This window comes from Ochotona princeps, chromosome 19 (assembly GCF_030435755.1).
Source record: "Ochotona princeps isolate mOchPri1 chromosome 19, mOchPri1.hap1, whole genome shotgun sequence".
NCBI classification, from domain to species: domain Eukaryota; kingdom Metazoa; phylum Chordata; class Mammalia; order Lagomorpha; family Ochotonidae; genus Ochotona; species Ochotona princeps.
This window is the reverse complement of record NC_080850.1, coordinates 23402741-23672003: the sequence shown is the minus strand read 5'-3', so window position 1 is coordinate 23672003 and position 269263 is coordinate 23402741. Positions and strand designations below refer to the sequence as shown.

The following is a 269263-nucleotide window of genomic DNA, read 5'->3' as shown; positions in this document are numbered from 1 at the left end:
TGCCTATGAGCTGAAGACTGCTCCTGGAGTGGGGCAGCGAGACCCTTTAAGCCATTTGCCTTCTCCTCCCCACCCCACTGCTGCTCAGTTTTGGATGTGAGGGCAAGATTCTGTGGTATCAGAGACAGATGAATGAATGAATCCGTGGTTCATATGACAAATATCAGCTTGATGAGTAACTGATGTGAACTACTCGGAGTAAAGGCTGGCGAGGATGAATGTGTCTGGGATGTGTGACTGTAATCACTGGGGAGTCAGGTGCCGATTCTTCACACTTGCCGAGAATAAAAATGACACTGTGTCCATTTGTGTTTGTTTACTGAATGCCTCCTGCGTACTCCTGATGCCTCCACAGTTTGAAGTGAGCCTAGGAGATTACTCTACAGCCGTTAGGAAGCCACTGAAGGGTCCAAAACAGAGGAATGCCATGCCTTGGGTTGTAGTTTGGGATCCCTGGGCACTGGCTGTGTGCCTGATGTGCTCTGTGAGTGCAGGAAGCTCAGACACATCCCAAGCCTCGTGCTGTCTCTGCCCCGTGCCACAAGTCATAGATGAGCAGTACATGTCCCTGGGATAAATATCACACGGTGGGGCCCAGCTCCAGAGCCCAGCGTTCAGCTAGCCTCCTGACTGGTTGCAGAAACATTTACGCAAGCATCTGACCCCAAGGAGAAGGATTCCATGGACCAGGCTGATAGGTGCTCAGATGAGGGCTGTCGTAGGCAGGGAAGGCTTCCTGGAGGAGGTAGGGCAAGAGATGTTGTCCAGTAGTCTAGGCCTAAGTGAGCTTTCTCACCTGCATATCTTATTACAGCAAGCTTCCGTATCCATGTATCGTGTTACAGCAGCAGAAAACAAACCCAGACAAAAAGATTAGAAAGGAGAAAGCATAGAGAGGCTTCCTCAGACCCTGAGAGGCAAGCTTGTGTTGTGGCATGAAACATGTCCTGGGCTTGGACTTAGAAAATCCGAATCTAGGCCCCGCACAGTGGCCCAGTGGCTGAAGTTCTCACCTTGTATGCGCCACAATCCCATACGGGTGCCAGTTTGTGTCCTGGCTACTCTGCTTTCCATCCAGCTCCCTGCTTGTGGCCTGGGAAAGTAGTTGAGAATGGCCCAAAGCCTTGGGACCCTGCATCTGCGTGGGAGACCAAGAAGAGGCTCCTGACTCCTGGCTTCAGATCAGCTTGGCTCTGGCTATTGCGGCCACTTGGGAAGTGAGCCAGCAGATGAAAGATATTTTTGTCTCTTCTTCTCTCTGTAAATCTGGCTTGCCAAGAAGAATAAATAAATCTTAAAAACAAAGAAACAAAGAAACAAACAAAAAACAACCTGAGTCCAGGGGCTAGCATTGTGGTACAGGGGGTTAAGCCACTGCTCACAAAACAAAACAAAACAAAACAAAACAAAACAAAACGCATCATGAACTTGTTAGAAACATGGCTGCTTGGCTTCCAGTCCAGCTTCCTGCTATTTTTCCCAGGAATGCAACGGAGGTCCAAGTACATGGGTCCCTGCCACCCACCGGGGAGACCTGGGAGGAGTTTTTGGCTTCTGGCTTCGGCCTTACCTAGCCCTAGCTGTTGCAGTCATGTGGGGAGTGAGCCAGCAGATCAAAGATCTTTGTGTCTCTGTTTCTATTGCTCTGCCTTCCAAATAAATAACTAATAAATTAATTAATAAATTAATAAGACTTGGGGCCAGCACTGTGTCTCAACATGTTAGTCCTCCGCCTTCAAGTACCGGGATCCCAAATGGATGTCAGTTCGTGTTCCTGCTGCTCCACTTCCCATCAGGCTCCCTGCTTATGGCCTGGGAAAGCAGTTGAGGACTGCCCAAACCCTTGGTATTCTTCATACTCAAGTGGGAGACCCAGAAGAGGCTCCTGGCTTCAGATCAGCTCAGCTCCAGCCATCATAGACATTTGAGAAATGAACTAGCACTTGGAAAATGTTTCTCTCTGCCTATCCTTTTCTCTGTAAATCTGAGTTTCCAATAAAAAATAAAGAAATCTCCAAAAGAAAGAAAAGAGGGGCCCAGCACAATAGCCTAGTAGTTAAATCCTTGCCTTGCATGTACCAGTATCCCATGTGGGCACCAGTTTGTATCGTGGCTACTCCACTTCCCATCCAGCTTGCTACTTGTGGCCTGGGAAAGTAGTGGAGGACGGCCCAAAGCTTTGGGACCCTGCACCTGTGTTGGAGACCTGGAGGAAATTCCTGGCTTCAGAATGGCTATGCTCTGCTATTGTGATCATTTGGGGAATGAGCCAGCAGACAAGATCTTTTCCTCTGCCTCTATGTAAAAAATCTGATTTTCCAATAAAAATAAATCTAGAAAAAAAGAAAGAAAAACAAAGAAGGAGAAAGAAAAGAACCTGAAACTAGGGTATCTTGACTCCAGAAAAGCAAATACCCTTATCCTGGCTTCTGCATGTGAAGGGGTGGGGGCAGCCTGCTCTGTTCTCCCCTCTTAGCCCTCATTGCAGAGGCCTGACTTGCCTCGAAAGGTCCACATCTGGGGTCTCAGTGTTAACGTGGAGCGTCATGTTAGTGTCTGTCATGGCAGGAAGGAGTTTCTGACACCCGGACTGAGGGTGAAGAAAGTGGGTGCCGCTGCAGGTAAGAGCTTGGGAGCTTTTATCCCCAACAACCTGGTCACTTGCACTTACTCAGCTGTTTGCTTATTAGTATTTCTGAGTTTTCCTTTTCCGTGTTCTCTCTCCACATGGCTGCAACAGCCAGGGCCGAGCTGGTCTGAAGTCAGAAGCTAGGAGCCAGGAGCTGCATCTGGATATTCTCCATGGGGCCATATTCTCACACTTTGGGGCCATCTTCCCCTGCTTCCGCCAGTGCATTACTGGGGAACTGGATCAGAAGTGGGGCAGCTAGGACTTGAGTCAATGTTGCATGGGATACCAGCATGGCAGGCCACAGCTTAATTTGCTGCATCACAGTTTTTCCAGGGTTGGTAAAAGGATTAAATGAGAATGGTTTCAGACAGCATTGGAATGTCATCTATGTTGAGGGCACATATGCTCTGTGACCACCAGGGGGCAGCAGGACTCTTCCAGTCAGCAGAGGGGTGGCTGGGCAGCACCTTTGCTGTCCAGCTGAAGGCAGATGGTGTGATGAGAAGAAGTGCCAGGTAGAAGGAGTGAGGGAGTGGTGGGGCCTGCAGAACTGTGGCATTCTCAGTCAGCTAAAAAAGCTGCAGCTTCTTGCTGTAACCAGCAGGGGCCACCTCAGACAGGGGGCCCACTACCTCCTGCTACTGCCTCCTGCTACTAAATAATGCATTGTCCCAGCGCCCAGGCTGCAGTATGCACACCCTCTGTTTATGTGGTTTTCAGCCTTCTCAGGGTGCTCAGCTTTCGCTTTGCAAGCTTTAGTGTTGGTCTGTAGGTTGTATGTGAGTGATTTGCCCTTTTCTGAGTCTGCTGTGGCTTTGGCCCCTGTGCCCTGGTCCACTCCATGACCATTTACCTGAATGTAACAAAAACAGCCAGAAAGACCTGTTGTAGATGAAAAAAAGGTGGGGGAGGGGTATACAGAGGTCCCTCAGTGTGCTCATTGTTGGAGAGAAGCCAGAGAGCTGCTTGTGTTACTGGGTTTTTTAAATCATGGCATCTTCAGTGAGGAGGTTGTATGGCCCCTTGACCATGACTGACTGTCCTGCGTGAGGGAGCCTCTCTGAAGCGAGTGTCTCTGTGTTGCTCATGAGATGCCGTCACACAGCCTCCCCCACCCATTGCTTCCTCAGATGTTAACTTCCCTTCCTAGGTCTCTGAGAAGCTTCATTTCCTTCTATGTTATTGTCACTGCTACTGTTGTCTTGGGAGTTTTATTAACCATTGGCTCTGCTTCCTGACCTACCTGTGAGGATACCCACAGGACTCATCTCTTCTCACAAGGTTTTCATGAGCTACTCAAGAGACACTGATACAAGTCACTTAGCCCAAGATCTGCTCCGTTAGTACTCAGTGAATACAGTCATCATCATTATTTTTTTAGATGTATTTATTTTACTTGAAAGAATTACAGGGAGAGAGAAGGAGAGGTGGAGATCTTCCACCCACTAGTTCACTCCTTATGTTGCTGCAACAGCCAAGACTGAGCTGGCCTGAAGCCAGAAGCCAGGAGCTTCATCCAGGTATCCCACGTGGGTGGTAGGGCCCCAAGCACTTGGGCCATCTTCTTCTGCTTTCCCAGGCATGTTAGCAGGGAGCTTGGCGGGAAGCACAGCAGCTGGGACTCGAGGCAGCACCTGTATGGGATGCTGGTATTGCGTACCATGGTTTAACCCCCTGTACCACAGCACCAGCCTCCAAACACAGTCATTATTACGGGTACTTCAGAAGAGACATAGGAAACCTGGAGTGCATTTTACAAGGTCTGTCTGCCTCTGTATGTGGGACCATAACAAGCCTGGCCACTCCCCTGTGTAGGAGCCCCTAGGTCTTGATTCTTGAGGACTTGCCTGGAGTTGGACACAGCTCTTTGCTTTCAGGCTTGGTGCTGTCCAGTGCATTCCTTGGCTTGCCTTTGTTTCCCCTTGCTGGTATTGCCAGACTAAAGCAGTGCTCATCGGCACGAGCTGTCCTGTCTCTGGCTGGTGAACTTGTTGACAAGGCCAAGGTGGGTAGGAAATCAGGTCATAATCCAGTCAACACAGTGCTGCTGGAGCCCTTCCCCTGCACACAGGCCCAGGGCTCTTGGCTGAGTCACCAGGAATCCCTGATGATGTGCTCCTCACTGGGTGTAGGCTCCCATCAAAGAGAGAGGAGGGCTGAGACCGTTGGCCCACAAGAGACAACACAGGACATCCAAAGGCCATGGTGTCAGAGCAGAGTCAGACATTAGGCAAAGGCTAGATGCTATGGCCTGCAGGGCTGGGGAGGGGAACATGATTTTTCAGCCACTGTGCCTCAGCAACCTCAGCATCTGGCTGCAACTTGGGAAGGCAGTATGCCCCAGACCGAAGAGATGGGGAGTGGGGTAAGGATTCTGGACAGTGAAGAGGCTGTCTGTCTTTTCAAAATTATTGTTCATGAGATACACACACACAGAGATTCCATCCAGGCTTTGCTCCCCAAGTTTTTGCCTGCAGTGGATCCAGGCCTCCTGCATAAATGTTTAGAAGCCAATCAGTTGAGCCACCACCACAGCCTCCTAGTGTCTGAGCAGAAGTTGGAGTCAGGAGCAGAGCCAAGAATCAAGTCTAGGCATTCCGGTAGGGCATGCAGGTGTCAATCACTGGGCCAAATGGCCACCCCCAGGTGACTTGTCTTGAGTGAGGGGTCTCCAGACACCCAGGCCTGCAGTAGAGCATGTGAGGCGGACTTGAGCAGCATTAGTGGCCCGCTTCTGTAGTCGGCTCCGGGCTGCCTGAGAGTCCTGAGAGGGAACTCCAGGTCTGGCACCTAGGAAAACCCTCAAGAGCTGTAAGCTAAAACAAATCAGACACAAACCTGTCCTTCAGCCAGCCCGGAGGGCCTCACTCTGAAAGTATTTCACAGAACAAGCAGTTGGGTTTGAGCCCCCAGCGTTTCCCCTGGGGCAGAGCCAGTGGCCAGGGCTGGAAGAGGGTCAGTTTGGGTGAAGTAGTGGAGAGTCTGGAGGGCTCAGAGATCCCTAGCTGCAGTCCCCAAGGGCATGGTGGGGAGGCAGCAGGTGTCCGCCCAGTGGGCACTTGAGGACAGGCTGCTTGTAGTGCCCAGTCAGAACAGAGGTTGAACCGGGTCACAAAGTGAGCAACAGGATTCTTTTCTTTGGATTGGGGTTCAAGTGCAAGGCTCTAGAGACCCAGACCTATTACAGTTACAGGGGTCATAGCAAGATGCACCTCTGAGAATAGGGCACGAGGTTAGGATCCTAAGAAGAGCACAAGGAGCTTCCTACCAGCCACTGGGGCTGCTCGGACCCCTCCCACAGGAGCACAGGTACTGGAGAGCAAAGACCAGGGGCCGGACTTGGGGGTGAAGAGATGGACAGGAGCCCAGGCTTCCTGTGCGATGCAGCTGAGGTCAAATCCTAGCCCACACTCCCAGCTGTGTGGGTTACATAATCTCTCTCAAAGCTCCCTTTGCTGTTTGTGGGAGACGAGGAAGCAGTCCCCATCTCCGAGAGTGATTGGATTATGTAAGTGGGATCTGGAGCAATGACCCCCGATCTGGTCCAGGTAGCGCTTAATAAATCATTGATTTCCAGGTGACACAGGGCAGCCCTGATCCCTCCTGTACCCTCCCAGGACCCCTCCGGAGCAGTGTGGACAGCGACCACACGCTCCGGGTTTCTCTCCCCTGGGCTGCTGTTGGCTGTGCTGTCAGCCTCTCCCCTAATGCCCGTGGCCCCAACCTTTCACCTCCTGCTGCTCTGAAAACATACTCCATGGGTGCGTGAGTTCTTCCAGAGCTGAAAACAGGTGCAGGTCACAGAGGCAGGTCACCTCATTGGGACTGGGACAGCAGCCATGTCCTCAGATACCCTTGGCCCAGGAGACAGGACCATCTTGACCAACTTAGGCCTCTGCAGCCTTCCCAAAGCTGACCATGTGAACACCCTTGTCCCAGGGCATATATTCATACACTTGTGAAATTTCTCTTCACATTCTAAGTACTTGTATTTCATGCTCTTTTCGCTGTTCCGCCCCTACTGCCTCTAAAACCATGGTGTACACACATCGCATAAAACTGCCAAAGCCCCACCCCATGCCTTCCCCTGCATACCCTCCCCCACCTCTCTGGGCCAGAGTCCAAAGTGTGTGTCCTCTGTGGGAGCTGCGTGACCCATTCCCGCCTTTAGAACTCTGACCCAGCTGCCCCGCTTTTGTCTGTGTTGTGGAGTGCCATGTGTTTTTCTTGGTACCCAGCGATAGGCATAAAATGTGTTGTTTGTGGTGGTATCAAATTTGAATCATCTCACTTCCTTCCCCACCCAAAGTCTGGCACTCTGCTCAGCCCCCTGTGTCATGCATGGGTCAGCAGACGCCCAATCTGCCGCCGTGACCCTGACGCAGGACTGCTGCTGGTGCCGGAAGCTGAAACACACACACACAGCCTTTCGTCCTCCACGCGCTTCACTTTCACTGCTGCATCAGCCTGCTTCTCCACCCCCACCTGGCTGTATCACTCTCCCCTGGCCACACCTGGCTTTGTCTCGCGTTGTTTCTCCATCGAGGTCACTGCTGACTCAGGGTCTTGATGTTGGCCATTCTCTGCCCTGGGATGCGCTTCCCACAGATCTGCCTGCGGGTGACTTCCTCGTGGTGTGCGGAACCTGGCGTCAGCATTAGTTTCTCATGACATCGCTCCATCTGGGTACTCCCCCAGTGCCGCCTCATCACTCCTGTTTCTAAGCTAGACCCAACACTTGTGCTGTGTCTCTCTGTTTGCAAAAGAATGGATCATTCTTCACTTTCCAAGTTACATGAATTGATTTGTTTGTGACTGCCTGTTCACCTATGAGGAAGCAAACACAGGTGAAGGTATTTGGCCTAGCAGTTAAGAGTTCCACAGTTGTGGGGCTCAGCATGGTAGCTTAGGCTGAAGTCCTTACCTTGCACTCACTGGTATCCCACATGGGTGCTGGTTCTAATCCTGGCAGCCCTGCTTCCCACGCAGTTCCTCACCTGTGGCCTGGGAAAGCAGTCGAGGACAGCCCAAAGCCTTGGGACTCTGCACCCGTGAGGGAGACCAAGAAGAAGCTGCAGGCTCCTGGCTTTGGATCGGCTCAGCTCCGGCTGTTGTGGCCATTTGGGGAGTGAATCATCGGACAGAAGATCTTCCTCTCTGTCTCTCCTTCTTTCTGTATATCTGACTTTGCAATAAAACACACACGCACACACACAAAAGAAACCCTGTTATAAGACAGAAACTTTATCCATCTTATCCAATACTAGAATAACTTCTCACATATTGATTTGAAAAACTGGTTTTTTATATGAAATTGAATGAGGTGGTGTGTATTTATTCTGGCAGCCCTACTTGAGGCCAGTGGTTCTGCATCTTGGGAACAGAGAATGAAGCTGGCCTGGGAGAGAAGAAAGTGACATGACTAGAGGACACAAGGAGAGCAACGGGGAGAGAGAGGGAGAGAGTGAATGTGACACGCAGAGAGAGCTGAGCAAGCATCAGAGAAGGCAGAGCCAGAGAGACCCAACAGGAAAGGCGGTGAGAGTGTGAAGCACAGGGAACGAGAGAAACCAAGCAAGTCAAAGAGAAAGAGCTACAAGTAGAGCAACAGTTGTCTTCTGGCTGGCTCTGCCTCCAGTAGTTCAGCGACCGCAGGGCCACTCCACCCAGGTCTTATCTCTCAGTTGTTTATGGGCACCAATAAATTGTCCTTTCACTTCAAATTGAAAGCCAGCTTTGCTTGGGCCTTGGTGTGTGCCAGGCAGCGGGCCAAGCGCCTAGGGGGCCCTGCCTCACTTGTGCCTGTTTTCTGCCGGGGTTCAACGACATGGCCAAGGTCACAGAAACGCTGAGCCACAGAACGGGGGTCAGACCCCTCCAGAGCAGTTTGGCTGCCAGCTCACTGGCACTGGGTGCAGGAGGGTAGGAAGGTACCGCGATGCTGAGCCCAGATCCTCTGCGGGCAGAAAGGCCCATTTGGGTCTGGATGTGCAGGACCAGCTGCAACTTCCCCTTCCCTGCAGCCTGACTTTGGGAAACCTCCTTTTCCTTCTCTGAACCTTTGCTTCCTCTTTGGTCTGGTGCAGCCAATAACACAACAAGTCATGCCCGAGTTGATCTCTTTCTCTTTCTCTCTCTCCTTCTCTCTTTCACACACACACAGCACTTAAAATATTGGCAGATATTTTCCTTGCTTTCTGTTCTTCTCCGACTCCCAGCATGGAATCTGGCACAAAACCATGGCTCAGCTTACCTTGGTGGGTGCCCGTGAGAATGAGAATTCCACTGAGTGCATATTTAACACCTACTGTGTAGCAGGCTTGTTGCTAAGCACCATACACAGCTCTGAGTCTTCCCAGCAGCCCTGTCAGGTAAGAATTGTGAGCCCCATTTTTATAGAGGACAAGACTGGGGCTCCAGCAAGTCATGTGACCAGGAAGGCCACAGAGATAGGTTTGTGACTGTGCTGATCTAAAGAAGCCGGGAGCAAGTGGGTTGCTTTACGGTGCCCCCTCCCCTGCCCTGCTTCTTATCATCCTGCTCACACCCCTCCAGGGCCCTAAGTGCACTTCCCCACCAGATGGGTGCTCTGAGTCTAATCCCAGGCAGGAGCACCAAGGCCCAGAGCTGGCCACGTGGGAATTAAGAATAGAGAAGGTTTCTAAGCCTGGTTTGTTTGAGTCGAGTCTGTGTCCATGGCTTTCAAATGTCTAACCTCCAGGGAGCCCCCTCAGGCATGATGGCACCCCCAGGCCTCTCACAGAGCACCCCCTTATCACACCCACTGCCAATGAATGCTCCCATTGGGGTTTTGTGAGCACTTACATGTGACCCTGTAAGGGCCTCTGGAGACCTCTCCTGCCTTTCCTATTTTCTTCACAGACCTCACCTCACCCTGTCTCTCATCCCAGGGCTTCTGACCTTGGCTTTGTGCTCTAATCCTTCCTCTTCAACACTGCCCTCCAGCTGAGCTGACTCTTATCTGATCCTCTGGGGCCCCTGCTCTTCCCTACCCAGCCTCTCCTTGCTAAGCTCTCTTCTCAGTATCAGGAATGCAGCTCTGCCTCCAGGAAGCCTGCTGTGATGCGCCTCTGCTTGGCTTCTTCTGCCTCTGTGTTGAAGTTGCCTTTTTGCTGGATGATCTCCCCTCTGTGTCTGCTTCATGGGGCTAGGGCCATGCCATGTCTGCCTGTTAACCTGGCATCCCAGAGCCTAGTACTGTGTGTAGTAGGTGATGAGTGTTCTGTGAAAAGCTACGGAGTAAGTGCCTGAAGGAGGAGGCTCCATTGGGATGCTCATTTTAACTTAGCACCCAACCCAGTTTGCTAGCCCATAATAGGCTTCTGCATGTGTCCACTGAACAGATGATGGGAGAATGAATGAATGAATGAATGAACGAACACATAGCAAGCCCCGCCCTCGGTTGTGGGCTCACCTCTGAGCTCTGCAGGCCGCTCTGGGCTGCAGCAATCTCTTGCTTCTTGTTTGGATGCTGTGGGTTCTGAGCAGAAAGCAGCGTTGCTGCCTCCTCAACAAGCGTTTCAGAGCCGCCTTTCCTGCTGGGGAAATGAAGGAGGGAGGAGGCAGGGGAGCCAGAGCCTGAGCCCAGTTTCAGGATGGCCTCAATTGGCCCTGAACCAAACTAACAAAGTGTGAAATTGACTTCATTCTCCACCACCTCTCCCCAGCCGCCATGGCCCCACAGCCTCTCCCTCTACTGCGACGGATGCGGCCTGGCTGCCATCCCCTCCGTCACCGTCACCGTCACCGGCAGACGGAGCGTCAGCAACGCCCACGCAGCTCTGCAGAGCCCATTTGGCCTCAGGCCAGGATAGGCTTTCCAAGCCAGAAGCATCCCGATGTGGGGCTCTCCAGATGCACCTGCACCTGCTGAGCCAGCCCGCCCCTCCCTCCTCTGCTTCTGAGATGGGAGCGAGGGCGGGAGGAGGGAACGGCACCAGGTAGTGCTGAGCTCCTACCACTGCCCACTGCACCAAATGCAAGACCAATGAGCCAAAGCCTGAGGGACCTAGGAAAGCAGTGAGATCCCAGGGGTTCACGGGGAGGGGGCGAGGGGTGGGCAGGTACTAGAGGTGCCTTAGGGATTACTTGGGGGTTGCTGAGAGGTCTCAAAGCCCTCTTTCCACCAGCACAGGGTCATTTGGGTGTCTGGTTTTGGTTTTGATTTTTTTTTTTCATTTCTGTTTGAAAATTTCCTAGGATGAAAGGGACTGTCTGGCTCCCATGAGCCCTAAACCAGCTATCTACCCAGCAGTTGACCCCATCCTTGTTTGTAAATCAGAATGCACCAGACAGCTTGGTGAGAAGTGCACATTCTATACTCCAGAGTGCCCTGCTGCTCAGCACCCACTCTGCTTCCATTGAGCAGAGCACCCCCCATTCTTCCTCCAGAGAGCCAGCCAGGCCTCCATGGCCCCCAGCTGGTGTGAATGGAGGCCCCGTGCAATCCGCTGGAACTTCTGGGGGCAGATATGTCTCAAGCCCAGCCAGTTACAGGCTGAGGGATCAGTGCAGGGGCAGGAGCCAGCTGGAGTGGCACCCCCAGGATTTGTGAGGACTCTGGAAGAGGAGTTGCTCTGAGGTCCTGGGCTGCTAGCTGTTGGCTAAGAACAAAGCCAACATAAAGGCAGGTCTCAATGTGTATGTCCCTGCAGGAGGGAACAGGCGTGCCTGGTGATAGGTTATAAGTTCCTGGATCCAGCCATGCCTGCAGTCTATATGGGCTATTCAGGTACATGTGTCAACCTACTCCTTTTTCTTTCTTTTTTTTTTTTTTATTTTATTGTTTTTTAAATGTCTTTGCTTCAGCCAGTTTAGAAGCAGAACGCATCTCAGATCTATTGAAGCACCATCTCCACAGGCAGAATTACTCAGAAAAATTTTTAAGGAGATTTGTTTATTTGAAAGGCCAAGTGACAGGAAGAAACACACACACAGATCATCCATCCACTGATTCACTCACCAAATGACATCAACAGCCAAGGTGGGGCTAAGCCAAAGCCAGTAACCTAGAACTCCATTCAGGTCTCCTGCCTGCGTGGCAGAGGCCCAAGTACTCAGACCATCTTCTGCTGCTTTCCCAGATGCATTAGTAGTGAGCTGGATCAGAAGCAGAACAGCTGGGACTCGAACCCAGATACTTGGATTAGGGCTGTGAACATCTTAACTGCTGGGCCAGATGCTCATCTCATGCCCAGCGCCTTTGGCCTATTCCATTGCTGTGTGCAAAGCCTTTTGCCCAAGGCCCGATTTAGAGACAAAAAACGCTGTTCTGTTCGGTGAGAGGCGAGTCCTAAGCCTCGTGCTCAAATTCCTTAGGGATAAAAGTTCTATTTCCACCAGCTACCAGAAATGAGCCTGGGGATTTCGATCACCCCTAGGGAAAAGCTTCTCTGAGAATGAAAACCAACACAAGGCAAAGAGATAGAGAAACCCTAAACTACTGGACACAGCCGGGCCTAATGTCAGAAAACCTTGTTCATGTCACACACGTAATCAGGAAACTTACCTTTCATAGTGGAGTCAGGCTATATTAGCACTCTGCCTGTTGTGACTCAAAGCAACCAACATAATAAGTGTTATTTGGATAATCCAATGAAGGCTTGAGATGTGTGCCAGTGGGGTACTGTAAGGGGAGTGACTGTGGGAGAGCAGAATTGGACTCCCAGGGTTCTATCAAGAGCAAATGCCCCAACTATACCAGATGATGAGCTGGGAAGTATTGCCTAAGTGCAATACTTGGATGCCTTGGTCACTATCGAAGAATCAAAACAAACAAACAAACAAACAAGCAAAAACAAAACCTAAAAATGAGAGCTAATTCCTGTCTTCTCTTTGATCACACTGTCTTCCAAGAGGACAAGACTTTTAACTCTCAGAGTCTTAGAAAGAATGCAATGTCAGGTGCAAGTGGTTCCTCCAAGATGGGAGAAAAGTTGGAAGATCTCCACTGATCAGAGGAGAGACCTGACTTATTAGCAGCATATAGAAAACCCATGTAAATATAAAGCATAATGCCTAGCCACCGGAGTGAATGCACTGTCAGGCTGCATTAACAGAAATAGGTCTTGTAGAAAGAGGGAGCACATCTTGGCCTTTACTTTGCCCAGCTCATGTGGCATTCTGGGTAGGTAAGAGGCATGTGGATACAGCTGGAGATGTCTCCAGACCTTCTATCAGTCCCCCACTCCCATCATCCCTCGCCCCGAGAGCAGCAGATGGACTGGCAGCGGCTCCTGGCTTGCACATGTTCTCAGGTAGAACTCACCCAACTCTTCCCTGGCCAAAGTGTGCCCAGAGGATGTGCCCTGCTGCAGGGAAATAATTCTACTTTATCAGCAGCCAGAAAACCTTAATCTGCGCCCTAGGGGTGAAAGTGAGTGTATCTGGTGACTCCTGGAATCACCCAACCTTGGGACATAATTACATTCCTTGTGGTCTCAGAGACTCAGGGGTTGGGTATTCTGTCTGAGGCTCCCTAGTCCCCACCCACAGCCCACCTAACTCCCTAAACTTATGTCGTATTTTGCCCCTTTACACAGACTGAGAGAAGCACACTCCCATGTAGTTAGAAAGTACGCCCAGTATAGTACTAGGGACAAAGCCACTGTTCCTTTTGATTCTGCTCCAAACCAAATCCAAAACACAAGTTAAAAGCTTGATTCTTCATATACATAATCTGATTTCTGTATTTGCATAATATTTTAAGCAGACATTGGTCCAGTACTTTATAAATTTTAATACATGTAGTCCTCAAAGCCACCCATTATAACAATTGCTATCCCCATTTACAAATTATCTGGGAGACAGTTGGACAAAGAGACAGAGCTCCCATCTACTGGTTCACTCCCCAAAGTTGCTTGTTGACTGAGAGGGCTGAAGTTGACCTCAATCCAGGCCTCCCGGGGGGGGGGTGCCCAGTGGGGCACTTGGACTACCCCCACTGTCTGCCAGGGTCCACCTGAGCGGGAAGCTGGGCTCGGAGGCTGGAGGTGGGTGTTGAGCCATGGCACCTTCAGGTGGAAGACAGGCATCTTGACTGCTAGGCTGCCACATTGTCCTCATAGAAGTTGATGCACGTGGGAATTAGGTGATGTTTCCAAAGCCACACAAGTAGTAAGTGGCAAAACAGGTAGCTCGTACTGTTAACCCTGTGCCATGCATGCTGGCTCATACAACCTCTCAACTCTTTGCCATTATAGTACAAAAGTGACCATAGGCAATATGTCAGTGCATGGCAGAGCTGTGTGCCAACAAAGCTTTACTGATGGAGTTTGAATTTCGTATCATCTTAAATGTCATGAAATAATGCCTTTTGATTTTTCCCTCCTACCATGAAAAATACAAAATCTATCACACATAACACTGGTTTGTGTCCCAGCCACTCCACTTCCAATCCAGCTCCCTCATAGTGGCCTGGGAAAGGCAGCAGCAGCAGGTCAAAGTGCTTGAGCCCTGCCAGCCATGTAGGAGATGTAGCTCCTGCATTTTAGCTTCAGCCTGCCTCAGCTCTGGCTGCTATAGTGGCCACTGGCACTGAACCAATAGATAGAAAATGCTTCTCTCTCTCTCTCTCTCTCTAATTCTGATTTTCAAATGAATACATAGGTATATAAACAATTCTATCCTTAGCTCACAAGCCATACAAAAGCCTGTGGTGACTAGATTGGTAGATCCCACTCCATACTGTACTATTGCTCTCACCTGATCCTTTCGACTCATCTCCTAATTATTGGCATTTCCTAACCAAGAAATTGGAGTTAGAAGAGGTTCATGATCTTGCCCCCAGGGACCTCGTGAGAAGGTGGGGAGTCAGCATTTGTACCAAAGGTTGCAGATGGGTGGGACTGAGTCTGGGAAACTTGTGTTGTTAGAGTGGGCCTGAAGGTGCCCATCTACCCACCGAGAGCTAGCAGAACCTCGCCACCGCTGCAGGGACAGAGTGCAGTAGCCTGGAGTCGTTCTGCCCTAATCTGTCATGGTGGTCCTGGGTCGTACCCTCCCGAGCCTTGTCAGCCACCCACAGGCGCTCTGCCTTCTGAGCCTGGAGCTGGAGGCGGTCTTGGCTAGGTCTGATCTTGTCAACCACAGCTGTGACAGGAAGGCAGAGCTACTGGAAAAGGGCCCCGAGCTGCCACACATGCAAACACTTCGCTGAGACAAGGTGTGAGAGGTTTGGGGGCAGGGAGAGCGAGAAATCCAGGGAGAGTTGACAGAGGGATGGAAACTGGCAGGGTCACAGAGCCACACACAGCGCACACAGAAAGAAACCTTCTACCAGCTGCCTTTCTTTTCTTCTTCTTTTTAAACTTTTTATTTATTTTTAATTTATTTGAGAGGCAAAGAAATAGACACACTGAAATATCCTATCTGCTGGTTCACTCCTTAAATGCCTTCAACAGCTAGGGCTGAGCCAGGCTGAAGCCAGAAGCTGGGAACACAGTCTGGGTCTGCTGTGTGGGTGGCAGGGCCCAAACTACTTGAACTATCACCTGCTGGTGCCCAGGGTGTACAGCAGCAGGAACGTGGGATCAGCAGCATAGTGGGAACTCTAAGCTAGGTGCTCCATGTGGGCTATGGCTTCCTAAGCAGCATCTTACCTGCTGCACCGACACTGACCCCCTAAGAACTGTTTTGTCGGAACCCAAACCCCATCACTCATTTCCCAGCTTCAGACAAAACAAAACAAAAACAACCAAAAACAAAAAACACCTACACCACAGTAGGAATCCTCCCTGCAATTACTTATTGCCCGCACTTGTTTTGTCTTTTCCACGCTTCTACAACCTGAATGTCATTCAGACCAATCATCAGGCCTCTCCAGTGGGCCGAAAGCAGAGTTATTTTGACTGAGTCTGGATGTGGGGTTCAGAGAGCTCCAGCAACTTGCTCAAGGTTGTACATCAAGTTAGTGGTGACATTGGGACCGAGGATCAGGACTTCTGACTCTCAGTGCAAAGTGAGTTTCCTATAAATCCTGCCCAGGATTAGAGGGGATATGAAAGTCAAGGGTTTTATTTCCTCTCTTATCTCCATACATGAACACCTAATGTCCCTCTTTGATGAAGAAAATTATAGTGACACAGTGTGTCTGACCTTGAGCAGGGCAGTGGGCAAGCAGGTGCATGATATTCTTATGGTCAAACACACAGACAACTGAAATGGATTGGAAGGCAGCTGGGCGATTGTAGCTAGTAGGAGTCAGTTTCCAAGTGATCCTAACAAGTCTGTCGTCACTTAGACAGATGCTGTGTCAGTAGTTATTTTATTACTAAATACAGAGATTTGAGACCCACTCCCACATCCTCTCCTTCTTCCCAACTTGGAATCCTCCTTTCCCAGGATAGGTACTTAGGGCAAAGGACAGTTCTAATTCCTGTTTATCTCGAAGGAAGAAAAGTCTGGAAGCTGGATCATTAGGCAGCTTGTGGTTGTTGAATCTACCACATGAGGGCACTGTGGAAGAGAGGCAGCTCAATTGCCCATCTAAATTGAGTCCTCAGCCCCCTCCCCGTAGGCCAGCCCCAAGTGTCATCCCAACTCCCTAAACAATCCACTTCCTTTTCTTTTTTTTTTAAGATTATTCATTTTAATTGGAAAGTCAGAGTTACACGCATACACACATGTGCGCACGCACAGAGATATCTCCTATCTACCGGTTTACTCCCCAAATGGCTGCAACTGCCAGAGCTGGACTGGTTTAAAGTTGAGAGCCAGGACCTTCTTTCAGACCTTCCACATGGGGGACTTGGGGCATCCTCGGCTGCTTTCCCGAGACAAAAGCAGAGAGCTGGATTGGAAAGTGTAGCAGCTAGGATATGAGCCTGTGCCCATTGTGGCTGGCATCAGCAGGCAGAAAATTAACCTGTTACAACATTGCACCGTCCCAGCACTCCCCTTTTTGATCAAAGTGTGTTCCATTCAGCTGGGTTTTCATTTGTTTCTCAGGGGGATTTGGGAAAGGGAAAAGACACCTCATATCACCATGGTGGCTCCAGGACATGTTGTAGATATAATCAGATAGCTCTTCATTCATGTGTACACATTCCAGTGCTGTGGTTGATTGCCCTAGGTTTGCCAACTGAGGTGCTAGGGTAGCTGGATGGGACTAGTTTGGAGGCTCAGCCACAAACTGACTCTGAAGGTGTGATCTCCTAGCTCCTGGCTGTTCGGGGCTGGCTGGTGGGCAGCTCTTAGTTAGGGTCTGCAGCATGTCTTGGTCCTTCTCAAAGCACCTGCCTCCCACAAAGGGGGATTACTTCTCCCACTGTCTAGGAGCAGGGAGAGTTGTTGCTCCTCCCCACCCCTCCCCCAGCTTCCCAGCACGGGGCTCCTCTGTTTGAAGCTAGAGGGGTCAGGTCCCCCTGGATGCATGGGAGGTGAGTGGTGGCAAATTCCCTGATGGTCTCTGTTGGCAGTGCCCATTTATAGCTGACTTTTGTCCCCATGAAAGGCAATGCCTGCTCTTTCTGCTTCCTGCTGCTGGGTCCTGCAGGGCTTCCTGCTGGTCCAAGACCCACTGGGGCAGCTTGCATTTGCCTTCCCAAGTCACCCTTCTCCAAGTGTTTGGTGCTTGCCCTGCGAACTCCACCTGACACATCCCATTAGAACAGAAATTCTCTGTCCCATTGTTCATTTGAGACTGGCCCCAGTATGTTTCCCCAGGAGGAAGCTTTAGTCTCCTACCCCACCCCAGGGTGTGTCAGCAGGAGCCCCACCTTGCCTGAAATCAATCTTCATAGAAAGAACTCGCTGCCAACGTCCAGGCAGCGTTCACACAGGGCAATGGGAATCCTGGAGTGTTTCCTTCCCCTGCTTTTCTGTCTCCTCGGGAAACCTTTCTGCTTGATTGAGACACAAGAAATGACATTTGGGTCCCTTTGCCCAGGGAAGGAGCAGTCATCTCCCTGCAGCAGGTGTCCTTGAGAAAGAGCCTTGGCCGCCACTTTGGCACTGCCTGCGGCTGTTATCGCCCATGGTATGGGTGTATCTGTTGACAGAGGCAAAGCCCAATACCCCAGTTTAATCTGTGTGTGTGTCTCAGGGCAAGTCCTTGCCACTCTTAGGTCCCCAGTCTTCCCCATGTAGACAAGGAGGAGAGAGCAGAATGAAATTATTTGGGGAGGGGGTTCTGCTGTTTAACTCAAGGGTCTTGTCGAAAAGTGCCTCCTGATGGAGACAGCACCCAAGGAAGGAGCTTGCATTATATCCTTGGGGTGGGCAAGTGTTTTGCATGTCCCATGTAGTCAGCACTCTCTGAGCTGAACATGACAAATAGCCATCCCAGGTGGCTCATGGATCTGAAGGATTTACTGTCTACCCTCAGGCTTGGCTGTATGTAGCAAATAAAGGGTGTTTTCCAGGTGTTCTGCCTATCTTTAATGTGGTTGGGCTTGGGTCATGTTCCCACCTCTGAAGTCAATCTTGGATATAATTTCATGTGTTTTAACAGACTCTTAAAAACCAATTTTTTTGAAAGGTAGCGTTAGGACCATGGTGAGGGAGGAGAGGGAAGAATGTCATTCTTCATCTGCTTATTCACTCCCCAAAATGGCTACAATGGCTAGGCCGGGATGAAGCTAGGACTCTGGAGTTTTTTCCAGGTATGCTGTGTGGGTGCAGGGGCCCAAGCACTTGGATGATCCTTTTTGATTTCCCAGGCCTGCAGCAGGAAGCTGGATCAGAAGCACCTGTATGGGATGCCAGTGCTTTAGGTGGCAGCTTTTTGTTGTTGTTTAAGATTTATTTTAATTGAAAATCATAGTTACAGAGAGAGAGAGAGAGAGAGGAGAGAGAAAAAGACAGAGATCTATCAGCTTCCCCTATATGATCACAATGGCCAAAGTTGAGCTGGTCAGAGACTGGCAGCAAGAAGCTTCTTCCAGGTCTCTCACATGGGTGCAAGTGTCTAAGGCCTTTGACCATCCTCCTTTGCTTTCCTAGGCCATTAATAGGGAGCTGGATTGAGAATAGAATTGCTAACACTTGAACCGGCAATGTGGGAAGCCAGCTCCAGCAGGAGGCAGCTTAACGTGTAATGCCACAACATGGGCCCCTTTAGCAGCCTCTCAATGTGCAGTTAAGGTACCATGAAATTCAACCTTTTAGAGTGTACATTTCAATATCTCCTAATACATTTACAGAGTTGCACATCTGATACCACAATGAATTCTAGAAATTCTCAATTCTTCACTATCCTCTCTCAGTGCCCCTTTCCTTCTCAGCTCTAGACCACCAATAGTATGCTTTCTGACTCTGGCAGGTTTTACTCAATACTCATGCCAATCGAATCATACAATGAGTGGTGCTTTGTGACTGACTTCTTTCTCTAGCATAAGACTCACAAGGTCCATCTATATTGTAGCTTGATTGTTAGTCCATTTTTTTTTGAGAATAATATTCCATTGTATGGCAATAAATTTTATATTATTCAGTTCATATACATTTGGGTTGTTCTCATATTGGGATTATAATAATGATGTCGCTATGAACATTTTAGAATGAGTTCTTGTATTGTGATTCTGTGCATTTGTTTTTGACTTCTGTCGGTAGGAGTGGAATTGCTAGGTTACCATGGTAGCTCTGTGTTGAACCATTTAGGAATTGCCCGGGTGTTTCTGGAAGTGGTCACATTGTTTCACATTCCTGTCTGTGGTCCCAGTTTCAGGTTTACCTCATGCCCGAGTCATCTGTAGGAGGGGCCCTGTGAATCCATGTGTCTAACAAGCTCCCATGTCACATGGATGCCACCCATCATGGACATGACTTGTGGAACTTGTGGAGCTGACTGTGGGCTTTTTCCTTCTTGGCATCTTCCCCTGCTTTCCATGTACTTTTGAAGGCCTAAGAGACATGTGTCAGGAGTGAGGGAGTCCACTGAGTAGCATTGTGCAGGCTGTGGTGGAAGAAAGGCAAACCATGACCCAAGAAGGGCACGATGACCCAGTGGCTAAATCCTCACCTTGCAAACACTGGGAACTGATATGGGCACCTGTTTAGTATCCTGGCTGTTCCACTTCCCATCCAGCTCCTTGCTTGGGGCTTAAGAAAGCAGTGGGGATGACCCGAAAGCCTTGGGACCCTGCACCTGCATGAGAGACCCTAAAGAAGCTCCTGGCTCCTAGTTTCAGTTAGGCTCAGCTCTGGCCATTGTGGCCCACTTGTGGAGTGAAATAGCTGACAGAAGATCTTTCTCTCAGTCTCTTCTTCTCTCTGTAAATCTGCCTTTCTAATAAAAATAAATAAATCTTTAAAAAAGAGAGAGAGAGAGAGAGAAAGAATGACAAAGCAGAGTAGGCTAGGGACACCCACACCCCCTCCTGCCTGCCCCAGCCCACCACTGCAGCTCACGTGGCCTGCAGGTGTTTGGTTGAGAAGCCCTGGGCCTGCATCCTCTCCTGCCTCCATCTCTCCATATGGCCCCTGAATTACTCATGCACTGTAGCCTCTCTTGAGGGGTAGTGCGTGGACGCTGGTTGGGCTTGTAAGCACCAGCCATGCCTGCTCCTGGCGGCTTCCTCAGCAGGCACCATCAGTGGTGTCACCACTTTCTGTGGGGATCTCTACCTGCCTCTGGCCAGAGCCACAAGAATTCTCTGCCCAGGGACCAAACTTGTGGGGACCGCAGCAGAATCACATGCACAGGCAGGAGAGCTGACTCCAGGGCAGCCAGTAACAGGGAACCCCTGATTTGACTTACCTTCAGTCCTTTGGAACAGGGTAGTCTTATGTGTAACTGACGAAGTTTGGCTAAGGCTGACCTCAGCCAAAGATTGGGCACATGATACAGGCATGGCCAATCAGAACACTCCATTTCCTTGGTCGTAGTGACTAGATCAGAGATGGACATGTGAACCAAGCCAAAGCCAATCAATGTCAGCCTTGGAATTTGTGCTGACATTGTTAGGACAGAGGTGCTATCTTAGGACTAGCCAGGGCTTAAAAAAATTAGTCATTTCTCTGAAAGGCAGAGCAAAAGAGAGAGCAGGAGAGAGAGAAATATTCTGTCTCCTGGTTCACTCTCCCACATGACCACCACAGCCAAGTCTAGGTCAGGCCAAATCCTCCAGGACCTCCGTGTGCTCTTCCTCATGGGTGACAGGGGCTCAAGTACTTGGGCCATTTTCTGTTGCTTTCCCAGGTGCACCAGCAAGGAGCTGGATCAGGAGTGGAACACCCAGCACTTTGATATGGGATGGTCAAGTTGCAAGCAGAGGCAGGTTCTCTGTGCCACAGTGCTAGACTTCAGGTCTGTTAACATGCACAGCTACAATGGGAGCTGCTGTCTGATTCTGTGCCCAAGAAGAAAGCTAAGACAGAGCTGAGCCCTGGAGCTTGCTTCCTGATGACATTGTCAAAAGTGGATTCAGTGTATGTGCCTTAAGTTTGTATCTTTTCAGTTTAAGAAGCTGGCTTGTTTTTGGCAAGAGACTTCCCCACAGCACTGGCAGATTGTCCCAGTGTTTCACAGGATTTCCTCTCCCTCCCCTGGCGGTGCACTTGAGACCCTCCGTGACTCAGCCCGGCTAACCAAAGGGTAACTGCTGGCTCTCACCCTATCACCCTGTCAGGTGGGCTGTCTGACAGTCCAGGCAGCCCCCTGCTCTAAATCCCGGCTCCTGTTTCCCAGACCCGCCACCTGCCATGAACCTTCAAGCTCTTTATGATTAAGATGTAAACTGAGATCTGACTTTCTTTCTTTTTTAAGATTTATTTATTTATTGGAAAGTTAGATCCACAGAGAGCAGGAGAGACAGAGAGACAGGTCTTCTGTCTGCTGATCCACTACCTAAGTGGCCACAACAGCCAGAGCTGAGCTGATCTGAAGCCAGGAGCCAGGAGCTTCTTTCGGGTCTCTCATGCAAGTGCAGTGTCCCAAGGCTTTGGATCATCCTCTGCTGCTTTCCCAGGTCATAAGCAAGAAGCTGGAAGGGAAGTGGGGCAGCCAGGATATGAACCGGCACCTATATGGGATTCTGGTGCTTTCAAGATGACAGCTTTAGTAACCAGGCTACCACGCTGGGCCCCTAACTGTTTTTGTTCTTTAACCTTTATTGAACATTTCCTGTATTGTAGATTCAGTGCCAAGAACATTGGACACATAATCTCATCTAATCTTCCCAATGGCAACATCAAGCAGATTTTTATGATGCTTAGTCCTGTGTTTTCAAGAAATAGGAAGCAATGGCTAGGGAGATGAAGTAACTGGTTTGAGATTAAACAGCTGAGTCATTCCCAGGACAAGACAGGTCTGAGACTGGACGGTGAGCGGGACTGCATTCCAGAACCTGGGCTATGATCACCACACCTGTGCTGCTCACCTGAATGAGCCCCAGGTTCATGTGCAGATGGTCCTGCCAAAACCCTCATCCCTTGAGCGAGGACTGAGTGGGTCTGGGAAGCTGCCATGTGACCCAAGTGTCCCTAGGATGTCCATGCATAAGAGCCCCCAGGCTTCCCCCTGAGAGTGGCCTCCACCTCCCCTTCATGGACTTTGGCCCAAGAAAGGAGTTTGTCTTTTCCAGAACTCCTCCAGCAGGAACTGAAGCTCTGCCCAAGTTAAGGAATGATTGCAACACACGGCACATTTCTTTGCTGATGGAAGGAAAAAAGAGACCAAGGGCATGTGAATGAGCAACATGGGCGAGGGGAGAAAACACAAATTAAAGAATAACATCACTGCCCTCCTCAGCATGTGGGTTATGATGGGAGGGCTCTAAGAGGTAAGAGGTGTGTGCCTGGGAGATACTCAAATTCTATGGGCTTTCTTCACCTTTCCCTGATAATGAATGGTTCTCACAGCCCCAAGAATGAAGTTCCAAATTCTCAGCAAAGCTTAACACCTAGCAAAGCCAGGTGTCTCTCTATTAGAAAGTCAGTATTAGAGAGAGAGGTCTTCCATCTACTGGCTCACTCCCCAGATAGCTACAATGGCCAAGGCTAGGCCATGCCAAAGCACAGGAATCAAGATCTTCATCCGGGTCTCTCACGTGGGTGGCAGGAACTTGGACAGTTAGACTGTGTGCTTTCCTAGGCCATCAGCAGGGAATGGTTCAGAAATGGAACAACCAGGGCACCAAAGGTGCCTGTATGGGATGCCAGTGCTTGTAGATGGTGGCTTTACACTGTGTACCACAGGGCTAGCCCTTAGAGTGCTTACTCTCTTGACACCTGACTCTTAGGCAGGCTGCTCCCTCTGTCTGGAAGGCCATGCTTTCCCCTCTCCTCCTTTGCTTAACAAACGTTTGCTCACCCTCAGACCCAGCATTGATGGCACTTGGATTATGACCCCTCCTGCCTTATCTTCTTGTTGCTCCACGTGTATCTTTATCTATAACTCGTTTTTTATGTAATTGCCCCACTATGCAGCTCCTGAAGGAAGGACCCTATCTTGTTCTCTATTATATTCACAGTATCAGACACTCTACAAGTCATTGAATGAATTAATGAGTCAGGGAAGGTTTAGTAAAACCAAAATAGAAGCCCTGGGGTCAGTTACTTGCAGTAATCATTTCCACCACAAGGTGGCCCACCAGCATGACATCACAACTGAGATGGGCTGGCTGGCCATTGGGGTAAAACTGGAGGATGAGTAGGTTGATGGGGTGAGCAGAAATTTCCCAGAAGGCCTCTGTGCCTCTCCAGACTCAGGTGTGAAGAGCTAGTGATCCTTAAGTGTGTGTGTCTGGAAGGGCTTCGCTCCAGTAATTGCCCTACGCCCAAACTCTATTTCCATTGAGGGTTCCATTTTCATCCTATGGGTCAGATGCTTTTCAACATCTTAAGTTTTTTTGTTGTTGTTGTTCAACTGAAATGTTGCTTGTTTGTTATTGTGGTTGTTGATGGCTCCAAGTGATTTCATAGATTGCTTTCTCCTGTTATTGTTTAGGAATTAGGTGGATTTTGTCCCTTGTAAATTTGAGTGCCCGTTGACCTGATCTTCTAGTCTATGGCTTATCCTAAACTTTCATTTTTTTGGATCATGAACTAACATTAGCCTCCACTTCTTATCTTTCTCTCCCTCCTATTGTCAACACATGTTGGCTTATTTTTCAAGGAACTATCTTCCATAGAAAGTCGTTCTTTGTAAACATGATTTCCTAAGAAATCCAGGGAACATGACAAGTGACACCAACAAAGCCATGTTAAAATATAGCCGCTGGGCAACAGACTTTCCTTATTTACTGATTTACTGGAGTGCTTATTTCCAGTGGTTTGGACCAGCCTCCCAGTGCCGCTATAAGTTTGGGCCTAGCAAAATGACAGATGGATACATGCTGTGAGCATTCTGATTCACCTGCAAACAACTAAACCAAAACCTTCAATGAAACCATGCCATGAGTCTAAGGTAGCCAGCTAGTGGCTAGCTTGTTTGTCCATACGCTCTAATGGGTTCCATGCTGTTATTATAATGGTGAGATCACTTAGCAATTTTTTTCTCTGTCTAGGAGATAATGAATACCTCAGTTGGGCAGAGTCAGTCACCCAGAGCCTTTAAGGGTTTGTGAACTGAGTGTTAGCCCCCTGTGGTTAACTCCTGACTGCTCTGTGAATGTCTGCATGGCTCAGTTACCCTTTCTATGCCTTTGCTTGCTTATCTTTCCAGTGGAGGCAGCGAGGTTATCGCTGTAGCCAGGGACGGGGCTGAGCCTGCTCTGGGCAGGGTACATGTGTTTGACTTGGAGCTGGTTCCAGACCTGCGGGGCTGCAGTCAGCAGTTACAAAGGCGTCTGGCAATCTTGCACCACCCTCTTCCCCAGTCAAAGCCAGTCTTTGCCCATTGCAACCTTCATCTCTGAGAAACAGCCTTATATGTGCTTCTGCAGCCCAGCCAGTGTGATAGCCATAAAAGATGGCTTTGTGGTTCCTTGAGCTGTTGATTGAAGGGTGTGGGGAAAGCAGAAGCTGAGTTTCTCAAGGGCTTTGCTGCAGGGCTGGCCAGTACGACTACCTTGGTGGCAAGGGCCTAGCTAGCACCTAGCTCTGGGCAGCCCAGACAATGCATTTACCCTCCTGTGGGCTGTTTTCAAGCCATGCACATGTGTGCATGTACATGCATGTGTGTGTATGTGTGTGTGTGTGTGTTGGGAAGAAGGGGTAGAAATGACTCATTCAGTCATAATCCCTCTCACCACGAGGACATGATGGGCCTTCACAAAAATAGGCTTGGTGCTAAAATCTCACATCATTAGATTTGGCTGTGATTTCTTAGATAGCACACCGAAGACGCAGGCAACAAAAGAGAAAATAGACAAAATGAACTACAAGAAATTTGTGCATCAAAAGACACCATTGATGAAATAGAGATGCAACACACAGAATGGGAAAAAATATCTACAAATCATAAACTTAATAAATGATTAATGTCCAGAATGTGTAGAGGGGTCCTGAAGCTCAACAACCCAACAAGCAAATTAAAAAATAAAAAGGGATGTAAGACATTTTTTCTAAAGAAAATATGCAAATGGCTGATAAGCACATAAAAAGATGCATTAATATCACCAGCTGCCAGGAAGATGCAAATCAAAACCACAGTGAGATACCTCCAAGCATGCTTTAAGATGGCTGCAAGAACAAAAACCCCCCCAAAGCAGAAAATAACCAAAAGGAGGTAGAGAAATTGGATCCCTTGTATACTGTTGGTGGGAATGTAAAATGATGTAACTACTGTGAAACAGTTTCTCAAAAAATTAAGAATAGAGGCAGGCATTTGGTCTAGACATTAGGGTGCTTGGAACCCCAATATCTCCTTCAGAATGCCAGGGGTCTGGTCCCAGCTCTGCTGCTAGTTCCAGCTTCTTGCCCGCATGTGCCCTGAGAAGGAACAGATGAGCAGCTGAGTCCTTGAAACCTATGTGTGAGATGCAGACTGAGTTCCTGGTTCCTGGCTTTGGCTCAACCCAGCACTGGCTGTTGTAGGCGTTTGAGGAGTGAGCAACTAGGTTTGGAAGATCTCCCTCTCTCCTTTATTTTTTAAGTAAATACAAATCTAAAGTAATAAATAAGTATTTTAAAATAGGATTTCCAGGGGTCTGGCATGGTGGCCTAGTGGTTAAAGTCCTCGCCTTGAGCTCTGGTATCCCATATTGGCACCAGTTCTAATTCTGGCAGCTCCACTTCCCATCCAACTCCCTGCTTGTGGCCTGGGAAAACAGTTGAGGACAGTCTAAAGCCTTGGGACCCTGCACCCGCGTAGGAGACCTGCAGGAAGTTCCTGGCTCCTGGCTTCAGATTGGCGCAGCACTGTCCGTTGTGCTCGCTTGGGGAGTGAATCGCCTGACTGAAGATCTTCCTCTCTGTCTCTCTTCCTCTCTGTATATCTGACTTTGCAATAAAAAAATACATAAATCTTTTAAAAAATAGGATTTCATAGGATTGCATGTTCTATTTGAGATTGTATACCTGATAGATGCAGCCTTGCAAACATGAATGTGTACCCATGTTCCCAGCAACATTGTCCCCACTAGCTAAAACAAGGAAGCCATTCAAGTCTGTGCTGATGGAAGAGTGAAACATGGTACACATGCAATGGGATATGGTTCAGGATTATAGATGAAGGAAATTCTAAAACATGGCACAGTCTGGATGGACCTTACAGGCCTTGTGTTAGGTGAGATAAACCATCGCAGTGACAAATCCCAGGTGGCTGCACTGATATGAGGAACCTAAACTAGCCAAATCCACCAAGATGGACAACAGAGTAGTGGTTACCAAGGGCTGCTGGGTGAAGGGGATGGGGATGTGTAAGCATACAGTTTCACTTTTACAAGACAGAAAGTGTCGTGGGGATGTGCAAGGGTGGTAATTACACAACAATTGGAATGAATTTAACTGAATGAACTTCTCACTTAAAATGGCGAAGATGATACATTTTTTTTAAGATTTACTTATTTTTATGTGAAAGGCAGATACGCAGAAAGAGAGACAGATAGAAAGCTCTTCCATCCACTGCTTCACTCCCCAAGTGACCACAACAGCAGAGCTAAGTCTGTGTGAAGCCAGGAGCCTCTTCCGAGTCTTCCATGCAGGTGCAGTGCAGGGTTTCAAGGCTTTGGTCCATCCTCCACTGCTTTCCCAGGCCACAGACAGGGATCTGGAAAGGAAGTGGAGCAGCTGGGACACGAACTGGCACTCATGTGGGATCCTGGCGCATGCAAGGCGGGGATATTAGCCACTAGGCTACTTCACTGGGCCCAAAGAAAATTACACGTCTTGTGCAGTTCAACACAATCAAGTTTTTGTATCAAGGATTCAGTGCTGAGCTGACTGTTGTGGACTGGGTAGAATAAGAAGAAATCAGAGCCAGTTCCTGGCCTTAGAGGGCCTTCCATCTAGTCAGGAATGCAAAATGAGCAAGCCAAGATGATAGTGTCGCAAAGCAAGTCTCATGGCAAGGCTGATGTGAAACGAGGTCCTGTGACCTTGGAAATGAGGTAAAACTTGCTGGAGCCCCATTCTGCCTCTGATGAGTAGCTCAGTGCCCTCCAAAGACTAGCTCAAATTCTCTGTCCTCCCTGTGGACCCAGGCCTCAGGTTCAGCTCTCCCTGGGGCTGTTTACAGTCCAAGGCAACTGGAGCTGTCTTGCCATGCCTGCCTCCAAAACCCTCCCTGGGACCTGAGTGTGGCCGACTCTACCAATGGTGTGGTGAGATCAACAAGGCAAGTGGTAATAACTCCCATACTGGCCATCACTGGAGGCCACCTGCCCAAGACCTTCTCCCTGACCACCTCTCTGCTGGGCCTTCTCACCCCTTTACAAGCCCATCACCTGAGGCACCCCCCAGAATACAGTTTCCTCTCACTGTGCCATTTGGAGAGATAGATTCTCCAGTCCCACTTAGACCCACATGCAAGGATTCATTCTCAAGGCATGCTTTCCCACATTTGAATTTTCTACCATATGCAGCTATTATTTATTCCCATATTCAAATCATATTTGGAAGGGGTTTTCTTCTTAAAGTCTCACCTTTCACTGTAAAAACCAAACCAAACCAAACCAAACCATACCAAACCAAACCAAACCAAACCAAAACAAAGCTTTGCAATCTCAGTCTGTGGTCTCTCCTAACACCTCCTCATGTCAAGGAATAGTAGAGCAGTTTTTTTTCCCACTGATAGGAGTTATGTCTCCTTTCACAAAGTGGGAGTCATGATGGTGAGCTTGAGCTTTAAGCGACGTTATTTTCCTCCCATGCTGAATTTCTCATATGCATTGTCCAATGCAGTCATTCAACAAACAGCTGTTCTAGAGGGTTAACAGAAGGCCGATTCTGTTGGTCTGGAGCCATCCTTGGTGACTTCATGGGAAGGCTAGGAATAGACCTAGAGTATTGTGGCTGGGAGGGATAGAAGTTACCTGGATGAAAGGTAGGGCAGGTTCAAAAGTGGATGACACAACCTCTTAAGGTCCTCAGAGACTTGGGTGGCAACACTCAGTTCTAGCGCTGCACTTGATGCTGTACTTACACGGGGTGATGGCAGCCATTTAAGCTGAGATGGGAAGAATGTGTGGCTGATGGCAAGAAGTAGCACTTTGGGTGTTTATAAACGCTGCTTATGGCATTCCCAAGAGAGAGAACCTGGTAAGGAAACAAGCGAACCCAGCGCCACCATGGGGAAAGGGAGAGCCGGAGCAGGGGGACCCTGGGGAGGCTGCATGTGCAGCACCCTGGGTTTGGAAGTCTGCGACCCTGTGGGTGTTGTTCACTTGCCTTTCCCACTCACATAATTCTTTCTGCCCACTCGTGATGCTCACTTATCACCATCCAGAACCTGAGAGGGGGCGGTATTGCAGTGTGCTCAAGCCCCCATATTGGCCCATGAGACGGTTGCGTGTTTTTGTTGTTCTGGCACTCTGACTGACCCTTGGCTGCCTTAGTACCTGCTTGCTCTCCGACTTCCTGCAGACAGACTCCGAGGACAGGAAGCCCCTGAGAATGGCCCCTGTATGTCTGTATTCCTCACCGTTTGTTCACTGCTTGGGTAAGTCAGTGAAGAAGTTAATGCTAAGATGCTTTGTATTTTTTTTAAGATTTATTTTATTTTTATTGGAAAGTCAGATATCAGAGAGGAGGAGAGACAGAGAGGAAAAATCTTCTGTTCGATGATTCACTCCCCAAATGGCCACTATGGCCACAGCTGAACTGATACAAAGCCAGGAGCCAGGAGTTTCTTTTGGGTTTCCCATGTGGGTGCAGGGTCCCAAGGCTTTGGGCCATCATCGATTGCTTTCCCAGGCCACTGCTTTCCCATGACACAAGCAGGGAGCTGGGTGGGAAACAGGGCTTCCGGGATTGGAACAAACGCCCATATGGGATCCCAGCGTGTGCAAGGTGAGGACTTTAGCCACTAGGCTACTGTGCCAGACCTGTGCTTTATATTTCTAATTTGTGTACTTTTAAGAGTTCTGGGAGAGGTGAGGTCTAGCAGTAATGGAATGTGGACAGAGAAGCCAGGAAAAGTGAAGGTTTACAGCTTTGTAAGTGTGTCCAGGTTATTTGCTCCATATCTCCTAGGATAACTTATACTGCTGGGGAAGCTGGGGCATAAGTCGTCAGTTTAATAGTCATACTTCACAGTAATGACCATCACTGGTTTTGATTCACACTGAATTGCCATGTGAACTTGTTATTTGCTAGTTTCTAGTGGGCCCTGTTATCACCAAGCTTGGTTAATGAAGATTCCTTAATATATTGTAGATTTGTCTGGTGTGATCTCTCTCTCACCCCACACAGTGAGAGATTCTAGCAGGCAAGTCACAGGCACGGGTGCCAGTTGTAGAAAAGCACCTGGGCAGGGCATGGAAAGGTGAACTGAGAAACAAAAGGAGATTTGGGAGGTTGTCACACCACCCAGCCTGGCCTGGATGCCTGGGCAAAGCATGGGCTGGGTTAGAGGAGGCACCTTGTACTTTCTGAATAGCCAGGGATGGAGTCTGGGGTCTCATTGTGAGGGAGGGGGTAAGGATGAAGATCTGCATCCAAGACAGGGCAGTGTGGCTATGGGGTCGCTGCTGCTCCTTACAGGCTTGCCCAGCAGAGAGACAGGCACCCCTGGTCAGCGGTGCAGCAGGGCACGATGTAGCGTTGAGTCACCGACCACAGTTCCCCCGGTCCTTGCAGGGGAAAGCCTTGCTTGGGTAGAGGTGTACCTTTCACATCTCTCTGGTCCTTGCCCAGCTCGCTCTCTCTCTCTCTCTCTCTCTCTCTCTCTCTCTCTCTCTCTCTCAAACAGAGCAGGCCCTGGGCTCCCAGCCTTCACCAGGCAGCAGCTTCCAGCTGGAATTTGATAACATTTCATTGCATTTATTGTCATGGCTGCCTTCTATTTATGGGCAGGGAAACCAGATTTACAATTATGGCAGTGACATCAATTTTTGTTTTTAGACAAAAGCATCAAAGCTTAGGGGAGCGAGAGGGGACCATCTTTAAAACTACAAAGGTGCTTCAAAAAGATCATAAAAAGTGAATAAAATGATGTATTTATTATGGTGCAAAAAATTTGATGCCCATGCATACAAGGAGTCTTCAAAAATCTGGTGGGAAATACATATTATGAAAAAAAAACTATGCCTGGATTTAAAAAAATTTTTACAGCAAGAAGAATTTCTTTTTTAATTTCATTTTTCATGAACCTTTAGGAAGCAATGGTGTAGTTGATGTGGGGATATAAAAAAAAATCAAGAGGGGAGGACTTGAATGACAGGTGGGATAAGGAAAAAGATCCATGGGTTTGGAGGCCAACACTATGCATATGCGCTTGGGCCCTCCTCTTCCAGTGATGGGGAATGGTACCTTCTGGATGGGAAAAGGCTTCAGAACCCCAATGTGGAAGCACAGGAAGGATGGCTCTCAGGACATTCCTTGTCAACATCGCCAAGGGAGGGCCTGATGAAATGGCTAAAATCCTCACCTTACAAGTGCCAAGATTTCATATAGGTGGTGGTTCGTGTCCTGACTGCTCCACTTCCCATCCAGCTCCCTGCTTGTGGCCTAGGAAAGTAGTAGAGGATGGTCCAAAACCGCAGGACCTGCCCCCATGTGGGAGAAGCTCCTGGTTCCTGGCTTCAGATTGGCTCAGCACTGACCATGGCTGCCATTTGGGGAATGAACCAGTGGGTGGAAGATCTTTCTGTCTCCTTCTCTTTTGAAATCTGATCTGCCTTTCTAATAAAAAGAAATCTTTAAAAAAGAAAAAAAAAACAGATCACTAAGGGAGAAGATGGTTATCGCTGACCCTTTTATTGGGTCCTAGGTCTCCAGGTGGGAGTTAGAGGTATAGGTGAATTTAGTGTCCATTTTGTTCTGGTGATTCTTTTGGCTCCTCAAGGAAATTAACCATCACTCAGTGATGTTGTTCCAACACCACCAGGTAGACTTTGCTCTATTGAAGTGATGTCTACAAAGCAAGCCAGCGGGGTGATATTCAGCCTAGTGATTAGGACACCTGTGTTATACTGGAGTACCTGGTGGGAGGCCCAGTTCCAGTTTTCTGTTAGTGCAGTGCACATCCTGGGACATCAACAGGTGGTGATTCAAGTCCTTAGGTTTCTGTAACCCATGTGGGATGACTGGATTGAGTTCCTGGCTCCTGGCTTTGATCTAGGCCTGTGTCTGACATTGGGGGTATTTGTTGGGTGAACCAGCAAATGAAGCATCCTCTGACTATCTCTTCTGCCTCCCAAATAAAAGATTAATTAAGAAAAAAGGAATAGGTCCAACTGCAGGAAGGATTTGATTACCAGGCTGTTGCTAAGTGTCCACTCACCCACCTCCTGGGCATCAGGGCAGGACAGCACAGGCCTCAATCAACAAGGGGAAGCAGCTCTCTGGGACCTGGGGATTTGCCACTGTTGCAAGAGCGAGAACTTGCTCACCACTTCTTTGAGAGCTTCCTCTTTCAAACTTTCAGTCTTGACAATGGTAAATGTGTTGCTGCCCACTCCCTGGGCCCTGGTGACCCACAGCTTCACTGGTCCTGGCTTTGCCAGCCTGTAACAGAATTTCCTTCAGAGTTATTTTATAATCACTATGACTTAATTCCTGTCTTTGTTTATTTGTTTTTTTCTTTTAAGATTTATTTGTTGGGGTCATCATTGTGGCATACTAGGTTAAGCCAACATTCCATATAAGTGCTGGTTCAAGTTTCAGCTGCTTCATTTCCGATCCAGTTCACTGCTAATGGCCTGGGAAAACCAGCAGAAGATGGCCTAAGTGCCTGGGCCCCTGCCACTCACCAGGAGACCCAGATGAAGCTCCTGACTTTGGGCAGGCCCATCCCTGGCCGTTGTAGCCATTTGGGAAATGAACCAGCAGACAGAAGATCTCACTATCTCTCTCTGCAACTCTGTTTTTCAAATAAATCTTTTTTAAAAACAGGTTTATTCATTTTCTTAAATATTTATTTGCTTTTATTGTGAAGTCAGATATACAGAGAGGAAGATCTTCTGTCCATTGATTCACTCCCCAAATGGCTGCAATGACTGGAGCTGAGCCAATCTGAAGCCAGGAGCCTGCAGCCTCTTCTGAGTCTCCCATGCGGGTGCAGGGTCCCAAGGCTTTGGGCTATCTTCGATTGCTTTCCCAGGCCACAAGCAGGGAGCTGGATCGAAAGCGGAGCTGCTGGGATTAGAACCAGAGCCCATATGGGATCCCAGCGTGTGCAAGGTGAGGACTTTAGATGCAGGTTTGTTTGTTTTTATTGGAAAGGCAGATTTACAGAGAAGAGGAGAGACAGAGATCTTCCATCCATTGGTTCACTCCTCAAATGGCCACAACAGTTGGAGCTGAGCCAACCTGAATCCGGGAGCCTTCCTGGAGAGAGAGATTTTCCATCTGCTGGTTCATTCCCATAAGTGACTGCAATATCCAGGGCTAGCCCAGGTCAAAGCTTAGCCAAAAACTTCATACAGATCTCCTGCGTGGGTGGTAAAGGTCCAAGCACTTGGGGCATCTTCTGCTGCTTTCCTAGGCACATTAGCAAGGGGCTGGATCTGAAGCAGAGCGTCTGGGACTCAAATCAACCTTCTGATATGGGGTGCCAGGGTCGTAAGCACAGCTTAACCTGCTGTACCGTTATGCTGACCCCTGTTTCATTGTTTATCATCAGTTATCACCCACTAGAAGGCAAGATGAATGAGGAAAGAGCCCTGTCTCACCTGAGTTCCCTGGACCTTGTGCAACTCTTAGCAGCCTGTAAGTCTGTGTTGAGTGAGCAAATACATGAGAAGGCCAGATACAGGATCTTATTTTCCCACTTCTCCAAAGGGCTCCAGACCATCCTGTTAGAGCGTGATTGAGAAATATGAAACTAGGGGCGGGGGAGGGGAGGTGGAGTCAGGGAGAGGGATTGGGAATGAACTTTTTGAACTTTGTGACATCAGTCTCTATAAAGAAGATTGAAGAAAGAATCCTTTTCCAATGAAAGTTTGAAGAGTTCAAAGTTGTTCTAGGTTCAAAATCTGAAGTGCCTGCTAAGGAGCACAGAGGTACTTACACTGGGGATCAGAGTCAGGGAGGCATTGCCTGGGGCCAGAAACAGGAAGTCCTCCCTCCTTTGCCCCTTGCTGCATGGGATGGTGAAGCTAGAGGAGAGGATGAGCCCCAGTTCTTGCCCTGTGGAGGTCAGTTGACCGAATATGGTTGACTGGTGCCTAATTTCTATATCAAACTATGCACTGCTTTACTTTCCGCAAGGATTTAAATCCTGGACTGCCACTGGGTGGCCATGTGACACTGGGCATGTGGTTTGGCTTCCATGGAAGTGGGGGCAATAATGATCCTTGACTGCACCCTGCACATGGTAGGTGCTTAATAAAGATCAGCTTTGGTTAGCATTTTCCCCTCCGCGCCCTCCCCCTGTGATACAGTGAGTCTGGGTCCCAGCATGTAAAGACAGAGTGAATTGCTGTGTACTCATGAGAATGAGCTGGGTTTTAAGAGGTCAGTGTGGCCTTGGGCCAACCTCCATTGGGAGCCCACAAGCTGGGAGTTGGATGGGGAATGGAGAAGTTGGGACATGAACTGGCGCCTAAATGGGATCTCGGCACTTTCAGGGGGAGGATTAGTCAGTTGAGCCGTTGTACCAGACCCCCTATTTGTGTTGTTGATCCAAGAGATTAAAAATAAACCCCAGATCAACAATGATTGTCTGAAAGATCATACTGTGAAATGTGATATGTTGTGATCATGTGCAAGGAAAATCAACTTTTACATGGTCTGTCTTTATGTCTTTAACAAAAAGGTTTTTGACCTAAAAAAAATTGGCACATATTTTAAGTGGCCTTTGAATTTTCAGTTGCCCCACTATACCTTGTAAAGGCAGCAGGTGTTACTGATAGAGGAGACATTAACATCTACTCTGAAACCTCTCCCCATCCCCCCCTCCCTGCCAGGTCTTACTTTCCCACCACTACATATTTAGGCCTATCTCCTCTCTGGAGCTCAGCTTCCAGATGGAGAAATGGAGCCTGTGGCTAAGATAATTTAGGGAGTGCATGGTATTGACTCTGTAAAATGCACTTCCCAAATATAGTCCCCTAAAGAATCCTGGACCTCTCTTATTGGAGAAAGGGGAGAGGATTTGGTGTATAGGAGGAAATTGAGAATGGGAAAATGGAATTCAAACATAAACTTATTCTGGTACAAAAAGCATTGATATCTATATACACAAAAGATTGTCAAAAAAAATGCATATCGTGAAGAAACAACTCTACTTCCCATCCAGCTCCCTGCTGGTGTACCTGGGAAAGCAGCAGAAGATAGCACAAATACTTGGACTACTTTACCTGTTGTGAAATCATGCCAGACAAGTCTAGGGTTTATTAAGGAGTCTTTATTAACCAAGCTTGGTGATAATAGGGCCCACTAGAAATAGCAAATCACAAGTCCATATAATCGAAACCCCAAGAGGAACAAATGGTCATTACCATCAAGTCCATCCATTAAACTGAAGACCTATGTCCCAGCTTCCCCAACAATTTAAGTTATACTAAGAGACATACAGTGAACATTTACAAAGTTGCAGACATCCACCTTTCCCTGGCTTCTCTGCCCACATTCCATTACTGCTAGGCCTCACCTCTCCTGAACTCCTGAAAGTACACACATCAGAAATTCAAAACCTCTTAGCATAGTTATCTTTACTGTCCTGCCCAAGCAGTGAACAGAGGGTGAGGAATACAGTCATACAGAAGCCATGCTCAGGGGCTACCTGTCCTCAGAGTCTGTCCTCAGGAAGTCAGAGAGAGAGAGAGCCCCTCCCTCTCATGGCCCTTTATGGGGACTTGTGAGGGAATGGTTATACAGCAATGCAATACCACCCCCTCTCAGGTTCTGGGTAATGATAAGTGAGCACCACAGGTGGGCAGAAGGGAAGTGGCTTCCAAGTTCATGACCCTGAACTAGCTGCCTACCTCACAGCATACCCATGTGGAAAACCCCATTGTGGTTCCAGGGTCCTGGCTTTGGCCTGGGCCAGCCCCAGCTGTTGTGACCATTTGGGAAGTGAACTGGTAGATGGAAGAACTGTCCTCCCTCTGTAACTCTGCTTTTATTTTTAGAAAAGCAGACCTTCAGAGAGAAGGAGAGACAGAAAAATTTTCCATCTGTTGCTTCACTTCCCAATTGGCCGCAACAATCTCAGCTAAGTCAGTCTGAAATCAGGAGCCAGGAGTTTCTTCTGGGTCTCCTGCATGGATGCAGGGATCCAAGAACTTGGGCCATCCTCTGTTGCCTTCCCAGGCACACCAACAGGGAGCTGGATTGGAAGTGGAACAACTGAGACACGAACTGACACCCATATGGGATGCCATCTCTTGATGGTTGAAAGATTAGCCTGTTGAGCCATGGCAACAGCCCATAAATTAATACATCTTTTTTTAAAGATCAGTTAGCTTTTATTGGAAAGACAGATGTACAGTGAGAAGAAGAGTCAGAAAGATCTTCCATCCACTGATTCACTCCCCAAGTGGCCATAACGGCTAGAGATGAGCCGATCCAAATCCAGGAGACAGGAGCTTCTTCCAGATCTCCCATGTGGGTATGTGGTGCCAAGACTTTGGGCTACTCTCTACTGCTTTCTTAAGCCCTAAGCAGGGAGCTGGATGAGAAGTGGAGCAGCTGGGATATGAACTGACACCCATATGGGATCCTGGCACTTGCAAGACAAGGAGTTAGCCATCGAACCATCATGCCAAGCCAAATAAATAAATCTTAAAAAAAAATAATTGTGGCCGAATTCTAGGATGGTCATTTTTTTTTTTTACCCCAAAGCTTGGTTCTGTGCACCATTTATCAAATCTTTTAAAATATAGTAATCTTTTACTCTTTTTTTGGGAAGATTTATTTATTTGAAAGTTAGAGTTAGAGAGAGAGTCTTCCATCTGCCATTACACTCCCAAAATGGCCTCATTTGTCAAAGTTGGGCTGTTCTAAAGCCAAGCGCTTCTTCCAGGTCTCCCATGTGGGTATAGGGACCCAGGGCCATCTTCCACTGCCTTCCCTGGTATATCAGCAGGATGCTTGGTTAAATAGAAGCGAACCAGCCAGGATTCAAACCAGTATGAGATACCAGCACTGCAAACATTGGCTTTACTCTCTATGCTACAGTGCTGGCCCCTTTGGGTTTTTTTTTTAATCTTAATTTTATGGCAGAGAAATTTAGAGAACAATATTTCCTGTCTGCTGGTTCACTTCCCCAGTGCCCACAATGGACAGGGAATGGGCCAGGACAAAGCCAGGTGCTGGGAGTTCAGTCTGGATCTCCCACATAGGTGGCAAGAACCCAACTACTTGAGCCATCATCTGCTGTTCCCTAGGGTTCATGTTAGCAGGAATTGGAATCTAGGCAGAGCCTGGACTCTGACGTAGGATGAAGGCGCTCCAGCAGAGTCCTGACGTCCACTCTCATTTAAGAATTATAATAAAACAACAACCACCATTAAGCAGCTACTACATGCCACTGATTTTACACATATTCTATGAGTCCTCACAACAGCTCCCCAAGGTGCTTGCCCGAGTCCAACAGGAACTAGTGTCTCTTGACCTGGGTCACGCTGACAGTGTGTGGGAGAGGCAGGATTTGAGCTCCTCCTGTCTGACTACTTGTTTCCTTTCCCCATCCTTCCCCCGTGGGTCTGACCATGTCAGATAGAAGGTTACAGGAAGGTTAAAGGTGGGATTGTAGAGAAAGACAGGGTAAATGAATCCATCTGTGGGGCACATGGGGCCAAGACAAGGCCCTGGGAGCAGCAGGGAGCTTCTTGGAAAAGGGGCAGGAACCAACTGTTGTGAGATCACGCCAGACATGTCTAAGGTTTATTAAGGAGTGTTTATTAATCAAACTTGTTAATAACAGGGCCTATTAGAAATAACAAATCACAAGCCCATATGGTAATCCAATCAACTGTAACCCCAAGAGGAACAAATGGTCATTACCCTCAAGTCCATCCATTAAACTGAATACCTATGTCCCAGCTTCCCCAACAATTTAAGTTATACTAAGAGACATACAGTGAACAACCTGGATACATTTACAAGGCTGCAGACATCCACCTTTCCCTGGCTTCTCTGCCCACATTCCATTACTGGTAGGCCTCACCTCTCTTAAACTCCTGAAAGTACACAAATTAGAAATACAAAGCATCTTAGCATTGCTATTTTCTTTGTCCCACCCAAGCAGTGAACAGAGGGTGAGGAATACAGACACACAGGGACCATGCTCAGGGGCTACCTGTCCTGAGAGGTACTGGGGAGGCCAACAGTTGGAGTGCTAGAGCAACAGAAGCACAAGAACAAGAGAGTGAGCCCCTCCTTACCGTGAGCCTTTAAAGGGGCTTGTGAGGGGAGTGGTTACACAACAATGCAATACTGCTCCCTCTTTGGTGATAGGTGAGAGTCACAGGTGGGCAGGAGGGAACACCGAGGTGGGGGAGGGCAGGGAATGGATTTCAAACCTGTAACCCTGAACTAGTTGCCTACCTCACCACACCAACCACGTGCAGCAACAATACTTAAGGGTTTTGTAAGAATTTCTAAATGTTTGTGACCTTTTCCTGCTGCTTCCATAGAGGAGGCCTTTTGCCAACAGGGAGAAATGATGCAGTCCATCCTTCCATTTTCCTGCTATTCATTGACTATGACGCTGCCAGGTTGGCACCCACAGAGACATTTTCAGAAGGGGAAGTTGGGGGGGTGATGAGGGGTCCTGTTCCACACCCATGGTGGATGAGGATGAGAACCTCATCGATTCCCAAACTCAAGGGTGACTAAAAGAGAAACAGAAACCTGCAGGCCTCTTGGGCCTTCCTGGAGGAGAAGGGGAATGGGGAAATTGTGAACGCAGGCTGGCCTAGAAGCCAGGGTGGGTGGGCCAGAAAGGAAGAGGACGTGGGGCTGTCACTGCCCTGAACTTGGGCTTGGGCTGGCCCTTCAGGCCTTGAAGCATCTCCCTCTTCTCCTCCCCTTCCTCCCTCCCCCTTCTCCACCAGGGTCCACCGCATTCTTAGGGAATCATGGGCTAAAAATAAACAGTTGCCACCACACTCAGGACTCAAGGGGATTCAGTTCAACAGGAGTCTGGTGGCTGGGAGTTGGGGCAGGAGCCAGAGAATGGAAGAGGTGACAGCTCAAGGTCCTAACTGAACATGCAAACCACCACCCCGCCCCTAACCTGGCCTTGGAGGGCCAGGACTTGCAGCCTTCAACTCCATGACCTTCTACGGCTGGGGCTATTTGGATCCCAGGGTAATGTCACTGTGCCTGCCGGAGAGATAGAGTATGTGGCAAAAAATAGCTTTAGCCCCTTTCAGTATTCCTACCCATAAGTGGACACAGCAAGTCTTTATCAGTCCAAAGGCGTCCTCTCACTGGACCAAAGATGCCTTTGGGGTTCAACAGAACCTGTGACTTGTCCCCCGGAGAGAACCTGGTGGGGCTCGCTGGAATCCTATGGAAGGGAGTCCAGCTTGTGGGGTGGGAGGCATGGGCAGCTGACGTCAACTGGCAGCACACATCTGTCATCTCAGAGACTGCTCTGGGGCTCAGCTGTCCCAGTTGCTGACAGACACACATCCATTCCCCAAATTTACTTGACGGATTCAGGGAATAACCTTCCAACTGAGTCATGGCCACAGTTTTGTCTACAGGGATCTAGGAGCTGGGAGACCCTCCCCAGCCCTATGCTGGCTCCATATTTTGCCAACAGAGACTGCCCTCCAGGGACAGGGACCTGGTACCTCTAGACAAAGAACAACAAGCAGTACTGGCCATACTAGCTACTATGCATCATGCCTGTTCCTGCTTATGACTGTGGAGATGATTGCAATGAAGGCTCAAGACAACCCTGGTTATCATCGCACAGTTATTCTGCAGGTGGAAAAGATGAGACACGGAAGGAGTAAGTTGTGGCCTCTTTGTACACACATACACAAATAGTGAGTGTTCATTCCAAGGATGGTGGCTCACATCCTTGTGAGCTCCACCAAGTCTTCTGTCTTAGATGAAGTGTGCCATGGAAAGGCACAGGAAGGGAGACTCTAAAGCCAGGGATGACAAACCCCAAATATTTCCCTGCAGAGCTCTCTCTGCGCCCTGTTCACTGCTGTGTCCTCGGTGTCTACTGGAGCCACCACACACTTGACTCACCCTGAACTCTTAGGTCTTTGCATATTCAACTTCCTCTGCCTTGATTTCCCTCTGAACTCAGCCAATGCCCCCATCCACTGAAGGTCTCAGTTTAATGGCTCTGTCTTCATGGAAGCCTGGGCTGGCTAGGATCTGTCTCATCACACAGGTGTTTCTGCATTCTAGATGGTAGCATAGTTGCTGCTGAAATAGGTGTTGGGATATTTGGGGTGCCAGAAGCCGCCTGTTCTACTAGGCTATAGGCAGAACTATGCGTATCTTGTTCATCAGGCATAGGTACGCCTGCAGTTTGTCCCAGTACTTGGCACACAGTGGTTCAGCAAATCCTTCTGCTTGAAGGAAGAAAGGAACATGTGAGTAAATGACTGATTGAACTTGGAATGATCTGACCAATGACTGCAAATGGACACAGCCAGTGGGAAGTGAAGGAGGGGAGGGAGAAGGGGTGTGGGAAGAGGCTGTACTGAGAAACTCAGTGATGCTGAGGAAGATGGGAGAGGGACAGAAGGGCCTGGGTGACCTTAAGGAATTGGTTAACCTTAAGGCTGTCCAACCCCAAAGTGTTGTGCCGTGGTATGAGGGTGAGCAGGTATCCCAGGTGTCAGTCTTGGTCCAAAGTTAAGAGCCTAGAACTCTATCTGTCTCTCACACATGGGTGCAGGGGTCCAAGGATTTGGGCCATCTCTCACTGCTTTCCTAGGTGTATCAACAGTGAATGAGATCAGTCCAGTCTACTATGCCAACTTCTTATCTTTATGTTGAGAGTAATAAGTCAAATTGTCAAGGATATCTTCAAATATTTAGGTGGTGGTAGAAAATATTTAGGAGATAGAAATGCCCTCCTCTTTCTTTCTTTTTAAAGATTTACTTATTAAAAAAAATTTATTGCTATTGAAAAGTAGAATTTGCAGAGTGAAGGAGAGACAGAGAGAAAGATCAGTCTGCCGGTTCAGTTCCCAAGTAGCTGCAATGGCTGGAACTGAGCCAATCTGAAGTCAGAAGCCAGGAGTTTCTTCTGCATCTCCTGTGTGAGTGCACGGTTCCAAGGCTTTGGGCTGTTCTCTACTGCTTTCCCAGTCCATAAGTAGAGCTGGGTGGAAAATGAAGCAGCTGGGATACAAAGCAGCACCCATACAGGATCCTGGCACAAGCAAGGTAAGGACTTTAGCCACTACATTACTGCGCCAGGCCTAAGATTTACTTATTTTTATATGGAAGATAGATTTACAGGAGAGACAGGAGAGGAAGAGAGATAGGGATTTTCCATTTGATGGTTCACTCCCCAAATGGCCACAATGGTTGGAGCTGAGCTGGAAGCCAGGAGCTTCTTCCAGATCTTCCCATATGGGTGCAAGGACCCAAAGACTTGGAGCCACAAAACTCTGCTGTTTTTCCAGGCCATAAACAGGGAGCAGTTGAGACATGAACCAGAATGCCATAAGGTGGAGGATTAGTTTGCTATGCCACCACACTGGCACCAGTGCCTCCTCATTTTAAAATTTTTGTATGTATTTTATTTATTTGAAAGGAAAGATTAACCTATCTGTTAGGTAACTCCCCAAATGTATTTTTTTAAAATATTTATTTATTTTTATTACAAAGTCAGATATACAGAGAGGAGGAGAGACAGAGAGGAAGATCTTCCGTCCGATGATTCACTCCCCAAATGAGCCGCAACGGCCGGTGCATGCCGATCTGAAGCCGGGAACCAGGAACCTCTTCCAGGTCTCCCACGCGGGTGCAGGGTCCCAATGCATTGGGCCGTCCTCAACTGCTTTCCCAGGCCACAAGCAGGGAGCTGGATGGAAAGTGGAGCTGCTGGGATTAGAACTGGTGCCCATATGGGATCCCGGGGCGTTCAAGGCGAGGACTTTAGCCACTAGGCCATGCCGCCAGGCCCCCAAATGTATTTTTAAAACAGATTTAAAAAGACTTATTTTTATTGGAAAGGCAGATATACAGGAGAAGGAAAGACAGGAAGGATGATCTTCTGTCTCTTGATTCACTCCCCAGGTGGCCGCAACAGCTGGAGCTGAGCCAATCCAAAGCCAGGAGCTTCTTCCAGGTCTCCCATGCGGGTGCAGGGTCCCAAGGCTTTGGGCTGTCTTTGACTGCTTTCCAGGGCCTCAAACAGGGAGCTGGATGGCAAGTGGGACTACTGGGAATAGAAACAGCGCCCATATGGGATCCAGGGGCGTGCAAGACGAGGACTTTAACCACTAGACTGTCATGCCGGGCCCTCCCCAAATGTCTTAAACAAAACTGAACAAAACCAAAGATTGGTCAAGCCAGAGCCAGTAGCCAGGAACTGAACTCAGGTGGCAAGGACCAAAGCCATTGAGCCATCATCTGCTACCTCCAGGATGCAGATTAGCAAATTGGAGCTGGAAGCAGAGTCAAGATTCAAACCAAGGCACTATGTTGAAAGGATTTGGCATCTTAAACACTGAGCCAAATGCCTACAATTTAAAAAGTTTCACTTCTTTCTTCAGAGAGGGAAGAAAAAGGAGGGTAGGGAGGCTGAGACCAGTGTCTGACTTAGAATGACAAGACCTTAATCACTTTTTTAAACGTCTGTGTTTTAAAACGAACACTTAACAAAGTTGACATTTTTGTTTGTTGTCAATTCTGCGATTTTTAGCCTACAGGTAGGTTTGTATACCCCTAGGCTCCCAAGTGTCCCTAGAGTTGTGTCTGTAGATGCAAGCTCCCACCAACCTCTGGCAGCCTCAGAGGCAGTGGTGATGACTCAAGTGAATGGGTCCCTGCCACCCAAGTGAGAGACGTGGGTTGAGTTCTCAGCTTCTGACCCTTGTGGCAGATGGTGTGGGCATTTGAAAAGTGAGCCAGTATAGCAGTGAGAAGAAAGAGTGTCACGTAAAGAAAGTCACGTAAATGAATCAGAGACGCTGTAACCTGTTGAAATTCACCCTCTGAAATTCAGCTCACTGAGTGTTGGGGGTATTGGCACTTTGTATTTTTCTGCTGTTGAGTAGTTTTCATCCGGTTTAGACGTATCGTAATTTATTCACCCATTGAAGGGTGCCTGAGTTGTTTTTAGCTTTTGGCAATTACGGAGAGAGTCTATAGACATTTGTGTACAGGTTTTTGTGAGTATAAATGTTTATTCTTTTAAGGAAATCACCCAGGAGTAAGATTGAAATCCATGAAACTTTTTCTTAAAGATTTATTTATTTTCATTGGAAAGGCAGATTTACACAGAGAAAAATCTTTCATCCACTGGTTCACTCCCCAAATGGCCACCACAGCCATAGCTGAGCTGAAACCAAGAGCCAATAACCTCCTTTGGACCTCCATATCCTCCACTGCCTTCCCACACCACAAGCAGGGAGGTGAATGGGAAGTGGAGCAGCCAGGACATAAACTGTCGCCCAGATAGGGTGCCTGCATCACAGGTAGAGCTTAGCTTACTACACCACAGCATCCCTTCCCGCTTGCTTGCTTACACTGACATTTATTGAAATGTACTATGTTCCTGCCTAGTGCTAGGTGATCAGTTCTTTCTGTTTTTCCCTTTGTGGCTAATGATAACCGCAGGTGTTTGTGAATCTCTGGTTTTTGTACTGTGTTCCTAAGCTTAGGACCTTGTGGGGATGGAAATATATCTGGGGGGCCCGGCGGCGTGGCCTAGCGGCTAAAGTCCTCGCCTTGAATGCCCCGGGATCCCATATGGGCACCGGTTCTAATCCCAGCAGCTCCACTTCCCATCCAGCTCCCTGCTTGTGGCCTGGGAAAGCAGTCGAGGATGGCCCAATGCATTGGGACCCTGCACCCGCGTGGGAGACCCGGAAGAGGTTCCAGGTTCCCGGCTTCGGATCGGCGCGTACCGGCCCGTTGCGGCTCATTTGGGGAGTGAATCATCGGATGGAAGATCTTCCTCTCTGTCTCTCTTCCTCTCTGTATATCTGACTTTGTAATAAAAATAAATCTTAAAAAAAAAAAAAAGAAAAGATATCTGGGGGCTGAGGAAGGGCTACAGATGAATGAGTCTGTGGATGATCCCAGTCTGGGACAATCCCAGCCTCTTTCTTCTTGCCATCCATGGGGCAAAGGCAGTGATCAATACTCAGATGATTTCCAGTTGTTACTAAGTGCAGTTTGTGCCCTGAGCAATGAGAGACAGTAATGGCGATTACTATTTCAGAGAGGCCATTCTGAGAAAAGCCATTTGACCTGACATAAAGAATGAGCCAAGGCAGGCCAGTTGGAAACTGCAGCATGGCAAGTGGGTGGGCTCTTTGGCAGAGGAAGAACTTGGCAGGCTCCAGGGATGGGAAGAAGGGCAAGCAGACTGCGTAAGGGCAGGTTTTGAGAGGGGAGGGAGTAGCTCAGGGGACACCAGGACATGTGTGGTCCTTCAGGCTCCGAAGAAAGCCTGGACTGCATTCTAAATGCAGTGAGAAACTAAGGCAGACTTAGTTTGCTGCAATCTGATTGTACTTTAAAAAATACTACTCTATGAACACATGCATGCTTTACAATGAAGTAACTGTACTCCTTGTAGATTCTCAACAGAAATGCATGCTTATGTGTACCAAAGACAAACTTTGAGAACTTCTGTAATAGCCTTTCTGTAATAGCCCCAATCTATAGATCTCTTAAATGCCTCTCAGTACTTAGCTAAATAAATCATGATATATGCACATAAGAAAATGCTAGGTAAAAATGAAAACAGAATATGGGTGGCTTCCATAAACATGATTAGGAGTCCATTGAGGCAAGCACAAAATAGTGCATATTATAACTCCTTTCACACAGAATTTTTTGAAAAAGGCCACAGTGAAAGTCACAATAGATGAGTTATGAAATGGACAAGGAACAGGGTGGGCTATGGGTTATTGGCAATGTTGTGTTTCCTGATTTGGGTACTGAAGGTGTGTTCAATTGAGGCAAACTCATCAAGCCAAACATATATGGTATGTGCATGGATTTCTGGGTGCGCAACGCTCTGGCCAGTACATGAGTATTGAACTGGAAGGGGGCCGGTGCCATCTGGGGAGACAAAGTAGAGGCTAGTACAATACCTATGTGAGTGATGGTTGGCAGGAGGATGGTGGCAGCAATGGAACCATAAGGACAGATGGATGACACATGTGGGAAAAGAACTTTGTGGGACAGTGACAGTAAGGACATAAGTGCTGCCTCCCCACTTCCAGCGTGAGCACCCGTGTGGCAGGAGGTGTCAGAACTGAGATGGAGGAGGTAAGGGAGGAGCTGCTCTTAAGAGGCTAGAAGAATCTAGGACCTCTGTTTTGGATAGATCATATTTGAGAGGCCTCCAAGAGGTGACATCATAGAAACAGATGGATTAAGTGGTGGACAGTGTGATGATCTTATTTGAAAAAAAAAAAAACACTAAACTGCTGCTTAGAAGAAAAATAATTGTTGAAGTCACCATTCTTGTCTTTTTTTTTCCCAAAGCACTTTCAGTACCATTGTTTAGTTCAATTTAATTTTATGACAGACTATTTGTCTCTATGGGAGACAAAGTGTGGGTGGGGTGGAGCAATGTTGTACCTTTAGATAGAAATTAGAGATATATTTATGGGCATGCCGTCATTTGAGCATGCCACATTTATCTATTGAAAGAGAGCAGGCCTGGGATGGGAGCCTGGGCCAACCTACAGAAGGCATCTGTGTTCAATGGGGCTGAGCCACAAGGTCTAAGACCCAAATATGGAAGGTAGAGACATTTTTCCTACAGCCTTAGCGTTGGGGCAGACCATAGGCAAGCACAGGCTCCATTTCTTGTGATTCAGTGTCTAGCTCCTTCTCCCCTGAAGAAGAATCATAGATCATGCTTCTCCCCTGCTGTATCCCTCCAAGGTATTGCAGAAAACACTCCTTAGTATGGGGTCATTCAAACCATCATTTGCTGCTTTTGCAGGTATATTAGCAGGAAGCTGAATTAGAAGCAGAGTAGCCAGGGACCAGCACAGTAGTCTTTTGGCTAAAGTTCTTGCCTTGTATACACTGAGATCCCGTATGGGTGCCAGTTCTAATTCTGGCTGCTCCACTTCCCATCCAGCTCCCTGCTTGTGTCCTGGGAAAGCAGTCGAAGAGGGCCCAAGGCCTTGGGACCCTGTACCCATGTCGGAGATGTGGAGGAAGTGTTCCTGGTTCCTGGCTTTGGATTGGCTCAAATCTGGCCATTGTGGTCATTTAGGAGTGATCCAGTGGATGGAAGATCTTTCTTTCTGTATATCCTTCTCTCTGTAAATCTACCTTTCCAATAAAAATAAATATATAAATCTTACACAAACAAAAAAGAAGCAGAGTAGCCAGACCTTGAACCAGTACTCTGATATGTGATGTGGCTATCCTAAGCAGCAGCTTAACTCATTATGCCATTAAGCCTGCCCTACAGGGTCCATTCTTGTTACTGGATTTTGTGTGTTCAAGCCGTGCATAACCTTGTCCATTTAATGTTCTGCATTCTTTCTGATTTCCAGGTACTTTCATAGACTTTTCCGTATTTCTTGAATCATTGCACACTCTTCATTGCACTTGCAGTACACCCTCGAAGTGTCATCCTAGTTATACACTCCTTGTAAGAGGGGAACTGCTGCATGTTTGCCCAGGGCACTCAGGACTGACCTTGAGGTGACCCTTGTTCCTCTTTCACTATCTACATTTGCTGGCAGACTGTGAGCTCCAGAGAGGTGAAGACTGCCGTGTCCCTACCGCCACACCAGCTCTGAGCACAGTACTAAGAACAGGGAGGGTGGACTCATTTTGTCCCTCAGCCTCTCTCACTGAGAACTGCTCTCTGCCCCTTGGTTCAGGTGCCAGCTATGTCCTCATGGCCATGTCCTTTCCTTGTCTTCTGGGCTAGACTCTTGGGCTCCAACCAGTAACCTCAAGGCAAGGCACTCCTTTGTACACATCTAAAGGCTCAGCTGGACCTAATGTCCAGTGCATACACAGGTACTTGTTTTGTGTTTACAAAGTCCCCTGAAAACTCTTATGAGCATGACTGAGCACATACCTACTTTTTTGGTTAGAATCCTTCTGTCCAATTTATAAACAGTTTGAAACCAAAACTTGTACTATTTTTCCAAAGGACCAATGAAGGTGAAAGTCATTGGGACCAACTCAGTCTGAAGTAATGCAATTCTATGAAGGTGTCCAATGACGGGGTGGTGACAGAGAAAGAGAAAATAGGGCTGTCACTATAGCAATGTAGTGGACTTGGCCTCTGCCTGCAGTATCAGCATTCCATATAGGCTCTGGTTCTGGTGTTGGCTGCTCCACTCCCATCAGGCTCCCTGCTTATGGTCTGGGAATCATCGGGGATTGGTCCAAGTTCCTGGGCCTCTATACCCATGTGGGAGACCCTGAGGAAACCTCTGGATCCTGGCTTTAGTTCAGCCAAGCTTCAGCCATTGTGGCAGTTTGGGGAGTGAGTCAGAAGATGGAAGATCTCTCTGTTTTTTCTTCTTTCTGAGTGGTTCTGTGTTATCAATTAAGAAAATAAAAGTGGGTCCAGCATGGTAGCCTAGTGGCTAAAGTTCTCACCTTGTATGGTGACAGGCCTCAGCTCCAGCTGTTGCAACCACTTGAGGAGTGAACCAACAGATGGAAAATCTTTCTGTCTTTCCTTCTCTCTGGAAAATCTGTCTTTTCAATACAAATAAATAAATTTTTAAAAAATTAAAAAAAGAAAGAGAAACAGGAAAGAAAATAGTCACAAGCCATCAAGTCAGTCAAAAACTATGTCACAAAACCTTAAAAATATGTAGTCATTCCTTTTTGGGATTTGTTTTGATAAAAATAAAGCAAAATGGCCCACAGTGAACAAATGGAAATAATAGAGATATCTAGTGAGAGGGGATTGGATAAAAATGAAAACCTAAACAATATTCTGCCACCATTGGTGTGCATGTTTGTAATGGATGTGGAATTATGTCTGTGACACATTGCGTCCAGGGACAGTGACAGAAATTTGTTTTGCAACGGAAAGAGTGTGGGGGTGAAGTATTGACTGTGGAACCTTGGGGACAGTTGACCAACCAGAAAGGGACATATTGTGGTCAAATCTAAAGAATGACTAGAATCCAGGGCTCAGATGACCCCAGGACTTCCTCTCCCTGAGTTTGCCTCTCCCTGAGTCAGCCTCACTTTCTCACTGCAGACTGGATGGTGAGAAGCAAAGTTTGGGACATAGCAGAGTCATGAAGTTGTCTCTAATCACACAATCAGAAAAAAAATTTAAGACCATTGTTTCCACATTATTATTATTATTATTATTATTTTCTGTATCTAGGGTAAGGGGGGAGATAAAGGGAGAAGCCCCACCCAGCCTCCCACCCATCTCAGGTCCCTGATGTGGAGCATGCTCCAAGGGTCCTGTTCAAGTGGTTTTGATAGTTTACCAGTTCTGAATTGCTGCCAGTCTTGCCATTCCAAGCATGATGAAATCTCTCCAGAATCCATTGGCTGACGTAGTCCACCTTAGAGTCTCCATTTGCCCAGATTTTCACTGCCAACACATGACTGGAGTAGTTGATTGATTTGTTCTGTCCTCCATACTCACACAATCAGAAATCTTAAGTAAGGACTATCTTTCTGTCCTAGGTCAAGTACCCAAATCTGAACCATCAGGGCAGCCAGCCACTGTCATGAGTCCAGTTTGGATCAAGACCTGCTTCTGGACCAATTAGCAAAGACCAGGGCATGGGATTCTTTTAAACAGAAAATGGGAAAGGACTGATGCTATAATGTAGCCAGATAAAGCTGCTGTAAAATTAGAGAGAGAGAGAGAGAGAGAGAGGGAGAGAGAAATCTTGCATCCTCTGGTTCACTCTTCAGATGGTCACAACAACTAGAGATGGACTGGCCTGAAGCCAGGATCCAACAGATTGATCTGGGCCTCCCACATGGGTGACAGGGACCAAGCATGTGGGCCATCTTCCACTTCTTTTCCCCAGGTCATTAGTAGGGAGCTGCATCAAAAGCGAAACAGTTAGCATCACAGGCAGTGGCTATACCTGCTGCATCACAGCACTGGCCCCCAGAATACTCAGTTTTGATAGTCAGCTCCATCTTCCAATTCCAGTTTCCTGGGAGTGCACATCTTGGGAGGCAGCAGGTGATGGCTCAAGGACTTGGGCCCCTGCAATCCACGTGGGAAGCCTGGATTGAATTTCAGGCTCCTTAGTGACATCTGCCTGACCCAACCCGAACTATTACTGATGTTTTGAGAGCTAGCCAGTAAATGGGAGCACCCATTCTTTTCTCACTCCCTCTGCTTTTCAAATACATAAATAAAAATAATTATGAAATTGTCCATCTTCTTAAAAAAAAAATTAGCTTTCTTCTGGCTGCACTGTGTCCTGTATGCTGGACACTGATTATTAGGGAGATTAAAACACTTCAGAGAAATGCTCTGTTGAATCCATGAATCCATGGCACATGCATTCAAGTAGCTATTCTCATGTCTCCAGACATCCACACATCACACAAATGTATAGTTATGGGGTGGGGGGTCCAGTAAGTGCCAGGAAGCCACATATGCTAGAAAGCTGATGACCACTGAGGGCCAGCATCCACACTCCAGGAACTGGCAGTCTGGTGCAAGAGACACCTGAGACAGCTTTACTAGTCAAGTTATAAGCTCCAGATGGAGGTGTGAGCCATGTGCTAGCAACACAGAGGCCACAGGATCTCTGGGCCTGATCACAGAGGTCTCTAGAAAGGCGGCTTTGAGGCTTTAGGCTTTGAACTCGGCCATGAAGGCTAGCCATTGTTGCCACTTGGGGAGTAAATCAGTGCACAGAAGATCTTTCTCACTGTCTCTCCTTTTCTCTGCATATCTGCCTTTCCAATAAAAGTAAATAAATCTTGGGCCCGGCGGCGTGGCCTGAACGCCCCGGGATCCCATATGGGCGCCAGTTCTTATCCCAGCAGCTCCACTTCCCATCCAGCTCCCTGCTTGTGGCCTGGGAAGGCAGTCGAGGATGGCCCAATGCGTTGGGACCCTGCACCCGCGTGGGAGACCTGGAAGAGGTTCCAGGTTCTCGGCATCGGATCGGCGCGCACCGGCCCGTTGCGGCTCACTTGGGGAGTGAATCATCGGATGGAGGGTCTTCCTCTCTGTCTCTCCTCCTCTCTGTATATCTGGCTTTCCAATAATAATAAATCTTTAACAAAAAAGTAAATAAATCTTTTAAAAATGTGGATCTGTCACTTCTATAGGATGAACAAAGTCTTCCTCAACCTTGGGCTCTCTTGAATAGTGTGCATGCATGCTCCACACGGTGAAGAAGCAGGATGGAGTGATGGAGTCATGGAGTGTGTGTGTGTGTGTGTTTAGAAAAGTTGTTTCATCTTGCTGATTCCTGGATTTGCAATCCCACTTAAGTTCCGGGCACACTGGGGAACAGGACACTTGGGGATTCTCCCCAGGGGCTGCAGAGGCAGAACTGTGTTCAGGGGGTCCCAGGTGGACTTTGGAGTGGAAGCCTAGAGTGGCAATCATGGGCACAACCCTCTCAGGGGATCACAGCTCGCACAAGTGTTTTTCAGGCACTAAGCCCAATGACCTTGGCCTGAATCGCCAAGGGTTATGTAAGATTAGGTAGCCACTTAGTCAAAAATAGCCTTAGTGCTGACTCCAGCCCACAGCACAGCATCCAAGCAAAGGGGGCCCAGAAGAGCCAGAGCTGAGCACACCTGGGAAACTCTCTTCCTTATTGGTCTTCACCACTGGGAATCACATTTACAAGTGCTAGATGGGATTCAGAATGGCCAACAGGTGATCTCCCATGTTTCTCTGTCTAGCAGCAGAAGTGTGGTTGCTTTGCTTAAACACAGAAACTGAGGGACCATGGGTATGGACACATGGTGCAAGCATTAGAATAAAGTGAGTAAAAGGGTACAACATGCAAAAAGAGCACTCCACCAGTAGTCTTCCGATCTGCTGTTATCATTGACTGTCTGAAGACAGCAACGTTCATTTACTCACTCAGGGAACATGTAACTGAGTTCCAGAGATGATGTTAGCACTGGGGACGCACAAGGGAATAGCAGGTGTTACTGATATCCTTATGAAGTTTGAGCTTGTAGATGATCTTGCTCCCATCCTAATGGTCACTTACACTGAGAACGTCCTTGTGCCAGACACTTGATGAGGCTTGGGGCACCCACAGTGAGCAAACCCCAGTCCCTGGCCTCCAAGTTCTTGCAATCCAGATGGAGGGAGCGACAGTAACAGAAAATGCCCCAGGCCAATTGCTAATGCAATAAAATGCCATTAAAGTTTCACTAAGTGCCTTACAGGGCTAAGAAAGGGACATGCCTGTTAATGGGGCTCTTCCCATTCTGTTTGAGGAGTCTATCCTGGGTAGAAGCCGTGTCAAGATCCCTGTTTTCTGTTTCTGGGAGGGACAGATGGGAGAGTGGTTTGGACCCTGTGTGAGGAGGCAACGCCTCACCTACTGCTGTTCACAGTAGGTGTTGCTCTGATATTTTTGGCAGAAAATTTGGCAACATTCATCAAAACTTCAAAAGTGTGCCTCTCCTTTGACCTAATAAAAATACTCCTGGGAATTAATCCAAAGGAAATAATTGGAAAGATGTACAATGGAGTACATTATAAAAAGCTCATTGCTTCCTTACTTAATGATGGTTACAAACCTGACCTAAGCAAGAGTGTCAACAATAAAGGATTGTTGAAAAACAATGTAGTGTCGCCATACAGGGTTACAAAATCATTTTCACCCTTCTTGGCACTGGCAGGGAGATCTGAACCTACTATGTGAAGTTTTCTAATAAGTTCATTTTTTAAACTGTGTGCCAAAAAGAATAAATACTTTAACTAAGGATATAACTGCAAATCAGATAGCTCATAAGACTGGAATCTAAAGAAAGGCAAGCAACCCCACATTTAAAATGGGCTAAGGCCTTGAATGGATATTTCATCCAAGAAAATATACAAGCCTGGCACGATGTCCGAGTGACTAAATCCTCACCTTGGACATGCCAGGATTCCATATGGGTGCTGATTTGTGTCCCGGATGTTCCACTTCCCATCCAGCTCCCTGCTTGTAGCCTGGGAAAGCAGTGGAGGATGACCCAAAGCCTTGGAACCCTGCACCTGCATGTGAGACCCAGAGAAAGCTCCGGCCTTCTGGCTTTGGATCGGGTCATCCCCGGCCATTGCAGCTAATTGGGAAGTGAACTAGTAGATGGAGGATCTTTGTCTCTGTACCTCCTTTTCTCTGTAAATCTGCCTTTCCAGTAAAAACAAATAAATCTGTTTTAAAAAAGAAAGGAAAGATAAAAATGGTCAATAGGCACATGCAAATATGTGAAATGTTGTTAGTTTTAGGGAAATGCAATTCAAAGTCACGATGAGAAACCATTTCATATGAATGAGGATGGCTATACCAAAAAACAAACACAAAGAAACCCAAGTGTTGACAATGATGTGGGAAACTTGGAATCCCCATTCACCGCTGATAGCAATGGAAAATTGTGCAAAACAATCAAGTGTTTTTTCAGTAAGTTAAACGTAGAATGACTGTCTGATTCAGCAGTCCCCCTTTTAAGTTTACACCAAAAACAACTGACAACAACTTTCAAATGACACCACAGGCAGGTTCACAGCAGCACTATTCACTAGTCCAAAGATGGAAATAACTCCAAGGTCCCTCAAGTAATGGATGAACAAACATAAAATGTACAAATTCATATAGTGAAAAATTTTAAATACAAGTGTTTATACCTTTAATTTTATTCTTTTTTAAATATTCATGTATTTTATTGCAAAGTCAGTGAGGAGGAGAGACAGACAGGAAGATTTTCCGACCGACAATTCACTCCCCAAGTGACCGCAACAGCCAATGCTGCACTGATCTAAAGCCAATAGCCAGGAACTTCCTCCAGGTCTTCCATGTGGGTGCTGGACCCCAAGGCTTTGGGCCGTCTTCGACTGCTTTCCCAGGCCACAAGCAGGGAGCTGGATGGGAAGTGGTGCTGCCAGGATTTGAACCAGTGCCCATATGGGATCCTGGCATGTTCAAGGCAAAGACTTTAGCCGCTAGGCCACGCCACTCCCCCCCCCCCGCTTTTTTTTTTAATAAGAAGTTTGTTTTCATCTATTTAAAAGGCAGAGAGAGAGAGAGAGAGATCTTCCATTTGTTGGTTCGCTCCCCAAACTCCAGGAAATGCTGGTCTCCCACATGGATGGCAGAAATCCAAGTATTTAAATTGTCTTCTGCTCCCCCTAGGCATATAAGCAGGAAGCTGGATCAGAAGCAGAGAAACTGGGACTTGAACAGGCACTCTGATATGTCGTGTAGGCATCCCAAGCAGTGAACTAACCCACTGAGCCACAACCCCTATCTGCGAACTATAAAAAGGAATGACATGAGTTCAGCATAGTGGCATAATGGGTTAAGCTTCTGGCTGTGACCCCTGGTGACGCATATAGGAGAGGTACCAGTTCATGATCTGGATGCTCTGCTTCTGATCCAGCTGCCTGCCAATGGCCTGGGAAAGGCAATGGAAAATGCCCAAGTATTTGTTTCCCTGAAGCTCCTGGTTCCTAGCTCAGCCTGGCTCAGCCCAGGCCTTTGCATCTGAATCAACAGATGGAAAAATCTCTGTCTGTCCCTCTCTGATTTTCAAATAAATAAATAAATCTTTAAAGCAAGAATGAAGCACTGATACATGTTACAACATGGATGAACTTGGAAAACCTTACAACAAAACAAAAGAACTGAGATGCAAGATACTTATATAATGATTCCATTTATGTAAAATATATCCAGAATTTGGCAAATCCATATAGACTGAAAGCAAATTAGTGATTGGTGAAGGGAGAGGGGCGTGGGGTGCAACTCCTGGGTGGGTATGACATCCGGGTGATGGGAATGTTCTGGGGCTGTAGAAGGGTGCTATATGGGGGACAAATCAAGTGGCACAGAGCTGTGCACTTTAAGGTGGTGAGACCAAATGTAGGTATGGTGTAAAAATAACTGGAAGGATGGGCAGTAAACTGTTAATGGCGATTATTTCTGGTTGACAGCAGAGGTGACTTCACAGTCTCTCCTGTTTTCTATCGGTGTTAGCTGAACATTTCACAAAAAGCATGCTTTGCACTAACCATCAGAATAGATAAGAGCCATAATGAGTGGTTTTAGGAAGCAAGAAGAAAAGCATGGGAGAAAGGGAGAGGGAGAAGGAAGAAAAAATGGGTGCCTTTTACCCCCATCCTCCAGCGCCGGTTGTCTCCCATCCACCTGGAGAGGCAGGTTTTTATTAGACCCTTAAGGCCAAAATCACCAACCAATGGAAGTCTTTCTCCTATGAAGACATATTGTGTAAAAAGCAAGAATCAATGCAGCACACGCTTGCATAAACACACAGATACCAGAGTGTGTAAAATTTGTAAAATTCCTGTTTCTGTAAATGAATAAAGCCCAGCATAAATGCTTTTCCCCAGGGAAGGCCAATGGTGACTAAGGAACAAGACGGAGAAAGGGAACTGAGTTTTTCCTTGTATCTACCCATCTGTAGCTTTTGTATTTACTAATGGATATTTTCCAAGACATACACTTCTTTCCCCAGTCTCCACTTTATCCTAAAAACAAAAGTTTCCAAAACATGTAAGATATTTGGATTAAGTGTAATGTAATTTTCTTTTGGTTTTTGCTCTATTTTGCATGGACCAAATTTTTCCCCAACAATAGACACTAGTCACCCTGTAAAAAAAAGCAGTTATTCTTCAACACAAACAGCACTGAAACTATAAAGTAAAAACAGAGCATTCCTTATGTTCACAGAAACAATATATTTATAATAATAATAAAGTCTTTTTAAAATAACAGAGCTATCAGAGAAAGGCCTTCTTTTTAACTTCTTCGTTGGTTTTTCTTCTATAATGCTATCCATTGTTTTTGTTGGAAAGGGCCTGTAATTAGCGGAGTTTTTAAGTGTAAAGTACAGCTGGTGAGGCAGTGTTGCCCTGACCTTGACCTACACATAGCCCTGAACCCTTCCTCTCTGGGCCTGATCCCTGCAGACTTCTTGGCCCAGATCCTGGGCTCTGCCTGTCCTGCTCCCCTCATGAAGTCCACCCAGCTTGCCAAGCTAAACCTCAGGGCACAATGTCGACAACTAGGGAGGGACAGAGCTTGGGAGGGCACACTGCTTGCTGTTGTGAAGCTGTCTTGATCCCAGGAGCACAGTGGTTTTACTTTGATCATATATTATAAACAAACAAAAAAGAAGCTTCAGAAGTTTGTAATTCATGCTTTATGTTAGGTTAAGCAGACACTGTCCATTTCAAAAGAAGTCCTGGCTAGGGGCTGGGGTGGAGAGCAGGATTTTGCAGTGGGCCCCACCTGAACTAGCCTCCCTGTCCCTAACTGATGTGAGATCTTTGTGTCTGACCGCCTGCGGCCTCACTGCGAGGAAACAGGAAGCAGACTCGGCAGCCTCCCCATGCCCCACTTGGCACAGGCAGTCCTCTTTAGGCCTCCCAGGGTTCCTGACCCAGGGACTCAGAGTGCTTCCCCCAGGGCTTGTTTTGTGGGCCTCTTCTCCTCCTGGCTTCTCTGGGCTGCTGTTCCCTGCATACACGTGTCTGTAGCAATGCCAGGGTAGAGCAGGGACTGCTCCAGTGGGAGTGGCTCCCCACTGCTTGTAATCGCATGATTTCAGAATTGTCCTTTTGTGCCATAATTCTATGTCCCTCTTTAAAAAGAAGACATTTTTATTTGAAAAGCAGAGTCATGTAGAGAGATTGAGAGACAGAGAAACAGGAACTCCCCAAAAGTCATAAGATTGGCTGGAGCTGGGCCAATCTGAAACTAGGAGCTTCTCCTAGGTCTCCCACATGAGTGCAGGGGCCCAAGGAGTTGGCCTATCTTCCACTGCTTTCCCAGGCACATTAACAAGGGACTTCTACTCCAAGTCCCTGCTCATACATCATGGAAGTTGCCCCAGGTTTTGGGGTGAGCAATAACCGTTAGACCTCAGTTTCACTCCTTTGAAAGCCCTACTTAAAGCTGTTGGCTTTGGTCTGGCCTAGCCCTGGCTTTTGTGACAATTTGGGGAATGAACCAACAGATGGAAGATCTGTCTTTCTGTCTGTTTCTCTAACTCTGCCTCTAAAATCAATTAGTTTATTTTTTAAAAGTCAGAAATCACTCATACAACTGGTACCTAAAGACAATCTATGTAGTATCTCTGAGATCTTTAAAAATAGATCATTTGGGGGTCCTGGCGGTTCTACTCCCAGCAGCCCTGCCTCCCATCCAGCTCCCTGCTTGTGGCCTGGGAAAGAGGTTGAGGACGGCCCGAGGCATTGGGACCCTGCACCCGTGTGGGAGACCTGGAAGAGGTTGCAGGTTCCCGGGTTCGGATCGGTGCACACCAGCCCGTTGCAGCTCACTGGGGGAGTGAATCATTGGATGGAAGATCTTCCTCTCTGTCTGTCCTCCTCTCTGTATATCTGACTTTGTAATAAAATAAATAAATATTTAAAAAAAGAAAAAAGATTTATTTTTATTGCAAAGTTAGATACACCGAGAGGAGGAAAGACAGAGAGGAAGACCTTCCATCAGATGATTCACTCCCCAAGTGACCACAACTGCCAGAACTGATCCAATCCAAAGCCAGGAGCCAGGAACTTCCTCCAGGTCTCCCACGCGGGTGCAGGGTCCCAAGGCTTTGGGCCATCCTTGACTGCTTTCCCAGGCCACAAGCAGGGAGCTGGATGGGAAGTGGAGCTGCTGGGATTAGAACCGGCACCCATTTGGGATCCCGGGGCGTTCAAGGCGAGGACTTTTAGCCGCTAGGCCACGCTGCCGGGCCCAAAAATAAATCTTTTTTAAAAATCATTTTTGTTACTGCTATAGAGAGCTATGATCATTTATTTCACATACCAACTTCAAGCCTTATTTAAAAAAAATATCCAGAAAGTAAATTTTTAAAGATTTATTTATTTACAAGTCAGAGTTACAGAGAGAGAAGAGACAAAAAGGTCTTCCGTGTACTGATTCGTTCCCCGGGTACCTGCAATGACTGGGTCTGAGCCAGGTCAGAACCAGAAGCCAGGGATTTCATCAAAATCTGCCATGTGGGTACAGGGGCCCAAGCACTTAGGTCATCTGATGCTGCTTTTTCTGCTTTTTCTGGGAGTTGGATTGGAAGTGGCAGCAGCTGGGACATGAGCCAGCTGCCAGAGGGGATGCTGGTGTTGCAGGTTGCAGCCTCAAGTACTATTCCACAACACCAGCCCACACAGAAGCATTTTTTTCACGTTGCTCCTGGCTCTGTTGTGCTGTTAGCTGTGTCATCTTGGGCAGCCCGGTTTCCTCATCGGTGAAATGAGGATCAAACCGTTACAAGCATTCAATGGACAAGACAGATAAAATGCTTTTGCGAGAGTCCCATACAAGGAAGTTAGCAATTTGGTTAGCCTGCATAGATACAGTAATTCTGCTTTACAGCCAGAGTGAATGATGCTGCTCTGAACACCACTCTGTCTAATGCCTTGTTCTTATGGAGGATTAATTTTCTACAGGGATTCCTGGGAGTGGAATTGTCAAATCCAAGGGTCTAGATTTTTTTTTTAAAGATTTATTTATTTTTATTAGAAAGGTGGATATCCAGAGAGGAGGAGAGACAGAGAGGAAGATCTTCTGTCTGATGATTCACTCCCCAAGTGACTGCAACGGCTGGAGCTGAGCCAATCCGAAGCCAGGAGCCAGGAGCTCTTCTGGATCTCGCACATGGGTGCAGGGTCCCAAGGCTTTGGGCCATCTTCGACTGCTTTCCCAGGCCACTAGCAGGGAGCTGGATGGGAAGTGGAGCTGCCGGGATTAGGACCGGTGCCCATCTGGGATCCCGGTGCATGCAAGGCGAGGACTTTAACCACTACACTATTGCACCAGGCCCCAAGGGTCTAGATCTTAAGGTTCCTGATTTCAGGAATCATTGTTACTCCCAATGACCAGGAGAAACCATATCCAGGGTTCACGAGTGATCTGTCTCCTGGGGGACATGATCCTGAGTCCCTGCCCCTGATCCCCACACTCACAGCTTCAGTGCATGTGAACTTGGAAGTCTTTTCTCTCCGAACACAGCTGTGTGAGAGTCCGAGGAGACATCCTGGCATCACACTGGAACACAGGAGGAGTAACTCTGAGGCCTTGGTTTCACTCTTGTAAAAGCAGTGCCAGAATATCACCTGAGGTGTGGCAGATAGTCATCAATGGCTAATGGATGCAGCCGACTTTTGTCCTCCTGATACAAAAGACCTTTGAGTCGTTTGGCCACTTGTGGGTTTCTCAGGAAAAACGATAACACAAGGCCAAAGTTCATCTCACTTGGCCAGGCTGCTCCCTCTTCAGCACCCAAGAGGCAGGAAGAGAGGAGTGGCGACTATTCCCTGGAGTGTTGGACCAGCCTCATTGGGACTGGGGTCATGGGGTTAGGATACATTTCCCCATCACATCATTGAAATAGCCCCTGTCCTCAGCTCAACTTCAGGTTGTGAGTTTTGACGCACATCAGATGGAAGTTTTTGAAGACCACAGGTCAAATCTACCCATGTTCCTGCCCAGGCACCACCCAGGCATCCATTAACACATCCCAGGACAACTGGGTCAAAATCTCCCATGCTCGCATCTGGAGATCTATCTTTTATCCAACTTGCATTGTGTCAAGTTCATGAAGGGAGCAGAGGGATGTATGTCTGCCCAGGACACCTTTGAGCTTCCCAGGCTGGTACACTAAAGCCTTGGGTCCCATTGACCTGTCCAGACCCACTTTCAGTTCTCACTCTCATCCACTACATACTATAGCCACTCTGGGCAGTTTCTGAAGTCTTAACAGGCCACAGCCCTTTGGAAGTGTGACCTTGCTCTTGGAATCCCCAGCCTTGAAGATCCAGCTCAGCTGCTGTGATGCCAGGGACCTGTCTGCATCCAGCCTCTGTGGCAAGAGAACACCCCGCCCCCCAGCTTTTCCTCTAAGCACCCTGCCCCAGTTCTGGTCACTTTCCACCCCCCAGGAATGCGTTGGTGTAGAAGTTCCTTAAGGGCAAGCTCCAGCAGGGATTCATCCTGTGTCCTAGAGCCCAGTGTTGGACTTTTCATCTGGAAGGTGATTGTTAGCATGCCCAACTAAGTTACTTTCTGTGCACCTGAATGGTGAGGGGAGGAGCAATGGTTTCAAGCTCTTTATTTTTCAATCTGAGTGTCTTTAATTTCACTTTCTGGTCCAGTTGCCCTGACAGGAAGTTCAAGTTCAAATGGAAACATTGAGAGTGAGCATCTTCCCCTGACCTGGGGAAGATGGAGCTTTTGGTATGGAGGATGGATTGGTGTAGGGTTTGTGTAGAAGCCCATGTTCGGTTAAGGATGTCTCCTGCTTTTCCTAGTTTGTTAAGTGCTTTTGTTATAAAGAGGGTTTTTGGCACATGCTTTTTCTGCATCCACGAAGATGATAACATGGTTTTACCCCCATTAGTCAATTCATAAGGAGTCTTAGATTAATTGGCGTTCAGATGTTAATCTAACTTTGTATTGCCAGGATAAATCCCACTTGGTCATGGTATGTAATACTTCTTATGTAGAAGAGCTGTACTAAGGATTTTTATGTTTATACTCACAAGAGAAATGTGTAGTTTTCTTGCCATGTCTTTGATTTTGGCATAAGAGAAATACTGGTCTCAGAATGAATTGGGAAGTGTTTCTTCTTCAATTATTTGGTTGATATTAGATGTTTGATATGATCCAAAAATGATGTTATCTCAACTGAGCTTTTCTTTGTATGTAGTTTTATTAATAGCATAATATCTCCTTTCAGGTCTGTGTAGATGCTCTATTTTTGTTGGATTTATTTTAATTATGTCTCTTCAAAATAAAAAATACATATTTATTTGTTTTTTAAAGGAGTAAAGAAAGGAAGAAACAGAGAAAAGAGATTTTCCATCTGCTAATTCACTCCCCAGATAGCTGCAAAGGCCAGGGTTGGGCCAGGCTGAAGCCAGGAGTCAGAAGCTTTATCCAGGTCTCCCATATGGGTAGCAGACTCCAAACACTTGGCCAGTCTTCCACTGCTTTTCCCAGGCCATTAGCAGGGAGCGCTGGGACCCTGCACCCATGTGGAAGATCTAGAAGAGGCTCCTGGCTCCTGGCTTTGGATTAGCTCAGCTCTGGCAGTTGCAACTATTTGGGGAGTGAACCAGTGGCAGATAGAGGATCTTTCTATCTCTCCTTCTCTCTGTAAATCTGCCTGTTCAATAAAAATAGGATTTTTTTTGAAAAAAAAAAAACTTTTTTGAAAGTTATCTATTTATTTATTCAAAAGGTAGAGTGACAGGGAGAGAGAGAAGAAGGTAAAGAAGAGAGAAATGGAGACAAGTCTTCTACTTTTTTTTTTTTTAAAGAAAGGATTTATTTATTTTTAAAGATTTATTTAGGGCCTGGCGGCGTGGCCTAGCGGCTAAAGTCCTCGCCTTGAAAGCCCCGGGATCCCATATGGGCGCCGGTTCTTATCCCGGCAGCTCCACTTCTCATCCAGCTCCCTGCTAGTGGCCTGGGAAAGCAGTCGAGGACGGCCCAAAGCTTTGGGACCCTGCACCCGCGTGGGAGACCCGGAAGAGGTTCCTGGTTTCGGCATCGGATTGGCACGCACCGGCCCGTTGTGGCTCACTTGGGGAGTGAATCATCGGATGGAAGATCTTCCTCTCTGTCTCTCCTCCTCTCTGTATATCCGGCTTTCCAATAATAATAATAATAATAAAAATCTAAAAAAAAAGATTTATTTATTTGTATTGCAATGTCCGATATACAGACAGGAGGAAGAACAGAGAGGAATATCTGTCAGATGATTCACTTCCCAAGTGATTGCAACAGCCAAAGCTGAGCCAATCTGAAGCCAGGAGCCAGGAGCTTCTTCTGGATCTCCCATGTGGGTACAGGGTCCCAAGGCTTTGGGCCATCCTTGACTGCTTTCCCAGGCCACAAGCAGGGAGCTGGATGGGAAGTGTTGCTGCTGGGATTAGAACTGGTGGCTATATGGGATCTTGGAGCATTCAAGGTGAGGACCTTAGCTGCTAGGCTACCATGCCAGGCCTGATTTATTTATTTTTTTTGAAAGGCAGATTTACAGTGAGAAAGAAAGAGGGGGAGAGAGACCTTCCATTTGCTGTTTCACTTTCCAGATAGTTATAATGGTTGATCCAAAGCCAGGAGTTAGGAGCTTCTTCCCGGTCTCCCTGGATTTGAGTCTTTCTCTGCTTCTTTTCCAGGCTATAAATAGGAAGCTGGATTAGAAATGGATCAGCTGGGACTTGAACCATCTGGCAGTGCTGCAGTTGGAGGATTAGCCTGTTGAGCCATGATACCAGCCCCAGGATTGGTTAACTGGTAGGTTAATTCCCTAAAAAAAACAGTAGCCAGAGTTGGGCCAAGCCAAAACCAGAATGCACAAATTAAATCTCATGGGTGGCAGGAACTTAAGCAGTTGGACCATCTTTATTGCCTCTCAGGCGTATTAGCAGGAAGCTGAGACAGAGTGGGAATCACTTCTTGGCCTTTTGGCTAAGATCAAATGTGTGAGACAGAGTGGGACTGGATTCCAGGTACTCTGATATAAGATGCAGGCATTCCAAAAGGTGGCTTAACTCATGGAACCACAATTCCTGTCTGCCTACCCCCGCCTTAAAAAAAAATTTTATTTATTTATATTGGAAAAACAGATTCACAGAGAGGAGAGATAGATGATTCACTCTCCAAGTGGCTGCAACAGTTCATGTACCAGTTATGCCACTTCCTATCCAGCTCCCTGCTTGTGGCCTGGGAAAGCAGTCGAGGACGGCCCAAAGCCTTGGGACCCTGCACCTGCGTGGGAGACCAGAGGACTCCCCTGGCTCCTGGTTTCGGATCAGCTCAGCTTCGCCATTTTGGCCTCTTAGGGAGTGAATCAGTGGACAGAGGGTCTTTTCTCTTTTTATCTCCTTTTCTGGGTATATCTGCTTTTCCAATTAAAAAAAATAAAACAAATCTTTAAACAAATAAATAAATAAATTTAGTGAACTTTGCTTTAGAGTCTAACACATGATCTGTCTTAGAGAATGTGCCTCGTGTACTCTAGGCTCGTTGATCGGAGTGGCCTATAGATGTTTATGAGGTCTGGCTGGTTTACAGCATTGTTTAAGACATCTGCTTCCTTGTTAATCATCTGTGCTTCATACAGCTGTCTCTTCTATGAGCTGACACAGACTTCTTTGAAGATTGGTTTCATTGTCCTATAGAGATTTAGCTTTTGCATTCGAACTACCCACTTGGCCTAGCTACACAAATGTAATGTTTTTCATAGGAACAAACTCTATATTTCTCTAATCCCTGGGTTAATGTGGAATATTGGTTTTAAGGCTTGGAATGCAAAATGTCATCAAAGTATGGCTCTCATGCCTTTCCTCCTAGGAATATGTGATTCCCAAAGACAATTCCTAGAGATAAATTGACTCTGGATCAGCTATTTGACCAGGGCAATATTTCCTTCCCTTCCTCTTTTCCTCCTCACTGCCCCCTTCTTCCTCCCCTCTACTTTGTTTCCTTCCTTTCTCCCCCTTTCCCTCCTTCCCATCCTCCCAGCATTCTTCTATCCAGCCCTGTATTTCCTGACAATATATATCCAACCATGTTATCTACAGGAGAACATCTCTTTGTCCCATGCACTCTTCTACCCATCCTTCTAGTCTGCCTGCTTTCCTGCCTTCTTTTCTTTCTTCCTGTCACCTCCTCTCCTTTATTCCTTTCCATTAACCATCATCACACATCTTTCTGGCCTTCCTATGCTTCTTCTTTTTCATCCCTCTGTACTTCTATTTATCTGCCTTTACCTCCTGCTTTCTCTCAGAATCTCCTTTTCTCTTTTCTTGCTCTTCTGTCGTTCCTGTTGTCTGTCCATCTGTTTTGAGCAATGAAACTTCAGATGGGGCTCAGACTACTGAAATAGCTGAGCTCAAGACAAGAATGGTGGGGAGCTGGAGTGAGGGGCCCTGGTTTCTCACCTTCATTTGCCTCCCAGGAATCTGCGGACTGGCTAGTGATCTCCTTCTGTCACGAAAGTTTGCAAAATACCTGCTGTTACCTAGACACAGTGCTAGGCATTGAAAGTGAATAAACCTGGTGCCTACTTTTTGAGTCCAAGATTAGCAATAGAGCTTGAAACGAACTCAGTGTGGCAGCCTTTATGACGGTGATGAGTAGAACCCTTGGGGAGACAGTAGGAGAGTTTCTTGGAGGAATAGATGCTTGGATGGGACTTGAAGGCTGAGTGTTTGTTGGGAGCATCAAATGAGGTGACAGCATTGGGAGATGCAAAAAGCAAAAATGTCACAGAGAGGCAGGGGGCAATGTTCTGGTTTGTAACACCTGATCAACTTGGGACAGATATGTGTCAGGAGCATCAGCAGTCCCTGTGCAGTTGTGGACTGTCAGACTGGTTGGCTGTGGTTGGAGTCAGACACAAGCAATGTGGCAGGGTAGAGGATCACTTGAGAGCAAGGGCTGAGCGTAGAACCAGGAGGTGACCAAAGCCATGTCATGTCACAAAATACTTCATCCGTTCATGCCAAATGGGTTGTAGGAAGGCAACAAGGACAGCAATGCAGAAACTGCTCACATGAGAGACTGTGCTTGTGCCGGATCCCTGCTTGCTAAAGTCCTCGAGTAAGAGAAAGCCCTGCCCTGCTCATAATGCCCTTCAGCAGTGCATGGTGGGGATTTTGTGCTTCTCAGAACCTGGCCTGTTCCATGAGCAAAGCATAGGAAACAAGAGCTGGCTGAGAAGGTTCTCAAAGCTGCGAAAGTGGCATATGCAGTGTCAGGAAAACCCTGTGCAGGCACCACCTATCTGAAGAGTCTAGTAAGTGTGGAAGCCACCTAGCTAACCAAACATCCAGAGGAACCCAGCATTGCTTTGGCAAGTGCAGGAGGACTGGAAGGAGGAGCCAAAGAGAAAGAATGGCCGTGTTTGCTTTGTGGAAAATTAAATTTGCCTCATCCAGTTTCTCCTGTACAATTTATGAAATAGTTAAAAGTCAAGAGTTTGCAATTTTTCATGAAAGTTGATGATTAAGGTTCTTTTCTTTTAAATAAATATACTTTTTATCTTTTTGAGAGAAAGAGAGAGAGAGAGAGAATGAGAATGAGAAAGCCGGGGCTTTGGTACCAGACCCACCTGACCCAAGCCCTGCTATGGTTTTCTGTCTGCTGTGGTTTTCATCTTTGAGTAAGGATGATAAAATAGAAGGATTAAATGAGATGGTGTATGTTGGGGCTGGCGGCATACACTGAATGCTGTGTAAATGCCAGCACTGTGGGACAGGAGCCCAGAGGCCCCTAACGCAAGCTGGCATCAATTCACATTTTCTTCCAGAGAAGATGTCTTTTATCTGCCACCAAATACCTAAATATGCCACCTTGAGGACATTATGTGGCTTTCCTTAGCACTTTTTTTTTCGGAAAGATCATCTTGACAAAAACTAGATCTATCAAGAGGTCTCTAAATCTTATGAAATACAAACCTAGAGATAAGATGTTCATCTCCATGTTGTTTAGCGTGGAGAAGTATGGAGCTGTAAACAACACAGATGTCCAAAGGGAGGGAATATTCCTTTAAGGGAAATTGTAAATGATGAAGAACTTAGGTCTCAAAAGAACCTTTTTTTCTCCTCTGAGTTTTAAAAACGGTTTATTTGAAAGGCAGAGTAAGAGACAGAGAGAGAGAGAGAGAGAAAGAGAGAGAGAGAGAGAGAGAGAGAGAGAGAGAGAGAGGTCTTCCATCTGGTGGTTCATCTCCCAAATGGCCATAATGGCTGGGTTTTTGGCAGGCCGAAACCAGGAACTGGGAGCTTCTTTCAGGTCTCCCACATGGCTGCAGGGGCTCATGGACTTTGGCTGTCTTCCATTGCTTTCTCAGGCACATTAACTGGGAGCTGGATAGAAGTAGAGCATCCAGGATTGGAATCTGCATCCATATGGGATGCTGGTTCTGCAAGTGACAGCTTAACCCATTGTGCCATGACTCATTTTTTCTGAATGAAATTCTTCAGCATAAGCAACACCAACCATGTAATGAGTGTTCAGTATTACTGAGAAATAAATGAAGGAAAATTAATTTCCAGGAGGCATCTACCTGAGTATTACATTGCTGCATGGGCTAAAAAAAGGAGCCTAGAAGAGCTGGGGGTAGGTTTGAGAGGCTGGATGGGGGCTGAGTAGCAGGAAGTGGGGAGGAGGGAGGTAGACTACAGACTAATCAGAGCAATACAGCAGGCTATTTAGGGTGCTTTTTGGATGGTGAGCACTCTCCTTCTCGGCCCACAAAGTTCAAATATATAGTGCCCGGCATGACTTTTGCAATTAGAGGTGTTTTTGGAAGATTCAATGAAACACAGAGGTTTTCCCCTCCCTGCTAATCCTGAAGGACTGTCAGACTGCACCTGAACTTTCTCTTATCTCAAAGCACAGTCCTCAGAGTGTTGGTATTGTCATGAACAATCACTGCAGGAAATGAGCTCCACAAAAGAGACCTGCAAGAAGTGTATCACACAGACTACATGCAACCCATCAGAGAGAACGTGGAGGAGCAAGATCAGGAAGAGTAAAATGTCTTACGACAGAGGCTGCAGAACAAGTCAAGCACATCCTGGCTAATTTCAGTTCTAGATGGGTGAAAACCTGAAGCCAGATGGCACACTGCCTCTGCTGGACTACAGTGAGGATGGTGTGAACCTGTTTATGATTTTCTTTAAGGATGGCTTGGAAACGGAACAAACGATAACAGGTTTGCAATGACTTTGGATCTGTCACTGCTCGTCATAACCAGTTGCTGCTTGTCATCCTCACGGCAGCAGGACTTAGGGAATGGACTAACATTACTTTGAGCTCTTCATTTGTTTTGACTGTGTTGCATTGCATTATAGGCAAACAGATTTTCATGTTGGTTATTTAGAAATAAAATGCTCTTAAACTCCAAATAAATGAGAAAGAAATGCAGACACAGGCCTAACCTGGAGAATACCACAGGCATCCAGTCACTAGAGTATTATCCTGTAGAAAACAATTGAGAGGCCTGAGTCATGGCATTGCAGGCTAGGCTTCTGCCAACAATGTGAGTATCTCATATGCACACCACTTTGTGTCCCACTGCTCCACTTTTGAGCCAGCTCCTGGCTTATTGCCTAAGGAAACAGCAGAGTAGCTCAAGTCCTTAGGCCCCGGGCACTCATTTGGGAAATACAGAGGGGTCTCCTGGCTTCAGACTGGCTCAACTGTAGCCGTTATTGCCGTTTGGGGAGTGAACCAGTAGATGAGAGATCTTGCTCTCTCTTTGTCTCGCCTTTCTCTGTAATTCTGCCTTTCAAATAAAAAGTAAACAAATCTTTAAAAAAACCAATTTGATGACATGGAAAAATGTTCACCATATATTGTTAAAATAATTGGGTCTAGAAGGTGTTTTGCAGCTGCAGTCCCATTTTAGTGAAAATAGAAAAACATTTGCTCAGTTCTGGATGGTGTGATAAAGGAGCATTTTTTCTTTGATTCTTCATGTTTTGTATTTGCCTCCGAATGACATCTACTACTTATGAAAACAATGTGATGTGTTGGATGTGCTTGAGCTGTCCTTATTGTGTTTGACTGGTTAGTAAAGAAATTGAGCTACAGGTCAAATAACACTGGCAAGGTCAAGCCAAGACCGAGTGGCCGGGTGATTTATGACCAGATCCAGTGACCTTTCCACTTGATTACGAGAAAACACCTCCTCAGCTGCCTTTTGAGTGCCCCAGGATCACAGATCGAAAGGTAGACCACTGCTTCTCTCCCTCACTTACCCCCTGGTGCTACAGATTTCAGAGAACAGTCATCGCCTGAGAGCATGGCAGAGGCTCCAAGCACATCCCCTCCTCTCCCGTTTCAAAGGACACTCAACCAGGTTTCCATTGCTCTTAAGATCAGTAACATGACCCTTAGGCTCCGCTGGGCAGAGAATCCTGCGAGCAGGATGGGCTGTGACGCCTGCTGTAGACTGAGGCAGTAATCAGCTGTGACTCAGATCGGCAGACAATTTCCTTTTCGATGTTCATTGAGTGATAGAAACGTTCAGAGACAGAGATGGTGAAACAAATGGGGAAGGCTAAACTCACCAATCCTGGGCCTCGCAGGCTTTTCATCAGTAGCAGATGAGTCATCATGGAGATGAAGGCCAAGGTTGTCCAGCCAAAGCCAAACCCAGGTGCTTTTGTCTTCTATACATCCTCTCCACTCCGTGCTTTGCTGGGCCTCCACGTTGGCCCGCAGAGAGACCCGCACACCTCCCTGGCTGACCTTCTCCCAACCTGAGGTTGTATCACAAAGGGACCTGTGAGTGATGCTGAGAGTCTGAACCTTGATCTGGAGCAATTAGACACTAACATTTTATTTTTTACTTTTAAAGATTTATTTAATTTTTAAAAAAGATTTATTTATTTTTTCTGCGTAGTCAGATATATATAGAGAGGAGGAGAGACAGAGAGGAAGATCTTCAGTCAGATGATTCAGTGACTGCAATAGCTGGTGCTGCGCCGATCTGAAGCCAGGAGCCAGGAACTTCCTCCAGGTCTCCCATGCGGGTGCAGGGTCCCAAGGCTTTGGGCTGTCCTCCACTGCTTTGCCAAGCCACAAGCAGGGAGCTGGATGGGAAGCGGAGCTGCTGGGATTAGAACCAGTGGCACCCATATGGGATCCAGGGGCATTCAAGGCAAGGACTTTAGCCACTAGGCTACTGCACTGGGCCCAACATTTTATTTTTTAAAGAATTCATTTGAACGGAAGAGTGACACAGAGAGGGAGAGACAGAGATCTTCCATCCACTCACTTCTCAAATGGCTGTAAAAGCTGGGTCTGGAGCAAGCCAGAACCTGGAGCCAGGAGCTTCATCTGGGTTTCCCAAGTGAGTGGCAGAGGCGCAAGTACTTGGATCATCTTCTGTTGCTTTCCCAGACACACCAACAGGAAGCTGAATGGGAAGCAGAGTAGTAGGACTGGAACTGGCACTCTAATAGGAGATACCAGAGTAGGCGGTGCTGGCTTAAGCTGCTGCGTTATAATGCTGGTCTCAGAGAAGAATTCTTAGGCAATTCTAGATTTCAGGTGGCCACTGCAGCCTTCTGTATGCTGTGCATAGAATAGTCCCAAGGCAATTAGAATGGCTTCAGGCACACAGTAAGGATGGCTGCTGCTGTAGCTGTCCAGGTGAGAGGGGCTGGCTGTAGCTATGGAGATGAAGGGAGGTGGGTGGTTTCCTTGACACCTTCCAGCCTCACTATCACATCTTTGGCATTTCCCACCAGCATCCCTCAGTGTGATTTCCATTTCTGGGCTTCTAATTTGGTAGATTTCTTTCAGGTATGATTGCATAGCAGCCAATGCAAATTAGCCAGAGCTCAACACCCCTGTGCAGCATTAGGTACATGGATGGTGTTCAGTAAGTGATGAATGGATGGACACTCTTTTTCCTACTGCACATAGTACTGGTTTGAAGGTACCAATACTGGTACCTTTAAATATCCTAAAGACCATGGGTTCTTGGCTTGTACCCACTCAGGAATGTCATCTACAACATGCTTAACAGATGCCATACATCCTTTAGAGTTTTCTAGGATACCCCTGCCTCAAGAAATAATTCTTATTTAAAAATTGGAACACAACAGCAAGCAGACATGCATTTTTGAATCAGCTTTATGGAAGTCAAACTTACATACAATAAGTCATACCCATCTGAATGTATAATGTTCAGTGAGTTTGACAAATAGGTACAGTCACGTAACTATCATCAAACACAGCTTTAAAGTAAATTTGTCAAGGCAAAAAAAATGTTGCTTGCGCTCCTTCTTAGTCAATCTATCCTCCCACTCCCAGACTCTACTTTTGGTCATTAGACTTGTCTAAAATCCCAACCAAATGACTTGACAAGGAGGTTAACCTCTCCAATCTTAGTTTCTGTGTCTGTGCAATGGAAAGAATAATAGCAATGACACAGTGGAGTTGCTGGGAGGGAGGCAGGAAAGAGCAAATGCTTGGAAAGCCCTCCTTCCTGAGCTATGGATTCTGCTATTTATTAAATAAATAAAAAAATGTGAGACACTTAGCTCCCTGCTGGGCCCCTAATAACACTGCACAGATTATACAATGCCCAGCTTTTCAACATATTAATTGTGCTTGAATTATTTTTAATTTTTTATTATTTTTATTGGAAAGTCAAATATATAAACAAGAGGTAAGACAGAAAAGAAGATCTTTCATCCATTGATTCACTCCCCAAGTGGCTGCAACAGCTGGAACTGCGCCAATCTGAAGCCAGGAGCCAGGAGCCCGGAGCCTCTTCCCAGGTCTCCCACATGGGTGAAGGGTCCCAAGGCTTTGGGCTATCTTCGACTGCTTTTCAAGGCCACAACAAGCAGAGAGCTGGATGGGAAGCAGGGCTGCTGGGATTAGAACCGGCACCTAATGGGATCTAGGGGTGTGCAAGGCGAGGACTTTAGCCTCTAAGCTACCGCACTGGGCTCTTGAATTATTTTTTATGAAGATCAAATTATAGGATAGTTGACGGAGAACATTTTCACTAAAATTTGAACTCAAATGTTTAGTTTGCATCTACTTACTTTTTCCTCCTAAACTTTGTCTCTATTTGGGAATTGCATTAAAGATGATTATATTAAGAACTTGACAACAGGGTGGGCATTTGGTGTAACACCTAAAACAATCTTGGAATGTCCCACGCCTCTTATTCAGGTGCCTAGGTCCAGCTCTACATTCCATTGTCCTGCTAACGGTATACAACAGAGGTAGTAGCTAATGGCTCAATTAATTGGATCCCAGACTTTTAGCTTCAGACTGGCAGAGCCCTGGCTATTGTGAACACTTATGGAGTGAAGCAGAGGGTGGAAGAGCTTTGTCTTTCTTTGTCTTTCAAATAAAATGAAAATAAGTAACTTTTTTTTTTAAATAAAGGAGGTCCTAAGCAAATTTTTACATAATGAACTAACACATTTAATTTCTCCACATTGCTTTCCAGCATTTAGTCAGGGATGTGTGTGTATTGTTGTTGTTGTTGAGATTACAATAACAATCTGTGTTACTGGTTTTTTTTTTTTTTTTTTTTTTTTTTTTTAGTTTTTCTTTTTTGTTGTTGTTTAATTTATTTTGAAGGCAGACTTACCGAGAGGGAGATCTTTCCATAATGACTCCCCAGTCAGCTTTCAGTGACTGGGGCTGCCAAGCTGAAACCAGGAGCCTGGAACTTCTTTTGGGTTTCCATATGGGTGGTTGGGGCCCAAGTACTTGTCATCTTCTGATGCTTTACCAGATGCACACTAGCAGGACTATAAGTGGAGTAGCCAGTACTCCAAACTATATTCAGATGGGATGCTGGCATCACAGGTAGTGGTTTAACATGCTGAATCTCTGTGTTACTGCTTTTTAAAAAAATTTCATGGAAATGAAATTGCCACTCACTATGCTGGCACCTCATTTGAGCAAGTCTTAGTTGCTCTACTTCTTTTTTTTTTTTTTTAACTTTTTTTTTTTTAAAGATTTATTTTATTTTTATTACAAAGTCAGATATACTGAGAGGAGGAGAGATAGAGAGGAATTTGAGCTGCCGGGATTAGAACCAGCAGCCATATGGGATCAAGGCGAGGACCTTAGCCACTAGGCCATGCTGCCAAGCCCAGTTGCTCTACTTCTAACAGCTCTCAGTTAATGCACCTAAAAAAGCAGCAAAAGATGGTCCGAGTGCATGAACCTTTGCACCCACATGGGAGACCCAGATGGAGTTCCAGGCTCCATCACCTGACATCTGGGATACGTACCAGCAGATGTAAGTTCTCTCTCTCTGTCTCTATAACATTGTCTTCCAAATAAATACAATAAATTTTTAAAAATGTTTTTAAAATAATTATTCATTAAATGAACTTAGCATAGATTTGTATTTGTAATTTTTAATGGTTCTAAATCATTCTACCTAGTGGAATCCAGCCAGTAACAAGGAAACTCAATCCGTATCGTAAGTCTATTTTCTGTTGCTATAACAAAATACCTGAGCCTGGGTGATTTGTAAGGAGAAGGTTATTTGGCTCACAGTCCTTTTAAAGATGGGAAGTTCAAGAGTTGAGCACGCGCTTGGTGTCTGGTCAAGGTGTGTGGTTGCAGCGCAACCTGGTGGGTGGGGTCACGTGACAAGTCTGAGGAGGTGTGCTGGCTAGGTCTCTCTTCTTCTTTTGAGATTTATTTATTTGGGCCCGGCAGCATTGCCTAACAGCTAAAGTCCTCGCCTTGAACATGCCCTGGGATCTCATATGGGCGCCTGTTCTAATTCCAGCAGCCCAATTTCCCATCCACCTCCCTGCTTATGATCTTGGAAAGCAGTCAAGGACAGCCCAATGCTTTGGGACCCTGCACCCAAGTGGGAGACCCGGAAGAGGTTCCTGTTTCCTGGCTTCAGATCGGCACAGAACCGGCCGTTGTGGCTCACTTGGGGAGTGAACCATTGGACGGAAGATCTTCCTCTCTGTCTCTCCTCTTCTCTGTATATCTGACTTTGTAATTAAAATAAATAAATCTTTAAAAAGAAGAGATTTATTTATTTATGTTGGAAAGATGGGAGATTTATGCAGAGAAAGAAAGAAAGACCTTCCATCCACTGGTTCACTCCCCAAATGGCCGTAATGGCAGGAGCTAAGCTGAACTGAAGCCAGGAGGTCTGGCTTCCCTGGTCTCCCCCTAGGGGTGCAGGGTCCCAAGGCTTTAGACCATTCTCCACTGTCTTCCCAGGCCACAAGCAGGAAGCTGGATGGGAAGTAGAATAGCCGTAATACAAATTGGTCCCCTTATGGGATCCTGGTGCTTGCAAGGTGAGAATTTAGCCATTGAGCCATCACACTGAGCCCTCTCCTCTTCAACAAAACAAAACAACAACAACACCAAAAACTTAACTGTCCATGATGGAGTTTCTGGCTCTTGGCCTGGAACCTGGCTGAACCTAGGCAATTGTAGCCATTTGGGAAGTGAACCAGCAGATGGAAGATTTCTCTTTCTATAGAACAAAACAAAACAAAAAAACTCATGATTCCAAGATCAAGGGGAGGGAGCTAGGCCTGCCCGTCCTTGCTCAGAGGAGCAGCACTCCAGGGTTGGTTGTAGCTAGTGGCTGTCAACTTTCCTGTGAAAACAGCCCTACCTGACTCCAGGCTCCTCACTCCGTGCCTGTCTCCCACTGTCTTGGCCTGGGAAATAGAGCTTTGACTTAACTGGCTTTTTCCCCCTCCTTTTGCTCATTTTTAGGGCAGATTCCAAAAAACAGAGAGACAAGAGGGCCAGTGGGGAGGCTCCTTTTTGGGCTCTAGGTTGAATCAAACAGCCAGATGATCTCAGAAGCTTTTTTCCTTAAGGACTGTGCGTGACTTAAATCTTTTCCCTTCCCCTGCACCCCCAACCTCTGCCTTTCTCTTGGCAAGGGAGCTCTGGGTTTCATTTTGCACAGTCCATTGTTGTAGCTACTTTGAACAAGGAAGGCCGGAGAACCTCCCTTAGACTTGTGGGTAAAAATGAAGCCAGCAGAGTCCAGCCGCCCTGGAGCCAGGCAAGGCTCCATTATGCGGCAGGGGCATAAGGGCAATCTGCTGAAAGTGATGTCTCATAGAGATTGGGATGTAGCGGGAAGACCTTGGTTTAGATTTGCTGCAGTGCTTCTGCAGTGCAGCTCTGCTATTCTGTGCTTGCACCTGTGGCCCCGTGGCCTGTTCCATGTAGGTGTTTGTTCAGGGCTGGAGTTATCAGACCATCCTACCTGTTGGAGGAACTTGGGTGGGTCTGACCTCTTCGCTGAGCCTAAGCTTCCTCATCTGTACCAGGGGCCCCTGGTACTGTGTTTACAGAGTTGCAACTCACTCTCCATTTCACACATCCTTCTGTAGCTAGAGCTGTCTTTGGCTCTTAGCAGTACTGTGGGTAATCTCAAGATCCCTGCACTGACTTACAAGGAAGCAAGTGGGAGCATTTTGTAGATTTCAACGACATTAATCAGGCCGTCAAGCAGGGTTTCTATGAGGGTGTTGAGATTTGAGCAAAGGTACAAGCAAGCTATGAGAGGGGGTGTTGAGGAAAGAGCAATTGAGGTCCAGAGAATAGCAAGTGTAACCACGGGGCAGGAGAAAACACAGGGAACAGAACACAGCTCATGAGTGAGGTCGTGTTCTAGAAACCATGAGAGCCTCAGCGGCACTTATCCTATTAGGAGGTTTTTAAATAATCTCACATCCTTTATCTTTAATGAGCCTCAAAATAATTCCAAAAAGATTGGGGAGGCAGGGCAGAGAAGTGTTAGCAATTTTCCTTTATGGAATAAAAAAATAAAATAAAATGCCTTATGAATTGTCTATGTGTATTTTGCCAAAATGGTCCCACTATACTTCCACAGTTAAATTTAATATATCTCCATTATCTTTTATTGCTTTTAATGATGGAAATCTTTTGGGAACCAGAGATGTTTTTATACATATCTATTATGATCTTTAATTCCGCAGTGAAGTCCTCCTGTGTACAACTTGTAAATCTCCATTCATAAGGGAATAGGTCTGTTGTCTTTTTTCCTTGGGATGCTGCTGTGTGGCTTGTGCCAGAGCAGTACTGACCTGATGGAATGAGGTGAGGGATATCCTCTCATCTCTTACTTTTTGGAAGAGGTTATGAAGAATTGGAATCAAACCTTCTTTGACTGTTTTGATGGAATTCACCAGTGAGGCCCTCCAAGTCCGGATATTGCTGTGTGGGTGTTTTGTTTTAAAAATAAATTTATTATTATTTTTTAATTTTTGATGATGTTTATATAGTTGAGAAGGACGGACACCCATGTGGTCCAAGACTAAGGTGGGAAGGGTTGAGGAATGACGGAAAGTGGATGAGATAATTGCTTCCAATTGTTTTTTCTTTGTCCTGTATCTAAGGGAAGGCAGAAGGAAAGAAAGAGGGCTGCTCCCAGCAGCCTAACTGTACCCAGGGATATGGGATGGCCACTTGATGTTCATCCTAGGGTCCCTGATGTGGAGTGTGCTCTGAAGATACTGCTTAAGTGGTTTTGATAGTTCTGAGATGTTGATTTTGTTGTTCCAAGGTTGATAAAATCCTTCCAATCTCTGCTGGCTGACATAGTCCACCTTAGAGTCTCTACTCTTCCAGATTTTTGCTGTCAAAGCTTGGTTGGGAGAGCTGTGCAATTTGTTCTACCCATAGACGTCTTCTGCAGGCCTCAGTGGGTTGTCATGTCCTCCACATTCATCTGGACATATCATCCACTGAACAGGCTTCAGCAACACTGATACATGCACTCTATGGTCAGACCACAGATCTTACAATTTTCTCCATAGTTTGAGATTTGAGTCCAGCAGTCCAGTTGTGGAGTCCCCAAAGAAGCCTCACTGGAGGTGACCCCAGACCTGACTGCTGTGTTTGCCAGCCAGTAAAGGGTCCACTCAGTCTGTCTCCTACATCAGCCTACACACACACACTGGTGGTTTCAGTCTCCCAGTCAGTTCTGTCCTCAGCCCCATCTTGTATGCAACCCAACAGAGCTGTGACCCAGTCTAAGCCTACCAACCACACATTTGGCCCTCATGACACCAGGGGAAACTGCAGCCTAGTTAGAGTGACTCCCTAAAACCCACATTGGGCCTGCCCCCAGCCCCACTTCCTGTGCTTGCCAATCTGTGCAACAGACTGGTCTGGTCCATCCTGCAACCCATTCGGCTCTCATACACAACAATAAGTGCTGAGCCTAGCTTAGCCCAACTGACTCACTATCCAGCCCACACTGATGTCAAAGGGCGCAACTGCCTGTCTAGCCAGGCCTGCCTCCAGCCCTGGTTCTCATGCTCACCAGTGGGAGCTACAGCCCACTGAAGGGTGCTGTGGGTGTTTTTTGACTACCAACTCAACCTCTGCCTTTAAGGCTACTGTGTATCTCTCTCTTCTCACATCAGTTTTAACAGTTTGTGTCTTTTTTCAGAATTTACCCATTTCCTCTGAGTTTTCCAGCTGACTGCCACACAGCTGTTCCAGTGTTCCTTGATGACCCACTTTATTTCTGTAAGGCTTTGAGCTCTTATTTTGGTGATAACGAGTCTTCTCTCTTTCTCTTGATCGAGCTAATGGAAGTTTTGCTAATTTTGTTCAGCTTTTCAAAGGACCCACATTGACTTGACTGTTTTGATGTTTTTCCTATGGTTTTGTATTTTCTGTTTTGTTCATTGCTGCTCAGATGTCTGTTTTTCTTCTACTTGTTTTTTCGAGGGTCCTAAGATGGGGGCTTAGATTATGGACTGGTGCACTTCTTTTCTAATGTATGCAACTATTGCTGTTCATTCCCTGCTGTCCTGTACACTGATGTTTTCACTTGGGGAGTATGAGAGCTCATCACAGACTATACCCATGCTTCCTGGGAAGAGCTTGGAGAGAAATAATCTGATCTGGAGTCAGCACATGTGGCTGACCCTGCCACTTGCGAAGTGACCTATGCTGGGTCCTTACACCTCTTGGGATTTGGTTCTTATACAGTAAAGAGACAAAGCCTAATGTCTCCAGGGGGTGTGCAGTCACACTGGTGTGGGGGCTGGGCTCACACCTGACTCACCTCAACATGGTTTCTGCCCCCTTAAAACTCCTTCTGCTTCTTTGTCGCAGGCACCTGCTTTCCCTCTGAGGAGACTCTCCCTCCCACATCATATCCAAATCTTTTATACGCTGCTTCTCTCTGGCAGTGTGTGGAAGCAAATAGTTTTCCTCAGATTGATATACATACAACATATATTCTAAAGAAAACATTATGTTGACATACATGAAGTCCTTGAGTAATTTGTGGAAAATGCATATTTTGAAAAAAGTATGTATGGATTTTTAAAAAATGTATCCAAATAAGCTTATCTTTTTAAACTTAGAGATAAATAAGCAGGAAGTCGGATTGAAAGTGGAGCACCTAGGATGCCAGTACTTGCAGGGGGAGGATTACTTTGTTAAACCAAGGCATGCCTCCCCACTTTTAAGCTTATCTTTCCGTGTTTTTAGTCCCCTGTAGTTATGAAATTATTAGTAAAACAAATCTGGGATATGATAGTATCTGTATGTCTTTATTAACACATTAAATAACAAGATACAGTTGGTTTACTAACTACATGATTATTTAAAAAAATTATTTATTTACTTGAAAAGCAGGGTTACAGAGCGAGAGAGGGAGGGAGAGAGATACAGAGAGATCTTCTCTTTGCTGGCTTGTTCCTATATGGCTACAATAGCCAGAGCTGAGCCAGTCTGAAACCAGGAACTAGGAGCATCTTCCAGGTCTCCCATGTGAGTACAGGGACCCAAGCACCTGGGTCATCTTCCACTGCTTTCCCAGGCACGTTAGTAGAGAGCTGAAACAGAAGGCACCCCTGAGAATGCTGGTGCCATAGGCTTTTATCCACTGTGTCACATTGTTGTGGCATATATATCCAACCCTATATAACTTCCAAGTGGTGATGAATAGAAATGATGTTTTGAGTTATCTGAAGCAACTGTGATGTGATGGGAAATCTCTGGTTTCCATTGTTATCAAAGGTATAGATACTTAACACTACTGTTATTTAATCACTCTATAATAGTGGGGAATACTAGATTTCAGTTCAAGCCTGGTGAAAAGAGATATACAATTTTTTTCCATCCAAATTAATGATGAATATCCATTATGAAACTTTGCTGTTTCAGGACTTGACTCCTAAAGTTGAGGTGGATCTATAGCCTGATTCTCACCAATTAGGTCAGAGATTGGCTGCATGATGGGCATGTGAGCCAACCAAATGCAGTTGGAGTGTATCCAAGACTTCTGCCTAGCAAAGAGAGTTGCTTGTGCTGGCCTTTCCTCGAGGATTGGGTTTAGGCCTGAAACTTAGCACCTTACCTTACCGGGACACGCCAATATCAAATGTCACCAACATGGAGGGAAGCAAAGCTAACAAAGGAGGAGCTCCATTTTCCTGACTACATTTCTTCCTCTAATTTGTTAATTGCCTAAACCACTACCTTACTGCATAGTCCCACTTTCCTTAGTATGGTGTTCAGCAAAGAGTAGATTGGTTGTTCATGAAGGAATTACAAGAATTTCAACCAGTGTTGATATTTCAACCAGCATGATTGATACTCTTCTCTGAAATCACACGTGTTGACCTGGTTTGACTGTGTATGAAAAGACAAAGCCTCGGGGCCTCCATGATATAACAAGTAAAGCCTTTGCCTGCAAGCTGGCAATCCCATGTGGGTGTCAGTTGAGAGTCCTGGTGACCCCATGTCCAATCCAGCTCCATGCTGATGGGCTGGAAAGACAGTGGAGGTGCATCCATGTGGGAGACCCTGATGAAGCGTCTGGCTCCCAGCTTTGGACTGGCCTAGCTCTAGCTGTTACACCCATTTGGCAGTGAATCAGCACATAGAAGATCTCTCTCTCTGCCTCCCTCTCTCTCTGCCTCACCTTCTCTATATATAACTCTGCCTTTCAAACAAATAAATCTTTTTTTTAATTATTTATTATTTAACTTCATTAATTACATTGTATTATGTGACACAGTTACATAGATACTTGGGTTCTCCCCACCCCTCCCCAAACCAAACAAATAAATCTTAAAAAAAAAAAAACCAAGTCTTGAATGGTAAGCCCATGCAAGACTTTTGTTGGTTGGGAGACTTTTGTGAATGGAAGGGTCCTCTCTCTCTCTCTCTCTCTCTCTCGATACCCCCCCCCCTTTTTTTTTCCAAATATAGGTAAATAAAAATTTGTAGAAGAAAAATATGCATGCAAAATGTCATCATACTGGGCCTGACATGGTAACCTACTGGCTAAAATTTTCACCTTGCATGTGCCAGGATCTCATATGGATACCAGTTCATGTCCTGGCAGCTCCAGTTCCCATCCAGCTACCTGCTTGTGGTCTGGCAAAGCAGTTGAGAATGGCCCCAAACCTTGGTACCCTGCATCCGCAAGGTAGACCTGGAAGAAGCTCCTGACTTCAGATTAGCTCAGCTCTGGCCATTGTAGCCATTTGCAGAGTGAATCAGTGAATGAAAGGTCTTTCTGTCTCTCCTTCTCTCTATAAATCTGCCTTTCCAATAAAAATTAATAAATATATTTTTAAAAAGTCATCATACTGAAATTTTTAAATAAATTCTCCCAAGCAAAACTGGGTCTCTTTATAAGCACAGATAAATGTGAATTAAAGAGTTCTAGAAGGCTGCTCATAAAAACACTTTTGGAGAAGGAGGAATCACAGTAACTTCCTTTTCTTTTTTTCCTTAAAAGATTATTTTATTCAAAAGGCAGATTTTACAAAGACAAAAAGAGAGACAGAGAGATCTTCTATTCGCCGATTCATTTCCCAAAGGCTGCAATGGCCAGAGTTTAGCTGATCTGAAGCCAGGAGCCAGGATCTTCTTTCTGGGTCTCCCACATGGATGCAGAGGTCCAGTGCTTGAGCTATCCACTGCTGCCTTACCAGGCCATAGGCAGAGAGCTGAGTGGAGCAGCCAGGACAATAAGCAGAGTCCACATGGGATGTTGGTGCTGCAGGGAGAGGATTAGCCTGCTAGCCAAAAAGTGGCACCTTAAAAAAAAATTATTTATTTTCATTTGAAAGGCAGAGTTAGAGAGAGAGGAGAGACACAGAGCGATATCTACTATCTCCTATTTCACTCCTCAGATGGCTGTAGTGGCAAGAATTGGGCTGGTCTAAAGGCAGTACCCAGGTATCCTACATGAATACAGGAGCCCAAGCACCTGGGTCATCTGCTGCTTTCCCAGGCGCATCAACAGAGAGCTGGATCAGAAGTAGAGGAGTTGGAACTCAAACCAGCACTCATAGGGAATGCTGTGTCTGCAGGCAGAGACTATACCACAGCACCGGTCCCTGTTTCTGGTTTTTATGCAAAGATTAAATAATTATGTGTCACTTGTATAGTTTAAAATACTCTAATTAAAAAGTGAAATAATAAAGCAACTCTGAAGAAGGTAAAATATTTCCCCTCAAATTGCTTTTTTCCAAGGTGTCTATCAGGGTGCTTAGGGAAGCTGAGGAATGCGGGGCTGTACCTCTGGTGCCATGGCTGTGATGGGTGACCCACAATGCCCTGTAACACCTAGGATGCTCCATGTGTCCACACGTCCTGCTGACATGGGATGCCCAGCAGGGCCACACCGTTCCACTGGGATCCTGCACTTCTCCCCATTGCTCTAGCAGGCGAGGAGACCAGAGATTCCTCCTCACATGAAACATCCCTAGGTTGGCCTACTGACCTGAATTCTCCTCTCCGCATCCTGACTCCAGCTGCCTCTGCCCAGCTGAATCCTCCTGCAAGTGGGAGAGGGAATCAGAGCAGCCCACAGTCAGCAGGGCCCACCTGCAGCTGAGCCAACCCAAGCCAGTCATGGCCTGTGGAGTCTGAGCATCACAGCAGGAAGGGGTTTATCCAGCTGTGAGTTCTGTGCCAGCAGGTAGGATGCCAGCCTCACTCCGGGTACAGCACTTGGTTTGATTAGGGATTCCACAGGTTCTACCCTCATCGCTGCCTCTTGGATCTCCCAACTGACCCTGTTCTCCAAAGCCTGTTTGTCACTAAAAATAACAATTGGGGACATACAACAGGAAGCTGTTTTTTTCTTTTTTTTTTATTTAGAAGGACGATAGCTACATTTTTTTTTAATTATTTATTATTTAACTTCAGTAATTACATTGTATTATGTGACACAGTTACATAGATACTTGGGTTCTCCCCACCCCTCCCCAAACCCTCCCACCATGGTGGATTCCTCCACCTTGTTGCATAACCACAGCTCAAGTTCAGTTGAGATTTCCCCATTGCAAGCGTATACCAAACATAGAGTCCAGCATCTTATTGTCCCGTCAAGTTCAACGGCTTCTTAGGTATACCCTCTCTGGTCTGATGACAGAGCCAGCAGAGTATCATCCCAGTCAATTGAAAGCTCCAACATACCATCAGCAAAAATTTACATCATTATGGAATTAATTGACATAGTAATGAGTAACCAATATGTTAAAAGTAAATGCGGGTTCCCAGCCACCTTCTGTGACCACCTCACCTATACTTCAATTTTAGTTTATACACAACATATAACATTCAAAACATAACATGTTATACATAACATCATATCATCTTAAATTAAGGCAAACATGTGGTATTTAACCTTTTGGGATTGGCTCATTTCCCTTAGCATTATGGTTTCCAGTTTGGCCCATGATAGCTACATTTTATTTTATTTATGACAAAAGCAAAATTGTAACGGTAGAAGTGGGAACACTACAAGAAATGATGTGTGCCACCCTGTGGTTTCATTTGTTCACATTCCTCAGTGTCACTAACATAGGTTATATGTGCATGCATATGCAATACTTTTATACACATTTTATGATCCTTTTCACTTACTATTATGAATGCTATTCCTATCAATCTTTTCCTATAGCTTTCTATCTTCTGTGCAATATTTTGTTAAATAAGTAAACTTATTTATGTAATTAGTTTTATTATTATACTGTAAAATATCTCAATTATACAGAAAAGCAAAAGGGACAATACACTACACAAATGTAGTAGCAAAAATTATATATACTTTTAAAGATTTAGTTAATTTTTTTATTGCAAAGTCAGATATACAGAGAGGAGGAGAGACAGAGAGGAAGATCTCTCATTTGTTGGTACACTCCCCAAGTGGCCACAACTTCCGGAGCTGTGCTGATCCGAATCCAGCATCCCAGAACCTCTTCTGGGTCTCCCATGCGTGTGCAGCGTCCTAAGGTTTTAAGCCGTCCTCGACTGCTTTCCCAGGCCACAAGCAGGGAGCTGGATGGGAAGTGAGTCTGCTGGAATTAGAACCGGCGCCCATATGGGATCCTGGTGCATTCAAGGCAAGGACATTAGCCACTAGGCTACTGCACCAGGCCCTTAAATATTGTTTTGAAAGATTTATTTATTTTTATTGGAAAGGCAGATAAACAGAAAGAAAGTGATACACAGAAGAATCATTCATCTTCTGGTTCACTCTCTAAGTAATCTCAACGGCCAGAGCTAAGCTGATCCAAAGCTAGGAGCCAGGATTTTCTTCCAGGTCTCCCATGCAAGTGCAGGGTCCCAAGGCTTTGGGCCTTCCTGGACTGCTTTCCCAGGCCACAAGCAGGGAGCTGGATAGGAAGTGGCGCAGCTGGGATTAGAACTGGTGCCCATAAAATACTTTTCCTTTTTTAAAAAAAGATTTATATTTTTAAAGATTCATTTATTTTTATTGCAAAGTCAGATATACAGTGAGGAGGAGAGACGGAGAGGAAGATCTTCTGTCCGATGATTCACTCCCCAAGTGACCACATGGCCAATGCTGTGCCGATCTGAAGCCAGGATCCAGGAACTTCCTGCAGGTCTCCCACTCGGGTCAGGGTCACAAGGCTATGGGCTGTCCCCGACTGCCTTCCCAGGCTACAATCAGGGAGATGGATGGGAAGTGGAGCTGCCGGGATTAGAACCGGCGCTCATATGGGATCCCAGCACATGCAAGGCAAGGACCTTAACCATTATGCTATCATGCTGGGCCCAAGATTTATTTATTTTTATTACAAGTCAGATATACAGAGAGGAGGAGAGAGACAGAGAGGAAGATCTTCAGTCAGGCGATTCACTCCCCAAGCGAGCACAACGGACAGTGCTGCGCCGATCTGAAGCCAGGAGCCAGGAACTTCCTCCAGGTCTCCCACACAGAGCAGGGTCCCAAGGATTTGGGCCATCCTCGACTGCTTTCCGAGGCCACAGGGAGCTGGATGGGAATGGCGCAGCCGGGATTAGAACCAGCACCGATAGTGGATCCCGGCATGTTCAAGGTGAGAACTTTAGCTGCTAGGCCACTGTGCCGGGCCCAAAAATATTTTTTCAACATGGATAGCTCTGTGGCATTGTGGCTGAAACCATTGCCTACAATGCCAGGATCCCATATGGATGCTAGTTTTAGTCTTGGAGGTGCCACTTCTGATCCAGCTCCCTGCTAATGTGCCTGGGAAGGCAATAAAGAGTGACTCAAGTGCTTGGGCCCCTGCCACTCATGTCAATTGGGAAACCCCGATGAAGCTCCTTGTTTTGAACTGGCCCAACTGTTCCTGCTGTGACCTGTGAGGAGTGAACCAACAGATGGATGATCTCTCTCTGTCACTCTGCTTTTTAAATAAATAGATAAATAGTTAAATAAATAAATAAATCTTTAAAATGTATTTTTAGGAATAAAAAAGATGAAAATATTATAGGTACAGTTAGAGCTCTCATCTTTTTAAAATTTAGTTTTATTATTATTATTTTTAATTTTATGATACAATTCCCTGAGCTCTCTTCTGTGTGACATACTCTTAGTCCCCAGTTTGGGCTGCATGATTTGCAGGGCCCAGTGTAAAATAAAAACATAGAGGTCTAGTGGAGGGGTGGGCGGGTGGCGTTGTGACGTAAGTGGGTTAAGCCACTGCCTGCAATGCCAGCATCCCATATGAGGGCTGATTTGAATCCTGGCAGCTCCACTTCTGATCTATCTCCCTGATAATGTACCCAGGAAAGCAGCAAAGGATGGGAGGAACTTGGGCCTCTGACACTCATGTGGGAGACTTGGAAGTTCCTGGCTCCTGACTCTAGCCTGGCCAAGTCCTGGGCATTGCAGCATTTGGGGAATGAGCTAGCAAATGGAAAGTTACTTTATCCCCCTCCTCCCCACCTCCCCCCACACCAGTTGTATGTTTCCCTGTTTTGTAACTCTGCCTGTCAGGCAAAGAAGCAAATAAATAAACCTTAAAGCAAGTAAGCACACTAATACCAGTGTGGAAGCAGGCTTTGGCCTAAGCTGCATTTTGCATCAGAGTGTCTGGGATCAAGTCTCACTCCTCTTCCAGTTCTATTTTGCTGCTAAGGTACATCCTGGGAGCCAGCTGGTGATGGTCCATATGGCTGAGTCCCTGACATTCCAATGGGAGAGATGGACTGAGCTCCTGGCTCCCATCTTTGGTCTAGCCTAGCCCTGGTCCTTGTAGTCACTTGGAGAATGCACCAGTGGATGGGCACACACTATCTCTGCTTTTAGATTAAGTAAAATAAATGTACAAAGTCATTATGCATTTCCACAGAGGGAAGCAGAGTACCACCTTCTAAGCACAGGCCCCTTTAAGGGCAGGTATTGTGTGACTGTTGCACCACATTCCCTCTGAGCCAGTCCCGGGACCTCCCCTTAATCCCACTTTCCTAAGACTGACCTTTGTCTTTGCTGGCCTATATTCATATTTTACTTCACATACGTGTGTTAAGCAATATTATGGAGGCCATTTCATACATTTAAAAATATTAGCCAAGTGGCATCACATAGTGGGAAGCTTGAGGTAGCTTGCTGTCTTGCTGTTTTCTAGTTGCATCTGTATGGATGCATGTAGATGTTACTTTATTTTCACTATTTTTTGTAAATATGCATTTGTCTGAAAGCAGAGTTACAGAACGAGCAATATCATCTCTGTAACTCTGCTGGTTCATTCTCCACATGGCTAGAATGCCTGGGCCTGGGGCCAGGTTGAAGCCAGAAGCTCTCTCTGGCTCTCCCATGTTGGTACGGAGGTCTGAACACTTGGGCCATATTTCCCCCACTAGTTCAGGCCACTAGCAGCGAGCTGGATCAGAAGTGGAGCAACTGGGACCCAAATTGGTACCCATATGGGATGCCAGCATCACTGATGGCAGCTTTGCCCATCACACCATGGCACTGGCCCCTATTTTCACTCTTGGGTGATGGACTAGCTCCGTGTGTGTTCCCAAAGCCCTGGATTGTCACCATCGTTAATGGTATTGCAGCAAATGCTTCCAGATATAGTTCTTTGTACAGGTGTGTGGGCTTCCGTCTCCTATAAGTAGCCAGTGTGAATGGAACTGCTCTGCCTTCCTAGATGCTGAAGTTATTTCCAAGTGTTTGCATGGCACCAGTACATTCCCTTTAGCTGTCTCACAGTCATCTGATCCTTCCTCTCCAGGGAGTTTCACCAAAGTCATTGTTCATCTAAGACCTGTCATCCGTTATAGCCAGAAACCATGCATCCTTTTACCTCACCACTTCTCTCTCTCTTTTAAGGTTTATTTATTTGAAAGATATACACACACACACATACAGAGAATCTTCCATTTGTTGGTTTACTCCCTCAATGGCCACAACAGCCAGGGCTAGACCAGGTTGAAGCCAGGATCCTGGAGTTCTATCCAAGTCTCCCATGTTGATGGCAGGGGTCCAGATGTGTAAACCATCTTCTGCTGCCTTTCCAGGCCTGTTAGGCAGGAGCTGGATGACAAGTGGAGCAGCTAGGATTCATAGTCATGCTCCAATATGAAATGTGGGAGGTGCTGGCTGTGGCTTAATGTGCTGCACCACACTACTGAGTCTGTGGAGCCCTCTCGCTGTACTTTGCCGCCGTTTGAATTTGCCTCTTAGAGTACAATCCACAGAGAAGCATTACTGGTAACTTAGGACCGTGAATGTCAAGTTCAAAGTCCTGTGTAAAGTGAACTGGCTCCACAGGAAACTCTAGGTCACCCAGGACAGACGGAATGATCCTTGCCAAGGAGTGGTTTTCCCAGATTCCCAAAGCCAGGCAGTGCAGAGGGTTCGAGTTTTATTTTTATCTGCTTGTCTTCTTTGCTAGGTATAATAAAATTAGTTTAGTATCAACTAGATATAATAAATTTAGTTTAGTATAAACTAGATACAAACTTGGCTGTCCTTTATCTCATTAATGTTGCTGTTCTGACATAAATATACACAGGTTGAGAATCCCTTAACCAAAATATTTGAGAGCAGAAGGGTTTCTGATTTTTTTTTCAGATTTTGGAATATTCACACACACACACACACATATTGAGATATCTTAGAAATGGGACTCAAGTCTGAACAGGAAATTCATTTATGTTTCATATACACCTTATACACATAGCCTGGAGGTAATTTTAATACAGACATTTTAGTGATTTTGTGTGCAGAACAAAGTTTCCTAGTGTGGAATTTTCCATCTGTGGTACCATGTCAGCACTCACAAGTTTCAGATATGGAAGCATTTTTTTTCCAAAGAGTTATTTGTTTATTTGGAAGAATGCCAGAGAGGGGGAGAGACAATGGGAGGGGGAGAGGCAGAGAGGGGAAAGGGAGAGAGGGGGAGGGAGAGAAGAGAATCTTTCATCTACTCGTTCATTTCCCAAATGTCAGCAATGGCTGATGCTGGGCAGGCTGAAACCAGGTGCCTGGAACTCCACTGGGGTCTGCCACATAGGTACCAGGTACCCAACAATTTGGGCCATTGTTAGCTGCTGCCTTCCCAGGCACATTAGCAGGAAGCTGGATGGGAAAGCAGAGCAGCCAGGACTTAGATCAACACTATGATACAGGTTGCTGGTGACATAAGTGGTAGCTTAATGTGCTGCATCACAAAACTAGCTCCAAAGTCAAGAGCATTTTGTTGATTCCTTTATGAAATGGGCATCAGGCGGGCCCTGACTGAGATCTTCTGCTCCATCTAGGTGGCCTCTGATGGGGCTGGGAGAGTGAACTATGAGCAGCATTGCACAGTTGGAGCACAGTAACAGCTGACTCACCAGCTGCCGGGAGCCAGAGCAAGGGGCTAACTGCACTCCCCTCCACTCCAAACACATGGGTTAACCCCACAGGGGAAAGAGAACCTTGCTTAACTCACACAAAATGCCTTGTTTAAGGTGGGCCTTCCAATGCCCAAGGCTCTGGTCCCTGACTCTGAGACCTTCAAATACGGGTGTTTGTCTCCACCTGTTCCAACTTCCTGGCACTGAAAGCCACTTGGGCACTGTGTACATAGCCCCGAGTCCTGGCTTCTGGTCCCAACTTGACCACTAAAAGGGCTGGGTGACCCAGGCCCGCATCAGGAAGCCAGTGGCCACAGTGCTCTGGGATGCCCCTCTGCAATCCTAAGGTTCCTCACTCCCCGCAGGATGGAGGTGGCTTTCATAACAACCACTACAAAACAGGGTCCTTTTAGTGTCTTGTGGCCCTGATCCCCAGCCCTGGACAGCAGCAAAACCACATCAGCTGGCCCTCTGGCCTGAGTCGGAATCACAGTCACAAGTGGCTGGCAAAAAAATTGGGGCCATTTTCAAGATCCGTGTCCTCCCATAACAGTTTCCAAAGGGTTTATGTTGCTGCATAAAACATGGGTGGGTGGCACCTGGTGTAAAGACAAGCACACAGCAGGTGTCATCCAACAGCTGTGGCTGATGGGAAGTCTCCAGCAGCAGCAGCAGAGTCAGCTGGTCGGCTCCCCCCACTTCCCAGGTCTACTGAATTGGAAACTTTGGTGACAGGACTTACGAGTTGTACCCTCAAGAATTTGAGACCACAGTCATAAGGACCTGAATAAAGCTTTCTCTGTTGGTCAGAAAGGAGAAGATGCCGATGTACTTGAACTGAAGTTGCCAAGGCCAATGTGGCAAGTCCATTTTGCTGAAGCATTTCAGTGACATCTAGGGAGCTCTGGGCCATGCACTAGGTGAGCACACAGCTAGCTTCCACCACCCTGGGGAGATGGAGCCAATATAGAGGCAGAGGAAGCACAGGCTTTCCATAGTCCAGCACCTGGGTTTGCATCCCAACTGTGATTCCTGACTCCAGCTTCCTGCTAATGTAGACCCAGGAAGGCATTGGTGGTGGTGATGTCTCAAATCGTTGGGTTGTTGCCACACATGTGAGATACCTTGATGAAAGGCTCTGTACTTCATCCTGGTCCAGCTGGAGTTTTAGGCATTTAGAAAGTGAACCAGTGGATGAAAGATGGCTGTTTGTATCACAATTAAATAAAATTAAAAATAATGACAAAATGACACACACACATCACACATGCACGCATGAACATACACGAGCCGGTTGAATTAGAGAAGTGGCATCCTTGCCACCCTTCCTTTGGAAGTGGTAGGCCAAGAACATGCTGCTGCTCCAGCTTTCCTGCGGGTGTGTAGCTGGTCTGAGGTTTCCCTCATTACCTTTCAAGGTCTGTGACTTGGAGCATGTACAGATCTGGGTTCAAATCTCAGCCATGTCTCTAATTGCTGGGTCTGAAGCTAATCACTCTAACCCCTTTGAAGTTTTTGTTTCCCCAGGCAGAAACGGACATCATGACTCACCTTCTCCAGTGTTGTTGAGGGGATTAGAGCTGTGACAGGCTCAGGAAGCTGGCAGTCTTGGTACAAAAAAAGCCGCTAAGTTCTGCAGAAGCCTGGGCATTGCCTCGGCATCTGGGCTAGAGGATTCTGCATAAGTTCATCTCTCTGAGTCTATCTGTCACAGACAGGAACACAGCCCCAGAGAGAGGTGGTACAAGCCTTCTGCGCACACTTTAGTCTCTTGAGGGCTTTTAATCACAGTAAAGAAACCCCAGTTCCTCCTCAGACTGGATGGGCGATGGGCTGAGGCTCTTAGGTGGTGTGTGGTAATGGGACTCCTGAGACAAAGACACTTGTGAAAAGGAAGTCCCTGAGCCTGGGCCATTTGTGGCCTTTCTGTGAACGCCAGAGTTTTTAAAAAACAGAGCGAGGACCAGCACAATGGCTCAACTGGCTAATCCTCCAACTGTAAGCTCTGGCATCCCCTATGGGTGCCAGTTTGTGCCCCGGCTATTCCACTTCCCATCCAGCTCCCTGTGTGTGGCCTGGGAAAGCACAAGGCCAAGACCTTTGGATTCTACACCTGCATGGAAGACCCAGAGGATGCTCCTGGTTCTTGGCTTTGGATTGTCTCAGCTCTGGCTGAATGGGTATTTGGGGAGTGAGCCAGCAGATGGAAGATATTTTTTTCTGTCTCTCCTTCTTTTTCATAAATCTGCTTTTCCAGTGAAAATAAATAAATCTTAAAGAACAAACAAACAAAAAACCCCAAAACAGAGAGGGCTCTGGGCAAGTGTTATTGAGGCCTTTGCAGGCTGGGTCCAGGAGGAATAGATCCGGAGATTGTCCCACGTAACTCTGAGTCTCGTGCTCAGGGCCCTGGGGGAGGACAAGTCCTGAGTGCTGAGTGGTTGTGTGGTGGTGATGATGGCAGTGGGCACTTGCTATAAGCCAGGTGTAGGATCAGACAATTGACTTCACACGCATGCTTTGTCCCCCATCCTGATGAGATTCCTATATGGAGCAGCACCAAAACAGCTCCCATTTCACAGATGAGAAAGTTGAGTTTCAGGTTAAGTAAATGACCAGAATTCAAACCTAAAGGTATGGGAGCCTGAGGTAAACCAGCAGTCTGTAAGGGGCAGAAAGAAGGCAACGAACATGCTGGTCAGTGCCTTCAGAGAATGCAGAATGGTGTGCATATAGCTATGAGGGCACTCCCAAAAGCTCATGGAAAATGGAATTAAATGATGGGTTTATTTTAGTGCATAAAACCCTGAAATCCATACGTAGACCCCTCCTCATAATTCATAATTCAGGTTTTCCATTTTGAGAAAACTTTCTTGGCACGCAATTTTTTTTGCACCAAAATAATCTTATTCTTTGAATCCCATTTTCTCAAAAACCTTTTGAAGTATCCTCATGCAAACTACTTTATTCCCATTCTGATGCATGAGAATACAGAAGGCCAGAGAATTTAGCGTCTGCCCTAGGAGGCCAGACATCAGCCAGGCACTTTACATATCTCCTAACGTCCTATGATGTAAGTAATTGTGATTTGGTGTAAATGAAGAGGCCAGACCCTGAGACTAAATGACTCTTGTAATCAGAAAGTGGAACTCTAGGGCCTGGGATCTTCCTGAGCTGACCAAGAAGTGGCAGGAGCTGGACCAGAACCCAGGCCTCTGGAGGAAGGCTTTGTGCAGATGATGCATTGTTCTTTAAAAGCATGTGGGCTGCACGCCCAAAGCGTGAAATCACGCCTTGTGGTTCTGGGAACCTCTGCCTGGGAATGGAGGAAGCTTGTGTTCTTGTGTTCAAGTCTGAGCAGGTGTTCACAGGGCTTTGAGTTTCTTCCTGGGCTGGGTGTGCAGGATGGGGTGGGAGGAGGGCAGGAGGCAGGTGTGCCCAATGAAACAGACGCAAATTTCCCCACCTTCTTGAAGATCTCCTGCCTGATTAAGAGCGGGCACAAGAATGAAAGTTCAAGGTTGAAGCCAAGGGGCCTGAGTTCACTGCTGGCTTCAGGTGCACTCTCGGGCAGCTTCTCTGTCTGGACAAGCACTGCTAGTGAGGATTAAAATCCTGCAGTTTTTTTCAGCTCAACATGACTCACAAAGTACCTACTGTGTGCAGGTCAACACAGATCAGAGCCCTGCTTTTGTGGGCCGTAGAGTCCAGTAAGGTGAGGTTCATGGGAACAAGTGCAAAGTGGCAAATGTGACCAGGGTTTGAAAGCAAAAGGAGAGCTAAATTACAAGGCTTTGGCGGTGGTCCAGGAGGAGAGAGAGTGGGTTGAATCTGCGGGTGGGCTGCTGGTGGAGAGGTCCCTTGTCACAGCAACTGAGAAAAGGCCCATGGGCTCTGCTGGCTGAAGCCTACTAAGTGCAGGCATCGTGGGCCTAGGAAAGAGAAGTAGTAGAAGTGTATTTTTTTTGGGGGGGGGAGAAGCAGTTGGTAGAAGAGGAGTGTTAGGAGAAAATGAAAGAAATGGTCAAGTCTTAAAAAAAATAAGGGTCAATGCATTCCTCAAAGATTTAAAAATGCCACCTCCTCTGAGCAGCCTTCCCTGGTTGTGCCCGTGGCTTTTCTTTCTCCCTCCTAGCATATCAGTTTATGTAGAGAAATGCAAGCCTCCAAGGCTTTCTCTTCCCGCGGTTGAAGTACACGCAACTCCCCGCCGGCCCAGCCTCAGTTTCCCCAGCTGTGCAGGAGCAGGTCGCCTCGCAGGGCCCGCCCAGCGCTAACGCAACGTGATTCGTTCTGGCAGGAGCAGGGGGCTGCCCGCATTGCTGCGCAGGCATCGGGCTGCTAGGCTGGGGCACTGCCACTCGGCTGCAGGCTGTGTGCTGCCTGCTGGGGGCTGCGGGAGCGGGTCTCGCCGTCAGGTTCTGCGCAGCAAAGTGGGGGGGTGCGACCCCCGGCCCGCGCGGGCGCCGCGAGGCCCCGCCCCCGCAGCCAGCGGCCCTGCGGCAGCCCCGGGCCCGAGCTCCGCCCTCCACCTCCCGCCGGCCTCGCTCTTTCCTCCCTCCCTCGCTCGCTCGCTCGCCCGCTCCCTCCCCCGGGCCGGCTCGGCGCTGATTCCGCCGCACGCTGCAGCCGCGGCTGGAAGATGGCGGGGAACGACTGCGGCGCGCTGCTGGACGAAGAGCTGTCTTCCTTCTTCCTCAACTATCTCTCCGACACGCAGGTACGGCCGGCGGGGGCCGCAGGCCCAGGGCCCGGGTGCTGAGCCGCGGGGGCTGCAGTGGCAGCCGCGGAGGCTGGGGACGTAGCGGTGGGCGCGCTGGGGAGATTGGGGTTCGATGCTGCAGAGCCCCTCTTTCACGAGCACTGCGATGCGTTCCGTTACAGGGGGCGCGGAGCCCGTGGTCCTCTCGGGGACTTGCCGGAGCGCCAGGGGCACTACGTCCGGTGGAGAGGGTCTTGCTTTGGCCGCCTGCAGTACGCCCGCCCGAGAGCCGAGCTAGGGGTACCGCGCCTCCTTGGGGAGGTGGAGCCACGCCAAGGTGTAGGGGACCCTCCGGCTGGCACTGGGTGCTGGAGGCGCGCCGTCAGCGCCCGGCACTTGCTGCCGTACTTTCACGTGTACTTGGGGCCCCAGCACGGGCGCCTGTACCCGGGCCCCGGAGTCCCCTGAACCCCTAGTCCCCGGTTCCCCGCCACTCCACACCGAGTGCTGCTGCTGTTGACCCCCCACAGCCTCCCACTGGAGCCCGCAGCGCGGAGTTTCCTGCCAGTTGCGGGCTAAGGGCAAAGGGGGCTGCGGGCACGTGGATCTGCAGGCGGAGATAGCTAGCGCCTTCCTGGTTTCGCTATCCCGTGGAACCCCCCGGGGCAAAGCTAGGCAAGGCAAGGCAAAGCTGGGTGGGGGCGGAAGGACTGTCAGGGGGGCTCCTGGGTCCCCCTGCGGCGCGCGGCCACGGCGCGTGCTCCACGACGCAGGGGGAAGGGAAGGCGAGGCGGCGTCCCGGGTTTTAGCTGAGCCCAGGAACCCCACCGGCGACACGCGCGTGACAGGAGACGGTGCTATGGTGTGCCGGGTGTGTGGGGGAGGGCGAGGAAGCGGGCAGCCCAGAGTCGGGGACGGGGTGCTACCAGGACCAGCAGCTCTCGAAAAGGTTGGTGCGGGGCCTGAGCCCCCCTCTACCCCTTCCCCAATCTACCCTCACCCACCCATGCCTGTTGCAAGCGTAAAGTTTGACAACGGAGTTCGGGCTTTTTCTCCAGGCAGCCAGCTGTTGGGTCACCGAGAAACTGAGGAAACTGTGGGGCCGTTGGAGGAGACCTCGAATGCGGGGACACGCCTGGGCGCCGAGAAGGGCCGCCGGGTAGAACCGGGCGCGGCTTGCGGGGGTTGGTTGGGTACCTGGAGTGGGAGCGCCGGTGCTGGCCCGTTTTGCATAACACGGGAAGGGAGGGGGCAGGCGGAGGGGCCGGGAGGTGGGAGGAGAGAGAGAAAGAGAGAGGGAAACTTTGCTTCTTGTTATAATCTGCCAGTCTCTGGGCGGTAGCAGCTGTCATGGGACCGGGTGGGCGGGGAGAGGCTCGCTAGCTGACTCCTTTGCGGCGAGACGGGACTTGGAGGGGGACGCCGCCGCCGAGACGTTCAGCTGCGGGCAGGCTCCGGGCGGCGATCGGGCTGGCGGCCGGGACAGCGCGGCTTGGCGGGTGTCGCCGAGGGGAAGCCCACGGCGCGCTGAGGGGAAGGCCGGTCCGCGCTGCAGACGAGCCTGCGCCCGGGGTCCAGCCGCGGGGCCGCGTGTTGGGTGGCGGGGCGCGCCTGGGTGGGTCGGCGGCCGAGGGGGGCTGGCGGCGTGTGACTGCGCGCGGCTGAGGGTCGGGGGCCGCGCCCGTGGGTGCGTGTGTGTGCGGGTGTGTGTTTGTGTGCGCGCGCCGGGCGCGTACCTTTGCCGCTGACGAAACTGCGGTGGAGAGCTCCCGCCGCTGTCGCCGGCTCCGTCACACGCACCGCGCCCGCTTGTTAGCCGAGGCGAGTCCCAGCCTCAGCACCCCGGGAGACTACACTTGTGGCGAAGGGAAGGCTGGATTCCGGCTGGGGGGAGAGGGTGTCGCAGAGTAGGGAAGACCCTGCTCCTAAGGCCTTGCCCATGCCTAGGGTGAGGGGTTTGTCTCCAAGCCTGGAGTCAGAGCCAAGGCGGAGGAAGCCTGACACAGTTGGCGCCACGGCAGGAACTGCGGGTTCCCAGAGCTGGACCCCCCCACACACACACCCCGGTTTTAACTCTAGCCTTGGCACTGGGCTCAGCGATTGTTGCTGCTTTCTGCCTCTGAGACCCACGGAGCAAGCTTGCCCACCCAAGGGGAACATTTCCCCCCTAGGAAGCTAGCGAAGTGAGTGATCGGATGTCAGCCAAGGCAGTGCAGTGAAAGTTAATCTGGGACGTTCGCTTTTTTTATGGAGCCACGTGACAGGTCGAGGATCTTGTGGGATCTTCGCCGGCCCAACTTGGGAAATGTAATGGGTAGGGCGCGTCTTGCGGCCGGCCCTACAAGGCTCCCAGCGCGCCGCCGGAAGAGGAGCTGGGCGGGCCGTGGCGCGGCGCCGCCTCATTTTACAGCTGGAGGGAAGAGGCAGTGTTGGGTGAGCGGCTTGTCCAGGACCACGCAGCCAGCGGGTGACAGAGCCACCCAGGGCTCCTGACCCCAGGTCCTGTGTGTTACCTTGAAATAGCACTGGACTTGGAGTCAGAAGGCCTGAGTGGAGTCGTCTTCCCCACTCTCTGGCTGGGTGATCCTGAGCAAGCCATTTGAACTCTGCGCGCCTTGATCCTCCCGCTGTCAAATGGGGCTGGCCGTACAAGGGCCAGGACCTACCTGGTTGTGGGGTGAGCGTTGTTTGCATGCGAGCTGTGCGGTGCGTCGGCAGCCCCCTCCTACCCTATCCCACCCCACCCCAGCCTTGCCCTTGCCCCTCTCTTCTGCTGTCTTCTCCCGCCCTCCGGGAGGGTTGGGGAAAGTGGCCATTCATTGATTTTTATTGTTGTTGTTTTTGGTTGTTAATCCAGAGTTAGATTATCTATCAGGAAGGGCTGCTGTTGAAGAAACTTAACTTCTTCTTTTAAAAAATTATTATTATCATTTCATGATACAGTTTCATAGACCCTGGGATTTCCCTTATCCCCTCCTCAAGTTTCGCCCCCCCCACCAAGTTCCACTATATTATTGCTATAGTACAAGACTTAACTTTTACCCCCCACTGGGGCCAAAGTACAGACATGAAGCTGAGCAGAGATTGTGAAAGCTTCTTGGAAAGGGTTGAGGAATGTTTCCCAAGGGACTCTGGAGCTGCTGTCACCTTTGCTCAGGCTGTGCCTTGCCTGGACTGTCCTGTGGCCCCCATCCGGCATGACCCCCATCCGGCATGACCCCCATCCTTCATGGCCTCCATTGCCACCCCCCAACCCCCTCCTTCCAGGCCAACATTTCCAGCCTGGCTTGGCCTGCTTTTTTTTTTCCCCCTGGTTTTCCAAGTTTGTGTTACATAGCTAGGCACTGGGTATGTGCGGAACCGTGGACCCAGCTGTGCCTTCCATTTCTCTGTGTCCACATGGCACCTGTCAGCTCGCTGAGCCATGCTTCTCTGCCTGGTTGGTAGGTCCGGCACTTGGATTATGGGCTACAGTGCAGCAGGCCCTGCCAAGGAGCAGTTCCCAGGGTGGTAGGGGTGACGGCTGGGGAGTGAGGCATGCAGAGGGCTGCAGCTGTGGGCCAGGGCTCAGGCTCCAGAGACAGCATGCTCAAGCCCCTGCTGAATGCGGGCAGCTGGAAGTCGCCTGGAGTCAGTCCTGGATGCCTAAGGTGTCAGACTCGGCTAGAACTATGTATGTCTTCAGGTCCTCATTGCTTAGTCATACTTAATTACAGAATTTAGACTAGATTCTATGCATAAAGGAGACAGAAATATGTAATTTTAGCTGAAGATAACACTTTTTGATGTTTCATATGTATTTCTTGACTGTTTTCTTATTGTTGTAGATCACTGCCCCCCAAGAGTCCTTCTGTACATACTAATTTGTGACTTGGGAACACCCTGTTTTGTAGTTGCTTCTTTCCCTTCCAAATAATATGCAGTGAACATCCTTCCATATCAATAAATATTCTTGATATTTTCCTAGTTATATAGTATGTCTTCGGGAGGTTGGACACAGTGTATTTAATCATTGTTACTCCTGTTGAGTTATTTACAATTGTTTCTTGGCTATTGTAAGTAATGTTGAGATGAATATCTTTGCACACATGTCTCCTTTCTCCCCCCTCCCCCTTTCTTTTCTTTAAATTCCTAGAGGTGAAATGGCTCCATCAAAGGAATTGCGTGGGCATGTGGTGGTAAACACGCTTCTGAGTTACCTTCTAGAAGGAGGTGCTGAGTGGCGTGGCTGCTTTCCATACTCACAGGACTCCTGGCATTTTCATGCTATTTCCTTTTCCCCAGGTTGTTCATCAATAAATTCTGTCACTCTTATTTGCATGTGCATTTCTTTGATTACCGCGATGTTGAACTCCCGCCTCCCCACACCATGACGGTGTTTCTGTTCTGTGAAGTGTTTGTGTGAACTTGGCCCATTTTGCAATTGGTATGCTGTCCCCATGTCCCAGAGCTGGAACTGAGCACCCAGAAAGGGCCACTGCCACATAGAGAAAGGAGGGAATTAGTTTGCTAAGTCAGGGCTGTTGTGGAGGCCAGGGTCAACTTGTTTTTCAAGTCAAAGTTCCAGCTACATGTAGGAGCAGATGGACATGCAGCCTTTGCCCACCGTCATTTCGGTGAGACCCAGTGGGGTGGGTAGGAGGAGGGGGGATCACACGAGGCATGTTCACTGGAGGCCTGGGTTCTCTAGCTTGTGCCAATGAAACCCATGAAACCCAGGAAAGGCAGTGGCTCAGCAGCTGGACTCAGGAGGCTCATGTTTCCCTTCTACACTGGGGCCTCCAGTCCCAGCAGGTGCAGGCCGGCCCCAGGGTCGCCTAAGCCGCAACATGAGTCACTCTTTCCCTTCTCTCCCCGGGAGAGTTTCTACTGCCTAAGCGTACTGCCTGGAGTAAGAAGCAGCCTTGCAGATGGGGGCTGTGGCTTGGCAGTGAAATCTTAGCCAGGGCCTTCCGGTGTTACCAACTGTCTTCTTCATCATCATCTTCAGTGACATTTATTGAGCCAGTTGTAGATCCCTGTTGTCAGTGGAGCCTGCTGCTGGCATTGCTGCATTTCCTTCTCACAGAGATGGCACATGGGGTGGTCCAGATTTCCTGAATTCACGGTGTTTGCTTCTAGATACTACCTGCATGAACTCTGAGGGTGAGCAAGAGCCAGAAGGACTGGGGGTTCATGTTCCTAAGCTTCCTGAATACGGGCACTCCTTTGGGGTTCTGTTGGTTATTTTTCCAACACCTTTACCAAGGGAAGCTATATTGGGTAGGGAGCTGAGAGGACTCTACAGCTCCTGTGTTTTTCTGTAGTCCTTTCTTTCTCTATGTGTGCCTCTGTGTAGCTCTGCCTCTTGAAAAAAGAAGAAATACGATTTATTTAAAAACTAGTTAACTTGTTGGTTAGCGTCTGCATGCTAGCCCAGTGCTGGTACTTGAGTTGTCTGCTTTTCCCCTGGGACCCCAGCCCTGCCCCATCTTTTATTACTCCATGCTATTTCTTCTGGGCCTCCTCTGTCCCCTGCAAGGTCCAGCTGCCTAGCTGCCCCAACACACCTGGTCATACCATGCAGGGCTAGCAGAGTCCTCCTGAGCTGAGCTCCTGTTCTGAAATTTGTTGGCTGAGAGACCCTGAGTGGGTAATGCAGTCTCACCCAGCTCCCATTTCCACGTGTGTGGAGAGGAAAGACTCTGAGAGTTAGGTCCTGCATGGCCAGAATGCATACCCTGGCCTCTGCTAGACCTCTACCCCGCTTCAAGATGAGAACAGTGTTAGCATGATGGTCTCCAAGGCACTCCCCACACAGTGGTTGTGAAGAGGCAGTAGAAATCAACCTGACAATGAGAGTTAAGAGCAGCGCATGCCCGAAAGGCACTAATCCACCCCAAGTGGTAGAAGCAACCCTTCCTGTGTAGATCCCACTAAATGTGGAAAAACACTCCAGCATGTTGAGTTCCAAGAGGCAAAGATTTTGTTGTGTTTTCGTTCACTGTCAAGGTGCGCCTGGAACACCATAGCCTTGGAGTCCCCACTGAGTGGAAGAATGTGCTAGACTGTGACCCTCTTCAGGACATGGTTTCTCACGGTCCATCATCAGTCTGTGGGCTCTGAGAGGGGACAGACTAATAAGCACTTGTGGGATCACCCAGAATATACTTTCCTGGCTGCTGGCCCTGTCATTGTCACTTCTTCCTAGCCCGATTTGCCTGCAAAGCGTTTTAGGCTGTTTCCCGGACTGCTGCTACACGTGGAATGGGCCCTTAGGGCCTATGACACCTGTTGGCACCTTGCTCATTGCTGCTGTGCTGCAAGCTCTGGGAGGGTGAGGGGTAAAGAGTTACCCTGGATGAGCACAGTTGTGGGTAAAGCAGGGACATTTCAGGGTGGAATGCCTTCTGCATGTGGGGTTCTGGTCTTTGTTGCACTGGGGGATGTCCCAGACCGCACCACAGGAGATGGTAGTGAGGACTGCGCAATGAAGCCCCTAGGCCCTGGATGCTGCCAACGGACACTCCTAGCTTCTCTTGGTTCACAAAGGACTTGAGGGTTGTGTGGCAGTATTGGCTCTGGGTGAGGGGCAAGGTGGGTAGTCTTCTGAGAGGCATTGTTGTCCTGGGCAGCTGGACTTTGGGGGCCTCATGGGTCTCTGGAGTAGGAGCCCCTAGACAGGTTGCATTTTCTTTCTGTTCCTGTTGTCCACACCCCCTGCCACAGAGTGTGAATCCTCAGGTATGCAGGACCACTTGGTCTGGGAGCCAGGACCCTGGGGGCACCCCTGGGTGCTCAGAGAGGAATTACCTGGCCAGAGGTCTGTAGGCTTGGTGATTGCTGACCTCCTGAACCTCTTGCCCTGCTTCTACAGAGACAGATGAGAGGGTAAGAGCCATGGGCCTGTCATTACTGCTAGGTGTTTTAGGTAAGGCAACAAACATTTGCTGTAGTTGTATGTTACAGGGAGTGGGGGGAAGCACTGTGGCCTTGACACTGGAGGTTTTTGTGCCTTCATCTTTTTACCTAGGAAGTAGGGCAGAGAGTTATGTGAGTGCTGTGGGGTCTATGGGCACAGGCAGGGCCTATTCTGCAGGGCAGCCCCCTGAGCAGTAGAAGACACATAGACAGTACAGACCCTGCTGCCATCAAAGAGAGGTGAAGAAGTAACACATTCTGGTCTCAAGCTTTAAGCCTAAGGTTTATGCTAGTGCTCATGACCTTGAGGACGTGACTTATACTCTGGAACCTCAGTTGCTTCCTATACAGAAGTGAAGATAATCGTCCAGTGTAACGGCAAGGGCCAAATAAGACTTGCAACATTGCTGGACAGGAAGTGAGCAGGTGACCCATGATAATCACTATAGTTATGACAATGATAGTTGTGAAAAGCGTAGAATACCACACTAGGATCAACTTGAGCCTTCAGAGAATGGGGAGCACCCTGGAGACCATCATCTATAAGCAGGGTAGGGGCATAGTGGAGACCAGGGCATGCACCAGGGGCAGGACCTACCTCTCAGCTTCTGTCTGCTGGCCAGGGCTGGCTCTGCCCAGTAGGGCCTCCACTGTCTGGGACCCATGTCTGGGAACCCAGCCGGGCGATTCCTGTGCAGCTGAGATGGAGGCTCCCGACAGCTCTGCAGCCGTATTTTTCCTTGTGATTGCCTGGCAGAACACAGTCATTTAGCAGAGGGAGAGTGAAGAGATGTTAGAAACCAGGCCCTGAGCAGTTGCAGCAGCCAGCCCACGAGTCACTCCCTGATGTTGCCATGGCAAACAGCCTTGGCAACGTGGCTGCTCGCGCCTTTATTTTTGGTCGCAGGCTCCTTGCAAAGGAAGGGTGGTACCCAGAACATTGTTGGGCGGTGGTGCTGCCCTGGAGGACATCCCTACTTTCCTGCCCACCCAGACTCCAGCGACCCCTACTCAGAGAATCCACAGGCCACATACCTGCTGGAGCAGACTCCTGGGCATAGCCATCTGTCCAGATGTCCCTCCATTCATCAGCCATCATAGACACGGGCATGCCACACCATGCTCTGCTGTAGGAACAGAACAGCATCATTTAAAAAAATATTTATTTATTTTTATTAGAAAGGCAAATTTCCAGAGAAGAGAGACAGAAAGATCTTCCATTCACTGGTTCACTCCCCAAATGGCTGCAATGACTGGAGCTGAGCCAATCTGAAGTCAGGAGCCAGGAACTTCCTCCAGGTCCCCGCTGTGGGTGTGCAGGGTCCCAGGACTTGGCCATCCTCTACTGCTTTCCCAGGCCATCAGCAGGGAGCTGAATGGAAAGTGGAGCAGCCAGGATACAAACCAGCCAGCACCCATGTGGGATGCCAGCAGAAGATTAGGCAGTTGAGCCATTACACCCACCAGCCCACACATCCTCACCTTAATTTGAAGCCCGCTGCTAGGTCTTCCCCATCTGGCCTCATTTTAAGCAGTGATGGTGCTGAGAACAATTAGCTACTCATCCTTTCCACAAATTCCTCTTGTGCATCTGCACAATTCCGTGTAATTTCAGAGGAACAGCCCCAGGAGGCGGTTCCCACTCTTAACTTATTGTATAATTGGCCAGGCATCTCCCCGTGGGGCTGGTGCTGTGGTTCTTCCCCTACACCAAGTGACACTGGTCCCCTAGCTATTCCCTGTCTTCAGTTACATCCTTCAAGACTCACTTTGGGCTCACCCCCCTCACATGTGCCCCCATTTGCTGTGTGATGCACCGTTTGGTCCAAATGTCCTATGTTCCTAGGCTTTACTCACTGCTGTTGTCATCCTGGTGAGTTTAGATCTGCATCCCTCCCACCCACAACACCCCACCCAAGTCACCCCAGAACAACACAAACTGAGAAAATGGGCTAATGTGGGAAGCTAATGTGAATTAGCTGAGAAGATGGGCTAATGTGGAAAGCTAATGTGATATTGTGACACAACTGGTAACACTACCACCTGCAGTGCTGGCACCTCACTTTGGTGCCAATTTGAGTCCCAGCTGCTCCACTTCTGATTCAGCTCCCTGCCAGTGTGCCTGGGAATGCAAGGGAAAATGGCCCAAGTTCTTGGACCCCTACTACCCATGTGGGAGACCCAGCCGAAGTTCCTGGCTTCAGACTGGTTGAGTTGCGGCCATTGTGAACCAGCAGGTGGAAGATCCATCTGTCTCTTCTCTTATAACTCTGCTTTTCAAACGATAATAATAATAATAATAAATATGGAGGGTTTTGAATAGCCTGGGGTAGAATTTGAACTTGGTGGGCACTGAGGATTTCTTCATCATATCATCATCATCATCATCATTGTAACAATGATCATATGAAGTGAAGTAACAGTCTACTTGGCCTGTGTCAGGTATGAAGCCCGGGCTAGTTCAATCCACCTCCATCTGCAGAGGCTGTTGCTATGACACAAGCAAAAAAGGAGACTTCGAGAAACTCAGTCACTTTGTAAGTCACCAGGCTAGGAAATGGCTGGGCTGGGATTTGAACCTAGGTTTGCCCAGCTTCTCATTGCATGTGGAGAGGACTGGAATGGAGGTGACAGGAGGTATTTGTGAAGCAGACTGTGTGGGTGATGGGACTTGCACTTGGCTGTGGCTGCTGAATATAGAGAAAAGGCACGGGGTGCAAGGAACTCAAAGTCGGGGTGAGGGTGGGGGTGCAAAAGAATATTTGTTTTGGGGAAACATCTCTTTGCTCAGGAGTCACTGTGTGCCATCTGTGGCCAGGCCAGGCCCTCCCAGAACTGGCTTAGATGCAGCACAGTGGCCTGAGCCCATTATGGACCTTGCTTTTACTCCCTACTATTCTCCTCCTCTATTGGATCAGGACTGTGGCTCCCTGTGTGAGAAAGGACCTTGTCAAGCTGTGTCACCCTTAAAGCCCCAGTACTTGGGAAAGTCCCTGGCACAGTGTAGGCCCCCAGTACACACCTGTTGGATGAGTGATGCATGAACAAAGACACAACTCTGCTGGCTGGGTGGGTGGGTACCAGCTTGAGAGGGTGAGTTGAGTGTCTGTCCCCAAGAGGAGTCTGCTGCCCTGGTCCCCAGTGGTGTACACGCAGGACTCCAAGGCAGACACTTGGGGGAACCTCCAGACACCCCATCAGGATCCACGTCTGGTGGGTGTGTCCTTGTGGACTGTTAGGAATGCAAGCTGCTGCAGGGCACTGCTCTTGCCCACGTGGGAGGGCCCACAGCTTTAGGAGTGTAGGCACCTGCAGGGAGGTGTCTGCTCAAAGTCCCCATGTCTTCTAGGGAGATTGAAAGCAGCACCTTCCACCAGGCCTTGTGCCCTTATCCAACTGCTAATTCTAGAGGGGCTGGGCAGGCTGGCCTCCAGCAAGGAGGAAGGAAGAGACAGCCAGAGAGGTGAAAGGACAAGGAAGGTCTGGGATCCATGACCTCAATCCCTAGACACAGAGGACACCCTCTGTGACATGCTTAGAATCCGTGTGTGGTGTGTACCGCCTCTCACCTTCCCCTCTGAGCTGGTACACTCTGCCCTTGTGCACAGTTCTTATCAACTTGGCAGTGGTGGCCAGGCCTCGTGACATTGGGAGCAGCAGGTATGCTGTTGGTGTGTGTCTGGGAAGGCGTAGGGTGAGGGGTGAAGTTTTCACATAGATCCACACTGCACAGTGGCACCAAGGCAAGCTGATGTGGTTTAGAGAAGGGACAGGCCAAGGTGTCCTCCCCACCCACCTTGTTCCTAAGTCCCCAGTGTCCAGGGGTAGAAGACATCTTCTGAAAGCTCATGACTAATACAATATTCTGAAAAAGACCTTGTGTAGCTGTCAAACATTTTGTTGCTAAAATAAGCTTATCTTTTATTTTTAAAAAGAGATTTATGTATTTGAAAGTCAGGTGCTGAGAGAGAGAGGGAGGAGTGGAGAGAGAATCTTCTATCCACTGGTTCACTCCCCAGACACCCACAAGTAACAATCACAGCGGGGCGGGCGGAAGCCAGGAGCTCCATCTGGGTCTACTGCATAGGTAGCAGGGCCTCCAGTCCTTAGGTCTTCACCTGCTGGAAGTGTGAAATACAGAAAATAAGTCCACCAACAGCAGGAAAAAAAAATTGGCATTCAAAATAGTTTATAGACTTTGCATACTGTGAGCGCAATGACTCCTTGGTGCCAAAAGATGAAGTTAGTTTCTTTGAAAGTTAATGGCATCGCTGAGACCGAGGTATTGTGCTTCAGATTTCCAAGGCTGCAGGGGTGAAAAAGAGTGTGTGTGGCTGGGTGTGAGGCATGGCTGTTTAGCTTAGCGATTGCTGAGAGCTTGGATGCCTTGTCTGGGCCAAGTCTTAGCTATATTACTCTTCTGTTGATTGATTGCTTTAAAATGCGGAATGACAGAAAGGGAGAGGCAGATCTTCCACCCACTGGTTTACTCCCCAAATGTCCTCAACAACTGGGTCAGGCTGAAGCTGGTAGGAGGTGGGGACTCCATCTAAGTCTCCTACATGGGTGGCAGGGGCACAAGTACTTAAGCCATCTTTTGTAGCCTTGCAGCTCTCAGGGAGCTGAATCAAAAATGGAGCAGCTGGGACTTGAAGATGCAACCTGATTATGGGATGCTAGCGTTCCAAGCAGTGTAGGACACCCACCTCTTCACAACTTTGTAGCCATGTGATCTAAGGGGTTAGTCCACAAATGGGAGACTGTGATGTACCTGCCAGGTTTGGTAGCACTAATCAGTGGTTCTCAACCGTGAATGCACATCACAGCCCACAGTATAGTTAGGAAACTCAGAATTGCACATCTGAGGTTGTCCCGGACGTATTGGATGAAAATCTCATGACAGTAGCCCTTAAGTGTGTGCTTTTAAAAGGTTCTTTTTGATGCCACCCCTGCTTTGGTTGCAAAGAGCAGATACAATTTGTAGAGTGTCTGGCCTTGCCTCTGTCCTCCTTGCCTCTGTGGTACAGGGTGGCATTTGGTATAGAAAGATCAGGGCACAGACAGCAAGTCCTTTTATAATGCCTGGGGAAACCAAATGACTTTCCTACCTGCCATTTCTCCTTGACTTAAAAAAATTGATTGATTTTATTTATTTGCTAGGTTGAGAAGCAGAGACATGACGGAGGAGGAAAGAGAGACAGTGAGAAAGGTCTTTCATCCGCTGACCAATTCCCTAAATGGCAGCAGTAGCCAGGACCAGGCCAGGCTGAAGCCAGAGACTCCTGGTTATCCCATGGCAGGAACCCAAGTACTTGAGCCATCACGCGCTGCCTCCCAGGCTGAGTGTTAGCAGGAAGCTGATATGGGAAGTGGAACTGGGATGGGAAACCACAGGCTTTGGTGGAGGGGTGTGGGGTATCTAAACTGCTGTGTAGTATGTCCATCCATCTGGTTTTCATTTCATTCCTAAATATTAGGCAAGTGGAGAGCATTCCCATTTCACAGATGGGTAAATGAAGGCCCAGAGGATGACCTGCTAGGTTGCTGTAGCTAATCTACTTCAATATTTGTCTTCAGGGCCTGGCATGGTAGCCTAGTGGCTAATGTCCTCGCCTTGAACGTGCTGGGATCCCATATGGGTGCTGGTTCTAATCCCGGCAGCTCTACTTCCCATCCAGCTCCCTGCTTGTGGCCTGGGAAAGCAGTTGAGGACAGCCCAAAGCCTTGGGATCCTGTACCCATGTGGGAGACCCAGAAGAAGCTCCTGGCTTCGGATCAGCTCAGGTCTGGTCGTTGCAGTCACTTGGGGAGTGAATCATCAGACGGAAGATCTTCTCTGTCTCTCTTCTCTGTATATCTGACTACAATAAAAATAAATAAATCTTAAAAAAAGTCTCCATTTTGTCCCTATTCCCCTTAATCCTTATTCTCTCAGCCACATTCTCTCACCTAGTGGGGAGCTCCTAGGAGGATTATCCCAAGAAGTGGATGGGTTGGAGGAAGGGACCACAAAATGGCCTATCTGCAGCATCTTTAAGGGTGTGGGCCTGTCATTGAAAACGCATTCCTGTTCTGCAGCCATCTGCCCTGTCCAGCTCTGTAAAATAGCTCGTCCTCTAAAACTGGCTTCTTACTTGTGACTGCCACTCACCATCCCCAATCCTGGCAACCCCCGTCCTAATTTCTGTCTCTCTGATTTTGAGTACTGCAGGCGCCTCACAGGGGTAGAATCCTACAGTGTTGGCTTGTGACTGAGATCCACCGTGTGATAGCAGATATAATAATTCCTTCGCTCTGTAAGGTGGAATAAATACCCCATTATGCCATGCACTGGGGTTTGCTTTCCCCTCTTTGTTTGATGGACACTGATGTGGCTCTTGTGTTTTAGCTCTTGGGAGTGGCACTGCTAAGAGTACACTGATGTATTCCAGGAAGCATGTGTGCTCTCCATGCTTTTGGGGATTTACCCAGAAGTGGAGCTATTCATTCTATTTTTAATGTGTTGAGGTCCTGCTGTCCAGAGCAGCTGCAGCCTTTCACCTCCCTCTCTGCGGGCCAGGCTCCCAGTGTCTCACCTGCTCCGCAATGCAGTGGTTTTTCTCTTCTTTTGATAGTAGTCTTCCTCGTGGGTATGAGGTGCTATCTGTTGTTGGTTTCATTTGCATTTTTCCTAATGATTGCGTCTCTTTTCATGTGCTTATTGGCGTGTGCACATCTACTTTGGAGAAATGTCTATTCAAGTCTTCTGCCCATTTTTGAATCAGCTTCTGAGTTTCTGGCATTTTCTATGTGTTCTGGATATTAATGCTTTTTCAGATATATGATTTGCAAATATCTTCTAGTGGGTTGTATCTTTTAGAGATTTTCATGAAGTTTAGCTTGTTGATTTTTTTTTTTTTTTTTTGATTACCTGTGCTTTTGGTGTCGTTGTTGTCAAATTCACTCTCGTGGCCTTACATTTAGTTTTTTTTTTTCTAATGCTTCCTCTTATTTATTATCATCATTTGGAAGGCCGAGAGAGGGAGAGGTCTTCCATTTACTTCCCCTCTCACCCAACACCAATGCATGCAACTGTCGTAGCTGGGTCAGATTGAAGCCAGGAGCCTGGAACCCCACCTGGGTCATCACATGGGTGGGTAGGACCCAAGCAGTGAGCCACTGTCTGCTGCCTTCCAGGTGCACTAACAGGAAGCTAAATCAGAAACAGACCAGCTGTGACTCCCAGCCGGTGCTCTGATATGGGATTCAGGCTTCCCCAGTGGTGGCTTAGCCAGTGGCACCACAGTGCCCACCCCTGTTTGGTGCATTTTGAGTTAATTTTGTGTGTAGTGTTAGGTAGTAGTCTGACTTTGGCATCGCTGAATATTTTATGAATTGAATGAATGAATGTGCAAAGTGTTCCAGCTCTGTAGGCCACTGTTCTGAGCAAGCCAGCACACTTGACTCAAGAATCCCAGGAGACAGCCTCGTTTGCCTAGGAAGGACTTGAGGTTCCAGGAGGTCGTGTTGGGGCTAGGTCTAAGGTTCTTTTGCTGGCCAAACCCCCAGGGGCTCTATCTCCCCCAGAAGTCATGCCCCAGTGCTCCAATGACCTCATGTGACCATCTCCCCACAGTTGGGCAGTAATTACTCCAAGTCCTGTGGGTGTGACACCCTGTCCCCCACCCGGCAGCTCCGGGGACTGCCAGCCTTCTGCAGCCTTGCTCTTTGTCCCAGTGGTTGAGGGAGAGGCCGCCTGGTTTGCCCTTTCTGGTCCAGCCCCCAGCAGGAATGTGGCAATCTCTCCCAGGAGCCTAGAGCCCCACCTCCTGTCGGGGGTGGTGGGGCAGGCATTGCAGCAGTTGAGCCCAGGCACCGCTCTGGTGCCTTGTTTGGACAGGACCCAGCTCCTTCAGGCCAGAAGAGGCCCGGGTTGGTGTGGGGGCAGGCTGAATCCACTCAGGAGGCAGTGAGAGGAGGAGCTGTGTGAGCCAGGTCCAGGTGATGGATGTGGCCCCGGGGCCTGGGTGTGGAGGGTGAGTGAGGCTGCAGTGAAGGACAGAGTCCTGAGTCATGTAGCAGCACAGTGATTTAGGCCATGCTGCTTATTCTGCCTGGGCCTCAGTGTCCCCATGTGTGGAATGGGATAATAATCTATATTTCAATGAGTGATTGAGCAATACAGTGTCTGAGGGCTTATTCAGGTCAGTGTCTGGGTATTGTTATCATCAACAGTAATGGCGGTTACTGGTGACTGGCCGGTGTGGTGGAGGAAGCTAGAAAACCTGAGTCACAGAGGCAATCATTTGATCTCTCTCTTCCTTCCTCCCTACCTCCCTTCCCCTCTCCCTAATTTGAGAACTTAAGACAGATAGTGAGAGAGGGCTCCCATCTGCTGGTTCACTTCCCAGATGCCTGCAACAGCTGGGGTAACAGAAGCCTGGAGCCAGAAATTAAATGGGGGTCCCTGCTGGTGGCTGGGATCCGAGTCCTTGAGCCATCACTTTTGCTTCACAGGTTTGTATGAGCAGAAAGCTGGAATCAGGAGCTGGCAGGGTGGGGGACCAACTTAAGCCCAGGCACTCTCTATGGGACATGGTGCCCCAACTGGCAGCTTAACACAATGCCAAATGCCAGCCCCCTTTTCCTTTTTCTGTCCATGCAGCAGACTCTGTGAGTGGAGTGTGAGCCAGGTACCTGGAAGAGTTGTAGGCAGGCACCCGGAGATATCTATCCCAGGGAACAGCAGGAGGCCGTTATTGGGAAGTGAAGGCTGGGGAGGTTTCAGAGGGAGGGTGACTTGGGCAGTGACTGGGTTTTTCCTGGGCCTGTGGTCTGTGTGGCTCATCCTCAGGCTACAGGCAGGGAGGGCGAAGCATGGATATGCCCAAGAAGTGCCACAGCAGGCTGTTCCTCGTGTGCAGTCCTGAGTGTCCCCTAGCCCTAGCATAGCAAGGATTGGTGGGGCCAGGACCCCCTTGGTACCTGATGGAGACAGGGAGGTTCGTGGCTTTATGGAGTGGTTTCTCCATACATTCAGTTGTGAGGAAAATGGTGACTGCTAAAATAATTGGTAACATCCCTGCTAGACCTTGTAGCTTGTCATTGTGGGACTCGTGCAGCATTTTCATGTCTTGCCGAGTCTACATTTTAGAGATGGAGGACCCTAGGCCCATGGTGCTGAAGTGGCTTATCCTGTGAGGTCACCACTGTGAAATGTCTCCAGGACTGAGGGTTTTGTCCCCCTCAGGAAAGGCTGGCTTTTGAAAGAAGCCTGTCACTGTTGGTGTCTGAGCCCAGTTCAGACAGAGTTCCCAGAGTTGTTCGTGAGTTCCTGGAGCTGGAATTCCTGGTCTCTTTGGAGTTGCAGATCTGTCCATTGTGTGATTTTGCAACCATGGTGGCTTGGAAACCCGCCCCACCCCCTGAGGGAAAAAACTTTCACTGCTAGCTCTTTAAAGTTGGGCAAGGAAAATCTGGGGAGTTTGCACCTGGAGTTAGAGCGGCTCAGTGGGCTTGTCGCACCTGGGCATCTGAAGGGTCGCCAGGACTGTCCATCTTTGCTGTGGAACCCTGGGCATGTCCTGCTGCCTTCTCTAGGCCTGAGTGTCTCTGTGACACATGGTGCTTCTGTGCTGGAGCTGTTCCTATGCCAGTGTGGCAAGCCCAGGAGGGATGGAGAACTTGCTACTATGGCGAGCCCGTTAGGAGTTGTGGGTTCTGTTTTGCTTTGGTCAGTTCTGCTCAGAGTGGAGATGGAAAGGGGGGTCATTCCCTGGACACCAGTGGGCCTGGGGCTGGTCCCATCACACTCAGGTGGGTGATGTGCTCCATCCAGGGGGAGGAGTCAGCTGCAGATTCTTCACTCCCCACGTGCTGTTCCTTGTCTTGGTGACAGGTGCTGACTTCTCTGTGAACTGCAAGTTGGAAGGAATTTGTTATGGGATCATGTGCCTTAAAGGAGTGGGTTTGGGAGGCGGGTAAGGCGGGTAAGGCGGGTAAGGCGGAGGAGGCACTCCAAGAGGGAGAATTCCCCCCCATTGCCAGCCTCCTGGTGAGTCAGGGAACATGAGATAAGTCACTCACGGGGGTGGAAAGATTGGGGGAAAATTTGGAAACTTCAGACCAGATCCTTATTTTTAGCAGAGCAAGTCATTCAAAATCCTCTACTGACAGATGATACAGTTTCGCATCTACCTTGTTTCCACTGTTTTCTCTCTCCAGAAGCTTGGCTTTTGCTTACAAAAGTTGCCTTTTAGTGCTCCACTTTCTTTTCTTTTCTTTATTTATTACAAATTTATTTATTTTTATTGGAAAGACAGATTTGCAGAGAGGAGAATGAGAGCGAGAAGGTTTTCCATCCCCAGATGGCCACAAAGCTGAACTGATCTGAAGCCAGGAGCCAGGAGCTTCTTCTAGTCTCCCATGTGAGTGCAGGGTCCTAAGAACTTGGACCGTCCTTTGATGTTTTTCTAGGCCACAAGCAGAGAACTAGATGAGAATTGGAGTAGCTGGGACACAAGCTGGCATCCATATGGGATTCCGGCACATACAAGGCGAGGATTTAGCCACTGAGCCATTGTACCGGATCCATAAATTAGTATTAAAAATTTTTTTCTTATTAGGGGAAGGAAGGTACAGTGAATTCTAAGGTATCCTGGGGGTCTGCAACAGTGCTCAGGGTGACCGACCATGGGCCCCAACCTCCGATGTCTTTCTTACAGAGCTGCTGGCTCAACGATGAGGTCGGTAATTATTTAAAGAAAGCTCGCCACAAGTGGAAAAAGAGCAGGCGCACCTTGAGACCGTATGGCCAACAGGCAATTCAACACCGCAGCCACGTTACTCCCTCGCCAGCTGCCGGATTTCGCAGGCAGTGGATTAGGTGACCGTGGACCTGACAGGCAGGTCCAAGTGCACACCATGGGTGCCCATGCAGGTGGTCCTGTAGGATCTGCCCACATGCAGGAGAAGCTCTTCTCCGAACCTTACAAACAAGTGGCCATGAAAGCAACTTTATCATTTACCAAGGAAGCTACAGATAGTGAAATGAACATGTTCAGATTTTATATTGCTTCAACTCAGACATTTGTTAAATTACACCATTTTTTATCATGAATCCCAAAGTGTTCTGGATCAGTAACTTTATTATCTTATGTTCTCTTATTTTGTGTGTTGGTTGTCTCATCTAATATACAGGTTGAGAATCTCTTGTGCAAAATGCATGGGATCAGAAGTACTTCAAATGTCAGAGTCTTTCAGATTTTAGAATATTTATGAATTTTACCCTGACCTGAAAATCTGAAATACTCCAGAATTGAAAAAGTTTTTTAATTAAAAAAAATACTTATTTATTTAAATTGAAAAATCAGAGTTACAGAGAGAAGGACAGATGAGAGTGAGCTTCCATCTGCTGATTCACTTCCAAAGTGTCTGCAACAGCCACATTTGGGCCAGTTCGAAGCCAGGAGCCAGGAGCTTCTTCCAGATCACCCACATGGGTGCAGGGTCCCATCCATTGTTGATTTTCCAGACCATTAGCAGGAATTGGATGGAAAGTGGAGCAACCGGGTTGTGGACTGGTGTCCATATAGGATGGCAGCATCAAGGGAGGAGGCTTAGCCGGCTATACCCCGCATGCTGGTCCCCACTTTTTTTTTTTTTAAGATTTACAGAGGGAGAGAGAGAGAGAGAAACCTTCAGTCTGCTGGTTCATTCCTCAGATGGTTACAGTGTCCAGGACTGGGCCAGGCTGAAGCCAGACTCTCCATCATGGGTGCAGGGACCCAAGTATTTGGATCACCTTCTGTTGCTCTTCCTGATACATCTGCAGAGAGCTGGATCAGAAGTGAAGTAGTCAGGACTTGAGCCAGTGTCCATAAAGGATGCAGTACTGCAAGTTGTGGCTTAACAGGCTATGTCACAGAACTCTTGGAAAGAGAGAGAGAGAACGAGAGAGAGAACTTCCATTCTCTCGTTCACTTCCCAAATAACTGTAATGGCTAGAAGTTGGAACCTCAGGTCCAGTGCAATGGCTCAATTGGTTAAATCTTCACCTTGCAAATGCCGGGATCCCATGGGTGCCAGCTCGTGTTCTGGCTGCTCCACTTCCCATCCAGCTCCCTGCTTGTGATCTGGTAAAGAAGTTGAGGATGGCCCAAATCCTTGGGACCCTGCAATCATATGGGAGACCCAGAAGAAGCTCCTGGCTCATTGCTTCAGATTGGCTCAGCTCCGGTCATTGCAACCTTTTGGGGAATGAATTGGTGGACGAAAGATCTTTCTGTCTCTCCTTTCTATAATCCTGATCTGCCTTTCCAATAAAACTAAACAAATCTTTATAAAAGAAAAAGAAGAAGAAGAAATAAGAAAGTGGAACCCTCATCTGGGTCTTCTATGTTCGTGCAAGAGCCCAAATATAGGAGTCACCCTCCATTGCTTTTCCAGGTGCATTAGCGTGGAGCTGTATCGGAAGTGAAGCAGCTTGGACTTGAACTGGTTTCTATAGGGGTTGCTAGCATTGCAGGTACTAGAGGCTCAACCTTTCTACCACAACACAAGTACCCTGCCCCCCTGCCACCACTCCCTAATCCAAACCTTTTTTTAAAAAAGGCTTATTTATTTTTATGGCAAGTCAGATACACGGAGAGGAGGATCTTCCATCTGATGGTTTAATCCCCAAGTGGCCACAATGGCTGGAGCTGAGCCAATCCAAAGCCAGGAGCCAGGAGCTTCTTCCAGGTGTCCCACACAGGTGCAGGGTCCCAAGGTTTTGGGCCATCCTTGACTGCTTTCCTGGGCCACCAGCAGGGATCTGGATGGAAAGTGGGGCTGCCAAGATTAGAACCGGCACCCGTACGAGATCCCGGCACATGCAAGGCAAGGACTTTTAGTTGCTATGCCACTGTGCTGGGCTCTAAAGCAAAACTTTTAATGGGAATTCTCAACCTGCATCTACAGTAGTCTTCTTACCCCGCACCCAGGGTTTCACTTTCTAGATTTCAGTTACCTGCAGTAAGCTGTATTCTGAAAACTCCAAGTGGAACTTTTCAGAAGGAAACAATTGTGTGTTTGTCCTTCTGAAGAACTGAATGTGGTGTCCTGCTCTGCTCCCTGTGCCCAGGCAGGCCATGCCTCCATGTACCCGTGCTGGGTGCGCTATTCGCCTACCAGTCCTACCGTAGCTGTAATCTCCGTGTTCAGATCGGAAACGCAGTACCTGGGATGCTCACTAGCATGCTGATATGGGATGCTCGAGTCACGTGCTGTGTGTGACCTAGCACTGCAACTCCACTGTGCTGGCCCCTATGTTGTATTTGACTTACTGTTTTGTTCTTTTTCAATGCCTCACTTACAAATTAAATTCTATCATTGTATATCTAGTACTGTTTGCTTTCTGATATCTACAGTAAAGTTTTGTGGTGGCCACAGATGGGGAAGGATTACTTTATATTTTTAAATTAATATTTGACAACATCTTAAAGTAATTCATGATTTTGTAGTGTTAGGGACTAGTTGGTTGGTCAGTGAGTATGAGGCTGGCCCACCCTATGATTTCTTCTCCCTAAGAAATCCCTTCCTAGTGGCCTGGTGTGTTTAAATGCCTGTCAGTTGAATGTGTGATTCTCTTTTATTTTTATCTATTAACTTTTTTCTTGTTACAAAAGCAGTAGATACTGGCTTATCAAAACTTGAAAGGATACAAATGAGCAAAAGAAGGAAAATAAAAATAATCCAAACACACAGAAATAACCAGTTACAAAGCAGTGCTTTAAAAAGAAAAAAGGAGGCCAGCCTCTTGATTATGGCATAGCAAGTAAAGCCACCGCCTGCGATACCAGCATCCCATATGGATGGCAGTTCCTGTCCCAGCTGCTCCACTTCCAATTCAGCTCCTTGTCAATGACTTGGTCAGCACCTGGGAGATGGCTTGAGTGCTTGGGGCCCTGCGCCCATGAGGAAGACCCAAATGAAGTTCCTTGTCTCCTGGCTCTACCTTGGCCCAGCCTCAGCCATTGTGGCCATCCAGGGAGTGAACCAGTAGATGAAAGACCACTGTCTTTCCCTCTCTTGCTGTAACTCTGATTTTCAAATAAATAATTAAATTCACCACTCTGCCCGGGACAAAAAGAGAGAGAGAGAGAGAGAGAGAAAGAGAGAGAAAGAGAGAGAAAGAGAGAAAAGGAATATTGTAGTCCCTAACTCTAGTGAAGTATTTCTCTTTGGGCACCTGTCCCTGCCTCTATGACCTTGAAGAAAAGCATCTAGACTGTAGTCAGAGTTTAACCATGGTCCACGGCAGGGCCTCTTTCAACCTCTTTCTCTTCTCCTTCCTGAGCTGGGACCAGTGTCTGCGCTGCTGGGAAAGTACATATAATGGGTCTGAAAGTGAATCTTGGCTTGTGGAATCACACACAGGTGGGAGCCCCTGCTGTGGCTTCTCCTATCTGTGCCCACTACAGCCCTGGTTATTGTTGCCAGCTGCAACTCAAGCCATGCCACAGTGAGACTGGATGGAACACTGCCAAGTCCTTCCTGGGACCCCTGGCCATCATATCCCAAGTTTGGGCTTGTGTGACTTTCAGGCTATACACTGTGGACTGCATTTGTCTACATACACGGTTTGTTCATGTGTGCAGTACCACATAAACACACTTGCTGGCAAGGAAGGCTTCCAGATTTAGAATCTGTTACTCAGCTGGACTGTTTGAAGCATTAGCTGATCCATCTTAGGATTCAGGCTGTGTCTGGAGCAGACCCAAAGGGGAGAGACTGGTGGGGGGCCTAGGGAGCCAGCCCCAGCAAGATCCAGGTGCCTAACAAACCTGTCTTCATCCTGTTTTCAACATGCTTCATGGTCCAGAGGAGAAAACAAAATGGATTTGCTTTTGTATTTATTTTGAGGATGTAATACAGATCCCTGGTTTAAGATAGGACTGGCTCTGTGGCACAATGAGTTAAGCCTCCACCGGCAGCATTGGCATCCACTATGGGCACTGGTTCAAGTCCTGGCTGCTCCTCTTTTGATCTAACTCCTTGCCTGGGGAATCAGTGGAGGATGGCCCAAGTCCTGGGACCCCTGCACCCGTGGGGATGATCCGTATGAAACTCCTGTTCCTGGCCCAACCTTGGTCAATGCAACCACTTGGGAAGTGAACCAGTGAATGGAAGCTCGCTCTTTATGTCTCTGCCTCTCCCTCTCTGTAACTCTCCCTTTGAAATAATGAATAAATACGTCTTTTAAAAAAAATCCTTCAAGTTACAAATAAGCTATGCGGGCATCTGAGTCTTTACTTCCACTTTTGTTCAAGCCGTAGCAAGCTAAGAGCACTGGCTTGCAACTTACTTTTCCCCCTTTGTTTCTTAGCTGTCATGTTGAGTGAATAGGTAAAGATTTGAGTTTGGGGCTTGGTCGTTGTTTGTTGAGCTGGTCCTCTGTCCAGCGTGGAGGTTATTGCTGATACTGTGCTGCCTCGAGCGTCGTTCGGACTCATAGGATAGGTGTAGTGAGTGGACAGTAAGCAGCTCAGAAAGGAATTCTGCTGCCAGAAGGTTGTGTGCTTTAAACGTCGATGACTGTTGCCACCTGCCGCATCACAGAATTGTGTCAGTTCATGTTCCATTAACATGAATGAGAACTGTGTTGCCTCACACCTTAACTGACTTGGCTTGTTGTCAGACTGTCAAGCTGGTGTCTCTTTGGAGTTTTAATTTGCAGTATTTGTCCCATAGTTAAGACACACTTGTTTTTGTTGTTGATTTTTTTGGGGGGGATGTTAATGTTTACTTTATTTACCTTCATCTACTAGAAAGGCAGAATAGGAGACAGAGAAATGTCTTCCATCTGCTGGTTCAATCCTGTAGATGTCTGTGACAGCCAGGTGCTGGGCCATGCTGAATCCAAGATCTGAGAACTCCATTCTGGTCTTCCAAGGCTTTGAGCCATCATCTGCTGAACATGAACATGCTAATGCACGAACAAGAAGCTGGAAGTACTAGAAAACAGGACTCCAGTGTGGGAAGCTGGCATCCCAGACAGCAGCCTGCTCCGTGCATGGCAGCTTCTGCTCCAATCCTTTTCTTATTGCATGAGCTGGTTCCCCTCCTCCCCCTGCCTTCCCCGCCCCCCCATCCCCCATGTTACCCAGGAAGCCCTGTTTGGAGGGGAAAAGTCCACTGGATTGGGCCAGGATCCACTTTCTGGCTTTGCCTCCTTCCCTCTTCATGGGCCTCTAAGTCACTTAACCTCTCTGTGACACTGTTTCCTGCCCTGTCACATGGGGAATTAATTTGACAGTAGGATTTCTTTATAATCTAGAGAAGCTGCCAAAACAGAGTATCACCTGCAATGAGGGATAAGGTTTTAGTCACCCTCCCAGACCCTCGAGCGGAGTCATCTAGGTACGCAGGTGTGCGGAGGGAGGCCCAGAAAAGAATGGACCTGCCCATTTGTGGGGTGGGCCTGACAGGTGATCAGGCCGGATTTGCCTTATTCCAGTCGCAGCCATGGCCAGGTGCAGTTCCTCCAGCAGCATTCTGATTCGCACTCAGGGGTTGCAGCTTCCAGGGCAGTCCTCCCTGTCATGCCTGGGCCCCCAGGAGCCCCATCCCACAGAGCTGAAAAGCAAATGCCTGGGCAGGAATCCCTGGGCTGGGATCTTTACCTTCCTTCTTGGGCCGTGGTTGGAGCCCCATGGGCTTTGTAGAGGCTTCCTGAGGCCACAGTGGTGAGTCCCTGCCTGTTTGGTACATGCCAGGGGCTTGGTGCATTCATGGCGTCATTCTTACTTCTGGGTGTGGTGGGTGGGGTGGTGGGTGGAGACGACAGGGGAGGGGTCAGGGTCCTGTGCTCACTCTGCCTTCTCTAGTTGGTTGTCTGAGCCTGGACTTGTTATTTCTCTCTAGGGTGATGACAGAAGTCACAGCTGTGCAGGACGATTTGAAGAATCAGTGGGCCGTGTGCAGAAGGTCCACCACATAGCAGGTGCTTAATCAATGAGTTGTTGAGGGCGCACTTCCCGAAGTGCCTGTTATATGGTGGCCCTGCCCCAGATGTTGGGAATTTAGCAGAAAAAGGGCAGGGACCCTGGCCTCCCAGAGTGGGAGTCCTGATGCAGATGCTGTTGGATACTTCTTGAAGCTGTAGGGCACACACACACACACACACACACATACACACACAACACATACACACACAACACACACCTCCTGAGGATATGGGATATGGGATATAGAGGGTTTTCCTGCCCACTCCCCCCCCACCCCCGTGCACTTCCCATTCATTTCCAGTGAGCCACTTGGTGAAGGAGTGCCCCAGGAGGCCTGTGAGCAGAGGCCATCTGTGCATCTGGGTGATGCCCTGGTGACTTGCTCCAAGTGAGGCTGAGCCTGGCGCCTGAACCCCCAGGCCTGGGGTTCCCTGGTTCCTGCAGTGTCCTGCCAGGGAAGCACCCCTCTCCTCCAACTTGGGCTGTGCAGGGACCTCGGGAGCTGACACCAAAGCAGGCCTCATACTGACCCTGAAGGGCTGGTAGGGCCACCTGTCAAAGCCTGAGAGCCAGGAGGAAGCAGTCTCTTGGGGTCAGAGTGGTCCAGGTAGTGGGAGAAGCAGGGGAGGGGATCATGGGCCCACCAGCCTGTCCTTCCAAGAAGCAGCTCCCAAGAAGGTTGCAGACCTTAGAGCAGGCGAGGTGCCTGCAGGTCCCTCCCACCCAAGGCCGTGGCCAGCTCAGCCCTGGCACGGAGTGGGGGATAGCTGAGTGACTGGTACAGTTTAAGTCCTTGTGTGAGCTGCCATGTTTGTTTGAAATAAGTAACCTCCACAAAGCCTCCGTGAGCTGTAGACTGGAGGCCTCCTCGACTTCAGAGAGACCCCCACCATCTGTCCTGATGGATGAAGGTGTCCACGCTGACTCTCCATCTAATGGTGTCAGCTTCTGTAGCAGTCAGCAACAAGAAGTCAATTTCCCCTCCTTGGTGTGTGGTTTAATGCCTGGCTGCTCGGAGAGCTCCTGAGAGTGGAGGTCAGTGGGGCTAATTGGGTTCTTCCTAAGAGCCAGACTCCTGGAATTGGAGAGCCTGGCCCTAGGCAGGATCACACTGCCTGGAAACAGGCACAGCCAGACCCAGGGCTAGGCCCAGCTGGAGCGGCTCAGACTGGCATGGAGAGGCCTTGGACTCCCCTGGACACCACTGTCCTGGGCTGGGGTGTGGTGAGACCCATGCAGTCCCAGAGATTTGAGTTTTAGAAAAAGACTAAGTGGGCAGCTGGGCTGTTTTCTGGTTTGAGTTATTCTCTCCTAGTAGCAACACAATCTCCCTAAGACCTACTCCCCTACCCCTAGCATGGTCTGTGGTCAGTAGCAGCCAGTGCTGGAAACAGTGCATGTGAGGGGCACAGCTCTCAGTGGCGAGGCTAAAAGTCACTCAGCCAACTTGTTGGGTGAGCCAGTCCTTGGGGACAAGGCCCATTCTTTGTTCTTGCCAAAAGTGCACTTATTCATTCATTTGCCCACCCATTTTGCATTTGTCTTGTCTTGCTGATGTCCTTCTGTTTGTTCATACGGTGTGTACACAAAGACTCATGGAGTCACAGCCCTGGGCTTTGCCTGTTTGCTAGTGCCATACCGGTACTCATAGCTGCAGCTACGTGTGATGGTATTCAGCTCCACGCAGGTACTGGGACCTGGCAGGGGATCACAGTCTCCTGGCAGGGGCCATCTTTTGGGAGCAGAGGGTGGGCAATTTGGACATGTCTTCTCAGGGGCTTACCTCTTCACCTGTGTTCTAGAATTTTCTTTTGGGGCCATGCTGTATCTTGTGCGTGTCTTAACTGTGGAGTGGTATCCTCTTACTGTTATGGTTGTTGTGTTAATTTAATAGAATAGAATAACTGTCTAGATTTCATACTTCTAGTTATAAAGAACTGGTTTATTAATTTTAGACATTCACAGTTCCTGTGGTTCATAGGAGTATTTTTCCTGTTTTTTTAATCTTACTTTTAAAATGTGATTATGAAAGAATTCAGTTTTTTTTAAAAAATTTATATATTTATTTAAAAGGTGGAGTGGGGCTTGGGGGAGACAGAGATGTGTTCTATCCACTGGTTCACTTCCCAAATGGCTGCAAAAGCCCAGGCTGGTGCAGCCTGAAGCCAGGAGTCTAGGGTTTCATCTGGGTATCCCATGTGGGTGCAGAGGCTTAAGCACTTTGGTCTATCCTTCACTGCTTTCCCAGACACAGGAGCAGGGAGCTGGCTTGAAATTGGAACAGCTGGGACTCAAACACTCAGATAGGGGATACTGGCTCCCCCAGGCTAAGCTCTAGCTTAACCGGCTGTGCCATAGTACCAATCCCAGGTTTCAATTTTTATTAAAGAAACTTAAGTAAATCTGGGTATGCCTTACCTCCAAAAGACATAGAAATGGTTTCACTGTTTGGAAATGGCCACCATGAACATCTTCCTTTCTCCTCATATGCATACATTTTCCTTTAAAAAAGAGATCCTACTGTTGTGGTGACATTTTTACATAGCATTATGTTATATTGGAAGCTCTATCTTTATTAGGGTCTACTTCATCTTTATTAAGTTTTATGGAAGGACTTTTCCCCAGGCTTAAGCTGTGTAACTCACCATGGTGATGACAGAGGGTGGGACTTGGAGACAGTGTGAGAGTCTTTCTATTTTGAGAACCAGTGAAGTCTTACTCATGACCTTAGGCAGTCTTGTTTGCCTCTTTATTTGTAAAATGGGGAAAATAACCATGCTCTTCCTTGGAGTTCTGTGAGGGCTCCACCAGCACGTGGGCTAGCGCAGGGGAGCAGAGTGGCAGGCCAGGGGCGCAGCCGGGAGCCGGAGCCTGGAGGTTAAGGCATCCACGCTGAGCCTCTGGTACCCGGAGCTGGCCTTGACCAGTGTGCGGATGACAGCTGAGCTGAGTCCTGGGCCTAAGTGGAATGGTTCACAGCAAAGATGGGCTCTTCCTGCTCTCCCAACCCCCCACTTCCCCAGAAACCAGAGGAAGTGCAGTTGGTTAAGAGTGACCCACAACACCGTCACCAGACATGCTTCCAGCAGCTGTCAGGGCAGCTGCAAGGATGCTACTTTGAATCAGTGAGGGTCTAGCCATCAACAACCCCGAGCCCAGGGCCCAGCCATACCTGCTTTGTATATCCCAGAGTGGCTGTGCTGCTTGCCTAAGGCAGGCAGCATGTTGAGGGCACAGCTGGGTTTTGAACCCATGATGGACTTTATTCATCCACCAGGTCAGACGGGTAGGCACAAAGCACACATGGTCCTTGATGAAGCGGCACACACATGTAGTGCAGGAGTAGCTGTGAAAGCCAGGGCTGTGGTAGAGGCAGCCACTGATCGAGTCCTTTGGCATGAGTCCTAGGCACAGTACTGCGGGCCACAGTGGATCGGCAAGCAGCAGGCTGTCAGTGGAGGCAGGCTGCTAAGTCCAGGGAGGAACCAGCAGTGTCAGCAGCAGAGGGCCCCAGGCAGCCACTCCAGGGAAGAATTGCTGGGGCTGGGAATTAAGGCTAGGCTGCCCTAGCTCAGTGGCCTTGAACCCAGGGGCACAGCGTTGGCATTGAATGGTAGCTGAAGTCAAGACTTGGGGGCTGAGTCTGACGAGGCACAACTGGAACATGCTGGTGACTCTGAGCAATTTCTGGGCTTTCCTGCGTCTCACTAAAGGGGCTGCAAGACGCGGGTACAGGAATTAAGTAAGAATGTCTTCAGCAGTGGTTGTCATTGGCAGCAGCTGCCGCATTGCCATTGGCACACATGGGTGTGGCAGAAGGCATGGAGAAGTCTGGGACACATTTGGTGTTGATGTTGCTTGGCTATCGTAGACTGAACCGCAAGTGGAGTCCAAAAGCAAAATGTGAACATGCCCCACTGTCGCAGTCAGGAACCAATGTCCCTGCTGCACACATTACAGTAGGACTGAGGGCTGTTCATGCCCATCCCTTGAGGGAGGAGAAGGGGAGTGACCGCTGGGGTCTATACCGAGGGGCAGCAGGGACTGACGTGGTGGCACGGTACACAGCCGGGCCCCTTGAGCTTTCAAGGACAACCAGCTCTTCCTGAAGTCAAGGCAAGAGAAGAGGCATTTCATGCCCTGAACTAGGCGATGGGGAGGAGCAAGAAGTTTCTGGAACGCAGACTTATTTCCTGCTGCTCTAGTTACTAAAACAGCACAGGGCTTCTGGGCGAGTTTGTTCAGTGACTGATGCTGGCTGGCATCTGGACCCTCAGCTCAGCAGTAGAGACCACGTGGCGTCGAATCCTGCCTTAATGACGCCCCCCAGGTTTATTGAGGAATAACCTAAGAAATGAAAAGTGTACATATTTAAACTGTGCATGGTGATTTGATATATGTAGATATCAAAATGATGGCCATAGTCAAGTCAGATACGTGTGTGTGTGTGTGGTGAAAACATTTAAAATCTGTTCTCTTAGTAAATTCCAGAGATACAGTGCAGCGTTTACTATAATCACATATTGTGCTTGAGAGCTGACATGTGTGACTTATGTCATCTCTCATGTTCCCTGCTCTCTGTCCCTGGTAAACATGCTCCTACCCACTGCTTTCCCACTTACATCCAAAGAAAACAAAAATGGGAACTCAGAGCATTAATCATTATAGTCAAGATGTGGAGATAACCACAGTGTCCATCTGTGGATGCATGGATAAAGAACATGTGAGTGAGATGTATATGTGTGCACACATACACACGCATGTGCACACACATACACACTGGAATATTATTCAGCCCTTAAAAACGAGGGCACCCCATTTGGGAGACTCAGAGGACTTGAAGCTCAGTTCATTCAGTCAGGTGCAGAGGGACATGCTGTATGATCTCAGACTTCTATGTGGACCTCGACGGAGTCTGTCTCAGCAACTCCATGGTCTCCAGGTCCCTGCCGTCACCACTCCCCTCGTCCTTGACAGGACCTGCCATGGCCACCTAGGGCTGCCAGGAACACACGAGTCAGAGCGATGGCAGCCTCCCTGGGGTGTTGCCAGGGATGTTGCTTGTTGGAAGGCATTCAGCCAGCCCCTTTGCTCTTCTGGTGGCTTTCTGCCTGGCTATCATTCTTCCCTGCTTGGTATAGTTCTGTCTGCTTTCCCTGCCTTCTCTGGCCATGGCTGGGACTCACTGACTTCTCGCGAGGGCTTCTGTGTGTGGATGGATGGGTGTCAGACATAGCAGTAACAGGCACATGCGTGGGATGACCTTCCATGGGAAACAGAGATTCTTTGCTCAGTGTGGCCTGGGCCACCCAGCCTTCTTGTCCTGAGGGAGAATTCCAGGCCACAGGAGTGGGAGGGTGTGTCACTAACACCCTTGCGGGCAGGCTTGGCCCATTCTCTTCCTGCTGGAGGCTCCTGCAGCTGCCCAGGACACGCTCTGTCCTCTTGGCAGACTCTTTTATTTGAGAATTAAACTGAATCCAGCTTCCGTGTTCTGGTCTTCCTGTCCAGCTCTTGAGCCCCCTCAGGTGCCAACTCTGTGCCCTCCTTTGGTCCTGCAGCTCCTGTGCTGGACTTCTCAGAGGAGTTCCCTCCACCCTACCCAAGGGGTGGGGGGCAGAGTGGGAAGCACTGATTCCTGCATGACTCTTGAACCTTTCTGTTTTTCTCCTATGAAAGTGACAGCATGCTTTGGTTCCTGAACTAAATAAATGGACTCCAACACATGGTGTGTTTTTCTTACCATCATGTGTGTTGGTCACGATGGGTGGAGTTGAGGAGGAAGAGAGGGTATTTTAAGCTGGTGCATGCTCTGTCCGGGCGTGACCAGCTGGAATGTGAACATCCAGAGATTAGCTCCTGGGACTTCTGCCTTTTTTTGGCCATGACCCCCAACCAAGGCTTTGAAGAGGGTGTAGCCGTTTAGTTTGTGAGTAGGACACTGTGTCCATCGCCAGAGTGCCTGGATTCTATTCCTGGCTCCAGCCCCAGCCTCCAGCTTCCTGCTAATGCAAACCCAGAGGGGCAGCAGTGTTGCCACTCACAAAAGAGACTGGATTGCATTCCGAGCCCCGGGCAAAAGCCCTGCCTGGGGCCCACTCCTCCGGGAATGATGTAGCAGATGAGAACCCCCTGTCTCTCAAGAAACATCAAAGAACACAAAAAGTTTGCACTCAATTTCATGACATTAAGGCCTGCCCTGTGAGTCCTTCTGCCTTCCTCTATGGACAGAGCAGCTAAGGCCAGAGGAGTTTCCTCAAATAGCACGATCTCTCAACGATTGACAGGAGGGCAGAGGAGGTGTGGGGCAGCTCAGCCAGGGGCAGGCTGAATGCTGTGTGGATGGGAGCAGGGTAAGGGGGAGGTGAAGGAGGAGGAGGACCCAAAGGGCCTGGACTTGGAGTAATGCTGTCCATCGCTGTAGTGGATGCTGGATCCAAACCCGGAGGCTGGACTGGGCTGGTGGGAGCTGGGTAAAGCCATGGGCCCCGTCTGTGACCTCCAGACCGACTCTGGTATAGGCGTGGTGGCATCACGGGGCAGTGGCATGGCAAGATCAAGGGAAGCCCTCATCACTGCTACTGTTGTCGAAGTTTCTAGAGATGAAAGCTAAGGCTCAGCCAGGGCCAATGGCTCTGAAAAGGCCTGTGCACATGGGTGAGTTAACTCAGAGTCTTTGTGTGCGGCCTTTGCAGACTGCTTGGGGAGACTCATGTTCACTCATTCTATCAGCTTGAATGCTTAGTTAGGTGCCCATTTGAGAGGATAGTCTAGTACATATAACTTGTTGCTAACAGGAAGTCTAAGAAAAAAGTGAATGAGCTTCATGATAGACTCGAGTGAGAAAATAGTGGAGAGTGTAAAGCTGTGGTGGCTACCAGGAGGTTGCCATGGAAACCAGGTTACTGACCTGATCAAGGCTGACAGGACCTACACTTGTTTTTGTCCTCACTTCTTTTTTGGGGTAAGGACAGTGCCACATCTCTTGCTTCTCTGTGGGGTTCTGATTGTCAGAGGTATATCTCCCCATACCTCTTTCAAACATGGGCTTTTAGGACTGACAATACAACACAAGGCTACTGTATATATATATATATATATATGTATATATGTATATATATATACATATATATATATGTATATATATATATATATATACATATATATATATATATGTATATATATATATATACACATTTTTTTTTTCAAGGAACAAGTACCTGTAGAGAGCCCCTGAATGCTGCTCTGTGGGACCAGAGCAGAGTCTCAGGCACAGCTTAGAGCTTGCCATCTGGGAGTCCGCCACCTGGTGGCAACTTGTCCAAATTGCAGGCTTAGAGTTACATCTTTCAAATTCTTGATTTTTATGGCTTATAATTACTATTTTGTTTTTTGCTAGAATGAGAAAATGTAAATCTCATGTGGTTGTATGATAACCTGGGGAGACAGACCAAAAGAAACTAGCATACCAGGCCTAGCAGAATGATCAACTAAGCTGTGCTTTGAAAAGTACCACTGAACCCAGCGCAATGGCTCAATTGGCTAATCCTCTCTTTGCAAGTACCAGGATCCCATATGGGTACCGGTTCATGTCCTGACTGTTCCACTTCTCATCAGCTCCATGCTTGTGGTCTGGGAAAGCAGCAGATGACCCAGGTTCTGGGGCCTTGGGGTTACGGAAGAAGCTCCAGACTCTTGGTTTCACATCAGCTTAGCTCTGGCCATTGTGGCCATCTGTAGAGTGAGCCAGCAGATGGAAGATCCTTCTGTATCTCCTCTCTATAAATCTGTCTTTCCAATGAAATAAATAAATCTTTTTTTAAAAGTACCACTTATTGAGCCCTTTCTGTAGATTGATTTGGTAAGTACTTTGTAGCTTGCTCTCTATAGAAAGATAATATAAATAATATACTTATTGTATTTCTGAAGATTTATGTTTTTTATTTGCATGTGAAAGGCAGATTGATCTTCCATCTGCTGGTTCACACCCCAAATGGCTGTACTAGCTGGAGCTAAGCCAGTCTGAAGTTAGGAGCCAGGAACTTCTTCCATGTCTTCTACATGCGTGCAGGTGCCCAAGGCTTTGCGCTATCCTGTACTGTTTTCCTAGGCTATAAACAGGGTGCTGGATTGGAAGTGGAACAGCTGGGACATGAACCAGTGTCCAAATGGAATGCTGATGCCACAGGTGGAAGCTTAGGCTACAATACCACATTTTATTATTGTTTAAAAAGATTTACTTATTTATTTGAACGAGAGAGAGAGAGAGAGAATGAATGAATGAGAATCAAGAATCTATCTTCTGTCCTCTGGTTCACTTCCCAAATGGCCACAACAGCCGGGGCCTGGCCAGGTTGAAACTGGGAGCCTGGAGCTGCCTCTGGGTCTGTTATGTGGTTATGTCACATTTTAAAGTGGAAAATGGGCCCAGATATCCTGACAACACAGCTTACCTATGGCACAGCTGGAGTTTGAACCAGGCAATGTGATTCAACCTGCTGAGGCTGAGGGACCCCAGCAAGGACCTGCTCCTGGGAGCCATGCTCCTCGTCTTTGCCATGGACCTGGGCTTGTCCCCTGCAGTCCTGGCCATGTCCTTCCTGTCACGATGGTCCCAGCCTCATTGGAGCCCACTGAAAGCCAGTGCTGGATGACTCAGCTGTGCCCCTCTCCTGCCTCTTCCCTGTCCTCAGAGGCAGGTAGTGAGCTCCTGGGAGCAGATGGTGGCTCTGGGGGAGCAGCGGCTTTCCTGCTTGTACTTCCAGGACCTGCATTAGGAGCCAGCCATGGCGAGGTGGGGAAATGAGGAGGAGCAAAGCCCCTGTGTGCCTTGCCAAATTGTTTGGCTGACAGTACAGGCCTGGTGTGGCTGCCATAGAGATGGGGCCAGACCCCCACCCTGAACCGGAGGAGCTGTCCTGGCAGTACCCTGACCCCTGGCAAGGACATCCCCTGTGCCAGAGAGGAAGCCTGCCACATCCTAGAGAACAACAAGCCCCTTTTTGGAGAGTTGGGCATCTCAACCCATTTCCCACGCTGGCTTCGCTAGAAGGGGAGATGGGTTCAAATTCGTGAAGGTGAGCTCTGGAGCACTCAGCAGGTGTATGTGCATGCAGTATGTGTGTGTGTGTACAGGCAGGGTCCAGAGCCCAGTGCTTGCAATTTTGTGCCTCCAGCTCCTGTTCAGCTCCAGGGGATGTGGTCTGTGTGAGGCAAGATGGAAAGATTCCTTGATCATAAAATAATTGTTCAGAGAAATGGTTTGTTCAGGACTCCTGGAGGAAGAGTCTATTTCCAGGCTTTTCCTCAGAGTCTGTGAGACACCAAGGAAGTATGGTGAGGGAGGCCCTCCTTGGCCTGGCTCTTTAGGCCCTGGAGTCAGAATCCCAGGGAAAGCCAGGCCACATTTACAGGGCAGCAGAATGTTCTGGAAACTTCTGCCATCTTGAATTTGTGGACGTCTTCTGGTCTGGCTTTCTGGTGTGGGTCAGGAGATGTCTATCCGTGTCCCTGGAAGATGTTGGACACCCAGGGTCACAGCAGTCTCAGTGGGCTTCGTGTACCATAGGGTGTGATTGTTGCCTCTCTTCTGTTCTCTTTGCAGTTGAGTGTTCCCTGGATACACCTTCCATCGCTGGAGGCCTCAGCTCTTTCACTTGTAGCTAATATGGGGATTGTGACAGTTTCCTGGGGCTTCTGTGACATATGACGGCCTTCCAGATGGCTTAACGCAGGTTTAGTATGTTGAAGTTTCAGACAGGACCACTGGGCTCTCATTAGGAGGTGGGCCGGAATGCACTTCTTCCTGAGACTCAGCTCAGGCTTTCCCTGGCCACCGGAGGCTGCCTGCGGTCCTTGACTTGTAGTTGCACGCCTCTCCAGCATCTGCTTCCGTCCAGCTGCTTTGCTGGCGCTAACCCTTTGGCCCCTCTGCCTGTTCCAAGAAAGCCCTCCCACCCACATCTCCAGCCCCATAATCAAATCCATCTGCAATACTTACCTGGCAGGGGAGATACCATAATCAGGCAAATCCATCTGCAGTGCACCTTCTGCCCTTAAGGTAACCTGTTCTTGACTTTGGGGGCTGGCTGTGGAGGAGGTATTTCCTGTGCTGTAGTGGTGAACTCCCACAGCCGTGCAGCAGCCCAGCCACCCAGCCACCTCAGTCTGCGCCATAGCTGCCTTCCTCCCTGTTGCCTTCCAGCTGGGTCTTTGTCCAGGGAAGAGAGGCAGGTGGCAACACTTCATTCCTGGAACTGCCTTCTTCAGTCGTCAGATTCTATTCAGCGTCTCATGAATTGAGTTGTTAAAAAGATCTGATTTGTTTTCCTTCCCGGAGCCGTGTTCCTATTTTCCCAGGAGTCTATCAGTATACAAGGAAATACAAAACACCATCCCTTCCCCTCGAAAAGTCCCTGTCCGCCTAAGGGAAGGCGGGGGAGCCCAGGGAGCCCAAGGAACCAAGGTGCTTTACCTCCAGGCAGCAGCTAACTGTGTGACCCTGGACCAGTAATTTAGTCTCTTACACTTAGTTTCTTTACCTGTTAAATGGGAGTCCTTCCCCATAAAGGATTGTGTTAAGAATGAAGACGAGAGAATGCAATGGAAATTCAGAACCTATGATCCCCCCAGGGTGTGGCTGCTTTGCTTCTGATCAGGCTCCCTGCGAAGTCACCTATATGGTAGCAGGTGATGGTCCAGATACCTGGGTTCCTGACACCCACAGGGGAGATCCAGATGAAGTTCCTGGCTCCTGGCTTTGCCCTGGCACAGTCCCTGCTGTTGTAGGCATTTGTGGAGTGAATCAATGGATGAGAAATCTGTTGCTCTGCCTTTCAGATAAATAACTGATAAACAGATGTGGTGCAGACTTATTACAGAGTCAGGGCTCATTATGATTTGGGAGCCACTCCGGAGGAGATGAAGTTCCAGGGTTTTATTTTACATGTGTGCTTATTTACTTTTATTTGTTTGAAAGGCAGACACCTCCTCCCTTTGCGACACACACACACAGAGCTCAGCCAGGCCAAAGTCAGGAAGCAGGAACTCCATCTAGGTCTCCACATGAGTGACAGGATCTTAGTGCCCGAGACATCACCTACCGTCTTCCGGATGTATTAACAGGAAGTTTGATGGGAACTGGAGGCGGAGGTGGATCTTGATCCCAACCATGCTGGTATGGGATGTGGGTGTTCTGCAGCTCATACAATTCATCACCTTCATCTCTGAGTTTTTGTTCTAGAAGTTTGAAGGAATTGATTGTTTGGTTTGTTGACATATTAGGGCAAGAGTACAGAGGAGGATTCCCTGCCTGCCTGGGGGAGGTCCCTACACCTCAGTGTGGGTGACTGTACTTGCAGTTCTCATGATGAAATAATCTCAATTGTGACCAGTTGCATGTCGTTGCTGTGGTGTCACTCTATTCTGGCTCTAGTATCTGCTTTTCATCCTTATTTTAATCCTCAGGTGCCATTATCCTAGGTAAGAAGCAGGCTCTGGTCTGCTGGGGTCAGGGTGTACAGTGGAGGGCCTAGTGTGTCAGGAACCAGTCAGGAACTAAATTGGACCAGGCCATGGTCCAGTACTGTGCCAGGCTGCAAATACCTCCCCGGGTCCTGCTGTCAGGGTTGGGGTTGCCTGGGATCTATGTTTGGGTAGGTGGCTAGAGTAGGGTTTGTTCTAGTGGCTTTCCTGATGACCATTTTGCTGAGCTTTTTGGGGTGATTGTGATAGATTGCTGTGGGGGTGCTTGACAGGGCAGTGGATGGGATGTGTCCATGGTGGTTTGGGATGAGATAATGTTTGGGATGCCAGCTATCATGGGTGCTGGTGGTGCAGCCTGTCTCTTGTTTTGGAGATTGGTGGGACAGGGTAATGGTTGACAATCTTGTAGTGGGGTCTGTTGTAGAAGTTTGCCAAAGCAGCTGTAATGATGCACCATTGACGGGAGGACTTGAAAAACAGCACCCTTGAGAATTTTGGCATCTTCATTTCCAGGGGACTCTGCAGGGATGGGCTCTTCCACGGCCTCTCCTTTTGACTTGCCATGGTGGCCATGGTCTCCCTGTGGCTTTCCCTGTATGCCTGCCTCTGTCCTGATCCCCTCTTCCTGTAGCTATACCAGTAGTTGGGTTAGGGCCCACCATGCTCCCTTCAGTCTAAGGTAATTTCCTCTTCCAAGGCCCCATTTCTAAGGACAGCCACCTGCAGGGGTGTGGGGTTGAGGCTTCCACAAGGGATGTAGCCCTGTGTGGAATGACAGTTTTTCAAACTGCTGTTTCAGAGGCAATGGTGGTGGTGGGATTGGGTGTGTTGTTGTGGCCTTGCCTTCCTAACCAGATCCACCATTGATGTTTTGGGGAAGTGGTTTTTGTGCCATGTTGTTTTCCCTGGGACATCATCCTGCCAGGGCTTGTTGGGGTGACTTTGGTGAGCAGTGGAGACTGGACTGCTTCTTTCCAGGCCCAAATGGTGGTAGGGCAAGGATAGGGATGGCTGTGTTGGTGGCATATGTGGCCAGATTAAACCTTGGAATAGCCAGATGACTGTGGCCCCAGGCTTCCAGGTGCTCCCTTAGGAAGCGGTGCTCTACCTCCAGGAGCCTACCTGCCCTCGGCTGGAGCCCTGGCCACACCCCTCACCTTTGGAGGTGTGTTCACATGTAGCCAAAGGGTGTGTAGGGGCAGGGCAGGGCACCTCCCTGTTTCAGAGTCCTTGAACAGCCTCCTGACAGTCTCACATGGCTGAACCCACTGGGGTTTTACTGCAGGAAAACTGCCTTAACTGCCATAACTCGAGTTATGAACACACCCTTCTCTGGGGCTGCAGGGGCAGGCACCTTAAGTGAGGTGGGGCAGTTCCAGGGTGTCCCGAGCTTCCCTGGTTGCATGAGCCTGTGGATTCCTTCTCTGCAGAGGCAGATATGTCTCTCTTGCCCTGCCTAGCTTGCTTGGAGAATACAAGACAGCTAGCAGGTGGTGGCTCTGTGCAGGATGTCAGTATGAGCACTGACATGGCCTGGGACCTAGAACTCTGCTGTCACTACCCTGGCAGACAGAACTCCATAGTCATCACATGCTTATCCCTGGGCCTGCACAGGCTTGGAATCCTTTGCAAGATACTTACAGTTGGGCTGGTGCCATGGTGTAGCAGGTTAGGCTTGCGCCTTTGGCGCCAGCATCCTATTTGGACACCGGTTCGTGTTCTGGCCGCTCCACTTCCCATCCAGCTCCCTGCTAATACTCCTGGGAAAGCAGTGAAGGATGGCTCAAGGCCTTGGGCCCCTGAACTTTTGTGGGAGACACAAAAGAGGCCTCCTGGCTTTGGACCAACTCACCTCTGGCTGTTGTGGCCATTCAGGGAGTGAAACCAACAGATGGAAGATCTTTGTCTCCTTTCTCTCTATTGTAACTCTGCCTTTTAAATAAAAGAAAATAATTCTTTTTATAAAAGAGAAGACTTTTGCAGTGCTGTAACTACCTGGAGCTGCCGTTTGAGACACACATTTCCTAAGAGAGCTGGGAAGAGGCAGGGCTATACTGTGGCTTTGGCTGGTAGTGTCCACTCCCCATGTTCTCTCCTTGGAGGGAAAGACTCAGGGCTCTGGGACTGTGCGGCTTGCCTGGTTTTTGCTTTTCACTTTATTTTAAAAGGATGGACACACACACACACACACATCCGCATGCTCTGGTTCACTCTGTAACAGATATTGGGCCAGGCCAATATCAGGCGCCTGGTATCCCAGATCCGCCACAAGCGTGAGGGGCACTCAGCTCCTTGAGAGTGGTGCTGCTCCCAGCATGGGTGTTAGCAGAAAGTTGGATCATAACCAGACAGTCTGATAGGGGGTATGGGTGATCCAAGCAACTGCCTAAGCCATGGTATCTGAGGCTTTTCTGATCTGCATTTGTATTTTGGGATTCTCCACTTCAGATCTCTGTCCCTCCAGCTCTGTCCTCAGACAACTCTGAAGGCAGTTGTGGGATTGCTTTATTTTTAAAGATTTATTTATTTTTGTTGGAAAGTCAGATATACAGAGAGGAAAGAGAGAGAGGAAGATCTTCCATCCACTGATTCATTCCCCAAGTGACTGCAATGGCCGGAGCTGAGCTGATCTGAAAGCCAAGAGCCCAGAGCTTCTTCCGGGTCTCCCACGTGGATGCAGGGTCCCAAGGCTTTGGGCCATCCTTGACTGCTTTCCTAGGCCACAAGCAGGGAACTGAATGGGAAGCAGGGTTGCTGGGAAATAACCGGTGCCCACATGGGATACCAATGTGTGCAAGGTGAGGACTTTAGCCACTAGGCTACCATGCTGGTCAAGGTGTGGGATTGGATGCATCTGGATCACCTATAGGATCAGTCAAGTGACAAGAAGGGGATATTCAGTAATGTCTCCCTATCATCTCTTCCCTAGTCTCTTTACATTCTTGCAGTACAACCAAGCTGCCTGATGCCCACAACGCCCCCCTGGTGGTTATCATAAAAAATGCACAACCTGCCCAGGACCTGCCTCCAAGGATAGGAGCCCTTTCTTCCTGTCCATACCGCAACCCCATCCTTTTTCCTATTGTTAGTAGCTTCCTGATGCAAGTAGAGTTCTTTTGGACCCTGGCTGCACTGTATTTTGTTAATAGGTATTGCAGAAAAGACACCAGAATATCCATGAGGAAGATGGTGAAAGAGTTCTGTGCCAGGAGTAGTAAGAGCTGTTCTATAGCCTCATTTCTGTTGCTGGTTGGCTGTGTGACCAAGAACAAGTTCCCTTCCCTCTTTGGGCATTAGGCTTCCCCTTTGCACTACAGGGAAAAAAAAAAAGACAGTGTACTGTGTTTCCCAAAAGGGGTGCTAAAAACTATTGAGGCTAGACAGTCATGTTAGCACCCCCAAGCTCCCAAAACAAATCACTATGCCTACAGGCAGCACTGAAATGCTCCCTGACAGTGGTCCCATCTGTGCTTGGCACCTGTGGAGCGGGGGTGGGGGGTCCCAAGATCATGGGGAGGTGGGTGCTGATTCGGGCAGAGGTGGCTGGGCTATTGGGACCGACTGCAGCTGCTGGGAAGGCATTGTGACATACCCAGGGGCCTTGGGAAGGACCCTTCTTCTTCTTGGATAGAGTAACGGAGGAGCCCAAGTGGGTAGCCCTGCATCCCTAAGTCTTGCTTTGTTGCTGGCTGGCTCTGGCTTTCCCACTCCCCTCCCCAGGAAATTTGAGCAAGGCTACTTGTGTGACTGTGTAGGCGCTGGCAACCACCAGCCATCTTCTCCCTCTGGCCTTGGAAGGGTGGGGCTGGGGGGCTCCTGGTCCCATGTGCATGCACTCTGCTTCTTGTTCCCTGCGTCTGTGTCCTGATTCAGAGTCCCCCTCGTCTACTCCTAACCCCTGACACTCTTTTGGTTCTCCAGCGAACCCTCGGATGTGCATGTTGCATATGCTGGGCCACAGACTTACTTGAGGTGGCAAGGCCAGGGGCTTGGATTCAGGCACCACTCCTTTTCCCCATTGCTGTGGGAGTTTTGGAGGTCTGTTGTGTCACTTTGGAGTCACTGTCGTGGCAACACACTAACGCTGCGCCCACTGTACAGAGGCGGGAACCTCTCTTCCAGAAACACACGCCAAGATGGCCTCCGGGGCCTGCTCTCTTTCCTCACTGCCCGCCCGGTAGCCAGGCCTGGCTTGAGTGGTGGCAACAGCTGGGAGTAGGAGGGGGCCTGTTTGGCCCTGGGCCCAGGAATGTGAGGGGAAATTCCACCACCTCCCACGCGGGCCTGCCTTCTGGATTACCGAGGCCTCTTCACTCCTTTTACAGCCCGGGGCTCCTCGGGAAGCAGCCCCTCCCCCAGCAGCTCTACTCTTGCCTTCTTTGGTCCTCTGGCCTCCTGAGGGCTGCATCGCCCAGTCCTCCTTCCCTTGGAGGGCACATTTGGCTGGAGGTATTGAAAACTCCCTTCTTAGAATACACACACACACACACACACACACACACAGCATCCAGCTGCTCTTGGGCACGGCCCATCCTCTGCTGGGTCTCAGGCCCTTGGCTACACTTGGGTGGGCAAGACTGGAGAGGAAAGGCTACAGTGTGTGTGTCTGTCTCTCTCTTATCCCACCCTGGGGCTTGCAGCTTGCAGGGGAAGGGGTCAACAGCTTTTCCTGACTTGGGGCAGTGAGGATTCAGAGTAGGGTCAGAGTAGGTTCATAGGGCTCTCAGAGGCCAAGGGGACTTTGAAAGACTGTCACCAGGGCTGCCTGCTGGGGAGGGCTCCCACATGCACACACATAGGCAAACGCCAAGCCTAGAGTCCTGGGTGCCCATCTGGCTGCCATGACCATCTTTGGGCAGCTCTGACTGTCACAAAGGCTCTGGGAGAAATGAGCTGCGATCTCAACTCCCTACCCTGGCCTGAACTCAGCCCTTCTACAGGTTAAGGCTGTTCAGGCCCCCTTCCTCCCAAGTTTCCCCTGCCTACCATATCCTACCCGTGCATCCCCCTTCCTCTGCAAGTATCCTAGGCCACTGCTACTGAGGCAGCGGGGGTGGGCTCAGGCAAAACCTGGCCCTTGGGACCTTAGTGTCCTTGCTTAAGAAAAGGAAAGCTTGGCTGACCAAGTGTGATCACGCAGCCTGGACCTCCCTTGCGGCCCCCACCCCCTCGTTTCTAGGATTCCATGGAAAGAGAATGATCCGGAAAGTTCTAGAAACTTCTCTGTATCATGTTTGACAGGAAGCTTATTCCCGAACTGGTCTTTTAGGAATGAAGTACTCTGGAAGCCTCAGTGAAACCTAACCTTGGATGTTACAGATCCCAGGGGCCTATGTCAGTCCCTCCAGCAACAAGACAGTCTAGGCAACTCAGGGTGCTGAAAGTCTGCCTCTAAATGACTCCAGCCACGTTCCGAATCTGAGTGCAGCCCATGGGGAGACTGGCTTTATATTTCTCTTTTTGAGAGGCAGAGAAAGAGTTGTCATCCACTGGCTTACTCCCCACATGCCTGCAACAACATGAATCAAAGCCAGGGAGTCAGAAACTCCATCTGAGCTCCCCCATGGAAGGACCCAGCTATTTGAGTCATCACTGCTGCTTCCCAGGATACACATTAACTCAAACCCAGACACCGCAGCATGGGACTTGATGTCTCATCTTGGCCACTAGGCCAGGTGTCAACCCTGGAGAGGCAGGCCTGTGCCCTGTTGGGACCTTGACCCGGGCCTTGGTCCCGAGTGCCTGGAGGGCCAGGGTTTAATGCTCTCTGCTATTTGGTGGGCCTTCTGCATGGGCTTGGTCTGGGCCCAGTGTCTCCCATTTTACAGTGGTATTTCCCAACACCCCGTGGCTGGCAGCAGGCCACTGACTCTGGCCCAAGAAGCTGAAAGAGGGTCTGGGGGAAAGGGCTTTCTATCCTGGGCAGCGTGGGGGGACAGGAACCTGGGTTGAACTCGTTCCCGGGACGGGCAGGGGGTGGGGCTGAGCCACATGAGGTTGCTGCAGTGTGAGCCCAGGTTGTAAATCATGGGTGAGTTGGGGGAGGGTTGGGGACAAGGGCAGAGGGAGCCTAGTGTAGCCGAGGCTTGGCCCTGGGGCCCTGAAGGCTTCAGATTCTCTTCACGTTGGTGTGACCCAGGTTCAACGTTAGGATTTCTCGTCCAGTGTCTGTTAAGCAGAGTCCCAGACTGGTGGGAAGGCTCTGTTTCCCACTGCAGGCCTTGCCCTCCCCAGCTGCATAGCGAGCTGTAAACCAAGAGTGTCCAAGAGCATTCTTGCCCGAGGGAATGTCCTGCTAGTGATTCTGGTTGTACCTGGAGGTCCTAGGGGGTGAGGAGAGGAGAGAGTGAGGTGAGGTGGATCTGGGAGTTGCTGCCGCCTCTGGACCCCAGGCTACGTTATTAGAAGTTGGAGGCCCAGAATACCGGAGGAGCCAGTTCTGTGGCCAAAGGAGGGTGGGCAGACCCTCCGCCATCAGGAAAAGTTGGATGGCAAGCAAGACATGTGGGACTGCAGAAGTGAGTGACCCAAGGAAGCCCACTTCCCAGGGGCCAGGCAAACCACCAGCATTTATTTATTTATTTTGAAAGATTTATTTATGTGAAAGGCAGAACAATACACACAACACAGACACAGAGAGAGAGACCTTCCATCTGTTGGTTGATTCCCACAAAGTGTGGGAACAGCCAGGTCTGGGCCAGGGGCCTGCAGCTTCATCCTGATCTCCCACATGGTCCGTCCTGTGCTTCTTTCCCAGGTACATTAGCAGGACACTGGATCCCAAGTGGGACAGCCAAGACTTAAAGCAGGGATTCTGATATAGGATACTGACCTTGCAAGGGTGGCTTAATTCGCTGTGCCACAGTGCCGGGCCCCCCACCAGCAAGTATTTGACAACGGTAAGGATAGCCAAGGTGGGGCTTTGGGCTGAGGAGCCCCAGGTCAATGGGGTTTCCCCTCCTGGGAGGTATGTGGTGGGGCGAGGTGGGGAGGGGGCATCGGAAGGTCACCTCACAGCTCAGCTGTCAGTTTCTTCACATGTGTTCCTGTCTGACTCTAGGGCTTCTTATCCAGATTACCTGGGTTGCTAACCAGGGAACCTTCGGGGAACCCCTCCAAGGAGAGTGGGGTGTAATAATCGTCTCCCCTCTGCATTATTTGCCAGTTGGCTGGCTTTTGGATATTGGGCAGGGAGGGAAATCCCTGTTGTCTCATACCAATAAATTTCCGTTTGGAAGAATTTAGTCTTGGTGACAGCAGACAGGAGGGATTGTAAAACCTAGTGTGAGTGCCGATGTTGTCCCTGACCAAGGCAGACATCACTCATCAATCACCGTGCTCTTTCTGGCTGATCCTGGATACAATGCCTTGTAATCTTCACCCTATAATGACAATGATGTCTATATGGTAGGGCAAGGCCTGTGACATAGACTGTGTTTACCATCTCTAAATAAAGAAAAATGGTCGTTAATGCCATTCTTGGTCATCACCAGGCAAGTGACTCATTAATGTGCGTGAAACTGGAGGCTGTTTGGGGGGTGAGCAGGAAGTGGGATTTGGGACAGCAGTGAGCTGAATTAAATTAGGTTGGGCTGGCCTTCTTGCAGGAGGTGACAGTGGGCTAAGCTCAAGGAGGAGAGGAGGGAGGTTAGAAGAGGAGAGCAACAAGTAAGGTGCTGTGGGCTCTAACCCTAGTACAGCACTGAGCAGGCAGCCATGGGCTGGGGCCAGGGCTTGGCTCAGTGTGCCTAGCCTAGCAGTAGGCTTCCTGCCTTGCTGCCGTGTTACTGTGTGACCTTGGGAAAGCCATTCCCCTGATGTAAGGCATATAGGGCTTTTTTCCCTGCAAGACCAGTATCCCAACACACACACACACACACACACACACACACACACACACACACACACATACCCTTCTCCAGGAAGTAGGCTCCAAAGGTATGCCTTGATGGTGGCAGTACATGAAAGTGAGATCCAAATGACTCAGAGATCTGGTGGGACTGGAAACAGTAGCTGCACCAAGATGGTTATGAGGGGCAGGGGAAGACGCAGGGACATGGGCTGCGTGGGGCCTGGGCAGAGGACAGAGCCCCGGATTTCAAGAGAATGGAATGGAGGCTTTTTGCTGAGGTCAGCAGAAGGCTTGGGCCCAAGCAGCTGAGCTGAACTCCACACCATTTCAGAGCACCCTTTCATTAACATCCAAGAAGGAGGGGAGGCTGGCTCTGGGCAGGGGGGCGCTGACAGGTTCTCAGCTATTTATAGCTGGGACTTGGAGTCAGGTGGCTCTGGATGCTGGGATGGCCCAATGCCTGGCCTGGCCAGCCAATCACAAGGCTGCTGCACCCAGGGTCTTGCACATTAGCAGGTGCCCTAATGTGAACTCACTGGGACTGATCTGGGCTCTGACCAGATGCTCAGCATTCCTTGCTGACTCCCAGCAGGCTTCTGATTCTGTGTGTGTGTGTGTGTGTGTGTGTGTGTATGTGTGCGCACATGTATCTGCTGGGACAGAGGTGGGGACAAGAGAAGAAAAGGGTTGTGTACAGGCAACTGGCTGGCAAAGAGAGGTTGGGGGCTGGGGTGGGAGCTGTTCAGGCCAATGGTTTCAAGCCTGCAGGGTGGACAGAAGGTCATGGTGCTTAGGGCAGAGGTCTTTGGAATAAGCATTGGTATCACACTGGAGAGAGAGAGAGAGGGAAAGAGAGAGAGAGACTCAAACTCCAGAAGCTGATGAGCGAATTGCCTTCAAGCACACGGCCACCAGTGTTCCATTCTGCTCTTTTGGAAGCTCACTGGAGTCTGTATGAGGTTTTTCGGCAAGAGGCCAGGTGCCCAGGGTCAGCAGGATCGGGCAGCTCTAACCAAGTCTGCCTGCGACTTGGGAGACAGAAACCGAGGGCTGCAGGTGGTGACCGGGGAGAATTCCAGGCCTCTGGGGATGTTCTGAGGACCAGATCAGGGTGTATGAACTGGCCTGGCTCTCTGGTCAGGAGTCTGGCTTTGCAGATGTGCACACGGGTGAGGTGGACATGGGAGATGTGCTTGGCTGATGCTGACTGCACTGCTCCCCTGCCTGCAGGTATTTCAGTGTCACTGAGTCCAAAATGGAGCACCCCCTCCCCACCCTCTCCCAGACCTGTTCCTCCTTTCTCTCCCAGGCAGACCACAGCTCTGAGCCAGGAGCCTCCTTTCTTGCTGCTCACAGCTGGGTCACCCCAGATCTTGCTGTTCCCAGCTCAGAATACAGAGATAAACAGAATACTAATCTCTCTACTTCTCTCCTTTTCATTTCCTTTCCCCCAGAGGCCATTATCTCATCGTGGCCTCCTGCTGTTTTCTTGTTCCCACCTCCTCCAGTGTCAGCCTGAGTGCACATCTGTGACATCACTCTGCCAGAATCCCTTTGGGGAGTCCCTGATCTCAGGGCAGCCCAGCCGGCCTGTGGAGGTCTCATCAGGATTTGGCCCTGTGGACTTTGCCCTTGTCCTTGCCTGGCGTCTGACCTTCCACTCCAGCCAAAGACTGAATTCCTCTTGGTTCCTTTTCCTGCTGTGTTCTCAATGCCTGGGTCCTGCGTGGGAGGTCTCCTCTATCTGACTGGGTGACAGGAATCTATCATCTTATCGCCAGGGAGGTGCCTTGTGCAGGTTGGCATAGAACTAGTGGTTCAGGAGAGTCAGGTGTTTGTATACCCTTGCAGGGTGCCCTTGACCTTAATTTCTTTGCCTCTCCTGGGCCCGGAAGTGTCAAATGAGACAGCTATGTCAGCAGTAGGCACAAAGTCAGGGGCCCTCTCTTTGAGCTCTGAAGGTGGGGCTTGGTAGTTTGGCTGTTTCTCACACCTCCATCATAAAGGTTTTTCATCTAGAGTCTAGTACTCAGAGCCTAACAGAGTCCAGGTCTTTCCCTTGCTCAGTGCTCCATTTCCATGTACAAAAGCAGCACCTCCTATTTGGTCTCCCAAGGGTACGCATGAGTGATTCAGTGTGTTTGTCCTCTGTGGATCAGTGTTGTGACTCTCAGGGCTGGTGGTACACCCAGCTAGGCTGGCACTGAATGATAGAGCCAGAGTAGAATGCTTTGCTGGCCAGTCTCTGACATCTACAAGATTAACTGCCCATGGATCTGGGCCAGAGGGGAATGCCCAAAGGATAGGAGCTGAGATCCAGAGGGCAGATTCTTCCCAGACACCCATGTCATGGCAATGCTTATGTCTGGCCCACAGTCATAATTAGATGAGAAATTACCCGAGTTTGGATAGATGAGACAATCAGTACAACGGAAGGGTTGTGTTTGGTCTTCCACCATCAGCAGTAGGTTGATAATGTCTGTCAGGTGTTATATGTTAAAGGGTCCAAAGTTGTGCTCTTGCTCAATGGAAGAAAAGCCTGTGATTGGTTAGTGATGCCTGCCATGGGCAAGGACATTGAAAGTGGTTGCGTGCTTGTCATGTGGTAGTCATTCTCCCAGCTCTCTCACTTGAGACATGAATCAACAGGACAGATGAGAGCAACCTTGGAGCTCCAAAGAGTAACAGGTGTAAGGTGAAATGCCCTGAGAATTCAGAGGGACTTCTGTTGCTGGTTGTGTGTCCTTGACAAGGTTACTTTCCTTGTGGAATCTCGCTTGCCTCATCTATAAAGTGGACCAGACGGTCCGGCCCTGTGAACCAAGCAGGATTGTTCTGAGGATCCAAGGAAGTAATGAACGAGGAATCATTTGCTTGTGCTTATAATAGCAGCAAGCAGTTAAATGATACCTTTTGTGTGTCAGGTATCATTCTCTGTGCTCCGTTTACACCATTCTATAGTCCTCAAAACTGGTCATTGTGACCATGGTCCTTGTTTCACAGAAAATGACACTCGGGCACAAGCGGTCAGTCACATGCCCAGGGTGACAGAGCTGTGGCAGAGCCACTTGGCTCTGCTGTCCCACTGTTCACCAGCCTTTGGTCCTTTCCCTGGACTGCAAAGGGTTGTGCATCTGAAAGGGGGTGCTGTGCACCCCAAGCCTCTGAAAAGCAGTTTTTGCTTGGGACGTGCCTCCTTAATCAGTCCCTCCTCAGTACTCCTAGGAGATGAGGTTGGTTGGCTGTGGGCTGGGTGCTGGTCTTTGCCATCTCCCAAGAGATGGGAAAGGACAAGCAGGGTAAACGGAAACAAGCACCTTCCTTCTATCTCCAGTTACGCTGTTGGGTTCACCTCCTGGGTGATGTGGGGCAAGTTACCTACATCTCCAAGTCTCAATGTCCTCAGCAGTAAGTGGAGATGATACTGTGTGGGCTTCTGTGGAGCACATATGGGGAAGCACGAGGGATGTACTAAGTGACTTATTACATGCAAACACACTCAGGCAGGTGTTTGGGTCAGCAGTTAAACGCCCCTTGGAAGCCCGCATCTCGTGTTGGAGTCCTGCTTCTGCTTCTGATCCAGCTTCCTGTCAGTACGCACCCTGGGCAGCAACAGGTGATGGTTCTAGTACTTGGTCCTGCCGTTCTGGATTGAGTTCCTGGCTCCTGATTTCGATCTGGCCTAGGCTTGGTGGTAAGGTATCAGGGGGAATGAAACAGCAAAAAGATCACTCTCTCAAGTAAATAGAAAAAAAAATTACTCCGTACAGGGGTGGTGACAGTCATGGTGGAGGGGGCAAGGGACTGGAAGAGGTGGGTGTGGCCTGCCTTTCTCCGCACCAGGGCCTATCTGCTGCTTTATTTAGGATGCTACTTTACAGATTCTCCCTCCTCCCCGCCCCTCCTCCAGGCCCGCACCCTAAAAATCTGGGGCTCACAAGTTCCTCTGGGCTGTGCCCCTACCCTCTGCCCCGCACCCTCACAACTCTCTTCTTAGCACAGACTGCTCTGCTGTCAACAGCTAGAGACATATCCGTGTTCATGCTGCTTGCATCCCCAGAGCAGTCAAATCCAGAGCAAGTCAGTCTGTGGCCTGCGTTTCCTGGAGGCTTCTGCTGCTTACAGAGTCATGATAAAAAGAACACCACTGGTGGGGACTCCCATCCACAGCCGGAGTGTCTGAGATCATCCAAGTGCCCTTGTGTGGGGGACCTGATGACATAAGCAAAGAAATGAATGACAGACCTCCTTGATGACTGGCTTTCCTGTTGTCTATTCAGACTGCATTCCCTTCTGTTGGGTGGGTCTCCGTGACTGCAGCTGTGAATGGGCCTGGCAATCCATAGAGAATGCAGGAAATTACACAGGCTGCCCAGGCTCCAAGCATGTGGGTGGTGGACAGCAACAATGCCTGTCGCCATGGGTTTCTGGGGTCTGTGTTAGACCTGGACTCATGACCTTTGGGAGGGGCCTAGGACTCTGCATTTCTCCCAGATTCCCCAGGAGGTCACATACCAGGTGGTCAGAGAACCAGCGGGAGAAATGCCATGTCTCCTGCTAAGCATATTCTCTAACTGTTGAGTTTGTCTTTGCCTGTTGCTCTCTGAGGCACTTTGCTCCCAACCCCTGGGGGAGCAGGGGTGGGGCGGAGGTGGGGGGAGGGGAGAGGACAAGTGGCAGATGAAAGAGGCAGCCAGAGACCCTGCTAGAGAGTTTCTGGAGACAATCCCTAATGTCTAGGCCTGCCTGCCTGCCCGCCTATCCTGGGCTGAGGCTGTGGGGCTGTGGGGCTGTGGGGCTGTGGGGCTGTGGGGCTGTGGTGTTTCATTCTTTGCAAGCCAAACTCAAGTTCTGCAGCCTGGGAGGCAGACAGTGTTAGAGCTGGAAGGAGCTATTCACCTTGGGAGTCCCTTATCTGCTGCCTGCAAACAGAATGTGGCACCAAGGCCCCAGGAGGGAGGGAGCCCCTAAGTGGAGCTGCCCATGGGAGGTGCCCAGTAATGCCCTCACTTTTATACCTTGTAACAGATTACGAAAATGAGGGCTGGATCCCAGAGCCTTATGGCTTTGCTGTTTGAGTATAAAGGAAACGTCTATAAAAGCTGTACTCTGTCAACAAGCACAGGGTGATTGACTACTGCTAGGTTCGGGGAACCCCAGGTAGAGGGGAGGCAGGGCAGCATGTTGCTGGCCTGGTCCGATGTTTCCTTGTGGGGCAGTTATACAGACATCAGGGGAGAGCCAGCAGATTGGTACGACTTGGAAGGGCAGGGTGCCCTGAACAAAGTCACCTGGCGGGAAGGCAGGTGAGGTGGCAGGAGGCGGAACTACAGGTACAGAGGTGCCAAGGAGAGAGGCTTGGTGCAGGGGGGATGGTGCAGAGGGCAGGATGTGAGGCTGTAAATGGGGATCAGCAGACAGACTTTGCTTTGCCGTCCTTTGCTGATAGGGCTCTCCCATCCAGAGGTCCTTGCTTGCAGGCTGCTGCCTGGCTTGGGTGGATTGGTGGCGGCAGGGAGAGGAGAAGTTCCTCTTTGGAACCTGAGGTGGGAAGCTTCTTCCCCCTCAGTTTCAGCAGCTCCCTCAGGCAACAGGGGTCAAGGAAAGACAATGTCTCCCAAGATTGAATCCATTCAACTCCTGGACCTGGGAATTGCCTTGGGATGGAGAGAAGGGGTCTGCGGTTGGAATGAAGTTCAGATTCCTTCCAAACCTCCTCCTACCTACAGTTATATTTTGTGTATTTGAATGGCAGAACAAGAGAGCACACATGCATGTGAGAAAGATAGAGAGAGACAAGACAGACAGACACAGAGAGAGAAGGACAGAGATGTTCCGTCCTGTGGTTCACTCCCACAAATGGTCTCAACAGCCAAGGCTGGAACAGGTTGGGAGCCTGAAGCTGCATCTGGGTCTCCCCTGTGGGTGACTGGAACCCACGTGAACCATTCTCTGCTGCTTTCTCCCAGGTGCATTAGCAGGAATCCAGATCAGAGGCAGAACTAAAACCAAGGTTCAAACTAGTGCTCGTATGGGATGCTCATATTCCAGGCAGCAGTTTAACCCGCTGTGCCCCTCCCCTGGCCTCTCGATTCTTGATTTCAAGTATGGAATGTGATTTTCTGTAGACGCTGGCACCAAGTAGCTGAGATTCTAGTTCCACTGGCTGTTCTATGGCTCTGGGTTCTAACCTTGTTGTGCCTGAGTTTTCCCACCTGCAATATAGAATAATACCAGTTTCTTCCCTGAGATGGTCAGGAGGCTTAAAGGAATCTGCTGATGAAGAAGAGGCAGATGGAATGTGGGCTCAGCACAAACTCATGGGAAATGGACATTAGCAAGGGAACTGTTGACAGGTTTCACAGATTTTTTTTTTCCCTGGGGAACCCAAATAAGTGTAATTTCATTCCATTTCTCACCGAGGTTTTGGGGGATATTCATTCACTAGGTTTGCAGTGTCCACGCTGGGCTCTCCTTAGCCATGAGGAACACTCTGGTTTATGGAAACACCAGTTCTTGTGCCGGCAACAGGGGGGCTCCATGGCTGCCAGTTGAGATCTGCCCCTGGAGGTCCTGCAGCGGTTCCTGCCTCTGCATACATGTGTGGGTCACACACTGATGACCGCATCCCCTAGGCCAGCCATCCTGGTGTGCGGGGAGAAGGGCAAACGTGCCTGCCAGTGGTCGGCTGGGTCCTCTCGCACATCCTGTGGGGGTGGTGCTGCTGCGTGCTCTTTCTTCTTTCCTTCCTCAGAACTGGGCTGGGTTGGGGCCGTGGTGCAGCCATTCCTGGGCTGGGCCGTGGTATCTGCCCCTGACTCACAGGAGCTGTTTTCCTGTCCGAGAGAAAGAGAGAGAAGTGGTTCTTGATCATCAAGTCCTGGAGGATGTGGGGGAAGGGGGCAGAAGGGACAGGAAACAGAAGGGACTTGGTTCATCAGGACATTCATTCTCTGCCTTCTCCAAATCCCAGGATGGCGTTTGAGAGCTCCCCCACCTCCCTGGGTGTTGGTGCTGCACCTGGGGAAGGGGAGGCCTGACTGCACCCTGGAGCCAAGATCATCCTTTCATAGACTTAGCTCTGTTGCCCAGCACAATTCTCCTTCAGGGCCTAGCCCTCTGATTTTAGGCCCAGCCTTGGACATGGGGAGCTGAACAGGCTGCACCTCTCTGTACACAGTGGACTCATGGCAGGAAAGCATGTGCACGCTGGGATGTGATTGTGAGTGACAGCTGCACAGACTGACCAACGGGGCAGGACTTGGGGACTCTGCAGAACTGGAGCCCTGAGGGCAATGCGGAGTCAAAGTGGAGGACCCCTGTGTGTGTGTGTGTGTGTGTGTGTGTGTGTGTGTGTGTGTGTGTGTGTGTGTGTTGAGGGTGGAAGGATGATTCCAGGGATCAGGAAGCTATGTGTAAGGCCGCAGTGGGCATGCTATTTTTGTCAATAAAACTTAATTAGAACCTGGCCATGCCCAGGTTTATATGTGGCTGCTTTGGTGCTACAGGGCAGAGTAGTTGGAACAGAGACCTAACAGCCCAGAAGTTTGCAGGACTTTCCCTCTGGTCCCAGCACGGAAAGTCTGCCAGTTCCTGGTGATGGGATTCCCCAGCAAGGGTAAACTTGAGTTTCTGTTAGAAAAAGACTGGGAGACTGGGCTTGGGTCCGTGGCCATGTTTCTGTTGGTTTAGCAAATGTGCCAGTCCAGAAGGATGTTCCGCAGTGTGTTAGCTTGGCATGTGGGCAAACAGAGGCTGAGGGACTTGTTAGGCAGGGGGCAGAGCTCAGTCTTAGAACCCAGGCCAGAGCACTTGGTTCTGATTTGCTGTTTCGTTGCAGACACGTGTGCACACACGCATAGCACAAAATTCCCTGAGCATTCAAATGGTAACGAGATGTGTTTGACTCTAAAGGGCCGTTGCCTGTTTTGTCTTTTCTTGCCCTTGTGCGGAGAGAGGGAGGCCAGGGTTCCTGCTTTGCCCTATATTAGGAAGCTGTTGTCCCATCCAGACCTAGCCCATGGCAACAGAGCTAAAATGGTCACAGGGAGTTCTGTAGAAGGCAAGCTCTCGGTGACAGTGGCTTGAGCCACTGCCAGAGCTGCCTGCCGTGCACCTGCCCTACCCGCTGCAGCCAGAGGGCGGTGCAGTGCTCCCTGCTGGCCACACGCCTTGGGTGCGTCCCTGGTGGGGGCCACAGAGTGCTGACGTGTGCCAGCATGTGCTCCGTGCAACGCTGCTTGGTGCAGGCAGGGGCCCAGGTGATTACTCTCTGAGAGCCTGCCTCTCTGTGGGCCTCTGTGCCTGCCCACGTGCCGTGGGAGAGCAGGACCCAGCTGTGGCCGAGGCCGTTGTTCGCCCTACTGCTCCCTAATTCTGCCACCTGAGCCTCCACTGCCATGGCTTTGAAGCAAAAAGAGTTTTGTTCCTCTTCTTCCAGCATGGGGGATAAATGCCCTGGTTAGGGTGTTGGATTTCTCGGGTACCAGTCCCGCACAGTTATCTACTGAGCCGAAGACCTCTGTGGGACTCAACAGGGGTGGAACCCAGGTGGCACCTGTGGCTGAAGCACCAGGGGACGGGGAACCCATGTGCTCGTCCAGCTCTTTTCTGGGATTCCCACAGGGCTTCCTGCCAGGCCTGCAAACTGCTCAGGCAGGTCTCCCAGGGCCCAGCATTGGCTGGGAAATGTCTGACGTGGAGGCCCACCCCACAGCTCCGGAAATCTGACCTGGAGGTGAGAGGTCCACAACAGGCACAGAGGAAGTTAACAGGGCGCCGCCTGCCAGCCTGAGCCAAGGTGTGGATCTGAAATGGAGCAGCCAGGATTCAAACTAGCACCCACACAGGAAGGCAGCAGCTTTACGTGCTACACCACAGTGCTGGCCCCTGCCTTATTCTTTTTTAAAGATGAATTTGGCTACTACAGGAGAGACTGGCTCCGAGCAGGGTGGCAAGAGTGGGGGTGGGCAGCCAGGTGGGCATCTGTTATGAGTCTAGGCTAGAGGAGGAGAGGTGAGTGTTGTGTTTTAGAGAGTCGACAAGACTGGCTGATGGACTGCATGTGAGGCTGAGGGAAAGTAAGACATCCTAAATGTGGACTCTGAGAAGCTGGGTGAGATATCGGCACCCTGCTGACATGGACAGGATGAAGGAGAGCCTCGTTTGGGTGGAAGCTGGCTCGCTTTGAAGACTGAGAAGCTGATGCACCACTGGAGGTGTCAGGTGGGGGCAGGAAGTGAGGGGGCTCCTCTACAGGTGTAGCTGAGGACACGGCTAATGTGTGGAGGGACGCCGCTTGTTCTGAGCTCAGACAGTCTGTGTGCGTGTCTAAGGGGGCTTAGTCCTCTTCCAGCCCTAAGATGCTGGATTAGCTGTAACCTCGCTTACCCAACAGTCTCTCATGACCCACATCCTGCTGTTGTTGGCACATGTGTGGACACTGAGTCCTGCTGGGCCTGGGGGCAGGGCCTGGTGTATACTGAACTAGCCAATCCTCAGGAATGTTAGCAGAGTTGCCAGGCTTTATGTAAATGCCTGGCAACTTCATGTATATGAGGTCTGTGTACTTGGGTAGGAAATGAAACTACATCTCTGTTTTCCTCTTCTTTTTTTTTAAATTTTTTTTTTTTAAAGATTTATTCATTTTATTACAGCCAGATATACACAGAGGAGGAGAGACAGAGAGGAAGATCCTCCGTCCGATGATTCACTCCCCAAGTGAGCCGCAACGGGCCGATGCGCGCCGATCCGATGCCGGGAACCAGGAACCTCTTCCGGGTCTCCCACGCGGGTGCAGTGTCCCAAAGCATTGGGCTGTCCTCAACTGCTTTCCCAGGCCACAAGCAGGGAGCCGGACGGGAAGTGGAACTACCGGGATTAGAACAGGCGCCCATATGGGATCCCGGGGCTTTCAAGGCGAGGACTTTAGCCGCTAGACCACGCCGCCGGGCCCTGTTTTCCTCTTCTTAAGATTTCTTCTCTATTTGTCATGGCAAGAGAGAGGGAGAGAGACGGCTGACAGATTCTATCCTTTGGCTCACTCCATGACTGACCACAGTGGACGCGCTGGTGCAGGGCTGAAGCTGGAAGCCTGGAACTCTGTCCAGATCTTCTATGTGGGTGGCAGGGAACACTTGGATCATCTGCTGCTGCCTTCCCAGGTGCATCAGCAAGAAGCTGGGATGGAAGCAGAGCAGTTGGGACTTCAATCTGTGCTCCAATGTGGGACGCTGGTGTTTTGCAGCTTAACTAGCTGTGCCACAACACTGGTTCCTCGCTATTTCTATTTTCTTTTCTTGTTTTGGAAGATTTATTTATTTTTATTTCAAAGTCAGCTATACAGAGAGGAGCGGGGAGAGAGAGGAAGATCTTCCATCCAATGATTCACTTCCCATGTGACCACAACAGCTGAAGCTGAGCCAATCTGAAGCCAAGAGCCATGGGGCTTCTTCTGGGTCTCCCACGCGGGTGCAGGGTCCTAAGACTTTGGGCCATCCTTGACTGCTTTCCCAGGTCACAAGCAGGGAGCTGGAGGGGAAGTGGAGCAGCCAGGATACATGAACTGGCACCCATATGGGATCCTGGTGTGCAAGGCTAGGACTTTAGCTGCTAGGCTACCACACCAGGCCCAACTATTTCTATTTTCCTTAACCTTAAACTGAAATCCAGAATTCCTTTAATGATAAAAGTAGGCACCAAGAAATGTCGTACTGGCACCTAATAAATTTTTGTGACTTGGCTGCCAGTGGCAAGCACAGGTATTTTTGTATCGCATTATAGTTGTTGCAGATGTCTACAGATATTTACATTCATTGCTACTTTGAAATTCTAGGAAATTTTTAGACCTGCAACTAGCTCTCATTATTTCATAGGTTAATAAGGAAACATCTATTGCTACAATATAAAGTCACTTTTTAATATTTTATGAATGTATTTTGATGTTGGTTTCCTGAGTAATCTTATGTTTTATGCATTTCAAAACATTTCCTTTTTAATACTTTTTGTGTTCATAAACATTCTGGGATGTTCCTGAGCATCATCAGATTTCAGAGAGATGCATGGCTCAGGAAGGATGAGGGACCCCCTGCTCTGTGAGCCCCATCTCCTCAGCCTCATTGTACTGAAAAAGCAGCTAAGACTCAGAAATGGAGGACCTTGGCCAGGGCCACCCAGCTCTTTCCAATTCCACAGTCAGTGTTCTCAGTAGTCCACCACTGCCCCAAAGCAGCTCCATTAGCCAAACCCATCTCTGCTCTTTAAACAGGGTCTATATCCCAGGAGATATTCACATGTTACCTGGGAGATAAATGGCCATGGCTTTGGCAGCCCAGTTCCTGTATTGTTTTCTGTAAGTTAAATCTATTGGAAAGGCAGAGTTACAGAAAGAGAAGGACAGGGTGTTTTACAGTATTTTACTCCTAAATGACCATACCAGCCAGAGCTGAGCTGATCTGTAGCCAGGAGCTTCTTCCAGATCTCCCATGTGGGTGCAGGGTCCCAAGGCTTTGGGCCATTCTCTGCTGATTTTCAGGCCAAAAGCAGGGAGCTGGATCAGAAGTGGAGCAGCTGGGACACAATCCAGCACGCAAGTGGGATGGCAGCTTAACTCTCTGTGCCACAGCACGGGCTCTATATCCCCTGTTCTCCTTGCCAGTGATGTGTTTTAACTTCAGTTATGGAAAACCATGGGGAAATGGAATTCTGAAAAAAAAGGCATGTGGCCATCCTACTCCTCTGTGTGTTTCTCAGGCTTTACCTCTATCTCATTCCTTTGGGCCCTCAAGAGCATGAGATGAGCAGAGAGAAGCAGGGTTGGGTTGAAGAAGACTTGGGTTGAGCAGGCAGCATGCTGAACAAGTAAAACATGGAGACCCAGGTTGTGGGACAGCTTACCTGTGGTCACACAGCTCCAGCCAGTGGAGTTCTGGATCAACAAACCTTGAGATTCTAACTAGTACTAACTTGGCTTTGATGTGTATGTGTCCTGGAGACCCAGGTTCTTCAACTGTACCATGGGTTGGATGATGTAGTGGCATGCCTTTCCTTGGTTGGACAGGGTCAGTGAGGCATCTGTCATGGACGGTTGTGAGACAGAGGGCCCTTAAGAAGAAGAAGCTACTATGGGCCATATACTATCAAGCCCTTGGAGGTCGCATTGCCTACTGGGTGGTGGGCAGAGAACAGATAACTGCTTGCTACCTGTGAGGCAAGATGGAGCCCTGCCTAAGCTCCAGTCATGGCCAAGAGCCAAGTGTGACCTAGTGGCCAGCCTGCTTTGCAGCTCAGAGCCTCCTGGGCAAGCTGTGAAGGGTGGGGCCAGAGGAGCGGTTCCCTGCCTCACAGAGTCTAGGATGCCATGCAGCGTCTCTCTTTTGCACATCTCTGTATGTGATATGCAGGGCTATGGTGAGATCTGATGACCTCAGAGCCCAAGTGGACTGTCTGCTGGCATATGCGGTGCTTGAGTCACTTCCCAGAGCCGGGCGCTGGGCAGGCATCCAGCAGCTGATGTACCCTCCATTCGCTGTCTCCCGCCCCGGCTCCACTGCACTGCAGTCTGGGACTTGTTTGGTTTTAGGAGGCCAGGGACGTAGACAGAAAGCAAAACAGCTACTCTTTCCCCAGGGCTTCCCTTCCTCTCCCCTTTGGGGTCTCCATCCCCCAGAGGCCCAGGCTCAGTGCAGAGAGACCCTGGCAGACCTGAGATGTGTCCAGTCCCTGGGCCTCCTGTCTTGCTGCACGGCTCCCACCTCCCTCCCCCCAAACCCCCACTTCTCTAAGGGTTATTCCAAAAGTTCAAGGAAAAGAAAAGATACATTTATTTTTTGTGCAAAAAAATAATGCAATCCATGTATAGTTTTTCATAATGCCCGTTTTTCATGAATGTTCTAAAGACCCCTTGAGTGTACACTGAGGACGTAGGCTCAGTGGCCTAGGGACCCAGTAAGAGATTTCTAGGAAGATTTCCAGGGCTGGCTTCATGGGGGAGGTAGCATGTAAATTGGGCTTTAAAGAATGGGTTGGAGTGTGTGTGAGAGAAGAGTGTTAAATACAAGATGGACATTCCATGACCTCCCATATCCTTCACACTCCACCCCCGCACCCATCATTATGGAACCACTCTCTGAACCATACCTGGTAACTTATTCTTCATTCAGCAGCCCATCTTGCTAAAGGTGGTATACACGGAGAGGGGTGGCTTGTGACCTGTAGTGTGGGAGCACTGAGGCATGGCAGGTGGATGGAAACAAGACAGTCTACTGTATGCATGAGAGCTTTAACAGTAGAAAAGAAAAGAAAAGAAAAGAAAAGAAAAGAAAAGAAAAGAAAAGGCATTGTTCTTAGACTGGGATCAGATCCCAGTTCCTAGCTGGGCCACTTTGGAACAGTATGTCCACCTCTCTGAGGACAGAGCTAGTGATGTAGCGACTTCCTGAGAAAGTACCTACTACACTCAGAGGTGCTCAACGAACAAGGACAGTTGCCCTTGTTTGCGTGACTGCTGGTGACATATGATGGCTGGGGTGGGAGGTGCTAGGCTCGGAGAGGTGGGACCAGGTGCAGAATGGGTGTTTGGAGGATGAAATTTGGAAGGGGGAGGGCCAGCTAATCGATCTGAAGCTGAAAATAGCCTGGAAGTGCAAGAACAACAGTAAATACATGGGTTCCGGATGCTTTTAAATCTTGCCATTTCCTGATCTTGGCTCAGCTGGCCCAGACAGCTTCATCAGCGTTTACTGCTGAGGCGACCGGCGGCACACGCCTCCCCTGGCCATTGCCCAAAGCTGCTTTCAAGAAAATCACATCTAGAAACGATTGGATCTCTGGCGCCAGGCCTGTGGGTCACGGATGTCAGCTGAGGACCCGGTAGCGTTGGTTATGCTTTGTCCCAAGTGTGCAGTGTCAAAGGCTGGGGGATGAGGCGGGAGGAGGGAAGGCTGGCTCCTGTGGCATGAGTGGGCGAGGTGCTGACCAGGCTACTCATCCACTGTTCTCTAAGGGTTTATTGAGCATTTATTGTGTGCCAGGCACCAAGGAAATACTCCTGTAAACAGACGTTTTATTGTCCACTGTGCTAAGCCCCAGAAGGTTCTGGAGGCCCAGAGGGCTGTGAGGGAGTGTCAGAGGGTTCCTCTTGGGGCCAGCAGGCTCCAAGGGAGCTTCCCTGAGCAAGCAGAGGGTGAGGCTGAAAAGGTGAAAACTGAGCACACACAGCATCTGTGTGTGGGAAAGGATCTTGTAGGGAAAGGGAACAGCAGGTGGCAGGTGCAGAGGCTCCATGGGGTGGCAGGGGATGGGGATGATACTTGACAGGTGGGCAGGACATGTAGGGCCGCACGGGTACAAGGAAGGATTGTGATGTTTACCGAGAGGAGCTTCAGGGAGCTAGTAAAAGCACCCACCTGCTCCATGAGCAAATGGCTGTGACTGCTGTGTGTGTAGCAGTCTGCGGGGGGCGGGGGGGGGGGGCGGCTCTGGTAGAGCCAGGAGGCTGTGCTACTTTGAGTGTGAGTTGGCAGTGATGTAGGCTGGGGCTGTTGTGGAGGAGGGCGTTGTGTTTGTGGCTGGGTGTTGAGAAGGCTGCAGCTGTTCCAGCCCTTGCCTTGGGATTCCTGGGCTGTTGCTAAAGGCCATGGTTTCTGAGCGATGGCCTTGGGCTGTCATGGTGCATGCTCCAGGGGCCCAGAGAGATTCAGGTGTTTGTCCTGGGGGCCCTCAGCTTAGCCTCTCCCTGGCTGGCACTGCTGGTTGACAGTCTCCAGGATGGGTCTCTGGTTGAAGCTGACTCTTCCCTGGGCTCAGCCCATGGCTCCAGCTACTGTCCTGTGACCCTCTCCATGTAGGACCCGACCCCCAAGTTCAGAGTCAGGCTGAGGAGGTCTTGTCACGCCTGGCTGCAGGGCACATTGTCTCCTGGCCTGCCACCTCTGGCCACCCCTGGCTTAGGTCAGAAGCTTCCCCAGGCTGTCTGTGGGTCTCACATGTTGCCTGCCTCCTGGGATTCAGCTCATTTTTTTCTCCTTTCTTTCTCCTCTGGTGCATCTGTGACTGCCCTATGGGCTCTTCCTTCCTGGGTGTGGATGTACAAGCAGACCTTGGGATGGAAGCAGAGTCTTCCTTCCTGCTGGCTGCTCAGGAAGGGAAGGTGCTCACAGTCTGAGCTGCTGCCCCTTCTGGGCTCCAGGACGAGCTGCTCATGTGCTGGTGTCCTGGTAATGCCCGCACTTCTTGCCATTTCTGCCTTATAGGTTGGGTAGCGCTTATTGGGAGGACCCAGCTGGTTGCCCTGTGATCACATGCTGAGATCTGACTCTGGCTCTAAAATTCTTGCTTCCCAAGCTTGATTGGGAAGAGATCCCCTGGACTCTTGTATGAAAAATAATTTATTTTCATCAGAAAGTCAGATTTACAGAGAGGAGGAGAGACAGACAGAAAGATCTTCCATCTGTTAGTTCACTCCCCAAGTGGCCTCAACAGTGGGAGCGGAACCGATTTGAAGCCAGGAGCTTCCTCTGGGTGTCCCACAAGGTTGCAGGGTCCCAAGGCTTTGGGATATTCTCGAATGCTTTCCCAGGGCACAAGCAGGGAGCTGGAAGGGAAGTGGAGCAGCTGGGATATGAACCGGCACTCATAAGGGACCCACTTGGCTAACATGCTGGGTCCTGGACTCTTGTTAAAATGTAGCCTGTGGGGCCTGACACAGTGGCCTAGCAGCTAAAGTCCTCACCCCGAATGTACCGGGATCCCATATGGGCACCGGTTCTAATCCCGGCAGCTCTACTTCCCATCCAGCTCCTGCTTGTGGCCTGGGAAAACAGTCGAGGACGGCCCAAAGCCTTGGGACCCTGCACCCGCGCGGGAGACCTAGAGGAGGTTCTTGGCTCCTGGCTTCGGATTGGCGCAGCACCGGCCATTGCGGTCACTTGGGGAGTGAATCAGCAGATAGAAGATCTTCCTCTCTGTCTCTCCTCCTCTCTGTATATCTGACTTTCCAATAAAAATAAATAAGTCTTTTTTTTAAAAAAATGTAGCTTGTGGAGGGAGGTGTTGTGGTACAGCTTAGGGCACTGGATCCCATCTGGGACTCCTTTTTGTATTCCAGTCCCTCCATTTCCCATCCAGCTTCTTGCTAATGTACCTGTGCAGGCAGCAGGTGGTGGAGTCCCTGCCACTGATATGGGAGACCCGGGTGGAATTCCACATTCCTGACTTCTGCCTGGCTCAGCCCTGGCTGGCTGTCGAGACATTTAGGCAGTGAACCAGTAAATGGAAGATCTCTTTGTCTCTCTACCTTTTAAATCAATAAGTCTAAGACTATGGAGATTGTGACCAAGGAGGCCTGGGGCTCAGTGGGAGGCCATTGTGGCCAGTGTTGGTCTGTGAACCACACAGGGAACAGCACAGCCAGAAACTAGCAGATCCATCTGTTCTCTCATGTTGCTCATGCAGGCATATACCACCATGACGCTGTCCCCCTCCGTTTTTTTTTTTTTTTTAAGATTTATTTATTTTTATTACAAAGTCAGATATACAGACAGGAGGAGAGACAGAGAGGAAGATCCTTTGTCCCCTCCGCTCTTACCACCATCTTTCCTTTTACTGGGAATTGCTGATAGATAGCCTGAGTCCCAGGGTCATGGGCTGACCTGGGGTCATAGTTAACTGATGATGGTTTCCAAAGCTGGCTGTTGCTGGGGAGAGGTGGCCCGAGGCTCAGAGAAGGAGCGGTACTTGTCCAGGGTCCTGTGATGTTAACACAGTATTCTGGCTTGTTCCCCATCTGAGTTTTCCATTTCTGCTCCAGCTAGGAAGTCGGGAGCCTTGGTCTTCTCCTTAACGTGCTGAATGGCTTCAGGCAAGTTTCCTGCATTCTCTGAGTCTCTGCTCTCCTGTTGGTATAGCTTCTGTCCTGTGATGAGGATCAATGGGAGAATTCTAACTGATAGCATAAAGGTTTGTCATGAGCCCCAGGACCTTGACGGCAGTGTAGCCGGAGAGACCCACAAGGGCAGGATAGTGGGCTGTAGTTGCACTCACAGGGGCCGAAGGATGGTGTGTCCTGGAGCCTAGAGCTGCTTGATTCCTGCCTGAGTGCCAATGCCTGTGACTCCACCTCGAGTGCATGGGAATGAGGCCCTGGCCTTGGGGGTAAGTGCTGGAAAGCCCCCACTGCTGGGGTGAGGAACTGTGTGATCTGACCTGCCTAGGCCTTCCCTTCAGAGCACACGTCTAAGAGGTCACCGGTAGCTGCAGGCCGGCCAGTGCCTCGGACCTCTAGGACCTGAGTGAGTGGGGGTCTGCTGTGCAGGCCTCCTTGGCCTCTGTCTGGCCCTTCCTGTCCACATGACCAAGCAGGGCCTGCTGGGGCCCTGGACCATCTGTTTCCCACCAGTTTTATCTGGGAGCCTGCGTGTCTGCATTTCTCATCATCTGAGCTGCTGGAACAGGAAAAGGCATGAGTGCACGAACAGGAAACGCTGGATGCAGCTGTGCTGAGGGGGAGCATGAGCCACAAGGCAGTGCATGGCCAAAGTACCCCCAGCTCCCCTTTACACAGCAGTGTGTGGCCAAAGAGTCCCCCATTACAGAGCATTGCACAGCCAAGGTGCCCTCACCTCCCTGTTACACAGCAGTGCATGGCCAAGGATCCCCCCCACCTTTACACAGCAGTATGTGACCAAGGTGCCCCTCCTCCCCATTCCCACCCCTAACATTTGGAGAGTACCTAATCTGTGCCTGGTGCTACTGTCAAACCCAGGACTGCTCAGCTTACATCTAGCACCAGGGAAGACAGGGGTAATATAACAGTCTTGTAGCTAAGCCACAGGGACATGGGCCTCGGGCATTAGAAAGGCCCTTTGGCTGAGAATGAAGGGTGGCAAGGTAGCCTAGGACTTGGGGAGAAAGGGAGAGTCCAAGCAGTGGGTTGGGAGCCGGTGGATGTACACTGTGAGACTGTATCTAGGGGTTCTGCGTTCCAGGGGCTGAGCAGCTGGCAACCCTCTGCTCAGCTCTGCCTCTGGCTCACTGGGCAGGCCAGGCAGGCCCCTGCCCTCTGTCAGGGAGTTTTACTTACTCCTCGTCGAGTGGATGTCCCTGACATATTCCTTGGGCTTCCTAACTGAGAGACCCTGTGAGACACTAGCAGGCATTGAGAGCTGAGCCCTTCCCCGCCTCCCTTTCGTAGCCTGAGTAAATAAACTTGCACGGAGAAGGAAAGAGATTTTTTCCCACAGTGTTATTAGTAGCTGTCTGTGGGCAGCCTGAGAAAGGGGCAACTGGGAGCTTGGGGTTTTGGGCTGGACCCACATGTTCGTTCAGCACAGTGCATGACCTGAACCTTCGATCCAGGGCATAGCCACATTGCTGGGCTGTCAGTGCGGCTCACTGAATGGGGGCTGCTGTTGTGTCCAGCCAGCCTCCTGAATCCCAGAAATAGCCCACGAAGCAGAGTGTGCGAGGGTCTGTGCAGTTATGGAATTCACAGGTGGAACAGGCCACCCCAGCTTTGATGTGTAAGGAAGAAATAGAAGTTTGGCTTTTCTTTTATTTGTTTTGCACTAAAACCCATAATGCCGAACTCATCCAGGTTAAATAGGAATGTTTCGGGGTTTGCCACTGTACGGCTCTTGGTTAATAAAAAATGGAAAACCTAATTAACTCCCTCATAATCCCTCCCACTTCAAAGCCCCGGGACATGGCATGGCAGTGGGGGTGGATCCCAGGCAGGGGGTTCCCCAGGGAGCCCAGCGTGGGAACTGCAGGACCAGATGGGCTGTGAGGCCCCTCCAACTCCCACGCTGAGCAGCTTGAGCCTTGCTGACTCATCTCTCCCCCAGGTCGCCCGGGCTGCTGTGGAGCCCCAGCCTGGCTTCTTGGGGACGTGACTGCTTCTCTGGGAAAGAAAGATGCCATTGACCGCCCCCCTCACCTCCAACATCAACCTGAAGTGGTCATTCCTCCTCAGCACCCCCACCTCCACGCCACTCAGTCTGCCACCTCATGGCTGTCTGTCCCGGATGGGAGAACCAGCCAGGGCTCCAGAACACGGCAAGGCCACGGTCAGCCCAGGCAGCTCCAGGTGGAGGAGGCATGCTCACACCTCACCAGCTGAGCGTGACATTTCCTCAGATGCCACGAAGGGCCTACCCGACCTTCCTGCTGCTTCCAGGCCCCTCTTTCTGGGTTATTTATAACAGTGTTAACAGGCCAGAGGGCTTCTCAGCCAAGCCCTGGCCCGACGCCTGCCCTCTCTCCTCCCAGCCAGGGCAAGAGAAGTGGGGAACTCTAGAGGACACCTCCAGATGGGAATGCTGCTTTTTTTTTTTTAGCAGAGGCTTTGTATATTTATTGTGGTACATGGTGGTAAAAATGCACGAAACAATGATTTATTGTAATGATTTATTGTACAAAGCAGGGCTAGTCAGGCCATCTACCCTGTTGTGCAACCTTCAGCCATCTTCACTTCCAGAATGTTCTATCACCCCAGAGCTTAAGCCCCTTCCTGCAGCCTCCAACATCTTCAGACTTTGAAGAACCCCCACACAGTGTGACTGGGAAGGAATGTCAGTGGACACCGCTTTCTGCCACAGGGGATACGGTGTGATCCTTGGCCATCCGTAACCCTTTGCTTGCCTTCCTGTTCAGGAATGGGGTCTAAACAGGTGACCTGAGGATATCTCAACTTCAGGGAGAACTGAGTTCTCTCTGATCTTTCTTCCCTTCAGCAGACTCTGTTCATTTTGCCTCCTCAGGCAACTGTTTTGCTGTTCGCCACTCTGTCACTCCACTTTGAAGTCTCATGTGGAGATAACATTTGGCATGCTATCCCATCCCAAATACCTTGTTGCACAGGGATGGAACAATTTTAAAGGAAGCATGGGGGCCATGGGCCCCAGTGCAGAGATGTTGAAACTGAGGCCATGCTAAGGGGTGTGAGCCCCATTTGCATTGCACCTGCACAGCAATTACTCTTCCCAGTATCATTCCAGACACGTGAGAGATGGCCTGATGGCACAACAGTTAAGGGGATGTCAGAATATCCAGGAATGAAGAGAAATCAGTTTCATTTTGCCTTTAAAGGTAATAGTTGCTGCAGAAAATCCATGTTGAACTAAACATCAAACCATAACCTAAGGGCAGAGGGCCGTCATTGTGGCACAGCCTGTACAGCAGCTTGTTGCGAAAGTGGCATCCCCTGTCAAAGTGGTAGCTCGAGTCCTTGCTGCTCTGCTTCTGCTCCTGCTCTCCGCGCTGATGTGCCTGGGAAGGCAGCAGGAGATGACCCAAGCACTTGATCCTCTGCCATCCACATGGGAGATGCGGATGGAGCACTTGGCTCTCAGCTAGGAATGATCCAGACCCAGCTGCTGTGGCCACGTGGGAGGAACCTGCAGATAGAAGATCTCTTTCTGTGCCTCTTTCTGTCATTTTGTTTCTCTTTCAAGCAAGTTAATCTTTAAAAATAAAGGCAAGAACAGGATCCATGCCCTGTGTAGCCACATAGAGGCCTGAGGCAGAGGGAAAGTCAGCACCACACCTTTATGTACATTTTTGCTGTTTTGTTCCTTATGGGTGGAATTTTTTTTTCATTAGTTTTTTATTTTAAGACTCTATTGGGGGTGGAGATCTCCAGTGGAGTAAGAGATGATCTATCTTCACTGCTGAGGATTTGGGGGCCCTCGACTGCCCTCTTCTCAGGCCAGATTCTACCTTCCGATTCCTGTGCCCTGCTGTGCCGATGACCCCTCCCTAAGGTCCCCCATGCCTGGTTCGAGGCCCCGCCACCACTCCCAGGAGTGAGGAGAGCAGCTGAGGGTGGCATTGGATTCTGTGATCTATTTTTGTGCCTGCCCTTCAGTGCCTGATAGAATGCTGCTTTCTGTAGAGCTGATGTGTTGAAATGGTGAGTGGTGATGTCAGGTGGTGTGTGTGATCATCTATCTTCATTCTTGACCTCATGGAGGGGCCTGGAACTGGGGCAGAAAAAAGAGCTTGCAGCGGTTTTGCTTCCCCTCCCCCCACCCACAATGGGGCTTGAGAAAATTTGAACTTGTTACCTGGTGGACAGGGTAGCCATGTGGTAAAAAATGCACACGTCCCACTCTCTTGTTTGGTTGCATCACCCTTCATGTTTAACCAGACAGCCATTTGGTTTGTGAAACCCATCTTGTATAGCACCTGCTGTATGTGTGTCTGACACTGTCCAAGGCAAATGGGGCTGCAAGGGAACTGGACTGTCCCCACCTACCTGATCTCCTCGCCGGGAGAGGGTTCATTTAAAAAGGGTGAAGGTTCTGCCGATATGGGGTGATGATACTGGTACAGCAGTGTGGTTGTCCTTAACACCACTGACCAGGACATTTTCCGGGGAGCTTTCATATTCGGTGTATTTCACCACAGTTTAAAAAGGCAACCCAGGGAGGGGGTGGGTGGATGGTAGAGAATACAGGAGGTGGAACTAGAACTCGATCAGGGTGCTGGGCCTGGGAGGGGCCCTTCTGGGAGGGACATTTAATTTGGGTTGAGGAGATGATGAGGTCCACCAGAAGGAAGCAGCTCTGGGAAGAGCAGGAGAGAGAAGAGGTGGAGCAGGATGAGAGAACCACCCACCCAGAGGCCCCCCGTGCTGGAAACCCCAGCCGCACAGGGTTCCCCTGAGGGATCCGGTGTCCAGACACACAGGAAGCTGAGCCACTCCTGTAACCAGTGAGGCCTGAGTCGGGGCCAGCCCTGCCTTCATGGCCAGGCAGGTATTCTGCTGCCACTGTCCTTTGAATTCAAGAGGCCCTCGAGTTCAAGGGCGTGAAATTGAGTCCAAGTGCTGGCAAACACGATGTGTGTATTACACTGCACAAAGCACCTGAGCCTGTGTCACTGAGAGTCCCTTGCCTTTTATTGTTTAAAGACAAACACACAGCAACAAACCCTGCCTCCCTGGTGCTAGGCAGCCCAGGGCTGCTGAGAGGCATCCGGATAGGCATCCGGTTAGATGCCTGGATCCATGCTGCTGAAGATGAGGGTATGGGTGAGGGTGTGACCACTGAGACCTCATAAGCTGGGAGAGGGTGGCGATGTGGGCTCTGCCTGGTCAGGTGCCAAGACCTTCTCCATTGCAGGTATCTCACCAGGTACAGCAATAGGAGACTGCAGATCTCTGCTGGATAAGAAGGCAACCCCCAGGGAGTGGGAGAGGAGATGGTGAAGCCTGATAGCACCTGCCCCAGAGACTTCCCGTTCTCTTCTTCCCTCGCTTTTCAAAGTGGGAGGCCCTAGTGCAGAACTTAGGGTGTCTGGGCTGGAGCTGTTGAGGAAGGGGCCTGTTGTTTTGCAGAGAGCTGTGGACAGTGGATAAGGATGATCCCAGTTTTTGCTGTGACCTGCCAGGAGCTGGCTACATAGATCTAGGAACCACTCCCCCTCCCCAGCCCTTTTTCTGGGAGCTTCTGTTTTCTTATCTCCCAAATCAGACTGTTCTCCACAAATATGTTCCCGTGAAGTCTTCTAGCAGCAAGCCCCTGGTTTGGTGTTAGGTTCCTTTATCAGGAGCTGTGCTCTGGAGCCCTGTACAAGAGTCACTTTATCTGATGAGGGTGGGACTACTTAGCTGAGGGCTGAGGGGGAGGCAAGGCGAGGGATTCCTATGAAGAAGTCAAATAAAATCCAATCTCTGCAGGTGCAGTGCCTCACACTTGCTCTGTGTGTAGCCCTGGGACACAGCTGTTCCTTCTGGCCACTCTTTCCCCATAGGACTGTTTGTGATCTGGCCACTCTTTCCCCATAGAATCATTTGTGACTCTAGCTTTCCTACTTGGTCCACACCTGCAGCGCCAGTCCCCCAGCTTCCAGCTTTGGAATTCAGTTGCATCAAGAACTGAGGCTCTTGTCAAACGCTTCCAGGGTCTTAGAAATTTTTCCTTATCTTTTACTGTGATTTTATCCACGGGACATCTGACAGCAGTGTAAAAAAATTTATTTGAGAGACAGAGACTGAGAAAGAAGAGAGAGGGAGCCCCCATCTGTTGGCTTACTCCCCAAATTCACATAATGACCAGGACTTGGCTAGCCAAAGCCAGGAGCTAAGAACACAATCCAGGGTCTTCCCTGTGAATGACAGGACAGGACATCGGTTACTGAAGGCATGACTACTGCCTCCCGGGGTCCACACTGTCAGGAAGCTAGTTTCAGGAACTGGAACCAGGAATCAAACACAAAACTCTGATAGGGGACCTAACTAGCACCCTAACTGTCCCCTGACACTTTTTTTTTTTAGGTAATGCAACTTTATTGAATCCTAACCTTCAACTTAACTGGCATTGACATCTCTTCTTTCCTACTCTTATGTTCTGTTTATGAGCCTTTCAAGTACATTTCATATTTGCAGTAACCAAAGGCTTTGGGAAGAAACAACTGGCTCCCAGGTGACAGAGTCAGCTGCCAGGCACAGACCAGCAGGGCTTGGGCCTTACTGATGGGTGTCACCACAGGACAGGGTGGAGCGTTGGCTGGTTGATGAGGAGAGGCTGGTTAGGGCACCTTCTGGTGTACTGAGACTTGCAAGCCTTGGATGGGCTTAGGTTTAGCTACAAGGAAGCAAGAACTTACCCAAAATGACAAGTTCAGCAGCTCCAAGTTACATCTTGGATCCTGAAGCTGATGCCCCTGGTTAGTGTGAGGGGGCCCCAGCCTCTCTCATTGAGTGGACTTTCCAGGGTCACCAGAACAAGGATCCTGCTTGGTTGGTGGGGTCCTGAGTACTGGGCCCCCATCTTGTTCTCTAGCCTGGAGGACTCTGTCTTGGCTGATCTGGTGACTTTTTGGCAAAGCCTGACCAGGCACTGGGTTGACTGGGGTTAGGATCCTGGTCAGCAAGGGCTGAGCATCACCAAGGTTGTGCTTGGCAGGCCAGAGGTGTCCTCAGGGCACGGTACCAGCAGGAGGGGCTCAGCCTGGATGCTTTGATGGGAAGCCTGGCAATAGCTGGTCTGTCTCTGCTTTCAGGTGTTCTGTTCCAGCTCTGGAGGCTGGGCTCAGAGCTGCTCCGTTGTATCTGCTTTGGCCAGTGCTTTGTGTCTGTGGCTGTGTCTCAAGTGGGATGAGGCTGTATGGACTTTTGGCGGGGGTTGGGGGGATAGCCTTACTCCTTGTGCTGATCTCCTGGAAGCCTCACTGGGTGTTTTGTATTGCTCTGGAAGGTGATGGAAGATTAGAGTTTTTCCCCTAATGTAGGAGAGATGAATTTGTCATCACTTTTGCCCGCTGGACGAAAGAGACTCCTACTGGCATGTAATCTACAAAGGAAATTTATTCCCTGGTGTATCTGCAGAACACCAGGAACTGCCAGCTTCAGGCACAGCTGGATCCAAGTGTTCAGACAACTTTATCGGGAGCCGTCACTGTTTCTTGGCTCTGCATCCCCTGTACTGGCATCACTCTCAGGTGGGCTCTTGGCAGGTAGTGGTAAAGCTGCCTACCAATCCAATTCAACCAGTGAGAGTGGGGAGAGGAGCATTTGAGGAGCATTGTTCAAATGCTCCAGCAAATTCCTCCTATTTGCCCTGACCCGCCCAGTCCAACCAGTTGTTGTGAGACAAAGCCCTTCCCTTTCCTGATTTATGAGAATATATTTCCTGGTTCCTAGGTGGCGGCTTTTTGCTTTGTCTGCCCCTGCCGCCCCATAGAGGGGCCAGGTAGGGAACTAAAATCCCATTTGCCAAGGGTCTGCCTCCATGACCTCATTACTTGCTGAAGACCATCCCATGGGAGTTATAACATCTACGATCACCCTTCATGAGTTGTCTGACACCCATCTGGCTCCCAGCCTCTGTTACTTTGTTTTTGTAAGAACTGTGCCAAGTAGGATTCTTCTCATTACCCCATTTTGTCTGCAGAAAGCAAGTGTGATCGAGGGGGGGAGTGACAAACTACCACTTGGCTCTTTTTGCCTCTTGTTTAGGCTTTTTTTTTTTTTTTATTTCGAAACCACCCTTCCTTTTTACACTCTTGTCTGGCCTCTGGAAGTCCATTCATTTATTTATTCATTCACTCACTTGTTCACAAAGTGATGACATTTTCCTGAATGTTTCCCCAACACTAATGGGGAACTCAGAAATGAAGCCAAGTGCAGGATTGTGTCAGATGTTTAGGCAAGTGGGGCCCTGAGGGTCTGTCGCATTTTCATGTTCTTCTCCGGGGGGGCCAGTGAGTATCTGAGTCATGGGGACACCCAGAGAAGGACACATCAGGAATCCTGGATGGCCGGAGCCTGAGCTGTCACCACAGCCCATTCCACCTCCTTTTCCTCCTGCTTCCCTCCACTCAGAAACTCTGGGACTGCGCCCTAGGCTGGGCACCAAGCTTGGTGATTGACTGATTGCAGGCAGGAGAGTGAAGCCACCATTTTCTCCTGAAAATGCATTCTTTTCTAAGCAGGGAATCAATTTCCAACAAGATACACAGACTTCCAATGAAGCCACTTAGGTGAGTCTGGATAAAAACCGCATCAATCCGCTGCTGGGTCATTGATCTCCGTGGCTGGGGAGAACGCAGCCCTTGTGGATACGGAGTGTGTGTTGCTGCTGCAAGGAGTCCAGAAGATACAGCAGCCCAAGAGGGCCCCGTAGTGGGGTGTGAGCAGACACATGAGGCTGGTGCACCACGCGGAGTGTTTGACCCCAGACTGCCACAAACTTGTCTGAAGCTATAGGTCTCTGTCTGTATGTGGGAATAAAGGATTTTCCTTCTCCATTCAGAGATAAGAGTGATGGATGGTAGCACAGATTTTACAGGGCAAGAAGACTTGAATTTGAATTCCAGTTTCACCTTTTGGGGTCCCTGGGAGGTGCTATGATTTCATTTTTGTCTTCCAAAGTGGGGGGATTCCTTGAGCCCTAATCCATACTTTCTCACCATGTGATCTTATCTGGGTCTTTAGAGGCGCTCAGATTGCAGGGAGGTCCTTTGGGGTGGGGCACAGCTCCTGGGGAGTGTCCCAAAGTGGGGATATTTTAGCATGGAGTGGAGGGAAGACCCTGGAATAGACAGTCATCTTCTGGGTGGGGTAGACTCACCCCCTGCTTGATCCTGGGCTCCCCACTCTGGAGCTGGTGGGGGGAACAGCGAATTTCTGCTTGTTGAAGCTGCCTAGTTGTGGAGCCAGAAGTGATGTGCTCATCTCTCATCTCATGACTGTGGCCCCAGGGACAACAGCGGCTGCTCCCTGCGGGGCTGTTGGGAGACCCCAATGAGGGGCTGCCTGGGGTTGGCGCTCAGGGACAGCAGCAGCTCTCAGGCTTGCAGGAGGCAGCCAGGACAGGACAAGAAGGCCTGGATTCTTCCTTTTCAGAGAGAACTGGGTCACCCGGGGTACCGCCTTCAAAGCCTCTCTCATGCGTAGGAGGTCTGAAACATCAGTGTGTGTGCAGTGCTTGGCGGTTTTTAGCTGATGGACAAGAGCACGAAGTGAGATGTGCATGGAGTAGGTGGAGCAGCTAGGGAGTACCCAATCTGTGCACTCCTTTGGGCCATCTTGTGGGAATGGTTTCAAGGATAGGGCGCTTCTGGACTAACTGTAAATCTTGCCCCTCTCTCCCCATTGTACTTCAGTTTCCACGGTTGCAGGCAGGTCGCCCACTGGGTCAGGATTTTTTATTTGTTTGTTTTTTAAGATTTTATTTATTTTTATTGGAAAGGCAGATATACAGAGAGGAGGAGAGACAGAGAGGAGGAGAGACAGAGAGGAAGATCTTCCATCTGCTGATTCACTCCCCAAGTGGCCACAATGGCTGGAGCTGAGCCAATCTGAAGCCGGAAGCCTGGAGCCTTCTCCAGGTCTCCCACGTGGGTGCAGGGCCTCAATGCTTTGGGCCATCCTTAACTGCTTTCCCAGGCCACAGTCAGGGAGCTGGGTGGAAAGTGGGGCTGCGAGGATTAGAACTGGCATCCATATGGGATCCCGGCACATGTAAGGCGAGGGTTACCACTAGGCTACCACGCTGGGCCCTGGGTCAGGAGTTCTTAAGCCAGATCTCTGGAGGTCTGAAAGCTTGCCCCTGCATCCTGTGGAAGAAGCATGTCCCCCGCCTGTGTCTGGTGCCTGAGGTGCTCCCCCTCGACTCCCAAGAGTGTCGTGTGAGTTGCCTAGCCCACTGCCCAGGGCTGCTGGCTCCTGGCTGAGCTGGGATCCCCAGGCTGCTAATTCTGGGGCTGTTTGTGGGAAGCAGGGCCTACAGAGATGGCTTCTCTGAAGTTCCTGGGGCCAGAGGATCTGGTACACAGAGAAAGAGCAGCCATGAGCTCGTCACTGGAGCCCCGCCTCCTGTCCCTCTGGCTCATGGGGGTATCTGAGTGATGCCTCCCTGCCCTGCCGCCCGCCTCTGCCCTAGAAAGCCACTCTGGCCTCATCCATCTCCCTACTTCTACACTGGCCCCACCCCCATCGCACTAGGAGTAAAACCCAAATCTGTTACAATCCGCATCTGATCCGGCCTCCACCTACCCCTCTGATGTCTTGTGCCATCCCTTGCTAGCCCTACCGCTTCGCTGAGCTCAGCACCTGTACCCTGGGAGCCATCCTCACTTGGAATCCTTGTCACAGGTCCTCCCTGCCTATGGATTCCACAGCCTCTGTTCTCCACTGGGACTCGTGGTTTATATTTCTCTCTCTCTCTCTTTCCTTACTCTGTCTAAAATGCAAGGTTTGGGTGTTTTCTTCCGCTGCTGAAGGAAGGAACTGAGATCCTGGCTGCAATGAGTGGATGCTTGAACACGTCTGCAAACATGGAAGCAGCTGACAATAGCAAGTGTTGGAGATGGAACAATTAGACTGTTTGCACAGAGCTGGCTGATGGGAGTGTGCCTTTGGAGAACAGTTTGTAATTTTCATAAAGCTATACACACACACACACACACACACACACTTCCCATATGGCCCTGCAATTCTGCTTCTTGTTGTTTGCCAAGAGAAATGAAGATGTGTGTATGTCCTCACACCAGCTTGTACACAGCATTACAGATGTGATGTCAGTGTCATTGGACAGGAAACAAACCAGCTGTCCACCATGTAACCATTCTCTGGAGAGCTAAACTTGTAAAGGAGTCCCTAGACCCGTGGGAGAGGCGTTGCAAGACTCGATGTGGGTTCCATGAAACCACAGAGGGTACGGAGCCGTAAGATTCTCGAGCACTGTGTTTTCCCCAAGTGTACGCAGGCAAATGTAATGCGTTTCCATCTAAGCTAAGCACTTTCGCACTGTGGCTGTAACTTGCAGTTGGAGATGTGACAGCAAAGCTAGCACACATTTTGTTCTCTACAGTTTCATGGATAGAAGATTTGTTCTTATCGTGAATCTTAGCAACCTCAGCATAAGTTTTTTTTTTTTTCTTTCCTTATTAAGTCAAGAGCTTTGGCCTTTCACTTAAAGGAAGCACTTCTTTATGGCTTCTCCTTGACATATCTGAAATGCCAGCATCCCTGCTCTGGGTCTCTGGGGCCATTATGAAGTGTAGGAGCGGGTACCTGAACATAGCACTGATTGCTAAGAAGGTAGGTCGCCAAAGGGAGTGCTGGGCAGTGGTGCCTTCAGTCTCCCACGTGGGACAGAGCAGGGCGGCACAAGTTTTCATCACATCACTCAGAGAAGTATCTGTTTGAAAACTTATTTGTTTACTTCTGGAATTTTCCATGGAATACTTTCAGAGTATGGTTGGCTGCGGGGTACTGATCACTGGAAGTGCTGCTACGACATGTTTTATCTGTTTAGTGTCATCCTCTCCCACTCCCAGCTGGGAGCTCTGAGAGGCCTCTGGCCTTGTCTGTTTGGCCCTGTGGTACTCAGAGTACCTCCTGCTCAATATTTAGGGCTATAGGGTCCGTGTGCACTGGGGGAAGAATGGGCAGGTGCCAAACACTGGGGGAGGGATCCCGGTCCTGGGGGGCAGAGGCTCATGAGGCCCTGCGCTGCCTGGCCTGAGAGTAGGAGGCACGGTTGTCTGCAACGAACTGGTCCTGTCACTTCCCCGGGCAGGCGGGATTCTCACAAAATGCCGATTAAGACATTCGACCCAAATTTGGATAAAAGCCTTTTCTTCCTGTGTCAAGTTGAGCTAATAATATACATTGATTCATAATTTATTAGGTCTAGTAAGTGGGAACAATTAAGGAAAAGGCCTGGGCAAAACCTGTTTCTTTTAAGTGCCGTATATGCTTGCCCTGTGTTGCCGGAGAGCTCCCAGCTCCTGTCCCTGAGACACGTGGCTGTTTTCATCCTTCCTGTCACCCTGTTATTTGTATTTGTACTGTTAGCTGATAGTTCTCAAGCCCTCACTGGACCAGCCTATTATGCTGCCTCTTAAAAATGTCTATTTAGTTACTTCTTTAAAGGTTTTTTTTTTTAGTTGTTTACTTATTTGACAGCAGCACAGTAAGAAAGGGGGTGAGGTTCACTGCTGGTTTCATCTGCTGGTTCACTCCTCCAAATGGCTGCAACAGCCAGGGCTGGGTCTCTGACATGGGTAGTGGGGACCCCAAGTACCCAGGCCATCTTCTGCTGCCTTCCCAAGGGAGCTGGATCAGAAGTGGAGCAGCTGGGACTTGAACCAGCACTCACGTACAGGATGCCAGTGTTGCAAGTAGTGACTCAGCCTATAGAACCACAGTGTCATTTTGTGGCTCAGTTCTACGAGACCCACATTCTTATCCGTGTCTTATAGGACAGGTAGTGATTTTCAGGAGGGTGCAAAGACTGGCCCAGGGCCTCAGTCCTTGGGAGTGGGGGGTTTGATCCCAGGGCTGTCCTGTCTGTTTTTCCCTACAGTGTCTGGTTTCTGGGTCAGCCTCCTATCCCAGGCTTTTTCTGAACCTGTAGGGTGCCCTTCTGTCCATCACTCTTAGATTTGGGCATCCATGGGCCGAGAAAGCCGTGAACTGACTCAGTAGGCCTGGGGATTAAGCCTGAGAATCTGCCCTGTTTCTGGTGTAACATGTGCCTGGAGGACCACACTTCGAAAACCACCGATTTTGGCAATGCTGTTCCCAAACTGACGCCTCTCCTTTCCACCTACTGTGTCAGGTGGACTTGTGACCATCTAGACCATTTCCTGAGTGATTGCATGGGTGCGGGGTATCAAAGTTCAGGAGGAATTTGGATTCACTTTTAATTCCAGTTCCCATCCATGAAGAAATGCATGTCTTGGCTTTTGTCTCTACTCCACATGTGTATGATTATATCCCACATACCGCTGTTTTACAACTTGGATTTTATTAATTTTTAATTGTTTGTTTATCTGAAAGAGAAGGGGATCTGCCATCATCTGATCCATTCCACAAATGCCTGCAATAGCTGGGGCTGAGTCAGACCAGAGCCAGGAGCCTGGAATTCACGTGACTGGCAGGAACTAAAATACTTGAGCCAGCACCTTTGCCTCCTAAGAATGTAACATTAGCAAGACTGGAATTTGCAAGTAGAGCTGGGACTTTAAAAATTATTGTATTTTTTATGATGTTTACATAGATGAGAAGAGTGGACACCCATGTGGACCACTGATTAGTGTGGGAAGAGTCAAGGAATGAGGGAAAGTGGGTGAGACAGTTTCCATTATTTTTTCTGCCTGGATCTGGAGAAAGGGATGAGAGAAGGGAAGAGGGCTACTCCTAGCAGCCTAACCGTATCAGTACCTGGGAATGGGCCAAGGCCACTTGATGTCATCCTAGAGTCCCCGATGTGGAGCATGTTCCGAAGGTAGTGGTTCAGTGGTTTCAGTAACTCAGAGGTATTGTTGATATCATTGTTTCAAGGTTGAGGAAATCCTTCCAAGGTCCATTGGCTGACATAGTCCACCTTGGGGTTGCTATAATGGCCCAGACTCTTGCTGTCAAAGCTTGGCAGGAGAACTGTGCAAATTGTTCTGCCCTCCATGGTACTAGATGTCCTCTGCAGGCACCAATGAACTTGGTGTCATGTTCCCCATGTGTATCTGGGCATGCCATCCACTGCACAGGCTTCAGCAACCAATGAGGCCCAGTTCTGATACATGTGGTCCACAGCCAAACTACAGATCCTATGATATTTTATTTTCTGTGGTTGGAGTTTTGAGACCAGCAATCCCTAAAAAAAAAAAAAAAGAAAAGAAAACTCGCTCCAGACCTGACTCCTTTGTGTGCCAGCCGGTAAAGAGTCCAGCTCAGGTTATCACCCACATCAGCCTACACACACACTCGTGGTTGCATTTGACTGATCAGTTCTGTCTGCAGTCCCATCTCATATACCAACCAACAGCCCAGCCTGATTGCTCCCACCACACACTTGGCCCTCACGCACACCAGCGGGAACTGCAGCCTAGTCAGAGTGACTCCCAAAAGCCCTCATCAGGCCTGCCCCCAGCCTCAGTTTGTGCATATGCCAGTATGTGCAGCAGACTGGTCCAGTTGGTACTGCATCCCATCCAGTTCTTGTACATGTTAGTGGGTGCTGCAGCCTACCTCAGCCCCACTGACCTACTATCTAGCCCACATCGTCCAGCCAGGCCCTCCAGAACTGACACTTTGTTACAGGAAGTGGTCATTGCAAGCAGTATCTCACCTAGGCCAAGTTCCTAGCACTGCATTTTAGTTTTGTTTGTTTAGCATGTCTTGGAGAACACAGATGTTTGCCCCATTCTTTTCAACAACACTAGTACTTCATGGTACAAGTGTATTAGGTTTTGGGTTTTTTTTTTTTTTGAGATTTATTTGTTTTTAATAGAAAGGTAAATTTACAGATGGAGAGACAGATTTTCCATCCACTGATTCACCTCCCAAATAACCGTGATGGCCAGAGCTGAGCTGATCCAAAGTTAGGAGCCAGGAATTCTTCTGGATCTTCCATGTGGGTATAGACGCCCAGAGTTTTGGCCCATCCTTGACTGCTTCTTCAGACCATAAGCATGGAGCTGGCCAGCAGTGTGATGCAGCAGGTTGATTTGTGGCCTATGGCGCTAAGCATCTCATATGGTTGCTGGGTTAAGTCCTGACTATTCTGCATCCAATCCAGCTTGGTGCTAATGCACCTAAGAATGCAGTGAAGAGTGGTCCAAGTGCTTGGATCCCTGAAAGCACATTGGAGATCTGGATGAAGGTTTTTGCCCCTGGCTTTAGCCTTATCCTGCTCTGGCCATTGCAGTTGTTTAGGGAGTGAACCCAGCAGATAGAAGCTATCTCTCTCTATCTCTCTCTTTCAAATAAATTGTGCAAAACAAAAACCCAGTAGTCACTCAATAATATCAGCCATTGTTCTTGCTGAACAATGGCTTTGATTTCATTAATCATATGGAGGAATTGTTAGCTGTGAGAAATCCCCTTGTAGAGTTTGGGGGCAATCATATACAAGAATGACTTGCTTCCTGGGCTCCAGTGTGTCAGGTGGACAGGGCCTCGAGGGCTGTGTAGGAGTGCAAAGGAGGAGAGCAGAGAGCAACAGAGGCCTTTGCCTTGTCAGGGCCTGGCTCGGCTCCCTGGGCATTCAACAATTGCAAAGGGTGGGGCAGACTGTTGCATTTCCTGGCTGGTTGACAGGCTTGGGCTTTAGCCGAGGGTCCAGGTGGGTAGCCTTGGGTGTCTGAGGGGCCCTGCTTGGGTCCAGCCTGGCTCAGCTCTGATCCTTCCTTCCTGTGTCCTCAGGTTGATGGCTCCGGGGAGGAGCAGCTCTGTGCCGACTTTCCGGAGCTTGACCTCTCCCAGCTGGATGCCGGCGACTTTGACTCAGCCACCTGCTTCGGGGAGCTGCAGTGGTGCCCCGAGAACGGCGAGACCGAGCCCGGCCAGTACAGCCCTGACGACTCGGAGCTCTTCCAGGTACACTCCCCTGGTCTGGCCACCTGCTACCCCACATGCTTCCCTCTGTCCCTAGAACATGGCTCTGCCCGGCTCCGCCTTCTGCCCTCACTTGTACTGAGAAGGCTCCTCACCCACCCCAGCTCAGGGGACCCTGCTGCTGTGTGCTTGGGTGGCACCTGCTCTGGGATGACACTCACCTCCCTGCCACCTCCCATGTCATTGATGTTATGATCACCTTTGGAAAGGGAGGGCTGGTGTGAGCTCTTCTCTATGGAACCCCTTGCTTCACCATCCCACCCAAGGCAGAACCCAGCCCCAAGTCCTCCATTCCCTGAATTGTCTCATCAGATTTTCATCCTCATTCTGTGTGGCAGGTGCCTCCATTTTCCCTTTTTACAGATAAGGAAACTGAGACTTGGGGGGTTTGAGTCACGCTGCTAGAACAAGTTACCTAGACCTAGTCCTCTTGTCTCGCCTGTGCCCATGTTTTCTGGCCACAGAGACACCCTAATGAGAATGAGTCATGGTTATTGGGCAACTGTTCTGCAGGAGACCTGGCCCTGTTTGTATGTGGAACTCATGTAATTCTCTTCACAACCCTCCGTCATAAAGGCACTTATCTCCATTTTTCAGTTGGAGCCTAGGGGTTCTTTCGCAAGAGGCAGTGCCAAAAGCCACTGGGCATGTGCCTCTCGCTACCCTTTGTGCTGGGCGTGCAGCCTGGGGGCCACATGGGGCCTGATATTTTCCTTTGAGCAGGCACTCCCTGCCCCCCAAGATGGAATAATGGGCTGTCTGCATTTGCTTCCCACTGAAGCCAGCCTTGTGCACATTTGCAGGTGTGAGTGTGGGTGTGTGGCATGCAGGGTGGTAGAGGAGATGAAATTGGCCGTGTTGAAGCTGGGTGATGGGTGCATTCGAATCCATTGTTCTCTTCTGGAAATTTCCTCCTCCATGGAGACTGGGGGCAGAAGCCGTAGCCCACCTGTGCCTTTTTGGCAACATTAACAACAGCAAAACCCTCACGTGCCAGATGCTGGGCCCAGGTGCCGTTGTGTCCTGGTTAGTGGCACTCCTGGGCGGCAGGGCGGTAGTTTATCATGCCTCCTAGAGGAGCTTGTCCATCTCAGGCCCTGAGTTGTTCATGGATTTCAGTCCAGAAGAGGAGACTTGGCTGCAGATGAGTAAAACATAAACAGCAGCTATTGCTGCTGACTGGACGGGAAAGCAGATAAGCCTGGGTAAAGGGTTGCCTGGGCCGGCCGGTTGGTCAGGAGAGGTCCCTGGAGGAAGGCTTGTGCTGGCCACAGGCTGAGAAGTGGGTAACCCTGTGAGCAGTCAACATGGACAGCAGGACAGGCTTACAGTGTGGAGGGACAGAGGGCTGAAGGGAAGGCGCTGAGCAGCAGACAGGCAGGTGGGCAGGCGCCAGCTCCTGCGGGGTCTTGAGGGCTAAGTGACAAGTGTGTTCTTCCCTGGGTTGTTCGGACCTGGAAGTCGTGTATCCTTGCAGAAAGTGAAGTTCAGAGAGGTTAAGTAATTTGCCTGAGGTCACAGAGCTGGGAAGAGTCAGGAAGTAGATGCACGCCTAGGAACATGGACTCTCCACTGCTACACTAACCCTTACTCTTGCTGCCACCCTGTGGGGGAGTTGGCAGGGCTGACCTCTGCTCTGGTTTCCCCATGGAGAGACTCCATTTCCCTAACTGCCTCTAGTAGAGACAGAAACTTCCAGAAAATGTGTTCAGGTTGCGGAGGGCAGCTGGATGCTTCCTGGAGACCATCCCATCTGAACCACCTAGGGACCGGCCCCCAGCAAGCCCCCACTGAGCTCCTACCATTGGGTGAAATGTTTATGGGGGAGTCTGGTGCTGCCTGAAGGCCCCCAGGCCTGCCTGAGATCAACGCAGCCAGCCTCTCACCCCTTCCTGGCCGACACCCCATCAGCCAATGAGGAAAGGCCTGTCCTTGTCACCCCAGCCCCCTGCATTGTAAACACCATGAACGTGGACATCCTGTCCTTTGTGTGCACTATTGGTGTTCCCAGGGCTGTGTCCAATGCCTGGCACCCAGTCAGGGCTTGGTAAACATCATCAGATGAGTGTGTCCCTGGTGAACCTGAGATCCCAGATCACCCCCTCCTAAGGCAATCGATTGGGCTGTTACAATTTTCATGTGTATATGTCCTGTGGACTCCAAGCTCCTTGGGGACAAAATCATCTTATTCATCTTGGGGACCCACACACAGCATTAGGATCCAGATCACACATGTCGAATGAAGAAATGGAGGGTAATGTTTGCTTTCCTGCCAAGGGTCAGACACGAGCCCTTCGGACAGTGAGCTGTGAGCCAGGGTCATAGGTTCTGTTCCTGCTGCTGCTGCTGCTGCTGCTGGCTCAGGCAATTGCCTCCAGGGACCAGGGGCAGTCCTGGAACCTCCTGCTTGCATTCAGGCCATGTCTTAACACTCTGGTGGTACCACTGCTATGAGAACAGACTGGGAGAGTGGGAACATTTGAGTGACCAGGGTTGACAACTCCTAGCAGACAGGGACATTGTCTTCCGTTTCTTAGGGGATATTTCTGGAACAAGCAACTGTTGGTTGTTCTGTGCTGTGACCCACATGGGCAAGTGGTTTCCCTCTGGCTGGGACTCTGACATGAGGATTGAGGAAGAAACACAGACTCCATTGAAGGTTCTTAATCAGCTGGAGGTACAGGAGGAGACTGCAGATTCTTCCATTTATTTTATTTTGTTTATTTGGAAGGTACATATACATGTATACACAGAGAAATCTTTCATCCACTGGTTCATTTCCCAGTCGGGGCTGAACCATGCCACAGCCAGGAACTCCATCTGGGTCTCTCTCTTTATTTTTTGTTTATTGACATTTATTCATTTCTTTTATTTGAAAGGCTGAGAGAGAGAGACAGACACAGAGAGAGAGAGAGAGAGAGAGAGAGAGAGAGAGAGAGAGAGAGACAGAGAGCAGTTCCTTTTAGATACAGATGAAAAGGTAGATCTAGTCCCAGAAAACTGGGGAGACTGGGGTATCTCAGGCCTCTGGAAGCCAGCCCCCAGCCCTGGGCCATGTGGGCTCTCAGAGCCAGCATCCTCTGGGACTTAGCTCCAAGCTACCCGGGTCCTCTGGCGAAGCTTTTTCCCCAGATTTCCTGAAAGCTCCTTTCCCTTCGCCTCCAGATCCCTTGGCTCTGGGAAGGCTGGGGGTAGGGCCAGGTCTATTAATATCCCTTCCTAGGCTGATTAACTCTCCATTAATTCGTACTCAGTTTCCATGCAGAGCAGGGAGAACAGTGCTAAATAGGACCAGGGAAAGGGAGAGGGCGGCCTGCTCCCAGGGATGTGCGGGATGCAGGGGATGCCCGGACCGTGGGACAGGATTTCCCGTTCCTGCCAGCCGGCTGGGCTCAGCTCTGTGTTGTTCTTGATGGAGCGCAGGGAGCCCAGGGCCTCTGTCAGCCCCTCTTGGTTTCACCTGGCCTGTTGGGTGTTTCTTGAGGTCTCTGCCACCTCTGCACCCCTTTTCAGCCCCCTGGGACCCGGCACTCAGGAAACCAAACCGATCAGGGTTGGCCTCCGAGTGACCCCACCCCCTGACTTGTCCTATGACTTTGAGAAATTGCTTCACTCCGTCTCCACCTCCCCACACCCCACCAATACCAAAGAATGTCAGATCGGTTTTCCTGGGAGCTTCCACAGTGGTTGCAGATGCAGGAGGAGTGGAGCCCGGACTGCGCAGCCATCCAGGGAGAGCAGCCCCAAGTCCCTGGCTGCATGGTTGAGGTCCTGCAGTCTTGAGACAGTCCCCAACACCTCTGGTCCATTTGCTGCTCTTCCTGAGAAGGACTCAGAGTTCCCACCCCACGCCAGGCTACTGACGTCATCTCTGGATGACTTCCCACTAGGATCTGGTCTTTGTGAAGGGAAGCCAGCTTCCTGCCACTGTTCGTTGTTCAGATCATTGATTCTTTCCTTCAGTAAGTCCTATGCCACTTCCAGATTTGGCTTTCACCATGGCCTTGGCAGGAAAGCTGCCACATCACAGGAAAAAGAATCAGCTCTGGGGGAAGGGACAGCTTGCCTGGGGTCAGTCCTGAGAGTGGTCATGAAAGCCCAGGTTCCAGCTTTGGGGCTCCTATGTCAAGCTGGATGCCCTGTTTTGAGAACACAGAGGCAGTAGCCTGGCTAAGGGGTAAGAGGAACTTATGGGTTGGGGAGGATGATAAGGGTCTCCATGGCCCTGATCTGCCCACGAGCCTGAGTCAGGCTCCACCGAAACATTCTTGTAACCTTTCTTCTTAGCTGCATTCTGAAAATGACAACCACGCTTGTTCTCTCTGCCTCAACCCCTCTCCCCACTCCCTGCCTGAGTTACTGAGCCATTGCAAGGTCTGGAACAGATCGAGTGCAGCCAAAAGGCCATCACGAGATGTGCATTTCGGATGAACTTCCTCAAGAAAGGATGAACAGCCTGATCTGGGATGGGAAGGCATGTGGGACAGGAGGCATCATGTGACGGCTGAGCCTCTGCCAGGGCAGCCCCGGGAGGCAGGGATCCTTCATGAGATGCTCAGGCTGTTACCCGCAAACAGTACCGTCTGTACCCCAGGCTTCAGGATATAAGTGCCTAGGGACTGCAGCTGTGCCTGCTAGCCAAGGAGGAGTCTGATACGCTGTGCATGGACCACACCATTGTCCGGTGACCCTCGACTCACTGCCGAAGCTCCACGAGCCTCCGTCGCTCAGCTGTGGAATGGGGTCCTGCTTGCCCAACATGCCAGAGTCACTGAGACTGTATCCTTTCTCTCCCCCTCTTGGCTGAGCCAGGGGCCCATCTGCTTTGCCTGCTGGTGGCTTTTAAGCCCAAGTTTCATGCCTGTACCAACATGACGTCCGAGTCCCTTGTGGAGTCCTACCCAGAGTCTCATTGCCCCTCACGGCTTCCCCTAGGTCCACCCCAGCCTTTCTCACCGTGAAATAGCCTTGCTTCAAGTTCACTGTTGAGCATGACAGGAAAGGCTCAGCGGCAGCTCAGTCCTGGGCATGCTGTCTGTGTCCCCATGTCTAGCAGGAAGCCGGGCACAGGGTGGCCATGGGGCAGGTTAGGAGAGTCCACGTTGTTGCTGTCATTACCCCCATGGTGGGTATTGTGATCATCATGGTAGTTAGACCTGAGGAGTAGACTTCCAAAATTTCATGGAAAATGGAATTAAGGGCCTGATGGCTTAAGTATTCATTCTTACCTCCAAGTTCCGGGATCCTATCTGGGCACTGTTTTGTGCCTTGGTAGCTCCTCTTCCCACCTAGCTCCCTGCTTGTGGTCTGAGAAGGCAGCAGAGGTTGGTCCAGAGGGTTTGGACCCTGCACCCATGTAAGACACCTGAAGGAAGCTCCTGGCTCTTGACTTCAGATCAGCTCAGCTCAGCTCCAGCTGTTATGGCCAGTTGCAGCTGTTATTTGGGGAGTGAACCAATGGATGGAAGATCTTTGTTTCTCATTCTCTCTGTAAGTCTGCCTTTCCATTAAAAACAAATAAATCTCTTTTTTTTAGATTTATTCATTTTATTACAGCTAGATATACACAGAGGAGGAGAGACAGAGAGGAAGATCTTCCGTCCGATGATTCACTCCCCAAGTGAGCCGCAATGGGCCGGTGCTGCGCCAATCCGAAGCCGGGAACCTGGAACCTCTTCCGGGTCTCCCACACGGGTGCAGTGTCCCAATGCATTGGGCCGTCCTCAACTGCTTTCCCAGGCCACAAGCAGGGAGCTGGATGGGAAGTGGAGCTGCTGGGATTAGAACCGGCACCCATATGGGATCCCGGGGCGTTCAAGGTGAGGACTTTAGCCGCTAGGCCACTCCGCCAGGCCCAATAAATCTTTTTAAAAGGGTTTGGTGGTGATACAGCACAATAGGCTAATTTCTGCCTGTGGTGCTGGCATCCTATGTGGGCATTGGTTCAAGTCCCTGTTGCTCCACTTCTGACCCAGATCCCTGCTTGTGGCCTGGGAATGCAGTTGAGGATGGCCCAAGATCTGGGGTCCCTAAACCCACGTGGAAGACCCAGAGGAGGCTCCTGATTCCTGCCTTCAAATTTTCTCAGTTCTGGATATTGTGGCCATTTTAGGGAGTGAATTAGAGGATGGAAGACTCTGTCTTCCATCTCTGTTTCCTCTCTGTGAGATCTACCTTTCAATTACAAATAAATCAATCTTTTTTTAAAAAAGGAAAGTAAATTTAGTGGTGGGCATATGGCATAGTGGCTGACACACACCTGCCATCCCATATTGGAGTACTTGGGTTCACTGATTAACCCCGTACCCTGACTCTGGCTTCTTGTTAATGCACATCGTGAGAGGCAGTGTGTGATGGCCCAGGCCACCACCTGGAAGGCCTAGATTGAGTTCCTTCTTTTAACTTAATAACAATAACAATAATAATAAAGAAGGTAAGGGGCTGGCGTTATGCTGGGACTGGTTGGGTTACCACTTGTGACACCAGCAGCATTCCTTGTGGGCACCAGTTAGAGTCCCGGCTGCTCCAGTTCCCATCCAGCTTTCTGGTAATGTACCTGGGAAAGCAGCAGAAGGTGGCCCAAGTCAGAGAAAGCAAGAGACAGAGAAGCAAGATCTTCTGTTTGCTAATTCACTCCCCAAATGTCCACAATGGCTGGGGGCTGTGCCAGGCCAAAGCCAGGAGCCTAGAACTCCATCTCTGATTCCCATGTGGGTGGCAGAGGCCTAAGCACTTGGGCTGTCTTAAGCTGCTTTCAGCGGGCACATGTTTTAGACATTCATGTGGAATTGCTGGAGTTGCAGGAGGTGGTGTAACCTGTGCCACAACAGTAGTCCCATAAGCTTATCTTTTAACTCCATTTTCCATGAATTTTTTTCCCAAGTACCCTCTGCATCCCACCTCTGTGGACTCATTTGGTCTTCAAGAAGACTCTTCTGAGGTCGATTCTATTTGTTATTGCAGTTGAGAGAGGAGGAAACACTCACCCTTGTGCCCAGAGTGGCTAAGTGTGGGAGCTCGGAGCCCTCCAGGCTTGCTACCTCTCTTGGGAGTGAGGAACAAAAGCAAGCCTTGGCATTCCCATGAGGAAATGGTAGCTGGGGTCTTCATGCATGTGACTCACCCCATTGCTTCCCATCTGCCCCATGGTTGGATCCCAGGGTCTGAGGTAGTGGGGCCTTCTCTGGGTTGCTGTGACTAGTGTTGGAGACCAGCATTGGTCCTTCGTGGAGTGGGCGAGTGTCTCCCAGGTGGACAGGCCTTGGCCCTGGGTCACTTGCTAAGGAACAGCAGGAGAACCAAGGTCAGGACTCGGGACAGCGCCATTCCATCGGCACTTGCTGCTTGCTCATGAGCTTCTGTGGCTCTCGGAGTGGATAACACGTTTATTGGGCCTCTGCTTTCCCAGGAAGACAGAGTAGCTCTAATGAAGACAGGCTTGGCCAGGAGGGTTGTGACACTGGGACTAGGGCCCATGCAGATGGCTGAGTCCCAGACAGTGATATCCCCCCTTTCCCTCTGCTCTCTGCCCCTCCTGCCTCCTCACTGTAGATCGATAGTGAGAATGAGGCCCTCCTGGCTGCACTCACCAAGACCCTGGACGACATCCCCGAAGATGATGTGGGTCTGGATGCCTTCTCAGCTCTGGACAGTGGAGACACCCCATCCTGCACCTCAGTGTCTCCTGCTCCTTCTTCTGGACCCCCCAGCCCCGCCCTGGAGAGCTCCTCAGCGCCAGCTCCGGCAATGGACAAGCATTCGCTGGTGAGAACCCACAGGCAGTGGCAGTTCTGGGGGCAGTGGTGGGTGCTGTGCAGGGAGGTTCTAGCCTTCACAGCAGCATGGTTCCCAGCACAGAGCCTGTACTGGAGTTGGGAGGTCTTCTCCTGGGCCTTGGCTTTCCCACTTGGGTGGCAGGACCAGCCGTACTCGCTGCATTCCATAGGCTATGTGAGCTTGCATGGGTTGACCTGAGTAGGGTGCTAAGTTTTTGAAATCACATGGAAACATTTTTCTGAGGATTGCATACACACACAGACACACACAGACACACACAACCAATCTATGCACAAGTGTAGATAATTATAAGCAAAACCTTCTCATCCTGTTCCTGTTGCTTTTTCCTTCCCCAGAGGTAACCATGGTTACTGGTTTGTTAGACTTTCCTCTTCTACTTATTTTTTTAACTACAAAAGTGTATCTGCATTATGCACTGTTCTATACCTTCCTTCTTGTAGCTGTGTGACTTAGAGACTGCCTTGTATCACATAATTTAAAAATTCAAAATAAAAATATGTAAAAAAAAAAAAAGAAACTGCCCCTTTTGGTTGGCTGTGTTGTACACCATAGTGAGAACATCCCATCACACTGGCCTTTGCCCGTGGCAGTGGACGAGTTCCTAGAAATGGAATTCCTGGGGCTGCAGATATGTAATTATCTGGTTTAGACAGACATTTCCAGATTGTTCTCCAGGAGGCTGGACTTGTTTACATGGTGTTGGTGTGGCTGGATATGGAAGGTGGAGTTGTGTGTGCATGGAACAGCAGTTTTCCAGGTAGAAAATGTCAGCTTTCATCAGTTTTCCAAAGGCCTCTGGCCCTCAAACAATTCTGACTGCGGTTGCCTTTGACTCAAGCTGAGGGTTCCCAAAGCCAAAATGCCATGGGTGATGTCTACCTTCTCTTCATCTGCCCAGGGCCCCTCACCTTGGTACAGGGGCTCCTGGGTGTTGGCGGGACTGCAGAATAGACCCTAGGAAGGCTCTTAGGTGGAGGAGGATCGGAGCCAGAAAGCCTGTTGGTGACCCTTAGGCCTGACTCAGGGCAAGCCGAGGCCTGGAATGGGGTGGGCTTCTTGCATGGCTGTCGGCACATTGACATGCCATCAGGGTCCTGGACCCAGTTATTCTGACCTCCAGTGTAGGACTCTTGTGCCTTCTTTTCTACAAGGTCCCCAAAGGTGAAACACTGAGTAAGCACCTGCTGTGTGCTGAGCACAGAATAGATTCAGCCGCACATTGTGGCTCCTGCTGATGGTGGATGGGTTGGGGGAAAGAGGGTCCTGCTTCCCTTCCTGGTGGAGTTGGCCTGTCTGGGTTTGCCTCTCAGCCTACCAGTGAACACTGTATCTTCTAAGCATACAACTTCCCGCCATGCCCCTGTGACTCAACCACACGGCCTATAAGGGGGAATGAGGAATGGTGCCTGTTGGTTAGCAGTTATCGGTTGCTCGTTGAGCACCAACTAACCGTGGTGGCACCACCCTTGGTAACAGTAACAGCAGCTACAATTCCCAGTGCCATTTCCTGATGGGCACTGCCATGAGCCCTGACCTTGGAGAAGCAAACAGCGACCTCTGCTGGCCTGAGGGTGTTTCTCACTGCTGCCTCAGGTGCTGCCTTCATTGCCCAGGTGTTCTTAGGCACACTGGAAGCAGACCCTAGACTCCCAGCAGCCCTGCAGAGCTCTAGCAGGGCCCTGAGAAGTCATGCAGACCCCAGGCCTTCCTTGTCCTGGATCCTAGAGAGTCCACCCATGGCTTATATGATGACCCATGGACCTGTGCGTATCTGCATACATTTCTGAGCTCAGCAGCTTCTGTCAGAAGTCAAAGTAAGTCATTGACCTCTCCTGCCCTTTGTCATACCAGCAGAGGGACTAAGACCCAGGGAAGAAAATGCCATGTCCAAGGTGAGTTGGAGCTGAGCTGGGCTGGGCCCACGTCTCCTTCTGTACCCAGAATCAGAACCAGCATGTGTGTGTTGCTTTGAGCCAGAGGTGTGTCTGTCAGGGGTAGGGTAGGAGACTCCTCCAGCTCCTCCGAAGAGCAGGCAGGCACTCTTTCTGTGGTTCCTTGGTCTTCAGTCTCCTTGTCAGGGTGAATGAGGTGACCTGTTCCCACTCCCAGGAAACACTTTGTTGTCTAGCTTGGCAGTGATAGGATGCCTGATAGAAGTCGAGGTGCATCTGGCTTCTTCCTTGGACACATTGCCCTCGGGATGAACAGGCAGAAGAGGTCCAACAATTCTTGTTGAGAAAGAAGTCTGGACCAGTGTTGTGGAACAGCAGATTAAGGCACCACTTACAATACTGACGTCCTCTGTTGGAGTGCTGTTTCTTCAAGTCATGACTGCGCTGCTTCTGATCCTGGCGAGGCAGCAGAACATGATCCCAAGACGTTAGAAATCTTTTTTAAAAACTCCAACTTAAGGGTCATGATCTTCTTGCATGAAAACAGCCAAGTGAGTCAAAGACACTACACAGGTACTTCTAAATCACTTTGTGGAAAGTGAAACCCAAAGAGTTTATTCACTTATTTGAAGGACAGTGAGAGAAGGGGGGGATTGTCTGTCTATTGACTCACTCCCCAGATGACCCCAAAGGCCAGACTGTTCCAGGAGCTCTATCGAAGGGGCCCAAACACCTGGACCATCCTCCACTGATTTCCCAGGAGCATTAGCAGGGAGCTGGATTGGAAGTGGAGCAGCCAGGACTTGAACCAACTTTACTATGATTTAGGATGCCAGTGTCCTAAGTGGAGCTTGGTCTCCCCAGCTCTGGATTTTAAAGTTCTCTTTTGCACCAGAATAAAACTCATTTTTTAACTATTTCCTACGAGCTTTTTGAAGCACCCTCATGTACACGCATTTATCCAGATGTTATCAAGCTCATCTCCTGACAGGTGTACAAGGATGGGTGTTCATGAGGGCTACCTCTGGGCAGGAGGGAGATGCTTTTCATTGTCCTCCTTTGGTGTTTCTGGTGTGGAGCTATTTTCCTTTGACCTTTTACAGGCGTTGTTTGTTTCAGAAATTAATTTTTTAGAAAGGCCACATGAATAAGCAAAAAAGAACAAAGTGAAAAGCAACTGTGTCCCACATCAGGGAATCATTTTGGTGTGGAACCTCCCAGCTCAAGTCTGCATGTGTGTGTGTGTGTGTGTGTGCACGCTCACGCACACCAGCCACAGGTGTGTATCTCCCACAGGTATGTGCAGTGTCCCAATGCTGTGCTGTCATCACAGACAGACATTATCCACGGCCTGTTTGGGTCACTCAGTCACAGCTCTGATAAGGATCTATGCATCACTGGTGTGTGTGTGTGTGTGCGTGTATATGTGTGTACGCATGTGCGTGCTAGCCATAGGTATGTATCTCCCACTGGTATGTGCACATTGTTCCAATGCCATGTGTGTACATGTGAATCAACTTGCTTTCTGTGTTTAACTTATCTGTAGCATTCTTTCAGGTCATGAGATGTCTGGGATCAGGGTGTGGCTTGTCTGTGGGGACTAGGGCTTGTTTCCCTGGCTCAGCCCCACCTGCCATTCCCTCTGTTTCTCTCTCAGCTACAGAAGCTGCTCCTTGCCACATCCTACCCAGCGTCAAGCTCTGATAGCCAGAAAGAAGGTTCCACCTGGCGCCAAACAGGCCTCAGGTCTAAAAGTCAGCGGCCTAGTGTCAAGGTAATTGAGCGTGCTCCCAAATTGGCCTGGATCCCACTAAGCGGCCACTAGGAGGTACCCAGGCCTCTGGCTCTGACTTGGAACTCTGAGTCCCCTGCACAGGCACTCCCTAATAATTCTGGTTCGGCTCCTGAAGCAAAGGCCCACCTTTCTGTCTTCCGTTTGTTCAAAAAGCAGCAGCCAAGCCCCTCCAAGGGAACCTGCACTTTGCCCTCTGGGTGGCTAACACACCTGACAGGCATGCTAGTCCTGCAGAGACTCAAGTCCCCCTGGGAGGGAAGCCCCTGTGTGCACAGCTAGGGCTAAACAACTTCATTCAGGTGCCATTTACATATTGTAACTTGCCACCTATTTTGTTTTGTTAAGATGTGTTTATTTAAAAGGTAGAGCTAAGAGTGAGGGAGAGACAGAAAACAAGAGTTCTGGTGCTGGCTGGCTCATTCCCCAAATGACCACGATGGCCAGGGCTGGGTCACGCTGAAGCCAAGAACCTGAAACTGTCCAGACTCAAACCCGTGTTCATCGGGGATGTAGCTTAACCCACTGCACCACTCTGATGGTCCCAACACCACCTATTTGAAAACTGCCTTATGATTTTTAGCCCATTTATGGGGTCAATCTAACCATGACTACGATCAAGTTCTAGAACAGATCCATCATCCCAAAAGGATTCCTCCCCCTGCGTTTGACAGTTAATCCTTCGCATCCCTGCCCTGGTCAGAGCAGGGAGTGGATCTGGAAGGGTCTACCAGGGCTGGGCACTGGTTGGGAGGCTAGATGCCCCTTTGCTTCTTCCGGACTGGGCTTGGCCAGAGCCAGGCCATGTGCTAGAGGTGGGAATGTAACAGGAGGGAGCCCGAGTGTTCCCACGGCTGAGGTGAGCTGGTGATGGGACAGGGAGGAGCGATTACAGGCCACCCTCCTCACCACAGCCTCTTTCCCTTCCTAGATGGACAGCTCTCAAGACAAGAAGGGCCCCGGGCCGCAGCCGCAGAGCCGCAGTTGTACAGAACTGCATAAGCACCTCACCTCGGTACCCTCTTGCCCCCGGGCTGCAGCCTGCTCCCCAGAGAGGGGCCTGCAGCTACCAGCCCCCCTGAGTCCCCGGCTCCCTGGCAAGGGGGACAACGAGCTGGGGGAGGACTGTCCCAGCCCCCAGCCCACCATAGCCTTTGCCCAAGACTCTGTAACGCCAGGCCAGGCAGGCTGTGGCACCCAGCTGCCCCAGGAAGACGTGCAGGCAATGCTGCAGCTCATTCGTTACATGCATACTTACTGCCTCCCACTGCGGAAACTGCCCCCCCATGCTCCGGAGCCACCTTCCCAGCCCTGCAGTCCTGCCAAGCAGGTCAGACCCCAGCCTGGCACCCGACACCCCTCCAAGGCCTCCTGGGCAGAGTTCTCCATCCTGAGGGAACTGCTGGCCCAAGACGTGCTCTGTGATGTCAGCAAGCCCTACCGCCTGGCCACGCCTGTCTATGCCTCTCTCACGCCCCAGGCCAGGCCCACAGCCCCCAAGGACAGCCGGGCCTCCCCTGGGGGTGCAGCCCCTGTGGAGGAGGTGAGGATCGCAGCTTCACCCAAGAGCACAGGGCCAAGACCCAGCCTACGGCCACTGCGGCTGGATGTAAAAGAGGAGGTTGGCCCATCTGGCAGCCTGCATCAGAGGGAGGAGGAGGAGGAAGAGGAGGAGGAGGAGGAAGAAAAAGAGGCAGAAGAGGAGGAAGACGAGGAGGAGGAGTGGGGCAGGAAGAGGCTGGGCAGAGGCCTGCCATGGACCAAGCTGGGGAGGAAGCAGGATAATTCCCTATGCCCTGTTCGCCGCTCCAGGAGACTGAATCCCCAGCTGGGTCCTTGGTTGACATTCACCGAGTCGCTGGTCCCTGCTGAGCCCCCAGGTGCTCTGCCCTCCCTGGGCCCAGCCTCCGAGGCCTACACAATGGAGGGGGGCAGCCACACGGATAAAGACAGCAGCCAAGACGAGCACCATCTGCGAGGACCCACGATCCCTGCCCTAGAGAGCCCCTGTGAGAGTGGGTGTGGAGACACCGACGAGGACCCTGGCTGCCTGCGGCTCCCGTCTGGAGGTAGTTAGAGTTGGTAGCCTGTGCAAAGGGGGCTGGGAGGATGGGAGCCCTGGCCTAAGCACCCCACTGCCCCCCATCCCAGCTCCTCACCAAGTCCCTCCACCCTCTCTGGCTTTCACCACCCCTGTCTGTAGAAGGAGTGGGTCTTAGGGGAAGCATTGCCTGGCTGCAGGCTTTTCATCCTGCCACCGACAGGGTGCTGCTCGTGAGCAATGGGGTCAGGTGCCCATTCTCGTGGAGCTGGTGCGGAGGGGAGGCATGAAGAGGGAGCCACACACTGCACCATCAGTACTATGAAGTCATTCTGGGGTGATGTGACAGCTGTGTGCACTTGCAGTTCCCGCCACAGTGAGGGTGACTTTAGTGCTGGGTACAGTGCTAATGAGAATGAGAGGAACTTACTCTCACTTACTCTCAGGCCAGGCTGATCTTGGATGCCCTCTGTTATACCCACATGGTGACAGCTGATAGCTTTGACTGTAAGATGCCGACAAGGCTCCTCAGTGGTCAGTCTTGTGCTGGACGCTGTTCCATGCCCATCCCGACGGATTTGGGCACACCCTACCACGGTGCTTCCCCATCTGACCAGAAGGGGTCACCCTCAGACCCTCTGTACTTCCCAAGGCCTTAGGGCCACCTGCCTAAAGTGCACCTGTGCTAGGCACTTGTGGGAGTTTGGGATCCTTCTGGAGGGGAATCTCATTTCTCTCTCTCTCTCTTTTTTCGTTTGGTCTTCTCAGATTCTCCCAGGTGCCTCATGCTGGCCTTGTCACAAAGGTAAATTTCCTAGGTGGTGCTGGTGTCAAGACCTGTGAAACTTTGCCTTGTTGGGTATTGAGGGGCAGGGGTGTGTTCGTGGACGCTTGAGCCTGACCCTGTCCCCAAGTCCCTGCCCTGATTGCCATCTAGGAGCTGGGCTCCAGTAGAAGGGAATTTGGGGTTTTAGGAACAGAGCTCTATGGTCTCAACATCACTGCAGGAGCTGTCCTTTCCAGACCAGGGAAAGAGCCCTTTTCTCTCTGGGAAAAAGTGGCCCAGGCCATGTGGCTTCCCCGCCAAGCCTCATGGCTGCTCCATCTGTAAGGGAAGTAGGCTACAAGCCCTTGTCCTCTGTCTAAGTAAGTCTGTATCTCCTAAGAGCTGTGCAGCCAGGACCTGGGTGTGCTCCCAGCGAATGCTTCCCAGCCCTGTTCCCACAGAGAGCAGAGCCAGGGTCTGTCCGATGTCCCTTTGTCCACCTTAGTGGGTGCCCAGAGAAGCAGACACTGCTGCTGCTGCTGCTCACCGGCCTCTTTGCTTTCCGCCCTCCCACCCCAGCAGCGAGGCTCCTTTCGGCAAGAAGAGCTTTGAGCAGACCTTGACAGTGGAACTGTGTGGCACGGCAGGTGAGCCGGGTGGTTCAACTGGTGGGTGCCCTTTGGGGAGCTGGCGAGACCCCTGGGCTGCCCCCTGAGCCCTCCCGGCTGCCAGCCCATCGGCTGTGCCAGGTGCTGAGATACAGAGTAAGGGGGAGGTCTGGGTGTGGGGCCAGTATGGTGCATGCAAGAAGGAAAGAGGCAGTTCTTTCTCCAGATTGGCCACCTGGTGGGCGTGGTTTCACATACCCTTATCTCCAAGTGTTTTGTACAAGAGCTCCAGAAGCACAGGAGACCTGGCTGTGTTGGGAGTATGACCCAGGAAGACTTTGCAGGATACCCTGTGAAGGGCTATTTGACCTGGATGAGCAGGCTTTGGCAAGACTCAGAAGGAGAGGGGCATGCCTGGCAGCAGAATCCACAGGGGAAAGTCTCCAAGGGACACAGGGTCAGGGTCCCAGCCTGTGGCTTCAGGAGCTTGTGAGAGGAACAGACACTTGAACGAGCTCCTTTTGGTGCTTAGAGAGAGTGGAAGCCAAAGTCAAATGTGGTAGCACTGAAGGTCACTGTGGTAGTCAAATGTAGGTGGGAAGTTTTACCTATGGCACCTGGCTTCCCTCTGTGTGGGGAGATGGCAGAGTTGTTTTGGGGTCGGGCCTGGGGGAGCTCACTGAGCGCACTTCCATGTGGAGCAGGAAGAGTAGTGCAGGTAGATTCCATCCCTTGGCAGCTGCAGGGTCCCTGGGCTACCCCCAGGCTCAGCCAGCAGCGCAGAGCTCAGGTTGGGGATCTGCCTTCTCTCAGGCTCCTGGTGGCCCCAGGGGGCAGAGGTGTCTTCCCTCACAGGTGTCTGCTCTTGCAGGCCTCACCCCACCCACCACGCCCCCGTACAAGCCCATGGAGGAGGACCCCTTCAAGCCTGATGGCCAGCACAGCCTGGGCAAAGATGCAGCTCCTGGCCTCCCCTCCTCTGAGGCTCTCCAGCTTGGGGCCACCCCAGAGGCCACCCACAAACTGCCAAAGAAGCCCCCAGAGCGAAGCGAACTCCTGTCCCACCTGCGGCACACTGCAGCTGCACCAGCCTCCCAGGCTGGCCAGAAGCGCCCCTTCTCGTGTTCCTTCGGAGACCATGACTACTGCCAGGTGCTTAGGCCGGAGGGCACCCTGCAGAGAAAGGTGCTGAGGTCCTTTGAGCCTGCTGGGGTCCACCCTGAGGACTGGGCCCCGCAGGGGACTCCCGGCAGGGAGGAAGATGGAAGCTGTGATGCCAGCACCCCTCGCAAGGACAGTGCGCTGCTGAGAGACCATGAAATCCGTGCCAGCCTCACCAAGCACTTTGGGCTGCTGGAGACCGCCCTGGAGGATGAGGACCTGGCCTCATGCAAGAGCCCCGAGTATGACACTGTCTTCGAGGACAGCAGCAGCAGCAGTGGTGAAAGCAGCTTCCTCCCAGAGGAAGAGGAGGAGGATGAGGACAGAGAGGAGGAGGAGGACGAGGATGAAGGAGAGGACTCAGGGGTCAGTCCCCCTCGCTCTGACCACTGCCCCTACCAGAGCCCACCAAGCAAGGCCAGTCGGCAGCTCTGTTCCCGCAGCCGCTCTAGCTCTGGCTCCTCTTCCTGCCGCTCCTGGTCGCCAGCCACCCGCAGGAGCTTAAGGTTTGGAGGTGGCCTCGGGAGGGTGGAGGGCAGCTGAAGCGCCTGGTCCCTAGCATGACAGGGGAAGGAGGAGTCGCAGAAAGCTCTCTCTGAAACTGGAGCTGCATCTCCAGGCATGTGCCTCCTTGCAGTCAGGGATCCCCACAGGCTTGGGCTAGTTTGGTGGCCACTGGGCATGTGACAGTCAGGAAACCCCAAATCTCCTGGCTTTGGAGAGAAAGCAAGCCCAGCTCCTGGCCATGTTGGGCTTATGCCCCAGCCAGCTTGCCCTGTGCATCTCTGTTTTCTGCTTTTATATTTGTAAAATGCAAAAAACTGTACAAGCATAGGCCTCCCCACGTGACTTTAAACCTGTGTGACATTAGCATGCTCAAGAGGGAGAAGAAATTAACACATACAAAGAATTGGCAGGATTCTAATTCAGTTCTGTAAAAACACCTGAGTGGAAGAGTGCTAAGATATCTTGGTGCATTTGTCCGCCTGGCTGGGCTGTGCTTGTCGCCTACCTGGCTCTATGGAGGAGTGATGCAGGGATCCGTGGGCTCCTGCCAGCTGGGCTTGCTGAACCAGACTACAGAAAGAGCCAATCTGAAAGTCCACAGTGGAGCTGGGCAGAAACCATGGAGGTTTGGGAAGAACTGAGGGAAGGTTTGGTTCCTCCTGGCAACCCAGAGTAGGGCTAATGCCACCGATGCCAACCCAGTCCCATGCCACTGGGTGATGCCCTCAGTTTTGGAGCAGAGCTGCAGGGTCCCAGGGAGGGCTTGTTTTTGGCACCACCGAGCACCTGACTGTGTAGGTCTGGGGCCAGCTGGATGTGAAAATGTGCATTTCCAACCAGTGCCCAGGTGCCTACCTGAGCATCATTTCTAGGTCCTATCATATTTCTCAAATTCACCTTGCTAATTGCTTGACTACCCCAAGGGCTCTTCACTGAAACTGGTGAAAGCAAAGGACCCCTCCAGTGAAAACATGTAGACATACCCATGGACGTTCCACTTCCTGGGGTGGATTCCTAGGGAACCCAGTGTTTAGAAGTCCTAAACGAACTGTTCCTCCTAGCCAGGTCCCAGCGATTTCTGCAATAAGCCCTTCCCTGTACCATTAGTCTCAGCTGCACTCTGCCTGGTCTCTAGGAGCTTCTCTTTGTGACTCTGGCTGTTTTTCGCCCAGGGTAGCTTCTGCCCCCACAGTTCTTCCCTGTCAAGGGTTCGGCTTTTGTCCAGTTCTGCTGTGAGCCAAACTACCTGGTCTCCCCGTTAGGGCAGTTTCTCTGCAAAGGTTTGCTCAGAACCCCACCTTGCTTGCACTGGAAGATACCCCCTACGGCTGGTGCCACAACTTCCCTGGCTGCCCTCTGCCCTGCCCACACAAGGGGCTTGGGGCAGAACTGTGTTCCAAAGGCTTGCCTGGGAAGAGTTGAGAACCATTCTAGAATGCCCCACCTCATTTCCTGTTTACACCTGTGCTTTGGGCCATCACCGCCTTTTTTTTTTTTTAAGATTTGTTTATTTTTCATTGAAAGGCAGATTTTACAGAGAGAGAAAGAGATGGAGAATGGTCTTTTACTTGCTTCATTCACTCCCCAAATAGCCGCAATGACTGGAGCTGGACTGGTTCAAAGTCAGGAATGTGGAGCTTCTTCCAGGTTTCCCACGTGGGTGCAGGGGCCCAAGACTTTGGCCACCCCTACTGCTTTCTCAGGCCATTAGTGGGGAGTTGAATCAGAATGGAGCCCCCGGCACCCAAAGGAGGATTCCAGCACCACAGGTGGAGACTTAACCTTCTATGCCTTGGCACAATCCCAGTTGCTATCTTTTCCTGATTGTTGGAGAAGGTTGGAACTCAGTTGCTTGGCACAGCTTGGAACCTGGAAAGCTGCTGAAGTAGGATGCAGCGTTCTTTAGATCTATATGTCTTCGCCTAGCTGCCGCCCACAAACGCCCATCAGCGGGGAGCTTCTGGGGTTGCCTTAACAGTATGAACCCTTGGGGTGGGCGTCTGGTGAAGGCACCTGCATCCCAAATCAGAGTGCATGGGTTCAAATCCCGTCTCTGCTTCCAATCCAGCTTGCTGCTACTGAGCACTCTGGGAGGCAACTAATAATGGTCCAGATAGGTGGGTCCCTGCCACCCATGTGAGACCCACACCATGCTCCAGACCCCTGCTTCAGCCTGTCTGGGCAGTTGGGGAATGAACCAGCAGCTGGCCAATCTCTGTCTTCCTTCCTTTCAAATAACATACATGAAAACCAAAAGGTTTCACAGTGGAGCATTGTGAGCCCTGCAGCCCACCTCTAGTCACTCTGCTCCTCAGGTGAGGAAAGCTGACTGATTCCTGTCGCAGCTGGGTTATATACTACTGTTCTGTAGTTCTTAACCTTGGTAAATCGTAGCCTTTTCTTACCTGACTGGGACTTCCCAGGTGCCCTGGGGGAGACACCTACTTCTCTCCATTTTAGAGGAGGCAGAGGCTCAGTGAGATTAAATAGAAAAGCAAAGAGAGCATTCATTGAGTAGTACCCATCAGTGGCTGAAGACATGACATCGTGGAGCAGCTGAAGTCCCCCAGCAAGAAGGCCATGGAGCTAGGGCTCTGCATGCATGCTCCAGCCAATGTTCTCCTCTGTGTTTCCCGGCGATAGAGTCCAGCAGATGGGCAAGGATGACCAGCGTGTGGCCCTTGGGAGCCTTGCCTGGAATGTGTAGCTTGACTGAGCTGGTAGCCCTCCCAGATATTGGGATTGCCATGGCTGAGGCAGGGAGCCATTGAGAGAGATGGTTCTAGAGCCAGAAGACCTGTTTCCAGCTCTGGCTTCTGCAGTCTCTAATTTGAAGCACATCCAATCTTGAACTGGAGCCTCAGATTTGTCAACTGGAAAATGGGGCAACATAGACCTCATGGGGCTTTTTCATCAGATCAGTCAAGATTTGGGGGAATGAAAAGGCTTTCCTAGCTAGGTAATACCCAGAAAGGTAGGGCTGTGATGGGGCACTCCGTGGTTTCCAGGCATCAAGGAAGCTGGGGCCCATGTGTTGAGACCCCCACACAGCCTGGCTGTTGGTGATACAGCAGCAGGACTGGGTTTCTACAGGAGGGGGCCTGGTCACTTCTGCCCCCTGTGTGAGGCCTATGGAAGCCTCCTGGAGTCATGGTTCGCCCCTGCCATGTGTCCCTCCACACAGAGAGTGCTTGTCCTCTGACAGATGCGATGGCAGAGGACCGTTTTCAGGAGGAACGCCAAGCGTGCGGCACACCAGGAAGCGGCGGGAGAAAGCCATCGTAAGTGAGCTGGGGCCCTGAGGCTGGCTGGGAGGCTCCTTCATGTCATTCTCTGTCTGGAGGACCCAGGGGTGTGGCCTGCAAAAGATAATTGTCATTATTTTCTTTTGAGAAGCACAGGGGTTACCATGTACAGTCCACTAAGGAATGGTCATGGTGCACACACTTGGTGACAACTTAAAGCTCAGCATCTGGGCCCTGGAGAGGCCCAGTGAAGGTGGCCTATAGGAAGGAAGAGTGGAGCCAGGCTGCCTGAGTCATAAGCCAGCCCTGCCACCACCTTCCGTGTGACCTAGGCTGGTCCCCAACTTGTCTGGGTCTTCACTTATTCATCTGTTCATTGGGCCTGAGACTTCTTGAGGATTTACTTTCTGGCTTGGTCAGGGCTAGGGGACCGAGAGGCCCTGCCCCTTCCTCCCCACTCACTTCCTTAATCTGCTCTGACAAGGTCCACAGACTGGGACCTTGCAAGTTCACCTTGTGAAACTGTGCCAGGTTCTCCATAGAGAGACTCTTGTCAGGGGCCTGCCGTGGGGCACAGGATCTCAGCCAGTGATGCCATGTCACAGGCAGAGCTCAGGATGGACACAGAGGGAGGCAGCCTATCCCCACGCTGGCGTCAGCACCCCACGACTTGTGCTTCAGGACATGGGAATTACCCCACAACCTCCAGAGTATGTGTTCCACAGAGGTGAGCGGCTGCCGGCCTGCTGGGACCTGAAGCACAGGGCCGCTGGGCTCGGGCCTCCGCTTGGAGCCTGTGCAGCTGTATTGACAAGCCTGGCCCCGTTCTAGGCATGACAACAAACGAGACAGATGGGGGCTTCACCCCTGTGACTGGGACAGGAGCGAGAGGGAGACAGTAGACAAAGGAATAAACAAAGTAATTACGGATGGGAAGAAGTGCTGCGAAATGAACCACGTCTGGCTCAGATGTCTTGAGATAAACAGATGCACAGCCGCAGTGGAAGGAGAGGGGGACGGGGCACCTGCAAGGAGCCAGCATCTGAGGGACAGAGGAGTGAGTGCAGGATGATGGGGAGAGCTGTGGGAGCAGGAGAAGCCTTCCAGAGGCTGCAAGCCACCGATTGAACCAAGGCTGGGCCCGTAAGACCAGGGGCCTGGCTGCACAGCCTGCTGCAGACCCTGGGTCTGTGCTTGCATCCTTGCCGACGGGGTTTTGAGGCTGTTTCTGGGCCCAGACAGAACCCATCTGTAGCACACATGGTCAATTCAGCTGCAGGAGCAAAGGCTCCAGGAATAAGGCTGCAGTTTCTCTTGTGGGCTTTACAGCAGGGGAGGAGAAGAGTGGGAGAAGAGGCTGCAGCCTGAACTTCCCAACCCACTCTCTGCCAGGCTGCTGTCCAGGCACTGCCTCCTGAAGGTGGTGACCCCATGGTCACCATGTATACACTGTAGTTGTAGCCACTTGGAGAACAGGAGCTCCAATGCCCTAATGCCCCCCACTAGTGCCCTTCATTTCCTTCTCACACACTCTGATCCCTGCAGGTGACCTAGCTCTCAGTGCCTACCCATCACCATTGTAGCAGCTTACAGTCCCACTCCAGCCCCTTCCTGCTCAGGCTGCAAGCCCAAAGGCAGAAGCTGCTGAATGTGCATTTAGGCCCACAGTGACAAGTCCCTCTCTCTGCTTGGCCCAGGCTCTGCTTATTTTCTTCCCAGAAGTGGCTGCCTCCTTTGGGGGCCACTTTCTTATTCAACCCTTTGGTAGTCAGTCCACTGTCCCCCAGACTCTTGTCATCCTCTCACCACCACCAGTAGGTGGCGCTCCTTGGCAGGCCCCACGCACTGGGACAAGGACCCCTGGGCTTGCCAAGAAGGCAGGCTGTGATGGGTTCCCCTCTCTGGCCCCCTCTCGAGCAGGGTGAAGGCCGTGTGGTGTACGTTCGAAATCTCTCCAGTGATATGAGCTCCAGGGAGCTGAAGAGGCGCTTTGAGGTGTTTGGGGAGATTGTGGAGTGCCAGGTGCTGACACGGAGTAAGAGGTGAGTAGAATCCAGCCATCACCTATGAGGGGTGCCAGGAGGACTCCCACTCCCAACCCACGTGCCCAAAATGTGTGGAGCACATCTTTGCACAGAAGAAGCACCTGTGATGGTGTAGCCATCGGGAGAGGCAGCAGGCACATGCTGTCTGGTCTCACGCGCCTGCTGGTTTCCACACTTTCTCTCAAGGAAACATACCAACACTTAGGTGGCATACCCTACATATGCACTCCACCTTTTGCTATTATGCTGTTTTGGGCAGCTCAGATAAGTTGGCTCAGCAGCTGTTTGACCATACAGCTACAACTGCAGAACCTGTGCCTGCCTGCCTGGAAAGAGCTCAGGGCAGCCAGAGTCTCCAGTGGTAAAGACACACCTGCACTGAGCCCTCCCTGTGCCACTCCCGTCCCTCCCTTCCCCTGTGCCTTCTGTTGCATTAGGCAGCCTGCTCATACATACACACACCAGTGTTCTGTCAGGGGACTCTGCAGAGAAAACACTCCTTTAGATGTCAAACATTGTCAGTTTCTAAGTTATTTCCTATTAGTCCTGCAAATAATGTTTATTAAGATTTTTAAGTCTTAATAATCATGAAGAGCCTCGGCAGGAAATACTTTTATGTGAGAGTCATTTTGCATTTCTTAGCCATTAGGATTGGCTGGTGTCAAGAAAAAGAGCGCTGATGAGGATGTGGAAAAATTGGAGACTGGTGGGAATGTCAAATGAGGCAGCTGATGTGCAAGACGGCCTGACCTTTCACAGTTAAATAGAAAACTGCCATGTAATGTGGCGGTTGCATTATGGATTGTGTATTGCAGAGGTGGGGTGGCCCCTTGGAGTTCATGGCAGCATTGTTCACAGACACCTGTGCCTTACAAACAGCCCGCTGTCCAGTGACGACAAAGCAGATACACAAAGTGGTACATACACACAGAGGGATATTACACAGCCTTACAAAGAAAGGCCATTTCTGACTCTTGCTACCATGTGCAAGAACTTTGAGGAAATAAGTGAAATCAGTCAATCACAGGAAGATTGTATGATTCCACTCATACAATGTATCTGAAGTAGTCAAGTTAATGGAAAATGAAGCGAAGCATGATGTCTACCAGGGACTGGCAGAGGAAGACAAAGGGAGTTGTGGTTGAATGGGTTCTGGGTTTCAGTTTTATAAGGCAGAAAAGTTCTAGAGATCTATTCCAAACCAGTGAAACTCTACTTCTATTCAGCTTGTCCACTGTGAATTTCATAGGTTTTATCTCATTTCTATAAAATGACTCAATACACATGTAGAACTCTTATAAGTCTTGACAGTATCAGAATGAAAATAACATGCAAAACAAGGCAAATGCAGTTCAACCATAAAGAAGAAAGGTCAGTTTGTTAAGATTGATTTGTTTAAAGATTTACTTATCTGAGACACAGAATGGAAGGTAAGATAGGGAAGATCATCTGTCTGCTGGTTTACTTGCTAAATGCTCACCAGAGGCAGAGCTGAGCCAGGCCACAGCCAGGAGCCCAGGGACTTGGGCCACCTTCTGCTGCTTTCTTAGGTGGTTTAGCAGGGAGCTGGATTATAAATAGAGCAGCTGAGACGCTAATTGAGACTCTGATCTGGGATGCCAGCTTTGTAGGCAGAGACTTAACGACTTAACGCGCTGTTCCACAATGCTGGCCCTGATTTGTTCAGATTTACAAAGCAGGAAAGATCTTTCAAAAAGAACCATACCAGTTCCAGGCATCTAAAGGAACAGAAGGGGTGTCAGGAGATGCAATGCACTTGGATGTTTACTAGGTGCCTGCTGGACAGGAGGAAACACCCCTTGGTCTCTGCCATTGAGCTGGCATAGCGATAGGATTATATCCAGTTGGATTCTTGGGCTTCCTGTTCATGGAACAGCCATGTCAGAATAGAGCTTACTATGGGGGCCCTTGCCCTGGCAACCTTTCCAGGCGGGCTTTCCTCCTGTTCACAGAGTGGCTGCCTCCAGCATTAAGCTTGACCTCCGTGCTGGCCTAGTGTCCCCGTGGGTAGCAGGAGTTGCCTTCATGCTTCCAGAAGAGATCTGGGCTGGTTCTTTGGGGGTTCGCCTGGAGTGACAGCTCCTGTGACTACCCCTACCCCCCGGCTCTCTGAACCTGGCAGACCATCTGATGCTTTTGTTAGAGGAAGGGGACTGGAAGCCCTGCTTGGACACTGTTTCCACACCCAGGAGGTGGAGATAGTGGCAGCACCACCTCCCAGGGTCATCTACAACTGTGGGAGGCAGCAGTGGAGAAAATTCCACAGATGAGCAGCTTTTGTTAGCGCTGTGGCAATCAGCCTGGGGGAAGGCAGGTTATTGTTGTTGGGAGCCTCTTCACGTGGGTGTGGTGTCACTGAGGCCCCTCTGCCCCTCATGTGGTGATGGGTGCTGGTGGAGCAGTCTGGGAACACTGTGCCCCTGCCCCCTCCCCAGAGGCGAGAAGTGCGGCTTCATCACCTACCGGCGTTCAGAGCATGCGGCCCTGTCGCTGAGGAACGGCGCAGCGCTGCAGAAGTGCCACGAGCCCTCTCTGCAGCTGAGTTATGGAGGGTTCCAGCACTTCCGCTGGCCCCGATATACCGACTATGGTAAGTGTCCCAGGCCCTGCATCGACTAGCAAGACCTAAGCCGCTCCTGCAAGAAGGGCTCCCCCTCTCCAAAGACCCAGGTGCCCCAGCAGCTACTTTGCCTGGGGGCTCTCATCTTGCTTTTCTTCTGGTCTTAGGTCCATCTTCCCATGGCTTCTGAGGTGAGATTCAGGCCCATGCTCACCATCAGTAGGCAGAAGCATGGCTGGTGTCTTTTTGATCCAACAGGGCCATACCCTGCTCTCTTGAAGGGCATTCTGTGATACCCCCTGTCAAGGCAGCAGCCATGTCCATTGATGGGCTGCGGTGGAATAATGTCACTGTCACGCCCTTGCCATCTGTGGACAGTACAACAAGAGACAAAGAAACCAAATGTAGGAAGCGAGTCCTTGTAGGGGTGAACACAAGGTGGCCTCCATACTCCAGGGCTGGCGCCAAACAGACTGAGGTGGGGGCTCACTCTGCTGAGGCACTTGTGGGACTCAGTTTCCCCTTGTGTACAAGACAGAGAAGCCAGTTTTGTTAGCCTTTCCTTGTGGGATTTAACAGCAGAGTCTGAGGATCCTGAAGCTGAACAGGGGCTTGGGCTGCCCCAGTGCAGACTGCGCCTTGCTCTACAGTCAGAACAGCCAAGGCTTTGACATGCTGGTGACCCAGCGAGCTCTCACAGCAGAGGGACAGTCAACACAGCACTGTGCTGGTCCCTGCCCGGGGAGCCTGGGCCACGGGTGCTCCCAGAGGCTGATAACTCTGGGTGCAAGGTCTGTAAATCGCTCACCGCCTTCCCCGCTCCCCCAACTCTTCCATATCTCCCCATCCCCGCCAGATTCCAATTCCGAAGAGGCCCTTCCGGCATCAGTGAAAAGCAAGTACGAAGCCATGGATTTTGACAGCTTACTGAAGGAGGCCCAGCAGAGCCTGCACTGACCACAGCCTTAACCTTCGAGGAATACCTCAATACCTCAGACAAGGCCCTTCCAATATGTTTACGTTATCAAAGAAGGAGGAGAGAGAGCAAGTGAGAGTACGCACGTAAGAGAAAGAGAGAGAGACTTGAAACTGCTGTCCTCTTAAAAAACACAATCAATGTTTACATTGAACAAAGCTGCTTCTGTCTGTGAGTTCCCATGGTGTTGATGTGCCACTGCCACGTTAGTGTCCCTGCTTCCCACCAGGTGTCCGGGTGCACGCCTCCAAGTGCTGTGGGTCGGTCACCCTCCCCCTCCCAACTTCCTCCCGTAGCCTTGAAGCTGTGTCCGCCATCATTTTTTTTTTTTTTTTTTTTTGGTCCGTAGCGTGTGATGATGAATTTGTTACTTGTGAATAGAATCAGGATTATCAACGCATTTTTTTTTAATTGAAAAAAAAAAAAACAAAAAGTATAACCTTACAATACTGTATTTATGGCTCAGATGTGCTGTGCCTGGGGTGACTGCATCGCTTCCTTGAGTTTGAACTATGCACTGTCATGAGATGTTTGCCTCTGAGCTTCCCTGCGTCCCTTGCCAGACTTGCCCTGCAGGTGCTGCGTGGCCTTCGGCCACACCTGGAGCAGCACAGAGAGGGTTTCAGATCTTTGCTGCCAAGCCCTGCTCTGCCTCACCCTGAGCCGAGTTTGGGGCAGATTACAGTGACATCCCCCATCTGGTGTCCAGCGTCCCCTTGGAGTGCACGCCCACCTGCTCATGCTCAGAGCCTCACATACCTGTAAGGAAGGAGAGGCTTCAGCTACACTGTTCCCGTTTTGTACCCGATGGGGACAGTGCCCTGAGAGTCTATAAATGGCCTCCCCACGATCCTACACTTGCTAGGGTAAATGATTTCAGGGATAAGTTGGACTACACTGGGCACCAAGCTAGAAGGCTCAGGGCTTGTTGGGGAAAGTTCAGTCAACAGCTGACTCACTGTTACTGTGTGAGCCCAGGGATCCTGTGGTTTGCTTCTACTGCAGATAATGTACCAGCTGCGTAGGCTGTGACGCACGAGGCAGTGGTACAGATGGACAGCCTTGTCAGCCACCAGCCCCTCCTCTCCCTCCAGCAAGGTCGGGGTCCTCGTCTGTAGAGGTGTTTTGGTGGTCGGGTAGGGCAGCGGGAGCCAGGAGAGGATGTGAGGTTCAGGCCGGACAAGCCAGGTCCTACCATTAGAAAGCATCCTAGCTGAGATTTTTCTTGAATCATGGTTCTTGAGTGACATCAAAGCCAGGCAGGGTGGAAGTTCCTGCCAACCCCTTGATCCCTTTCATTCAGCAGAGGTTTTTTTAAGGGTCCTGTTGCTTTACAAGAGCTTGGAAGTGGTTGTCAGTTTAGACCTGGCCCTTTGAGAATTGGTAGCTGATTTTTTTTTTAAGATTATCAAATACCTCTAGGTAAACTGAGCCCACAATCTTGTCCTGAGGGTGAGCACACTTCCAGCTCTTTAGTAAAGCTTGGAAACAACAGGCTAAAGAGGAATAGGGAATTTGAGCTCTTGTGTGTCAAGTGGCTTGACCTTTCTGGACCCCAATGAAGGAAGCTTAAGAGGGAGAGTTAGACAAGTTCCACCAGTCTTAGCTTCTGCTGAAGTGATGTCTAGCTCATGATTGCAAAAACAGTTCCAACACCTCTATGGTGCCATTCTTGGCCAATGTAGACATAACTCATGTATCACAGCATGTGTCATTAGTCTTCCACCCAGTACTCTGGGCTGCCATGCCTAATTGGTCAGAGGTGAATCAGCCTGACATCGTGGTCAGTCCCAGTGCCCACCGGTGGGGTAGGGGAGAGGATTACATACAGGGACACATTGAGGGAGGCAGGGCTTATAAAGATGGACCAAAATAGGAACTTCCCACAGCACAGACCTGGCCATTCTAGGTTCCTTTACAGCTCTTCACTGCCTAGCACATAGTAGGCACATTATAAGTGGTTATGGGATGGGACAGAATTTAAATTTCTCTGCTGCCTTCACTAAGTCCCAATTTGCATCAGGGAGGAAACTGCATCTTCCTGGGAACAAGAAAGAGCAGCAAATTCCAAACTCAGACCCCACTAGGTATGCCCCTTTGTTACTTGGGTCCCTTCCCTCCTTGGCACCTTTGTGTTAGAGGAGTTATTGGGACCATCTCTTAGACCCTTCTGTTGGCTTCCTCCTCTGGCACTAGGCCAGGGGTTCTATGTGGGCAGAGCTGGTGGCACTTTAGGATAAAGAAATGCAGGTTTTAAGGCAGAACAAGTGTCCTCTCCCTACGTTGGGGTCTACGGGAGCAGCCCTCTCATGTCCACTGGAAGTGACTGAGACGTTGGCCCTTGACCAGCACAGAGCCCTGAGTGTGGGGTTGGGAGCTGCCATGCCTCAGGCGAGGGCTGGGGGCTGCTAATGAGGGAGGAGGCCAGCCACAGGCATGCAATTGTCTCTGCTTCCTGTCTCAGAAGCAAAAGGCTACAAGGTCTCAAAGTGACCAGCCCTTTAGATGACCTCTCTCTGGAAGACTCATTCGGTGCTGTGTACTCTCTACCAAGGACACACCAAGGTCTCTCCAGGAAAACGAGTCAACCTTGGTCTCCTTCCCACCCAACTAAGGAGTGACCCAGAGGGAGCAGCTGCCATTGGCAAGCGTCTCATTGTGGCTGTGTTCCTAGTATCCGCTCTCGATGATGTTTACATGTAATCACCATCCAAGCTTTCTGCAGACCGCGTCGCGTTGATAGTCACCCACGCAGGGCCAGTCGTACTGTCTGTCTTGTGTGCCATGCTGGTGTTTTCCAACAATGTCCAATCCAACCGCTCTGTGGAATTCTTCCATCTCCTTCCTCAGTCGCTACAAGGCTGAATCAGAGCCCTCGTTCTTGGGGGGCTCTGGTTGCCGAAGGAAAATGCATCAAAGAGGTAAAGAATCTGAGTGGATGGAGTGCAACTAAGGGTGCCACCCCCTCAACCCCCATCGCACCTTGCCCCCAGCCAGACAACTGCTGTGAGTCAAAAAACACCTGTCTGTCGTGTGCAACTGCCTTGAGGTCTTGCAGCTTTGAGTGTGCTATGCTCAGGAAAGAGGCAGGGATTTGGGGAGGGGACAAGAGAAGCAATGCTCTAAGCTGCAAAGACTCAGTACATAGCTTACTGACGTGGGAGGGGGGAAGAGGTGCCATAAGATGCCTTGTGTGGCCTGCAACCTGTGCTTGTTGAGTTTATGGGAGTGACCTCTAGATGTATACAATTGCGTGCTGAGGCCACTGTGTGGGTGATGGGTGGTGAGGTGTGGAAGGCTTTGGAGGCCACGGGCTTCTGTGTGGACAGCTACGCACAGGGCTCATCCCAGATGCTGAGTTCCACTGATCTCTGACCTGAGCCTGCAGCTTGACAAAATACTCAACATGACTCCAAGGCAGGTCAACCCCAGGAGAAGGGTTGATCTGACTCACTGATAGAAAGATTTTTCTTAGTCTTTGAGATTTAGCAGCTGCCCCCAGTTTGCGGGAACTCCTCACACCCCAGCATCAGATGTGACCAAGGAGAGGAATTGTTGGAAAATTGCAAATGAAGTAAACTCAGTTGTTTCATTAGCCAGAGAAGAGGGATCCTCTTGCCGCCTCACCTGGTACTTGAGTGTGATACCTTAAAGCTGGTCCTCTGGCCCCACACAGTGGTGGTGGTGGGTGCGGCACTCTGGGACTGCGTGTGGAGTCTGGGCACAGGGTGAGTGGGAAGAAAGCTTGGGAGACCCACATGTGCGGAGACAGTGGTGGCCCAGAATCGACCTGGGGTGCAGGTGGGGATGTCCGGGAAGGAGTCAGAGTCTAGCTTTGCACTAGCCAACCAAAGCACTTAGAAGATCCCCTTGCTTCATGCTGGCTCCATGTTCCTATGCTGGCAAGTACGGGTCCCCTGTGGCAGTGTGAGGTGCTCTCCTAGACCCTGGAACATGGTTGCTGTAAACAGAGGTGCCTTCCAAGCTCTCGACTGCGGGAGAACCAGCATGGGGGCCAGCCCTTTGCTGTTTTCTCTACTGAAACCCTACAAACAGGCGATGGGGAGCTGAGTAAAGCTCTGGGCAGCTGCATTTTTCAGAAAGAGGAAAACTGCCCAGTAGTTTATGGGGCAAGTCATTGAACTCTAAGCCATCACAGAGTGAGTAGTTCTGGTGTTTCTTGCCTGCTGCATGACCTCAGACTCTCCCCCCCACTTCCTTCCTCATCTAGCATGTCAGAGAGGTGTGAGCATGAGAGTCGCTTTCACCTCACCTGGGGCCTAGGGACTATCCCTGCCTTGTCTCTGGCTGCACCCCTGCTCCAGTTCACAGGGAGGGTTCTCTGCGGGACATGTGGCCAGCACAGGCTCAGTCCACACACACAGTCCTGGGCTGAGCTGCTTTCCACCGGTAGGCCAGCTCTCCTCAGGACGGATCTAAGCCATAGCTCCTAGTGGCGGTGATGACATGAGGCACCCAGCTTGGCCGAGGGAGGGTGCCAGTTCTCACCTTGGCCTTCTCCTCGCTGGCCCCACTGAGGAGCTTTTCATCTGAATGTCGTGACCACTTGGCTGTTTCTCTCTTGCTCTCCCAGACAATACTAGCAATACACTTTTTTTTTTTCAAACAGCTTAACTTAGGCACTTTTCACACATTTCTTCAAATGATTGTAAACCATATGGGGCAACAGGAGGCATCCATCACACTGCATATGTTTGGGGCAGCTTTTGTTTTTTATTTCCCGGCTGGTATAGCAGCAGTGACTGAGGCTTTGGGGTCTAGTGGGGGGGGTGGTGAATTTTTCAGATAACTGTATGCTGTCAGAATTCCTTGCACACGGGAAGGACCCAAATGGGAAATTTGTTAAGTGATCAGTCCCTGGGCTGTGCAAAAAAAAAATTCTTTAGCAAATTGCTCTTATAGAATCTCTTCCAGGGAGCCTAGAGAATGAAAGGGCCTTCTTTTTCAATCTGCCAGCCTTACCAACGGGTTGAAGGAGCGTGGTCAGTTTCCACTTGAGCACTTTGCCTTATCCAGCTGTGGCCGCCATCTAGTGGTCAAAGACCGTATCCACCAGCTCCTGGGATGGAAGGCAATTCCTTCGGGCCCCTGTGCTGCTGCCCAACACACTAACTCCAGGAATGAAAGGAACAGCTTGAGCATTCAGCGCTTATTGAGACACTAGAATCAGGAGACTCCATCAGTAACCACTTGGAAGACTTGCATGCAGCCCAGCACTCCTGAGGGCAGAGGAGCAGGAGCAGACCCTGCATCCAGGACCCAGGAGGGGTTTACTGTAACTGCAATACCAGCAGCCCAGTGGCTGCTGACCTTGTTAAGTGAACCTCTGGGAGGTGGCCTGCATTGTACCTTCGGGACAGGTGAAAGGGTCGAGAGTGAGCATTGAAGGGAGGGGCCTGGCCATGACCTTTGATATGGTCCACTGAATAGCCAAACACCTTTGATTACTTTTGTTTGTTCTTGTATTTTGTATTTTAAAAATCTTGTCAAGTGTTTTTGTGTTAGGAATAAAAAGTCATAAATTATTCCCAACTTTGTTTCTTGAGGGATGTTGTGATTCCAATGGAAACAGGTTGGAAATCTCCAGGGGAGAGTGGTCAGGGTGGCATGTAGAATGGTTGGATTTCTAGATGGCTTCTGGGGAAGTGAGTTTCCAGAAGTTCACGGGCAGCCCTTGCCTTGCTGTGCTGTGTATTAGCATAGGCGTGGCGCGCCTGCTGCCTCTGGAGGCTGGTGTTAAACCCAAAGTGAGATCCTTCTCCCGACCCCAGGTGTTTAGAGACAGTGTCTGTTGCTAGCCTTAATCGACTGGGTCAGGTGGTCCCTACGGTCCCTTCCAGCTTTTCCAAATCTTGGACTCAAATCCTTTTCTCTTGGTGTGACCATGCAGCCTAGAGAATTCTGAGCAATAGGGAGCCAGGGCGTTCCCTGGCTCTGTGACAGGGTCAAACCAGGGAATGGCTAAACTTGTGAGGTTTTGTCATCCCTAGGGGTACTACTGTAGGGGGCATTATTTATTAGGAAGCTCAACAAGGTAACTACAGCCTGGGGTGTGTGAATGTAAGGCTGTGTTTGCGGGGTGTGTGTGTGTGTGTGTGTGTGTGTGTGTGTGTGCATGTATGTCTGTGGAATTACATTGATGCATTTCTTGAGAAAGGTGCAAGAATTTCACCTACACAGAGGGACACATCTGCTTTGTTATTTATAATAGAAAGCTAAATTTTAATTTTTTAAAGGACACTGCTAATGATTGAGAATCGAGTTTTTAGTTTTGCTATTTTTTTTAATTGGTAGAGGATTTTTATATATTTTCCATTTTGTTGGGTTGTGTCCTTATTTATATAAATATCTGTAAGCGGCAAGGAAGACACCTTCTTTGCTTTTAATTATTGTGGTTGTCATCGTCTCTATTTTGTTTCAGGTGTGATTTATCTGTCTTACCTTCTAAATGAGAAGATGTTTCCCTGTATTTGTACATTGTCAGATTCTATAGTTTCCTAGATAATTTAACCAAATTGCTCTATGTATTATTATTCTGTGAGTATAAAGTTCTATTTTAATGTCTGTAAATACTTCAGAACTGGCTTCTTTCTCAGAACTCCCACCTGTGGAGTTATTGTTTACATCACAAAAACTGTAGAATCTCTATGCTCATGTACTGTAAATAGTGAAGTGATCTGCTTATAAATAAATACACTATGGAGATTAAAGAGAAAATACCACCACAGCCCTGCCAGTGTTTGTCTTTCTTTCTTGTTCCTGCGAGCTCCTGGAGGGGCATGCTTTGCACCATTTGGGGGGAGCCTTCACCAGTGTTGGTCTCTGCTTCACCAAACCTCTTCATTGGCCGTCTGTTCCTGGCACTCTTCACAGCTCATGATCATCATTAGTGACATTTTTGTCTTAACTTTGATGAAGCCATGCTGCTTTTTGAAGAAAGACTTTGTGTTGTTTCTTTATGTATATCAGCTTTCTCACATAAGCACACTAGGTAGATATGCTGTGTGAGGCATGACTGACATGATGGTTTTGGGCAAAAACACCAGGTTCTGATGACAGTTGCTTCTGATCAGTTCTTGGGTGGGTGGTCTGAGGTGTGCGCCACGTGAGCTGAATGCAAAATACTTGTCCTTGTGTGCAAACATCCAGGGAGTGGGGTGAAGGAGTGACTTCCTTCCATATCCTTGGATCCTGTGTGTGCGTATGTGTTAGTTGTATTTCAAAGAGTCGTGCCTTTGTTTTGTCTTAAAGTTGGTAATTTGGACTTTAGGTGCAATTGATTGCAAGATAGCCATGAATCCCTCCCAAAGGGTTGAGATAAGAATGGGTGCAATCAGCCATGGTATTTCATGTTATATGTAAACTGCTTTCCAGTTGTTCTTTATTATGGCCCTAAACAGTTCTCTTTGTTCAGGTGACTTATTTTTTTCAATCTCTGAAAATTGGCTGGATTTCTTAGGCTGGAAGAGATGGTATCATGATTTTCTGTTGTAAAACATCTCTGCCTCGCTCGGGGCAGTGGTGTCTGGCCTCTGTCAGAGCTGGTGGAGAGGACAGCTGTGACTGACGGCTCCCTTCGCTCTTTAGATGGTAAGCTCCCGGATAAGACTGCTCCCTGCACTGCAGGGCATCCCGCCAAGCAAAAATTTCTGGTGGGGGGGTTGGTGTTATGGCTGATGGTATCTCCTATAGTTTGTGTCATGGCTACTCCACTTCCTGTCCAGCCTCCTGCTAACTAATGATCCTGGGGAAAGCAGTGGAAGATGGCCGAAGGGTTTGGGCCCTGGCTGCTCACACCAGAGACCTGGATAGAACTATTGGCTTCAAGCTTTGGCGTGGCTCAGGCCTGGCCACTGGGGAATCAATCAGCAGGTAGGATTGTTCCCTCTCTTTCCATAACTCCAAGATTCAAATAAGTAAGTATTTTCTAAGAATTGTTTTTTCTGAGTGGGTTATGCTGTGGTACAAGGAATCAAATGACAGACTGAGAAGATTAAGACTTACAGGTGGTTTTTTGGTTGTTTTTGTTTTCATTTTATAAATATCTGGAAGTTCAAAATCTTACTATGCCAAGAATATTTTGTCATTTGGAGTTATTACTTAATATTTGGAGTAATTCTAAAGATTTTCTCTGTGAGGCAATATTTTAAATAGCAAGGAAATTTTAAAAAAACCTTTAGGGCATGTTTTCACCAAGTGTTTTGAAGAATTCCAAGGACTCTCTGCAAAACCATTGTTTCCTCGATGAATGCTAGTGTTTGATCCAGGAACAATCCATTTCAGGCCTTGTTGGAATTACTGGTAACGTCAGGCCTAACCTAGGCCGTCACCGGCTCGAACCATTAGTGGTAACCCTAGTCAGGCAGTCTCACTGGGCGCTAACTGTAACTCAGCGAGTGTGGCCCAGCCAGCATCGTGAGCCTCGCAGGGCAGATGAGGAAGGCTGAGAAGCAGAGCAGAGCAATTTGCCAAAGGGCCTCAGAGCCAGGACCTGCAGCTTCAATGCCTGGATGTTCCTGGGTGACACTTGCATCTCCTCTCTGCCTTCTGCTCAGCCACTGCACATAACGTGTGGGGGCGTGCCTCTGCTTAAAAGACCAATGAGGAAAACCAGATCCAGCTCCCACAGGTTCACAGCTTGCAGATATCAGTGCTCATATACCAGAAGCCCGGATTTGCCACCGTGGAAGCCACCAGGATGTGCATCCTGTCCTGCTGTGTTGTCTGACCCTGGGCATCTCCATCTGGAAGGAAGCCAAGGAACTGTGCCGTGGACTGGCCCTGGCCTTGATATCTCACTGGCCCTCTGTGTCCTTGTTTGTATAAAAAGGGAGGTTAGCATAGACTGCGGTTCACAGCCGAGGACAGCCATGAGGTCCCCTCCTCTCACAGCAACTGCACCGACAGGTTCGCTCCTGCAAACTATTTCCATCTGGGAGGAAGAACAGCTCTGCAGTGACTGTAGGAGAATGTGAGACGGGGAAATGTCTCAGACGTCATCCCAAACACAAATCCCCAACAATGGACAACTGATCCTGTGTTTTTACAACAAGTCATTTGCAAAGGGAAAAAAAAAAAGAGGAAAATGGGCTGTTGTGGGCATTACTTAATATTTGGAGTAATTCTAAAGATTTTCTCTGTGAGGCAATATTTTAAATAACAAGGAAATTTTTAAAAAACCTTTAGGGCATGTTTTCACCAAATGTTTTTAAGAATTCCAAGGACTCTCTGCAAAACCATTGTTTCCTTGATGAATGCTAGTGTTTGATCCAGGAACAATCCATTTCAGGCCTTGTTGGAATTACTGGTAACATCAGGCATAACCTAGGCCGTCACCGGCTCGAACCATTAGTGGTAACCCTAGTCAGGCGGCATGGCCTAGTGGCTCCTCCCCTTGAACACGCCAGAATCCCATATGGGCACCAGTTCTAATCCCGACTGCTCCACTTCCCATTCAGCTCCCTGCCTGTGGCCTGGAAAAACAGTCGAGGATGACCCAATGCTTTGGGATTCTGCACCCGTGAGGGAGACCTGGAGGAGGTTCCTGGCTCCTGGCTTCGGATCGGCACAGCACCAGCCATTGCGCTCACTTGAGGCGTGAATCATTGGATGGAAGATCTTTCTCTCTGTCTCTCCTCCTCTCCATATATCTGACTTTGTAATAAAAAATAAATAAATCTTTTAAGAAAAGACATCACCTTATCACTTAAATGCATACGCTTTTGAATTGTCAGCTGTGCATCAGTAAAGCTGGGGGAACAGCAGAAAATGGAAAATTAAAATTGGGGCACGTGTAGCAGGCGTTTCCTACAAACGTTTCAGCATGTGGCAGTCATTCGCAGGTTCTGGTTTAGTTGTGCTGTTTTTAACATCAGTGTCTGTGGTGTGAATGCTGATCAAGCCAGTGACATCCTGCTAAGCATGGCCAACTCAGCCCAGATGAAGATAAACTCTGTACGCAGCAGAAAAATTTATTGATTATAGCAAAAGTTTAGAAATTGAAAACAATTTGCCTAAATGTATGCTCCTTAAAACAAAAGGAAAATCAAAAAATGAACAGTATGTCTTTCTTCTTTTTCCTAAAAAAAAAAAAAAAATGTGTGGAAGCTGTTTGGATTAGATTCCAGCCAACTACCTATTAAAGACAAGTTTACTGCCACAGGGAAAAGTTGATTAAGGGCTGGTGTCACAAGCTGGAATCCCCAGGGAAGCAGATTCTAGAATGGATGAACACTGTGGGTTGCTTGCTCAGGAATGCACAGAAAGAGGGAAGAAGGAATGAGCAGAGGGAGAAGTTGAGCTGTGATGGGAGTCCAGCCACAGCCTTGGGGGGCCCCACATGGAGACTAGGGTAACTGACCTTGCAGAGTGGTCCCTGGGTTGCACTAAGATGGTCCTGACTTTCTCAGGGAAGGCCCAGAGTGTCGTTGCAGCTGGGGTGACTCCCTCCCCACCATCCAACACAAGGAAGTGGCACTAAGGACTCTCTGCCAGGGACACTCACGACTCCTTTATTGAAGGGGGTGTGTGGCCCATCACAAGAGACAAAACCAGTTGTTAGTTGTTCTCCTGTTGCAGGTGGTGAGATATGAATACATGGGGAAATGCTCTTGCTCCTTTAACTATGTGTGGTGGAGGAGTGGAGTCACACATCTGGGATTTGCCTTTAAACACTTAACACTAAGTAAAAATGGAACAAAAATATGTGAATGTTTAAAAAAAAACATAGCGAAGCAAATGCACCCAAATCTTGATATTGGAATGTGAGTGATGAGTTCGTGGGCCTTCAGTGTACAACTCTCTACTTTTTGGAAAAATTGACAACTACAATATAACATTAAATGAAAGCATAAAAACAACACTGTTCCTAAGTGAATAGGTGGGTCTGACATTGTCTAACTGAAGTCTGCAAAAGCTAGAACATTGGTTTTAGCTAGTCGGTACTTCTCAAGGCTAAAAAGGTACATTAAAGTCACCAGACAAGATTAGGCTAAATGCTCTCAGTCAGCTTTCAAATTCTGTGATTCTTGCCTTTCTAGAAGGTTCATGGTTTTCCATTGGCTTGGGTAACCTCTCCCCATGAAAGAGTGGTGCCATTCTGTCAGGAGATCTCTGGTTGCCTACTGGATGCAGCAGGACTTGGATGCAGCTGCGCCCCCTGCACTGGGGGTCCCCCCAGGCTGATTCCCCGAGGCCACTGCAAACAGGAAAGAGAACACAGCAGGTGAGGGGAGACTGCTGCTCTGGGACCTGGTGTGGACCAGTAGTTGCAAACTCAAGGACTTGTAGAAGTCAACAGTAAGTACATATCTAGAGGTAAGGGAATTAGGAATACTGAGAATATTTCTCTGAAGAAAGCAGTGCAGGAACATGAAAAAATGGGAACTACCCCATTAATACTAATGTCTGGGAAAATCAGGAAGTAGTGGAAACTGACAAAGGAGAAGGCCCTGTCCCATGCAAAGGTGACAGTTGCCACTCATCTCCAGCCAGTGTTTGTCAGGAAAAAGTGCAGCAGTTGGTGAAAACCAGTGTTGACCTTGCCAACATGAGAGCTGATGAATGCTGGGTTTTTGAATCTGAAATATCCCAGATTTAAATACGGAGCATGAATCTGCATTTTCAAAAAAAAGCAGTATAGGTGTTTGGCACAGTGGTTAAAAGCATTAGAATGCCTACTTCACATATTGAATTAAGTGGTGGGTTCAAGTCCTTGAGCTACTCCCTATTCCAGCAGCCTCCTAATTAATACAGACCCTAAGGGCCAGCAGCAGAGATGGGAATGAGTGCCTTTCTCCTGGCTTTCACCTGGCCCAGCCCTGGTGGAATGAACAGGTAGATGGAAAATTCTCTCTCTCTCTCTCTCTCTCTCTCTGTCCCTCTCCCTCTCTCTTCCCTACCCCTTTTCAAATAAAATGAGAATAAATAAATGCAGGCTACAGGTTTGCACAAGCCTGTCTCTAGCCCAAAAAATCTGCAAATAGAAGACCCTTCTTCATTGTGACACCCCACTGTTGCTTTCTGTTGGAAAACTGTGGTGTCTGCAACACATGGACCATCCCCCAAGCCATGCAGAGTGGGACTTGCTTCAGAATCCCATATCGGGGCTCCACATTTGCAGTGCCTGTTTAAATCCCTCTGTGTGGCCCAGCAGTGCTGGGACCTGACACTGTCCGTGTTCTGAACCACGCATGATTTAAGAGGGTCAGAAAGCCAGGATGGGGCAGGGTCTAGAGCCATATCCTGTGAGGAAGCAGCAGCCCACCCCACTCAAAGAAATGACTGGGGGCAGTACCCTCAGCAGGGAAGAGCTGGAACAAACAAATCCCATTTGGTTCCTGAAGGCAGAACTATGGCCACTACTGGAAGCTTCCACAAGAACAATTTGAGGAAGGAAGCCCTTTCAGATCATAGTATTGAATGAGGGTGTTGGTAAGGTAGTGAGCCATCTGTCTCTGGAGCATGCAAGCAGAGGCTCCTGATGGTATGAATGGGATTCAGACATCACACAGAGGCTGGGCATCTAACCAGTGGTTCCAGGTTTTCTCCTTTGCCCTGGGGTAGGCATGTGAAGCATTCTGCCCTAAGTGGTGGGGGGCACTGGCTGCGAGGACTGGAACACCCCTCAGCCCTAGGCTTGTAGGCAGGCTCTGCCACTTGCTAAATACGTGACTTGGCCTTAACCCCTCCTCTCTGCCATGTTCACTGCATTGCACTCCTCTACTGATGGAGGCAGCAGCAGGTCATCAGGAAGGCCGAATCCAAGCCCAGATACTGCTAGCACTTTGGGTTGTGTGTGTGTGTGTGTGTGTGTGTGTGTGTGTATGTGTTGGGGGTGCAGGGAGGGACTCCCTGCCTGCACGTACCTGGCTTGACTGTCTGCTGTTTCTGCTTCTCCTCCTCCAGCGCTTTCACCTTGGCCTCATACTCATCAGCCAGCGCCTTCCACTCTTTGCGGTTGTTGGTGATGCCATCCAGCATGGGGGTGATCTCCTCGTGGAAACGGGAAAATTCCTGGAAGACAGCGTGTGTGAGTGTGTGCACCTCTGGAGCCAGACCCTGGGGGAGGCATGGCTGAAAGGGTCTGACCCAGCAAGGCGCTGCCTTGGTCACCACAGCCCTGGGTTTCTCTCGTGTCAAACCTACCTGGCACCGCTGTCTAGCATGAAGTTCAAATCCCATGGATTCCAAGCCCATCTGTGTCCCAGTGCCCTGGAGGCCTCACACAAGCTGTACTCTGTGCTGGAAGCACTGGAAGGTCCTTTGCTCCTGAGGCTACCTGCTTGTCACTATCTCAGAAATTCCTTCTCTTCTGACCCCATAGGTAAGTCAAAACCCTCTTGGAAGTTTCCAAAGCCATGTCTTACCACATCTCACCTGTCGTCCCTAGAGAGGGCAGAGACCCAGGCTGCCTTCCTCCCTGGGCTGACCCTGGCCCAGCACAGCGAGGAGCTGGGGCACGGGGACACCCTGTAAATCTGTGCTGAGATGGGGAGAAGCCCACCCATGAGCACGGCACATGGCAGCCACGAAGCAGCTCCTGTCTTAGGCAGTCCAGGAGGAAGCAGAAGGCGGAAGCCCTACCTTGTAGACAAAGGTGCATACGAAGTCAATGAAGCCGACCTGCAGCTTGGGGAGTTCGTCTGCCTTGTTTCTGTCCATCATGGGCTGCCAAGCGAGAGGCAGAATTAGCGTGATGGGCAGTGAGAGGGACCCACCTCTCCAAGGCAGCATTCTTCCTCAGAGAACAAAACCTGAGCTGTCAGTTCATCAGGTTTCCAGATCTGACTGATATGTTGTAGGAAATATGGGGGACAGAGGAACATGTCCAACACCACCACACAGAGGCAAACAATCCGGAAAGTGGGAGACACTGCATTTAGGAGACCTAGTATTTCACACATGAATGGGATTCAAGAAAAAAAATTCAGAGTAGGGGATGTGGGTGGGGGTAGGGGATGGGATGCTATTGAGGAAAGATACTTAACAGGTATAACCAGCAGAGGCAGGGTGCACCTGGACTGGATCTCTGAGTTCTTATTCTCAGGCAAAATGAATGGAGGCTGGGGGTCGGATCACAATGAAGTAGCCATGATTTTGTCAATATGATAACGATATTGTGGTTGTTCGTGTGTCTGTCTATATGAAGCTTTTAACCTCTTAGGAATGTATACTAAAGCATTGGTGGGAGAAATGATATTGCCTGGGATTTATTTTTTAAAGACTCCAATCAAAGCGGGGGAAATGCCTTGGAGGAAGCAGATAAGGCAAGAACAGCGCCTGTTTCTAGTGACTGATGCCTCATCAATCATCAGCTGTTCTTTCTGCAGTTACAATAAGTTAAGAACTACAAGTCCTGTTCCTGCTTACAGCACCTTCTCCCCATCTTCCACTCTCCCTTGGCAGCTACTTCACATGGCAGCTCCCTTGCCCCTTAGCATGTTCAAATAGGTTCAACCCATCCCCATACCAAATGCTTGCCCCATCCTCTCCAAACCCACCTCTACCTCTTTAGCTTCACCTCCAGGGCCTTTAGGAAGCCGTCTGGCAGGCGCCCCTCCCTGCCTCTGCTGAGTCAGCCTGCACTGTAGATGTGGCTATAGATGCACCGAAAGCTCTGGCTCGGTCTGTGCTGTCTGAACAGACCCGGGACAGTGGGCTCCCATGGTGTTGGCATTACGAGGGCCGTGTAAGCACGGAGGTTCACTTCTCCAGCTCTGTGGTGCTCAGTGAACCCAGAACAGACACCGGAGCAGGCCTGGCCAAGCTTAGGAGCTGTACATTGCTAGGCTCTAACCCTAGAGCTTCTATTTTGGGTGTCAGGTGCAGCCTGTGTGTTGTTTCTAACGTGTGCTCAAGGAATGGAGTTGATAAAGAACCACTGTATTAGGCAGAGGTCATCTCCGGGGTCAGGTCTCACATCTGTATGCCAGGGGGTTCACGTCTGTGGGTCAGGAAGAGATCCTACACACCCGACATAGGCTGATGTTTCCCCCTACACAAATACACACATAAGTTCACACAGCATGCTCACACACATGACCACACACTTGCAGGCTCACACATGCTCAGGCACATGATCTCATGTGTCTCGCACATGATTGCATGCCCTATGCTCACTCAGACATGAATGTTAACATACATATGCTCTTGCATGTATGCTTACACACACGTTCACATACTCAAACATGTTCACACACACACACACTCACAATGGGATTCTGTTGCAGCACTGTGCGCTCCAGGTCACCTTGTTCCCAGAATTCTGCAGCAACCAGTAGAGCCACCTGCAAGAGATAGATAGTCCACCCCCCACCACAGTACACAGAGTCAAATCCCAGCCAACCCCACCCAGCCCTGCTCCCGCCTGACTTGCATCTCCGACTTAGCAAAGAAGAAAAACTCACCCCTGCCCTGCCACCCCGATTTGGTTAAATGTCTCAGCAAAGGAGGAGGAAGCATAGGTTCACTGGCCCTGGGGCTGGACCAAGAGAATCCAGGCCCTCATTGCTGCAAACAGCAGTCTCGGGGTCCCCTGGTCTCGGGGTGAGAGTTCCTACCTTGCTCTGCACCTCCCAGGGCTTGGTGATGGCTGAGAGATCACAGGCGGTCATCATCATGGCCCTACATACACAGAACACCCTCCGTCAGCCCGCAGCCACTGATGGCTGCGTACGCTCACATGCCAGTTAGTGCTGCCCTCTCTGTTCTTTCTTGGCCTCTGCCAGTGGGGGCTCCCCATCTCCATGGTGGGCAAAGGGCTAGCTGCCCCATGGCACCTGAGGATTGGGCTTGCGTCCTGCCTCTGCCAATTTTCAGAGATTTAACATTGGAAAAATCAAGCCATCCTTCTAAGCCTCCTGTGTTGGTAATGGTACTTTCCATGATCAGAGTGGGTAGAAGGTTAAGTGACGTGTAATCTGTAAAATCTCCTCACGTAGTACCTTGTATGTACACTGGAAACACATATTGGATTTGGTATGTATCAGGCAGTGTTTAAAACCAGTTTTTTTTGGAAGTGCCATCACAGCAGTAAACTTGAATCCTCGTGTACTTGAGTCCCTCCCACGATCGGATTCCAGACCCCTGATTTCAGCCTGGCGCACTGCAAACCCCTGTAGGTATTTGGAAAATGAACCAGAGGATAAAAAACCTCTGTCTCTCTGCCTTTCAAATGAAATAATACACCTAAAATGTGTAAGTAGATCTCATCGCGTCTCCAGGGTCCTTCCTCCCTTGTTCAACGTTTCTCAGACATGTTCTCTTTGTCGCCTGACACAGCAGCTGCCAGAGCCTTTCCAGATGCTTGTTCTGGAAGTGCCACCACTGTGGATTGCCAGCTCACAGCGAAGACTGTCTGCTCCTGTCCCTCAAGAACCATTCTTTGCCACGCCGGAGATGACACTCCCCCATGGAAGAGTGGGCAAGTGTGACCACTGCTAAGAACTAGGGGAGGCCCATATTAAGAAGTAGCAGGAGGGGCTGGCATTGTGGCCCAGCAAGTCAAGCTGTTGCCTGCAACGTGTGCATCCATATGAACTCTGTTTCCGTTGCAGCTCCACGCTAATGCACCCAAGGAAGCAGCAGAAGATGACACATCTTGCTGTGGCCCTTGCCGCCCATGTGGGAGACCCAGATGAAGCTCTTGACTCCTGGTTTCAGCCTGGCCCAGCATTAGCCGTTTTAGCCATTTGGGGAATGAAGCAGCAGATAGAAGATCTCTCCTTCCTCCCTTTCTCTCTCCTAGTAATTCTGCCTGTTTCCTTTTTTAAAAAAAAATTATTTTTTATTTTTATTGCAAAGTCAGATATACAGAGAGGAAGATTTTCTGTCCAATGATTCACTCCCCAGGTGACTGCAATGGCAGGAGCTGAGCCGATCCGTAGCCAGGAGCCAGGAGCTTCTTCCCAGTCTCCCACACAGTGCAGGGTCCCAAGGCTTTAGGCCGTCCTCGACTGCTTTCCCAGTCCACAAGCAGGGAGCTGGATGGAAAGTGGGGCCACTGGAACATGAACCCACACCAATATGGGATCCTGGCACGTGTAAGGTGAGGACTTTAGCCGCTAGGCTACAGCACCAGGCCCATAAATAAATCTTTTAAAAAAAGATAGCATAAGGGAGGCAGTGAATGAAAAATTTAAAAGGAACAAACATACAAAAACCCAAGACAAGGCTGAAGGGAATAGGGGGAAAAAGAAAGAATTAAAAAATAAACTCTGAAAGGGAACACTGAATAGGAAAGGCTAAGGAATATTACTGCGTGGATAGGGACCATAGCAATAAAATGGGAGGGAACAGACAAGGAACTGGAAGAGGTGGTGTGGGGCACTGGAGGAGGCATTTTGGGGTGGGTCACCTAGGACCTCGTGTGCTAGGACTTCCCTTCTGGGAGAACCCAGCATTTTCGGGAAGTCAGCAGGTGGAAGGGAGCCATTTAGGGGTTGGGGGTCTCAGGTCCGGCTTCAGGAGACAGTTCAGGAGGCTGTGTAGGATGGAGCAGGAAAGGAGAGGGTGCAGGGAACCTCGGGCAGGCCGGTAGGTGAGGCTCGAATCCCCTGGGTGAGGCTCACAGGCAGTGGCAAGGAGAGTACTTAAGAGAAGACTGAGGTTCTGTGCTTGACACGCTGTGCAGACGGTTGTACCACTGGTCACCTGGTAGCTGGCATATTTTACATGAGCTGGTCTGGGCAGCCATAAGAGTGACCAGTGATTTTACATGCTTAAATAAAATCTTCAAAATGTACCTAATTATTCAAGCTTGCAGGAACACATCTGTTTCTTGGATTCAACTTTATGCCTTGTGTCAGCATTTGTGCCCTGCGTTGTGTAAGCTGTGTGGACATGGTGAGTTTGCTCTCCAACAGATCAAGCAAGTATATGCTCAGCTCTGCAGTGGCGTCCCCAGTGGGATCCAGGGCCATGGCTTCCAGAGAGCACTGGATATGTGCGCTCCTTGGTCCAAAGCACCCGACCCTGCAACCCTAAGGAAACACCTGAGTGTGCGAGACAGAGCTTCCCTGCTGGCGTGAGGACAAGAACACACAGGCATCAGGAAAGCCGGATGCACCAAGGGCCCCTGCCTTAGGATGAGCCTTCTGTTCACTTCAGCACCAACCCTTTGCTTGGGGGGCGCTGGGGAATCCAGAGAGGCTACAGGGGGTTGCCAGTCCTTCAAGAAGCACAGAGCCTAAAACACTCCCCACAGCAGCCTCGTGCAACAGCAAGAACAAGTATGGGTACCAGAGGTAGGAGCAGCTTAGCACAGTGGGCATCTATGAAATGACAGATCAAGTTTTGAGGGTGTATAGGAGTTCTCTGTTACAGATCAAAAGGTTGTGATCCTCCAGATTCACATGTTGGATCCCTGAGCTCCTCCTGTGTGATATTAGGAGGTGAGTGCTCTAAATGCCAGCCATTGTGGCCATTTGGGGAGTGAATCTACAGCTGGAAGAGCTCTATGCTTCTCCTTCTTTGTAACTCTGCCTCTCAAAGAGATAAAAGATAAATCTTTAAAATAAAGAAGAAACCTAGCCTCTTGGTTGGCCACAGCAATCAAGGGGAGGGGATGGAGTTCAATGGCAAAAGTCTTAAGAGTCTATGCAGGGCCTTGGAGTCAGAGCTGAACTAGACCTTCTGCCTCTCCTGACTAGCTGTGCGCAGTGTGAGCAACTCAGGATCTTTCCGCCTCAGCTGGGCATTTCTAAAGCATGAGCATCACAGTAAGTTAAACCCATGAAACTTTGATTTTTCAGGGCAAATGCTGTGGTAATGTAGGCTAATCTTCAAATTGTGATGCCAGCATCCCACATGGCCTCCAGTATGAGTCCTGGCTGCTCCACTTCCCATCCAGCTCCCTGCTTGTAGCCTGCAAAGGCAGTGGAGGCTACTTCGAATCCTTGGGTCTGTATACCCACATGGGATACCCGGAGGAGGCTCCAGGGTCCTGGCTTCAGAGCGGCCTAACCCTGGCCATTGTAACCATATGGGGAGTGAACCAGAGAATGGAGGATCTCTGTCTCTCCTCTCTGCAACTCTGCCTTTCAAACAAAAATAAAATATTTTTTAAAAAGGAGTTCAGATCTTGCTCTCAAAAACAGGATTCAGCAGTTTCTTGGGTTTGACATTGCCGATTGCTCCTGAGGGTTATTGTGATGATCACATGGGGTGACCTTCTCATGCACCTGTTGCTCTCGTCATCAAAACCACCTTCCTTCCACTGATGATTCAGGGTGCGCAGGTGTGTGCCGCTCGCTCGCTCAGTCGGCCGGAAGCAAGCAGTCCTCACATCCGCCCGGAGCGCTGTGTCTTCCGGCTGGCTTCAGCCGGGCAGCGGGCAGCCGAGAGCTTCTTCCTTAGCCCTGGCGGACACGCTGTGCTGGCTTCCAGATCTCTCACAGGACACTCGCTCACCACCCCTGACTGCTGAGAAGGTCACGGAGGAGCCTGGCTGTGCGAGGGAGCTGGAATGACCTGGGTTCCGGACCTCAAGCCCCACGGACGCCTGCGTGGCACCAGGTAAGCCACTTGATCTCTCTTGGCCTGGCTGTCCTAGTTTATAAAACGCGAGACCTGGAGGTGGCAAGCAGTCTCTGTAAAGGGCCCGGTAGGAAGCATTTCTGTTTCCCAGACCAGTTGAGGGCTGAAAGCAAGGTCGGCTTTTCCATTCAGCAGAGCACTGCGGGCCCAGGAGAATAGTATACTTTCTTTCAAAAGCAGAAAAAAGTAATACAGTAATAAGGAATATGTAATATTGAATTTAGCCTTGATTATAATTGTATTTGTATCCATAGCCATAAAATCTTTTACTTACTTTCTAAAATCTTTTTTTAAAAATAATTTTATTATTTATTAATTTAAAAGATAGACTTAGGGGAGGGAAAGACAGGGAGAGATCTTTCATTTGCTGGTTTATTCCCCACATGGCTACAATGGCTGAAACTGAACTGGCTGAAAGCCAGGAGCTTCTTCCAGGCTCCCACATGAATGTAAGGGTCCTAGGACTTGGCCCATCCTCTGCACATCCCAGGCACATTAGCGGGGAGCTGGATGGAAAGTGGAGCAGCCGGGTCTCAAATTGGTGCCCATATAGGATGCTGGCGCTACAGGCGGCAGCTTGAAAAGTTCTGTCACAATACTGACCGCCCCCCTTACTTGTTTTGAATGGAGATAGGAACCATGAAGACAGGAATGCCCAGGACTTGCAAAAGTCAGAATGCAGCCCTGGGCAGAAGAACAGGCTCTATTTATAGACACTGGAACTTGTATTTCTCATCATTTTCCTTTGGTCATAAAACATTCTTATTTTGATTATTATTATTTTTTTTTTTGCCAGTCAAAAACATGTTATGCTTAGCCTATAAGACAGCTTGTGTCACCCCTCAGCAGCAGGGGACTGTTTAGCCCTTTCAGCTTTTGGGGGCCTACTGCAATGGCTCAATTGGGTGCTTTCTGCCTGCAAGTACTGGCATCCCATATGGGTGCCACTTCAGATCAGCTCAGCTCTGCTCTGGCTGTTTGATCATTTGCTTCTCTCAGTAAATCTACTTCTCCAATAAGTAAATAAATGAATAAATAAATATATTTGTAAGTGAAATCTGAGGCGAAGGGTTCAGTGAGGAGGAAGCTGTCATACCTTTGCTCTGGAGTTACTGTGGCTCTTGTTCCTGTGTAGTGACACCCAAGTAGTGAGATGCAAGAAACAGCTGGGCAGGAGTCTAGCCAAAGCCAGTCAGCTGGGGCCTGTGCAGGAGTTAGCTGTGGGCCCTAGGAAGCCCAAGTCATAGCCTGCCACAAGACCCAGACACAGGAAGGGGCTGTTGGGTTTATTTTTCCCAAGAACCAATTCTGGCACCAACCGGATGGCTTGCAATTGAGTTCAGCCCCCACCCCAGCTGCCTGAAGTTAGCACCAGACAGTACGGATTTTCAGGGTACAGCCAGCCTCATGTCAGAGCCAATTGTAGGTGCCTTGTCCCCAGATTAAAACCACTTCTGTTTGACTTGGCTACAAAGTTGGGATTCTCTTGCTCCATTTTCGACTTAGCAGTTTGCTGAATCAGCTCTCAAAAGTCAGGGAAAAGCTTCATTTGCATATATTGAGTTCTTGTAAAGGACACAACTCAGGAACAATCAGAGAGAAGTGGGGCCTAGGTGGAGGGTGTGGGGATGGGGAGCGGGTGAGTGCCGCCCTCCCAGCAGCTCCCTGAACCATGTGCTGGGAGCTTTGATCTCCTAGATGCGGTTGATAGCATTAGCATCTTGCAGTCAGCTCAGCCTCCGGGCCCTTTTTCCTTGGGAGAGGTGAGGGTGGGGCGAAAGTGGGAGCAAGTCACCCATCAAGGTTTGCTCTACACAGTGCCCTCTCCCTAAAGTTGTCTAGGGTCCCGCTGAGAGCGCCCCTCATCAGAACCAATGATACTCAGGAACTCCATGTGAGACGCTGGCCAAAATTCACATGCAAAGGTCTTTTATAACAGGAAATACTTAAAACCAGCAGCTCCTCCAGCTCAGCCCCCACTGTCATCCAGAAAGCATCTACGACTACACTCCTCATGGAGCAGACACGTGAAGGCACCTGCACACACAGTGCGTGTAGCCTGCGGACTGCTTGGCACCAAAGCCCCGCGTGTGTACCAGCTCCACCCTCCCTGGGTGATGTTCTGAACATCAGACTACAGGATGGACCCAAGCGGGCCCTATGGCAGTGCTTCTGAGCTGGCTGAGTTTTTGTCCCCAGGAGATGCTGGGTAATGTCTGAAGGCATGGCTGGTTGTCGTACCTGGCAGGCAGAGGCTGCTTCCAGTGCGCAGAGACCAGGGGAGCTGTGTAACATCCTGTATCACCCAGCACAGGTACAGCAAGTTACCCGCCTCAAATGTCAACAGTCCTGGGAAACGGCCTTTACAGGTCTTTTTAGACTTTTTAATTTTAATTCTTACACACTTGAAAGTGAGCATTTAAAACTATTTTATCATAGACCCAATATTCACAAAACAGCTAATCTGCAGCACATGATAAATATTAAAGCTACTGTATGATCCTCTAACTGCAAAGGAATCTAAAGAGCATGGCAATTTGACACCAACTGTCAACAAAGACAAAAAACGCACCAACAAATTTTGTTGCCCTGGGTTAACAGCTGCCTTCTCTCCATGTACTGGGATTTGTAATTGAGTTCTCTCACGGGGTGTTATTCTGACATTTTAATTATTCCATGTCTTACATGACATCATTTCTTTGTGCAATGACACTGCACTGCATGAGAGGATTGTGACTTACCTGACTGGTATCCTACTGATGGTTACTTGAGCTGTTTTCCATCTCTGCTGTGATTGCAAACAACAGGGGAAAAAAACTTGATGTATTCTCTGTGGTGCCCGTGTGGGAGAATGTGGAGAGGGGAGGTCCTGGATGTGAGATGACTGAGGCAAAGCGTAAGGGGGTTTAAGACTTTTGATCGGTGTTGCCATAAAGACGGACCTCTTGACACTCCCCGCTGGGGAGCGAGAGCGTGTGCCTCTTCCCCCTCTGTTCTGCACGGTGGCGAGGGCGTGCAATCAAACACTGAAACACTGCATCTTTGCCAACAGGATGGCTGACAACTGCATCGCGTTCTGTCTGCTCTGCATGTGAGTCATCATTGTCCCGTTCGTTTACATCCCACTGTAATCCCTTTTCTCGAAAGTGTCTGTTCATGCCTTTTGCACTTTTCCTATTCATTTTTCCCTTGAATTGTGTTACACTTCAGTTACTGAGGAAATTAGCTTTTTGTCAAAAATATTGAAAGCGTTTTCTTACCTTACTTTATCTTGCCTTCTGTCTTTGGCTCTTTATTTGTGGGTTGGGCCCAAATCCTTAATTTTTGCATAGCCAAATGTAACTGTTTTCTTTTTTAGCTTGTAAATTCAAAGTATTCTTGAAGAAATTCCCTCTGAAATTATTTTAAGTCTCTAATGCTTTCCCCTTGCCTGCTTTTCTCTCCTTCTCCTACCATTTAAACATTCTTGATTCATCTGGGACTTATTTTGGTGCGAAGTGAAGGAGGGATCTCCCTTGTGGCACCCCACTGTCCCTGCACCATCTGTGAATGCGCAGCTCTCTGCATTTTGAGCACGTACAGAGGCCTGTGAGTCTGTGCCTTGACCTGACCAGCAGTTCGTGTTCACCCCTGAGCTGCTTTTAGTTCTACTGGTTCCCATGATTATTCTTCTACTTCAGAATTTGCCAGGCATTCTTGCCTACTTGTAAGAATTTTAGGATCTTCTTCCTAACTAGCCCCAGAATAAAAAGAGGCTTTTTTAAAAAAACACCTTAAATAACTAATTAAACAGAATTAATTCAAATAAATTATTCATTTATTTGAAAGTCAGAGTTGCAGAGAGACAGGAAGTAATAAAAATCTTTCATCTAGGGATTCACTGTCCAGAATGGCTGCAATGGCTGGGGCTGGGCCAGGCTGAAGCTAGGAGCCAGGAGCTTCTTTTGGGTCTCCATTGTGGATGTCAGGGACCCTAAACACTTGGGCCATTTTCCACTGGTTCCCTCAGGCAATTAGGATGGAGCTAGATTGGAAATTGAGCAGCCAGGATGCAAACTACTGCCCACCTGGGATACCAGCATTGCAGGCAGTAGTTTTACCCACTATGCTGGAGAGTAGGTCCTCAACAACTTTGTAATATTGAGTGCTCTTATTCCAGAACAAAATGTTCCTCCCACCTATTTGGTTCTTCTGATTTACCATTTTGAAATGGCTGGTGAGGAAGTTCCTTGACTGCTTGGAATAGCTCTGATCTAAATGTGTCTGCACCATTGGGAGGGACGGTCATACTGCTCCCTAGGACCTGCATGCCTTTCTCGAGGCCTGGTTAGACAAGTGCAGGACACAGGGAGGAGCTGTTTGCCAGTCCCAGCAGCTGCCTCTTCTCCATGACAGGCACTTACAACACCTGACCTAATCATACCATGTTTCCATTAAGCCTCTGGGATAAAACTACCCAAGGCTTCTTAGAAAATGGGTCAGGCCTTTCTCCACTTGAGATCCTTCCAGGCCATTACCATCAACACCCAGGACCCATCACAGGGCCCACAGGGTGGGGGCTGCACTTACAGCCACCAAAGGCCTCACATGTTTCCTCCTCACCCCATGGCCCATTGGGATGAGCTGTGGAAGAACAGTGAGGATACAAATAGAGGTATTCACTAGCAACTTGCGGATGAGTCTCATGGTCAGTCAGGCATATGCCTTTAATTGCATGTAAATCATATGAATCTGTGACTAGCACAACAATATTGCAGGATATTGTAATATGCAAATGAAGGTTTAGAAAATGAAGCCAATCTGGGGCTGGTGCTGTGGCATAGTGGGTAAAAAGGCTGCCTATGACGTCAGCATCATGTATGTGTGCTGGTTCATGTGCTGGCTGCTCCACTTTGAATCCAGCTCCCTGCTAATGGCTTGGGGAAAGCAGCAGAAGATGGCTTAACTATTTGGGCTCTTGCAACCCACGTGGAAGACCTGGAAGAAGCTTTTGTTTCCTGGCTGTTGTAGTCATCTGGGGGCGAGCCAACAGATGAAAGATAGCTCTTTCTTCCCTCCTCCTTCATTTTCTCTGTTTCTCCCACTCTCTGTAACTCTGCCTTACAAATAAATAAATCATTTTTGAGAAAGATAATTAAGTCCATTTGTAGCAATAGCCTATATAGTATCACCCAAACCATAATTATTCTGATGCGTTTTGTTTTCTCAAAAGCATGAAAGGTAAATCCCTTTGCCCCACAAATCCTAGACTTCATGATTTGAATGCTTCGAATATTTTTTGTATAGAGAGAAATACAACACTAATAAATCATCATATATTCTAGTGCTAAAATAAAGATTAAGCATATTTGTATGTTATAACTTGCAATTCAGCTATGGCATGGCTTCATTTTCTCTGAGATCAGAGGCCCCCACATGGCAGGTGTGTCAGAGCTCTGCTAAGAGCCGCCAGAGCTGTCAGTCCCTCAACCCAAAGCAGAAGAGGGTCAGGAGTCCCCTGGTCTCAACTCACATCACGATTTCCTTCCGGGTCTGCTCCAGCATCATGTACTGTGTCCATTCCTGGGCATTCTCGTACGTCTTGGACTGATCCACAATCTTCTGGAACATTGTCCTCTTCCTACAAGACACACCAGTGTGTTCAGTGGAGCCAGTCTTAAAATCAGACAGCACCTATTGATTATTCCAGACAAGGGCTTATTAATCAGTATAATTAATCCAGCAATGTTCCAAGAACCAATGCCTGGGGGTGAAGCCCTAGGACCTAATCCTGACTGTGCCCTGATTTGTGATCTCTTAGTGGGTCTCGTGCCTTGGCCCTCAGTTTCCCCACTTGGAGAATAGAATATCTAATCCACAGGGTCTCTGGGTTGGGCCTAGCATATGATACAGAGTAGATCAATTGGAATGATGGTGTTTGTTGCTGTTATTCTGATTATTAAGAAGAAAGGAAACACCTACTTGAAGTACAGAGCTAGGTCTGTGGCGATGATGGCGATGTCCATCATGTGGATGGCGTGCTCGTGCTGCCGGCGGTTGAGGTTTTGAAAGATATTCAGGCTCTACAGAGAACGTCCAAGGAGGGCTGTGAGATATGGTGCCAACAGCAAAGCCGTCCACCTGCCAGTTACCATCCACGGTGACAGTAGAGGTTGCCCAGGGTGGTGGGAAGAAAGCTGCCTGGGTAAACTCGGGCTTGTTGTGGTGTGGGACCTCCAGGCCAGGCTAGGCCAGGACCAATAAGAGAGTCTCAACCTACCTCATCTCGCAGCAGTGTTTTTCCAAACTCCAGGTGGTGTCTTTCCAAGATGGAGGACCCATGGAGCTTGGCCAGTGGGTTCTGGGATCTGAAGGGAAGGGAGGGGAGGAAGAACAGATAGGATATCAATGTGGAATGGCCAAGGTCAGGTTGAAGTCATTAACAGTCCTGCCACCTCATTGTGTAGGCAGAGGGACTGAAGACCAGGAGTGAGACAGGAAAACTGGGCTGTATATGGGGTCTTCTGATCTGGCTCCAGCTTTTCTGCACAAATGATTCTGGGCCTCTTTTGGATCACCGACTCCTTAGAGAGTCTGAAATATTGTGTTTGGGGCCTGGCGTGGTAGCCTAGTAGCTAAAGTCCTCACTTTGCGTGTGCTGGGATCCCATGAGGGCAGCGGTTCATGTCCCAGCTGCTCTACTTCCCATCCAGCTCCCTGCTTGTGGTATGGGAAAGCAGTGGAGGATAGTCCAAGACCTTGGGACCCTGCACCTATATGGGAGACCCAGAAGAAGCTCCCAGAACCTGGCTTCAGATTGACTCAGCTCTGGCCATTATGGCCACTTGGGGAGTGAACCAGCAGATGGAGATCTTTCCCTCTGTTTTTTCTTTTCTCTGTAAATCTTTCCAATAAAAATAAATAAATCTTAAAAAAAAAGAAGAAGAAGAAGAAAAGAAAGAAAGCTGTAGTGTGTTTGGGCCTGGCACAGTGGCCTAGCGGCTAAAGTCCTCGCCTTAAACACGCCAGGATCCCATATGGGTGCCAGTTCTAATCCCAATGGTTCCACTTCCCATCCAGCTCCCTGCTTGTGGCCTGGGAAAGCAGTTGAGGACAGCCCAAAACCTTGGGATCCTGCACACGTGTGGGAGACCCGGAGGAGGTTCCTGGCTCCTGACTTCGGATTGGTACAGCACCGGCCGTTGCAGTCACTTCATTGGACAGAAGATCTTCCTCTCTGTCTCTTCTCCTCTCTGTATATCTGACTTTGAAATAAAAATAAATAAATCTTTAAAAAAGAAAAGAAAGAAATAGTATGTTTGTGGATCCCCTGTGGCCAGCCATGCATGCTGGTACCAGGCCATGCTGGTGTATCACCCATTCCTTAATCCTCTATACTCTAATCTCAAGGAAAGCTCTGGAGTCCCCACCCAGCTGTGTTTCTATGAGTTTCTTGATTTAGTGTCTGCCGAACATGGGTATGTGCTAAGTGCTGGGCTTGGTACCTAGAGGCCCACGCTCTCCAGCCCTGGAGCAGCAGGGTCCCAGGGGGCCTCATGTGCGAGATGGAGCTGACTCTTGTTGGTGCTGTGCCCAGTCAGGATCTGATGAGAACATGGTTCCAGCTCTGGGCCTCCAGGGCTGCATGAAAAAAATACTCATGGGGAACGGAGTTTGTTCCCAATGGCACTTGCTTTGCCCAGCACAGAGCCTTATCAAAGAAAGGGAATGAATGGGCTGTGTCTGTTCCTGGCACCTTGGCTCCAAGGAGGTGAGCAGGTGGGACAAGAAAGGAGGAAAGAGGAGGCATTGATTGTGCTGCTTTCCTGTGGCTGTCCTGACAGATCGCCGCCATGACTTAAAATAATACAGATGTGTTTTTTCAAAGCCTTGGCATTCAGAAATCTGAAATACTTTCCTCCTGGAGGCTCCGAAGGAGAATGTGTCCTTACCTCTTTAGCTTCCAGATGCCACCTGCAGCCCCTTCCTCCATGTTCGAAGCCAGCAGGGTGGCATGTTCGCTCCTTCAGGCTTCCTGCCTCTTATAAGGAAACTCTTACTACTTGGGTCAACTTGGTTGCCTGCCACATCCCAAGCTCCCTCACCCAGTCACATCCACAAAGTACCCTTTGATACGTAAGGCCACGTATTCCCAGGGATCCAGGCTATGAGTTATGGACATCTTTGGGGGTCACTGTTCTGTCTCCTACAGGGTGGCCTGAGGTACCAAGGCAGCAGGAAGTGGGAAGCTGTGGGTAGTGGGATTTCTTGATGGCAGTGAGTCTGTCTGGGGATCTTGTAGGCCTCAGCAATGAATCCTGGGGCCAAGGGCCAGGGGACAGGGCAGGGAGGGATCTGGTTAAGGCTGACTCACTTCATCTGGTAGAGGTTGTTGGTGCCTCTGTGGTCAATGTCATGGCAGAAGGCAGCAGTGACCATGGCCAAGGCCTCCAGGTCCGTGAAGTATCGTTTCAGCTTCCCTGTCTGGAAGGTCAGCCACAGATGCAAGTCACTCCTTTTGTGGGACTAGAAGCAGGACTAAAGTGTTAGAAGAAGGGGCTCTGGAGCTTGGGAACCTGGGTCTCGCCTCGGCTCTATCCCTGACTCCCTGTGGTGGCCAGAGATTTTCCTGGAGCTGACTTTTCTAGAATGTGCAACTAATTTTTTTAAAGTGTTTTATATGGGCCAGGCATGATGAGATGCCAGGGCTGCAGACAGAGGAACAGCCTGTTACACCGCAACACCTGCCACTGTTCCGCTTGTCATCCAGGTTCCTGTTAATGTCCTGGGAAGGCAGCAAAGGGTGGCTCAGGTCTTTGAACTCCTGTGACGTGTGGGAGACTTGGAAGAAGCTCCTGGCTTCCAGCTTCAGACTGATCCACTTCTGGCCACAGCAGCTATTTGGAGACTGAACCAATAGAGAAAAGACCTCTATGTCTCTCCTCCCATTCCCTCACATAGTAATTCTGAATTACTATCAATTTTTAAAAATAGTTAAAGTGGTAAAGTGTCTTTCTACATATTGGAAAATGTAATTGATATATATGCACACATAGATAAAATGAAAGACTCATATATTTATATATTTTTAAAATACTGAATAATACTATTTCATTAGTTAAAAATGAAATAAATGGTGTGTATTTTCTGCACACTGTGTGTTCCCAAATATACCTCCAGGCTTCCAAAAGAACCTCTAGAAGAGCTCGTGCCACAGCTTCCTTCAAATAGCTGGGCTTCTATTGATAGCAGTACTTCGGGGGCAATTCGCTTTCACTTTTTATTTTATAAGCTCCGCTATCCTTGTAATTCTTTGATGCTAAGCATGTACCCCTTTGGCATTTCTTTTAGGACCATAATCAGAAAGCATGGCAACACAGTGGCTGTCACGTTGTGGAGTCTGCATGAGGTTGTCCAGCGTGCAGCCAGCCCCTCCAGCCCCCGTACCACCAGCAAGGAGAACATGGTCTGGCCCACGTTGAAGCCGTGCCGCCAGTTGTGGTAGGTGATCCTGCGGTAGCCCTTGCTCAGGGAATACATGAAGCGCACCAGGGCCTGCAAACACAAGCACATCTGTGAGGCAGCGCTCCTGGCCAGGTGCCCTGGAGCTGCCCTCCTGAGGTTCCCCCAGCGCCAACAATGGCCCAAAAGGTGGGAGGCAGCAGTGGCAGGTGCGCTTTGCGAGCTGCTTATTGCTATGAACATGGATGTTGTTATTCTACGGCTGGTCTCAAACTGCACCCCGGAGTGCAGTTGTCCTGGGAAAAGCCAGCAGTGGCTTCACAGGAAGAAAAAGAGAAAGGTTTCTTCATCCCTGGGGTTCTCCAACTGGGATACCTATCAGAACCATCGAAGGGTTTGTGTAACCTGATTCAGGCTGGGAATGTGGCTGTGTGATACACTTGTGATTCTGCTAACTGCTCCGTTATGGACCAGGTGGTCCAGAGAAACATTTTCTGCAAAGCACTGCTTTAATCAGAACCTGGGAAATTCTGAATAACGCATATACCCCCTTTTCTGTCTGTGTCCCCTCCCCTTGCATTCGCAGTGCCCCTTAGGCCTTCCCTGTGGAGACAGAGCCCAGTGTGAGTGGATTTCACCCCATTCTCACCCCTGCTTTGCCAAAGGGCCCTTTTGTTCACTTAATCATTCTCAGCCTTTGGGACTCCCTGCCTGGAAGCCCATGGTGACCCAACTACAGGGTTCCCTGAGACCGCACTGTGACCTCACTGTGACCTGAGGCTTCATCCCCTCAGCGCCAAGGGCGGGTTCTTTTTAAAGTGGTTACAGATCCAAAGTTCAGGAAGAGGAAACAGAAAAAGGGAAACCAGAGAAGTTTGCTTGGCCTCACCTCTTGCGGAATGTGGAATTTTTCTACCACTTTGAGCTCGTAGTACATTTGTATGCCACATTTTACCAGCTCCAGTTCCGTTAAGGGCAAGTCACTGAAGTGGAATTTATTAATTTCATATTTCTCTGCATCTGGCAGTTCCCCTTGCTGTATGTAAGCGACAAAGTCAAGTGATCAAGAATTGTTCCTGGACTGCCCCCTCCCCTGCCCCCGCTCATCCCTGTCTCCATCCTGGGTGTGCTGGGAGGGCCAGAGCAGAGAAGTGGGAAGCAGGCATTGCAGAGATACTTCGTGCCCACTCCAAGCACCTGCTATGGAGACACCAGGGCCGGGGCTGCCCGACCTACTCACCAGGATCTCAGCCAGCTCCTCTTCCTCGCACTCCCATGGCTCCTTTCCATAAACTTCTCTGGTTTTCTGCCAGGGCCCAGAAAAAGCAGAGAAAATACTGCAAGTTATAATCTTGAAGGCCATGCTCGGCCTCCACTCTTCTATTCTCTGTGTTTTTTTTATCCTCTAACATCTTTTCCACAAAACCACTGGTTCAGGGAGGCTGCCTCCAACACTGATGGATGAGCAAATGTGGCCTTGGGCAACTGCTGAGACCTGCAGCCCAGTCGAAGCTCTGCCACCTACTGGCAGTGTTATTTAATGCCGCTGATCTTCAATCCTGTTAAACAGGGATGAGAGGAGGACTTAACAGGTGCCTTCAGGTGTGACTGTACAAAGTGCTTTTAGGACAGTATAGGTGTAACCGAATTAAATGATGCACATAAAGCACTGAGCAACAGCACTTGGTGCAGAGCAAGCACTAAAATCAAAGAATGTTATTATTTTATTGTCTGGAGGTAAAGAAGCCTTGGCCATATTCCTGGCTCTTCCTGTCCCTTTCTATGTGCCTTGGGTGTACTTCCCTTCCTCTCTTGGGCCATAGGAAGGGAGAGCTGTGGATCCACTTTCTTATTTCTGGTTTTTTGGCTTAGAGCAAACCTGTCCACATATTCCTCACGGGGCTGAAGTGAACCAAATAAAGCACACCGAGGGGCCACTCAACTGGCCACTACAGTGAGAAGAGAAACTGTGACCCCTCAGTGTCTAACGCTTGTCAGCATCAGTAAGGGTCCTTGGTGTGTATTTGTCTTAAAAATGTAAAGTAAGGAAACTCGGTGAGGGCTCCACACTTCTGAACTACTTCTTGGCTCACGAGACTTCTCTTTGCTTTGATTTCCTCGAAGTGAACTGACCCCAGAGTGGGGAGGCGCTGAGAGATTGACCACTGTCCATGGGCCTGTCAGACACAGTCTTCCCTCAGAGAAGGGACTCTACTCCAGTCAGCCCTGAGCTTAGTGATAATGAGGTTTTCTAAAACTGTGAAGTTGGGGGTCAGGCCAGTCCCATGACAAGGCAGCCCTGCAAGAGATTGCTGTCTCCAAGCGGTGATGCCACTTTGAGCTCTCGGTACACCGGTATGCCACATTTTACCAGCTCCAGTTCCACAAGGCATGTCCCAGTGTTCAGCACCCATCCGTCCACTCATCAAGTTTGAGCGCTGCTATCTTCCCATGACTCAGGAAATCCTCACCCGGGCTGTGCCCGCGTGGATGTCACATCCTGCCTGCTGCTTGTGTGAGGCACCGTCTGCCAGAGCAGGAGGCAATGAAGGGTGTGACTCACCAGGATTTTCTGAATTTCTTCATTGTCACACTTCACGTGATATTTGACGATGTCCTGGAAAATGTCCTTCCGATTTTCAAGCTTGTTCATGGATTCATAGGTGTCTGGGTTTAAGACAGACCAGCCCAGGAACTGAGTCAAGGACTGAAAAGAGAGGAAGGGAGAATCAGAGACAGGACTCTCTGGTTTGACTCTAACTGGACCTCCATTTTCTCAGCTGGGAAATGGCTGTGCTAGACTGTGGGCTGGCCGCTTTGCACAGTTGTGAGGGCCAGGTAAACCACCTAGTGTGAGCATGTGACATAAAGCACGGACACAGTGGGAGACTCATTCTTCTGAGCAGTGACTTCACAAGCTGCTCTCTGGGGACAGGTGTAAGTAGGAACTTTTTGGTACTTTCCGTTCAAGTTTGCTATGAACCCAAAACTGCCCTACAATGAGAAATTTAGCAATTGAACTGTTGAGGAAGGGAATATGGATATCACTACAAACCTGACAGCATCAAAGCAGAAGCCAGGAAAGTGGTTGTTGAAGCTCTGTTTGCACTGGGTCAGCCATTCCTCAGGAGACAGGGCAACCGCACACCTGGCCCCACCATGTAGCTCCGGAGGCCAGGCTTGGTGGCAAAAGCCGGCTGAATCTCCATAGCACAAAGCCTCCTGGTGCACGTACCTCCATGAGGGTCTCATCCATCTCATCAAAGGGCTTCCCATCTTTCCGGTTGTAAAACGTGGCCACCCCGACAATTTCTTCCTTCTTGTTTACAATGGGCATGGAGAGGACGTTTTTAATCATCCATCCAGACTCATCCAGGGGCTCTTTCTGTATGTAAGATAAGAGCCAGGGTAGGTTTTCTGAACCTGCTGCCTGCAGGGGCAGGGCACCCCTGATTTGCTGAGATGGGATGCAAGAAGGAGACAGCTTGTTGGATTTTATGTGGGTTTGGTCAGCAACAAATGCCATGAAGCAGTGGCCCTTCTGGTTGAAGTTCCTTGAGCCAAAGAGCCATAGTGTGTCCATCCCTAGGGTGTCAGGGTGCCTGTGTCCCAGGTAGCAGGCTTCATGCTGTAGATAGCACCCTGGACAGAGTCAGCCTACAGAGGTAGTGCCTGCCTTTCCCATTCAGGAGGTGGCTGCAGGGTAATACAGGTATTTCTCATAACTTTGAATTCATCAACCACCTGTACTTCTGCCTCAGGACTTAAACTTCCATGTCATGTTTGGTATGTCCTTTGATCTCTTCTGGCCTAAATTTTCTCATCAACTGATACTCCTGGTCACCTACAAGATGGCTTGTTGAGTCATTTCCCATCTGTCTGAGCCTCACTTTCATCGTTTAGAACATGGAGATAACTTGATTAATTCTAATCTCCTTTTCCATTGAGTCTTCAAACACACACTATATGGAAGAAACTTTTTTTAGGAGTTGGGGAAGCCAGGGCAAATGAGGCAGAGATCTTGTCCTTAGGTTGTCTAAAATCTGCAAGATAAACCAGCAGTGACACTGCCCTAGGGGAAGCTCTCCAAGAAAGATGAGCCTCCAGCTTCTAAAAGTCAAAGATTCTTAAGATCATGAGATGATTATTTTTGCTTTAGTAGTAGAAAGTGCCAGACACCTCTGTCTTAGCACCTGGTGGGAGAGTGTCCCCACAGGGGTCCAGAATGTGGTCCGGAGAGCAGCAGGCATCACTGAGCCTCAACCCAGTCTTCCTGCAGCTATCTCCCCAGCCTCCAGACCTCTCTCCCTTCTGAGTACTGCAATGGAGAGGCAGACTGGGTGGAAGGCAGAGCTGCCTTCCAGCCTCTGCCACAGACACAGACCTCAAGGCAGTCTGCACTTTTGAAACACTCACTCCAATGTTTTGTTGGAGAATGAGTTGGAGAGGGAGACTAAAATCCAAAGCAGTGATCAAATTTGCTTTATAGTAGGATTAAACTACAGTCAGTGGGATGGCATTGTTCAAAACCAGTATGAAGTTATGCTTAGGAACTTAAATTTGGCCAAAAGTGTTTCCATACTCTTTTTTTCCTTAAATATGTATTTATTTTTATTGGAAAGACAAATCAGATTTACAGAGAGGAGGAGAGACAGAAGGAACTTCTATCTACTGGTTTACTATCCAAGAAGCTCCTGGCTCCTGGCTTTGGGTCGGCTCAGCTCCAGCTGTTGCAGCCACTTGGGGAGTGAATCAGCAGACAGAAGATTTTATCTCCTCTCTGTAAATCTGACTTTCCAATAAAAATAAATATACCTTTTAAAAAAAGACCCTTGGGGTGATTTGGTTGTGTATTACATCAGCCCTCTGCCTATGGTGCCTATATCCCATGTGGGTGCCAATTTGATTCATGGCTGCTCTACTTCCCATCCATCTCCCTGCTAAGGACCTGGGAAAGCAGCAGAGGGTAGCTCAAAGCCTTGGGCCCTTGTACCCACGTGGCAAACCTGGAAGAAGCTCTTGGCTCCTGGCTTCAGAACAGCCTGCTCTGGCCATTGCAACCATGTGGGGAGTGAATCAATGGATGGAAGATCACACTGTTTCTCTGTTTCTTCTTTTCTCTCATTTATTCTGACTATCAAGTAAAATAAACAAACAAAGCTTATGTTTTGTGGAGAGGAATTTGTCCAGAACAGAGGTAAGGATAATAAAACGCAGAGTAAGGAAAAGATGGAACAAGAACCCATCAGGACCTGACCTCCTCACAGTCACCTGGTCGCACGCTGCCTCAGTCTCTTGGCGTCCGCGTCCCTCCACATAGTCCTCTTGTCACCTGCCACCTCAGTCTGTTGCTCACACTTGTTAGCCTGCTCTGCTTCCTTTCAGTGCTCATCTGTCTTCTGTGGTCTTCTGTCCCCTCCCGTGGCCCAGCTTACTTTCCTCATGTAGCCTGATTCCTCTCAGGCTAAGTCAGGTTTCTTGGGTCCCCTACCCTTCTCCTGGCCCCCACATTCTTGTGTGTCTGTCTCTCCTTGTGATGCTGAGACCCAGGGAGATTAAGACCATGCTAATCTGGACCACCGCTGTAACCAGTGTAGCACTATGCCAAAGCTTGGCACAGAGTATATCTCCCATAATCATTGGTTAAAATAGTCACCGGTACTGAAACACTATAAGCAAGAGTCCATGAAAACCCTGAGGAGAAAGGAATGATATTCAGCCAAGGGATCAGAATGAAGCTTCACAGCAGTGGCAGCATTTGAAGGTGTAACTGAGGAGCAGAGGTAATCGGGATGATTTCAGAGAGAACAGTAGAAGCCAAGGTCCTGGGGCTGGAAAGCAAAGCATGTGGATGCTAAAACCAAAGGGGATCTTAAAATCACCCATTTAGCTGCTTCCCCATTCCCATCGGAAGATGGCTATTTCTACTCAGATTTATACTTAGACTGGTTTTCTAGTGGAGTAGGTGGAATCTAATGAATTCTAGAGCTCAAGAGAGCGAGAACAAACTTTACCTCTATGACAGCAACTAAAACATGACTTACCTGAAATGCAAAGAAGTCCTCTGCTGGTGCATTCATGATGTTACAGATCTGAAAGCCATGAAGGGGAATAATGAGTTGTGTTCAGAGCTGATAGAACACCCAGCAAGGCTCTGTGTGCCATTTCTAGAAATACCATGTCCTTGCCCTGGGCATCACATTCTCGCCGTGGGGTAGACACACTAGCATTGACTTACTAATTGACAATACTGAAGGGGAGAATAACCAAATACTTAAAAACCTTGCTTCTTCCTGTTTGCCCTGCTCCTGGATTCATCCCAAGTTCTGAAAATGTCAGAAGTAATGGCTGTGACAATATGCCATTTTCTTGTTCTTCTTTGATGGCAATTTAGGGCATGTTCATGCTTTTAAAATTCTGATCTGTGGGATCACATCCAACAAGATAGCTGGGATGGCAGAGGTCTAGGGGAACCTTCTCCAGGAAGGAGAAGGCAGAGGGCCCCCCACCCAGAATGCACTTTTGCCCCCAGTGACTTCTTGGACGTGATTTTGTGCTTTCCTGATAAACACTGGTGCTCTTGTTGATAATTTAGCCAAGAATAAAGCAATATCCTAAATCAGAATAGCTTTGTTAAGTTTCCTGGAACTCCTGGCCCATATAAGAAATGTAAATCACTAACCAATTAAATCTTGTGACAGAATCCTGAGTTTGAACTATTTCGATTCATCCTAGTGACACAACATAAGTTTGAACTAGTGTAATTAAACCTTGGGACAGTAACTAATGTTTTGCTAAAGTTGAACCTGTTTAAACTAAGTTTAAACTGTTGCTCTGTTGAATGTATAAGAACTAAAACCTGGAAATAAATTTCATCAGTCTCCGCCATCCTTTGGTCACTTTCCTCCTGGTTTCCCACAAGGAAACTTGCAAGGTTGACAGAGGTTGATACTTACCAGTAATGCTACTCTAAACATCATTGACCCAATTACATTTAGGTTCCATTGTGTTTTAACAGAAGGGATTTTTATATGGCTATAAACTCCAATGTAGAATAAGAAATGTAAAGTGGTATAGATCTGGTTTTATATTGACAGGTTCCTCTTCTGAAAATTGGACCAGTTCTCTCTACTACACAAGGAGCAGATGGTGCTTAGATGATCCCCCTAGAGACCAGCCCAAGGCACCACTGGGTACACCTGTACTATGTGTGGACAGCTGAGAGGCCACCTGCACTACTGCCCAGTCTGCACTCCTCTTACAGTGCCAGGGCCTGACCAAGTTTTTCTGGTCATCCATTGAGAACAGGTGTTTCCTTTTCATTCTCAAAAAGAAGTCCCATAGGCTTGCAGCAGCCCTCCCTGTCCCCACAGTGATGGCCCATCAGGCTCCAGATGGTGAGCTGTCCCTGCCCCTGTCCAAGGCTGCCCCAGTCCCTGCAATGTCCTTCTGTCCTGTGATTGGCCCAGTTGTCATCAATCAGTCCTGATTTCCACTCTCCCTGACAACTGCTCCCCCGTCTCCGCCCTCTGCCCAGCCTGTAAATGGGATCCTCCCTTCCTGCCACATGATCTCTATAGCAGCCATCCAGACTGGCATCCCCTGCTGCTTTTCTCTCACTTTCTCGACCTTCTCATTGGCCATTCACTCCTCAGTGGACCACGAGGCAGCTTTGGCCTTTTTCTGGACAGTAGGTCTGTTTCATCAGGACCACTGCTTTAGTTTGGATATGAGCATGGGTGGCCCTCTGCAGCCCAAGTGAAGGTGGAACCTTCAGGAGGTCAGGTCTAGCAGGAGGTCTTTGTGACTGTGGGGTGTGAACTCAGGGGCTAGCTCTCACAGAAGGGTTGCTTATCAAAGATAAGGGAAGCTTAGTGTGTGTGTATGTGTGTGTTTCTCTCTCTCCCCACGCGGGCCTTCCTTTGCAAAGCTCCATCATCACCATCTGCTACCCTCATCAGAAGCCAAACCCACGGGGACAGCCAGTCCTCGACTTGAATACTATCAGCTAACTCAATATTTTCTCTTTATGGAGTGTTCCCTAAGGCATGTTATTGTGGTGGTCACAAGTCAACAGGACCGCTGATGCTCTCTGAATTGCCAAACCCAAGGAGAATGTTCAGTGCTTGTATCACCAGATCACTTGGGGCTCCCTCCATGTTGGAATGTTCTGCTTCCTCGGTTTCCATTACCCTGACCTCTCCTGGGTCTCCAGACTTCACCTCTGAATGCTCCTGTCTCTCCTTCAAACACTCCTCTTGCTCTGCCCACTCTGTATGGGCTGATATTCTCTGGTGTTGCACCCTGGCCTCACTGCCCCTGCATCTGCACACGTGGTTTCACATGCCATCTGGTCCCAATAGTTTCCAGATCTCCATCTCCATCCCTCACCTCTCTGCAGCATTAGAATCTTATCCTCCTTTGTCTCCCAGACATGTGCCCCTAAAAAATGTCTGCATCATACCTGGTCTGATACGGACCTCACCCTCTTACCTGCAGACCATATGCCAGCACTGCTCAGCCACTCCAGAAGCCTACTGTGAACTTTGACCCCTCTCTTCCTCGCTCTCCATTTATGATCACTCATGAGGCCTTACCAGTTTTATCTTCTCTGTATTAGATCTAATACATTATCTGCTCTCCATTTAACTTCCATGGAAGTTGCCATGAGTATTAAGACTGTTTTTATTTAGTGAGTTACTTAGTGTAAGTGCTCAGTGGCTGTGAGCAATAATGTTCGTGTTCTATATTTATTTGTTTGAAAGGCAAAGATACAGAAGTATGGACACACACACACACACACACACACAGCAAGACAGCTGTATATCCCAGCTGCTGGTTCCCTCCCAAACAGCTGCAACAACTAGGGCTAAGCCAGGGCTTGAAGCCAGGATCCAGGAACTGAATCCAGGTCTCCCACATGGGTGGCAGAAACCCAATTACCTGCGTTATCACCACTGCCAGAGTACATATTAGTTGGAAGCTGAAAACAGGAGCCAAGTGTAAACTCAGGTGCCGCACTACGAAACATTGGAGTCTTAACAAGAGTTTTCATAGCCAAGCTGAACTCTGGCCCCAGTGAATATTTTCTCTGTGCACCTGCCTTTGTTGAGATTATTATCACTTCATTCTTGGAGCATGTGCTACTGATTTATCTGCCTCTGTGAAGTTGCCAGACTTATCTTTGTAAAATGAAACTTGAGGGCCTGGCATGGTAGCCTAGTGGCTACAGTCCTTTTCTTGCGTCCACCAGGATCCTGTATGGGATCTGGTTTGTATCCCGGCTGCTCTGCTTCCCATCCAGTTCCTTGCTTGTGGCCTGGAAAAGCAGTAGAGGATGGCCCAAAGCTTTGGGAACCGGCACCCATGTGGGAGACCCAGAGGAAGCTCCTGGCTCCTGGCTTTGGATTGGCTCATTTCTGGCCAGTGCAGTCACTTGGGGAGTGAACCAACAGATGAAAGATCTTTCTCTCTGTTCTCTCTGTAAATCTGTCTTTGCAATAAAGAAATACACCTCAGCCAAGGCCAGTGCACTCTAAGAACTAAAGGCTGACTCAAATGCTCCAGACTTTGTATTCTCATAATATACCATATATTTCTTTATCATGACCTCACAGGTACACCTGTTAGTAAAGATATCTGCTCCACTGATGATGGATCACAGAACAGAGATTAGGCCCGATTCTTCTGCCTTTGCATCTCCAAGGAACATCACATGTAGAATAGATTCAGGGCATCAGAACCCTATGATACAGAGCCTAGTGTGATAGCCTATTGGCTAAATCCTCACCTTGTATGCACCAGGATCCTGTCTGGGCATTGGTTCATATCCGGGCTGCTCCACTTCCCAACCAACTCCCTGCTTGTGGCCTGGGAGAGCAGTCGAGGACAGCTCAAAGCCTTGAGACCCTGCACCTGTGTGGGAGACCCTGGAAAGGCCCATTTCTGACCTCAGATTGGCTCAGCTCAGCTCTGACCAATACAACCACTTGGGAAGTGAACTAGTGGATAGATCCTTCTCTGTCTCACCTTCTCTATATATACCTACCTTTCCAATAAAATAAATAAATCTTAAAAAAAAAAAAAAAGAACCCTGCAATATGGACAGCTTTACAAGGAGTGTGCCTGGGGAAGGATACAGCGTGACTAGGCTCGAACATAGGGGATGTTCAGCTAGCAGATACAGCCCTCCTCGCAGGCACAGGGATGCTGTCACTCCACCCATCACCTTGTAGAGTTGGTGGGGAGGGAGGGGGACAGGGGGATGCACAGGGCAGGGAGTGGATTGGAGCTCCGCTGAATGTGGCATGACTGGAAATGCAGCAGGGATGTGAGGTTGGGACTTCATCTCGGAGGACGAGTCCCACAGACTAGCCAGTTGTGACTTTGTCCCTGACACACACTCGTAAGCCTCTATAGTTGTCAGAGAGAGAGAGAGAGAGAGAGAGAGAGAGAGAGCACCTTTCCATCTGAGATCTCTGAGCCTTTAGCATTTTCTCCAACACCACTTCCTGATCATTGCTTTGGCTAATTATCAAATGAGTTGAGAAATGAGAGACCCAGACTCTTAGAGACTTAAACTTTGCATCATTTTCTCACTCGCAAATCTGAAATCCTTTAGCTCTTCTCTCTGACTCAAAACTCCCCCTTCCAAGTCATTTTACTTACCAGGCCATTTTGAGCCACGTAGGTGGGGAGACCACTTACTAAAGCCCAGTGGTCAGGAGGTGGGTTCCTGTAAAAACCAGACAGAGGGCATGACTTTCAAAGCAGAGACTGTTGGGCTAAAACCTTGAATGTGGGTCTGCTGTCCCCCTACTCTCTGGTGGTCTTCTGCACTTATTTGTGTTCATTACACCTGACCAAACCCAAAAGGTTAGTAGCTACCTCAGTATCCTCATTTAGACATCCAGACAGGGTGATGAATAGACCCTTTTAGGGGCTGCCTGCAAAGTTTAACTATCCAAAGGGAGAGAGACAGCATTCACTCCAGAGGTTGTTATTGGCTGCAGGGCAAAATCAGAAGCAGCCACTTCCGCCAGGAATTTGGCAGCTTCATACTGTGAAAGGAGTGGCAAACTCCATGCCCCAAGCACTCGAAGTGCTGTTTGTAGTTATTGACCCCCACCACAGTGTACTGTGGCTTAGGCTGTTTCAGTCATGTGCCACACAGCATTCTGGTCAACAGCAGACCACACAGTTTCACAAGATGATACCACCCAGTGACATTGTAGCCTTCTGTGTTGTAGGCATGTTGACAAAACCGCTTAGTGATGCATCTCTTATGTATCCCTGTTGTAAGCCAAGGGTGGCTGATTACTTCTTGCTTCTTCATGGAGAGGACAAACCCACAAATAGTAACACGCATGAAACTATCATCAATCCTTAGACTGTGAACATTTATGAAACTACATGCACACCAGGAATAGCAATGTCAACACGTGCCTTCCCAGTCATAGCCTCGTCTCTAACTGCCAAGGTAACCATTATGCTAATATAAGAATTGTGCTTTTCCATAGAATTTTACCATCTAAGTATGTTTTCCTGAATCCCCTTGTTTAATTTTACCTCTTGTTAATCTAACCTAGATAGAATGATACAATCACTTTAGCTTTATTTTCATGTTGCTCTAATTTTCTCACTGTGTAGAATTAGTTTTCTCCTGTATTTCTGGAGCACAGTTTCTCCATTGAAATGTTCATGGGGGCTGCTGTTTGTCCTAGTGGGCAAGATGACCACCTGCTATGACAGGGTCCCAGAGTCTGACTCTTGGTGCCATCCCTGTCTCCAGCCTGGGACATTGCAAAGCAGCGGTGATGACTCAAGTTGGGATCCTGCCACTCCCGTGAAGGACCTGGACTGTATTCTGGCTCCCAGCTCTGGCCTTGGCCCAAACTGGCTGTTGCTGGCATCTGGGGTGTGAAATGGGTGTAATCTCTCTCTCTCTCTCTGCCTCTCAAATATGTAAATAAAAGATCTTTAAGAGGTGAATGCAAATCTCCTCTCAGTTTGGACCTAATGTAGACAGTGTTGTCGTGATCACTCTGGCACCCATGTGTAGGAAGAGAAATACTGGGTCATCAGATGTGCACTCATCTCTTCAGCTCTGATAAAGCCACTCTGTCTCCTAAAAGGTGATTGCACAAATGGGTACATGCCCAGTTGTGCTGTTACCTTCCTTTGCCGCATATCTCAGCCAGTGTTTATTATTTATAGCCCTTCTGCTAGGGACTGAAGGCCTCTCCTCCAGTGTTTCTTCTGCTTGTCCCTGAAACATGACTACAGTGCAGCCCCCGTACATATATTGTTCATGTACATTGTTCTATTGTGAAGTTCTACTTCTTTCTTTTATTTCTTACTTGTTTATAGGAGTTCTTTACATATTCTTGCTATGAGCCTTTTATCCATTATTTGGGCCGCAATTATCTTCTCCATACCCTGAGTTTGCCTTTTTCACTCTGTATGGTAGCCAGTCTCCTAGCTGGCCTTTAGCGGCTTTCCCCTTCCTGTGTTTTGCTTTCACATAGTCCCCTCCGATGACAGAAGGCTTCTTTCTGGGACCAATAGAATATGGTGGAAATGAGCATGTCATTTTTGAGATTAGATCAGGAAAGACATTGTGGCCTTTTTGTGCTTGCTCTGGGGAAGCCACCATGCTGTGAGGTGACTCAGGTGGCCCTTTGCAGAGGCCCCTTGGAAGGGAATGAAGCCTCCTGTCCCACCGCCAGCACTAGTGAGCTCTACGGACAGCAGACTAATGGCACGACTAATGGCAACCTCATGACTATCCCAAGCTCAGACCACCCAGTCTAGCCACCCCTGAATCTCTGAGCCACAGAATGATATGTAATCAGGACAGAATAAATTGCTACTGATGATTTTAGCCACTATAGTTTTTGAAACAACATTTTGTGTTAAAATACATAAACACATTTTTAGAAGGAATTTTTCCATTTAAATAAAAGCTCATATTCTTAATGTGGTCTAATGTATCTTTCTGTTTATTATTGATGTGTTTGTTTTTCTATCCCTAAATCATACAGCTATGCTTTTAGGTTGCTTTCTAAAAGATTTATAATTTTTTATTTTGTATTTAGACCTAGAACTTATAGTTATGTATTTATTTTTGAGGAAGCATTTTTTTTCCCATATAGGGACCTGTTTCCACAAACAGAACTTGTTGAATAAGACCATTCTTTCCCTAACTGCTTGGCAACAGCATTTTTCTTGCACAGCAGTCGTATAAATGTGGGTATTTGGGGATCTTTTTGTTCTGTCGTATGAATGGCTTGGCATGCTGCACCACAATCCCTGCACCATAACTGCCTTTAAAAATTTTCCTTTGGGGCCTGGCACAATAGCATAGTGGTTAGGGTCCTCGCCTTGCACGAGCCGGGATCCCATATGATCGCTGGTTCTAATCCCAGCGTCCCTGCTTCCCATCCAGCTCCCTGCTTGTGGCCTGGGAAAGCAGTCGAGGACGGCCCAAAGCCTTGGGACCCTGCACCCGTGTGGGAGACCCAGAAGAGCTCCTGGCTCCTGGCTTCAGATTGGCTCAGCTCCAGCTGTTGCAGTCACTTGAGGAGTGACCCATTGGACGGAAGATCTTCCTCTCTGTCTCTCTCTGTATATCTGCCTTTCCAATAAAAAGAAATATTTAAATTTTCTTTTGGTTTATGTTTCTGCTTGTTTGTTTCTCATGTCTTAAGATGATGAAATGAATCATTTTGTCCCACTGCCCAGTCTATTACTCCAAAGTTTGGCCAAAACACTAGAGGGAGGTAAAAGTTAAGTCAGGTGCTCATTTCTGGGCCTGTTGCTTGAAGCTGGCTGTGGTCCTGGTCTGAAGGCTCCTGTTTTCCCCAGGGTGACCTGCTCTCCAGGACTCTGCCCTCGGGGGGTCTGGGAATCACCCCCTGGCATCTTCACCCTCTCTTAGGGTTTCCTTTCACTCCACTCACATCTTTGTAATTTACCTCCGTGTAAGCCAACTCTGAATTCTCCTCATTTGAGTGTGACACTCATTTTCTGTTGAAATCCTGACTGATACCAACATGTATGTAGTAGTGCATTGTCTTTTTCAGTCCTTATTCTTGGCTGGTTGTGGATTTAAGGCTGTAAATTTCACCTTAATCAGGATTTCATTTATATCTGGTAGGCTTTGATAATATTTTCATTTCTTTTCAGCTCAGAGTATTTTCTAAATCTTATTAATTCTCTTGCTCATGGACTATTTGGTAGTGTGTCCCCTCTCCCTTTTTTCCCCAAAGAAAAAAAATCATAATTTATGTTTAGTTTTTGCTTACTGGCTTCTTCCATATTCTTATTGGGACCAGAGGAAATTTGTGTATGAATTCAATCTTTCAAAATCATTTAGGCTTGTGTTGTGACCTAGTATCTGACCAATTATTACAAATGTTGTTACAAATTATTATAAATGTTACAAATGATATGCTTGAAAAATGGAATGTTCTCTAGTTTGTGGGGTTAGGGAGCAGTGTTATCTATTTGGCTATGTTAATTATGTTATTCATTCTACATTGGATTTATTTTAAACTGTTGCTTCTATCAGTGAGTATGAGCTATATTTCTATCAGTTCTTTCATTATACTTTCTGAGGTCATGTTAGGAGGTGTGTGCAGGCTTAGGATTTTGATACCTTCCTGTAATATGAATTAAGGTAGAGTGACCCCTTTATCATTAAGAAGTGACTATCTTTATCTCTCCTAATCCTCTTTGATACAACATCTATTTCTGCCTCGGCTTAATGCAGTTAAACTGTTTTCTTTTGATTGACAAGTTCATGATGTAACTTTTACAGTCTTTCACTTGCCCTCTCTATACTCTTATCTTTCGAATGAGTCATCCATAAACAGAATGTATATTTCATCATATGTAGGAAGTAATCATTTTTGATGGACCGTTTTGGTATGATTGAGAAAGTAGACTGCTGTCAGTTTATCTGTAATGCAGTGCTTTTAAAATCACTTTTAATTTTTACTTTATTCATACCATCACACTTTTAGCACTTGCTTACAGATTATTATCATGTATTGCCCTTTCTCCTGTCTTTTTGTGCCACTTCAGACAACTTTTTTGTTTCATTGTTGCATCATTGCACAATCTCTGTAAGTGACTTTATGCGGCAGTTAAATTCAATGTGGGTAGCAGCCAGCAATGGTTGCTCAACATTATTAACTGAAGTTACAACATAGATGATTATGATCAAGTCCATACTTAGGCAAACAAGGACAACTACATCACAACTGCCTTGTGGCTGATAGCTGTTGTACAATATCATGGATTCCATTTAAGAAATGTCCGAAACCAGAAAACTCCACATCTTAGAATCAACAAAATGTAATAGAACTCCTTCTTTTTTTTTTTTTTTAATCTTTTTTTTTTAAAGATTTATTTATTTTTATTTTTATTTTTATTTTTATTTTTTTTATTATTTAACTTCATTAATTACATTGTATTATGTGACACAGTTACATAGAATAGAACTCCTTCTTATCCATTCTGGCAATCTTTGCCATTTAAGTAGAACATCTCATTGATTTATAATTAAAGAAACTATTGATGTATTTGGAGTTGAATATCTTAATGTGTACCTTGTATTTTCCCTTATCTTCTTTGTGTTAATTTTTATTTCTTAAATTTATTTGTTTTTTACTTAAAAGAGAGAATGCGAAAGACGCAGAGAAATCTGCTTCATTTCCCAGATGATTCCCACAGCTGGGACTTGTGCTGGCTAAAGTCTGGAGCCTGGAATTCAATCCAAGCTTCCTCCATGGCAGGCAGGGACCCAAGTACTTGAGCCATAACCTGGTATTTCCAAGAATGCACAATAACAGGGATCCAGAATCAGAAGCAGAACCAGGACTTGAACCCAGGTCCCATAATAAGGGGTATGGGCCTCAAGTGAGATGCTCCAAATGCCTGCCTCTGCTCTGTTCTTTCTAAGATTTTGTTTTGTCTTCCTTGGGCCTGATTAGTCATTTGTTAACCATTTAATTTTCCTCCTCTGTGCTGTGCTAATAAGATTGTGAAGCCAAGTAGTGTGAACAGCCATCGTCAACTGACAGTTGGTGGGTGTGGTTGGGAATAGAATGTGTGGATTGTAATCAGGCAGTGCCCCAAAATGATGGCTGTCATGTCAGAGTGGACTGACCCCTTTATCATGAGGAAATGCCTAGTTTTATTTCTATTACTGCTTTTTGGTATGCTGTGACTACCTTTAAGGAAGCCCTTCCTTCTGGGCCCAAGGTCAGATTGTACTTTCCAACTACTGGAAGTAAACCTTGGCCAAGTGATTGGCTTTGGACAATGAAACTGAGAGTAAGTGATGCGTGTTATCTCCAGATGGACTGCTTTTAAGAGCCATTGTGTGTTCTCTCTTCTCCCTGGCGAGGTTTGCCAATCTTGCAAGGTTCAAAAGGATGACTGCTTTATCAAGGTGTCACTCTCAGTAGATGCTGTATCAAAAAGTACTGCCTGACTACAATCCACACATGCTGTCCCTAGCCACACCCACCAACTGTCCGTTGACACTTAGTGAAGTGGTAAAGTAACTGTTGGTTGTTCATGCTGCTAAGGCTTCAAGATCTTGTTAGTACAGCACAACCCTAGCCTGTCCTGGCTGGTTCAGCAGTTTGCATTATAAACAGTGTGGCCATAACAACAAACTGCACAATAGGGGACATAAATTAAGGACTGGTTGGAAAGCAGCAAGGTGAATGTTGTCCAAGGCTAGTAGAATGTGATACTTGACAGGTAAGGATCAGACCATGACCATGATCAAGACAAGGTAAAGGAATGTCAACAAATCCAGCCCTAGAAACAGAGGCTAGAACAATTGAAGAGTAGGCATTGGTTCAAAGGGAGAGAGAGAGAGAGAGAGAGAGAGAGAGAGAGAGAGAGAACGAGAGAGAACAAAGAGGAAGCTGGAAAAGAATTCAAGAATCTGTCCTTACACAAGCAGGAATGCAAGGAAACAGAGAGCACCCAGAAACCTAGACTTAGGACAACTTTTCATATTCAACCAATGAAAGGGAAACCTGAGAACCTGTTTTCTTAAGTGACAGAGGTGTCTTCATGTTGGGTCTCATGACCAGGGTGGAGTCAGTGTCACTGTCCCGCTCACCCTGTGAGGAGTAACGTGGCCCACAGTGGATCCCTCCCACTGCAGGAATGAGCTCTGGGAATACAACAGGTGTCTGTTCCTGTCCCCATCCTACCTTCCCCCTGACCCACAAGCCAGGCTGTGGCCTCCAGGAGTCTGCCGTTAAGTGGAAAGAGAGCCAGGTCAAATGGAGCTGCCACGTAGTTTATCTGATACATCCAATACATTGAAGGCAGCAGCGCTTTTAAGAATTCCCCCAACCTCTGCCTCGCCCCGCCCCTGGCCAAAAAAAGAACTCATCCTAGAGTATAGTAAGGTGGTGGACCACTATTCAGATCTTCAAATGGTTCTTGAATTCCAGCCAGCTGTAAATAAATTCAAGAGAGTTCCTCCCTTTTCTTTTCATTGTCCACACTGAAAGAGGATACTAGGATAAGCTGTCCTTGCGGGTGAAGTTACTTTCTTTGCCGGTTTCCTGCTTTTGCTTTGTCTCCTTCATAGTTCCCTCATTTGGTGCCCAAGTCTCATTCTATAGATGTGAAACTGAGGCCCAGGCAGGCTACTTATCAACACAGGGCCTAGGGCTGAAGCTTAGAGCACCTGACACTCTTCCAGGCCTACAGCTCTGAGTCTTCCCTTTGGGGATTCTTGCTGTCCCCGTGTGAAGCTCTTTCATTCCACACTGCTCCTTCTGCCTCTCACCGAGGGTAGTATCAACTCTATTGGGATTGGTCAGTGCTGCTCTTGGAATGAGTGTTTTGTGCACGTAATAACACATCAGCAATTCAGCATATTTTGAGATGACACTTACGGGATCACTTTGATATCTTCTTTGCCATGCAAGATATAGTCAATGACCTTGTAGAAATTGATCTCCTGACAAAAGAAAAAAAAAAAACAAAACAAAAAACGGTATGTCAGAAGTAACAAAACCACAACAGAGGTGTTGCCCTGAAACAGTTCTGCTTCCCCATTGTCATCTGCTAGAATCCATAGTGAGAGTGGAAAAGAACTGGAGTCTTCCGCCTATTTAGAATCAGGGTCAGCGGTCAGCCCCCATGCAGGACACTGTCCATAGTCATGGTCCTCTTTCTCCTCCAAGTCTACAACTCAGCTGCTCTCTGTGTTGGGTCACTGCTTCCAGGCTTACCTCCCCAGCCCTGCTTCATCATTCCAAATGAGCTTTCTATATTGCCTTAGTCTCTTAGCACCACTCAAACTCTCATTTTCTTACAGTTGATCTCTCCAGTTGCATTGGGATGTTGGCAAGTGGCTTCTTTCCTGAACTCTCCAGGGAAAATTCTGCTACCCTTTGTGGTCCTCTTTACTCCCCAGAATTTGGGCAAGATAGCAACTATATTTCAAAGTGGAATCTGAGCAGTAGAAAGAGGAAAGGACTCAAGCACAATAAGACAACTCCAAAGCCAGAACATGGGCCCTTGGCACACAAGGTTAATAGTTTCAGATCATGTCACAGCGTCTGTGGCACTATTGCCTAAAACAGGGCTGCTCGAAGAAGGGTCTCTGAGCTGGTGATAGTCTGTAACCTTGTCATAGTGAATGAGAAACAGAAAGAATCACCAACTCAAAACTTTTTAAAAGCTGAGTTAGGTTAGGTCTGCTGAATCTCATTTAGAAAAAAAAAAAGGAACTTAAATGTTGTCTGTCTTTATATAATTAATTTTTCTACAACTGTACTTTTGTCATATACTGAAAAGTGCCAGTCTGAAATGGCTTGGAAGCTTTTTAAAAAACAAACAAAACCAGGGGTGGGGAGAATCCAAGTACCTATGAAACTGTGTTACATAATACAATGTAATTAATGAATTAAAAATAATAAAAAAAAGTAAAAAAAAAAAAACACAAAACAAAAAAACAAACAAGCAAACAAAACCCCCAACCCTTTCTTTCTTTAAGTTGAATTTTATTGGTATTATTATTTACGTAGTTGAGAAAGAAGTATGCCCATCTGGGCTACTGATTAGGATGAGGAGGGCAGAGGAAGGTAGGTGGGACGAATGTTTCCAACTTTTTCTTCTTTTGCTCTTATATCTGTTAGAGTTGGGAGGGGGAAGGGCTGCTTTTTGCTGTCAAATTATATTAGCCACTGGGGATGGGGGACGGACATCTTGATGTCACCTTAGAAACCCCGATGTGACAACTCTTCCTTTCCTGCAGGTATTTTGAGAGGTGCTGCCCAGATACCTGGGCACCATCCAGTGCCTCCTGACTCAGAAACTCCAGAGAGGCACTCCTGAGAGTTAGGGAGGTCTGAAAGCCCACCCCGCAGTCAGACACCCCGGCCTCCTGTAGACACCCCCTGCTTCTCAGAGCCCTGAGCCTTTGGCAGCTATAGCAACCCCACACTTCAGGAGGAAGCTCTGGTTAAAGGTAGAGCAGGAGCCAGAACTGCATAGCTGGTGGCTGAGGCTGCCCCCCACCACAAGCCCTGGGGAGCGCAACCTCTAGAACAGGAAACATCAGAGGGGGAGGCAAGATGAATGGAAGAAAGCCAAGACTAGCTCAGAGTTAAAAAAAGACTCCTTGTTATAGTCTTGGTTTGATTATGTGTGTGCTCTGGGCTTCAGCTTCTCCTGACATACAGTGAGCCCCTGTGGGCATGTGTGTCCCCAGACAAAGCCTGGCACCTAACTGTGTAAAGCTGCCCTAAGAGATGCAGAGTGGGTACAGAGACCCAGCTTCTCTCTTAGTCATTGCCTTTCCTGTTCTCTGTCTCTCTCATCAACTCCAGGTCAAGGCGGCTACTGTAGCCCTCTATGTTTTTTTTTTTAAGGTTTATTTTATTTTTATTACAAAGTCAGATATACAGAGAGGAGGAGAGACAGAGAAGATCTTCCATCTGATGATTCACTCCCAAGTGGCTGCAACAGCTGGAGCGCAGCTGATCCGAACTTCCTCCAGGTCTCCCACATGGGTGCAGGATCCCAAGGCTTTGGGCCATCCTTGACTGCTTTCCCAGGTCACAAGCAGGGAGCTGGATGGGAAGTGGAGCTGCCGGGATTAGAGCCAGCACCCATATGGGATCCTATTGTGTTCAAGGTGAGGACTTTAGCTGCTAGGCCAGAGCGCCAGGCCCTATTTTTTGAATTTTGGTTAAAATTCTGGGTTAAAAGGAATCTGTGGCACTGTTAGGAATTTTTGCCATTAACCCAAGACGCCAGATGCAGCAAGTCACTCAGGAGGCTCTTGGTTCTTTACTCTCGGCTCTCCCCGGCTCTCAGCTCCCTCTCTCTTCCTAGGAGCCTTCTCCTGTCACTATGTCAGGAGACCTCTCTGTCTCTGTCCTCTGCGTTCTCTCCCTTCCCATAACCATCTTCCTCTGCCCTGTTTTCTCTTCTTTCCCACTGTCCTCCTCCCTCGCTGGAATAAAGACCTCCTGTCTGACTCACTGTGTATGGTATCTTGGGTTAATGGCAGAAATTCCTAACAGGCACTCTGTTTTTCTGCCTATGCTGGGAAGCAGCAGAGCAAGCTGATGTGGCCCATTAGCCCCTTGGTCCCATGGAGAAATGACTGACGTGCATCAGAATTTAAAAAAAATTCTACTGCATGCCTATGGCTTGTGCATCATTGCAAAGTGGGAAAATCATTAGCCAACTGGCCTAACTTAAGTTGTGAGTTAGGGACTAGCTATACCTGAATGAAATGGATACTTCGCATTTTTCCTTCAGGAGACAATTTAGTCCGTGTTCTTGGGAGAGATGACAGGACATACAGTGAAGTGGGAAAAGAAAATACCATCACCATATTGGTTGACAGGGGAGCATATCAACAGTACTGGGGGGAGATAACTTTACAAAGTTCCTGGGGACCATGAACTTAGCATAGCAGTTAAGACACCAGTTAAGACTCTCACATCGTATTTGGGCCTGTCCAGGTTTGGTATCTGGCTGTGGTGGCTGACTCCAGATTCCCACAAATGCAGACTCCATGTCATGGTGCTGGCTCAATTCATTGGCTTCCTGACACTCATAAAGAGGATCCAGACTGAGTTCACAGGGCCAGCTTCCACCTGCTTTAGCACTCACCCCCTGCAGACATTTGGGTTGTGAACTCGTGGATGGAAGCAACTTTCTCTGTTTCCCTGCCTTTCAAAAAGAAGTGTAAATTTGCTGGATAAGCAGAATTGAACATATTGGTGCAATAACAATTGAGAAATCCACACATAGCATTTTTCATAGTATGAATTTTCCAGGTATTATGAGAAACATGTCTTGCATTAAAGTAAACTCTTGGCTTCCACTCGGTGACCTTTCTTAAGTGCCCTCATACTTCTTGAAAATCTGTACATGCATAGGCATTCCTGGAAAGATGGGCTGATAACACCCTGCAGAGAAGGTGTGGCTTCCATGCTCATGCAAAAATCATTACTTATGAATGTTTTTCAATAAATGTGAATGAATTTTCTCAAAACACATTTCTGGATCCTGACAGTATGTATGCCCTGTAAGCAGTTCTGTAAAGCAAAGATGACTGCGTTATCTGCTGGGACTTCAGCTTGAAGGGGCAGACATGGCGTTCCAGGACTGTTCTGATGGTTTTTTCTTTTTTGTTTTTTGTTAGTCTTTCCTAAAGCCCAGCTGTCCTGTGTTGCTGCTCAGTTGCACACCCAGGCACACCCGGGGCTCCCTGGGCCTGGCAGGCCGCCCTAGCCAGGAGGTACCAGACCACAAGGCTCTTTAGAAAAGTCAGAAACAGACATTTTGCGAAGCCTACAGGAGAATCCATTTGCTTTCACAAAATGTAACAAAAATGTCAGTGTGCTTTCATGAGTTGGGTTTTTTCCATCCCTGTTGCTTAGCCAGAAGGCCCACAAGGCCATGTTCATGTGTGTGCTCAGGAGCCTCTGTAAGTCAAAGCCGAGTCATCAAGAGCACCTCTGTTAGCTGCTGTGGAGCCACCAACTTGGGAACACAAGGGGCTTTGAAGGTGCCACTGCCTCAGCCACGTCATGGCCCATGGAAACTTACCAGGCTGAAAACATGAACACCACTTCTTGTTGTTTTTCTCCAGGAAGCCTAATTGGTCTGTATAACTTTTTAAAACTTAAAAACACTTCCTACACACACAACAACTTTTTAAAAATTAAACCATATGCACACACTATTTCATTTTTAAAAGGAAAGGGAGGGAGATGTAGCGGTTGTCAGAGAGGCTCACGGGTTGGAATGCAGACAAAAGCTGTATTTCTACCAAGAACGTGGCAGGTATAGAGCCAGAGTCCTGTTAGGAGGCCAAAGGGAGCGTCCCAGGCATGATTTAAGGACTGAGGAAGAAGTGCCCTGTGTTTGAATGCATGCACACGATTTGGCCTCTCTTAATGTTCTTCTCAGTGGGGACATGTGCTGGATGAACTTGCTGAGAAGAGGAAGTGACATAATCCAGGCAGAGTACCTGACAGACAGTGAGGCTCAAACCAGCTAGCTATGACTGCATGTTGAAGTACCAGTTGTGTGTCTGGCTGGGATTCCCTTTAGTTACCACAGACCAGATAGGTCTGTTGGATCACTCCAGCTTACCAGCTGGGAAAAGTGAGGCCACACAGCTAACGGTATAGCCAGAAACAGAGCTCTGACAGTCTCCCTCCAAACCCACTCTTCTTTTTTTTTGTAAAAGATTTATTTGTTTTTATTACAAAGTCAGATATACAGAGAGGAGGACAGAACAGAGAGGAAGATCTTCCATCTGATGATTCACTCCCCAAGTGAGCGCAATGGCCGGTGCTGTGCCAATCCGAAGCCAGGAGCCAGGAACTTCCTCCAGGTCTCCCACACAGGTGCAGGATCCCAAAGCATTGGACCATCCTCAACTGCTTTCCCAGGCCACAAGCAGGGAGCTGGATGAGAAGAGGAACTGCCGGGATTAGAACCAGCCCCCATATGGGATCCTGGCATATTCCAGGTGAGGACTTTAGCCGCTAGGTGGTGCTGCTGGGCCCCCAAGCCCACTCTCCTTTCAGAAGATCCACTTCTGGCCAATCATGTCATGCTCTAGACACGACTTGACCCTCTGCATCCATTCCCACAGTCACGAGCTAGTCCTGGAGCTGACTTTGGAAATGGGTTCACTGATCATATCAACGAATGGGAGAGTCAGAGACCTAGCTCACCCTCCAGGGAAGCAGCCAAGTGAAGTCCAAGATCTTTTCTTCTGGGCCATATTCTGCCGCATCGCATTCTCATGCCTCATGTTTCAGGAAGGACTGAGCTCTTGCTACCTGAGAGGAGCCGGGATTCAGGGCAAGAAAAGTTCGGTCTGGTGCAGTAGCCTCCTGGTGCAAGTCCTTACCTTGCAACCAGCAAGATCCCATATACAACAGTTTGTGTCCTGGCTGCTCCACTTCCCATCCAGGTCCCTGCTTGTGGCTAGGAAAGCAGTAGAAGGCATCTCAAAGCCTTGGGACCCTGCACCTGTATAGGAGACGCAGAAGTGGCTCCAGGCTGATTGGCTCAGTTCTGGCCATTGCAGCCACTTGGGGAGTGAATCATCAGATGAAGAGATTTGTCTCTCCTCTCTGTAAATTTGAGGAAAAATTACATTTTGATAAGACTTATTTATTTTTGTTAGAAAGTCAGATTTTGTCTGCTGATTCACTCCCCAAGTGGCTGCAAAGGCCTGAGCTAAGCAGATCCGAAGTCAGGAGCTTCCTCTGTGTCACCCCAAGGCTTTAGGCTGTCCTCCACTGCTTTCCCAGGCCACAGACAGGGAGCTGGATCAGAAGTGGGGTAGCTGCACCCATATAGGATCCCAGCGGATGCAAGGTGAAGATTTCAGCCACTGGGCTACTTTGCTGGGCCCTCTGTTTTTGTAATGATCTTATTTTTGTTCACTCTTAAAGATTTATAGCCATTAAAGTCTTTTTGGTTCTATGGATGCAAGTTTTGAAGTCGTTTTTAGGGTGGATGTTGTGATGCAGTGAGTTAAGTTGCTGCCTTAAGGCAGCCCGTGTGAGCAGTTTGAGACCCTGCCACCCCACTTCCAACCCAGCTCTCTGCTTATGTACTGGGGAGAGCAGTGGGAAACAGCTCGAATGTCTCAGCTTTTGCCACTCACAGGGGAGACCTGGATGAAGTTTCTGACTTGTGACTTCAGGCTGCCCAGCATGGGTTGTTTGTTGGGGCCATTTTGAGAGTGAACTAATAAATGGAAGATATCTCTCAGTCTTTCCCTCTGTAAGCCTGCCTTTCCAATAAATGAATCTTTTAAAAAATAAAATACAAGAGCAACCAATGTCACAACCAAGTAGAAGTGAAAACTGGATTCTTTTTCAGTGGCGTCCAAAGTGGCATCAAGGGGCTGAGTTGTAGACTGCTACCCCAGTGTTATGATAGCCAAAGGACAGGGTTGGATCTGGTTGTGTCTCTATCTTCTTTCTGTTATCTGACACTCACTAAGTTCTGGAGATGTTTCAATTGAAGGCAGAAATCTGACTGGTTTGCACCATGGCCATGTTCCTTAGACTAACTGCTGGATGGTGAGGCATGTTTTGCCTCATCTGCATCAACTACCTAGTAGATTTTAAGGTAAAAAAAATTCATTATCTCCTCTTTGGTGTTCCGCATCCTGGAAATCTACCAGGTGCCATAGGAGAGCCTCAATTTTACCAAATCCTTCCACAAATGGGGATTCTTTTGGAGACACATCTTCCAACATGGCTCCAGATTTTTTACTGTTGTTGGCAAACCAATCCAACAACAGTGTGTTGTTGATCAGCTCTTGTTCCTGTGTTGCTTTTTTTTTTTTGTGTGAGATGAATTTTACTTTTGTTCTGTGATTAGGTAATTGTCTCCCCTGCTGTGCCTTGGCAGTGAAGAACATAACCCATGCTGTTACTTTCTTCAATTAACAGCCTCTACTGATTCTGTATCCAAAGCCTTCAGTTGCATCTTCAACTCCAAAACGGTGCTTACCTGTGTCTGATGAATTTCATCAGAATAGCATCCTATCAATTTATTACTGTGAATGAATTTCATGTTGGAAATAGCTTCAGTGGACATATAATAGATTTCTCACCACTATAGAATTTATCAGCTGATCTTAAAGCGTTTGACTTCAGTCTTTGATCAACATAGCAGATTCATATAGTTTAAGGTTAGCTGATTCTGCTAAAATGGCACCTGTCACATTCACTTTGTCTCCAGGAATAAACAGTTATGCCACTTTTCACTCCTAAATGGGCAAAATACAAGACAGATACTCTTATACTGTGTTGCTTTGGTAGACTCACATGGAATTGGAGCAGGACTTCTCCACAGAGTATGCCTAAAAGGAAACAAGTGCCATCTCCCACAATGACCCAGACTTGCTGTCATCCAGAAACAGTACTGGGATCAGGTGTGGTTAAGACGCCACTTGGCATGTCCACACCCTAGGTCAGTGTCCAAGTTTGAGTCCAAGTTGATAATGCGCACCCTGGGAAGCAGTAGTTCCTTGGATCTCTGCCACCTGTGGGAAGATCTGGGTTGAACTCTTGGCTCCTGGCTTTGGCCTGGCCCAGCCTTGGCTTTCTGGGTATTTGGAGAGTGAGCCAACAGATGAAAGATATCCCCTGCCCCCTCTTCCTTGCCCTCTTAACATCACTCCTTTTTTTTTTTTTTAATTTTAAACAACGAGGGTGGGTCTTGCCACACAAAGACACTGACATATTAATTGGTTTAAGAGATTAAGGTCAATGTTGACTTTGTTTCTTTTCCTCCTCCTGTTGCAGTTGTTTCACAGCAAACAGACCTTTCAGAGGTTCTTTGTTACAAAGTCTGAGTCTTTATTGGTAGATGTAGTAGCTTCCGGGTCGAAACTGTGGTTTGCGCGGAATTGACCTTGGATGTAGCTTCAAATTCATTTGCTGACATTGTTGCCCGTGATGAAATCTGGTCTTTGGGAGGAATGCTCACTGACCTGTTCCTGGTGCCCTTTTCATGGACCACCTCCAGGCTCTGGTGACCTTGCTGATCTTTCTGATAGCCCCCTTTCCTGTCAGGGCCACAAAGCTTGGTCACTGACTCCTCGTCTCCTCCTCTCCAAGGGCTGTGTTTTGGAGGGCATCAGCTGGGCCTCCCATATCCACACAGGCAACCACACCAGGCCCTTTGTTTGGGGCAGGTTAGAATTCTCCTGGGAGAGACTGATACATCATCTCACCTGGGCAAGAAGGTGTGACAGGAAGAGCCCTCTAAGTGGATCTGAGCATAGCACTCCTGCTTGCTTATTCTGTGAGCCTCAGCCATGGCCTTTCTGTCACCACACAGGCTCTACAGGCTGGGTAGGGGCCACAGCTGTTTAGCCCGCATTGTGGCTGCATCTTGTCACTCAGCATCTCCAGAAACAGGATGCCTCCTGTTCACTGCCACACAATGCCAGAATACCAAGGATCCACCACTCACGGGGGCCTCTCTGAGCAGGCCAGTTGCTCCTCACGGCAAGGCGTGGGGATGGGAACAGGTGAGAGTACTCAGCCCACGTTGCAAGGAAGCAGCAAGTGTGCAGCTCCAGTGCAACCTACCCTGAAGAACTGTGGTTTCAGTTTCAACTGCTCCTTATTTTCAAAAGGGCCTAAGAATCTAAGTGTCTATGGGAGATAACTTAATTAGTAAAGCTTAGCCACCAATTCATATTTTTAAAAGTCCAAACAAAAAATGTTTCAAATGGATATAACACAAGCATGCTTATTTCCTGGAATTGGGCCTCTGGCTCCCACGTTCTAGATAAGACATGAACTTTCCTCCCAGAGCTAATAATCCAAAATCCTAAATTCCTGCTTGGTGAGTCCTTGAATGGCTAGCCTGTCCTTTCTGGCATGCTTTTCTCATCTGTTAAGTGGGTGGTTGATTCCTTCATGGTCTGCCCCACAAGTCACTGAAACCCCTTGCAAGAATCTGGGCTTGACAGATGTGGCACAATAGGATACTTTCAGGAGCTCACCTAATCCAAAGATGAATACCTGTGCAGTATAGCCCCGACCTTCAGTGGGGCCACCATGTCTTGCATTTGGATTCCCTTGAAGATTTGCTCATACTGCAAGTTCCCAGGGAGAGACCTTACCCTTCCATCCGGAGTCCTGGGACCAGAGTAGGGTGGAGCCTCGCCCATCAAAACTGGCCACACATCAAAAAACTCCTAGGGGAGAAGAAAACAGTAATGACATGTTTTCACAACAAATCAAGGAAGAGAGGTGAAGAATTATTGCTGAGCTGAGTCACTAGTCCCTGAAGCCTGTAAGGTGGGAAGAGCTCCCTGGGGGACCCAGCGTTGGAAGGATGCTGAGACTTGTCATAACTAGAGGATAACCACGCCTGCCTCGAACACAGAGTGAAGGAGCAGACCTGGCCCATCATTCCCTAAAAGCATTAGGGCTGAGTTGGGACACCCTCATTGCTGTGGGATTTGGGAGAGAAAGTAGACTTTCAGGACTTACCAGTTTATTTTGACAGGCTAAGCAGGTGATCAAAGATCTGCCTAAAATAATGCCCCTTGCAGTATTACTTAGAATAGTGAAAAGTCAGAAGTTCCCAACAAGAGGGAACTTACACTAACTCAGTCGTGGCACGTGTATTAACAGTGATGTAGCAGATGCATGAGTGTTGCTTAACAGGTATCCATGATACACTGATGAGTGAAAAATGTGAGATGCCAAAAAAGTCATCTGACCCTCACTGTTTAATTATGTATTAAAAATGTTCAGGAAAAATGCATAGCTAAACGCTAGCAACTAATTTTATGTTGGTGATTGAGACTAGATGGTAACTTAATTGTGTTTTTTAACAAGATTCATTTAAGTGTAAGACAGGGTTACAGAGAGAAAGAGAAAGAAAGGAGAGGAAGATAAAGTTTTCACCTGTTTGTTTACTTTGAAAATGACCGCAATGGTCAAGGATGCCAGCATCCCAGTCAGTGTCTTAATATACTGTCATAACACCAGCCGTTAGATATGTTTTTCATAATAAACTTACTTGCAAGAACATACAATAGTGCCAAATATGAAAACCTTATCTGAGAGCCAACAGGAAGTGCTGACACCTGTAAGCCTATCAGTTATGAAAACAACAGAAGCGGGAGGCCGCTAGCCTGTAGCTGCCTCAGTTTTTGGAGCGTCTGTGCAAGAGAGCAATTTGAGATCACAAATGAAAAACTGCAGCCTCACTTCATATGTGAACAAAACCAAAATCTACTTTAGGAGTTATTGTCACAGATAGCAAAGTTGAGCAAAGTTTCAGCCAATCACAGGAGCCATCTGATCAGACCATGCCCATATAAGGACAGAGGTCTAGCTGGAGCCTATCAAGTGTTTTCTGTGGCAGTTGCCTGTGGATACAGCACTTTGAGCCTCTTCCGGGCCTGAGTGCTACCCCATTCCATTTCTCAAAATTGAGAACTTTGTGTTCTAACATTTTGATCTTTAAAAAAAATTTCATTTTTATTAGAAAGCCAGATATACAGAGAGGAAAGAAGGAGAAGATCTCCCATCCAATGAGTCACTCCCCAAGCAGCCATAACAGCCGGAGCTGCGCCAATCCGAAGACAGCAGTAGGGTCTCAAGGTTTTGGACCGTCCTCAACTGCCTTTCCAGGCCACAAGCAGGGAGCTGGATGGGAAGCAGGGCTGCTGGGATTAGAACCAGCGCCCATATGGGATCCTGGTGCATTTAAGGTGAGGACTCTAGCCACTATGCTAGCACGCCAGGCCCCTAACATTTTGATTTTTTTTTTTAAAGATTTATTTATTTTTATTGCAAAGTCAGATATACAGAGAGGAGGAGAGACAGAGAGGAAGATCTTCCGTCAGATGATTCAGTGACTGCAATGGCCAGTTCAGTGCCAATCCAAAGCCAGGAGCCAGGAACCTTCCCCAGGTCTCCCACATGGCTTCAGGAACCCAAGGCATTGGGCCATCCTTGACTGCTTTCCCAGGCCACAAGCAGGGAGCTGGATGGGAAATGGAACCATTGGGATTAGAACTAGCACTGTATGGGATCCTGGTGCATTCAAGGCGAGGACTTTAGCCACTAGGCCACGGCCGCCAGACTCAACATCTTGATTTTAATAGAAGATACCCAAGGACCTCTGAAGGAAACACAACCGCACAGACCCAGAAGAGACCGCTGAGGTCTCATCCAGGTGCCTTCTGCAAAGGTTTGCTTTGCACACAGAGCTGTTCAGCTGGTTTTGGGCTGAGGCCAGGTTAGGCAGATGTGGCCTCCAACCTCCAGGGCCCTCTCTGTTCACTCATCTGCTAATATTTAGGAACAAACAGTAATCTGTGAGCCATGCTTTACTGAGAATAGGAAGCCAAGCCCTGCTGCTCCTGTTTCCTTGCCTTTCATTTGTTTGAACATGTCTGTCCTGGTACTTCGCTCATTTTTATATCATGCGGAAGACAAACAGAAGAGACTCCATGTGCTCCATGAGACTCCCGCCCTATTGGGCTCATTGTTTAGACTCATGACAATAGGAAAAGTTCTGTTGTTGGGTAGAAGTATGAATAGTGGCCTCCCTAAGCCCTGTTTACTGTTTGTTACCAGACATTTAAAAGTGAATAAGACACTTTAAAAACTTAGTGTTTTTTCAAGGGGATGTTCAGATACACAGGTGCAGTAGTGCGCTATGTGGAACAAGAGCCAAAACAGCAAAGGAGGGCCCGGCTTTGAATGCACCGGGATCCCATATGGGCACCAGTTCTAATCCCAGTGGTTCCATCTCCCATCCAGCTCCCTGCTTGTGGCCTGGGAAAGCATTCGAGGATGGCCCAAAGCCTTGGGATCCTGCACCCCCATGGGAGACCTGGAGAAAGTTCCTGGCTCCTGGCTTCAGATTGGTGCAACACCAGCCATTGTGGTCACTTAGGGAGTGAATCATCGGACAAAAGATCTTCCTCTCTGTGTCTCCTCTTCTGTGTATATCTGACTTTGCAATAAAAATAAATAAATCTTTAAAAAAAAGATACAGCAGAGGAAGGAGCATGTGAATGCCAGAGGAGCCCAGAAGAATGTGTATCCTGGGCTGGTAATTTGCGTGGCTATGCACTGAGTGAATTCGAAACTTGTGCCAAGGAGAAGAGATATTATCAAATGAGGGGTTGGGTGGAGAGTAGTGGTCTGTCTGTGATTTCTCGCTCTGTCTTTCCTCCTCCTCCTTTCTTTTTTAAAATTTTTTTTATTAGATTATCTTTGAAAGGTAGCTAGATAGTTCACTGCCCAGATGCTTACAACACCTAGGGTAGGGCCAGACTGAAGCCAGGAGCCCAGAACTCAATGCAGGTCCTGTGCATGGGTGGAAGGGACCCAAGTGCTAAGCCATCAGCTGTTGCCCCCTAGGACACAGCAGTAGGAAGCTGGAATCAGAAGGCAAGTGAGGACTTAAGGCCAGGCACCCAGATAAGCAATGGGGGCTCCCTAGCAGCCTTCCCCCTTCCTCCTCCTCTTCCTGGCTTTACTGAAGGTGTTCGCTTCAGCCACAGAAAACTGACAAAGACCTCATACAGTTCCTCCATTTAAAGAGCACAAACCAAAGGTTTTCAAGAACCTTTCCACAGGTTCGTTGCGTGACTACAGGCAGCCTAGTTCACTTCTGACTGCTAAACCGTTTGATATTAGGAGATGATGGAATAACTCAGAAAGCTCATGTTTACACGAGGTCTTCCTTTTTGACAGGTAGTTCAAAAGAATCGGAGGACAGAACTACGTAACATAAAGTGACCTGAGGTTACAGCAAATTCGGTACCTTGGAATGGGATCTTTTAAATCTCAACACTCAGAAATGCTTTTGATTGAAAAGGAATCTCATTCACCTGAGTTTGTTTCATTGCAACTTCATAAGGGAAAAGTAAAGGGCATATTGCTAGGTTTGGCAATTTTGATATGATACTTAGAATCAAGAATATGCAAAAATTAGGGCTCGTGCAGTAGGATAAGCTGCTATCCATGATATTAACATTCCATGTGAGCCTCCCATGGTTTGAGACCTGGCTGTTCCACATCTGATCAGCTCCTGGCAAATGTACCTGGGAAAGAGGAAAATGGCCCACTGCAATCCACTGGGAGACCCAGATGGAGTTCTAGGCTGCTGGCTTGACCTGGCCCAGCCCTGGCAGTTGCAGTCATTTGGGGAATGAGCCAGTGGATAGAAAACTCATTCTCTCTCTCTCTCCCTCTCTCCCTCCCTTCCCCCTCACTTCCTCTTTTTCTATAAGTCTGCTTTTTAAATAAATAAATAGATCTTTTTAAAAAGATTATGCAAAAATCCACCTGAATGATTGCCCTAGAATCCAAGGTTCATTGAAATCACTGTGCAGCCCAACTGTACTAGAATCACTTGGGAGGCCAACTTCAAGGCAAAATTCAGAAAAATAAGTCCCAGTGTATTTGAAAATTTAGTATGTGAGAAATTGGCTTACCAAAATGCTGGTGTTGAAAATACCCATTGGGTAATGGGTAGACTATTCTTTTGTAATCAAATGTTCTATCTCTGAGCTATACCCCTTCTTGGGTAGATTATCTTTTTAAAAAATATTTCTTTATTTTTATTTGATAGGCAGATTTACAGAAAGGAGACAGATTTTCCATCCACTGGTTACTCCCCAGCTAATTGCAACAGCCAGAGCTAGCCCATCAGAAGCCAGGAGCCAGGGGCTTCTTCTCGGTCTCCCACATGAATGCAGGGGCCCAAGATTTGGGCTGTCCTCTGCTGCTTTCCCAGGCCATAAGCAGGAAGCTGGATTGGATGTGTAGCAGCAGGGACTAGAATGGGCACCCATCTGGGATTTTGGCACTGCAGATAGATTAACCTGTTGAACCACTGTGCCAGCCAATGGGTAAACCATTCTTTAAGTTGAGAAATATAATGGGAGGGTAACCAAAGTTTATCTCCAAATCATAATATGTTCATTTTCAAATTTCCAAATAAATAAGGATGGATATCCGGCATGGTGGTTGAGGTTTCCATATCCCATATCCTTGTCCCCCAATTTCTAATCTAGCTCCTGGCTAATGCACACCTCGGGTGGCAGGAGGTGAACCCTTCCACATGGGGGATACAGACTGAGGCCCAGGTCCCTGGCTTCTGTGTGGCCCAGCCCTAACTGTTACAGGCATTGGAGCCATGAAAGAGCAGATGGAAAATTTATCTCTCTCTGTCTTTTAAATGGAAGATTCAATATACTATATTTAGCAAAACCATAAAATACCAAAAGATAACATTATTATTTCAGATGATCTTTATAATATTAGGTATAGGAAAATATTTACTAAGTAAAATCCTGAACTCAGAAGCTATAAAAGCTATTTTAAATCTTACATATAATAAAAGATATCATAAGCAGAGTTAAAATATAATCCAGATACAGGAGAAAAATGTTTGCAGCATGCTTTACAGATATATAATCTGCTGTGTATATGAAACACTGCTATAGGTTGACAAGAAATAGAAAATTGCATTTTAAAGATAGATACATATTTGGGAGCTACATGGAAGAAGTAAAGTTCATAAACATAAAATGTTTACACAACCCCATGAATAATCAGTGGAAATACAACTGGAAAGAAAAGATATTACTTTGCTGTTTGCATAGGAAATTTTTTCAAAATACTGATGTTTAAAAAATTGGTAAAAGCTTTAAGGAATGGAATACTCAAAAATCAAAAATCTGGGAGAAACCAGAGTAATTTTACCCCAACTCAATTTCATAGATATTCTCACTTGAGTATGTAAATATTCAATCCCAAGGCTGTTTAATGTAACAAGTATCTTTAATTGCTCAAATATCTAAAAATTATTTTAACACACAGCTTTAGGGGAAAGGATAAATTAATTATGGCATGTTAATAAAATTTAAAAGAATTAAGGACATAGGCACTTAGGCTAGTAAAGACACCGTGTCCCACAATACAGTCCCTGATTCCAGCTCCTGACTCCAGTTCCTGCCAATTCAGACCTTGAGGAGCAGTGTTTTAGCTCAAGTGATTGGGTTCCTGCCAGCCAGGTGGCAGGCCTGGATTGTATTCCTGGCTCCCAGTTCCTACCCTGGCAGAGTCTTGGCCATTGAAGGCAGTCAAATGACCCAATGGATGGGAGTGCGTGCTCTCTCTCGCTCACTCTCTCTCTCCTTCTCCCTTTTAAATATATAAATATTAGAAGTGTTTTATGAAAGAATGAGATAAACCCACATGACCTACAGAACAAAGAGGATTTTCCACTTCTGTTAATGGTGACTTAATTGTTTCAGACAAATCCTCCAACTAGAATAATTATAAAATTTGGACAGTGTATACCTGAACATACATAATATATATATACACACACATATATATACATACATACACCATATACATGTATGTATGTATGTATATGGTGTATGTATGTATATATATGTGTGTGTATATACATATACATTTACTTGGAGAAATCATGAAACTGACAAGGCACAAGGACTTAGTGGACCAAAATCTCAGAAAAGAGGGAAAATCTGGAGCTATCAGCCAGACATCAAGTTCTGCTTTTCCTTTTGACCCACTGGCTGACAGCTGAGATGCTGTTGATGAGCTAAGAAGCCGGACAAAGCATACAGAAGACTCGGTGGGCAAGCAGGCCACAACTAGACTTCAGAATCTGCAAGGATGGGGGGTCCTTGAAAAGACTCCAGGCAGAAGTGTAGAAGTGGCAGTGAACCCCAGGAGGACTGCTCTCCACAAAGTGTGCAGACAAGCTTTCAGATCAGCTCCATCTCTGATGGGCTCAAGTAATCTGCCTTTACACTAGTAACTGGCCAGGAGTAAAGTCATCTGTTCTTATGTGGGAAATGACCAGCCCAGTGAGGCAGAAACAGGTAAACCAAGAGCAATGGGAGAGGTGGTTTAGCAAAGTGTCATTGAAAAACAGCACTGGGGACTTCACTGAACTCTGCCTTCTCAGCTGCCATGCCTACTCAACACCTGGCCCCCAACAAGCCTGATCCAGTTACTAACTGTGCTTCAATGGTCCTGGGAAGCCTTGGGCATACCAACTGTAGGAGAAGCTTACACTCAACATTCAGTACATGTTCTGAGAATTCCTGAGTTGGAAATTTTCTCTGCACTTTCCCCTTACCTAGAAATTACTTTTTAAAAAGGATTGATTTATTTATCTGAAAGGCAAATTTGCAGAGATAGAGGTAGAAGCAGAGAGAGAGAGAGTGAGTAAGAGAGATTTTTCATCCACTGATTCACTCCTCAAATGGCTGCAATGACAAGAGCAGTGTCAGTCTGAGACCAGGAGCCAGGAGCTTCTTCCATGGCTTCCACATGGGTGCAGGGGCCTACACTCTTGAGCCATCCTCCACTGCTCTCACAGATGCATCAGCAGGAAGCTGGATGGGAAATGGAGCTGTTGGAACTCAAATCAGCATCTATAACACCTTGAAGGTGGTGACTTAACTTGCTATGCCACTGAAGAGCCCCTAAAAACTTCTTTACTACCCACCACTACCTGTTCATTATCCTTATTCTCTCTTGTGCTCATTTTTCCAATAACTGGGGAATACACAGATGGTTTGGCTCACCTGTGCCCTGGACTGACTTTCAAGCCTAGTGTTCCTCTACTCAGTAAAGACGTGGCTGAAGTATCTGTGGCCATCCAGATTCAACCTGCCTTTGCCCTGCCTCTGACAACTCCAGACAGGATTCTGGGGTCCAGTCGGAGTCAGGTGCAACCTTCCTTGGCAGTGTCTGTCCCCGACAGTTTTCTTACCTTCTGTTTGGTCATGTCCAAGAGCCCCACGGAGTATCTGTCACAGTTGAGGAAGGCACGCACTGTGTACAGGGCTTTGTGGAACTGTCTCTCAATATCTGTAAGTTCTTCAAAGACCTTGCTCCCAGACCACAGCAGTATCTGAAGAAATAGCAGGGGAAAAAACCTTCAAAACTTCTGAGGCACAAAGCAGCAGCTCACTTAGCTGAAGAATATTGACAATTCTATAAGATTCTCTCAAGTTTAACTCCATGAATCCTCCCAATGACCTAGAGAAATAGGATAATTGGCATGGGTTGTTCATAAAATAATAGACACTAATTGAGTACTAGTGCTGTCTTGCTAGATGTCATTTACTATTGATAACATCTTTTGAGAGAGGCGTCATAATTATCCTCATTTTTTCAAATGAAAACACAAAATTGGGGAGATTAAAAGTGACTTGCTCAGGGTCTTAGAGCTAGAACATGGCTGGCCAGGGATTCAAAAAACCAAACTGCCTTGAGAATCTACATACCCTAATGCCCGCTGTTATATCCCGTAACACTAGCGTTGCTGGTCAGAGACTGTCCAGGGTCTCCCTGGCACCTTCGTGACCCTTTGCCCTGCCAGCACTGCTCTCATCATTGCTTTAGTAAAAGGAAATGTCCAGTGCATCCCTTAACGTCAAGGCCCTTACCTGGCCACGTCGAGTCTCGCAGTTGTGCAGGTAACTCAGGTGAAACACCTTCATAATTAGATTTGCAAAGTTGAGGTATTTGAGAAGAATCTAGAAATCACACGGCATGAAGGGAAGCAGTTTAGAAGGAGAAATTCCTCTTCTGGCCACTTCTATCATCAGCAAACATGAATATTTTAGAAACTTTCTCACAGACATTTGGGCAGAGTTGTAAGCTCAAGGAATTTGAGTATAAAATGTAGGATGTTGATAGTGTGTTAATTAAAAAAAAACTAGCACTTATTGAATTCGATGTCCCTCTGGGAAGTCACTTGTGTATGCTATCATATCATCACATGTATCGTATTATGTAGGTGTTTCACAGTCATTCCCATTTTACAAAGAAGAAAATAGGTTTGGAAAGCAACTTGCCCAAGTCAAACGACTGGATATTGACAGGGTTAGAGCAAGGATCCCTCCACTACTGACTTTAGAGGTCAATCTACTAACCATTATCCTGCCCAAGCTCCCTCAGACTTAGTGTTGGGGAAACTGAGGCCAGGCCAAATAACAAGGGTCCAGAGACTGGACAAAAAAGGAAAATGTGCAAGCAATTTTGCAGTGTCTTTACCTCTTCGTCTTTCTTGGTGAAGTGCGTTCCTTCCACTTTATTCACGGCCATGATGACAGCTACAACATCCTTCCCATTCATTATAGGGGAGGCCAGGATATTCTTGGTCTGGTACTCCGTGAGGTTATCCACAAAGTCACAGAAATGTTCATCCTGAAGGGAGTCAGAGACAAGCATAGGAGGAAAACGATGAGCCAGAATGACAAAACAATCCAGAATCCCTACTGGCAAGGGAGTGAAGACATTCCCAGCTCCAGTCCTTTAGTGGAAGCAGAACCCCTGAAACCCAGGAAAATAAGGTGGCCTGAGCTGTACCCACTAACAGCAGTGGACAAGGAGTGAGTGACAGGAGGGTGTCATTGACTGGGGAGCATTTAGAGAAGTTTTCTTAGAGAAGCTTAACAATTAGCCCCAGATGGAAACTCAAGTGAGAGCTGCAAGGGAGTTGGGAAAATACCTGAGTGCATGTCACAGTGACAACTGCTAGCCTCACCTTAGTGCCCCCCCCACCCCCAGCCTATGAGATGAGTGCCAATAGTAGCTCATCTTATAGGGAAAACTGTAACTCAAGACAGTTCATGGTGCATGTGTGTATGAGTTTAGAATCTGCCTCAAGTCTGCTGTTCCTCAGAGAAGACTGTACAAGGTTAGATTGGGGTCCAGGTCATTGGACGAAAGATTTTTTTTATTTTCAGTTTTTCTGACCCTCCAGTCCTAGTACCATGCAGCCAGTACAATGGATTTTTCCATAGTCCATAAATCTTTTTGCTATATTTTCATTTTATTTTAAAGGCAGAGAAAAACACAAAGATACAAGGAGATCTCTCCTTTTCAAGTTTATTCAAATGCCTACAACAGCTAGGCCTGGGCCAAGCCAAAGCCAAGAGCTAGGAATTCGATCCAGGTTTCCCACTGAGTGGCAAGGACTCAACAATCTGAACCATTACGTACTGCCTTTCAAAGTTGGCATTAGCAGGAAGCTGAAATTGGAGGTGGAGATGGGACTTGAAGGATTGAGGATTAGGGGAAAGTGGGTGAGATCACTGTTTCCAAATTTTCTTTTTCTTCTTCCTGTATCTGGAGGAAGGGAGAAGCTGTACCCAGCCTCCCATCTGCCTCAGTCCTCTCATCCCAGGATCTCTGAACAGAGCCAGAGCCACTGGTGGCTTTGCTGTCTTATGAGAGCTCTGGGGTTTGGGGACTCGTGCTGGGGGCTGTCAGAGCAGGCCTGAGATTGTGCATGTGTTTCATGTTTTGTGTTTCAGTCCCAAGGACGGGTGGGGAGGAGGAAAGGGTAGGCCCAGGTAAGCGTAGTGTGCACGTGGACTTGGTCTGGGGTCTTGCACCCGCAGCTGTGTCCCAGGTGAGTGGAGAGGTAAGTTCCCAGACCTTCATGCATATCTATGAATCTGTCTGTGATCTTGGGTCTCTGGTGGACAGGTAGAGCTCCAGGCCAGCATGCTACCCCACCAAAGGACTGGGCTTGGGAAGACCGGCCTGGGGAATTCATGTGCTTCCAGGCACAGGGACTATTGATTGATCAGGGAAGGGTGTATGAGGATGTGAAGGAGGAAGTATATTGCAGGTGAGGAATGGCTTCTGGGGGATTTCTACCGGCAATGCCATTATATTGCAAGTAAGCGAGGGAGCTGAGACCACGTGGTTTGGAGGGGGAAGCCGGAGGCTGGTGTCTTAAGTGACATCTTAATCACTACTAAAAAATCTGTCCCACCCTTTTGCAAATGTTATGAAAGCTTACTATGTGTCAGGCCTTAAGCCAAGCACAGGGAATTCAGGATGACTAAATTTTAGGCCACTCCCAAATAAGTCTGTTATAGTAATCCAGGCCCTAAGGGCTTGTCTCAAAGCTCTGGGTGTATAGAGGAATACACACTAACATACTCTGCCGCTTGGGAGATCAGAGGAAACTGCCATGTGGCCCATTTGGTTAGCACAAGGTAACAGAGCCTGAATTGTCTTCAATTCAAAGAAATCTGTCTCTGTGACACATGAAGCTTCCCAGCTCAGCACAGCTTGGAACACGAGCCAACCCAAACCAGCAGCATTCTTGCTGTTCTAAGAGAGGACACTAAGGTTACAGAGCCAATTCCACAACTCCCGAGGAACCAAATCTTCAGAACCTTTGCCACGATTCAGAAATCTAGCAGGATGCTTTACATCTTTTCCAGCTAGGGTGGGATGAAATAAGTAGGAGCTTTGTTGTCAGTCTCCAACCAGGTGAAGGGTAAAGGAATTAAGAAAAGCTGGCAGAGCTCTGCTGGAATTAGCATTTGAAGATTAACGAAGGTCTCCAAACAGGCATTAGCCAAGAGGAGTTTTCTGTGTCGTTCCCAGGGGTGCTGATGAATTCCAGAGCCCAGGTCTGGTTGGGGTTTGCTCAGATTCATTTCACGCAGTCAGCTCAGCACCCTGAGCGTTGCCAGCATCTGTACATACAACACTCAGTCCAACAGAAACCTTGTTCCCCTGAACTCTCTGCTCTGGAGTTCCCTCAAGCTCTCCCCATTCATAGGCATTTACACCATCAGTCACTGCCAGTCTGATATTTTCAGTCCATAAAGTGTCCTCAACAACCATGCCATCCACCTTCATACTGGTACAGAAAAAGAGGACTTAGAAGTAATTTAACTCAATGACTTGTGTTAAAGTCCGGGGCTGGCTAGGGAGAGCCTAGGGTCGTCGTGCATCCATTCAGTTAGCACGGAATGAGGGCCTTCCATAGGGAGATTCCAAAGAAAGTGCACATCAGGCAAAACCATGCATGGATTTCAAAATTCTTTACACTACAAGAAATTTACTTTTTCATCCCCCTTCCCATGAATGTTTTGAAGTCTCCCTGTGTATGCTAAGCATTATCCTGGGCCTAGGGACTACTCCAGAAGGGTGGCCTTTTAGCTCCATTCAGGTTTACATTTAAATGGAAGAGACAAACAAAATCAAACCACCACCTGCAGTGTGGGCATCCCATATGGGTGCCAGTTCCTGCCCAAGCTTCTCCACTTCCAATCCAGCTCCCTAATAGCATCCTGGGAAAGCAACAGAGCCCGACTCCTTGGGCCCCTGTATTCACATGGAAGACATGGAAGACATGGAAGAAGCTCTGGGTTCCTGGCTTTGGTCTGGCCCCACTCTAGCATTTGTGGCCATTTGTGGAAAGTAAACTAACAGAAGAAAGATCTCTCTCTCTCTCTCTCTTTCTCTCTCTCTCTTTTTCTCTCTTTTTCTCTTCAACTCCCTGAAACTCTGCCTTTCAAATAAGTAAAAAATAAACACTAAAGAAGAAGTAGTCCAAATGGAATGCTTCACATGGGCAAAGCTGGATTCTTCTCCAAATTCCACTTTAGTCCTCATAACAAACTCCAGGCAGTAATAGGAGCGGCAAGCAACAGGAGCTGCTAACGTGAGTCATTCAGTGTGCCAGATCGCTGATAGGTACGCAATGATTCTCACTTTTAATCCTCACAACAACACATGAGGCAGCTGTTATCGGTCCACTTTATACATTGAGGAATGAGCCCAGATAGGCTAGATGACTTGCCAAGGCCAAATACTTAGATTACAAGTTAAGATTTACACCCAGAGCTCAGTCCAATGCAGAAGATCTGAGCTCTTTGCCAGTAGATTGAAAATAACCTTTTTTTTCTTTCTTTCTTTCTTTCTTTTTTTTTTTTTAAAGCCTGGAGTTGTAGCAGAAAGTGTGAAATAGCAGAGTAATTAACACTAGGGACTCAAGGCCATAGTGTCTGGGTTCAAATGGCCAATCTGCCACTTTCTGTGTGACTCCAAGCAAGTTGTATAAGCTCTCTGGGTTTTAGTTTCATTATCCGTGGAACAGAAATGATAAGAGTTACAGCACAAGATTCAGTGAAATGAATGAGATGGTCCATCCTGGTGGCAAAGTCTAGAGAGAAAGTTGACTCCAATGTGGTTGGGTGAGAGAACAGCTGGTCCCTTCAGATGCCCAAGGGAAGATTAACCCCTGAGGGAGCCCACCCAGTATAGTTCCCACAGAGGCCCTATGACCTGCTTCTCTTTTATTTGACTTTTAGGTTATTATTTGAGAGGTGGAGAGAGAGCTCCTCTCCACTGGGTCATTCCCCAGGCATCCACAGGATTGAAGCCTGACACTAGGAACTCAATTCAGGTCACCTCATGGGTTCCTGGCTGTTAGCTTTGGCTTGGTCCAGCCATGGCTGCTATCGGCATTTGGGAGTTGGGCCAGTGCATGAGAACTCTCTGTCCTCCTGCCTCTCAACCACATACAAATTAACACATAAAAAATTTCAGGAAATTCTTGCCTAATTTGTTTACTGTGAGTCTTTTATGCCAAGTGTTAAGTACACACCTACCTTATATCAGACACAAGAAAGGCAGATGTGATCCCTGGCCTCTGGGGCTTATTATGGTCGATTGATTTAGGATAGACACTGTGACAGGTGAATCAGAGAGGGTGTCCCCTGGAAAGGGGCTTTTCACCTGCCATCTGAAGGATGAGTAGCAGTTGGCCTGGGCAGAGACTGTGGGGACAACTGCATTGCATCCTCTACCAGTTGATGTCCAGATAGGGGAAGAGGTTTGTTAGAACCTTGTTAAAACTACCAGTAGAATCCCATGAGACACTGGATGCTTAGAGAAAGAATGACTAGTTGTTAGCATTTCTAGAAATGGCCCAGCCAGTAGGCCCATCTCCTGGTGGGACACATGAAGAAAAATAGCATCACCCCTGTGATAGGCCTGCCAGGAACGCATCAGCCAAATTGACTCACCAAGAAACATCAAGCATGTTGATCTGTGCCCTTCTAAGCCACAAGCTTTGTGGAATCCTAGCATACAGAGGGACTGTTTCCTATTTCTGGAAACCAGAGGGATAACACTAAATGGTGCAGTTAGATAGATGGCAAAGATTGAGTATGAGCTGTTGATCAGATCTTCGTGTTGTGGCAATGTTATGTTTCCTGAGTTTGCTTGTTGTATTATAGATTCAAAAAAAAAAAAAAAAAGGGAAGACTGTTGGTCTGGAAGATACACAGTGAATTAATGAGGAATGAGAGGTTATAATGGCTATACCATCATTCCAAGTAGGTGGGGGAAATACAGCCAGCAGTCATGGCATGATGTGGCAAGATGTGGTGAATCTGGAGGTAAGAGATGCAGCTCTTTGTACTATTAGAAACTCCTCTGTGAAGTTGGAGAGCTATCTTCAGAACAAAAGTTCTACATCATTAAGTCCTGCATCAGGAGATGTTCTGTATCCCCTCCCCAGCCCAGCCTGGGTGACCAGCAGCTCTCATCCCCAGGCACACTAACACCCCCATGGCACACAGCCTCACTGTGCTCTCCAGCATGGGGAAGGGAATACCTCTTCTGTGTTGGGGACGTTGACCAACTTCTTAGAGTGCGCGACGTGGCCCACGACACCCATATCCAGAGGGAAGACAATCTCAGAGTCGGGCACCACCAGGCAGTCCTCCAGGACAGCATCTTTGTGTACGTTGAAGAGCCGGGTTGCTAGCTCAGCGACGCCGTTGCGGGTCCTGTACATGAACAGGCTCATGCGGTCAGCCTGCAGGAGGAAGCACAGCTTCTTCATCACGTTGAAGGTGCTTGTCTCAGCCTGCAAGTTTTCCTGGAAGTCCCGCAGCAAGTCAAAAATGATCTCACTTTCCTCCACACTGCTCAGGGTGTGGTAGTTGCTCAGGTCCACGGCAGGCTCCTTTGCTCCCAGCAGGTCCGAGAGCACCTGGGCCCGGAAGTGAAGGTCACAGTATTGTTTGGCAAAGCCAATGTTAGAGTCCAGGAACTTCTCTACCTCCTCTGCTGTCACCTCGCCCATGGCTGGAGATCCTAGGAGTTTTTTCCTTGGAGGAGCTGAAGCAGATGCCTTTCCAATCCAGGTGAGCGGCAGCCCTGCGAACGTTCTCTTTTGATTCAGCCTGTCTGGGTCTAGCTGCAAGTTACACAGTGAGGGCCACGTGGGAGCAGGACCCAGCTCAGGAGATTAAATTATTAATACTGCCCAAGAACCAAGATTATGAGGATCAGTATGTTCCAGAAACTTCCGGGCCCCAGATGCTAGAAGGAGAGAGCTCTGTTTTCACCTTGGACTGTAAGCGAACTGGGAAGAGATTTCTGTTCAGAACTGGGGCGGGACTAGCAGGGGTCAGCCACCAGTGAGGCAGAGGCAGCCCATGCTCAAACTGCCATGGCTAGGCATACTCACTGTCCCCTATTGCCCTTTTCTTAGCCATGTGTCCTGCAGTCCTGGATAGGAGGAGGTTTGGCCTCTCTCTCCAAGCAGCAGCAGCTCTTACTATCCATCCATATTTCTGCCTCATTCTCCCCCTTCCCCAAGCCTTCCCCATGCAGGCCTGCTGTTTGTGTGGCCACTGCTCAGCCTATTATCCTCATGAACATTATGGGTCTCATACCAATGGGCTTGCACTGAAATCTGTCCCAGCTTCAGATTTTTTTTTTAAAAGATTTATGTGTTTTTATTACAAAGTCAGATATACAGAGAGGGGGAGAAACAGAGAGGAAGATCTTCCGTCTGATGATTCACTCCCCAAGTGAGCGCAATGGCCAGTGCTGTGCCAATCTGAAGCCAGGAGCCAGGAACTTCCTCCAGGTCTCCCATATGGGTGCAGGATCCCAAGGTTTTGGGCCATCCTCAACTGCTTTCCCAGGCCACAAGCAGGGAGCTGGATGGGAAGTGGAGCTGCCGGGATTAGAACCGGCACCCATATGGGATCCTGTTGTGTTCAAGGGGAGGACTTTAGCTGCTAGGCTATGCCGCCAGGCCCCCCAGCTTCAGATTTTAGTGACTTTAATTTCAGCCTTCTAAGGGCACTCATTAAAATAGCACACCTGGTATGCGTGTTGTGTGGCATACTGGGTTATGCTGCTGCTTGGCATGTCTCACGTTAGCTTAGACCTGAATCCTACATCTGCTTCCTGTCTAGCTCCCAGCTAATGCACCTGGGAGGTAGCGAGGTGATGGCCCAAGTAGTTGGGTTGCTGTCATTCATATGGGAGACCAAGATGGAGTTCCTGGCTCCTGGCTTGGGCTTGCTCCTGCCCCTGCCCCTGCCGTGGTGGTCAGCTGGAGAGTGTAACAGGAGATGGAAGGCCTCTACTTTTCTCTGTCTCTCCTTCTCTGTCATTTCAAGTAAATACATAATTGAAGCAAACACATACACGCCTTTCCTAGTTTCTTTCTTTTTTAAAACAAAATAGTACGTATTTGCTGTGGAAAATACACAAAGTCAATTAACAACACCCTGAACTCTGCCATTCAAAGGTAATTGCCAGTTAAGAGTTTTCTGTTCTTCCCACAAAAGCTTTTTATTTTTAAGATTTCTTTTTTAAAAATGTATATAAAAGGCAGAGTTATGGAAAGAGAGGGGAAGAGATAGAGAGGAAAGAAGGGAGGGAGGAAAGTAGGGAGAGAGAGAAAGAGATCTTCCATCCACCCCCTAAACCTGGCTGGGCCAGGCTGAGCCAGGAATGTGAAGTCCTACCAGGTCTCTTTCATGGGTGCAGAGGCCCAAATACTTGGACTACTTTCTGCTGCTTTCCCAGGCCCATTATCAAGGAGCTTGATTCAAAGTGGAGCAGTCAAGACTTGAACCAGTGAGCATATGAGATGCTGGCGTTGCAGGCGGCAGTTTAATGTGCTGCTTTGCAGCACTGACCCCTCCATAAGGGCTTGATGTTTAAAAAAAAAAGTCTCTTTTCTTGCAGCCTACTTTATCTTTCCCTTGGTGCTTCATGCACCTTTCCTGGCCTCCACCTGCACCTTCTTGGATTGTGTCAGAAGTGTTCACACCAGGCCAGAAGCTGTCAGGGAATCTGTATCCCCTCACCCTGGGAAGAGGCAAGGAGCACTCTTCTTTCTGGATGAACTTGACTGTTGATTCCATGACATCCCCATGTTGCAAATACTGACATCTTGGCTCTGTAGAATACGTGACTACAGACAGTTGAACTTTGTAAAATAAGCTTAAGAAGTTGTAAATGAGCTTAATTAGAAAGTAGATGGCCTCCTCTGTTGGAGAGTACAATAAAATTTGGGCACTGCAGCCACCCAGCACTGTGTGCCAAGGTGACTTCCACTCAGGGGAACACTTGATGGCTCCCTAGTACTACAGAGTAGCTGGCTGATATTTAAATCCAATATTACCTTTATAATATTAATCTGCATTCTTATACATAGTGGTAGTTCATTCATTCTTGAGTTCCATAGTACTCCATGCAATGGGTGGGTCACAATGTACTGAGCTATTCTAAATTTAAAACAAAAAAGTGTCCCCATGATCTGCCACCTGAACTCCTCCAAACAGCCCTGCTGTAACTACAGTAGCCTGTCACAGCTCATTCCTAGATGTCCTTGTCGACTTCTAGACTTCAAATCAGGCCAGTGTTGGGCATAGTGTACTAAGCTATCACCTGAAGTGCTGGTATCCCACTTGGGGGTTGGTTAGTGTCCTGGAAGCTCCATTTCCAATCCAGCTCCAAGCTGATGGCCTGAGAAAGCAGTGGAGGATGGCCCAAGTACTTGGGCCCCTGAACCCACGTGGGAGACCAAGATGAAGCTTCTGGCTCCTGACTCGGGCCTGGCCCTACCCTGGCCTTTGCAGCGATTTGAAGAATAAACAAGCAGATGGAAGATTTCTTTCTATGTTTCTCTCTTCCTCTCTCTCTGCAATTCTTTTTTTGTTGTTAAAGATTTTATTGTATTAGAAAGAAAGATATACAGAGAGGAGGAGAGACAGAGAAGATGATCTTCCGTCCGATGATTCACTCCCTAAGTGGCTGCAACGAAGCTGTGCTGATCCAAAGCCAGGAGCCCAGAGCCTCTTCCAGGGCTCCCACATGGGTGCAGGGTCCCAAGGCTTTGGGCCATCCTCAACTGCTTTCCCAGGCCACAAGCAGGGAGCTGGATGGGAAGCGGGGATGCGAGGATTAGAATTGGTGCCCATATGGGATCCTGGTGCCTAGAAAGAGAGGACTTTGCTGCTAGGCTACTGTGTGTAGGGCCCTTTCTCTGCAATTCTTTCAAATAAATAAATAAGTCTTTAAAAGAAAAAAAGAGGTATAAGATCATGCTGGCCACGTATAGTAATCTTAGCCCCACCTGCCCTGACTCCTGGTTTCTGCCAGTCCTGTGATTCTATTTCTTCTCTTTATTAAATTCTAAAGAAACAACCTTATTTTATACCTCCTTATCTTAATTATTTATTTTCTCTACTACACTGAGTTCCATGAGAGCAGACACCTGTCAGGACTAATTCCTTGAACCTTGCAGTGCTACCCAGCACATTCTTGATGTATTTTATTCTCTATTTCTATGTCTTGCTGGTTCTTTTTTAAAATGAGGATGGAGATTTTTATCTTGTTTCTAAAATTTTATTTATTTTTATTTGAAGGACAGACTTTAAAGAGAAGTGGAAACAGAGAGAGGGGTGTCTTCCATTATCTGGTTCACACCCCCAAAAGGCTGCAGTGGCCAGAGCCAAGCTGATCTGAAGCTGGGAGCCAGGAGCTTCTTCCTGATCTCCCACATGAGTGTGGACATCCAAGGCTCCGGGTTTTACCCAACTGCCTTCCCAGGCCATAAGCAGGGCGCTGGATTGAAAGTATAGCAACCAGGACATGAATGGGTGCCCATATAAGCAGCCAGTACTAACTACTTAGCGTGCTACTTGGCCATAGTCTTAAATGTTCTCGATTATAATTTAGAAGATACGGAAGATTCTAGTTGTAAAATTAAAATCAAACATATCCCACCTATACCCTTGCCAATATTTTTTGTATAATTCAGAAATGTATTCCTGGAAAAAACATATACGGAGGGAGTTTCAAAATGTTCTTAGCAGGTGGACATTTGAGGAAGTGGTTAAGATGCTATGTGGGATGCTTACCTCTCATATAGGAGTGCCTGTCAAATAAAATCAATAATTAAATAAATACTTTTAAAAGATTATTTATCTATGGGCCTGGCACAGTGACTCAATGGCTAAATCTTCACCTTACAAGCGCTAGGATCGCATGTATTACCATAACAATCTCAGGTAGTGAGTTTCAGGTCACTGAAGGAATGAAAGTGAAGAACGTGGTAGAGAGAATTCAGATATCAGCATTTATACGTGAAGAACAATCAGGAGCTGTTAAGTCAATGAGAAGGCTGTTGAACTCTTCCTAGAGGAAGGAGGAACTGGCACACTGTGTGACTGGGAGAGGGAGATGGGACAAACAGGGTGCAAGCCTGGTCATGCGTGTGTCATTGAGCCCCTGTAGGAACCCTGAGTGTTCCCATTTCGGACATGTCACTAGCATTCAGGGTTGACCTAGCATCCATTTTCTGCTGGAATGCCTTCCCCTCTTGGCTTGGCAAACCCCGCCTCCTCTGAGAAGTCATTGAAGGAAAAACCGTCTGCCTTGCCCCGTCAGTCATCTCTCAGAACTGCCGCAGCCTCATTTTGTACTGACCTTTGCTCACTCCTGAGCTCCAGTGTTTCTTACCCTTAACCTAGAGCTGATGATGACTCCTGGCCATCTGTAGTCTGTTCCCCCGCGAGCTTCCTGTTGGGTCTGTGTTTGGGTGTTTACTCCGTGAAGCCCTTTCTGTTTTATCTTGGGCCATGCCGCCTGGGTGCATAGGTGAGCCACATACAAGTCCCAGGGTGCATGGTTCTAAAGCTTAGCTTCTCAAAAGCTCCTGGAATCAAGTGGAGTTGTCAATGGCATGCATGTCTTAATCTGTTTTTTATTGCTGTTGACAGCAGACTGAAACTGGGCACCTTATTAACAGCTTTATTTAGCTCATAGATCTGGAGGGTTAAGAGCTTGGTGCTGGCACCTGCCTGGTTCTGGAGAGGGGCTTCCAACTCCATCACAACATGGTCTGCAACGCCATGGTGGGAGTGTGTGTGACAGAGCAGATCACGTGATAAGGCAGGAAGCCAGAGAAGTTCAGGGGATAGGCTTGCTCTTGTAATTCTTTTTTTTTTAATTTGTTCTGTGACTTGGCGTAATAGCCTAGTGGCTAAATCTTTACCTTACACCTGCGGGATCCCATATGGGTGCCAGTTCATGGCCTGGGAAAGCAGTAGAGGAAGGTCCAAAACCTTGGGACCCTGCACCCATGTGGGAGACCCTGAAGAAGCTCCTGGCTTCAGATAGGCTCAGTTCCAGCTGTTGCGACCATTTGGGGAGTGAATCAGTGACGATCTTTCTTTCTGTAAATCTGCCTTTCCAATAAAAATAACTAACTTTTTAAAAATTGTTCTATTTATTTCAAAGTTAGAGAAAGAGAAAGAGAGATCATCCATCCATTGGCACTTGGATACTTCCTCAAATGGCCACGAGGGCCAGGCTGGCACAAGACAAAGCTAGAAGTCTGGAACTCCATCCTGAACTCTTTGGCACTCTGATATGAGACTCTCAAAAGCAAAGCAGCATCTTAACCACGAGGTCAAGCACCAGGCCCAGGCTTGCTCTCTTTATAGCTGTATGCTGGCTTTTTTTTTTTTTTAAGTGGCTGCAATGGCCAGAGCTGAGCTGGTCTGAAACCAGAAGCCAGGAGCTCCCTCTGGGTCTCCTAGGCAGGTACAGGGTCCCAAGGCTTTGGGCCTTTTTCACTGTGTTTCCAGGCCACAAGCAGGGAGCTGGAAGGGAAGTGGTTCTGCTGGGATATGAACCAGCCCTCATATGGGATCCTGGTACGTGCATGTCGAGGACTTTAGCCACTAGGCTATCATGCCAAGTCCAGGTATATGCTGTCTTGGGAACAAACCACACTGCAGCAAGAATCAAGTGTATTCTTCCACAGGCCTGCCCCCAAGGACCTCAGTATTTTCCTTTAGGTTCCATCTCTTATGCAACGCTGCTCCTCCTGAATCCTGCCACGTTATAGACCTAGCCTCCACTAGGGGACACATGGAGGCCATATCAACACTATTGCATGGCAATCCTGGGAAGTTAAGGGAAATCAGACAATGGATATATAGCTTTGGGGCATGGAGTTGGAAGGCACCTGGACCAGGGAGAGATGGGTTTGAATCTTTTTTTTGTAGTTTGCAAGCTGTGATTTTAGACAAATGAATCTCTGGTCTCAGTTTCCTCATTTGCAAGTGGCAGGTAACAGTGGTCACTTCTTTTTGCAGAACTGTTGCGAGGAGAGCTTGTGAGTGTACTGAAGTTGGTTGATGGCTGGCTCTAAGCAAATCTGGCCTTTAATGGTAACAGTAACAGAAGCTAAGTATAAGGCAGTGGAAAGCAAAAGTAATACAGATAGGTCTTTCAATTCTTTAAAAAAATTTTTTTATTGGAAAGGTAGATATACAGAGAGAAGGAGAGACAGAGAAAAAGATCTTCCATCTTCTGGCTCACTCCCCAAGTGGCCACAACAGCTAGAGCTGAGACTATCTGAAGCCAGGAGCCAGAAGTTTCTTCAGGGTCTCCCACATGGGTTCAGGGTTCCAAGGTTTGGGACTGTTCTATATTGCTTTCCTAGGCCACAGGAAGGGAGTTGGATGGGAAGTGGAGCAGCCAGAACACAAACCAGTACCTATATGGGATCCTGGCTCAAGCAAAGTGAGGATTTAGCCATTAGGCTATCATGCCAGACCCTCTTTTTTTTTTAATAGAAACTTTTATGAGTTTTCTCTGTATAATGCAACACACCCAGGGGCTGGTGTGGCCATGCAGCATGTTAACAAGCCTCTGCGTGGAATGCCTGTATTCCATGAGTGCCTGGGATCAACTCAGATCTGCACCTTCTGATCTAGCTTCCCACTAATGCACCTGCGAAAGCAGCAAAAACTGGTCCAAGCACTAGAGCCCTGCCACCTGTATGAGAAACCCAGGTGGAGTTC

The 269263-nt window shown here is 48.8% G+C and overlaps 2 protein-coding genes across 3 annotated transcripts; one reads left to right on the top strand and one right to left on the bottom strand.

The window, feature by feature from the left end:
- The first annotated feature begins 89328 nt into the window (after positions 1-89328).
- PPARGC1B (PPARG coactivator 1 beta) lies at positions 89329-192475 on the top strand. Of its 2 annotated transcripts, none has more exons than XM_004587545.2 (12): positions 89329-89779; positions 165621-165794; positions 173364-173576; positions 177159-177275; positions 178225-179362; positions 180103-180139; positions 180683-180747; positions 181580-182375; positions 185582-185657; positions 187542-187663; positions 190123-190277; positions 191104-192475. In XM_004587545.2, the coding sequence occupies exons 1-12, from the start codon at positions 89702-89704 to the stop codon at positions 191202-191204; spliced, it is 3072 nt and encodes a 1023-aa protein (XP_004587602.2). In that variant the 5' UTR covers positions 89329-89701; the 3' UTR covers positions 191205-192475. The 2 variants fall into 2 exon arrangements, with proteins under 2 accessions (XP_004587602.2, XP_058533832.1); XM_058677849.1 differs by having other exon boundaries at positions 89330-89779; positions 180680-180747.
- Positions 192476-201991: 9516 nt separating this feature from the next.
- Positions 201992-262523, bottom strand: PDE6A (phosphodiesterase 6A). The gene is made up of 22 exons (XM_004587543.2): positions 261748-262523; positions 256368-256520; positions 255758-255847; positions 255079-255219; positions 247406-247480; positions 238158-238222; positions 230890-230956; positions 226266-226313; positions 223457-223606; positions 222785-222928; positions 221462-221527; positions 221111-221257; positions 220207-220314; positions 219134-219243; positions 217040-217127; positions 216742-216842; positions 216293-216400; positions 206805-206868; positions 206457-206531; positions 204829-204912; positions 204111-204258; positions 201992-202441 (listed from the first exon to the last, which is right to left on the bottom strand). The coding sequence occupies exons 1-22, from the start codon at positions 262219-262221 to the stop codon at positions 202365-202367; spliced, it is 2583 nt and encodes an 860-aa protein (XP_004587600.2). The 5' UTR covers positions 262222-262523; the 3' UTR covers positions 201992-202364.
- Between the last annotated feature and the right edge of the window lie 6740 nt (positions 262524-269263).

Bases quoted from the DNA above. Each gene is read 5' to 3' on its own strand.
- PPARGC1B (XM_058677849.1), top strand. From the start codon at position 89,702: ATGGCGGGGAACGACTGCGGCGCGCTGCTGGACGAAGAGCTGTCTTCC. The intron at 173,577-177,158 runs GTGAGAACCCAC...TTTCTCTCTCAG, and splicing joins CAATGGACAAGCATTCGCTG to CTACAGAAGCTGCTCCTTGC. The intron at 182,376-185,581 runs GTTTGGAGGTGG...GTCCTCTGACAG, and splicing joins GCCACCCGCAGGAGCTTAAG to ATGCGATGGCAGAGGACCGT.
- PDE6A (XM_004587543.2), bottom strand. From the start codon at position 262,221: ATGGGCGAGGTGACAGCAGAGGAGGTAGAGAAGTTCCTGGACTCTAAC. The intron at 247,481-255,078 runs GTAAGAAAACTG...CTTCTCCCCTAG, and splicing joins TGGACATGACCAAACAGAAG to GAGTTTTTTGATGTGTGGCC. The intron at 223,607-226,265 runs GTAAGTCATGTT...TCTTACATACAG, and splicing joins AGGACTTCTTTGCATTTCAG to AAAGAGCCCCTGGATGAGTC.